Source organism: Pantherophis guttatus, chromosome 2 (assembly GCF_059756535.1).
Source record: "Pantherophis guttatus breed Tessera chromosome 2, ASM5975653v1, whole genome shotgun sequence".
Classification (NCBI taxonomy): Eukaryota; Metazoa; Chordata; class Lepidosauria; order Squamata; family Colubridae; genus Pantherophis; species Pantherophis guttatus.
In genome coordinates, this window is record NC_142064.1 from 129,395,581 (window position 1) to 129,683,938 (window position 288,358).

A 288,358-nucleotide genomic window follows, 5' to 3' on the forward strand; every position below is an offset into this window, starting at 1 on the left:
AAGACAGGAAAACTGTACTGAACAGGGGCTTCAGGCTACCCAAAGAAGCATATGTTTTGATAGCAGCTCTTGGCCTGAGTTGTAGTTTTATTTTTTTTTAAAGCTGTTTATAAAAATTGATTTTCTCTAGAGCAGGTTACGCAAAGGCCAGGCAACTGGAAACAAAACAAATTTGCAGGGAGAGCTCAGGTTAAATATACTGCCAAGAAAGCCGGGTTAAAGGTTTTTCATAATTTCTGAATTTGGCTACAAGATCTGGATATCAACAAGGCCGGAAAAGACATTATTTATAGAGCACATTTAAAATAGCATCTTGGATAACTTAATGCTTTCTATTCATTTTATACCATACTGTATCAATGATTCACCAATAGTCAACAAGATTATTTGATACTGACTGAGACAAGATGAGTACTCTAACTGAAAGTATTTATTCTGGTTAATGATATTACTAAAAGTATTGCCTGGAAATTTGAGATGTTTCAATTCCAGTACATTTGTATGATAACCCTTTTTCCTCTCCATTGCCATTGTGACAAACTACTATTGCTTTTTTCATTTTTGCTTGCTCGTTTCCAAGGGAAAGTAGATAGTTCTATGAGATTATAGGATACGACACCTCCTTTTCAGTTCCGATTATTCTTAGGCCCACAACACTTTTTTTTTTTTTTTTTTTAAATTTGATTTATATGCCGCCCTTCTCCGAAGACTCAGGGCGGCTTACATTGTGCTCAGCAATAGCCTTCATCCTTTTGTATATTTATACAAAGTCAGCTTATTGCCCCCACAAACTGGGTCCTCATTTCACCTACCTTAGAAAGGATGGAAGGCTGAGTCAACCTTGAGCCTTTTCATAATAAACTGGTTATCCAGAAGACAGCACTGGCAAACCACTTCCACAAATTATATGGACATGGACATGTCATCATCAGGAGTCAAGTAAAACCACAACAGAACTCTTATGTTGTGATTTCAGAATGATAATTCATTGTTTGCAGTTGATAATTGCACTTTCAGTCAATGACTTCCATTTAAATAGAGATGCTAGAAACTGTGAGGTCACCTCTGTGCTCACCTGGTCATCAAATTTGGTTACCAAAACAATCAAAAGATACGCTGCTTTTGAGAAGTAATCTATGTAATAATAAAAGTAGGAACCTGTGTTTGGTGAGCCTACTTGCTCTTTGTACATATTCCATTTCCTGCTTCCAGTGACTACTTTATCCCATTGCATTTGTTTCCTGCCTTCCATCCAAGTAGCCCAAGATATGTAATGTCCATCCCTACATTTTATCCTCACACAAATTGATTAGGTGAACCACAATTTGAGATGACCTCCCTGATGGTGATCAGACTCTAGTAACCACTTAACACTTAGCCAAGTATGTCCTGATTGAAATAAAATCTTAAAGCCAAGTAAAACCCTAGTTTTTATACTACAAAACTGTAATTTACTTAGCAATAATACGGACATGGTTCCCCATTACTTTCTGGGATGATTTTTTTCAACTTTTCAATTTAGTTTAAAGCCCCAGAGCAGTCACATCCAAGTATTCAAATGAGTGAGTTGATTTTTTTTTTCTTGGCAATATTTGCAATGAAAGATACCCAAATGTAATTGTGTAATCTTAGCAAATTGTATGCTCCTTGGAGACAGGATTGTGGCCCTGTTTGGGCCTATGCAAGTCACATCAATACACATTAATTTCAGGTATAAATAAATAATTTAGAAGCTCAGGAGCTTACAGAATTAATAATAACATATGAATCAATCAGGAGACTGAGAGAAACTTCTGCCTTTCAATTACATCTTTAACATTTCTGAAACCTTTACACTTTTAAATGAAAGTCAAGACATGCTGCTTTGAAAAGAAGGCACAATTAATAAGCAGTCAATTAAAACCTCAAATTATGAAGACCTTAGGAGTGTTCTATAACTTTGTATAAGAGAATTTTTTAAGAGAAATAAAGATCATAGGAGGTAGGATATTTTCCCCTTTTTTGTGAGACTTCTGTATAAAATACATTTCCTAATTTTTATGTGAATTTTCAAGAAAGATGAAATGAGATAAGCATCTTAAAGATTTGCAAGGTATCACTTATGGCTGATAGACAGTTTCATAGTTTCAGGCAAATTCAGAGAATATAAGACCACCTTGCCAAGTACCGTTGATAAGGTGTTTGTAGAAGAAAGTGGCTTCCATTACTCTAGAATTCTCTTCTGATCAGAAAGCTGACATAAGGCAATGAAGGACAGGAGGAATACTGGGCATCGCCAAGTAAACATCTGATTGCCAAGTAAATGTAATGAGGAACCCTGTGGTACCTTCATGATTAGAACATTTGTTATACCACTTGTTATGGATCACAGTTGACTTCACCGTCTAAACAGATGGGTCATTTCTAACTGACCAACCTCAATGAAGTAGAGGACTGCTGACAAAGACTGTAGGACTGGTAGATTTAGGACTGTAGCCTGCAGATCAACAACCATTTACTTGCATAGGGCCAGCTTTGACTGATATTCATTGGGTAAAGGGAGAGCTAGCCAGTGGTAGCAGAACCAACTGATTTTTTCATCCTAACCAAATGTCACTCATTGTCATTTGTCGCCTTCCAAGTTTATCTTACTCTTTTAAAAAGACCATATGGCAATGAATTCCATAAGTAAATTACACATAATCTGAAGGCATGCCTCCTTTGATCTGCCCTGTCCCCTGCTGAGTGTGTGTCTGTCTATCTGTGTGTGTGTGTGCCTTTCAGTCAGTGTTTGACTTCTTGCAACTGCCTGGATTAATCTTGGCAAGATTTTTCAGAAGTGGTTTGCTATTGTCTCCTTCCTAGGGCTGAGAGAGAGTGGCTGGCCTAAAATTACCTAGCTGGCTTTGTGTCTAAACCAGGATTAGAACTCACAGTCTTCTGGTTTTTAGTCTGGTGCTTTAAACACTACTCCAAACTGCTGACAGTTACTGTAGTACATTCATGGAGTAGGCATGGACTTTGGTTGATATCCTCCTTGGTCATGAAGCTTGTTGGGTGTCTTTGAGCAAATCTGTGCCTGCACAGAGATAGTGAAGATAGAACAAGAGAGACAGATATTCTTTTAAAGGGAGGCCAAGACACAAACCAGAGCCACTATTAAATAATTGCTAATCAAGATGCCTGAGTTTTACTCTTTTCAGAACAAATCATTTCCATTCATCTTCTACAAGTTTTCCTCTCTGGACCTAATTTAAGCTAACATGAGAGATCCTGATCTGCTTTTCTTTTTAATTATGCTTAGGTATATCTGTGGGCCTCTGATTTAGGTCATGGTCTTGATATTGAGAGAGGAGGCATGCTCTTTTTTCCATGTGATATTTATCTCGCTTTCTCTCCCCACACATTCTTCATAATCATGGGATAGGGGAGAGGAATTACTGGTAGATTCAACACAGTTCCTGGCTTGTTGTCTTCACAGCTAAGAGCATCCTTGAGCAGAGATTTGGAATAGTTCATATATGAGGATTAAGTGTTTTTCCCTTTCTCTTTATAGCAAAGCTTGGATTCAAATTGGACCTCTTTGCCACTGTGTTTAAAACAGGCCAAGAAGACCAGAATGTGGATTCTCTGATCTAGTTTACATTTCAAATCCTATTAAAATATTATTTTATCCACATGAAGGCTGCCCACCTTTTTTGCGAGGAAGGGATTCTATGTCAGAGCCATAATACTAGACAGTAACCCATTATACAGATACCTTGATGAGATTACCAACCGATTGTCTACGATTAACTGGCAAATGTGACATATGCTGCAAGTTCTTATAACACCTTATATATGCTGACTTTCAGGGGGCTAATTATACAGTACAAAGAGATTAAAACAATTGCAATCACAAGAGCTGTCTGTAACGAAAAAGATTTCAAAAGTGGAATGAGTCTGGCTTCCAAGGGAGCATATTTTCTGCTTTAGGAGTCACACCAGAGAAGACCCTCTCCTATGCGCCCACCCCCCAAATGGATCTCAAACAAGAAGGATATATTTTTAAGTGGCCCTAATGTGCAGGCAAACTCACATCAAGATAGAGAATCTCTCGGTAGAATTAGGTCCTATGTCGTTCAGGGCTTTAAACCAACCCTTACATTGTGTTCAGAAATTAAACCAACACCTTACATTGTGTTCAGAAAACAGCTGACAAGCGACATGGGAAAAACATACTTTCTGAATTATGCACCACTGAGCAGGCAAGTTGCTGCATTTTTATTATTTTTTTTTATCAAGGGAAGCTTGAAACCAGTTCTCTGGGATAACCCTCGTATGGATATTAAACTTTCTGAAAATTTGCTGAAAGTTAAGTAGTCACGAGGGGCATTCAGTTAGGATTCCCCAGCCCTGGTGCTAAGGCAGAGGAACAAAGCAATCCAGCTGCTTTGAAAGAACAGGAGTTTGAACTGAAAATGCAAGGACGAGAAGGGAGAACGAACGGGATTGTTCCAGCGAAGGAAGTCTCTGGCTGCAGGGATGCTGGCGAAAGTGTCTGGAGTGCTGACTCAGAGAGCGCCTGGTGGCCGGCGACTGACCTTTGGCCCCTTTGCTTCCTCCTCCTTCCTGCCCAAAACCTCTTCGGCTTTCCAGAGGGAGGAGAATCCCAGCTCCTTAAGTCTTTGATTGGTTAAGAAAGTCAAGTCTAGCCCAGAATAAAAGGTAAGAGGGAGCATCTCGTCAGCTGGCCTGCCACCCTCAGCATGAGCACCTTGGCCTTGTACCGCGGCATCTACACCCAAGAGAGCTTCCAACAAGTCTATGGGGTGCCCCTGGAGCCGGAGAGCAGCCTAGCAGGGATGGTGAAGGGCAGGCTGAGCCGCTGCTGCCGCTGCTCCAGATCGACAGTCTTGCACTTATTTAGAAGCAGGCTGCCTATTGCAAATTGGCTGCCCAAGTACCAGCCGAAGAAATGGCTTTTGGGGGACCTGGTGGCGGGGTTAACGGTGGGCGTTGTACACATCCCTCAAGGTGAGTTTGTATGTGGGTGTTTGCAGGTGTGCAAGGGTGCAATTCATTGCAGGGTCATGCAACAGAAGGTGAACAAAAGACTTTAACCTGGGAGCTCGTAGTCATGTGCCCAAGAATTATGCAGCCAGAACAGGAGCAGCAGTTCTTTCCTTTTGGAAAGGTCTATTGAACTGCACAACAAAACAGGCAAATTTAGGGATAGGCAAACAATATCCATGACTTTGACTCATTTCTGTTCCATACTTGTCCCTCCATTGATCTCTCTTTCTCTCTCTTCCTCCATGGATTTTTGTTGTTCCAAAATCAGCCTCAAATGTTTTATTTCTGTTTTCCTCACAAGCCTGGCAGGAATGCCCTATTTCTGACCTCCATTTTTTGGGGGGTGAAACAAATCTTTCTCTCATTCTCCCTCTCCCCCACCTGTAGATTCTGAGATCTGCCCCACTTCTCTGGAGCAGGAGGGTTTCTACTTTCTTGTGCTTCCAAACTACCCCTCGGTTCTTCTTAAGATCTGGTCTCCACTCTCCTTTCTACTTGGATTTTGATTGCTGTGTCTGCCTGCCTTCCCAAATATTCCCCGATTCCATGCACAGAATCCCAAATCCAGCTGTCATCCTTGTACGGTAATTCAAATCTCTGCTGTTCTTCTAACCACCTCTCTCCTTTCACCTCTCTTTGCTTTTTCCCCTTCTAGGATTTTTGATAGGTAGCTTCTCTTTGCACACCTTATAATCATTTTGGATGGCTGCCTTTTTTTGCACGCTTACCAGGGAGGAAGCCTTTGGGGTTTCAGTTTAAGAAATTGCACACAGGGTGGGTAGTCAGTCTTGCTCCAAAGATTGTTCTCTAGGTTATCTTTCTGTCTTTGGTGAGAGATTGCAGCTATCTGCCGCAATAGATAAAAGCAAAGTAAAACAAGGCGGCACAGTGCCTAGGTGGTTTTTTTTGCTTTAGACTGGGCTCATGCCTTGCTTGCCCTCCCTGTTTGTCCTTTGCCAGCCCAGCCTTTGGCAAGGCAGCTGAGCTGGCATTAAAGCCATGTACATTGCCAAGTCCCCAGCCAAGACTGCTGTTGCATGTCGTCCTCTAACAGTTGACAGAAAGAAGGAGGCTTTGCCAGTCATTCATAGGTCCCATCAAAGAAAATTAGAGGCGCTTTGAACAAACCTTGAGCGGCGTGAGAGAAGCTATTTTCCTGTTAAGATGCCACATTCAAAATCCTGCATTTCTGTTTCCAGAGGCTGGTGGCTGTTTACATGAAGCAATGCAAAGCTTTCAATGCATTAAAAATATAAGATTTCATTATCATTTAACCTTCCAGAGACTAGAGCCCAATTCTTCTGGTCTATGACCCAGAATGGAAGCAATATAACAATTAAAGCAGAATAATGAATGCCTTTGCAGAAAATAAGAAAATACATTTCCCACCCAAGTTTTGAATAGATAATGCAGGAAACTATGTTCACACTCCCTGCATTGGGATGAGTTGGTGGGAAGCATTTCATGTGGTTATAGAATAATTTCATTTATATCTATGAAACTTGGAAAGTAACTTTGGACAACTTATTGTCTCAAAGGTTTACTCTTCAGCTAAGTAATTTTTTTCAAGAAGTGCAATGGGGTGATATTTGTTATCTGAATGTCAGGAATGGAAAGCCTAGAAACATTTCTCTATTATCAGAAGCCATGCTACCATACTGAATCTGAATATTTGTGGGTTATGGATAATACAAGAGTGAGAAAAATGTTCTCCATGTGGACAAAGGTAGGAAGATTTTGTGTTCAATTGAAGTATCAGGAGATACACCTGGATGCTGTATACATCAATTCCTCTCATCAAACAGAACAGCCAATGACAAGGAATAACGGGAGTTGTAGTTCTGTGTCCCCGTGTAGCTGCAGGTTGCTTGTTCCTGCATTAGGTTATTGTTTTGTCAACTCTTTATCCAAGATTAAGTCCTATATTATTGGAAAAATGAAATAATTTATTGCCACTCAGAGTTGGCTGTTATCCTATCTACTCTACCCAGTTACAATACGAAGGGCAGGAGATAGAGCTTAGGCCTTCTGTCCCTTCTGTTACCTCAAAGGAACTGATAATGTCAGCAGTGTTTTGGCAGGGCAACCAGACCTATGACTTAGGGTTTATGTTCTTGGAAATCAACTTTCCAAGTTGATTTCCTAATAGTTCATTCTTTGGCTTTAGAACTAGTGGGGATTCTATGACTCTTTCTGTTTGTTCTTCCTGCAGGAATGGCCTTTGCTCTGCTCACTTCAGTGGCTCCGATCTATGGGCTGTACACTTCATTCTTCCCAGCCTTGTTGTATATGCTTTTTGGGACAGGGCGTCATGTGTCTACAGGTAGGCAAGACCCAGGTCACTTCCAGATGACGAACTTTCTGTCTCCTAACTCTTTGGAATCTTGTTTAAACTGCCTTCCCCAAATTGATCTGGAATGCTTTGATTGTTTACAAATCTATTCAAGTATCCAGATATGATTGGCAGTTGTGTTAACTTTTCTGGACATCCATAGACTTTCTAGAGTTGAAATAACGGTGCCTAGTCCTGTCTCCTGGGATCTGCATCTGAACACAGGTTCCTTCCTTATGTTCCAGAAAGTAAGAGAATACATTTCTAGCTCTGTGTGTGTGTGTGAGAGAGAGAGAGAGAGAATATGTATTTATTTCATGCCCCTCCCAATTTCAAGTACAAGGCATCAAGATGCTGCTTCTGAAGCTACTGTCAAGAATGAAACTTTGGCAGCTAGGTGCCTCTTTGTTTCAACTTGCCATTAGAGTAAGGGGTGGGGACGTGTTGCTTTAGAATGGGTTCGATGGAGAAATGAAACCTCTATGATTCCACTGAAGCCCGTGAGAGCCTGAAACCTTTCCAAGGACATTGTAGCAGGTGTGGAGTTGAAGCAGATGGTTCCCATAACAAAATGAAATTATTTACATGGATTACCTGAGAGGTTGGGGGTCTGGCTAAGGAAATTATTGTTTAAGTCTATGAACTAGTGTTTTGGAACCTCAAAGTTAGTTTTGCTTCAACATGCAGTGTATTCCATAAACAGTAAGAATTTTGGAAATGATTCCATTTCCAAAAATCTTACTGTTTATGGAATACACTGCATGTCGAAGCATGAGTGAATGGAGTTTTATTTGGCTTCTCGAGCTGGCTGTTGACAGCTACACTTACTGCCGTGATATGATATTTCCACAGATACCTCGTGGCCACCACAATATACCAAATTGCTTGCACATGCATGCTTCTGGATAACAGCATTCTGATAAACAGGGAGCTCACCTTGCATGAGTCTTAGGGATGCACATTCCCCTAGAACAGGGGTCAGCAACCTGTGGCTCTGGAGCTCCATGTGGCTCTTTCACCCCTCTGCTGCAGCTCCCTGTCACTCAAAATATGTGTCACAACCACCAATGTGCGATACCCACCGGCACGCGATTTATTGAGCTTTTCAACCCCCAGTAGGCCAACCATGGATAAATCCAAGCAAAGAAAAGTTTCAGAAGAAAACAGAATGTTTAATTCAACTACATACGCTAGTTTTCTGGCCGCTCAAGAAATAGTCAGGCACGGGAAGGGTTTTCTGGCTCCCGGTGTTTTCTTTTCTGTGGGAAACGGGTCCAGATGGCTCTTTGAGTGTTTAAGGTTGCAGACCGCTGCACTAGAAGACCTATCTGTCAGGATTCAGTAATCGTCTGTGGCTTCTGGTTGGGGAAATACTCTTTGGGGTGCTTCTTGATGTAATCTTTTGCAGACCTACACTCATAACATAATTCTATGTATATTATGCTTAGGCTAAGTTTAATTTTATTAATGCTTTACTTGAAATGTGAGGCCCTTCTGAAGCACTGGATTGAATGTTGAGTTATGGTGGATGCTCAGGTCAAGTCTTGCATTGCTTACTGCAAAAGTATTGAGTTTTTATTGTCCATTTCCTTGATTCATTCAAAGAATATTATGAGAAATCCAGATGAGTTCTCCCAATCGCTTCTTATACTTTCCTTTCTTATCTCAGAAATAAGGAAGGGAAAAACAGGAGTGTCTTTTAATTAGTACTGGGAATTTTCCTTTTGGATATTATTCATACATATCAGCTTTTCTGCAAGGCCCAGTGTGTTGTTCAAACCAAGGGTAACTTCTATTTCAAGGTAACTCTTATTGCTCTTTGCCTTGCAATGTGTCAAAGAGTGTTACATAATAGAGTAAGGAGAGGAAAATTGTCATCCTTCACCTGTTTTGCATTCCAGTTCCCATAAATCCCTAATTTCTTGCCCTTACAGTTGGAATTGGTGGGTATTTAGCCAGGACTGGAGATTAAAACCTTGCCTTCCTATTTCATCCTTTTCCCACTCCTCAGGCACGTTTGCTGTGGTCAGTCTGATGACAGGCTCCGTGGTGGAGCGCTTGGTTCCCATCCCTCAGCAGTCCAATGGCACAGGTCCTGCTGAAGTCACCTTGTTAGAGAGACAACGCATTGAGGTAGCTGCCGCCATGGCCTTTTTCATGGGGCTCCTCATGGTGAGTTCCTGGGGATGCTGTAACTTTATCAGGCCTGTGCAGATGGGTCCAATGGGGAGGGCTTGTTCGACACAAACAAGTGTTATCATGCTGTGAGAATATTGGGTTGACAAATTAGAAAGACTTTTTTTCTAAACTTGAGCATTTAGTTTTGTCCACTTAATGAAACTGTTTCATTATATATATATATTTGCTCCTGGAAGCACGAAGCCGAGAACACCAGCCTGAAGATGACGAATGAGACTTCGTCGAAACGTCGCCAAGACACTTCCAATTTTACGTGGGAGAAGTATATATATATATATATATAGGGCTGTAGAAAAATCTTGGCTACGTAGGAAAAACCTGGCTAAAAGAAAATATACACACACACACACACACACACACACACACACACAATATATATATATACACTATATATATATGTGTGTTTTCATATATATATATATATATATTTGTTTATGTAAGTTTTATATACACAATATATATATATATATATATATATATATATATATATATATATTCTCATACGTAAGATTTTCAGTGATAAATAATTATGTGTTAATAATAAGGAATTGTGAAGCAATATAAATTTAATCTGACATGTTTCATGTATTGTTTGATGATATTTGAAAACATTGAAGTTGACTTTTGTAATTTTTCTTCTATTGCTTTTTTAAAAAATTTTCTTGAGTTTAACAAGCAAACCAGCATTAATAAAATACTTTAAAATATTTTGATTTTTTTAAAAAATCCCTGTGCAGTTTTCCTACTTATCTGTTTTATAGTGTTTATTTAGTGAGTGTGATAACAGTGAGGCCAAGCGATCCCTAAAGATCACTTAAGGTTACTGTCCAGAACTTTCAGTTCACCAATGTGGCACACATATATAGGTGTGTGTGTGTGTCTATGTATGTATATATGTGTGTTTGTGTGTGTGTGTGTATACATATATATACATACACATATACATACATACATACACATGCACATCCATATATTTCAAGCTTATGTTCACACAAGTATAAAAATTAGAAAGTTGCTTCATTAAAACAAAGATTGCTGAGATAGTTGAAGGAAGTTTTAAGGGTTCTTACAAGGTATTTATAAGCCTGAAAATAAAAACAGAAGAGAAAATTTTCTAATTTTGCCTGGAAAGGAGCAAACTTAACAACAGCTCCACTGTTGTGTGGCTTTCTTTACCTGTGGAAGAGGTAAAACCAAGCACTGCATCTTTTTCTAGGGAATTTCATATAACTCAGGCATCTCTTTCCTTCACCCCAGGTCATGATGTTTCTGCTTCACTTGGGCTTCCTTTCCACCTACCTCTCGGAGCCAGTAGTCAAGGCCTTTACTAGTGCCGCTGCCTTGCACGTGGTGGTTTCTCAGCTACAGAGCCTCCTGGGCATATCCTTACCACGTCCCAATGGCTACTTTGCCATTTTCAAGGTATGGGACATTCTGGGGCCATTTATGAAGAGAGAAGATACCTCTCATCCCTAATTCACCTAACCCTGTTCTAATATTCAGCTAGATACCTCAACCTACAACCACAATTGAGCCCAAAATTTCTTTTGCTTCAAAAGAAATTTGTTAAGTGAATTTTGCTTCATTTTATGACTTTTCTTGCCACATTTGTTAAGTGAATCACTGCAGTTGTTAAGTTAGTAACACGGTTGTTAAGTGACTCTGGCTTCCCCCTTGACTTTGCTTGTCAGAAGGTCACGTAACCCCCGTGACGCTGCAACTGTCATAAATGTGAGTCAGTTGTCAGGCATCCAAATGTAAATCACATGACCATGGGGATGCTGCAACGGTCGTCAGGGTGAAAAATGGTCTTAAGCAGGGGTGGGCTGCTGGCAGTTCACAAGGGTTTGGGAGAACCTGTAGCTAAGTTTCTGTGCAGTTCGGAGAACTCCCAGATCCCACTCCTGGCTGGCCCCGTCCTGCCCCACCCTGCCCACCCCTCCCAGGAGTCCCCATGTGGCTCATTTTGGAGGCAGGTAAGTGCAGGGCGCATGCGGAGGCTCGGGGAGGGCGAAAAACGGGCGTACCAGAAGTTCGGGTTCCGGGAGGCCCGTTTCTGGCCACCAGAGGGCCTCCGGAGCCTGGGGAGGCTGTTTTCGCGCCCTCCCCCGCCGTGGTGTAGGAGGCCAACTAGGCCACGCCCACCATGGCCATGCCCACCCAGCAACTGGGCAGAGAACCCCTTGCTAAAATTTTAGAAGCCCACCCCTGGTCTTAAGTCACTTTTTAAAATGCTGTTGTAACTTTGAATGGTCTCTAAACAAACTGTTGTAAGTCGAGGACTACCTGTACTGAAGATATTTGCTTCTCTAAACTACTATGTGTCTGCCCTTCTAAGTAGGCCATTTAAGAAACTGGCACTGCAGGGATTGCAGGAATGTTCTTTAGTGTAGTATGAAGAATAGCAAAACCTTGAAAGCCTGCCGAAGCTGCTGCCTGTCCCATCTTAATACAAAACAAAATCAAGATAGGGAATTGTGAGTTTCTTTCTCATGTTTTCCACCATTTTGGGACTGGGTAATTTACTCTTCTGCTAAACAGCTCTCCTGTACCTTCCTCAAGGTTTGCATTGCATTTCCTGTCAGTATCTTTTCTTACAGTTTAGCCATGCTTTGTCTTTCCTTCCCTCCCCAAGTTACTTTAGGTAAAATACAATGGATCCTCAGCTCAGCTCAGCCAGTCTATAAAGGCCCTTAGTGACTGCTGCTGGATGGGTTCAGTAAATTTACTTGCTGCCTTGTCTTCCCAGGCTGCTCGATGAGCTTATGTTAAATTCTTTTTATTCAATGAGAACTATCTCTGTGTTATTCCCTAGACACTGGCATCTGTTGTGGAAGCATTGCCCTTAACCAACATGGCAGAACTGCTTATCTCTGGGCTCTGCTTAGCTGTGCTGGTACCGATCAAAGAAATCAACCACCGCTACCGTAGCCGGATGTGGGTCCCCATCCCAGGAGAGATAATCATGGCAAGTACTGAGCCTTCACTCTATCGAATACAGCCACTGACAGCCCTAAATTGGAGAAACTCATTCCTTAACTTAGCAAATTGATGTACACAGAGTTCATTGCTTCCTTTGTCTCTTTCTTGAGATTATCAATATATTTAGGTTATAAACATACATTACACCCAGTGGTGGGTTCCTCCCGGTTCGGCCCGATTCTGCTGAGCCGGTAGTGGTGACGATATGATGTCACCAAACCGGTTCTGCCCCCCCGCCCCCCGCGTTATTCTTACCTTTTATTTGGCCCCACCCCCAATCTATTACTGCCTCCTGAGTCCCAGTTGATGGCTAGAGGGAAAAAACTCTTGTTTAAACTCTTGCCGCGGGGCTTCAAAGGGCTGCCCTACAGCTGATCAGTGTTAAAAGAAAACAAATGAGTAGATCAGTGCCTGCAAAAATAAATGGATAGGCCAGTGCCTGCAAAAATACACAAGTAGACCAGTGCCTGCAAAAAGAAATGGGTAGATCGGTACAGCTCTGCAAGCAGTTAAAAGCCTGACAGACCAGTACCTCTGCTAAATCCAAAATAATTGTCACATGACCATCAAGCCATGCCCACAAAATAAGCTATGCCCAAAGAACTGGTAGTAAAAAATTTTAGAACCCACCCCTGATTACACCCCCTCTACACATACACCCCCACACACTGGAGGCCAAAAGAAAGAAAGAACAGAGGAAGAGCCAGGGATGAAATCCAGCAGGTGCTGACAGGTTCTGGAGAACTGGTAGCAGAAATTTTAAGTGGTTCAGAAAACCAGCAAATACCACCTCTGGCTGGCCCCAGAGTGGGGTGGGAATGGAGATTTTGCAATATCCTTCCCCCAGGAGTGGGGAGGGAATGGGGATTTTGCAGTATCCCTCCGCTGAAGTGGGGTGGGAATGGAGATTTTGCAGTATCCTTCCCCTGCCACGCCCTCCAAGCCACATCATGCCCACCAAGCCACACCCACAGAACCAGTAGTAAAAAAAATTGAATTTCACCACTGGGAAGAGCTTGTAGGTAGACCATTGTTCCAGTAGTGGGTAGGACAAGAAAAGCTGAGTGCTGTACTTAGGACTAAACTACAAATTATGTTAAGCATTCCTTTGTAGTAAACGTATCATTTAAAAAAACAGAGAAGCAAACAAATAGCTATTGAAATGTCTTTGGGCTCATCCTCATGTCCACCTAACCATGACACAAATGTGGTCTTGAGGCAGCTTAAAGTTGTTAGTTATTCCAGTTTGAAAGGGGTGTTTTCCCTCTTCTTCTGACCCTGATTGCCATTGACACACTCTAGTGTGCTTCAGTCACGATCAAGTTGCTAACATAAGCAGGGATGGGCAGCTTTTAATAGCCAGCCTCTCCTGTTGTGGGCAGATCCTCTAGTCCAGTCACTGGAAACTGCCCTCACCGCCATTTTGTCTTGGGCCTCAGGTGAGACTGAACACCTGGCTTCTGCAGAGGTATCTCCCTGACCCATTCTTTCTGCAACGTTTGTCAAGTCCTCCACAGACACCTTACAAACAAAGTTTAGCATATTTCTGAAAAAAGTACTGAATCTGTGCCTTGAAAACAGGACTTGCACTGATTTGAAAAATAGTGCTAGGAGTATGCTGCAGGGAGAATTGATTAAAACCAGGAAAGATATCTAGGTTCTATCAACTATACATTGCTGGTTTTGTCCCCACCGAGTGCATTAAAGATTTTCCACTGCTTCTGTCAACCGTGGATCTTCTACAGTTGTACTTTTGACTGGCTTTATCACAATGGGAGGGGATGGTGCCATTTCGCCTAGTCCGTTCTAGACTATTGGACATACTGCCAACGCCGCCATTCTGTTGCAACCTTTTGCAGCACTTGCCCAACAGAATCACAAGTTATGTAATGCATGGTCTTCTTTTTAAAGACATATATGTCAGCTCTAGCTGACACAGAAAAAAAAATCCTTAACTCAGTTCAGTATTCATCCCTAACACACTGAATAAATTCAGGTTGCCCTCTTGCGGGAAAATATATTTGAGAGATCAAAAAAATGGGAGAGACTTGATTTTTCAGATCTCCAGATATTAACAGCTGCAATCAATTTTGCTCAAAGACGATGGTGTTGTTGGCTTTTTTAAAATAAAGATGTTGAGGATAGCACTTTTTAAAATTATTTATTTGACTTCTTGTGATAGGTACTGCTGGCCACGGGAATCTGTTTCGCTTCCTCTCTGAATACCCACTATAATGTACAGATCGTTGGACACCTCCCAGCAGGGTAAGTTCCTTTCCTATCTCTATTTTCCCCATTTTGCACATTGGCTAAAGGCAAGGACACTGCCACTCTATTGGCATGGCATCAAAAATGCAATTTCCTGTCTTAGCCTGATGCTCTGGATTGGGCCATATGGTGGTCAGCTTGGCTCTGGAGATGGATGACGGGGAGGGGCAATGACTGATCTCTTTCCCAGCACACAGTGATTCCCATTCCACCATTCTTTCATGCAGGTTCCCACAGCCCCAGCTCCCAGCTCTGCATCTGCTGCCCCAAGTGTTGGGTGACACGGTGGCCCTCGCTTTCGTGGCCTACGCCATCTCAGTGTCCCTGGCCATGATCTACGCTGAGAAGTACCACTATGTCATTGATCCCAACCAGGTGTGTGCCCATCCTGGGAGCCTGGGTCTCCTCAAAAAGGGAGAAACGGAGACTTCTGGTCAAGGAGTCTGCCTAGCTGCCCATCCCCTTATGCTTGTCAATCTGTTTAACTCCTTGTATCCTAAAGGATCTGGTTTTCCCAGAGTCCTTCTTCCTTTTACGTTTAAATTGACAGCCATCTTGAATGGGCTTCTGATTCTGACTTGAAGTTTCAGATTGATATCAGTGACAGACAGAATAGGAGCTACCAAATTCTTGATTCTTTTTCACGACTTCATCAAGTAGTTGAAAAATGCCTCATGAAACCCATTCTTAAACCTTTTTCATTGTGCGCTTGCTCTGCAAATGGCCGCTTTCCTTTCAGAATCTGAAGTTTAGGGCTGAACTTTGCTGTAGAAGCTCCTGTAGTTGGGTTCTGCAGTACCCATTTTTTTTTCCAGCCATGCTTCAGGTCCTGCTGAAGGCAAAGCAATGGATATTTCTGCCATCTTCATTACTGAAGATAGTGGGGTTTTCCAAGCTGCATATTAAATGTTCTTCAAGTTGGAGACGTTTTCCCGAAGGTGCATTTTGTTCACATTCACTTTAATAGGCTTTGGCTAAGCGTTAGAGCAGACATTTCAAAGCCAAATCTCAGAATAGTCAAAACCAACCCAGATTTTAACTCTCAAATAGCTTTTCCAGTTGAGGAACACTGGAAACTATAATTCTGTGTGTTTTGACCTAGGCTTCCTGAGTCAGTAAAACACACGAGTAGTCCCAAAAACCTCTTTTATTTCAACAACTGTGAATTCTGTTCATTCACAAATGAGTTCCAAATAGTTGTAAAGAGTCCTTCGGGATACGGCTGATAATCACCCACCTTTATCTCCCTTGACACGCTGCCAAAGACCTAATTGGCAAAGCCACACAGAGTCCAGATTCAAACAGAGCTTCAAACTTTAAACTGAACAGAATTAACAATGTTGCTTCCTGCAAAGGCCTACGTGCCTTTGCTCCTCTTTTAAGTCTTATGGGAGGGGCCAATCATCTCCAAGCCTTACTCCCGAGTCGTTCCTTTTGTTTTAACTGTTCTTGCCTTCTGGCAGCTCTGTGCATGCGCACACAGGGAACAGGCTCCCCCTATTCCACTGCTTCGCTGATGTCTGACTCTGGAGGCTCCGGAATCCACACATAACTCCCAGATGGCCCTGGCCCCATCTCTGCCTCCGATGCAGAGCCCTCGTCCGAGCCTTCCCCAGACTCCAGGATTGGCCCATGTTCCTTCCTAGCCTCTTCACTGTCCAACTCTGCTGCCAGCTCTGCAGGCCACCGGCAGACCACAACACTGAGATTCTTAATGTGATCTTCGTGAATTTACAGTATTTGTAGAATTCGTTAGAGGTAGATTAGATAATAGATCCAATTAAAACTGTGCTCTATTTGTGCCATAGAACAACCAGAGACTAACCTGCTTTTGTTCTGTTATCCCACAGGAACTTCTGGCTCATGGTGTTTCAAACCTAGTCTCTTCTTTGTTCACCTGTTTCCCCAGTTCAGCCACTCTGGCTACAACTAACATTTTGGAGAGTACTGGTGGACACACACAGGTACTTAGAGAATGTCTTATTTGGCACATTTCTTTTTGCTACTTAAATACATCAGAAACAAACAGCAGATTGCTTGAGATGTAAAAAAAAAAATGTATATGTTCAAAGCACCGAGTACATTTGTAAAAGCATGAAAGATGTTTGGTTTTGTTGTGGATGTGGATGTGGCAGTAACAGTGGCTGGCCAACTTTTTTTCCCCTGCCAGGACATCTCTGTCTTCAAAACTTGCACCAAGAAAATTCTCTAAACTTGGAGGAGGCATTTCAGATACAAGACTTTTCTAATTATATATTTTCCAACCAGGAAACAGAAATAGCAAATCTGATTCTTGGTTGGGTTATGGCACTCCAGCTTTCAGTGAGAGTCACCAATAGGTCTTCCTTTTACTATTTCCTCATTTCCATGCTGGGGGGTGGGGGTGGGAAGTATTTGCCTCTGATGAAGCTGTACAGAGCCTCTGTATGAACATGAAATATGAACCTCTCAGCTTTGGTACTTGATCAGCAAGATATACATTTAGGGAGTGCAGAAATCTACCTGTATGGATACATCATTTCAAAATGAATAATCCTCCATTCAAGATTAATCTGGATAATGATCCCAATTTAGCTAGAGTTCTGTAATTTAGAGGCCAACAAGTCCTTTAGGAATAAAAGATAGAAATGAGGCCAAGAAAAGAACAATACCCTCCTGTCTTTGTTTATTTTTTCAAAAAAATTAAAGCAAAAAAAATTATTTACATTGGTTTAAGGACCGCTTTACTAATTTCTCTAGAACAAGGAGATGGTAGAGAGCAAACAGAGTTTTAGATCCTTAGCCTTGGATCTGTGGCTTCTTCCTTCATGATTTTGGTCCAATCTATACCTTATCACTTTCTCCTCCTACTTAATGTTGAAGTTTTCAATATTGGGGGAGTGGGGGGGGGGAATTGATATCAGCGTTTGGGGAAGAGAAAGAATTTTAACTAGACTTTCCTATCCAAAGTGCTTTCCTGCCAACGTTAGAGGGAGAAATATATCCCATGCTTTCTGGAGATGGTATCCTAGTATGCTATCTGGGAAGCCCAAAGATTGCTTTGTATTAGCATAATGGTGAATAAAGATCTGTTTATCTTCTTGCTACCACTACCTCTTAGGTACTATGCAATACAAAGAATGCTCTTTTTTTTGCTTGGTTCCCAATAAACTTATTGTCTTTCTGTTAGTCTGCCATGACTTGATCAGCCTTTCTTACCCACAGCTTTCTGGACTCTTCACCAGTGCCGTTGTCCTGATTGTGTTAATATGGATCGGACCGCTCTTTCATTATTTACCAAAGGTGAGCTAGATGCAGGAATGGGTTGGCAAAACCCAAAGAATGATGTTTTTTAAAAAACTACTCCTCAAACAAGAATAGGTCATGTGTATCTATTTTAAGTGTCTGTTGTATGTATAATTTGGATAGCTTTGATAAATGATTGTGGATTGAGGCTGCTGGGTTTCTTTAATAAGTGTTTTATTTATTGGGTTACTTTTGGTTAATCCGGCCTAAGCAATATTTAGCAATGGTAACTGCCAGTGCAGTTTCTCAAGAGGGCCATTGTGCCTTTAACAAGAAGCTTCCTCCTTGTGACCTTGGCCTTGTCTTGCTACCTTTTCAATGCAGCTTTGGAATTTCTAATCAACCGTTCCTTGATTGTCCTTCAGTCAATCAGTTCTTGGGCGTGGGTAGGTCCTAAGGACTAATTTCCTTCCAGTAATGGTTTTCTTTGAGAAATAGCACTGTTTCAGGATTTTTTAAAAAAGGAAAAAAGAAAAAGACAGAAAACCATTAGCGACTAAACAGTCATTTTCAGGAAATAGGAGCATTTAAGGATACGTTCAATGGAAATTCAGTAATGTTGCATCTTCACTGAACAAAAAACAGTTACATGAAACTAAGGCTATGAGAAAAAATTTATTGAAGTAAAAATACAGTACATATTTGGGAGAGGCAGATGCGGAATGAGGCTAGATTTTTTCAAAAAATATACTAGAATTTTAAGCACAGGCATGGGATATGTTACCACCATTTAAATTTTGCATCCAATTGTAGAAGAGTGTTTTTAATAATGCTTAAATGGCACAGTATAGAAGCCCATTCTTACAGATACTAGTAGGATTGATGTGAACATGGCAGCTCTTAAAAACCTAGTCTGGCACATGGTTAGACATACCTATCATTGGATTTAGGTTTATCTAAGTATCTGTAGCTTGTGTTGTACATATTCTAAAGCTTTGACCCAAGATGTAGCAGTTCAATATCCATACCAGGCAATTTAGGATGCCAAAAGGTGAGAAACTGGCATAGTTGCCAAACACTGTTATCATCTGTGATTACAACAATAAACCTATGTATGTATATATTTAGTCGGGATATTTTGTCTTTGAATTCTTTTATATGAGGTCCCCATCATTACATCATACATTCTAGATGCTAGTGAATTCCTATTGAGGCTTTAAAATATTTCTCCTTAGCAGGAAAGAACATCTGGAAAAGCTAATCTATATATATATATAAATGGCTCTGTGTGTGTGTTCCAGCATAACTCTGGAACGCCTTGAATAATTTCAACCAAACTTGGTACACAGATGACTTACTCTCTGGAAAGAAATATTATGGGGGTAAGACACCCCTAATACCCCTCGGGGTATGTGTTCTGTTAAGATACAGTCTGTTGTGCCTTAAAATTGTGTCTACTGTACTGTCTTAAAATGGCTTCTACTGTGCAGCACAGTGGAGTTGCCATGGTAAGGGCTTCACAGTACTCCACAAGAGGACTCCCTCTGGTAAGGGGGGAAATCCTTATACAGGATTAGGATAAATAAATACCCGGGCAATGCCGGGTTATCAGCTACTGAAAGATAAACAAGAAGATGTCAATGGGGGCTCCTTTGAGCAAGGGAAAGTCTACTCTCATTGAGGGAAAAGACAACAAGAGTAGTTACTCTAGATTAAGATCTGTGTTTTTAGACAGACACATTAAGTTATTTTCTGGTTAAATGAATATTTTTTGTTCTCTATTTTCCCGTAATCATCACCAATCACCAATAATGTTTTGAAAAGGCAGAGTCTCTTTAGGTGATTCCTGGTTTCTTTTTTTTTGTGTGTGTGTTAGGCTGTCCTAGCTTGTATCAATGTCACCAGCCTTCGACAGATGTTTCTGCAGTTCCGGGACTTACCTGAGCTGTGGCGGATCAGCCATGTGGACTTTGTAAGTGGCAATAGCACCTGGGAATCTCCTAATTCTGACACCTACTGTAGCTATTAAAAATGAAGCCTTATACTGTAGATCAGGGGTGTCAAATTCGATTCCATTGAGGGCTGCATCAGAGTTGTATATGACCTTGGAGAGCCGGGGTGGGTGTGGCCAAGGTGGGCATGGCCAGCATGATGTCACTTGTGTTGGGGGGTGCCTGTGGTGGGCCGAGTACTTTGCCAGCAAAAACGGGCTCTCAAGTTCCATTTTTGGATCGCCTTCTGCTACCGATAGCTTCCCACCGGCCAATACGTTCCCACAGAGAGGGACTCCTCAGGGTGCCGTCGGTTAAACAATGTTGACTGGCGACCCCCAGGGGGAGAGCCTTCTCTGTGGGGGCACCTGCCCTCTGGAATGAATTGCCCCCGGAGATATGGATGATCCCTGACCTATGCGCCTTTCGCCGTGCCCTCAAGACGTTATTGTTCCAACAAGCTGGGCTGGCCTAAAAATGAATTTTAATGGTTGTTTTAGTTTTTTAATAATATCGGGGCCAAATTACTTAATATATTTTTAAATTGCTTTTAAATTTTTTGTATATGTGTGTTTTAGTGTTGGCTGTGCACCGCCCTGAGTCCTTCGGGAGAAGGCTGGTATAAAAATTTAAATAATAAATAAATAAATAAATAAATAAATAAATAATTTTTTGGCTGCAACAGCCTCCTGCAACCCTCTGCCAGTGAAAACAGAGCTTGGGGGGAGGGGGTCACACGCAGCCCTCACAAACTCCATTTTCAGCTGGGACGGCCTCCTGCAACCCTCTGCCAGTGAAAACAGAGCTTGGGGGGCCATGCACAGTCCTCATGAGCTCCATTTTCAGCTGGGACGGCCTCCTGCAACCCTCTGCCAGTGAAAACATAACTTGGGGGGCCACGCACAGTCCTCACAAGTTCCATTTTCAGCTGGGAAAGCCTCCTGCAACCCTCTGCCAGTGAAAACGTATGAAAGTATGAAGGCTATTGCTTAACGCACTGTAAGCCGCCCTGAGTCTCCGGAGAAGGGTGGCATATAAATCAAATTAAAAAAAACAAAACAAAAAAACAAAAAAAAACCCAGAGCTTGGGGGGGCCACGTGTAGACCTCATGAGCTCCATTTTCAGCTAGGACAGCCTCCTGCAACCCTCTGCCAGTGAAAACAGAGCTCCTGAGGGCCGCGCGCAGCCTTCCCGAGCTCCATTTTCGCTGGCAGAAGCACCATGGGCCGGTCATTCACTATTTCCAGGGTGGCCCCATGGGCCAAATCTAAGCTCCCCACGGGCTGGGTTCAGCCCCTGGACCTTGAGTTTGACAGCCCTGCTGTAGATGTTCTTTCTCCTATAACTGTTGATATAAGTGCTCAGCACGTGCATTTTGAATCTATTATTTTTTATTTATTTATTTATTTATTTATTTATTTATTTATTTATTTATTATTCGAATTTCTATACCGCCCTTCTCCTTTCGGACTTAGGGCGGTGAACAGCCAAAATAAAAACATCTATACATAAAGTACGATTAAAAATAGATTTAAAATAATTAAATTTGGCCCATAGTTTAAAATTTATCAATTTAAAATCCATAACAAAATTTAAAACCAACCATAAAATCATAAAATCAAGAGAGACCGGCTAACTGAAAGAGATGAGTTTTTAGGGCCCGACGAAAAGTCCGGAGGTCGGAGATCACTCGTATCTCTGGGGATAGATTGTTCCAAAGGGTAGGTGCCACCACAGAGAAGGCTCTCCTCCTGGGGGTCGCCAGCCGGCATTGTCTAGCCGACGGCACCCTGAGGAGGCCCTCTCTGTGGGAGCGAACTGGCCGGTGGGAGGCTATTGGTGGCAGAAGGCGGTCCCGTAAGTACCCTGGCCCTAAGCCATGGAGCGCTTTAAAGGTGATCACCAACACCTTGAAGCGCACCCGGAAGTCCACCGGAAGCCAATGCAGCTCGCGCAGGAGAGGAGTCACATGGGAGCGCCCAGTCGCTCCCATAATCCCCCGCGCGGCCGCATTCTGCACCAGTTGGAGCCTCCGGGTGTACCCCAAGGGGAGCCCCATGTAGAGAGCATTACAATAGTCCAGACAAGAGGTGACGAGTGCTTGAGTGACTGTGCGTAGGGAGTCCCGATCCAGAAAGGGGTGCAACTGGCATATCAGGCGAACCTGATAAAAAGCCCCCTTGGCCACGGCCGTCATATGCCCTTCTAAAGATACCCGTGCGTCCAGGAGGACGCCTAAGTTGCGGGCCCTTTCCGGCCCTTTATTGCTTTTGTCATTGAACTGCATCTGTTATCCTGCCATTCATTTAACTTATGAAATGGTGAAGGCCATTCCTAATTTAAAGATGTGATAGGATGGAATGGGACGGTCTCCACTTACCTCTTTGGAACTTTTCTGTGCTGGTTCAGAATTGGGTGGTTCTATTACAGTCTTTTCAATTCTCTTACAGGCTGTGTGGATGGTCACGTGGCTTTCCGTGGTTATGCTCAGTGTGGACTTTGGCCTGGCAGTGGGGGTCGTCTTCTCCATGATGACCGTTGTATGCCGCACACAGAGGTAACTGTTTTACCTCTGTGTAATAGTAGTAGTGGTCCTTCCTTTGCTACGTTTTATTGCTGAATGCTGGATTAAAGCCCAGCTGTTGGGATCCAAGGGCCCCTTGTTAAGTGTGCCAAAAAGATCGTTCTTGAAAGGGGATCATTAAAATTAAGGCAGATTTTCTGCCCCACCTCTTGTCCTCAGCCATAGGCCAGGGCTAAGTCCTTCTTACATCCATGTAAATATGCAGAGTACCCTCTTAAGAATGTATCCTTTTGAAATGCTATTTCTGCCTTGCCCCCAATGGCCATCAACATATTATCTGCATCAGTGGTGGGATTCAAAATTTTTACTACTGGTTCTGTGGGCATGGCTTGGTGGGCGTGGTGTGGTGTGGTGTGGCTTGGTGGGTGTGGCAGGAGAAGGATATTGTAAAATCTCCATTCCCTCCCCACTCCAGGGGAAGGATACTGCAAAATCCCCATTTCTTCCCGATCAGCTGGGACTCAGGAGGCAGAAACTAGATGGGGGCGGGGCCAGTCAGAGGTGGTATTTAGTGGTTTGGAACTACTCAAAATTTCCGCTACTGGTTCTCCAGAACTGGTCAGAACCTGCTGAATACCACCTCTGATCTGCATGCTTCTTGGGGCATAAGCTATTCTACCTGATGTAATACAACTTTACTCTGTATGCCTTTATTTATTTATTTATTTATTTATTTATTTATTTATTTATTATTCATTTGTTCATTCATTTTACAGGGCTGAATGCTCTGTGCTGGGCAGAGCAGCCGATACAGAAATCTACAAGCCTGTGAAGTACAATAGCAAGGTAAAAGTGATGGAAATTGTTCTTACTTACCTGGCTGGGAGAAAGTCTCTTTGAACTCTCAACAGGACTAATTCCTGTGCTGATATGTATAGAAAGTGCCTTAATATTAGGATCATCTTGCTTTGGAACAAGATGAAGTTATTTTATTCTTAATAAAGGTGGGGAAAAACTCTTTGAATGAGAACAGGTTGTTATAATGTTCTAATTTTAGAAGTTCAGAGATCTTCCAGAAATGTAATTTTATTGCATAGACCACTTAACAAGGGCATTTAATTTTTAAGGAAGAAGGATGCTCGTGCTACAGTGCAGACTATGAAGTCTAGTCTGTAACAGAAGCAGGGCAAAGATTTGATGATGTTATCCATTTAGTCGTGTCCAATTCTTGGCGATTCTATGGGCCAGGTCTCTCCATATCTTCTGATCTTGCAGTGCTTCTTTGAGTTCTTTTTCTATGTCTGGCGTCTGGTGTCAGCTTTGATAGTATCCAGCCATCGTGTTGTTTGGCGATCTGGTTTCTTTTTACTACGAACTCTTCCCAATATAATTGCTTTTTCCAGTGAATTCCCTTGTATGACAAGGTCATGATTAATTTACATTAATTGATTAATTTGCACGACATGGCCATGATTAATTCCCTTCAATTTGTACCCTTTAGAAATGTTGAGTTATATCCTCCAGTCCTCTTCATTCATTCCTTTGGGTAGCTCCCTGCGCACAGTTGACTATGGATGATGCAGGAGTGAAATTCAGCCGGTTCTGACAGGTTCTGGAGAACCGATAGCGGAAATTTTGAGTAGTTCAGAGAACCAGCAAATACCACTTCTGGCTGGCCCCAGAGTGGGGAGGGAATGGGGATTTTGCAGTATCCTTCCCCTGGAGTGGGGTGGGAATGGAGATTTTGCAGTATCCTTCCCCTGCCATGCCCACCAAGCCACACTATGCCCACCAAGCTATGTCCACAGAACTGGTAGTAAAAAAAAATTGAATTCCACCACTGTAATGATGGGATTTGTAGCTTAAATTATTTGGTAGGTGTGAGATGGGGAAAGTCTGCCATATACGGTCCCAAACCCAGTGAATATGTATTCATATTCATCTATGATACTATGGTTCTATTCTATTTGTTCTGTTTCTTCTTCTTAGTGCTTTGAGATCCCAGGTGTGAAGATCTTAAGTTACCAGGCCCCCATCTATTATGGGAACCGCGGTTTTTTTAAAGATATTGTCAGCAAGCTTGTGGGGTTACAGCAAGACTGGGAACATCCTGAGGAGTCACGGTTTGACAGCAGGATCAAAATGGACATCACTACAGTGGTAAGACTCCTGGTAAAAGATTGGAGTGATGGTGGGGAGACCAAATATTGTGAGTTCAGTTTAGAGCAAATCAAGTTCACCCACAGGTGGTGAAGTGTTCATGGAAGTATAAGTTAGCTAGAGGAAGAGATACTATTTTAAGCTTCTTCTTTTTTTTTAACTGAATACCTGATCCTGGAGTTTTGGATGACCTCAAGCCTGATGATGTTAAACTTAAGTGCTTTTATTTCACCTGCATTCAGATAGGTTAGATTAGATAAGATTAGATTAGATTAGATTAGATTAGATTAGATTGGATTGGATTGGATTGGATTTTTTTTTTTAATTTGATTTATATGCCGCCCTTCTCCGAAGACTCAGGGCGGCTTACAATGTGCTCAGCAATAGCCTTCATTCTTTTTGTATATTTATACAAAGTCAGCTTATTGCCCCCACAAAATGGGTCCTTATTTCACCTACCTTAGAAAGGATGGAAGGCTGAGTCAACCTTGAGCCTTGGCGAGATTCGAACCCTGCAGTAATTGCAGGCAGCTGGTCTTAAGCAGCTTAATAACAGGGTGCCTTAAACCCCTGTACTAACAAGGCTCTTGGATTGGATTGGATTGGATTGGATTGGATTGGATTGGATTGGATTGGATTGGATTGGATTGGATTGGATTGGATTAGATTAGATTAGATTAGATTAGATTGAGGTTCAAGATGTTTATTGATGTCTTTTATTGATATCATTTTAAAGCAGATGTTAAAGAGTTTTTTTTTGTCTCTTTCACATTTCCTTACTTACACCAGAGCAAGACTGGATTGGATTATAATTATCATTAAAAAGCAAAAAAAAAAAAAAAAAAAAAACCACCCATATTACAATGTCTTCTGTCCCATCTGAGACAACTGGATTGATTCTGGTGCTCAGAACTGGACAGTTTTGCCATTCAGCTCAGAGGAACAATCAGGGGTCAGGGATATTTTGTGTGTGTGTGTGTCAAAAAAAATCAAGATGGTGGCCACACCTCTTTAATCAAAACCCCACCCTTTCTACACGCATTATGACATATGTAAAAAGGGATGGAGTCTTGATTACAGAATTGTGGCCACCATCTTTACTCAATTATAAAAGAGTGAATTCTTTACAGTACTTCTTATATATATGGAGATTTAAGTGGGGCATTAGTCAGGATGCTGGCTGTGTTTCACCCTGTGGGGTAAGTCAAAGCAGTTGGTCAAGTTAAACTTAATTTTTAGAATTGGCTTTCTATGATAGCTACATTCCCATCAAAAAACAATTTTTTTTTCCAAAAGATGCTTGGTGGAAAATAGCCACATCATATGAATAATTGACAACCCCCCCTCATTAGATGTAAAATAGCATAGGTCAATTCTTTCAGTTTGTAAATGAAAATTAATTGTTGGGTTTTCACCTTTTTCTTTAGGACAGCAGTGTTTGTGTCTTGGAAAAGAAGCTTAGCTCAGGTAACCAAAGGTTAATTCCTTTTTGTTCTTGGGCAATTTTCTTGTGGAAATATACATGCTAAGTTATACCATGGTGGAAAATCTGCTGTACCGTTTCCTCAGTTCTACAGAGGATATTACATTCCATAATATTTCTTGCTTTTTGATACTTCACAGCTAATACAATTTGCTAAACTGGCCTTCCCTAATTTTGGGTCTCCGGAGTTGTTGAATTTCAATCCCCATCCTGCTGTGGGTTATGGCAATTGAAGCCCATCCCATGTGGGCACACCAAGCTGAACTCTCTTTGTGCTGGTTATTGTGCCGTTATTAGACATGGCTTGTTAGGATGATTCTCTTCTATGCTGGCTGTTTTACAGAAGAAATGTATGCGTGTGTCCAGAATTTCATGTTAGCCTTTTCTCTGCTGGTGTAAAACCATCTGGAGAAAAAAAGTGCTCCTGGACGAGTGCAGGGTAGCACATGGCAGCTGTTAGACTGAATCTGTGGAACTGCAGTGGTTGAGAGAGATTGATATGGGTTCTGTCTTATCTACTTCTCCAGGCTTAGATGTACAGGCTGTGATTTTTGACTGCAGTGGAATATCCTTTGTGGATTCATCCGGCGCCCGGCTCCTTATCCAGGTATCAAAATACAAATATGTGCATTTGTGTCTGTGTAGTGGGGAATAAGGGTTGAAAAATAGTAAGGCTGGAGAAATACAAGAGTCAAAACCAGTTTGTGTTGAGACTAAATCAAGATTAAAACTGAGAATCTCTCTCCAGATGAACTTTTCTTAACTGGAGCCCAAGGGGTCTGCTGCATCCAGAACAGTAATTGCAGATCTCCAAAAATTAAAAGTACAGCTGTATCTTGGCCTTTTCCCTTTTCAATCTTTATATTAATTCCCTGATTGATCTTCTGCATAACCCAGACTTCCATCCTCCCAATTTAGCACAATGCAAAATTCCGATACTTCTGTATGCTGATGATGCCACTACTATTACCCAAACCCCTATTGGACTCGAGAGAGCTATTTCAGCAACATTAAAATACTGTAGACAAAATAATCTGACCCTCAATTTTGATAACTCAAAAATCCTAGTTTTTGCTGAAAGAGCTACCCTGTTTCCCTGAAAATAAGACCTCCCCGGATAATAAGCCTAATTGGGCTTTTGAGCACATGCGCTAAAATAAGCCCCCTCCCAAAAAAGTAAGCCCTCCCCGAAAATATTTAAATCCATGCACAGCTGGTCCCTGCCATTTCCTCTGGTTAGGGTTAGGGAGACAGAACTGGAAATCAGGTAAGATGGCAAGAGGAGCCCCGTCCTGTTCCACGTGCCCCAAAATAATAAGACCTCTTTGAAAATAAGGCCAAGCGCTTATTTCGGTGTTCAAAAAAATATAAGACAGGGTCTTATTTTGGGGGAAACACGGTATTCAATACTCTTGGAGAATAGAAGGACACAATCTAGAACAGATCAATACATTCAAGTACCTTGGGGTGGTTTTCCATATGAAAGGCATTTGGAAGGCACATCTGGACTACACCATGCAATCAGCCCTTAGGTTCTCAAATGCTATAAAACACTTTTTTTTATACAGGCAGAGGACAATTAGTCCCCGTAGCCTTAAAACTCTTTGAGGCTAAAACACTGATGCAAATTCTCTACGGGGCACAAATAGGACTTTTTTTTTTGAAGAAAGAGTCTTTAGAAACCATACAAATAAAATTGCTGCAATCCATTTTAACTGCACCTAGCAGGACATCAAATGCCCAGTTGAGACATGAGACAGGAATGCCTCAAATTCACCCTGGAAGATGATGCTAATTGACTGGTTGAAAATTCAATTCTTCCCAGACCCCTTCAGTTCTGATAGACAACGTTCCCTCTCCCAGGAAACAGGCAATAGAGCATAAGCTGGCTTTCTATGGACTTTCCCCACTAGACTACGATCAAGGCAAGCAAGTGGTTACCAATAGAATAAGAGATATGGAGTTCCAGCTAGAATTTACAGGATATCCAGCTAGAATTTACAGGATATACAAGAAATCGGATTACGTGGGGTGTGTGGGAACCAGCAAGGTATCTGAAAGACCTGACTTTTCCTAAGAGTAGAATAGCATTTTTTAGAGCCAGACTTAATATCCTCCCTTCAGCATTCCTGCAGGGCAAGTATGATAAAACCCCAATTGTTGAGCAAAGGTGGAAATGTGGGAATTGGGAAGGTGAAATTATCTCATGTCCTATTGCATTGCAAGTTCTACAGGGACATCAGATCAGTGTACATTCTCCCTCTAGTAGAGAGATCTCTAGGCGGATCAGATAACTTCTACATGAACCATCTCCTTTAAGGATTCAAATCCAGCCACCACTCGTGCAGTAGCAAAATTTTGTGCTGCTGCAATATTAATAAGGAAAAAAAAACAACTAAAGAGCCTTATTCATATTACTACTTGGCTTTTCCAATAATTTCTAGAGAATGTATTTATTTTAACACTCAACTTTTGTGCTGATCTGTGACCGTAATAAAGATCGATTCTGATTCTGAAAAGTACAGATAGTTTAAGATGGCTAGAACCCAGGGATGAAATCCAACAGGTACTGACAGGTTCTGGAGAACCGGTAGTGGAAATTTTGAGTAGTTTGGAGAACCAGCAAATACCACCTCTGGCTGGCCCCAGAGTGGGTGGGAATGGAGATTTTGCAGTATCCATTTCCCCTGGAGTGGGGTGGGAATGGAGATTTTGCAGTATCCTTCCCCCTGGAGTGGGGAGGGAATGGAGATTTTGCAGTATCCTTCCCCCTGGAGTGGGGAGGGAATGGAGATTTTGTAGTATCCTTCCCCTACCATGCCCACCAAGCCACGCCCACAGGACCGGTAGTAAAAAAATTTGAATTTCAGCACTGCTAGAACCTTACCTGACCCTATGGAAGTTCACTAAATCTTATGTTGCGATCCCTGAAATATCTTGAGATTTCCTGATTTCTTGATAATTCAGACTTTTGGGGGAAGGCAGGACTGATTCTGCCTGCAACGTGGGGGGGGTGGGGGTTGACCCCGGGCATTGGAGCAATTCATGATTCTCCTCCTTTAAAGAGGAATCTTTTTTCACCAAGGTCAAATCCCCCTAGGCCTGGGGCATTTTGTCACAGGCTGTGTGAAAGGAATGGATAGGCTCTGATAAAAAATGGACAAGGCTCCCCTATCTCTCTTTTTCTGGCCATTCCCAAATGTGTTCCATTCCATTCGTCTGTTCTTCCAAAGCTGGAGACTGCTAAAGAGACAAATTCAGTTACTACCGGTTCTGTGGGTGTGGTTTGGTGGGCGTGGCATGGCATGGCATGGCATGGCATGGCATGGCATGGCTTGGTGGGTGTGGCTTGGTGGGCATGGCAGGGGAAGGATACTGTAAAATCCCCATTTCCTCCTGATCAGCTGGAATTTGGGAGGCAGAGAATAGATGGGGGCGGGGCCAGTCAGAATTTTTACTACCGGTTCTCCAAACTACTCAAAATTTCCACTACCGGTTCTCCAGAACTGGTCAGAACCTGCTGAAACCCACCTCTGCACAAATTCCTTTGGCCAGAGGTCCAGTTGAATCAGAGGAACCTCTTCAAAAGAAACATGAACTTCTCAGTATTGGTAGTTCTACTCCACTGCTCAACTACTAAACTCTGTATTTGCTTCAAGTTCCTTGGTTTGAGTTCAGCTGCAAGTAAAGAAGACAATGAAGGGCTCTCCCTCCCTTCTAAAGACAACAGAACTTCTGTTACATTGGGAGTCTCTCGACATTTGGCTGCTGGACACATCTGGAGTTGTAATTATAAGTTGACAGAAGTTTTGAGAACATGCTGTCAGTACTCCTAAACAATGGCTATTACGGGGAGGGGGGAGATGCGGGGGCTCTCCTATTCTCCAAATGGCAGCCATAGGGAATATGACCAATTACAAAGCCAATATCCTGGGGTGCCTCTTGTCCCAGATTTTAAATAATTCTCCTGCAGAATGCTCCCTTCTACAGCCATTTCCTTTTTGTCTTTTTCTGTGCAAGCAAGCAGATTTTCCTAACCGCTCTGAACTGCATCTGCCTATCATTTTCATCTCTTAAGAAACAGAGGCCTTTTTGAAATTGAGAGTAATAATGCAGGCTGGTCTTTGGCTTTACACTACACCAGCATCTCACTATTTGAATTGAATGATGTAGAACAGGGGTCTCCCAACAGTGGTGAAATCCATTTTTTTTTTTACTACCAGTTCTGTGGGTGTGGCTTGGTGGGCATGGCAGGGGAAGGATACTGCAAAATCTCCATTCCCACCCCACTGCAGGGAAAGGATATTGTAAAATCTCCATTCCCACCCCACTCTGGAGCCAGCCAAAGGTGGTATTTACCGGTTCTCCAAACTATTCAAAATTTCTGCTACCGGTTCTCCGAACTGCTCAAAATTTCTGCTACTGGTTTTCCAGAACCTGTCAGAACCTGCTGGATTTCACCCCTGGTCTCCAACCTTGGCAACTTTAAGACCTGTAGATTTCAACCCCCAGAATTCTTCATCCAGCAAAGCTGGCTGAGGAATTCTTGAAATTGAAGTTCACACTAGAGACCCCTGATTGTAGAAAGTCAGATGAGGTAAGGGTCAGGTCAATAAGTCAGGGTTTTGTCTGCAGACACATTGGGCCCGCAAACATCCAGAATTAGAGCATGATTTTCCACAAAAGAGAAATCTGTTTACAGTGAAAAGGTTGTTTTTTTTTTTTAAAAAAAGGCATTTGCTTCTCATCCCAGACAGCATTGCCTCCCGCATCCGCATTGTGCTGGGTCAGTTTAAATAATGTTCTTCTTCCCTCACGCTGCCCTTTAAGGAGGATTATAATTCATCAGGGCCTAAATAGGTTGTTTTTAAAATGTGATATTAACAAATGAACTAGAGTCGTGCCTTTTTGTACTGAATTGGAAAAACAGCTGCTCCCAGTATAATAGACTCCTTGTAATAGACTATGGGGTGGAACACAAACTGTGCCTCCGCCTTGTGCCAGAATTAATAAAAGATCATTGTTTATCAGGATCTTGGCCATCAGATTGGTGCTTCGGTGTACCTGTGGTGGTTGGAAGCCCTCACATAAGTTTCTTTACAAATGTTTCCTTGTCTTTTAGGTGTGTGTGGAATGTCAAAAAGCCGGCATACAGATACATTTGTCTGCCTGTAATGGTGAGTGAAGTAAGACGTGCCATCAATCTTCCTATTATTTTACTTCATTCTTCCTCAGTCTTCAGAGGCATTAGACTAGAACTTCAGTGGTCTCTAGTTGAAATCCCTTATGGGAGCTTTAGTTCAAAGCTAGCATGCAGGAAAAAGGTAGCCTAATTTACTTACTTACTTTTTTTTTCCAAATCTAAATGTTAAGAAGTTGTCTATTTCCTCAGGAAAGGGTATACATTTTTCAATTGGTGGGATTAGCCCACTTCACTTGTTCCTTAAAAACAAAATCAAGAGGACCACTGTCAATTCCCTCAACGGGAAGCCCAAGAAGTACATGTACAATCCTACATGTACAAGAGAGATCCTATACATTTCCTGCATGGATAGATTCTCACGTACAAAGAATATAGGTGATGGAGCCATTTATCTGATGCAGACCCAGAAATCTATGGCAACAAATCTATGAATTCGTTTCCAACAAATCACCTAACTTGGCATCAAAGCCAAGGAGATGAGCTGAAGATTATTTGAGTGATTGCATCACCATTTTATTATATCTGGATTTTTTTTTTATTTGAAAAAAAACCCAGCCATTGTGATTGTTATGGGTGATTCAAACCAAGATTCACAGACACCAGTTTTGAAAAAGGTGTCATGTGGTAGATGCCCAATCTCTAGATCTGTGGTCTACTTGTGTTGAATCATCCCTCCCTCTCCTTACAGCCTTTTAAATAAACTTTGTAAGAAGACCGCCTGAACAAGCAGTTTCACTTCAGTAGGATCCAGAAATATCCAAGGGATCTGATGCATCTGTCAGACGTGAAAACAGCAGCCCCACATGACACTGCAAAGCAAGCTCTGCCCCTTTTGTATGCTCAAGCCCCACCCCATGCAGGTAGTTCTTGGCTTACAGTGGCAAATCGGGACAGGATTTGCCATCGCTAAGCACAGCAGTCATAATGGGTGACACATGACATCACATAGCAATCCTAGCACCTTAGCTGCTGTCGTTAAGGAAGGCAGGCACCTGTTTTCAACTTCCTGCCAGCTTCCCCATTGACTTCGTGTGGGGGAGAAGGGGTTCTTGACAGCTGACATGCAACAGGAAGAGCCTTGGTAGTACAGGGGTTTAAGGCACCCTGTTATTAAGCTGGTTATTAAGACCAGCTGCCTGCAATTATTGCAGGGTTCGAATCTCGCCAAGGCTCAAGGTTGACTCAGCCTTCCATCCTTTCTAAGGTAGGTGAAATGAGGACCCAGTTTGTGGGGGCAATAAGCTGACTTTGTATAAATATACAAAAGGATGAAGGCTATTGCTGAGCACATTGTAAGCCGCCCTGAGTCTTCGGAGAAGGGCGGCATATAAATCAAATTAAAAAAAAACAAAAAACAGGGCTTTCCCGCTGCCCTCCTCAGCTCTTCTGAATAGAATGCTGGAACAACAATAAGCTCAAGTTGTTTCCAACTGGTTTATGAGAGATTGGACCTTGGAAAGAGCGGTGATGCAGAAGTGCTTCAACTTGATCTGAAGGACCAGTTTACTCACCCATGTAATTACAGTATCGGACTTTTTCCAAGATCCCATGATTTGTGGATCAGGGTCATGTACAGATTATGTTTGTTGTGGAGGTAGGAAGAGACCATCCCTAGTGTGAAGGAACTGTACCCATGCAAGCCATCTCTTGTTGAGCCCCACAGGTGGCATGAGACCTGAGTGACTTCTATTTTCTTCTTATCCACCTAGCCAACGTCCTACAGACCTTGAGTTTTTGTGGCCTCATGCATCATCTCACCCCTCAGCAGATTTTTGTCACTGTTCATGACGCCGTTTCCTACCTCCAGCAAGCCACGGTAAGGGTCCGAGAGTCAGCAGAGAAAACAAGGAAGCCTCTTTTCCTCTTGGTTTCTGTTCAGGCTTTTGGGGGGGGGCATAGGTGAGGAAGGGGAGCGTGGCTGGGCACCTGTAGCCCAGCTCTCAAAAGCTCTCAAAAATGACATCACTGTAATTTAGTGTCCCTCCCATGAGATAAATCTGTAAATACAAGCAATTTAGCCTGAGTCTTATCATCCGATCTGGTAGCGATGGAGGTGGGTGGTTCGGAGAACCGGTAGCAAAAATCCCTGCCCCCCCCCGCCCCGCCATTGCCCAGCTGAGCCATACACTCATCAGAGATTTTTTAAAAAAATTTAAAAGCATTTTTTCTACAACCTGTTTGGCTGAAAAAATGCTTTTAAAAGTAAAAAAAAAGCCTCTGATGATAGCACGGCTCAGCTGGGATCATCAGAGGCTTTTAAAAGCATTTTTTCTACAACCTCTTCCACCGAAGAGGTTATAAAAAATGTTTTTAAAAGGAAAAAAAGCATCTGCCGATCAGGCAAGTCAGCTCGGATCGTCAGAGGCTCTAAAAGCATTTTTTTTACAACCTCTTCAGCCGAAGCGGTAGAAAAAATGGTTTTAAGAGTAAAAAAAAAAAAAAAGTTGGCCACGCCCACTCAGTCATATTACACCACCACCACTACCAAGCCACGCTCACAGAACTGGTAGTAACAAATTTTATATTTCACCACTGCCCCACCCCACAGTTCTGATGAACTAGCCATATTTGCTCCTTCAAAAGCTATATAGAAGTACAGGTAGTCCTCACGTTACGACCCTAATTGAGCCCAAAATTTTTGTTTGTTAAGTGAAACATTTGTTAAGTGAATTTTGCCCTGTTTTATGACATTTCTTGCCACAGTTATTAAGTGAGTCATTGCATTTGTTAAGTTAGTGACGTGGTTGTTAAGTGAATCCAGCTTCCCCATGGACTTTTGTTTGTCAGAAGATTGCAAAAGGGGATCACACGATCCCGGGACACTGCGACCGTCATAAATATGAACCAGTTGGCAAACTTCTGAATTTTGATCATGTGACCACGGGGATACTACAATGGTGTACAATGGGCGTAAGTGTCAAAAATGGGCATAAGTCACTTTTTTTAGTGCCGTTGTAACTTTGAACGGCCACTAAATGAACTGCTGTTAAGTCGAGGACTACCTGTACCACAATCATTATTTCTAGATGTAGAAAGTTCAGATCACCCTCAGAATCCAACTGCTACTCTTAGCAGGGATTGCATCCACTGACTGGAGGGAATCTCTGCACTTCCCTGTGTAGTCTTGAGGCACAGAGTTCTCTATGGAGATTCTTAGTCATCCAGGTCATGGTTGTCCCAAAGGTGCTTTTTTCAAGAGGTCAGTTGCCTCTTGAAAAAAGCACCCTTGAGGCACAGAGCTTAACAAGTAACGTGAGCTGGGAAGGTATTAGAGTAGTTTTTTTATATGGCACAGTGCCTCATGGATAACTCCAATTTGGTTTTTCCTCAGGAAAACGTGGAACAGAAGGATCCCACCATCTGGGTATAACTTTTCTTCCTGCCAAGGTTAAAAGACAATGAGATCTACCAGGACAAAGCCATCTGAGACCACAGAGATTTGGGAAAGGGCAGCAGGCTGCCAACGAGACCACGTTTCTCCTGCTACTGGAAGGCTGGATTGTCAGGAATGGACTGTCAAGGAAAGAGCAGACTGGCAAGAAGAGCCAGGTTCTTAGATTTAGCAGTTCTTCCCCCTGCTACAACTTCCGTGGCCTGCAGAGTCCACATCTGAAGTGTCAGGATTACTTCGTGCACTCACCTGTCTTGGTTCCTTTCTTCTTGAACCCTTACCAGAAAATTATTAGAACACAGCAGCTAAACAAAATTGTATTTTTAAAAAACAACCCTTTATTACTTTCCTAGGGGGGAAAAAAATTGAAGTCACTGCAGAATAAGCCATGGAAGCCAAAAGGAAAAGAGCCTAGGAAAGAATGCTCAATGGGGATTACAGAAAAGTTTGATTGCCAGAAATAAAATGAAGCCAATTTTGTCAAAGTACCATATTTTTCGGAGTATAAGACGGACCTTTTTACCCCCAAAAAGAGGGTGAAAATCTGGGTGTGTCTTATAGTCCAAATGTAGCCCCGCCCAGCCTCTGAAACGGAGGTTTCAGAGGCTGAAAAAAAAGCAAGGCGCAGAGCTCACAAACAACAAATCTGTTGCTAAAGTTTATCTCTGGGAACAGCTGATCGGGGGTATTCCGGGAGGCCGATCCACCCCCAATCAGCTTTTTTCTTATTTTCCTCCCCAAAAACTAAGGTGCGCCTTATATTCCGGTGTATCTTACAGTCTGAAAAATACGGTACTCTTTTATATTGGGGCATCTCCTTTTTCCTTTTCTTTGCCAGAGAGATCCTCTCAGACCAGAATTGCTGGTGGAACTGGTAGGACCAAAGAGTATAGATGCATTAACAGCCTTTGATTCACTAGAGAGGTTCAGCCAACATGCTAAACATGGTTAATGAATTGATTCACATTTTGGATTCAGTATATACCTGCCCTAGGACCAAGCTATATTCCTCAGCTTGCGTTTCTCTTTAGTGGGTGGATATACAGTATTTGCAGATAACTCACAGGTTATTGTGATCACTCAGAACTGAGACACCACTCCTTGGGTTAGGTTATTGATCAGTGTTTGCAACTGGAGATCTCCATCTTACTCAAAAGGGACAGGATCCATTTTACACCTTCAGCAGCATCAACTACTATAGCTAAGGTTTTCTTGGACTGCACCAGCTCAGAGTTGCATGCTGATTATGCATCCATCCCTGAACAATAAATATGTAAATAAACAAAACAAGCTTTTGAACTTTTATCAAAATTAGCATTTTAGGCAGGGGAGCAACCATTTCATTATCACATGGAATTTGTTTCCTACTTACTTTGGATGTGTGTGTGTGTGTGTGTGTGTGTGTGTGTGTAAAAATGCAATGTCCTTTTTAAAAAGCATTTTAAGTGTATTTAATTTATTACTGCATTGTTCTGATGGCGTGAGGAGGATTTAATTCCAATTAAAATCGTACTTAAAGTCTTATTGTGCTTAGTACAGCTTATTCCCATATGAGCATGAATACGATTGTTGCTGTACTTATGGCTTCTAAGCCATACCCAATTCCTATCTTATGTCCAACAACTGTATCCTACCCAAATATTTTTACATTTTTTTCATCGGGCAACTCAGAGGAAAGAAGAGTTTGTCCTTTTGCAGCAAGAAACAATTTTGTGAATCAGTCTGTGTGAATTCCTATACCACTCGTGCTACAGAGATTTTGAAATTTACCATACCTCACTGGTTTTTGTCACTCCCTGTGCACCTGTACCTTAACCTGTGAGGCTGGTACTTAACTAATTTTATCTTAATGAAATTGACAGCCCAGCTGCCAGGAAGAAGGGCATACATAGGCAGAAGGAAGAATGGTGCCTGAGTGGTTACAGCCTCTTTGGTTACGTACGATATGAGCCAACCCCATGCAATGGAACTATTGTGTAGGACCTTTTCCCAGCCCTGATTTGTGGTGGTGGTGGTGTTTAAAAAAACCCTCCCTAATAAATAATAGTTTTAGGAAAAGCAGTGGTGTAACAAGGTTCCATGGTTGGCACTAAAAAGCCACAGACTTGGGATGGAGAAGTTTAAGGAATGAGAAGAAGCTTTGGAAATGGATTCTGTCTGAAGTTAAAAAAAAATAAAATACTGGCAATCTGTCATGGACAATCTTTCTACTTCACAATATAAAAAAGCTATCCCCATAGAAAATAAGCTGCCCCCTCCAATGTCCGTACACTTCTGGTCATTTTTGCTGTAAGCCTGGGAGCACTTTGAGTCTGGAGTGCAGCCAGGAGTTCTGTGGCTTTTCAAGGCTGCTCTGCTGCAATGCACACCTCAAGGCTTCCCCCTGGCGGTGGCTTTTCATCATTTGGCATTTCCAAATATCCCAGAACGATGTCCCATTTGAGGTTGGAGGGAGCCTGGGACAGAGGGGCTCAACTTGAAAACCTTGGCACAAAAATTGTGATGCCAGAGAAAGCCCCCCCCCCCTCCCCAATTTCAGGTTTATCCACCTCTGATCCTGTCCCCTTCTGTAGTTTAAGTTAAAGGGAGGTAAAGGATGCTGGGATATTGCCAGAGTTTGCAAGTTTTTGACGTGACCTATAGGTATGCACAAGTCCAAACTTAGAAAGGGAGTTCGGTGTAATAGAGGCAGATGGCTGCCCTCAACCAGGCGCCCGATAAAGACCCAGGCTTCATGGGGCAGCCTCTTGCAGAAGCGCTCCCCGTGGAATATGGTTCAGTTCAGATGCAAAATATGACAAAATGACAAGCAGACAAAATCCTCCTTTTATCAACAAGGTCTGGAAGATGGCTTGTCCAATTAATTCTGTTACAACACAGTTGTTGTTGTTGTTGTTGTTTTAAGCAGCGTGAAGTTCATTTCTCAAGTTGCTCTTCAGGCCTGAGAATGTAGAAGCTTCCCTGAGTTTGGCTAGTGGACAGGGCAAGCTTGTTTGCTAAGAGCTGTGTCTAGGTGCCAGAGCAGGCTGTCCGAGACTCCACTCACCTGAGGACTTAGCCAGTTGTCAAGGGTGGGGCTCAGCACCCTCTGACTGAAGACTAATTGCCTGTCATACATTTGAAATAGTTCTTGAAGTAGAAAAGGCTTTGTTTGGTGTTCATTGTGTCATCCGACGAGTTGGGATAGCGGAACTTGGCATATTGCTTCTCATTTACCGATTTTAGCCACGGTAGCTTGATCTTAGAGGCATGGTCTACCACCACATTGGAGCAGGAACCGACATGCAGAACACCCAGGCCATCAATGAAGAACTCTGCAGTTAGAACAACCCAGAACGAAGGACAAAAATTAGCATAAGCCTATGATTCTTCAACAGACAATCCTTCTGTGCATGCTTTTTTGAACCTTCCTGTTGAGTTGAGCAGAAGTTGTAATGGGCCAATTAACACTTTGAATGAAATAAATAAGAACTTACTGCAGATCCCATTGACACTCACAAAACTGACTCAAGCATCTGTTAAGATTACAACGTTTCTCAAACTCAACTACTTTAAGTTGTGTGGAACTCCCAGAACTTTCCAGGCAACACTGAGTTGAAGTCCACACATCTTCAATTTGTGGGAGGTTGAGAAACACTGGATTCGAACATCAAAGGAAACCCAAGTTCACCCTTTTGATTGATAGTGTGATTTGGATTCTCTTACAGGTGGTCCTTGATTTACAACCACAATTGAGCCCAAAATTTCTGTTGTTAAGTGAGACATCGGTTAAGTACGTTTTGCCCCATTTTACAACCTTGCTTCCCTCAGTTGTTAAGTGAATCACTGCAGTTGATAAGTTAGTAACCTGGTAGTTCAGTGAATCTGGCTTCCCCATTGACTTTGCATGTCAGAAGGTCGCAAAAGTGGATCACATGACCTTGGGATACAGCAATGGTCATAAGGATGAATCAGTTGCTAAGCGCCTGAATTTTGATCACATGATCCTGGGGATGCTGGAAAAGTTGTAACTGTGAAAAATGGTCATAAGTCACTTTTTTCAGTGCCGTTGTAACTTTGAATGGTCACTAAACAAATTGTTGCAAGTCGAGGACTACCTGTATTATCTTCTATATAGGAAACAAAAGCTATTCTATGTTCTATTCTAGACACGGGTCCAACCTGAGGGTCTCCCATGCTGGCACCATCACTCACCAAGGTGGGCAACACGGTTGAGGCGTGGGTCAAAGCCAACTTGCAACACCTTCTCTGTATGTGCCAAGAAGAAATTGATTACTCCATCAGTGACTACACAATCAGGGAAACCTTCAATGGTGTGGTGATAGCCCTGGCGGACTTGCAGGCAATCTCCCTCCTCAGTACCAGACTGCACGCTGATCCGTTGGCGGTATGTGGTGGTAAAGCCTGTAATCTCCCGTACGGCTCCACCCACCTGCGGAAAACAAACCATAATGTTGAGGTTGGATCAGAGGTGTTATTCAGCAGGTTCTGACCAGTTCTGGAGAACCGGTAGTGGAAATTTTAAGTAGTTCAGAGAACCAGTAAATACCACCTCTGACTGGCCCCGCCCCCATCTATTCTCTGCCTCCCGAGTCCCAGCTGATCAGGAGAGAATGGGGATTTTGCAGTAACCTTCCCCTGGAATGGGGAGGGAATGGAGATTTTACAGTATCCTTCCCCTGCCATGCCCACCAAGCCACGCCCACCAAGCGATGCCACACCCACCAAGCCACACCCACAGAACTGGTAGTAAAAAATTTTAAATCCCACCACTGGGTTGGATGGTCTGCACCTGTATGTGCATGTGAAGTGGGTTCGATCTGCGAGGGGGGGGGGAAGATTTCTTGGGGGAAGGTTATTTCATTACTCTTACCTTTTTAATTTTGTTTTAATGCCCATTTTTGTTTCGCTTTTATTTATTTATTAAATGTTTATGCCACCTCTCTCCCCTATAAGGTGACTCTGAGTGGCTTAGAAGTTGTAAAAGGGAAGTTATAAAAGAAGTTAGAAGGGAATTTGAAGCATAAAGTGAATAAAATTTTAAAAGAGAAAAATAAAATGAAACTAAGGGAATGGGTAGGAGGAATGAGGACACGTGGGGAATTGGAAGAGGTTCTAGGAGGAAAACGGTTGTCTTGGTTAAATTACAGCCAAGTGGAACAATGGACTAAAAACTTGGGTAAGAGAAAATGGAGAGTGTAGAGAGTTAACGAGGTTCGAGGAATTAATTGAAAAAAATGAAACTGTAAAGGAAGAAAATAAAGGGATAAAAGGCTTAATGAGTGGAATTTATAAAATATTGTTGGAGGAAGAGGAGAGGGAAAATTTAGGAAAGATGGTATGGGAAACCGATTTGAAGATACAAATAGGGCAACAGAGTTGGGAAAGGATCTGACAACAAAGAGTGTTGAGAAATATGTCAGTAAGAATAAAAGAGAATGATTATAAAATGGTATGGAGGTGGTACTTAACTCCGGTTAGATTAAGCAATATGAATCAGAACTATTCAGATAACTGTTGGAGAGGTTGCGGGGAAAAAGGAACGTATTTACATATGTGGTGGGATTGTAAATTTGTGCAAAAATTGTGGAAGATGGTGTTTAAGGAGATGGAAGAAATTGTAGGAATAATGGTAGAAGAGGCACCAAAGGTAGCATTACTCTCACTATTGGAAGATATAAAGTGTAAAAAAGAGACTAAAGAGTTGATAACAAATTTGTTGACCGCAGCAAGGTTAATGATTTCTAGGAACTGGAAGACACGAGGTGATTATTGTTTGGAAAAATGGTATAAGGAAGTATGGGATATTGCCATAAATGATAAACTGACTTGTAATATTAAAGTAAGGAGGGGCATAATGAAAGTAAATGAATTCAATGGAATCTGGAAACAGTTCCTAATATATGTGTTTTCTGGAGGAAGGGAGATGCCACCACCAGAAGAAGCTTTAAGATTTTGGAAGCAGGAATGATCCCGAGGGGTGGGGGAGCACTCGTTGATTGTTTGTATTGTGTATATTGTTATATATTATATATTATGATTTATGTATGTTAATAAAATTTTAAAAATTTTTAAAAAAATTATATTGTACCAGTGAAGTGTTATATATCTTCAATTTATAGCATCTGCAAATATTTCCTGATAAACAATATGTGATTCCCCCCCCCCCAAAAATAGAAGTTATAAAATAAGTCAAAAATAATTAAAATGTTAAAAACTACATAGGTTATGATTTCAAAACTATTCTGAAACCAGAACCAAGAGATGAACAGGATAGGTAAGAGTGAGGTCTTCTGATCTCGTTATGTTTTTAGTTATTTTAACTTAGATTTTGTAAGCTGCCTAGAATCTGCTGGAGTAGGTGGCTATAACAGGTTTAGTGAAATATTGATTTATTTAAATCAATATGTATACCTTTCAACAAATTAAGCCACAATCAAGAACTAGAGATTTAAACAACGCTACATCCAAAAATAATGTGTGATAGACTTTTGCAAATTTAAGAAAGGAATGAGCCCCTTTTTTTAGTCTCTTTATCAACTCAAAATTGATTCACTTCATCTTATGGGATACAAAGATGTTCAAATCACAGCCACGGACTAAGTCTGCCTTCACGTTTCTAAACCAACTATGAGATCTTTAACTCCCAGACAGCATGGTGAAATAAACGATCCAGAGCCAGGAAAAGCAATCACGGGGCAGGAACTCACCAAATCCAGGGAAGTTTTCTCAAGGATATCTACAAGCTTTTCTATTTTGGTGCGGGTTGTGAAAATGAAGTCATCATCCACCCACAGAACATATTTGGTGGTCACCTGGGAGACGGCAAGATTCCTACCAGCAAACCAGCCCTAGAAAGTTAGGGTAGAGAGGAAAAAGAAGATTGAAAAGGCTATTTATCAGGTTATTAATACATTTTCAATTTACACGCACAAGTGCTTGGTGAACAGCGTATTTGTCTGGGTCAATTTGCTTATATAATAATACTTTTCTAACTCCTAATGTCTAACTGTGTCATGCAACCATTTGTAAAACAAATCCCGTGTTTGAAAATACTCTGTATCTTCCCTTTCTTTTATTTCCTTTTGAATTTTTTTTTTTATTTCTTATACACATATTGTAAATGTACATTCTCCTATCCATAATTGATCATACATATACATATTTTTCTAAAGAAAGCATAAAAATAAGACATTTTAGTTACATTCAGGTTGCTCTTCTACCCTTTCTTTTCCCTCATTTTACAACAAACCTTCTTCTCCTTCTTCTTTCTTTCCCTTCTCTACCTCCTCTCCTCTCCTACTTCCTTCCTTCCTCCTCTTCTTCGTCTTCCCTACTTCCCCTTCCTTTCTCCCACTCCTCCCCTTTTCCCCCTTTCTAGCCTTCTCTCCTACTCTTTTCCCTATCCTTTCTTCCTCTCCTTTCCCCTTTCTTCCATCCCTCTCTCCCTTTCTTTTATCTTTAACGTCAATATAGAAGATGTAATTAAAAAAATTTTTTTAGATTGTGCAGAAATGGACAGAAAAGGCTATTTATGAGGATCACTACTGACAATCCTTTTGCCAAATAACTGGATTGTCACTAGCTCCTCTTGCTTGGCCACAAAGCACTGAAAATTGTTTCCTTATCATTTTGTACCTCAAACTTTGGCACCTGTGCCTTAACAATGATTTTATAATCCCGAGTTCTGTCTGTCAACCTTTTCAAAGCACTCTGATCAGTATCATCTGTTTCAACTTTGTATCGTCAACTGAATAACTAAATAAATTTCTACGGAGCTCCAGATTTACTCCTGCAATCCACATGAGATTCCTACCTATCACCTTCCTTTCGCCCATACCCCGGTTCAATATGAATCCCACCCCTTTTTAGCAATGAAGATATTGGATAATGCAAGAAAATAAGAAAACAACCAAGCTCAGAGAGCACCAAGGACTCCATAATATGGTCTTAACCAGTTCGGTCTTGATCTTTGTCCTACAAATACAAGGCAAATTTTATCATAGACTCAGGGGTCTGGATCTCTTCAGCTACACAATTGTCAAATTTTCCACGCCTCGCTTTCAGGAACCTCCTGAGAAATCAACTCAGTGAACTGCTCTTGCATGACTAGAAATATGCATGAATCTATACTGAAAAAGGTGGGTGGGAAATTCAGTTTCTTACTCATCCTAACTTTGATCATCAGTAAATTGGAAAAAAAAAAATCCTGTTCAATCCATGGTAACAAATTCCACATCACAGAAACGTTTCCCAGCACAAGACGGCAATGGAGTGACCTCTTTTTAGCAGAGGTTCCTTTAGCCCTTTCCTTACTCACCAAAACTCTGGGATGAAATCCTTCCCTAACTTACACTGCTCTTAAGAACCTGGCCTAGGCTAGGCCGGAGGACTCCCCTAGAACAGGGGTGTCAAACTCGATTTCATTGAGGGCCACATCAGGGTTGTGTTTGACCTTGGGGGGCCAGGCTGGGCATGGCCAGCTCGACATCATTCATGTCAGGGGTGCCTTTGGTGGCCCAAGCGCTTTACCAGCAAAAACAGGCTCCCGAGCTGTGTTTTTGGCTGCGATGGCCTCCTGTAACCCTCTGCCAGCAAAAACAGAGCTCGGGAGGGCCATCCGCGGCCCTCCTGAGCTCCGTTTTCACTAGCAGAGGCACCGCGGCCTGGTCCTTCACTGTTTCCAGGGTGGCCCCATGGGCCAGATCTAAGCATCCCATGGGCCAAATCCAGCCCCCGGGCCTTGAATATGACACCCCTGCCCTAGAACATCTCCCACCTTGCCAAAGGGCATGAAGTACTGCTCAATGTGAGGTCCCTCTATGTGTTCGATATCGTGGCTATCATCTGCAATGATGATGGTCACAGTGGGGTAGAACTTGCGGATGCTGTCAATCAACACTCGCAGTTTGTCATAGCGTAAGAAGGTTTTGGTAGCTATGGTGACCAGGGCGCTGATGTTGTAGGTTCCTGGGGAGAGACAAAAGGGAAAAGTTAGCAAGAAGGTTCGGCTGAAGGAGGATTTGGCAGGATGTCTAAGAAGTGAGCAAAAATTGCACTCTTCACCATGTTCATTTCTCAGACTAAAAGAAAGATGGACTACCTCTTCCCAGTTAATTTTGCTGCGCCTTACGCTTTTCATAATTCCACCTTTCTTACAACAGGCAGATCATAAGCTGCTTAGAATGTTCTGGCTGAAGTAGTACCAAAATCTGATAATAAATAAAATACATAAATACATAAATCACAAAAGCTCAAGCAATTAATAGTTAGTGATGCAAGGAGACTCCAGACGCCACTTAGCTCCTGGAAAGAATGTTCCACCAAAAGCCGAGCAAGGCACCATAATCTTCCTCTGGTGCATTGTTTAGACTGGGTGCTAGAGAGCAAGAAATACTTTGGAAAACTCTCATCCTAAACACAATATCCTTTACTATACTCAGTTTGCTAATAAGTGCCTACAAATGGGTGCCTGGAATGGCAATGGGTAGAGGCAAGCCTCTCTGGGCACTTTCAATAAAGGAAAATATTTATAGCTCAGAGTTAAAATGAGGGGTCCTTGGTGCTCTCTGAGCTTGGTTGTAGGTTTTGTTTTGTTTTGTTTTGTTTTGTTTTGTTTTGTTTTGTTTTGTTTTGTTTTGTTTTGTTTTGTTTTGTTTTGTTTTGTTGTTTTTGATTTGATTTATATGCCGCCCTTCTCCGGAGACTCAGGGCGGCTTACAATGCGTTAAGCAATAGCCTTCATACTTTTGTATATTTATACAAAGTCACCTTATTGCCCCCACAATCTGGGTCCTCATTTTACCTACCTTTTTGCAGACGTTTCATTACCAAACTAGGTAACATAATCAGTGCTAACTGTGATATTACTTAATTTGGGTAATAAGACATTTGCAAGAAAACAACCAATCTCCGAGAGTACAAAGGAGCCCTCATTTTTCTGATTTCTCTTTTGGCCTGTTTTAAAAGACCACAGCATAACCCTGGAGAAAGCGGACTTGGAAAGGGATGAGCATGCCTGATTCCACCTGCACATATCTATTTTCCAAATTCTCAGGTGAGATCCAGCAGGGAATACTTTCCACATGAAATCTTGGACAACTACTGCTATCCATTGGGTGCGCTCACCTTCACTAGCTCCTCCCCTGGATGATCCTGGATAGTAGAGCTTGGGAGTAGGTCTATGTCGGATGCGAATGCTGAAAGATGCACGATGCCCATCAGTAGAAAACTGCACTGGAAAACAGAGGAAGAAACCAAATACTAGTCTTGGATGTGACTTTCCTACCCTGGTGCCCTTTAGATATGTTGGACTTCCATGCCCATCATTTCTTATGCTGAAATGACAGGTTAGCATATCAGGAGGACAACAGGCTGAGTGACATTTTTCACTTAGCAACAGAAACTTTGGGCTCAATTGTGGTCATACTGTATAGTTTAAAATTCCAGCTCAGCATTGTACAAACATGGGCATTGTATGTAATGCATTAACCTTGCCTAACATTATGCACTATGTAGGGCATATTTTCAACTCTTGCGAGGTTACAACTTAGCAAAGTTAAGAGATGGGAAACTTCAGATCAACATAAGGTTGTTCTCCTAAACACTTATAGCTTTGCTGCCTCAAGATGTAAGCTCTACAGGTAGTCCTGTAAAGCCATCTAAGCCTTTACTAACTTAGATGGCTTTACAGGTAGTCCAGGGGTGGGTTCTACTTACCTTTACTACCGGTTCGCAATGGGAGTGCGCACACTTCTGTGCATGTGCATGATGACGTCCGGACGGAGCCTCTCACCGCTTTTACTTCCAGTTCGCAAGAACCGGACCGAACCGGGAGCAACCCACCACTGAGGTAGTCCTCAACTTACGACTACAATTGAGCTCCAAACATATGTTGCTAAGTGAGACATTTGTTAAGTGAGCCTTGCCCCATTTTACGACTTTTCTTGCCACCTTTGTTAAGCGAATCACTGCAGTTGTTCAATTGATAACGCGGATGTTAAGTGAATCTGATTTCCCCATAGACTTTGCTTGTCAGAAGGTTGCAGAAGGTGATCGCATGACACCCCCCCCCCCCCCCGGAACACTGCAAATCAGTTGTCAAGCATCCATGTAAATCATGTGACCATGTGACCATGGAGATGCTGCAATGGCCGTAAGCGTGAAAAATGGTCATAAGAACTTTTTTCAGTGCTGTTGTAACTTCGAACAGTCAGTAAGCAAATTGTTGTAAGTCGAGGACAACATAACAGAATTAGCAAAAGGGGGATTAGGGTATTGGTGACTATTAGTCACAAAGCCCAGGTGCCATTCTCAGATGAATAGCAATAGCACTTAGACTTATATACTGCTTCATAGTGCTTTTACAGCCCTCTCTAAGCGGTTTACAGAGTCAGCCTATTGCCCCTCAACATTCTGGGTCCTCATTTTACCCACCTCGGAAGGATGGAAGGCTGAGTCAACTTTGAACTGGTGAGACTCGAAATGCCGAATTGCAGGCAGCCAGCAGGCGGCAGAATTAGCCTGCAGTACTGCATTCTAACCACTGCGCCCCCACGGCTCTTACTGTAGTAATTGTCACTTCTGTGGAGAGAACCTTTTGGTCCCACGATGGAATAAGCTGATCTAGATGGGCCATTGATCTGTTACTACAGGAGCGGATCCTGTGAGGGTTTTCGAACAAATTGCTGTGTCATAAGCTACCACAAGTCCCTCTGTTCTCTTTCTTAGATAGTGACTTGACTTAGAAGGATCAAGATGGAAGACAGATCTGGGAGTAAAAACCTGAAGGATTGCTGAGAGGCAATGCCTGGGTTTGAAAGGATCATTCTCAGCACATTCCTTCTGTTCTTCCAGTGAGGGCTTTGCCAGAGAAGGACAAGGCGGGCGTTAGGCGGCAGAGTCCCTCCTTTCAAAACAGCTAAAGGCCATAAAACAGAAGGAAATGTACAGCACAAGGCCTAACATCCTCCCCCCCCTCGCAGTAAAACGCCTGCCAAGAGACGGGAAGAATAGCTTAATTCTGCAGAACTGCTGACTATTTCTCTGGTATGCCAAAAATCCAACAGAGTGGGAATTCTCCTGGACAAAAAGCTTTACCAAGGAAAAGGGAACATAGTTATTCAGTTAACATAGCAATTTTTTCCACTGGGAAAGCACCGGAAAAAAAACCAGATCTGCATCTTTGCTCAGAAAAACAAAATCCTGTCAAATTCAGTCCAGTTCTACACATAAATCAGGTGGAAAACCACTTTATTATTTAACAGATTAACAGAGTTGGAAGGGACCTTGTAGGTCATCTAGTCCAACTCTCCTCCACCGCCCAAGCAGGAGACCCTACACCATTTCTGACAGATGGCAGTCCAATCTCTTCTTGAAAGCTTCCAATGATGAAGCTCCCACAACTTCTGAAGGCAAGCTGTTCCATTGATTGATTGCTCTCACTGTCAGAAAATTTCTCCTTATTTCTAGGTTGAATCTCTCCTTGTTCAGTTTCTAATCATTATTCCTTGTCTGGCCTTCAGGTGCTTTGGAAAATAGCTTGACCCCCCCCCCTTCCTCTCTGTGGCAGCCTCTCAAATATTGGAACACTGCTATCATGTCTCCCCTGGTCCTTCTCTTCCCTAGACTAGCCATGCCCAGTTCCTGCAACCGTTCATCGTATGTTTTAACCTCCAGTCCCTTAATCATCTTGGCTGCTCTTCTCTGCACTCTTTCTAGAGTCTCAGCATCTTTTTTATACGATGGTGACAAAAACTAGAAGCAGTATTAGTATTAGTACCTCACTTGATCTTGATTGTATCCCTCTATTAATGCAATTTAGGATTGCATTGGCTTTTTTGGCTGCCACTGCACACTGCTAGCTCATATTTCATTGGTTGTCCACTAAGACTCCATGATTCCTCTCACAGTTATTGCTATTAAGCCTGGTTTCACCCAGTCTATATGTGTACTTTTGGTTTTTCTTGCCTAAATGTAAGGCTTTACTTTTCTCTACATTGAATTTCATTTTGTTAGATAGGGCCCAGTGTTCAATCTATCAAGATCTATCTGGATCTTGAGCCTATCATCTAGGGCCATGATGGCGAATCTATGGCTCATGTGCCGGAAGTGGCATGCCAAGCCATCTCTCTGGGCACGTGGAGCTGTCGCCCATTGCTCTTCCGGTTTCCGGTGCACCTGATCTTCCGGTTTCTGGCGTGCATATATGCGTGAAGACCAGCTGCCCAGTGCGCATGTGCATACTGGAAACTGGAACATCATCTTCCCCTTTCAGTTTCTGGCCCTCCCACATGTGTGAAGACCAGGTGGCCGGTGCACCAGAACCCGGAAGAGCAAGGGGAGCAGTGCTGCCAGCCAGGACGGGTGAGCCAGGGCTTCCTTCCCTCCCTGCCTGAGTCTGCTTCTTGCGCAGCCCCAGCCCTCCAGCCCATGGCATTGACATGCGTCTGTGGTCTGGAGTGCCTCGCTAGCTCGGGTGCACGACCGCCCCACTCTCTACTCCTGCCACTACAAGGGGGTGGCAGCGGTTCTCGCGCTGCTGTTTCCGGCCAGGATGATGGAGCAGCCAGGAGGAAAAGGAGGAGCCACTGTCAGGGAGCTGAGCTGCCCCAGAAGGGCCAGAGGAGAGTGCAGCATGGTGATGAAAAGCACTTGGTGCTGAAAAGTTTTGCCAACACTGATCTAGGGTTGGGTCTTCTTGCCAGTTTAGTATCATCCGCAAATTTGGTCAGTTCCCCTTTTATTCCCTCATCTAAGTCATTTATGAAGATATTGAAGAGTACTGGGCCTAAGACAGAACCTTGTGGTACCCCACTGCTTACTTCCCTCCATGTAGATGTAGCACCATTAAGGACTACTTGTTGAGTATGGTTTGTCAGCCAGTTACAAATCCATCTGATGGTGATGCTATCTATCCCACTTTTTTTTTTAACCTTACCAAGAAGTAGGTTGTGGTCAACTTTGTCGAATGCTTTGCTGAAGTCTAAGTAGATTCCCCTGCTCTTTGTGAGAGTACAGGTAATCCTGGATTTAAGATCACAATTGAATCCCAAACTTCCATTGCTAAGTTGTTAAGTGAGTTTTGCCCCATTTACACCCTTTCTTGCCACAGTTGTTAAGCGAACCACTGCAGTTGTTACGTGAATTATACGGTTGTTAAGCGAATCTGGCTTCCCTGTGGTGAAATCCTCCACGGATTGCCACCAGTTTGCTGCCTGTGCATGCACAGTACGCACCAAATACACACTCTGCACGCATGCGCAGTGCATGCCAAACACATGCTGTACTCGTGTACACAGTGCATGCCAAACGTGCGCTTTGCATGGAAAAAAGAGGCTTAACAAGGTAACGTAGAACAGTGAGGGGGGGAACAGCTGTGCCGTGTGATTTAGATTCGTTAGAAAGCAGGATTTCCTGCTTTCTAGCAAATGTAAATTGCGCGGCACAGCTGATCGTTGGAAATACCAGTTCAGATGAATCGGTAGCTTTTTTTACTACCAGTTTTCCCGAACCGGTAGCTTTTATCACTCATAGTTCCTTGTGGCTTTCCTCACTGACTTTGTTTGTCAGAAGCCAGCTGGTGGTGATCACAGGACCCCAGGACAGGGCAGCTGTTATGCATACATGTCAGTTGCCAAGCACCTGAATTTTAATCACATGACCACGGGGATACTGCAATGGTCGTAAGTGTGAAAATCGGTCATAAGTCACTTTTCCCCCCTTATCATTGTAACTTCACAAGAATCACAAGAAATGATTATAAAACGAGGATTACCTCTATGAGAATATTGTTCTTGTTAGTCATCTTCCTGGAATTTCTTTCCCTCCCATTTCACATGGGCCTTGAATGTGCTATTTCTATGAAAAGCTTGAACAAAATCCTAAAAAGCCACAAGTTTCAAGAAAGCAAATAACAGCCTTCTACATTCCAAAACCCACATTCTACTTTCCAATTTAAGAGGAAGTTGATTAGCTATGTGGGATTGGAAAGGATCTCCACCTCAATTAAGTCTTTGACATTTTAGAGAGATGTTGTTTTGTTCTATCAGTTGCTAAGCTTACGAAAGACCTTATCACTTCTTTTTTAAAAAAAAAAAAACCCTTCCCACCAACAGCACTAGCAATGGTCAGCATGTTTTTGCAGAATTGGGATAGTGAAACTTTGGAGAACCTTCAGGGCAGCAAAAGAGGATTTCATTACTGCTTTATCTATTATCAAACTTTACTCAAGAGGAAAAGACAGAACGTCCTGCCGCCCTGAATTGAATAGATTAAGATCGCAATGGGAACTGCTCAAACTGCAACAAAATTAAGATTAAAAAGAGCCTGAGTGGCGTAGGAGGCTAATGCCTCCTAAGGCAGCATTTAACATCCAGCTGCCTGCAATTACTGCGAGTTCAATTCTTACCAGGCTCAAGGTTCAACTCAGCCTTCCATCCTTTCTAAGGTGGGTAAATTGAGGACCCAGTTTGTGGGGGCAATAAGCTGACTTTGTATAAATATACAAAAGTATGAAGGCTATTGCTTAACGCATTGTAAGCCGCCCTGACTCTCTGGAGAAGGGCGGCATATAAATCAAATCAAAAAAAAAAAAAAAAGATGGAAGCCAAAGAGATGTCCTAAGGTCGGTCGGTCGGTCTGTCTGTCTGTCTGTCTATTTTTAGATTATTTTGGGGAGGCATGAGGTCTCAGCGGTTAAAGATGCTGAGCTTGTCAGCTGGAGACCTGACAACCCCATTTGAGCCCGTGTTCTGCGCAATAGGGTGAGCTCCTGTTCTTGCCCCAGTTCCTGCTAACCTAGCAGTTCGAAAGCATGCAAATAGATAAATAGGTACCATTTTGGTGGGAAAGTAACAGCGTTCCATGCCCCTCAGTGTATAGTCATGGTGGCTACATGACCACAGGAATGTCTTCAGACAAAACTGGTTCCCACAACTAAGAAACAAAGATGAGCACTGTGGCCTAGAGTCTGATATGACTGGACAGGGGAAACCTACACCTTTACCTAGATTATCTTTATTCTACCTTTATTATTTTATTATTTTTATAAATAACTCTAGGTAGCAAACACACACACTACTCCTATTTTCCCCACAACAACAACCCTGTGAAATGGATTGGGCTGAGAGTGAGTAGCCCAAATCACCAAGCTGGCTTTCATGTCCAAGGCAGGATTAGAACTCATGGTTTTCTGATTTCTAGATTGGTGCCTTAACCACTAGAGCAAAGATTATTCATCAGCGGAGCAAGATTTGAATACTGGATGGCTGATAGTTCACATTTTTTTCTTTCACCCTCGAACTGGTGGAATCCATCGGTAAAGTTAAAATAACATCTAGGGAGAAAGTCATGGCAAATCATATGATTGCCTAGAAATAATATGATAGTAGACACATTTTTGCCCAGAAAACAACATAGATCTGTCCATCTAGTGAAGTTTGCTTCGAAGAAGAATTCTACCTTTACCACAATAGTCCTGTACTATGTATATTAAGATGGAGGCTCCTCAAGTGAAGGACTGACAATGAATTCCCCTGAGGGGGAAACATCGGAAGAATTGGCATGCCTCCAAGTGTTGGTTTCTCTCCCCACCTTCAGCAACTTCCTTTTCAATTTGCCCTCATTTGTCACAGTGATGCTCATGATCCGTGGTGGCGCAGTGGTTAGAACGCAGTACTGCAGGCTAATTCTGTTGACTGCCGACTGCCAGCAGTGCAGCAGTTCGATCCTGAGCTGCTCAAGGTTGACTCAGCCTTCCGTCCTTCTAAGGTGGGTAAAATGAGGATCCCGATTGTTGGGGGCAATAGGCTGACTCTGTAAACCGCTTAGAGGGGGCTGTGAAGCACTGTGAAGCAGTACATAAGTCTAAGTGCTATTGCTATTACAGTTCCCCTCCAGTGGCTTGCCCCACGGTTTATTGCTGGACTATTGATATTTGCAGTGGTAATGATTGCCCCCGTACCCACCTATATCTGCTGTATTAGGATGGTAGAGGGTGTTGGTGTAGGTGACAAACTGCATTTGCCGGTTTAGATTGTCCAGCTGGGATCCGGACAGGGAGAGGTGCATGCGTCCTTCCCCTTTCACTTTGACGCCTTCTACCTCCGCAGCCACATCAAAAGTACCCATTGTTGCTGTCAAGTTGACCTGCCAGAAGAATAAATAACCAGGGGAGAAAAAAAAAAGAATTTAAGGGTCAGGGGAAGAAGATCTGATTAAAAATCATATCCTTACGTATGGCAATTTTTTTCACTAAAAAAAAAAGGGGGTATCTTTCATCCTGACCTATCAAAATTAGGCAATCGGTTTCTCCTGGCCTTTCAGATGGGAGTTTACACACATATTGGAATGCTCTGTTCCTTTTAACCCTCTCCACAAAAAAACCCTACACCCTTTTGTGTACTTTTAGGTTTTTTTTAAAGAGTTTTTTGTTTTTATTTCTCATAAACATATTTAAATGTACAGTCTCTTATCCATTGTTAATCATACATATTATCTTTTAACTTTCATATTATAGTTCATTCTTCATCCTAAAATATTAGGGTATATTTGGGCTCTTCTACCATTTCTTCTCCTTTATTTTACAACTTTTCCTCTCCTTCTTCCCTTCCTTCTTCTATCCCTTTCTACTTTCTTCTTTCCTCCTCTCCTTCCCCTTCCCTCCCCCCACTCCTCCCCCCTTCCTCCCTTTCTAACCCTCTCTCCTACTCTTATTTCCCCTCCCTTTCTTCCTCTCCTTTTCCCTCTTTTCTGTCCCTCTCTCTCCTTTCCTCTCTTCTCCTCTCCTGTCCGTCCCTCTACTCCTCTCTCCATTCCCACTCCATTGTTGTTTTCATTTTCAATTCAATATATTTTCAAAACGGTATTCGAGCAACCCAGATTTGTGTACTTTTAGTAAACAAGCAACATACATGCTTTTCAATACATTCTTTTTCTACTGCTCTTCTTATGTCAACCCTACACTTTAGAAATCTATTCAGGTTACGCTGGCATCTAAGCAGAGCACCCAAGTATTTCCATGCATAAAACATGCTTGTGGGGCCTGTTTTAAAAGAGGAAACATTCAAAGTGCAGGCCAAAGGGTTATGCCCTCATAAAGCAACCTTCATTTCTTGCTACGGTTCATGTGGTTAGAATGCAGTATTGCAGGCTAATTCTGCCGACTGTCAGCAGTTTGATCCTGACCGACTGAAGGTTGACTCAGCCTTTCATCCTTCCAAAGCCACTAAAATGGGACCCAGATTATTGGGGGCATATATGCTGATTCTGTAAACCACTTAGAGAGGGCTGTAAAGCACGGTGAAGTGGTATGTAAGTGGTATATAAGTCTAAGTGTTATTGCTATTGCTATCTTACCTGGTATAATGTTCTTTCAGCTGCTTGTAAGCCCAAGCCTATGGGGAAAAAGACACAGGGAGGTGAGACATTTTTGCCATTCCACCTGCCATTATATTCATCACACACTCTTCCACGGTGAAAGACAGATTCTCCCCTCTCTCTTTTTGCTTCTTTTGACATGCAGAGAAAATAAAAGGCTTGCCTGGAATAAGAATGGTCTGGAGAGGGAGAACTTCTACACCTTGAACTGGAAATTCTAGTGGTGAGTTGGCTTGGACAATGATCAGCTGGTCAAGTGGAGACCGAGACCTGATGGAGATAAAGGAAGGCAGTTTGAGGTGCCACATCTGACTTTCATGTACTATCCAGCAGACATTAACAAGCACAAATAACTCCCGAGGAATGATAGCTATGCATGCCAAGCATCTTGCCATGGTTACTTTAAAACACATTTGCTTAATACTTTCCTCTTCCTGTTCTGGTCTTCAGTGGCTAATATCTAAGCCTGTTCACAAGTGGGGGAAATCCATTATTTGCATTATTTTCATGGCAGTCAATTTAGTACTTCAGGCCTCCCAGAACAAGTGTAGCAGGTGCCTTATTCAAAACTAAACATCACGCTGCTCACTGGGATTTACATTTCCTATTACTGGGAAGATCAAACATTGCATTCATTGTAATGCTTGGATTAGTATTTTGTAGTTTTGTTGGAACTTCTCATACTTGAAATACAATTTAATCGAGAAACACCTTGACTTCCCATGACTAGAAGGCACAAATAATTATAATCATTTTTTAAAAGTACATGATGTTTAGGGAGACTAACAATCCACCAGTCTTTTATCTTATCAAAAGATACTGTTTTCCTGTACATTAGGATAGTTATTTGTATCTTTGGATGTTTGTTTATTAATTGGAATTAATATGTGTTAACTTTGCATGCTGCTGCCCAGAGTCATGGCCCATTGTGAGATGGTCAGCTATATAGAGCCTATGAATGAATGAATGAATGAATGAGGGATGGGTTCTAAAATTTTTTACTACATGTGACAGTGGGAGTGGCTTCATGGTCATGTGACTGGGTGGGCATGGCCAACTCAATGTCACTCACATCAAGGGGTCCTTCGCCTGGCCCCTCCCCTCCCAGCCATTCCTTGTCACACACAGCCTCAACGTATCTACAGTTCTGTAAAAATGTTGTTTCAACCTTTTTTCAACTTTATCATCTACATACTATAGATGTACTTCCATGGACCACTGAAAGGAGGAAATGGCTCACAAGCTTTGCCCAAGAGTGTGGTATGCAACAGGTTTTTAAGGGGCTGCCAGAAAGAATGTATAGGCAATGTATTTTCCAAAGCACCAGAAGGCAAAACAAGAAGCAATGGATAGAAACTGAACAAAGAGAGAAGTTAATTTTTCTCCTAAAACTATGAAGAAACTTCCTGACAGTGAGAACCAATATAGGTGCAGAAATATTTCACATATAAAATAGCCATTTGTGCATATTGTTCAAAACAGTAATTAGTATTATGGCTGCTGTTTGACAGCAAGCGTAAAAGTCAAAGATCACAAGAGTGCTTCTTTCTCTGTATGTATACAAAACATCACCTACCAGGGATAGCATATTAAGATGGACTTATGCAACCTGATGTACAAAATAAACACACACATATTTATGCTCTGGACTATAGACATTGAATGCATGTAAATCCCTGAAAAATATGTGGTAGCTCTGGGCAAAAGAAAGGCAGTAAAATCATTCTAGGTGTAGGGACAGTGTAAAATATTAACACATGATAAATAATGGAACAATTAAAAATAATAACACAGTTTTTCTCTCTCTCTCTCCCTTCCTTTCTCTCTTTCTCTCTCTTTCTCTCTCTTTTTGGGGGGAGGGTGTTTGTGGCTATGACAACTACTTTCAAAATTGTTACTGGATATTTCCTGTTACATGAAACTGCTAAAAGGCTTTTGCAGTCATATAAAGCAACAAAACATTTTTTAATGGTAAAAGTAAACTGACATATGAAGCTACTTCTAAATAACTATGTAAGAGAGGAATAAATCTTTTTCTGAAAATTACTGGCACAAATATACAAAATTAGAGCTGTAATGTGTGGTAATATTATTTATAATAGAATTTTGGTGGAGGAAATAGAGTAGCAAGGAGATTGACACATTGAGAACTACATGAAAGGAACATGAAAGTGATAAAGTCACTGTATATGAGTTGGGTAGCTATATAAATTTGTTTAATAAATACAATGGGAAAGGTCTTTGGGGATTCCCGAATTTACATGGCACTAATTGGATTTTTGATCTCCCTTTTATTTTGAGACATAATAGACTAGTTTTACACTATAATTAAATTACACAAGAGAATGTAGTATATATACCAAAAATAATTCAATAACAATTTAATCTGATACATTGGGTTAAGTGATGTAGGGCTTGATCTAATTTCAGGCAAGTTCAAGCCTCTGTTAAGAGCTACCTGCATTCTCTCTTTCTCTCTCTCCCTTCCTTTTTCTTTTTCTTTCTCTTTCTTTCTTTGTCTTTCTTTCTTTTCTCTCTCTCTCTCTCTCTCTCTCTCTCTTTCTTTCTTTCTCCCTCCCTTTCTCCCTTCCTGTGAAGAACCCCAGAAGATCTTTGGTAGGAGGAAGAAAAGCCAGACATTTTGAAATGTATTGTAGCTTAGCCTGAGCAAGGATAGCTAGTGCAGGCACTTACAATAAGCTCTCAACTCAAGCTCAGTGCACGTGGGGATCCCAAAACAGTGAGGATTTCTTTGTTTCTTTCTCCCTTGAAGCCCCCCCCACCCCCGCAGCCCATTTTTGCTTCCAGGGGGCTGCAGGGAGTCTTGCTTGGCACCCCCCTCATGCCCCATTTTGGCCTTAGCAAGCCTCCCTGCAGCCCCTGGGAGCCAAAACGGGGTACGGGGGGGACTCCTGTAAGGGGCGGGGAAGGTAAGGTTGTGAGCCCGGTGGGGGTGGTGCAGCATGCTCTGGGGGGAGGGGTAGCGCAACCTACCTATAGGCAGGAGGTGGCAGCTCAGTTGGGGCGCAGGGCAGGCACCACATGGGAAGGCAGTTTAGGCAGGCAAGCCGCCCAGGTGGTAAGGAGGAAAAGAAAGTGACTGGGTGGGGTGGGGACCGGTTCGGGGGCGTGGCCAGCCAGCAATTAATACCGGTTCTGCGACCCTTGCCAATTTATCGCTACCGGTCTTCCTGAACCGGTGCGAACCGATAGCAACGCACCACTGGAATGAATGTCTTGTATATATTTCCCATGCTTTCTCATCATACCGCTTCCTTTCCACCTTTCCTAATGTAGTCAGCTTAACTGAAGTGTTGATGTCAACAACTACAGAATGGCACATAACAATTTTGTGGCCTATAACTACCGGTACATCCTTTATTATAAATGACAGCCCTTTATTTCAGAAAGTAGTCTTTCCGATTATTTTTCAAAAATTCAAATTCGCTCTTAGTTTGGACATTTAACTTTTTATCATACAAAACTACCATTTAATGCAGTCTCTCACATTCACATGAAAAATATGGACACTTTCATATATTTCTTTCTAAATAAATTTACACATGATCGGGTCATTGAGCCCAAAATTTCCATTGCTAAACAAGACAGTTATTAAGTGAGTTTTGTCCCACTTTATGACCTTTCTTGTCGCAGTTATTAAGTGAATCACTTTGCCGAGAGAACTACAGGGACCAATCCAGAAAGTCCCTGAGAACCGAACACGATTGAACAGTATAATTAAAAAAAGAATGTATGCTTTTGTAAAGTTTTGCTCTTAAATTTTTCTTTGTAAAACAAAGTTAACATTTTAAAAAATCCTTATGAACCTCTTTTAGATTCGTCCCTTTTTCACGTTTCTCCCTTATTTTTTCTAAGAAAATGTGGTCAATGTACATAGGTTTTATATATGAGAGTAAGAAATGACTATGTTTTCCTTCCCACTGCAACTGAGCACAGGCTAAATGTCAGTATGATTTAGCTCTCTGAAAATATTCCATCTATTGTTAAAGGCATTGATATCATCAGTGAAGGCTTGATAGGAGATAAAGGAACCAGCTAAATCCAGGCCTGGATTAACCATCCAGCAAAACAAGTACATGCTTAGAGCACTAATGGAAGGGAGGCAGTGCAGAATATTTTTTTCACCTAACTCTCATGTCATTAACTCTTTCATGGTCACACACTAAAACGAAACATTTTAGATTTCAGCACTTATTGAGTCTTAATGTCTTGTTAAGCAATGGAAGGGCAAAAGAAGATTTTTTTAGTGTTATTGATTTTAAAACAGTTTGGGGCAGACAAAAGAAAAGAAGGGGAAGACAAATAAAGACTTTCATTTAATACCAACTTTCAGGGCATAGGAAAGTTTTTGTCCGTACATGTTCAGTTAGAGTTGAAGTCTCAACTTTGGCATTTCCAATCCAAATGGTCTAATAGCAAGCAGCAGGAGATAATGATTTTCTACAATTAAGTAACTTAGAACAAAGAATAATAGAGTTGGAAGGGACCTTGAAGGACCCTATGGTTGTCCACTCTCTTTTTGAAAGCCTCCAGTGATGGAGCACCCACAACTTCTGAAGACAAGCTATTCCATTGGTTGATTGCTCTACCATTAGGAATGTTCTCCTTAGTTCTAGGTTGCCTCTCTCCTTTGTTAGTTTCCATTCATTGTTTCTTGTCTTGCCTTTGGAAGATCGTTTGACCCCCTCCTCTTTGTAGGAGCCCCTCAAATATTGGAAAACTGCTATCATGTCTCCCCTAGTCCTTCTTTTCATTAGACTAGACATATCCGATTCCTGTAATCGTTCATTCTATGGTTTAGCCTCCAGTCCCCTAATCATTCTTGTTGCTCTTCTCTGCACTCTTTTCAGAGTCTCGACATCTTTTTTGTATTGCTCATTAAACGGAACGAAGAATGAAAAGCAAGCAAATTCTTCTTAAAGTACATGTTCTGTCTTTACAGTTGGTTTGGTTGCTTTCAGTAGGAAGTCATCAAATCAACAGTAAAAAGTGATTTTCATTCCATTCTCTGGGAACAAGTTCTTCTTCCTGAATTTTAATAGTCAATAGCATGACTATCTTTTGCTTATGCCTTCTCCATAAAAATGACTTACAATTTCATCAGACTTATTTAAAGACAGAAAGCTAAAACTGATTTTGTTGCTGTTGTTTTTACTCTGGTTAAAATATCTTAAACTCCTCCAGCTAGCTGTCATATTTTAGCCTACGCTTGAGGACAAGAAAGGTAAAATAATGTTGGGGAAACTCCTAATTGAAAAAATTGAAAAAATGTTTGGAAAGCTTCTCCCTTATTCCAGGGGTTCTGACAGGTTCTGGAGAACAGGAAGCGGAAATTATGAGTAGTTCGGAGAACCGGCAAATACCACCTCTGGCTGGCCCTAGAGTAGGGTGGGAATGGAGATTTTGCAATATCCTTCCCCCAGGATTGGGGAGGGAATGGAGATTTTACAGTAACCTTCCCCTAGAGTGGGGTGGGAACGGAGATTTTGCAGTATCCTTCCCCTGCCACGCCCACCAAGCCACACCACGCCCACCAAGCCACGCCCACAGAACCGGTAGTTTTTTTTAAAAATGAATTTCACCATTGCCTTATTCCCTTATTTGGTTATGGGTTAACTTATGTACCTATCTTAAGGAGATTTTTTTTCCCATTTTTCCCATCACTATCATGTGATGGAATAAAAACAATTCCAGTTGGGTTTTGTTATGAAAATTGGCATTTCCAGAAGAGAGATTGAAGAACAATTCTGGTGACCTTGTAGAAACTTTCTAATACTAAATACTAATCATTCTAATTCTAATAATACTAATTCTTCTACAAGGCCTTTTGAGCTGGATGCAGTATTCCAAGTGTGGTCATATTAAAGCTTTGTAAAGCAGTACTAGAACTTCATGTAATCTTGATTCTATCCCTCTATTAATGCAGCCCAGGATTGCATTGGCTTTTTTGGCTGCCACCGCACACTGATGGCTCATATTTAAGTGATTGTCCACCAGGACTCCAAGATCCCTCTCACAATTACTAGCATTAAGCCATGTTTCACCTAGTCCGTACCTACATAGTTAGTTTTTCTTTCCTAAGTGTAAAACCTTACTTTTATCTACATTGAATTGCATTTTGTTAGGTAGGGCCTGTTGTACAAGTCTGTCAAGATCTTTTTGGATCTTGTGCTTGTCTTCTGGGATATTGGTTATTTTTGCAGCTTAGTGTCATCTGCAAATCTGATGAGTTTCCCTTCTATTCCCTTGTCTATTCCCTTATGTAAGAAGGTATTGAAGAGTATTGGGCCTAAAATGGAAACGTGGGGTACGTCACTGCTTACTTCCCCGCCATGTGGATGTAGTTCCATTGAGGACTATACGTTGAGTACGGTTTGAGTTACAAACATAACTGGTGCTGGTGCTGTCTATCCTACATTTTTTCTAGCTTCCAAGAAGTATGCTCCAAAAATAGATTTGCTCACATGGGCAATTTCCAGATTAGTTTCATAGTTCTGTTATTTGCCTCTAGAGACAAAAAAAAAAAAAAGAGCAAGGAAGTTACTTGGTAGTGTTGTGTCATCCTCTCCAGATAGTATCCTTCAGATCCACTGAACACATCTTTCCCTATCATCACTGAACATAATCAGAGTTCTGTTACAATCCATATTGAATGCACCAGTCAGAGGCACACTTAACGATATCTGATGTGAATTTTTCAATGATCAACTTCCGAAAATCCTGCTTTTGTTCTGTCAGATAATTTTACAAGCAGCAGAGTTTCCGCCCTCCAAATTTTGCTATATCTGGAAAGACTCATGTTTGCATTATCTGCCTGGTAATAGTAACTTTCTGATTGACAGATTTAGAACAGTAACTCATACATTTAAAACTGATAGAGAATATTTTATTTGGTTTTAGCAAATACTGGTGCGCAGTAAGCTACTTATTCTGTTGTTGTAATTCATGTGCAACGGTGCTTAAACGTTTCTACACCCTTCTGAATTTTCTGCATACTTATGACTAACATATGATCTGTTCTCCATTCAAGTCTTAAAACTAGATAAAGAGAACCTAATTAAACACAAGCTTAGAGTTTGTATTGTGGTTAAGGGCACTGCTGAGAAACCAGACTAGAAGCTAGAAGACCACACATTTTAAAAACAAAACAGTGGATGATGTTGTGACACTGCACTACCAAGTCCCTCTGACACCAACCAAGCCTTCTCCCGCCACAAGCGCCTCTCTTCCTCCTCCTCACCAGAAGTGCCCACACAACCAGTGGGAAGGGGGAGGCCGGCAACTGGCTGGGCCCACTTTAATCCAACTCTGCTGGATTGGCATCTTCGCCAATCCAGCAGAGCACGGAGGTCCAGCTGGCCAATTTCTAGCTGCAACGGACAGCAAAGCTAGGGTTGACTCAAGCTGCTTCTCTCCATCGCAGCGCTTTCTGGATGCAGCTTACAGCTCCGAGCCTGAGTGGCGGAGACTTTTTGGGAGACTGTGGGATTGCCCCACCTCCCCGCTGGTCTTCAGCGTGCAGCTCATCGGCCTCCCACCACCAATTCAGAGACCACTAGACTCCTAAACAACTTAAAAAATGATCTAGTAAAAAGAAAAGTCATCTAGTAAAAAGAAAAGTCATCCAAAAGAGCAACATGCAAACAAAAGCAAATAAAACAACCCCAGGAGCAAAAACAAATTAAAGTTTAATTTGTGTGTATTATTTAATGGCTGCTAAATTGGCAAAATGGATTGCTAAATTGGTCACGCCCACCCAGTCACATGACCACCTAGCCATGCCGACCCAGTGATCCAGCCCCCCCACAGTCTCAGGGACCGTGAATTGGCCCCGTTTAAAAAGTTTGAGGACACCTGATCTAATCCATGGATCAATTAATCCTGCCAAGCAAGTCTTTAAATCACAGATGTCCAATTTTGGCAACTTTAAGATTTGTGAACTTCAACTCCCAGAATTCCCCAGCCAGAATGGGGAATTCTGGGAGTTGAAGTCCACAACTCTTAAAAATTGCCAAGGTTGGACACCCCTGATTTAAATGCTCAAGGACAGCACTGAGTGCTACTGGAAAACTTCTTCAAGTAAAACAAAGGATTACTTTACCCTAAAAATAGAGGTGGTATCCTCACCGAGGTTCACTAAAGCTTTCTTCAAATTGAACTCAATTCCCAATGTCCTCAGGGAAATACACATATTTTCTTGACAACAATATAGGGAAGTGATTTGCCATTACCTACATTCAGAATGTAATTGATTTCTTTTTTTAAAAAAACTTCTTGATTTACCCTTTATCAATTGCTAAACAATAACTCTCAACAGCCAGTGAGAGATATTAAGTTAGAATTTAGCAATAAATGTCAGGAAGATTATTAGGTTCCCCACAATTTTAATTTGCTCTGTCCCTTTTCACTGGTTCAAAGACTCTTTCATCATCTCAGAAAGCCTGCAAATTGAGAGGGGATCTGACTGGGGGTGAGAGACAACCATGTTTGTAAGGCATGCAACGGGTGTGGAAAGGGATGGAGTCTGTTTGTGCTTTGTCTGGAGGCACAGGGAAATGGCAACCGTCAGACAAACCCTGATTCTATGAGCTGTTGCCATCTGCTGGCTGGGTGGAATGACTGTGCCTACCTCACTGTTTTCAATTGAAAATATTGTCCACACTGCGGAAAACAATTGATGAAAATTTCACAGCATGAACACTATGTTTACATGCCAAGCTGATCCTCGCTGAAAAGGTGGTACCCTTAAGCCCAAAAAACGACATCAGAAATGACATCAATGCAAATTATGAATACCCCTTATTTTCAGGACATGCTGCCTAGAGTAGATCTATTCTTTAAGAACCTTGCTGGCTTCCAATATGGGAGAAATGCAAACTCTTCATCTGTAGTAGTTTCCTTTAAAAATGCTTCCTCTTATATAACTTACAAAGCCATAGCCCACCACAGGCTTCTAATGGCTAGAAAAAAAGAGCAATAACCAAGATGGCTTTTATAGTTTTAATGGCCTCACCGTGGAAAACCCTGTGAAGGAAGTCTGCCAAGCTGATTTGCATACGTTTATATGAAAACTTTAGCGAGAAAAGTCTCTCTCTTATTTACCAGTATTCTTTTCTGCTTGAGCTATAAAACCATCTATTCATAAGTATTATCTAAAACTGCGACTCAACACATTCAGGCTAAAGACTTTGGCATTGAAAAGGAAAACCTTGAATCTTAGTATAGATTTTACAATCTTCTCTTTTCATGTTTGATACGTCGACATAATCTATAATCCGGAACGTTCATATTTTATGTACGATTATGTCAAAAAGGTGCCTTTTCAAGGGGCAACTGGACTTTCTTGTTTTTCTTTGAAGACGTTTCGCTTCTCATCCAAGAAGCTTCTTGGGGATGACAAGCGAAATGTCTTCAAAGAAAAACAAGAAAGTCCAGTTGTCTCTTGAAAAAGCATCCTTGGGATAACCATGACCTGGATGACTGAGAATCTCCATAGACATGATGTCAAGCACATTTATGCATGTATATCATTTAGGTACCCTGGATTTTGTTCATTGATAATCTTGCTCATTATTAACAGCGGCTTCATTTCACCAACTCTGTTCTTGACATTTCACTTGTCTCGTAGAAGCCTTAATGGCCAAAATCAGCTTCATGAGGTGCTTCGTCCACAATGCTCGATGCAATCAAAGATTATATATTAAAGATTATGCCCAGCTCTGGCCATTACTCACCTCTGCTGATGACTGCGATATTCCTGTTCCCGTTTGCTGTTGATGTCCGCCAGGTCAGAAGGCTTGAAGGCTTTGGTAAATTCCTGAGAGTACTCCTGACCAAAGAGCTCTTTCTGAAAGGGCAGTTTCAAACTTGCTTGTGCCTCACATTTACAGGAATTTTTAGGAAGAAGCCTGCCAAAGGGATGAAGAGACAACACTAAACATTGCAGAAGAATGTTCTGATTGCTGTAGGTCACAGTCAGGCAATGTAGAGATGTACATCTTGCACAGGAAGAGACTTCAGCAAATTAGCAACCATTTATTCCTAAAGGTAAAGGTTCCCCTCGCACATATGTGCTAGTCGTTCCCGACTCTAGGGGGCGGTGCTCATCTCCGTTTGAAAGCCAAAGAGCCAGCGCTGTCAGAAGACGTCTCTGTGGTCATGTAGCTGGCATGACTAAACACCAAAGGTGCACGGAACGCTGTTACTTCCCACCAAAGATGGTCCCTATTTTTCTACTTGCATTTTTTTTTACATGCTTTCGAACTGCTAGGTGGTCAGATGCTGGGAGCTCACCCTGTTCCATGGCACTAGGTATTCGAACCGCTGAACTGCCGACCTTTAGCCACTGAGCCACCATGTCCCTGCTATTTATTCCTAAGAACGTTTATGTCTACAATTTAGAGTGCAAATAATTTAGAGTGTCTACAGACTTTCATTCCTAAGAATGTTTTAAAAATATTTACTTTTCCCATTAGATAGGCTGGACACTGTATGGAAGAAGTCCCCTTGAAAATGCATGAAGGCATGCTTAGTATGTGAAGAGCCGGGGAGAGGGGAAAATGGCTAGCGATGTTATCTACCATACTGCATGCCACTGTAGCCCTTCAGTAAAGGGCAACCCAGGGAAAGACGGGCTTGGCAGCCGTTCTAGTCTTTCAATTTTGGAATACCATGTGCCCTGTTGAATGTGTCATTTGTTTGACCAATCCAAAGACTGCTTGATAGGCCATAATTCTTCTTGCAATGTATATCATCAATTTGTTGGCACAGATTCAGCCACTCAAGCCCTACCCTGGTTGAAACAAGCACCAAGAATGCAAGATCTTCTCCAATACTTGCCAACTTAAGACAACAACTTTAACATAAAAGATCAACTGGGTGTATGATGTGCTAAAGTGTAATACGTAAACTGTTTGACTGCCAAGTCTCCAGACGCTAAATCAGGCCTAAATGCAGGTAGTCCTTGACTTATGTCCACAAGTGAGCCCAAAATTTATTTTGCTAAGTGAGAAATTTGTTAAGTGAGACTTGCCCCATTTTACGACTTTTCTTGCCACATTTGTTGAGTGAATCACTGCAGTTGTTAAATTAGTAACACCGTCGTTAAGTGAATCTGACTTTCCTATTGACTTTTGCTTGCCAAAAGGTCACAAAAGAGGATCACATGACCCCAGGATACTGCAACCGTCTTAAATATGAACCAGTTATCAAGTATCCAAACATAAATCACATGACTACGGGGATGCTGCAACAGTCGTAAGTGTGAAAAGTGGTCCTAAGTCACTTTTTTCAGTGCCGTTGTAACTTCAAATGGTCACTAAAGAAACTGTTGTAAGTTGAGGACTAGCTATATGCAGAAGCGCCAGGGCTCTTCAATGATCAGATTCTCAATCCTCAGAGAAGGGGGCAGGAAGGGAAGAGAAGAAATAGCAAATGGGGAAGGGCAGGCAGGAAAACGGAGAAAACAGAGCTGAACCTCTTGGGAGACCACGTCTGCAAGTTTAAAAAAGGAAGGAAAGCACACAATTACACAAAATACTGCAAAATGCAAAAAGGGGAAATGTACAATGTGAAATCAACCATTTTTTTTGTTTGTTTGTTTTAGGAAATAGGGGCCACGGGGATGTAAAGGATTCTGCCTTACTCCAGAATCTCCTCTTTGATCCGGAAAGCAATGTGCTCATATTTCTTGTCAGGCACCAGCAGGTGATCAGGCAACAAGAACTTGGGCGGCTGATCAGGTCGATGTCGCAGATCCACCGTACTGTCATGTTTTGGCGACCACACGTGAAAGTACAGGAAAGCCAGGGATGTCAGCACTATCAGTGCACACACAAACTTTTGGACAGGACGCATCCTGGAGAGAGAAAGAGAGAGGATAGATAGGACAGCGGCCTCCAACTTTTGGGGCACCAGGAACTGGTTCTGTGGAGAAAAACCGTTTTTTCCATAGAAGGGAGGGGGTGTGGCTTCATGTACTGCCTGCATCCTGCAGACGGGGCTTCATTTGTTTGCGTGACCCAGTTTCTGGCATGCCACAGCCTGGTACCCCTCCACTTTGAATCTCTTATTCACCCTTTCCATCCAGGGTGATTTAAATCATGATTTAAATCATGATTTAAATCACTAGTAAAAAAGGGTTGATTTAAATCAACTCAATCACAGTTTTTAAACAGCAACTGTCATCTCTGTCCTGCAGCAGCTCCACCCCAGACCCGCTGTTGACTCACCAACAGTCCCATTCACTTTAATGGGATGGCTGGTGAAGCGGCAGTGACACAACAAGATGATGGACATGGCAGGCAGCAGGTGAATGGATGCCTGCTATAACAGGCGCTGCCATGATGGATCTGAAATGACAGGTGCTCTTTAGTATTATATTTATAAGCTACTTAGAAGGTTTCACTTTCATTTTTACTGCTTGCCCTTCCTCCTCACACTTAAGAGCCTGGTGGTACAGATGCATTTCTCTTCAAACAATCATACAGTTTGTAATGCACATAGATTTGCAAAACAATGGGATAAAGGAATATTCCTGAACTTTGTTTTACGATTTATCTCATGGCTACTGTGAAATTGGGTGAATGCATCAATGCAGTGCATATTATCTCAGCTTGCAGAGTTTGGATTCATTGAATGAGTTTACCAAAAATGTAAATATTGCAGAATCTACAGCCTCATGCTACATAACTAAGCTCCATTTCATGCTGAATAAACTAAATTATTAATATATCTTAAATAGAAAACTTACCTTTTGATAGATGTTTACTCCAAAAGAATTTTATTAAAATAAATTTGATAAAAATCCAAAAATTCCAATTTAAATTTTTAAAAATTCGATTTTTATCCACCCTGTTTCCATCATAACCAAAGAAGAAAAAGGAACGATATATAGCTATTCCAGTGTCCTGCTGAGAACCCACCTGTCGTGGCTGTCCCTACAAAAGAGCCACTCCGTTTGGTTGTCTTCCCTATGTTCATCCCCATTGCTTGGGGAAAGAACTGTAATCTGAGATTGCCTCCACCCCAGTCCATTTTCTTTTCCATTTATGCCCAAGTAAGTTACTGGTTCAGAATGATTTTTGAGATAATAGTAGGATAACAAAGCAAGGTAAAATATAAATGAAGACTCAATCATCCAGGCCAAAAGTATCTTAAAAAGTAAGATATTTACATGCTGCTTTTCTGTATGGTAGAATTGGTTCTTTCCAACGACTACCTTGACTCGCTCTGCCTACCCAAATCTTCCTTTTGACTGAAGAAGTCACTTGGATCAGGGTGTTGTGGCTCCATTACCTGAGCCAGTGTCATCAGCAGGAGAGGACTCCGAGAGTGAAGGAGAGGAGTTGGCAAGGCCTCCCTCTCCAGGACCCTCCTCTCTGGCAATGCCTTCGGTGTCCGCCGAAGGGCAAGAGATAGGGCCGGGGCCAAGCACGTCCACGCAGCCACAGGTGGACAGTGTTGAGGGTAATGAGTCTTGGCTGGATCCTCGGCAGCGTCGCAGAGATAAGCGCGCGCAACAGAAGAAAAGGCGTGCCAGAGATTAGGCTGAGTCACTGGACCACAGGATATAAAAGGGATTGAGGTGGCCATTCAGACTCTGTGACGGACAAAACTAACTACTACCGAGTCATATTGCATCTGTGGAAACAACATTATCGGCCTTGGATTTATTTTATGAAATGGACAATTCTTGACTGTGTGTATTTTGTTTATTGAGTAAAAGTTCTTGGCAAGCAGCTATTGGGTTGCTGCCAAGCGTCTTATCGGAAGAATTGGTTGTCTGTCAGTTTATTTAACCCCCGGCTGTCTGTTTGTGTGCATGTGTGAGACGGGGACAGAACACAGGGGTGGGTTCTACTTACCTTTACTACCGGTTCGCAGTGGGGCCGCGCGTCTGTGCTCACTTCACTTGTGCGCACAGAAGCTTCTGCACATGCACAGAAGTGTTTTGATGACGTCTGGGTCAGTGGGCATAGCCTCCCGCCAGTTTTACTACCGGTTCTATAGAACCAGTACAAACCGGGGGCAACCCACCACCGACTTGGATGAGTAACAAAATGTCTCCGTTTTAATAAACTTTGGTCCAGTTGCCATGATTTAACCTTTTACAAAAGCAAGGTAAGAACCTGCCAGAGAACATGTTTGGTAATGCCTTCCAACTGTTTCACCAGCAGTGGCCATAAGAGGGATCTGACTAACAAAATGACAGGCTCTCTCATATTGTATCTGTATGTATGTGTTGCATATACACATGAACAGGAAAGGGCAAGGCAGGCAGGCAACCAAGATGAAGAAAAGTGGCCTAGATGGGGATGGGGGAAATAGATAATTTTTTATTTTGGGAGGGGGGATTTGTTAGAGTTTGAGCAATCCAGCCAGCACACAAGTAAATAACTCAGCAGGATTCGTTTATATAAGAAACTTCTTTATATACAATATCATACAGCAGAAGCCAGAACCAGAACTCAAAATCCAGAAGTACAGAATCAATAATCACTGAAGCACAGAAGTAATATTCACAGAAACAATATAATACAGAGGCACTCATATATATACAGATCAGTGAACCTAAGCCACGCCCAGGCTCTGAGCCATCTGGGTCACCAAACAGCCCCCATTACCATGTATATCGCAATTCATGAACTCTCACATACTGACACTCCTCCCTTCATGACTGGAATAGACATAAAATCAAATAACTTAATATTCTTCCAGTGGTGAAATCCAAATTTTTTTACTACCGATTCTGTGGGCGTGGCATGGTGGGCATAGTGTGGCTTGGTGGGTGTGGCTTGGTGGGCGTGGCAGGGGAAGGATACTGCAAAATCTCCATTCCCACCCCACTCCAGGGGAAAGATATTGCAAAATCTCCATTCCCTCCCCACTCTGAAGCCAGCCAGAGGTGGTATTTGCCAGTTCTCCGAACTACTCAAAATTTCCACTACCAGTTCTCGGAACTGCTCAAAATTTCTGCTACTGGTTCTCCAGAACCTGTCAGAACCTGCTGGATTTCACCCCTGTATTCTTCACATGGTTCACTCCACCTTTTAACTTTCCAGTATATATGCAACCATTAGCCTTGCAACTCTTGACCCCAAGACGCTTCAATGCCATATCTAAACAGATACTCCAATTCCTGGTTGACTGCTTCAGCCCATAAATGGCCTTGTTCAATTTATATACAGTGTTTGGCCTTTTGCTTTCATATCCTGGTGCTTGAACCATGTACATTTCTTCCTCTAAATCTGCATATCAAAATGCCAAATTTTATGGTCACATGTCGCTGCCAATGCTAGTGCTAAACTTATGCTTTCACTGTTCACCGTGGTGCGAATACCTCATCATAGTGCACATTTTTCCTTTGTGAAAAACCTTTTGCCACTAATCTTGCTTTATATTGTACCTCATTGTTGGGTAGTACTTTCTTCTTGTACATCCACTTACATCCTACAGCTTTGCAACCTTGTGGCAAAGTCATAGATGTGAACATTTTATGTCCACCTATGGATTTCATTTCTTTGTCCATGGCTTCTTTCCACTTTACGTGTTCAATTTTGGGTAATGCCAATATTTCCTGATAGTTTCTTGGCTCATACCACACATTACACACCTTGACTTTACTAGCAGAATACCTGTCAGATGGAATCCCCTTGTTCCATCGCTCTGACCTTTGTGGCATTGACTGCTCCTGTGTTTCAACCCGCTCTTGCTTCATATCTGAGTCGTCATCTTCCCCCAACTCTTTTTCTTGCTCTCTTTCAGTTTCTCCTCCCTGAATGCTGACACCGTCACTAAGTGAGTTACCGTCACTAAGTGGATCATTCCATAAATTTGCATCAATTCTATTACAAATTTTGCTCTGCAAAGCTAGCAGACCTGGCAATGACTATTCTTTTGCTCCCATCACTAAAGCGATAGCTCTTTGAGCCAGGCTCATAGCCTGTAAACCTGAGCTTTCTAGCTTTTGGTTGACCTTTTCTTCCGATTGCTTTTGGAATATGCACCCATAAATTGCTTCCAAAAACCTTTAAATGTGCCAGAGGTGGCTTTCTCCCATATAACACAGCATATGGAGTATTATTAATTGAGGAACTCCACAAACTGTTGATTCAATAATTAGCAGACAACATGGCACCCTAATATGACCTGCTCAGACCAGAATCCTCCAGCAGTGAATCCTTCATTGTTTGTAAGACACCATTCTGCCTCTCAACCTTGCCATTCTCAGCTGCTGTGTATGGATTTGTGCGTCTGTGTGACAGTTTATTCCCAACTGTCCCAACCATTGTTGAAAACTTGTTGACATGAATTCTGAACCTTTGTCAGTTTACAACTGACATACCTGTTGTTTATACCTTCTTTCTACGAAGCTTATCCATTGCTTAAGTTTCTGTAGCACTTCTATTTTACTCTTTAGTAAATAGCAGAAACCAAATCTGCTGTAGTCATCAACAATGACCAGTGTATACTTTGCTCCTCCAAAACTGGCTTGCATTGGCCCATAGGAAATCCTGCTTTCTAGCAAATCTAAATTGTGCGGCACAGCTGTCCCCCCTCTTCTGTTCTACTTAACTTGTTAAGTGTCCTTTTTCCACATGAAACATGCAATTGGCACATACTGCACATGAGCGTGTGCACATCATGTGTTTGGCGCACACTGCACATGCGTGGGCAGCAAACCGGTGGCAAATTGCAGAGGATTTCACCACTGCCTTATACCTTTTTAAGTTCAACCCTTCTCCAAACTCTTGCATCTTTTGTAAAACTCTGAAGCTGGCATGGCCAAGCTCTCTATGCAAGAGATGAACACATGAATCATGTTGTGCCACATTTCCAAATATTTGGGCACACTGAACCTTTTGTCCCTGCAACACATAAAGATTATCCTGCTTTATGCCCCGTGCACATACATTCCCATTTCTCTTTCTGAGACACTTCCCATTTACAAATGTGGTATCAAACCCTTTTTGGTCTAGACTAGAGACACTCAGTAAATTATGCTCCATTTCAGGCACACACAATATGTTGCTAAACTTTTCCTTCAGATATGGAATCACCACACTACCTTTCCCAATGACTTTAGCCTTCTGGCCATTTGCCAAGGCTACTGCATCTCCTCCAGCTGGATCCATTCTGAAAAACAATTTAGAATTATTAACAATTGTTTGACTAGCCCCACTGCCTATTAACCAGTTGTCTCTGCTATTACAATAGCTAACTTTTGCAACAGCAGCCTGTCCGTCTGATGTATCCTTTCTTTGTAAACAGTCTTTCTTCAAATGAATCATCACCACAGATGAGAACCACAGAACCACAGAACCGCTGTTCTGTTTCTTTCTTTGTAGAAAATCTTTGCTGGGCTGTAATCTGGTCTCTGCAGACATGGTCTCTGCAGACATGGTGTCTGTTGTTGTTTTCTCTCTGCTCCTTGGGCCCCCACCTCAGGAATTTATCCTCATGGCTTTTCTAAAATGGATTTTGTTTTCTTCTGAAATCAAACAGGCTTTAAGAGCTTCCATTCTCAAATCCTGTTCCGGTTTGCACTCAAAAACAGCTGAAACAATGTCCCACATTTCATCAAGACTATTTAACACCAACAGTACCTTCTGAGCAGTGGTGGGTTGCTCCTGGTTCACACCTGTTCCCAAGAACCAGTAGTAAAAAATTTTAATAATTCGGAGAACCGGTAATAAGATTGGCTGGCCACGCCCCCGAACCGGTTCCCAGCCCGGTCGCCATTCACTTACCCCGCCCACTCCCAATCTATTGCTGCCTCCTGAGTCCCAGCTGATGGCTACAGGGAAAAAACTGTTTAAACTCTTGCCGCGGGGTTTCAAAGGGCCGCCCTACAGCTGATCAGTGTTAAAAGAAAACAAATGAGTAAACCGGTGCCTGAAAAAATAGAAAAAAAAGCCCCTTTCAGCTTCAGCATAGGTTAATTAGCACAAGTTGATTAGATCGGCCTCCCGACTCTCAGCTGATTTGCTCTCAGCTGTTTTGCGCAGGGCTCTGTTGCTAGCTGCAAAGAGTGCTGGAGCAGATTTTTTCCCCTAGCTATGCTGAAAAAACGAAACTGAAAGTAAAGCAGGCTCTGCTGCAACGTGACAAAATGAGGCAGAGAGAGATTTCTTTTTCTTTTTCCTCACCAAAAAAGGTAGGTGTAAACAATGGGAAAAGAGGAGAGTTCAAGATTTTAAAACACAAAAGAAAAAAAGCTCTATTTAACTAGGGAATTGTAATAATTGAGATATTATTAATTGTATATTGTGTTGAAAGCAGAAATGGTTAAGTTGTGGTTTGGAGGGATATATGGGGGAAATTATTTAGTTTATTATTATTGGTAAATATAATTAATTGATTTGTAAGAAATTGGATTGCATGGAAATAATTAGAATATTCATGTTCATATTGAATAATATACAAAAAAGATAGTTATATAACTAATTGATTTCTATTAAAATGTTGAATTTGTATTAAACAACTGTATTACATAATTAACCAATGTGAGGATGGATATAAAAATAGATGACAATGGGAAGGGGTATAATATAGAATAGAAGGGAAAAATTGAATTTGATTAAGATTAGAGATGAGGATGAAGGGTAATATTGGCTTTTTAAAAAAATAGATGAATAAATATGGCAAAAAGGAAATATAGAAATTGTAAATTTAATTGAAATGACTAAACACTGTTTAAACTTATGAACGGGCCAAATACTCTGTTCAAAGAAAATACATTGTATGTTTGTATGTGTGTTTCTAATTATTGCTATTTATTCATATTTGTTCTCTTTTATTCTTTATAGCTTAACGATCCATTCTTTATCTTAATATCTTTATATTTGTTTGGGGTTGGCTTTCTTCCCTTTCATCTTTTTTATTGTACAGCAATCTTTCTCCTCAAACCTACCACCTCTCTCTTTCCTTTCCTTCTTACTTTCTCTTCCCCCCGCTCTTCTTCTTCTCCCTACTTCCTCTTCCTTTCTCCTTCTCCTCCTCTCTTCCTCCCTCTCTTACCCTCCCTCCTACTCTAATTTCCCTTCCCTTCCTTCCTCCCTTCTCTTCCTTCCCTCTCTCTCCTTCCTTCTTCCATCTCTCTTCTACTTCCTTCATCCCTCTCTATTGCTGTATCCTTTTATGCATATGGACTACTCAGAGGGCTGAAAAAGTTATTTTTGACTGGTCCTCGCACTTTTGACCAGTCCTCGAACTTACGACTGTCCTCACATTTTACGTTTTTGCCCTATCTTGTCACCATGGTGAAGAGAAGCAGTTGTGAAATGAGTGACACGGTTGTTAAGAATGCTACAATGGGCATAAATGATGACCAGTCATAAATGTGAAGACCGGTCAAAAGTGCGAGGACTTGTCAGAAATCACTTTTTTCAGCCCTCTGGGTAGTCCTTTTGTGCATATGGACTACTCAGAGGGCTGAAAAAGTTATTTTTGACTGATCCTCGCACTTTTGACCAGTCCTCGAATTTACGACTGTCCTCACATTTTACATTTTTTTGCCCTATCTTATCACCATGGTGAAGAGAAGCATTTGTGAAATGAGTGATATGGTTGTTAAGAATGCTGCACGGGCATAAATGTGAGGATGGTCATAAGTGTGAGGACCAGTCAAAAGTGCGAGGACCTGTCAGAAATGACTTTTTTCAGCCCTCTGAGTAGTCCCTATACATATAGCCACGCCCACCCAGTCATATGACCTCCAAGCCACACCCACAAAATAAGCCATGCCCACAGAACCGGTAGTAAAAAAATTTAGAACCCACCCCTGCTTCTGAGATTCAGGGATCTGCATGCCATGCTGTTCCAATTCAATAAATAAAGTTTGCACTTGCAGCAAATGCTTCTCCACATGTTCTTGTGGTAACAGTCTGGGTCTGTACAGTTGTCTTGATAATTGCACAATACTGCACACTGACACACTCACATGCACACTTCTTAATTTCAGTCAAACCTCCTTTGCAATTTTTAAATTAGCTACATTCAGGAATTGTTCATCTTCTAAATTTAAGATGATGTAGGCCAGTGCCTTATCATGCTGCCTTTGATCTGCTGCTGCTAATGGTGCCTGGGGTGGATTAATAACAATATCCCAGAGCTCCTTAGCCTTCAGGAAGCATTCCATCTTTGCAGCCCGAATAATATAATTCTTCTGTCCTGACTGAGGAAAAGAGCTCTCCTTGAATTCAACAGCCATCCTGCAAGCCTTCTCTGCCTTGCTCCTTAACATAGGCAGTCCCTCATCTTGATTATAGTTCAGTCTTACTGTGTCTGGTGTGCTTTGGGCCCAAAACCTGTTAGAGTTTGCAGCAATCCAACCAGCACACAAGTAAATAACTCAGCAGGATTCATTTATATAAGAAACTTCTTTGTATACAGTATCATACAGCAGAAGCCAGAACCAGAACTCAAAATCCAGAAGTACAGAATCAATAATCACTGAAGTGAGGTAAAGAGCAAATAAAGAATAATGTAGATAAAAGAAATAATGTGAATAAAATAGGAATCATACAGAGTCAGATATATGGGCTCTGGGGGACCCTCTCTATTCATATTATTATAAGGGGAAGAGACGTGCTTGGATATATGAACTCTGAGAGACTCTATCTATTCACATTATTATAAGAGAGGAAAGTGCTTGTTGGAAATTACATTAACAAACAGTTAAACCCTTTTAAGTGGTAATATATCTTCTGATACCTAGATGTCAAGGAAAGGACTGCTATATGGAAAAACATCTGAGTGACCTGACTGTGAATGACACAAAGACCTATATGTTACAAAGAGTTACTTAATCTAATGAACTTACCCAAGGACAGTAGTAACTCTCCCATTAGCGACTCTGAGCACTTAAGAAAAGTTGTGTGGCTAAGATAATTTTATAAACTAAGATTAATGCTTTAAGTAATTAGATGAATTTATTAACAAGTGTATGTAACCATAGAAGGAAAATCGGATGTATGATCTCATGATTAACCATATATGGAAAATGTATGATCTCACTGAATCCTTTGTCTTAGAAATGTATAAAAACCATTGTATCGGAGTTCTTTCTTTGTTCAAAGCTTCAGGTACAAATCTGGCTCTGAACCTTGCGCAATAAACTGTCTCTGACTGGCCTGGGAATGTTTTTTAGTCCTTCCATTCCACTACATTTATGGCACCCTGGCAGATGGGACTAGAGAACAAAGAACTTTTGTTCTGCCAGACAGCCTGCCCCAGCGGAACCGACGCCTCCCCAAGGAAAATCCACTGGCCGGCCATTAGGACTCCTTTGAAGTCCACGGAACTTTTCGGTGAGGAGGTGCCGTAAACCGCTGGCGAAACAGGCTAGTCAAGGATCCTTAAAGGCTAGCCAGACACAGAGACCTTAAAGAAAAGAAAGAAAGAAAGAAAAAAAAGGAAAAAGAAAACAGGTAAGTATAAATCAGAGAGTTAAAGTCTCTCTGTTTAGAGGTACCCCACCCATTAAAGGGGTGGCAGAGGGGCCTGATCACCCCCTACCTGGAGACCCAGTGGCCTAATGGATAAGGCACTGGCCTCCTAAGCCAGGGATTGTGGGTTCGAGTCCCACCTGGAGACCAGGTGGCATCCTGAAGTCTCTGGAATTAAGTATTTAAAGTATTTAATTAAGTATTGTGGAATTAAGTATTGTGTGGGATTGTGTGGGTGGTTAAACCTCTGCGGTTCTCATAGACGACTGTCGGAACGTCCAGCGTCGTGAGCCAGGGGTAGTGTTGTTAGAAGGGATGGTAATAAATATTGATCAGTGGAAGCCTAAAAGAAAAACCCCCCTTAATTACTCAAGTATCAGGCAGAGTTTGCTAGGGTCTGTTTGATGAAAACTAAAGAAAGGGGAGAAGGAAAACCTTATGCAATAAAAGTTTTTTTTTAAAAAAAAATGTGTGATTTTATGTGTGGTAAGAGAAAAGAACGAATTGCAGTATTATAAAGTTTCTGATAAATTGCCGTTCTTAAAAAGCTAGAGAACTCTGAAAGACATTGTTTACTGTTCTTCCCACCCGGGGTTTAGCAGGCCGTAAAGAGGTAAAAGCCTGTCTAAATGGGAAGTGTCAGATAATTTGACTTGATCAATTTGGTGTGATTTCTGTTAATATAAATATATATATATATATAATGATAGTGTGTAAAATTTGAATGGAATTGATTGTGATATTTTTGGCTGGCCGGCAAATTAAGTAAACTTGTGCTTGAATAATTGTAATAATTGGTTTGCATGAAGTGAGATTTTTGCATGTGAGATGGGTGTACACAGTTTGATTGCAGCGTGAATGTGAAGTGTGTTGAGGGTAAAAGTTGGTGAAAATGCACTTTAATTCCCCTTCATATAATTTGTGGGAAATGTCTGTGAATGATGGAGGTTAGAGAGAAATGCAGAATGAGTTGCTTTGTTGGAAGAATGCTGAATGAAGCAGGTTGCCTGCTTGGTTGCCTGCTGTAAAACTCTTTTTTTTCTCTCCCCCCCCCCCACCTCTTTTCCTTTGGAAGTGAGAAGCAGGAAAAGGGTGGGCTGTTGGATTTTTTTTTCTTCTCTTCAGCGGACATCTCTCTCTCTGCTGAAAGAGCAGAAAAAGGAGGGGGAAAGATCGGCTAATGTGGTTTTTGCTGCTGATCTCTTTAATTTACATACAAAAGCTTTTCTGCTCTGAATACAATTTTGATTTTATTTTTTTTCTGGAAATTTTTGAGGTTTAAAACGCTTAATTAAACCTATATAAAAGAAATGATTTTGAAAGATTTTTTAATCTGACTTGCATTTTACTAAAGGCAGAGGATTGAAACTAAAGTTTGATATATTTCAGATTTGTTTGTTTGATTGTTAGCAGCATAAATTGTTGTTCCTTTCGAAGAAGGAGCTAATTTGTTTATAAAAGAGAGATATTCACTAAAACACGGAGATGGCAAGCTGAATAATTATAGGGAACGAACAACTACAAAAGGTTAGGAAAAACAGAGTGTGAACTATACAACTATTACTTATTTGCCAGATCCAGGACAGAAGAACCTGATCACAAACAAAGACATTTAACCACCATAAAACCATCACACACACAAAATAAAGAATTCACACGCCAAATCAAAAGATGTTTTTTTTGGGGGGGAAAAAAGGGAAAAAAGGTTACTCTTACAGTTACGACAGGCTAGCCTCCGAACGCTGTGCTTGTGTTTGTTTCTTGCCCACCTCCCCAGAAACAATAAACTGATTCTACTCTCAAGCAGCTGACTTCCAATCATTTCGAAGTAATCTCCCAGCCGGGAGTTTTGAATTCAGGAAGGGAAAGCTCTGCCTTTCAACAATTCTTAAAGGGAAAGGCTTCTTTTTCCTTCCGACAGGAGTAGCGTCTCAGCCTCTATCTATAAACAAGCAAAAATTAAGATAGTTCTAATGCAAAATTAATTGTATCTGGACCTTGGAGTTTGAAATGGGAGGGACATGAAAGAGGGAGCCTTGAAAATTTGAAACAAGCTTTGACCAAGGCTCCTGTATTAAGTTTACCAAACTTGGAAAAGCCATTCAATCTCTTTGAAAACACACACACAGAGACACACACACACAAATGAAACAATTTTAATGCAGCAGACAGACTTGATTGTAACCACAAATCACAATTTGAATCAAGCACAGTTCTTAGCCAACACCAGATCAATGGATCAGTTTGGATTAGAACATTATGGTGCTGAAGTGATTGATTTACAAACAAAAATAAGACCTGATTTGGAGGAACACCCCCTGGAGAAAGGAGAAGCAATTTGTATAAATGGTTCCTCTAGGGTGGAAGGGGGAGTACGGAAAAATCCTGGAAACAAGGGGTTTGCCTCGAAATTGGTCTGCTCAAACCTTTGAATGGTATTCATTAAATTAAGCTCTATGGACAGGGAGCCTGGATAGCTCAATAGACAAATGCATTGTAATTTAACACCAGCTGTCTGCACTTACTGTCAATTCGAATCTCACCAGGCTCCAGGTTGACTCAGCCTTCCATCCTTTCTAAGGTAGGTGAATTGAGGACCCAGTTTGTGGGGGCAATAAGCTGACTTTATGAAGGCTATTGCTTAACGCATTATAATCATGAGTCTCCCGGAGAAGGGCGGCACATAAAAAAAAAAAAAAAAAAAAGGGAGGGGGGATGCTGGATACTGTATGGGGATGCTGGAGACTGTATGGGGATGCTGTATGCTGGATACTGTATGCATTTGGGATAGTGCATTCATTTGGCAAAATATGGGTGGAGTCATTGGGGAATTCAAGCTATGTAGATGAACTTTTAAAAAGCTATGGTTGTATTGGGATATATCCTTTAGTAACATCAATTATAAACAAATGTTTGATTTGTAAAAAGGTGAATGAAGCATATGCATTAATTTTCTGGAAACCAGAGACAAAGTATTGAAACAATATGTGTATAAACTGTCCAGATATTTTAAAGTTTTTAGGAAACAAGGACTATTAGCCCAAACACCACCTTTGAAGTTTCCAGTCCATAAATTCCACCATGATGATTGGATGTTCCTGGAAGGAAGTGAAAGGGCCCATGCCAGCCCCAAAGGAGTGGAAAGATTGAGTGGTTGCCTATGCTGTTTCCCAACTGAAGAGGACTACAACTGCTCAGATCCCTTTGCGCTCTCTCCCAGATGTATTAGTTTTGTAATTGTGCTTTTAAGATCTTAGGAGGATGGTCCTGGATCCACTGGACGAGACTGAAGCCCGCAGACCAAAGTGATCCAGTCACATACCAGGTGACAACAACTGACCGGGCCTTGGTGTTGAGGTTCAAGAAGGATACACCCTGCTGAGTCCTACCGGCAATGGACTCTCAACGCACAGTGGTGATCGTCAAGCTTTGCTGAACCACCCCGGAAGCTGGTTCTCTACGCACGGCCGAAGCTTGGAACGGAGGAAGACAACATTCCATGACTATAGTTTGTAATGTAAAACCCATTAACAGTGATAGTATACAGTAAGCACTTATTAAAAACACTCATGGTTGAGGAAGATTGGGGTGTGGGGACTCTGGGCAACAGCTACTTTAGCCCTTCTGTTGGTATTGTTTAATACAATTGATATTGCCCTACCCCAAGTTACACATATCCCTAACCCTCTTCCTAACAGGATGAACTTGTAAACTATGGGTCTTGTGCTCTTAAGGCCTTGTGGGTGTGGGAATAAAGTCACTGATTTATTTGGGGTTGTGGGTACTATTAGCCAAGGGTCTAGTGAGTGATGCTAGCTTGAACAGTAGTTCCCCAGATTGTGTGGATGTTCAAGAAATTCCCCTTGTCTCTGCGGAAGGATTTGAAGATGTCAAGAATCCCAGGGGACCTAGCAGCATCAAGACACTGAATGGGGACACTTTGGGTCAAGTCCACTCCCGCCAACAACGTGGCATCAGAAGGTGGAGTGGGTACCTTATTCCTAAACCAACTCCTAGACCTAAGGTTAAGAGTTTAACAATCCCGGTACAGGGGGGAATAGAAGGGCCCCTACAATAATTGAAAAGAGGAGATTGCATATCAGGGATACTGGAATTGGGTCGAAACCTGGTTAAATCATAGGGTCACCTTCCCTGTGTGTAGAGACATCAGAAACCTGGTAGGCCTATAGGATCCCTGATAAAAGAACAATGTCCATCAGAAGTGTACCTTGGTCCTAGAATGAACCTTAGGGATGTAAAACTAACCAAAGATCTTTTTTCCTTCTGCACACCACTCACTTTCTCATCACCACCAACTGCCATCATCACAAGATGAGGAGGATGGAAGAGGTCCTGGAAGGTATCCAAGGAAAGGTGCACTAGTCTGTTTCAGCCCCCTCACTTCACTATCTGGTTCTCCATTAGGTCCAACACAGGTTTATGTGTCTTCTTTCCCCCTGGGATACTACCTCCTGGTATCTTTTTGAAGGTCCAATCCTCGGAGATAAGCAAAAGGACCCTTCACTAAAAGTCCCATTACAGCCGCTGACAGGAATGTTTGTGGTGGGGGCTTTTGGGGGTCTGGACTATGCAAGGAACAACCGAGCACATGCCTTTTCCGTAAATCTTCTTATGTGAAAGGGATACGTATTTATGTTTGCCAACAAATTGGACCGGAACATGCACACTAGTACTCCTTTTTCCTGAAATAGATGTTGTCAGTGGAGAACATACCATCCCTGTTCCTCTCATGGGGCATGTTCAGAAATGGATACCAATCCTAGTCCCACTATTAGTAATCATGTGGATAGGAACTGCAGTGGAACAGGTGTAGGTGGGGTAACACACTCAGTAATACAGTTTCAGCAATTATCAGAAGAAAGCCTGAACCAAATTTCTGGAACCCTGGTGGAAGTCCAAGACCAGATAGAGTCATTGGCAGCAGTGGTCCTACAAAATCGACGCGCCTTAGACCTTGTGGCCACAGAGAAAGGAGGTATGAGAAGATTGTTGTTTATATGTGAATAAATCAGGTGTGGTCAGAGAAGTTGCCAAGGATTTGCAGGATAGGGCATCCAAGATAAGTCAGAGGTTACAAACAACTGACAGGTGGTTTTCTTGGTTGCCTGGATCCAGCTGGATTAAACAAATGTTATTCTTGTTGATATGGGTTGTGGCAGGCCTAGCTTTTATTCCTTGTGCAATCCCTGTGCTGAAACAGCTATCTATCAGAGCAGTGAAAGAGATACAGACTGCGAATATTAGTTTTGACAGAGCGCTTTCTTGAAGAAAAAAAGTTTCTGAAACAGACACATATGTCGAAATAGGGTCTGGGAAAAGAATGGAGGGAGTACCTCCAAGGATTACTAGGGTGAAGATCAAGAAATACCTATCTCTTGCCTAGATTAGTCATATGTTGTGGGATATTATATGTTGGCTTTGTGTATTAAGGGACATAGAGTGTTGTGTAAGAAGTAATGGAAGTTTATGGATGGAAAAACTTCCACAGGGGGGAATGAGGTAAAGAGCAAATAAAGAATAATGTAGATAAAAGAAATAATGTGAATAAAATAGGAATCATACAGAGTCAGATATATGGGCTCTGGGGGACCCTCTCTATTCATATTATTATAAGGGGAAGAGACGTGCTTGGATATATGAACTCTGAGAGACTCTATCTATTCACATTATTATAAGAGAGGAAAGTGCTTGTTGGAAATTACATTAACAAACAGTTAAACCCTTTTAAGTGGTAATATATCTTCTGATACCTAGATGTCAAGGAAAGGACTGCTATATGGAAAAACATCTGAGTGACCTGACTGTGAATGACACAAAGACCTATATGTTACAAAGAGTTACTTAATCTAATGAACTTACCCAAGGACAGTAGTAACTCTCCCATTAGCAACTCTGAGCACTTAAGAAAAGTTGTGTGGCTAAGATAATTTTATAAACTAAGATTAATGCTTTAAGTAATTAGATGAACTTATTAACAAGTGTATGTAACCATAGAAGGAAAATCGGATGTATGATCTCATGATTAACCATATATGGAAAATGTATGATCTCACTGAATCCTTTGTCTTAGAAATGTATAAAAACCATTGTATCGGAGTTCTTTCTTTGTTCAAAGCTTCAGGTACAAATCTGGCTCTGAACCTTGCGCAATAAACTGTCTCTGACTGGCCTGGGAATGTTTTTTAGTCCTTCCATTCCACTACAGAAGCATAGAAGTAATATTCACAGAAACAATACAAAGGCACTCATATATATACAGATCAGTGAACCTAAGCCACGCCCAGGCTCTGAGCCGTCTGGGTCACCAAACAGTCCCCATTACCATGTCTATCGCAATTCATGAACTCTCACATACTGACATTCCTCCCTTCATGACTGGAATAGACATAAAATCAAATAACTTAATATTCTTCCAGTGGTGAAATCCAATCCAGAAGCACAGAAACTCCTGACAAGGAGTGGCTGACCTGTTACCATGTCTACCCCAATTCATGAACTCTCACATACTGACAAGATTGTGTATGTATATTATTTTTTTATTTTGGGGTGGGGGGATGCCAGCAGAGTCAGGTTAAGTATTTTCTGAATGCTTGACACTTTGAGCCCAAAAGGTTCACTATTCTGCCCTTGCCAGATCCAGCACATTTTCGAACTTCATTTCTCTTTCGCAACCAAGAAGTTACATTGAGAATAGACAGAAAGACGGAATACAAAGAAGTTTCGTATAATTTTTTTTTTTTTCTGGCTGATTCCAGCTCATTTTTAAACACAATCTTTGTTTTGATCATTTCTCCCCACATACCAAGTCTGTCCTAGAGATTAGTAGAAGTCTGCAAGAATTTTTGACTTGCTTAACAATATGCAACTAATGTGTTTTGCTGTAGAAGGCAAATGATCCCCCCGGTCCTTCTGATTCTCAGAACTTATTCCAAGATTCAGAATTTAATTTTTTGAAATTATATTCTTGTACACTTGGCTCTGTTTAAGCATCAGACTCCAATAAAACTATAACTATGCATTTCCATGTAAATCACAGAATTTTGAAACCTGCTTTCTCTCGCAATAAAGTTCTTGCCTTTTTTAAAAAAACAAACTAACTAACTTATTTTGACAGTAAAATATAACTACTACATTAGGAAAAGGAAAAAATCAATAATCATCCAGTGAGGAAAAAGACTTTAGGTATGTTATGATGATTAAGATAAACAAACACAACAGTAAAAGAAAAAAAGAATTACATACTAGTCATAGGTATGGATTAATTCTATTCTTGGAAATATACCACTCTTCTTTTCAGAACTAAACACTTTTCAAAAATAGACGGTAGATTCCTATCTTAAATCAAGTCCATAAAATCAGGAGAATCATTTTTTCTTTATAATTTATATAAAATTATTCCCTTGGCTATAGTCCAGGTTCAATGGCACCAAACATCATCTTCTGATGACAAATTCCATGTTTTGGGAATATAGATTATCACATAAAGATCCTTAACAAAAACATTTCTTTCCAAAATTGCAGTGTCACATTCCAGATCAAACCTAATCACTTACCAATTAATGACTATGTGCCTAGCAGCTTTTATGGATGGCAGGAAAGACAACATACTGGATCCTAAAATCATTCTCTCTCCAGGTGAGTGCAAAAAAAGGTAAATATTCATAAAAATTCTTATTCCAAATGAATACACCCATTAAAATAAATGCCCAATTATATCGTAGTTGAAAATCTGGTAGGCGAGAGCTGCCATCATCATAACAAAACCTCATTTAGGTCAAGAATATTTAAGGGGTTTTAGCTGACTATTAAAAAACCATTCTCATTACTTTTTTCATCTAATGGAGTCTAACCCTGGAATCCCTATGCAAATACACATTAATATCAAGATAAATAGGGACGTCATTCATAACATAAAACGTTATTATTTTAACAGCATTCATCTCATCCAGCTCTAACCATCCATCTGATCAGTAATGAAAAAGTATCTATACTATACCTGTCTATAGAGATTCTCAATCATCCAGATCATGGAAAGGTGCTTTTCAAAAGGCAACTGAACTTTCTTGTCCATAGAAAGTCAAAACAAGAAAATCTAGTTGCTTTTCGAAAAGCACCTTTGGGACAATACCTATACAGAGTCTGGTTTTCGTGCCTATCTAGATAGCTGCCTTTCTTTACTCCACTCCAACCTGTGGGTGGTATTGGACATACAGATAGCTGAATGATGCTACTGATACCCAACTCCCTCACTTTAAAATAACTCAGATGCAATATTCTAAAATCAGCCTCATAAAATGAAGACAATCACTCCTCTCAGCCATCTTAAACCCGGACTTCCACTTCAGATAACGAGAAAGGGGAAGCTTATGCATTCTGTTGAAATCCCAGAGTGGGAGGATAGGCCAATAGCTCCAAATAAGTCTTCAGGTATAGTTCTGTGTAATCAGTTGGAGCTATTGGCCTATCCTCCCACTCTGGGATTTCAACAGAATGCATAAGCTTCCCCTTTCTCCCCTTTAACTCATGTTGGTTAATGTGGTTCATAAACTGGAATGGACGTTGTCTTACCTGAATGTCCTTTTTCAGAACGCTGCGTATACACTCCAGCATTGGGAAAATCCTCTTATCTGACAGCAACTGAGAGAACTTTTTTTACTTAACTTCCTACTCTGTGCTCTCTCCACGCCCCCTTTTGCACACGAATCCCCAGTCTTGAACGAAGACACAAGAGGTGAACCACAAAAAATTTATTAAAAACACTCAACCACAAACAAACAAAACGAAAGGGAGGGAAATGGAGTGTATACGCAGCGTTCTGAAAAAGGACATTCAGGTAAGACAACGTCCATTTTCCAGAACGCTGCTACTACACTCCAGCATTGGGACATACCCGAGCCTAACTTCCAGGGTTGGGCAAAACACTAGTCCCTTCAGCAGACCCAGACACCACTGCTTGTAAAACTCGCCGCCCAAAGGACGCCTCAGCCGAGGCGTAAGCATCGATCCGATAATGTCTTATGAATGGCGACAAAGAAGTCCAAGTAGCTGCCCTACAGATGTCCAACACAGAAGCCTGGGTAGCCCAGGCGGCCGAAGTAGCCGCACTCTGAGTCGAATGAGGTAAAATATTCTCAGGAACAGGACTCTGTTCCTCATAAGCAGATGCAATACAGGCCTTAATCCAACGACCGATTGTGGCTGACGACACCTTCTGACCCATGGATGCAGGATGGAACGAAACAAAAAGGGTTTCTGTCTTCCGAAACGACGCCGTCCTATGCATGTAACGTCTCAAGGCCCTGCGCACATCCAGAGTGTGCCAAAGAATCTCACGGTGATGTCTCGGAGATGGACAGAAGTCTGGAAGAACTAATTCCTGCGCCCGGTGAAACCAAGAATTAACTTTGGGTGTAAACGCGCCTAGCCGATGTGATCACCAGCAGGAAAGCAACTTTGAACGATAGAAACTTAAGGGAGATGGAACCAAGTGGCTCAAACGGTGACAACGTGAGGGCCTGCAAAACCAGAGATAAATCCCAAGAAGGATAACGATGAACAGTAGGCGGTCTCAGGTTCGTAGCTCCATGAAGGAACCCCTTCACCCACGGATGAGGAGACAAGGAAGTGTACGGCGGAAAGGATAACACAGTGGCCAGAGCCGCCACCTGACGTCTGAGAGGGGCAGGAGATAAACCCCTTTCCAATCCCGCTTGCAGAAAGATGAGAACATCCTGTATCATTGCAGACGTTGGATCCACATGGGCAGTCGCACACCAACGGCAAAAGGCTCTCCATGAGGCTTCGTAGATCCTCGTCGTGGATGGCCGGCGGGCCGATTGAATCGTACCAATCACCGTGTCTGGCAATCGGCCTTTCTTTAGGATGACGCGCTCAAATGCCAAACGGCCAACTTCAGCCACTGGGGCTCGGGATGACGAATGGCTCCCTGACACAGCACGATCCGATGTGGAGGGATCACCCACGGGTCTGTCACTGAAAACTCCACAAGATCCGCGAACCACGGCCTGCGCGGCCAATGTGGCGCCATCAGTAACATCTCCGCCCTCTCCGCTATCATCTTCCGGACCACCTGCTGAATTAACGTGACGGGAGGGAAGGCATATAGCAGACCGGTTGGCCAACGACACCGCAGAGCGTTTGTGTCTTCCGCCAATGGAGCCGGATACCGAGTGATGAACCGGGGAAGTTGGGCGTTGGCTGGACTGGCGAACAGGTCCACCACCGGTCGTCCGAAGCGAAGAGAAACCTCCCGAAACAGACTGGGAAGCAGTTGCCACTCGGCCTGATCTATCACTTCCCTGCTGAGCCAATCCGCTTGGGTGTTGGCCTTCCTGGAAATGTGGTCTGCGAGAATTGACTCCAGATGTCTCTCCGCCCAATTGAACAAACGTATCGACTCGAGCATCAACGTCTGTGATCTCGTCCCCCCTTCCCGGTTTATGTGCGCCTTGGCGGATGTATTGTCCGTGAGTATCAGGACATGACGACCCCGAACCATCGTCCGGAAATGCAGAAGGGCGAGACGAATGGCTCGAAGTTCTAAAAGGTTGATACTCTGTACACGTTCCTCTGGAGACCATTGTCCCTGGCCCACCTGGGCACCCCAGCTATGGAGACTGGCATCGGTGGTGATCACGACCCGGTCCAGTTCCAGAAAGTTGCGTCCCCTCAGGATGGCCGGCGACCTCCACCAACGTAGTGACAGTCTGACTTGTGGAGGCACGAGCACTTTCTTCGACGAGTTGGAACTGCCGTTCCTCTGGAACGGGAGAAGTAGCCATTGCAGCGGGCGGGAATGTCTGCGTGCCGATGGGACAATGCGGAAGCATGAGACCATCTTCCCCAACAATCGCGATAGTGTCAATAGGGGTGCCTTCCTCCGGGCCAGGACTTGGTCTAAAAGCGACTTGATGCTCTTCACCCTTTCTGAAGACAGGAAAACCTGACCTTTCTCGGAGTCTATCCGGGTCCCGAGGTGTAAAATTGAGGTCGTGGGGATGAGCTGGCTCTTGTCCAAGTTGACGGAGAAACCGTGCTCTCGGAAGGCTGAAAGCACTCTGTCCATGTCTCGCGCCGCTTGTACCCTGGATGAGGAAAGGACTAGAATGTCGTCCAGGTAACATAAAACTCTCACCGGAATGGCACTGAGAGACGCGGCCACCACTGCTACCAGTTTGGTGAAAGTCCTGGGAGCCGAGGAAAGACCGAATGGCATCGCACAATACTGGTAATGCCTGCCCGCATACTCGAATCGCAGAAACTGCCGATGCGAAGGAAGCACTGGAACATGCAGGTAGGCCTCTCGTAAATCCACCGACTGCATTAGGTCCCCCTGGCGAATTGATGCCAGAATGGACCGAAGAGAGTGCATCTTGAAACGACGGTAATGGACCGCTCGGTTCAAATCCTTGAGGTTGAGAATACCTCTGACTCCGCCAGAATTTTTGGGGACCAAAAACAGGATCAAATAGAAACCGGTCCCCAGTTGGTCTAACGGAACCGGTTCTATCGCGTTGATCTCCAGTAGGTGTGCTATCTCCTCCACCATCAAGCTGCGAGAATCTGTCGACAGGGGAACTGGACACCGGATGAAACGTTGTGGAGGCCGATCTGTGAACTCGATCGCGAGGCCCTCCAAAATTGTGCGACGCACCCACTCGTCCGGGGTGGACCGGGCCCATTGATGACGAAAGGCCTGGAGACGTCCACCCACTGGTCCCGGAGTTGGTGAGTCATTTGCCCCGTCTAAAGGGCCTAGAAGTGGACTCACGATAGGGGCGCTTGGAAGCGGTCTGAGGTCTGCCACGCTCTCTGAAACGCTGTCTGTCTGAGAAGCGGTCTGGAGTTTGGAACGACTGCCGGTAAGAAGAGGGGCCTCCCTGCCCCGAGTAAGAACGAAAGGGCTGACGCTGCATGTATGGAGTATAACGCCTGTCCTGTCTGCGAAAGGATGATGGCATAATTTTACGTTTGTCTTTGTCCTCAACAAGGACCGGCTCCAATGCAGCTCCAAACAGGTTCAGGGCTTTATACGGGGCCGCCGCCAACTTCCATTTGGCTTTAACATCGGCCTTCCACGGCCACAGCCAGAAAAGGCGTCGCGATGTGACAGAGGTCGCCAACACCCGAGATGCAAACTTGACAGAGTTCAGCGAAGCGTCCGCCGAGTATTCTGTGGCTGCAATAATCTTATTAATATCGTGACGCAAACGGGTATCTTCTGGAGGTAGCCGTTCCTGAAGTTGACGCAGCCAGATCAAGGAGGCCCTATTGAAGAACGAAGTGGCCGTGGCAGTTCTAACAGTCCAGGCCACGGCCTGATGTGATCTACGAAAAGCCAATTCAGTGCGTCTGTCCTCAGATTTTAGACCCTCAAGCGGGTCAGATGAAACCATCGAATGAGAAGTGAGGGTCGCCACCGGTGCATCCACTGTGGGCAAGTCCAACATAGCCTCAAGCTCAGGCGCTGCACAGAACAGTTTCTTGTCTAGATTGCTTGGCGCAGTGGACGACCCTGGTTGGGCCCAAGGTGCCTGCAGAACATCCGTGAACAGTTGAGGGCACGGAATAAAGTCCTTCTCCTGCTTGACTTGTTTAAATAAGGCATCGTGAGGACCGGTCTCAGACGGGGTTGTGCTCCCACAGATCCCAAGTTAGTAGTCAAACGAGCCTTGTGAAGGAAAGACTTAAATAGTGTGGGACGAAACAAGCCCGTGAAGGCCGGAGTGTCAGGTACCAGTCCTTCATCCTTGGAGAATTCGAGGTCTTCAGGGCCCTCCTCGTCATGGCACGAACCCACAGACGAAATAGACTCACGAGGAGAGGGGGAGCGAGCCCTGCGGGACCCCGAAGTGGCCAACACGCCTGAAGAAGTCCCCGCCGCAGATGTCTGGGCCGCCGTTTGTGCTCCAGCTGCCATAATAGAAGCTAACGCCGTAGACAGCATCGTCTGGAAGTCGAACTGTGAAGGAGGCGGAGGATCGTCCACTGCTTGGAGGCCCGCTGCTGTGGGCGTGAAGGTTGGCGCAGAGGAGGTGGAAAGGCTTCCAGACCCGCTAAGGAAACATCAGGCATCGACTGGGACACACCCTTCTGCCAAGCCAAGGAAACGGATCGGACCTCTCTCCGCTCCGAACCGTCGGGAACAGGAACAGACTGCTGGGCGGATCCCGTATCACGACTGTATGATGAAGCTGACGCTTGCTTGGCTTTCTCACATTGTTTCTCCAACGCCTTATGACGCCTGAGAGCATCTTTGTCGGCCGCAGTGGAGGCTTTAGAGTGGCGGGACTTGTGACCGCCAGAGGCAGAGCGTTTGCCCGACTGTTTCTTGCGGGACTTAGTAGATCTGACAGGACTGACCTCCTGATCACTATCTGAGGAGAATGAACAGTCCGCCATGGTGAGAACGCCCCAGGCGGGACCAAAGAGGCGGGTTATTTATTATTTATTGATTGATTGATTGATTGATTTTTAATAATAATAATTGTAAGAAATAAATATTTATTATTTATTGATTGATTGTTAATTGATTGATTGATTGATGATTGCTTGCTTGCTTGCTTGATCAATTAATTGATTGATTGATTGATTATAGCTCTGGGCAATGTTCAGTACCCAAACAAGCAGTGATGGCACTCCTGCCACGCCAAATAAGAGGGAACCCCGCTCTCTGCCCAGGTGCGTGGGCAGGCCCTACACAATGAGGCGATAAAAGGGTGAGCGATAGTCTGTAAACGCCCCCCCCTCTTTCCTACTGTGTTTATGCCCAGACCGGGACTGAAGCTCAGCAAGGAAAACCCTCAGAGAAAAGGCTGCGGCCCTTTAAATAAGGTCCGCGCTGCCACGAGTTACTCCAAAATGGCGGCCGCCCTAATGCTCAAAATGGCAGCCGCGCGGTGGTGGCGTAGGGACAAAATGGCGGCCCACCCGCGCTCCACAAGATGACTGAGCGCTTCCCCCTGGCACCGCTCTCTCTCGGTCGCCACTCAGGGATGAAGGTCTGGCCGGCTGCCACACGGCGGGAGGGTGGCGAGCAACCGAAAGCCACGCCGCACCCCCCCCCAGCAATCACTTACAGCGGCCGAGTTGAGGCCAAGCAAGCCGATAGCCGCAGCGCCGCCCGCAGAAGCCTGATGGGATGGCCGCTGAATGAGCCACGCAGCGATGTAAAGGGCGCCGGTAGCTGCTCCTTGGAGGCGCCTCCGCTCTGGTTTGATGTTCAAAACACGGCGGTCGGGGAGCAATCCGCTCAGCCCCAATCACACTGGCAGTGGAAACCCGGCTGGATCCGCCCCGCAGGGACAGAAGCCGGCGGCAGCAAGCGCAGAGGCGCGAAAGATCCCTGGGCACGAAACCGACGAACAGCTGACTGACTCGCAGGAGAAAATTAAAACCTAATCCTGACCGAAATCCAACCAGAAACAAAAAGGGGCTAATCAAAAATAACCAAAAGCCTAACGCAATACTCAGAGCACAGAGAAAACCCTCTCAGTCTGTCAGCAACTGAGAGAAAGACTGGGGATTCGTGTGCAAAAGGGGGCGTGGAGAGAGCACAGAGTAGGAAGTTAAGTAAAAAAAGTTCTCTCAGTTGCTGTCAGATAAGAGGATTTTCCCAATGCTGGAGTGTAGTAGCAGCGTTCTGGAAAATTAGCTGTTCTATATTCACTGGATGCTGAAAATGCCTTTGACTGAATTTCATTATACATTATACATTATACATTATAAATTGTAGATTTAATTTATGAAGGGTTTTCTAGGAAGGAACAGGCTTCCATTACCTTTTGCTCACTGGATTTCAATTTGTTATTTTACCTAGTGACTAGAGTTATTATAAACGGATTTGTCTCTTAATTTATAAAGTTACATTGTGGCACTGGTGATAGATTTATTTGTTGAATTTATTTGCCTCCAACAGCAAAAGGAAGAAATGAAAAGACTGTAAACAGAACTATGTAAGACAATAGAACAATAAACAATGAAAAAGAGCACAATGAGATACATCAATGTGATAAACAAAAAAAAAAAAAAACCAACCACCACCCAGGGTTCCAAAAAAAACCCCGTTTTTGAACTTAGATATTAAGAATGTGGTGGCACTGGACACTGAATATAAATGTTTATTATATGTTGATATTATGGCTATTCTGGATAAGTGTGCAATGTTATTAAAAACTATACTGAAGTTGTAATACCGGTATGGTTTATATTCTGGTTACATGAAACAAGTCTAATTTGTTCCCATTCCTGTAAGAGATATTACAATTTGTTCTGATTCTGTATGGGTGTGAATCTTTCTCAAATTATCAATTATCTTACACAGGTATTCATTCATGTACATATGTATAGATGTAATACAATCCTAGCCAAACTAAATCTCTGGAACATAAACCTTTGGGATTATTTCTGCCATAACCTGCTCTTGCACAGTTCCTTCCTGAAACACAAATCATCCTGCGCTATTTCCTATGTGAAACCAACTCGAATCATTAGTTGAGAAGAATTATCAACTTTTTTGATCGTGTTCATATATTTTCTGAAACAAAAGGCATTCTTTTATTCCTTAGCGGTCTTTTACAAAATGGCGTTGAGTAAGTACTACTACTTCCTTCAAACACACAAAGTCAGGCTAATTGTCCCAATCTTTGTTTCTTGCCTCCCAACTTTTCCAAAGTAGCCCCTTTATTGTCCTTGATATGATGTTATGAATTAGACTCCCCCCTAAAAGTTTTCCCCAGGTGATCCCATAAAAAGAAGCTAGAAGAATACTCAGAGAAAAAAAAAAAAACAGATGATGACCCTGGGACTTCTCTAACATAAAACATGTTTCTCTCTCTCTGTCCTCCACCTTTTGCCTACCTGACTCTGGTGCCAAAAATGCTGAAGGCTTTCCTTGCCCTCATCCTGGGCGGCGATTCTAATCGTTTTGTTTTGTTTTTAATCCATCTGCACAATCACAGTTATAACACTCAGAGACGGTCACGATGAAAGGGAAATGCGTGTTATTAACAAGCACTGGATGGATCAGCAGCCGAGGAAGTTGCTAGGGAGTTGCATACTACACTGTAGCAAAAGGAGGGGCATCTTAATGCTTTTAATCTGTAGCAGCGCAGAAAAGACTCCACCCATACAACCCAGAAGATATTGTGAAATGAAACATATATGCAGTATACATCTCATAGAGTTGGGGGTTTTGTTTTGTTTTTTGCACCCTTGGGAAGGAATCCCCCTCCCCCATTAATTATCTGAGCAGGTGGCTTAATTCCCACTGTGGCCTTCAGCCTTCTAAAGCAGCTTCAGGAGCACAGTCAATACAACAGGTGAAATTAACAGAGTGGAGCACAGTCATCTATCCAGCTGATTCGGAAAAGGATGACATTTGCAAAAAAAAAAGGTTGCTATGACAACTTCATCCATCAAATTTCCTGCTGCATCGCACGCATAAATGTCTTTATCTGTGTTAGAACCAGCACTGAAACACATTCTGTTGCCGAGAAGAGTTTGGGCAGAAGACACATCTTGTATTGCCAATGTGCACAAACATGCATTTAAAGCTGATAGATTTACTGCAGTTTTAGGCAGGTAAGAGCAGACAGCAATTTGAATCAAATGCCTAGCAAGAGAGCTTGCCTGAACAAAGCTGAGCACAGCGCAATAAACCATAGAGTGATCCAATTTTGTTCTAAGAGTCACTGGGTGCCAAATTAGGTAAGTCAGCTAGTCAAGAATTATAAACAAGATGGAGGCGCTAGAAAGTGAAAGGGTAATTCAGTGGTGGGATTCAAATAATTTAACAACCGGTTCTCTGCCTTCATGATTTCCTCCAACAACCAGTTCACCAAACTGCTCAGAAAGTTAACAACCGGTACTCCCGAAGTGGTGTGAACTGGCTGAATCCCACCACTGGGTTAATCTCTAAATTGCACATACCTTGTCCTTTGCTTAACTGCATGTGCGCGCATGCCCAAACTGAAAGTTGCGCGCGCGTGCATGCAAGGACATATGCATATGCAACTTGTTTCGTCGTTTGCAGGGAAACAGAAGCGCACAAAAGAAACGCCATGGAGATCTAACCTGGGGTGATGGCCCACGTGCCAGCAGAGAGGGGCCCATGTGCCACCTCTGGTACACGTGCCACAGATTTGCCATTACGGGTATAGGGTCTCCTCAGTGGTGAAATCCAATTTTTTTTTTTACTACTGGTTCTGTGGGCGTGGCTTGGTGGGCATGGTGTGGCCATGGCAGGGGAAGGATACTGCAAAATCTCCATTCCCACCCCACTCTGGGGCCAGCCAGAGGTGGTATTTGCCGGTTCTCCGAACTACTCAAAATTTCTGCTACCGGTTCTCCAGAACCTGTCAGAACCTGCTGGATTTCTGCTTGAGCAGGAGATTAGAAGACCACCAAGGTCCCTTCCAGCTCTATTCTGGCTGACTGATTGATTGATTGATTGACTGACACTTGCTAGCACTAACAGAAGATTGATAAGATACGAAGTTTCCTTGTTTCTCTTTCTGTTATTTCAAAGTTTTCAAAGAAAAAAGAGAGACTGACATCCCAAACAGTTCTATTATTTACCAATATAATTACATAATGGAGATACAATTCCCATTTGAGTAGAATTGTATGAGAGATGAAAATGGGGCAGTATTGATCCTTCCCATCATTGCCCTCACTATGTTGTCCATATATTGAAAATGTAGTCTGCTGAATAGGCACTTTCCCTGTGCCTATTATTACTGCTATTATTAAATTATGCATTCCACTCTTCAGATTTTGACTCCTGAAAAAGGTATGTGAGAAGACAGACTGCCTGCCTAGTTAGTCCAGCACGGTGTGACAACCAGGCAGAGTAACTGTTACTGTGTTTGTGGGTAGGTGGTTTCTGTTAGTTTGAGAAATTCAAACAGCCCAAAGTAGCCTAAGGCAAATAGAAATGTTACTGTTCTCCAGCAGTAGGACTCACAAAGAGAAATAGTGGACACACAGGAGTTGGGAATAGAATTGGGGGAAAAGTAAACTGTGCTGTCCTTTGACCCCTAAAGGGCTTGTTGCCAAGAGGCCGGGTGAGGTTGTGTTGGTGTTGCCTTGAGCCTCAGGTTTTCCCAGCCTGAGTTTCTGAAGTCTAAAAATTTTCCAACTTGTGTACTGAAGAGCTGAGAGAAAAGGGAAGCACACCTACATGTGTGCCCACACACACACACACAAAATCCTGGAAACAGAAAAAAGCAGGGGGCACACATAAGATCTTGTCATAAGTGGCCTCAAAGAATTTCTTGGGATACTTGTGGATGGGTGTATCTCATGGTCCGGAAAAGCCAAACACCAAGTACATGGACAGAGATTTGATTAAAACGCAGACAAAAATAATAATAAAAAGATCTACTGGTGAGTCTTAGCTTGAGTTGCAAGAGATCCAACTGATGGAACGACTGTACAAATGGTTGTAAATGACATTATCCCCACCAATAACAGACTTCCTATATTTTCCTTTTTTAAAATAACTTTAATAATTTGAATTCCTTCCTCAGGGAGCCAATGAAAACTTGGACTACCTTTTCTCCATAGTCCGATTCCGGGGGTGGGGAAGGAGAGATGGAGAAAAAGAGTTGCTCCATGCCCTTGCTTTGCTGGACAGGTAAAACAGGATGGGACTGCTTAGACAGTAGGTCTTCAGGCTGTTTTAGTAACTTTCTCAAAAATTTAAAATTCTCACCTCAGGTAAGAAAAGTTTTCCATAGCTGCATCACATAAAGGCACCACTGATTGTGTTAACACAAAGTGTATTGGTCTGGTGTTAACCAGGAATGTCATGCCTCTCACTCCCCAACTTCCATCAGGGTTTGGGGGAGATCAGTTAAGGGTCAAACCTATGTGTTAATTTTCAATGACTCTCGCCATTGGGTTCAGAGCGATCTGAAGCACTGGCATTTGGGAGAAAGGTACTGGCAAAAATGCAAGATGCACCATATCAATATCCAGAACCTTGTATCATTCAATGATTACTCTGAAGCCAGGCATGGTCCTGCCTTGGTTTCCCAGAACTGCTGGCCTGAGCCTCAGCTGGATTCTGTTTTCCCAGTACAGAGTGGCCAGTAAGTCAAACTAGAACAAGGAAGGCAATTCTCAATGAACAGATTACAGATTAACGGAGTTGGAAGGGACCTTGTAGGTCATCTAGTCCAACCCACATCCAAGCAGGAGACCCTACACCAGGGATGTCAAAGTCATGGCCTAAGGCCCGGAGACATCACATGCTGGCCACGCCCATGTTTAGCAAAGGAAAAAAGTCGTGATATGTCACATAATGACAGCACAACGTCACGAGTTTGACACCCCTGCCCTACACCATTTCTGACAGATGGCAGTCCAGTCTCTTCTTGAAAGCTTCCAATGATGAAGCTCCCACAACTTCTGAAGGCATTCCATTGGTTGATTGCTCTCACTGCCAGAAAATTTCTCTTTATTTCCAGGTTAAATCTCTCCTTGTTCAGTTTCCATCCATTATTCCTTGTCTGGCCTTCAGGTGCTTTGGAAAATAGTTTGACCACCCCCTCCTCTCTGTGGCGGCCCCTCAAATATTGGAACACTGCTATCATGTCTCCCCTGGTCCTTCTCTTCACTAGACTAGCCATGCCCAGTTCCTGCAACCGTTCATCGTATGCTTTAGCCTCCAGCCCCCTACTCATCTTGGTTGCTCTTCTCTGCACTCTTTCTAGAGTCTCAACATCTTTTTTGTGGTGTGGTGACCGAAACTAGATGTAGTATTCTAGGTGTGGTCTTACTAAGGCTTTATAGAATGGTATTAGTACCTCACTTGATCTTGATTGTATCCCTCTATTAATGCAATTTAGGATTGCATTGGCTTTGTTGACTGCCATCGCACACTGTTGGCTCATATTTCATTGGTTGTCCACTAAGACTCCAAGATCCTTCTCACAGTTACTGCTATTAAGCCTGGTTTCATCCAGTCTATATGTGTACTTTTGGTTTTTCTTGGCTAAATGTAAGGCTTTACTTTTCTCTACATTGAATTTCATTTTGTTAGATAGGGCCCAGTGTTCAAGTCTGTCAAGATCCATCTGGATCTTGAGCCTATCTTCTAGGCTGTTGGCCATTCCTGCCAGCTTAGTATTATCTGCAAATTTAGTAAGTTCCCCTTCTATTCCCTCATGTAAGTCATTTATGAAGATATTAAAGAATAGTAGGCCTAAGACGGAACCTTGTGGTACCCCACTGATTACTTCCCTCCATGTAGACAAGTACCACTAAGGACTACATGTTGAGTACTTTCAGCTGTTTATTTCTCCAAAAACAGAGAGATTCACACTTGTTGAAACCAAGCACACTGTAAGAAAGTTAGCTCAGTTCTTTATACAAAATTTTTCTTTGTTGTTTACAGCATGTTAATCTATTTGATTTCTTAGTGTTTACATTTGCTTGATTAAATTTGTCCCTTTTGGTACAAAATTACGTTTGTTGTATTTAGTACTGGTAGTCCTTGACTCACAACTACAATTGAGCCCCAAATTTCTGTTGCTAATTCATTTTAAGTGAGTTTTGCCTCATTTTATGACCTTTCTTGCCACAAGTTGTTAAGTTAGTAATACGGTTGTTAAGTGAATCTGGCTTCCCCATTGACTTTGCTTGTCAGAATGTGGCAAAAGGGGATCACATGACCCCGGGACACTGCAACCGTCATAAATATGGGTCAGTTACCAAACTTCTGAATTTTCCATTACATGACCATAAGGCTGCTGCAATAGTCATAAGTATGAAAAACAGATTTTCTTCCCCACTGCTGTTGTAACTAAACAAACTGTTGTAAATCAAGGACTACTTGTACTAAGTGCCGAAACCTTTATGATCCTATTATTATAAGGTGTATCCTGCTGCAGGTCTAAATATCAGTTTCACAAGCAAAGAGAGAGGGAGTTTAGGCAATCCTGTCAGCAATTTTTAAAGTTATTTTTATTTATTTCTATCCCACCTTTATTATTCTCCCAAAATTACTTCAGGCAGAAAACATACCCAACACTCCTTCCGCCTCCTATTTTTCCCACGACAACAAGCCTGTGAGGCGAGTTGGGCTGAGAGAGAGCGACTGGCCCAAAGTTACTGGCTTTCATGGCTAAGGCAGGACTTGAACCCATGATCTCCTGCTTTCTAGACTGGTGCCTTATCCACAATTTGTTCAACTACTGACTGACTTGGTATTGAAAACCTTATTTGGGATTCCTTTCCTATAGAAGTTATCACTTTTGCTGTTGCTCTCTCTAGGTTTTAAAGGAGTTTTTCTCCATTTGAAGGATTCCATTATTTTATTTTCTTCATCATTTTAAATACTTAAGCTATCACCAAGTTATCATTAGCTCTCTGGGTTTTTGGAGCCCAATAACCTGGGCATATATAAAAGAACTCGTGAGAAGGAAAAGTGAAAAGAGCACAGTCACCAGGAAATAAAAATTATCCTCTTCATCCTTCAACATTACTTTACAAAGGGTGAGAAGGGGTGGATAATAGCCACTGTAAATTCCCTTGTTGATTTCCTCTTACTATAAACATAGTTTATACTATGTATGGGCAAAGAATGCTCAAATGTTGCTTGGGGCAGCATATCAATGAGTTTTTCTTACTGCTGTAGAACTTGTAAAGCTACTGGGCAGGATATCAGCTGCATCGATCTGTTTGAGCCAAATAACACATTGGCTCAAATGTCTATTTAAAATGCCCAAATTTCAGACTGCAAAATAACTGAGTTGATGCCCACATGGGAGGAGAGAATTCATTCTTGGGGAAAAAATGTCCTCCATAACAATGCAACAGAGAAAGCAGATTGGCAACAACCATTTACTCACTCCAACTGAAACCACTTAAGCCTTTGCCTGTTCCGTCAAGGAGACCCCATTCTGAAAACTCTAGATAGAGCAGACGTCATGAATCAAATGCTATTCCTCTCCTAGAAAGAGGCAACTGATAACCCTAGGAATTCAATTCCGTACTGGAGTTTCCCATCTACCCTGTTAATCCCGTAATAACCATGCTAGTTTCAGGGATAAGCAAATCTGCAAGATCTTCTGCCTCCAAGCCACACCTGTTTGCAACACAGTCCCTTTCAGCAATCCCAAGAAGGTTCCACACCAATTTGCACTCCAATTCAGTGGAGTCCAGTGAATTGGTCTGATGGTCCAGATAAACCCCCAAATGGTCAGAAAGCTAATGACTGACCTTCAGAATACCAATGACCAGATAACTGCAAATAACATAAACCCTGCCATTCCCCACCATTCAGTCAAAGCAGAAGAAGCTTCTTGGATGAGAAGCGAAATGTTTTCTAAAAAAAACAACTAAGAAAGTCCAGTTGCCTTTTGAAAACCTTTGCCTTTGGAACAACCAGGACCTGGCTGATTGAGAATCTCCATAGATGCTCTTCTAGCAATGTTATCTCTTCCTTTTTCAGGAAACAGGACCTGGAGGCAAAGAGATCAATAGTATAAGCCTTTGGGCAAATGCTAACAGAGATAAGCTTTGAAAGGAGGGGGGAAAAATCATAAGAATTTGGATCTTGTGATCCAAGCCACACCCACAGAACTGATAGTAAAAACATTTGAAACCCACCACTGCCGGAGGTGATAAATTATCTGAGAAATAGCTGGAGGAAACAGGTAGGTTCTTATCATGCACAGATCTTCTCATGTAGGAATGGGGAGGAAAGTTCAAATGGACTCAATTGGTGGAAGAGAAGAAAAGTAAGAGGGCTAGAAAATACTTGTTTTCATTTAGGCTGATTTACTGCTGAATAATTTGCCTGTCCGAGGATGGATTGTTTTTTTTTTTTTCTTTTGTAATGTTTGAAATAAAGAGAAAATTTGAACTGGTGCACATGATGGCCCTTGTATGCTGTGATTTTGGAGTGGTTCTGAAAACACTCATATGCAGTTTGTGATAATCCAAACATAAATATTATGAAATAATAACTTAAGTGTACAGAATACTTAACGAACTAATACAGTCAGTCTCTGAACAAAATAAAGAGGTTGAGAGAATTAACAGAGTATTAAAATATAATTTTTAAAATAATCAGGAATATCTTAATATTCTATGCTTAATCTATTGTCAGCAAGTAAACTCAGTAACTTTCTCTCCTTAGATTTTCCTAGACTCTGACTTCCTCAAACAAATCCTCTGTTCCCATTCTTTTGCAACCAGTTTTGGTTGTTATGATGTAAAACAGATGTTGAAACTCTAGAAAGAGTACAGAGAAGAGCCAAAACATATAAAGAACAGTTCCTGGAACAGGATATGTCTAATGAAAAGAAGGACCAGCGGAGACATGATAGCAGTGTTCCAATATCCCAGGGACTGCCACAAAGAAGAGGGAGTCAAGCTATTCTCCAAAGCACCCGAGGGCAGGACAAGAAGCAATGGGTGGAAACTAATCAAAGAGAGAAGCAACCTAGGACTAAAAAATTTCCTGACAGAATAATTTCCTGATAGTTAGAACAATTAATCAGTAGAACAACCCACCTCCAGAAGCTGTGGGCACTCCAACACTGGAGGTTTTTAAGAAGAAATTGGATAATCATTTGTTTGAAATGGTATAGGGCCGTGATGGCGAACCTATGGCACGCATGCCAGAAGTGGCATGCAGAGACATCTCTCTGGACATGCGAGCCGTCACCCGTTGCTCTTCCAGGTTCTGGTGCATCAGCCAGCTGGTATTCATGCACACGGGAGTGGTGGAAACCGGAAGAGCAGCCACCCGGCGCACATACACGTGCCAGGAAGATGATCTTCCAGTTTCCAGCATGCACATGTGCACCGGCTAGCTAGTCTTCACATGTGCATGTGCCCCAGAAACCAGAAGACCAGGTGGCTGGTGTGCATGCCAGAAACCGGAAGATCATCATCATCATCATCATCATCATCATCATCATCATCATCATATGCACCGGGTGGCTGCTCTTCCAGTTTCTGGCATGCACGTGCATGCGTGCACTCCCGTTTTGACACTCAGTACCGAAAAGGTTCACCAACACTGGTATAGGGTTTCCTGCCTAAGCAGGGTTGGACTAGAACAGGGGTCAGCAACCTTAAACCCTCAAAGAGCCACAAAGGTCCAACCGGAAGCCCCCCATTCAATTCTGGAGCCGACCGGAAGTCTGGTGCCCCCACCACAGTCTCCTCCTAGCAAGGTGTCATGTTTTCCTCTACGGGTCCTAACCGAAAGCCCTATCAATTGTGGAGCCGACCGGCGACAGGGAGCCACAGCAGTATTATTATCATAGTGTCTGGTGTAATAGTATCATGCAACACAGCTTCCTGACACCTCAGCAGGAATCCCTATTTGGAAAGCTGGATTAATTCCCAACCAGCCATTCCTTGTCTGTCCTTCTATCAATTCCACAATGCTTTCAGGATGAATTGTGTTTAGGATCAGATTCAAGTTATGGTACATCTTGATTCCCATTTGTAACATATACTCTATGTCAGGGGGTGTCAAACTCGTGACGACGTGTTGTCAACACATGATGTATCGTAACTTTTTTCCCCTTCGCTAAACTGGGGGATGTGCGTGGCCAGCATGTGATGCATCCGGCCCGTGGGCTGCAGGACACCCTTACTCTATATGTTAGAATACATGAGACTAACTACCCTTTCATTTCAACAACTGTATGCAAATCTGCACTCCCTTAATAAATAGCTATGCGGCACTTGAGATTGGAAGGTTAGAACTAAGAAAGCCGTGGTTGCAAAAAAAAAAAAAAAATTGAAATTGAAAAATGCAGAAGTGTCTGGGTTTTATTTTGCAACAAGCTGTATCATTTAACTTCAGCCTAACCCAGCAATTTAAGGTTTCACTTAAAGAGATATGGGAGCCTTGGTAGTACAGTGGCTTAATGCACCCTGCAATTAACACAGCTGCCTGCAATTTCTGCAGGTTCGAATCTTACCAGGCTCAAGGATGACTCAGCCTTCCATCCTTTCTAAGGTAGGTTAAATGAGGACCCAGCTTGTGGGGGCAATAAGCTGACTTTGTATAAATATACAAAAGGATGAAGGCTATTGCTTAACGCATTGTAAGCCACCCTGAGTCTCCGGAGAAAGGCGACATATAAATCAAATAAAAATAAAAATAAAATAAAATAAATATAAGGGAAACGATCACACCATCTTCCCTTAGAGGAAGGGTCAGAAAAGTCTGAGTGGGAGCCTTGAACTGCTGGAAATCAAGGCTGAATACTACACTACAAAAAGAAGAAGGGGTATCCACAGAGAACTTGCCTGGGCCCCAAGAATGCTGGCAATTTTGTTTCAGGAATTGATAATTTTTTCCTTCTGTCTCTCTCTGCTTGTGTTTAGTTTTGAGGGATATTTCTGCTGTGGTAATATGGGATTGTTATCCACTGTTTTTCCACCATTGCTAGCATCCGTGGCTATGATTGAACCATGCAATAAGCAGTTAGCCAGTAATTCATTTTTAAGTTTCCCTGACCTTGTACCAACATGTTTCATCTCTCATGTTTCAGGAAAGAGCTTCAGTTTACTCCATGAACTTCCACTTTGCCCTGAAATACACTACCACTGGCACATCTTGCTAACGGGAAATCAGGCATGACTCAAAGAGCAGCATGACAATTCAGGAATTTTCATAACCTCCCATGACATAGTAAATTTTGGTCAGCAATCTTGGTAGGAATCTCTTTTTGGAAACAACCCTACCTGGAGAGAATATTTGCAATTGATGATTTATCCAGTTGTTAATAATAAATAATAAAACACCTTCTGTTTTGGTTCCATACTTCTGCCATTCTTTCCATAGTGTGTCCATAGTTGGTGTGTCTAATATAACAACCAGTTCAAATTTAAGTGAGTTAATCCAATTAGGTTCTCCATTCTGTATCAAGATCGTTTGTTTTTTTTTTGTGGTCACATATTTTGTAGTAAGTCCCACATGCCTTGAATGAGTTTTGTTTGACCCCGATTGACTCATGAAGGAGGAAATGAAGAAAGATAATGCTCATGTAAATTAATCCACTCTTAATATTATTTGATTTGAAAAATTATTCCATCTTGGGAAAACCTCTTTTTAAGATTAAATGTTGCATGGAAATGGGGAGAAATCAAATGCAGAAAGAGAAGGAATTCTGAGTGATGCAATGAAGATGTGTAACTCGGGCTTCCGGTCTGGCTTCCATCACCACCAGACGGTCCTCTGAGACTGCCAGCCCCGTTGCCTGTAAAGAGCCGCCTTTACATCTGAAAGGCGGCTCGAAAAACTCCATTTCCTGAAGGAAATGTGAGACAGAGCAGGCGAGGGCAGGTAGAGCCCTCTGCGAAGTCCCCAGAGTTCTTTTTTTACTCTTGGGGATGAGCAGGTTGTGGCTCCCTATTTCCGCTCGCCGCTGCTCTGGGCTTCGGGAGAACTCTGCCTTTTTGCAGAGCCAGGCGCTGGGACTGGACCAATCAACGAAATTAACAGATGGACTAATTAAAAAAGTCGAGATTTGGACTTGGGACCCTAAATCGCAAGTATTTTTAATGATTTTACAAGCGTTTCAGAGTGAAGGAAAAAAAAGTTTAAAATGGCGACTGCTGAGGCTTGAGAAGAAGAAGAAAGCCAAAAGTGAAAGTCCTTCCGTAACAAGCTACAAAGTAGCGGAATAAACAGTGCTGGCTAGAATCTGGAAGAAAAATATCTATTTTAAGTTTCTTTTTTCTTGGAGATTTGTACTTGATCTTGCTTGGGGAAAAGTTTTCTTTCTTTAAAAAGAGTTTGTGTGGCAGGATGGCGTTAAAACTAATAAAGCCTGACAAACAAGCAGTGGGGGGGGGGGTTCCCCCATTTACAATTATGTGAACAAATTCTGAGCTTACAGACTCAGCAGAATGGCTTTAATTTAAAAGAATTTGTCCAGGAGGAAATGGCAAGATATCACGAGACTGTGAATCAGAAACTTGAAAAATTTAGGCAAGAGATTAAAGAAATGATACAACTAAAGTATGATAATTTGCAACGAAAGATTGTAACAGTGACTAATGCTTTTTCAGAAATTGTTATAAAGATGGATACAAATATCAAGTTATTAGAGTCTAAAATGGAGGAAGTTGATGATAAGATTAATAATTTGGACAATAAAATACAAATAATTGAAAATGATTTGACAAATATTCAAGACAATAGTTTAGAAGTAAAGTCTAAAAAGGAAGTTGCTCACGAGACTTACAATGCAGAAGATATAAAGCAAGGGATTGAAAAAGAAATTACAATGATGAGATACAGGCTCACGGAATTTGCGGTTAGAATGAGAGGGTTACAGGAAAATAATAGAGATGATTTAAGAAAAATATCTGCTCAAGTTCTGGCCGGGATTTTAAAGGTTCATCCTGAGGAGGTATCTTGTAAGATTGACAAGGCTTATAGAGTAAATTCTTGGATTGCAAAGCAAAGGCAATTGCCTAGAGATGTGGTGATTTACTTCACAGACAAAGAAATAAGAAATGATATTGTGCAAAAATCTTTTAATTCTACTCTACAATTGTATGGAAGAAAGATTTGGATATATAAAGAGTTGCGAAGGGGTTCTTGACAGCTGACATGCAACAGGAAGAGCCTTGGTAGTACAGGGGTTTAAGGCACCCTGTTATTAAGCTGCTTAAGACCAGCTGCCTGCAATTACTGCAGGGTTCGAATCTCGCCAAGGCTCAAGGTTGACTCAGCCTTCCATCCTTTCTAAGGTCGGTGAAATGAGGACCCAGTTGTGGGGGCAATAAGCTGACTTTGTATAAATATACAAAAGGATGAAGGCTATTGCTGAGCACATTGTAAGCCGCCCTGAGTCTTCGGAGAAGGGCGGCATATAAATCAAATTAAAAAATAAATAAATGTCATTTTGAATTGTATAGTATAAGGGGGATATGATAATATTATTAGAAAGAAAGGGTCAGCATATGGGGATGGAGTAAGGGGATGGTAAAGTATTATATAATCTGTTATGAATTTGGGTTTTATTATGAAGAAGCCACAGGGGGAGGGGAGGGGGAGGGGGGGTTAGGGAGGAGGGGGGGAAATAAAGGGGGGGGGAATTTGTATTTGAAAAACTTTTTCAATAAAAAAAAAAGATGTGTAACTCAGGGTTGGTCGATTATGCAACTGGATTCTTTGATCTAGAGATAACTTGGTGAAGATGTTTTGGAGAAATAAGGCTGTAGATTGACCAGATTCTCCTGTTTTACTTGCTTATACACGATCATCCTATGGATGAATCTGGTTTAGCAGACAACTGATGCCTTTTTATATAGATGAATGTATGTATGTATGTCCTTCCTTCCTTCGGCTCCCTGTGGTTGGTTGGTTGGGAAGTGTTCTTTTGCTGTGACTGTTGAACTACAGCTGGGTTGAAAAGAAGATGACTGTATAGGTAGTCCTCGACTTATGACCACAACTGAGCCCAATATTTCTATTGTTAAGTGAGACATTTGTTAAGTGATTTTTGTCCCATTTTATTATTTTTCCTGCCACAATTCTTAAGTGAATCACTGTAGTTGATCAGTAAGTAACCTGGTTGTTAAGTGAATCTGCTTTCCCCATTGACTTTACTTGTCAGGTTGCAAAAGGGGATCACATGACCCCAGGTGCAACCTTCATACGGATGAACTGGTTGCCAAGTATCTGAATTTTGATCACATGACCATGGAGATGCTGTAAAGGTTGTAACTGTGAAAAAGTCATGTCACTTTTTTCAGTGCCATTGTAACTTTGAACGGTCACTAAATGAACTGTTACAAGTTGAGTCCATTTAAGTTCATGCCGACTGCTTCAGTGACTCCATCCAGGCACCTCATTCTCTGTCATCCCCTTCTTCTTTTGCCCTTGGTCCTTTCCAGCATTAGGCTGTTCTCCAGTGAGTCCTTCCTTCTCATTAAGTGGCCAAAGTATTTGAGTTTCATCTTCAGGATCTGGCCTTCTAAAGATCAGTCAGGGTTGATCTCCTCTAGGACTGACTGGTTTGATCGTCTTGCAGTCCAAGGGACTCGCAGGAGTCTTCTCCAGCACCATAGTTCAAAGGCCTCAATTCTTTGGCGCTTGGCCTTTCTTATCGTCCAACTTTTACAGCCATACATTGCAACTGGGAAAACCATAACCTTGACTATATGCACTTTTGTTGGCAGGGTGATGTCTCTGCTTTTTAGAATGCTGTCTAGACTTGCCATAGCTTTCCTCCCCAGGAGCAAATGTCTTTTACTTTCTTGGTGCAATCCCCATCTTCAGTGATCTTGGAGCCCAGGAAAATAAAATCTGTCACTACCTCCATTTCTTCCCCATCTATTTGCCAGGAATTGAAAGGACCTATAAAAATAAAGGGCATCAAGTGTAGGAATGCATGTGTGAACATATACTGTGTGTGAAAGCACACAAGCATATTGTTCTGTCCCCGTACCCCACACGCACCCCCACAGACGGCCCGGAGTTAATAAGCTACACGACAAAACACTTTGAAGATAAAGCTGGCAGCAACCCAGTGGCTAGCTGCCAATTCAGATTTTACTCACACAAAACAAAGATTAGATTGCAAGCATTCCGATAAAACAGGCAGAGTGTCAACAATACAAGGATTAATCCAAATGCAGTCCGATAAAGCAGGCAAAGTCCAGTAACGCAGAGTTCATGGAGTATTTCCAGTTTTTGCTCGCCCCAAACTGAACCAGCCACCACACTCACATTTATACCCTATGGGGTGTGGTCCAGTGACTCAGCTAATCTCTGGCACGCCTTCCCCTCTGCTGTGCACGCTTCTCCCTGCGCCTCTGTCGAGGGTCCAGCCAGCACTTATCTTTCTCGTCGCTGTCCACCTGTGACTGCGGGGACGTGCTTGGCTCTGAGCCTATCGTTTGGCCTTCGGTGTCCTCTGGAGGCATTGCCAGAGAGGAGGGTCCTGGAGAGGGAGGCCTTGCCAACTCCTCTCCCTCACTCTCAGAGTCTGCATCTGTCGATAGCCCAGGCTCAGGCAACGGAGCCACAACACATATGTTTAAGTGACTGGATATGTGTGGAAAAGCCAAGTATGATTTTCTTAAAAGCTGTTTACTGAATAAATTGCAGAACTCATTGAACATGCTAGCCAATAAACCATGAATAGTTTACACAATGCACCAACCCAAAATCAAACAATCATATTATGGTTTATCACAATGAACAGTTAGTGCAAAATATGATGGGGATGGTAATAGTCCTAACTGCATTTTACTTTGAGGCTGCCTACCGCTCAAATATTACCTTGAGAAAGACTGCAGTCCTCAGATGGAAAATGGTTCCTCGGGTCTAATTTAGGCCATAGGCCTATTTCCCCACTGAGGTAGCATTGCTGTCCCCAGTGCCAATCCCTCCACTGTGTCTGTGGTGAATCACTGCCAAATCTCATTGCCCTGATTTGAGAATGAGCCCAAGATGGCTTCCCCCTCTGATGATGCTACTGCTCCCTTTTTACCACAGGCAGTGGGGAAAACATCCAACAGGGCCCTGAAAATCGGATGGATTGGCTTGACTTCAGGACTGCATTTCGATTTGTTTGGGCTAGTTCACATATCTGCCTCCGACAGTCTACCTGAGGATTTATTTCCATAGTTCAAATAAGGAAAATAAGAGAAGCATATGGAGAACTACAAGGACAGGACTTCCGGGGTGATGTCTCGCTGGTGCAGTGTAGGAAGACAGAACCCCCTTCTTTTTGCCCGGTTTTTCACATCTGGAGACGGGTAACGGTAAAGTTGGACCTTGGAGAGGACAGCGATAGAAAGGGGATAGTTCAGAGGTGGCGGGGAGAAGGGCAATCCCCCACGGAGGATGGAAACCCCGAAATCTGGCGCGGAAGAGACCAGCTGTTTATGAGTAGGTCTGGAGGCGTGACAGCCCAATTGAATGGTGAAAAGCAAAATAGTGAGAAACAGCAAGAAATATCGGCGGTGAGAGTTTAAACAAAAAGAAATACCGAACTACTTCTCTAAGTCGATGGGATCTGCAAATGACCATTAAAGTGAGTCTCCAAAGTGTGAAAAGCGGTGCCTTAGCGATGGGAGCGGAAAAGAAAGAGGAAAGACATACTATTGAATGGACAGAGAGTGAAAGTGCTTTGTGAGTGTGGATTCGAAAGACTGTCTTAAACACTTCTATATAAGTTAGAAAAAGAAATTTTCTAAGATTTATGTAGAACTTTAGAATTTTAGAACGGTAAAATTTAATATAGTATACAAATACAGATACAGATTAATCAAATTTATCAAATATATTTAAATATCCTCCTCTTGTTTATATATTTTCATATACTTACATAATTTATATTTTATATATATATATATTGATTATAGACTTTTTTCTTTACTATATGTGTTGACTTGGAAACAATTGTGGATTAATTTAAGATATTAGATTGCAGTTATATATGCACCAAATATAAACCAGAAAGAGTATTACAGTAAACTGCATAAACAATTAGTAAAATTAGAACTAGACAATATTTGTTTATTAGTAGATTTTAATGGAGTGGCAGAGCCAAAGAAAGATTATAAAACAGGAAAGAAAAAAAAACATGAAAGGAAAACACTACCAACCGTATTTTTTGAAATGGCCCACGAACTAAATTTAAAAGATGTATGGAGAGAAATTAATCTACAAAAGAATCAATATACTTTCTTTTCTAACCCCCACAAATTGTGGTCCAGGATAGATATGGCATGGATGGACTCAGAAACAGCAAAAGAAATATCAGAAATAGAAATTACAACGAATACTTGGGTGGACCACAACCCAATAATAATTAAATCGAAAGGAGATATAAGGAAGAAAGGGAAATGGACAGAAAAGAATTATATCCAATACATAAAAGAAGAATTAAGAGTTTTTCCTAAAAGAAAACTGGAATGAACAAACAACTACTCAAAACTTATGGGATACACTGAAAGCTTATTTGAGGGGTATATTTATTGCGTATATAACACGAAGAAATAGAGACAAAAGGAAACAATATACAGAATTCCAGGGAAAATTGGAAAAATTAAAATTAAAATTACAGAAAGAACCACTAAACCAGGAAATCAACGAAGAGAAAGAAAAAACTAAACACAAATTAAACCTAATTACACATGAAGAAGTAGCTCAAAAAATCAGATTAGTTAGACAAAATTATTTTGAAAACCCTAATAATCTGGGAAGATGGCTAGTTTATAACTTAAAAAAAGAAAAAGAAAAGAAATTAATACAGAATCTAGAGGATGAAGAAGAGACAGTATCCTTTCAGAAAGAGAAATAAAATCTATAGCAATAAATTACTTCCAAACTCTGTAGTCAAGAAAAAATAGAAGAGAAGGATATTAGGAGATACTTACAAGAGAGGAGCCATCCAATCATACCGGATCTAACTAAAGAAGTTAGAGTTGGAACTGAAGAGGGCAATACAAAAACAAAAAAATAACAAAACCCAGTCCCGAATGGAATTCCAGCAGAATACTACAAGGAATTTCAAGACCTTTAGAAAATATCCTATTGGAAACATATAATGAATGCGAAGGTACCAAAATCCTGGATGGAGGCCTTAATAACACTCATTCCCAAAAGTAATATTGAAAAACAGAAGATCCAAAATTATAGGCCAATCTCGCTGTTAAATGCTGACTATAAGATGTTTATGGCTATTATAGCAGAAAGAATTAAAATTATATTAAACGAAATTATTAATTCGGACCAAAATGAATTTTTGCCCAACCGACAAAAATTACAAAAATGTACAATCTTTTATTAAGATATAGAATGGAAGAAGAAACAGTAAAAGAAACGATGATTAGTTGGGCAAAAAATCTCGGACATAATATAGAATTTAAAAAGTGGGACAAATTATGGGAAAGAAATTATAAATTTACAATGGCAGTACCTTATAAAGAAAATTTGTACAAAATGTTCTATAAATAGCATTTGGCACCAGGAAGATTGGCCAAAATGTTTTCAAATTTATCACCCAAATGTTGAAGATGTGGCCAAAAATTAGGAACATACTACCATATGTGGTGGATGTGCCCTAAAATTAAAAAAAAAATTGGTATAAAATTAAGAGCTGGTTGGAGGAAATCACATTACAACAGATAGAATTCAAACTGGAGCTCTTCCTATTAGGAATAATAGATCCAAAAATAGAGAAATCTTCACAATACCTAATACTTAACATACTAACAGCAGCAAGGATTACCATTGCACAAGGGTGGAAACAAAATAATATACCACCAGAGGAAATAGTGATTAGGAAAATTTTACAATGTGCAGAAATGGATAAAATGACAATTGAAATAAAGGAAAGAGAAGATTCAGACTATTATAGAGTGTGGAACAAATTCTACAAATGGATAAAAAAAAGAAAACTAAATAAGAATTGGGAAATGTAAGTTAATATTGCTGAAATAAAGAATTATATGTTACTAATTATTGTTAACCTTATAGTATTGATTGTGTAAATAAATATAATGTAAATGTATGTATTCAATAGAATTGAACAAAAATAGGCAATATGCATGTCGATACAGAAGGCTGTAAAAATAGCATATAATGTATTGTTATGTTTGTCATGTTTTTTACTCTGTTTTTGTCCTTGTTCTTTTTTTTTCCTGTTTTTAAAAGTAAAAAGCTTAATAAAAACTATTTTTTTTAAAAAAGGAAAACTACAAGGACAAAACAGTTCCTAACAGAAAGAAAGAAGAACCCACCACGACTGTGGAACATATTAGATCCTGTAGAAGAAAATATTGTATGCAACCATTGAGCAACTACCTTTCTCATTTCAGGGAGGGAATAACTGAAAGAGAAATGTATGGTAACTAGCAAAGAAGAAGTTTCTGGATATCCCTCATTATTTAGTGGGCATTGCAACGAAGAACAGCTAGGCTAGTAAAGTAAAAGTAAAGTTTTTTTTATGCTGTTTCAACATACTCTTGATAGAGAATTGTGCAAATATGCCTTCTCTTCTCCCTCAAAGAAAGAGGTGAAAGTATCCTCCTTCTGGCTAGAAGCCTGGAGAGAAGTAGTTTTCAAAATAGGGGAAAGGTCTGAAAAGATCTCAGGAAACAAAGTGTTAACAGAGAAGGCAAATGCTTAGGGAGGAAATGGCAGTGGGAACAAAGGCTGGCTAGGGATCAAAGGGGCACAAGTGTGCACATCATGTTTCTCAAAACTCCTTGAAATACATCTCTTGCCAGACCTACACCTGATCTCACCTCCAAGAAGATGGATGGCAAGGTGTTACACATTTTACACCTTTTGAAGCCCTGGTGAGAAACTGCTAGCGCTGGAGAACTTTTATTGCTTTCATTCCAATACCTGCGTTCATTCTACATTTATTTAGCAATGACTTGAGGCCGTTTCCTCAACTGGGTAGGCACATGATGAAGATTACAGCACATGACTGAGGAGAAAAATGGGGGCAATCCGGGTACGATGGAGGCTTAGGCTCTGCCCAGCAGCTCATTTCCCCTCCCCATTATTTATTTTATTTATTAAATTTCTATACATCCATCTCACCTAAGTGACCTTCACACTGCTATTAGAAGAACAGATGCTGAGTTCAAGCCAGGGTACCCTTGTTCTTGAACTTTGCTAAGACCAAAGAGGACAGTCCAACAGGTAATTCTTCTGAAGAACACAAGAAGAGATGCCAGCAACATCATCTGAGCTCAAACAACAGTGTCAGGGGCTAACTGGGAATAGGTTCCAGGTAGTATTGATGCTCTCTCTCCTTTTCAGCACTAATACAGAAGCAGCTTGGCAAACCCAAGGAAAAAACAAGTGAATGGAAAACAAGAGAAGGTGTAATCAGTCCCAGAGGCCTTGAGCCAGAAAGACAAAGTGTGCCTCTCAGAATCCTCAGGCGCAACAAGGACAAACCACCAAGAACAACGTTGGAATGTAATGCTGGTTTAATCTTGTCCATCACGAAAACGCTGCAGTCGTAACGATGTAAAATTGGCGCTCCATGCATACGGCATGTAGCACTTAAATCCATCCCGCGCCCGCCAGCTTTGAGGCGGAGCCCGGAACAACGCCCCGCCAGTGGCGAATCAGCAGGCTGGAAACGGGTGGGGCGGTGGTAGGAGCCAGCTGCTGCATGTCAGAAACTTCCCGAGCAAAAGCTACCCGACCCTGTGAAACCCTAGCCCCGACGCTTCCACCCCCCCCACCGAAGCGCCTCTGTGCATCCCCCCCGTGTAAATGTGCGCGTGTCCCGGCCGAAACTAGGAAGCGTGTTGGAGGGGCGGGCGCAGCCCCATGCTATCCCACGCCCGTGTTGCCGCGCGGGCGAGCGGAGCCAGGTGAGTTGTCGAGCGGTTCGGCGCCCAGCGGGAGGATAGGGCTCGACAGTGCCTGGTTAGTCAGTCACTGTAAGCCATATGCATTCCATACATACCTATTCACAATGGAAACTTAAGCAATCAACCGATTGGGAAATATCTCAAGTCTTAGTTTATCGATTCGACCGGAAGCATTGCGGTGAGACAGTCGGGAAATAGCGGGCTCTGATGAGCCCCACAAAATCCCGGGCTGACGAACCGCTGCAGAGGGGTCTTTGGACCGGATCTGTCCTGTAGGGACAGGGAAGAAAGAGAGGCACCTTGGAAGACCAAGAGAAACAGGCAAGTTCCTCGGAGGTCAGAGGAATTTCTCTCTGACTCTGCAGCGGGGGGGGCGGCGGCGGCCATTACAATGGCCAGTAAGCTGGGGCAACTGGACCAAGCACTGTGCAGGAGCAGAGAATTGAGCAGAATATTGATGCCGGGTGAGTGACATCTAACATAGGCAGAAAGAAAAAAAAAGAGGATTTTCAAAATAATTGTAAATGTCCTGGCGCTATAACAGCGTCTAATAGGCATAGGAAAGGACGGAAGAGAATTAAGGCAGAAGTTATAAAGTGATAAAACCCAATCAGAAAATTGTTTTTTTGGATTTAAGTATTTGGAGAACTTTTTTTAAAAAAATGAGAAGAATTAAGAACCCGAAAAGATCCTTCTTTAATTTGGGAACTTTAAAGGGAAGAAGGTTAAATAATGAAGAAAAACCTGTAATACAGTGGTTCTCAACCTTCCTAATACCATAGCCCTTTAATACAGTTCCTCATATTGTGGTGACCCCCAACCATAAAATTATTCCTAAAACCATTGAAAATATGTGTTTTCCGATGGTCTTAGGCGACCCCTGTGAAAGGGTCGTTCGACCCCGAAAGGGGTCCCGACCCACAGGTTGAGAACCACTGCTGTAATAGAAAGGACCGGTTAATGACTCTAAATTGAAACTAAATTGGAATGTAATGTAGAATTTGGACTATGCAAATCTGGACTGAATTTTAAATTTATTTAGTGCATATAAAGGTGAAAAAGAAGAAGAAAAATTAAATAAGTAAAAACTGTTTAAAGTGGACTACAAACAAAATGGATACTTTTTAAGCTTGTTGATTGTAATAGTGGATTGTAGAGAGCCATCTTCAAGAGAAAGAAATTATTACAATACTGAATCTTTGTTTTGGAAAAAAAACTTGGGACTTTGAAAGGTATAACAGCATGTGAGAATTTTTAAGGAGACTTCGTTTGTTCACAAGTGTTTTGGCTTTGAGGAAAAAAAAGAAGATGATAACATAATTTCAATTGGAATAGTATCAACCTAGAAAGAACAGAATGGTGCAGGAACTTAAGGAAATGATGAAAACGATGTACTTATCATTGAAAATAGAAACAAGGGAAATGATCACAATGTTGCATGGAAAATTGAAACTTGATCAAAAAATTGACTTAGGATACATTCAAGATGACAAAGAAATAACTAATGAGAAGCAAGAAAAAGAGACTGACAATAAAGAAGACAAAGACAAGGAGATTGATTATGGAAAATTAAATGATTATGTGGGTAGTAATAATAAAAAGGAGAACTTTAAAAATTACATTGGGATTAACAATGGAAGAAATAGAAAAAGAGTAAAGAAGCAAAGAAAGAAAAGAGGGTGGAATAGAAAGAATATAAAAAACTTAAATGATTATACTGGGATTATCAGTGAGAACATAAGAAAAAGGGAAAAGGGATGGGAAAAATGGGAAAGATACAGCAAAATGGAAGAGTTTATGGTCTTAAAAAACAAAATGATTATACTGGGATTAACAGCGGAAAGATAAGAAAAAGGGAAAAGAGTTCAGGATTTTAAAATACAAAAGAAAAGAAGAGGAAAGAAAAAGAAAAAAAATATAAAGATAGAAAAGGAGAAAGAAATGGAAGAGGAATATGCGGTAAATGAAATGAATATTAGAGAAAAGATGAAATTGTATTTTTAAAGAAGTGATTTTAAACTATAGGCTGTATGATGAATGTAATAATTGGAATATTTTTAATTAATGAAGGGGACTGTAATAACTGGAATATTCTTAATTACATATTTGGAATTTAACTAAATAAGAAAAGAAAGCCGAAATGATATTGGATTATGAATTAATTAGATATAATTAACTGGTTTTTATAAAAATGTTGAAGTGTATTATTTGGAACAGTTGATAAAGAAAAAAATATTTGAGATTGGAACAAGAGATTCTAAGAAAATAATTAGAAATTGTATTATGTTGTATGAGTTTAAATTTAGGAGTAAGGGAGTAAGATTGATAATTGATTTTTTATTGAATATGTTTAACTAATTAGTGAAATTATGATAAATGGATTACTTTTAAAATAAGAGATAAGAATATACACAATTGATGAAGTAATAGAATGGTAATAATGAATTATTTAAGTTAATATGAAGAAATGACAAAATGTAGGGATGTTTAAGAATTGAAAATAAGACCCAGAAATAAGAAGTTTAATATATGAAATGGTAGTAGTTGGAATATTTGGGTTAAGATATATATTTAATTGGTTTCTATTAATATATTGAATTGTATTATTTGGAATAATGGTAAAAGAATCATTGGTGATTAGAATAAGAGAATTTAAGGAAATAATTGGGGATTGTACTATGTTATGTGAATTTAAATTTAGGGGTTCAAATTTTAAGGAGGGAAAAGAAAAATTGAACTATAATAGGATGAGAAGTTAAGATGAAAGGTAATATTGGTTTCTTAAAATTAGAGAAAATAAATGCTATGAGAAAAATTGAACATATAAAATTGTGTTAAAGATGAACAAAAATCTGTACAAATTTAAGACCAGGCCAATATTCTGTTCATTGTATGTTTCATTGTATGTTTGTTTGTGTATTTTAAAAAAAAAAAAACTTTACAAAAAAAAAGTCTGAGTTTATCTGTTACTACATCCCTCTAGCAAAATCTACAGCAGATGTCCTCTGGTGAAAGATTTCACTTTTAAACTCTACCTTGTGGCAGCATCTCCATCTTCAATCAATCAATCAGAACAGAGCTGGAAGGGATCTTGGATGTTTTCTAGTCCAACCCCCTGCTCAGGCAGGAGACCCTGTTTCAGACAGGTGGCTGTCCAGTCTCTTCTTAAAAACCTCCAGGGATGAAGCTCCCACAACTTCTGAAGGCAAGCTGTTCCACTGCTTAATTGTCCTTGCTGTTAGGAAGTTTCTCCTTAATTCCAGGTTGCTTCTCTCCTTGATAAGTTTCCATCCATTGTTTCTTGTTTTGCCTTCAGATGCTTTGGAAAATAAGTTGACCCTTCTGTTCTTTATGACAGCCCTTCAAATACTGGACTTCTGCTATCATGTCACCCCTATTCCTTTTTTCTTCCAAGCTTGGCCTCAACAATTAATTGTGCCTGTGACTACAGTTTCAATGTCCCATACTCTTACTGGATACGGTAATTGTTTTGCTGCTCTATATTGGTACTTGATCCTATGCTTTGCCTTGTTATCTTGTTTATTCATCGTTGATTTTTTTCTTGCCCCATTTAACTCAAACTTTAAAGTTTATCTGCACATTTTTTTTTCCTGTGCTATGGTATTTATTCTTATTTTACATGGGACAAAGTCCATGCGATGGTTTGCAAGTAAATATTTGTTAATGGAAGCCAATTACAGTCTGTACATTTAGGATATAAAAGAACATTTCTGGTTCCATGCAAAAGAAGTCTAAAACCTGTCCTGTAACACATTGCACCAAGCCATGGTTTATTAGCTATTCCGTCTATGCTGAGTACACCAAGGTCTTCCTAATTGTACATTTGTTACAGCCACTGTTAAGATAATACACTATAAAGAGATCTTTATCATGAAGACTTCTATTTGGAATAAATTTAATACAAAGCCAAATCTGATACATAATTAATGTTAAGCCTTTTGGGGAAGGCATTCTGCTCAGATCTCTTGCTTTTAAACAAATGGGTTACAAAAGTTAAAAATAACATTTTTTTCTTTATCCACTTGTTCAAAATAAAATCACCTTAGATTTCCAGAAGGTAATAATTCTTAAACGCTCAGAGGATATTTTTGCATAAATAAACTGAGATTTATACTTTATAAAATCAACTCAGTAACCCCGCTATCAAGCAAATTGGTGGAACTAATCCATTTTACCAAAACAAAAAACAAAACAAAACAAAAAAAACACAATGCATTTTAAAAGGATTCTGGCCATTGAATTAATAAGTTGTTGATCAATCATTATGTGGACTTATTTTTATCTTCTTTTAAGTAGTTAAAATCTACATTGGCTTATACTTCTTTTTAAGAATATTTTAAAGAAGATTGCTTGCTTCCCCTCATTATTCCTATGAAAATACAGAACTTGACCATAAATGGCTATGCCTATGGTTTCCTAGATTAACAGTAGAATTAACCCTGAAATACGCAAATTTATATCTTTTTATATAATTAGTCAAAATACTGTGTCATGTTTCTTGTTCTATGTTTTGTAAAAGATTTTTAAGATCTGAAGAAAAACCAAAGAATGGAACTAGATTGTATTTATTGTAAATATAATATTTTAGTAAGTAGCATTATTATTATTAATTAGAAACAAATACATCTGTTTTGGGGAAAGGGAAAGTCATACTGTAGTATATAAACCCATGCATACACAGATACTATAGTCCTCGACTTACAACCACCATTGAGCCCAAAGTTTATGTTGCTAAGTGAGAAGTTTATTAAGTAAGTTTTGCCCCATTTCATGACTTTTCTTGCCACAATTGTTAAGTGAATCACTGCAGTTGTTAAGTTAGTAACACGGCTGTTAAGTGAATCTGGCCTCCCCATTGACTTTACTTGTCAGAAAGTTGCAAAAGGGGATCACATGACCCTGGGAGACTACAACCGTCACAAATGTGAGACAGTTGTCAACCATCTGAATTTTGATCACGTGACCATGGGGATGCTGCAATGGTCGTAAGTGTGAAAAACAATCATGAGTCACTTTTTTTCAGTGCCATTGTAACTTTGAATGGTCACTAAATGAACTGTTGTAAGACAAGGATTACCTGTACAAAAATACAAATAGAGCATTGTGTTGTAGGTGCCATTCTTACAAAGGCTTTAATGGATGGCAACAGACCTGTGTGTGTCTTTAACCATTAATTCAGATTTTATTTATCATTAATTCTGGTTCAGTTGGTGCATACGTCTGAAAAAAAATTATCTGTATTTTAGTCCTTCAAATGTAGAATATTTTTATGCTCTTCAAGCGTCTGTGAAACTTTAAGGCTAAAAGACACCGTTCTTTAAGCTTAATCCTTTACTCAGAAAAAAGCTTAGTTTAAATGAAGGAATGAGAGAGAAAATTGCTAGTGTTTGTCTGTCTCTCCACTGTTGCAAGAATGGCAATTTACTTGCCTAAAACTCACAAGTAATCAGGTAATCTCCTATGAGTTAAACTCATAGGACACTCAGGGCACAACAATAATTGTCTCTCTTCTAGAAACTCAAGCAGCATTCTGGAATTAGTAGTAGTGGAGTCAAAGTTAAGGCTTGGGTAGAAAATATATTTTATTACTAACACAAGACACGCTTAGTAGAAAGTTAATCGGCTATTGCAGAATCTAGCAATCCATGCTGGGGTTCAAATCTTGTCTCTCTTTCTTCCATTTTTACATAATAATGAAATCCTTGCTGTTTTTGGGTGTGGGTTTTTTAAAACCTAGATATGGAGGGGAGTTGCATCCTGTTTTGAACATGATCTGGTCTAGTTTCCAGCCTTGGCAGTTTCAGTTCTCCTTTTTTCACAGGCACATCCCGTTTTCCAGAGAACGGGTTTTTTTTTCAACTTCCCCATTTAGCTTACAAATCATGGCTTTCTCCACTGGTCTCCTATTCAAATACCAAGCAGGTCTGTCTCTACCGAGGTGCTGTCATTTTGCCATTAAATAAGTTTCATGTGCCATGGAACAAGAATGACTGGTTACATTATACGCAACTCTGCTTTACAAACACTGTCAAAAAGCTTCCTTGCTTACAAAAATCTGCCCTAAATACCAAACATTAGATTAGAAATGGGGGAATACCCACTGTCACTATTCAGTGACAGTCACAGCCATCATGGAAACCTAAACCATCTGTCCAAATACCTTCCTTTTCATCAGCAAAAGCTGCAACCCAGAATTAAAAATCAGGCAGAGTGCCAGAGCACTTTGAGGAATTAAAATAGTTAAAATGCAACAATAACTATCAGCAGCCATCTCTTGCTCATAAAGTGAAATCCTTTAGCACAGAGTTCATTTAAGATGTCCAAAAAGTGGGCAGGCACACTGGGACTACAAAATGCCAAGGTAAAGAGACAAATTAACCAAGTATATAGGGGACCCAGCTTCAAATCTCTGCCCTCCCAAGCTTGTCAGGATCACAATAAAATTAGTACATGCCACAGATATCTAAATAAACTTCAAGCCTGGTGCCATGTTACTAAGCCTTATTTTCATGAGAAAACGAAAATGAATTGGAGGGAGGATCAACACTTTTTTTTAAAAAAAAAAAATCTTACTATCAGTGAGCAATCACGTGCCTTGGCAGCTCGGAAGCAATTCAAGAGACTCCCATCTCAAAGGTGCTTTTTTCAAGAGGCAACTGGACTTTCTGGAAACCAAGAAAGTCCAGTTGCCTCTTGAAAAAAGCACCTTTGGGACAACCATGACCTGAATGATTGAAGAATCCCCACAGACAAGAGACTCCTGTGCTCAAGTGAACTGACTAAAGCACCGTTTCCCACCCAGGAGAAGCAACCCTCAGATCCGTTTGCACCACTTAAAAGATATACCGGCTGGTCTCACTCACCTCACAAGATATCTTAAGGAAATCACAACAGATTTAAGGAAAGATCACATGCTCCCAGAAAGGCAGTATTAAAAAAAAAAAAAAAAATCAGACAGGGTGCCAATCTTGCATCCTGCCTCTCAGCCCTTTCTTCCGCTTAATCAAACCAGTCTCACCTCTCTAAGTCTCTGCCCCTACAACGGATCTCTAGGGCCGCCTCCCCCTTTGCGGGCGAGGGCCGCTGCTGGATCTACATCTGGAAACACCTCCGATCCAAGCCTGGAAAGGATCCCTTGGCGAAGATTGGCTACGATCTTCCCCAGGCGGGCCCCATTTCTTCTACACCCCTCCCCCCCCCTTTCCTTGAGCACCTGTGTCGGCGCCTCTGGAACGCTTAATTCCGTTAACAATCTATATTGTATCTATATGTTTTATCTTATGGCTGTTCACCGCCCTGAGTCCTTCGGGAGTAGGGCGGTATACAAATTTAATAAATAAATAAATAATAAATAAATAAACAACAGGACGATGTTGGAGGGAAGAGGGAAAGGCGCAGCTTGGAAAAAAAGGATCCCCCCCACCCCCACCCCCATCCCCTTTGCAGCGGCAGGCCGAAAAGATTACCTCATCGCTTTCCCATCAGTGAAAAGGAAGAAAAGACCTCCTGTAAACCTCCCACCCTCTTTGTGTGTGTGTAACAAGCAAACAAAGAACCCAAAATCTGCCCAAATCGCTCCATTTATAGAGAAGATTCCGGATGGGGGGGGGGGAAAGGAGGCCCGCGATCGCCCCCTCCCACACTTAATTGGGGACAGAGGCCCCGCCCTCTTTCGAGGTCCGCACCAAAAGCCTAAAAACCTCCCTACCCCTCCCTTCTCTGAAGCCATGCCCGGTCCACGCAGCGCATTCGGCCGCCTCCATCCCAGCCTTCCCGCCCTCCCGGCTCGGCTCAGCTCTTAACCCAAGCCTTTGCGGGGAGTCTCTCAGCCCTGGGGTGGGGGGTGGACGATGGTACCTTGCTCCCCTTTTTTTTTTTTTTCCTTTTTTCTTTTTTCAGCGCTGCAGCATCGTTCTTCTTGGCGATCTCCCCTGTGCCATTTTGGTTTCTTATATTTTGATTGCGATTCTTCCCATCCGGTCTCAGTGGCCCGGGGGCGTTCCAGCTCTCTCTGCTTTTGGGCTGCCGGGCACGAACGATCTCCTAAAAGCAGTTCTTTATAGGAAAACAAAAGCGACCGCGTTAAAAGCCGGCGGAGCAACGAAGGTCGTGCGCGGGAAGCCTCCTTTTAGCTTTGCTGCTGGACCGAATACAGAAGAGAGGGAAACGGTGCGCGAGGCCCCTACTGGTGAGAGCTGGTACTTGAAGCTTTTCAACAATCCTGCAGTGAGTTTAAAACACCCTGGTGGATTCAAAGTCCCCTAGGTTTCTCCCTCCCCCACTCCCCACTTCGGCCAAAAGGCAGGCAGGACGCCCCCTGGCCCAAAATGTAAAACCTGTTAAACTGCAGTAATTAAAAATACTGTTTTTTTTAAAGAAATGATAAGGGGTTGTAAAGGACAAAGTGCTGTAAAAACAAACAATTCCCTCAACACTGTCAAACTATTTACTAAGTCTGCTCTACTATTAATCTTCTTATCATTCCCACCACCCGTCTTCTGTATGACTATATGACTGTAATTTTGTTGCTTGTATCCTTACGCTTTATATTGATATTGTTTCCAGATTGCTTATTTGTACCCTATGATTATCATTAAGTGTTGTACCTTATGATTCTTGATGAATGTATTCCTTGTGTGTCCAATCACACTTGGCCAATAAAAAATTATACTGTTTACATCCCTTAAAAGCGGTCAATGACTGAGTAGGTTGCTTCCTGGAAGATATGTTGTTTTAATAAAAATGCATTATGGAACTGGCAGTTTCCCAGTCTTCCCCAAACAATATTCTTCTGTGTGTCCAAGCCTGAGTGGATTGCATCATACCCAAAAACTATTTTCCTTTGCCAAGCTGTGCTTGAATAAAAGTGCAAAGAAACAATTCCAACAACATCTGGGATATTTGTATTATTAACCGGGCATTCAACACTTGCCTTTGGAAATTTACAGTGTAGACTTTGAGCTTTCTAATGGAATTGCAGCACAATTAATATACAAGCTTGACGCTTCCAGTTTGGCACTGAAGAAACTATTGGCATGTACACCGTTGGAATATAAACCCTTCCATTTCCCACTATCCAGTCAGAGCTGAAGAAGCTTCTTGGATGAGAAGTGAAACATCTTCAAAAGAAAAAACAAGAAAGTCCAGTTGCTCCCTGAAAAAGCATCTTTGGAACAACCATGGGACCTGGATGACTGAGAATCTCTACAGACTTTTAGCTATACAATTTGGGATGAACAGCCTTTGAATGGTGTTGGAGTAGGAATGGATTTCCAGAGAAAAAACTGCAGACTACAGGAACCAGGAGCACTACTCAGGTGACCCTGAGGACACAGATAAACCTCCAAGTGCTTCAAGGACCCCCTAAAACAGGCATCCTCAAACTACGGGCCGGATACAGCCCACCAATGCAAAGTATCCAGCCCACAGAGTGGTGGGATTCAGCCCCACCTCTCACCCCACTGTTGGCCTTATCTTCCAGTGATCATCCACTCCAGCTGCACTTTTGGTTAGTTATTTTACCAGTTGAGCTGCACTGCTGATCACATGCTGCTGTCGAAGATAAGGCCGAAGGGTGGGGGGGAGGGCCAGCTGACTGAGGGGTAATCTCGCCAGTGCAGCCATGTAATCAGGGTGGAGTGAGTAGGGGAAGGGTTGTTGCTGCCTTGAAAAACAACTGCCAGCATGTCAAGTAGCTTTAAAAGTCTTTAAAATGCTTTAAAAACACTTTTATAACAGCCTTTCAGGGTATTTTTCACTGCCACGTGATCCAGGGCAGGTGGGTTGAGTAGGGGAGGGGCTGCTTTTAACGTAGCCCTTTAAAAGTGGGTGGGTGGGGGACATGTCTCCTAGCTTTTTCAAAATCAGCTGAAGTTGGCTAACACTAATTCAAATGCAACTTCAGTATAATGCTTGAAGGACAATACACCCACTGCTTTGATTCTTGCCATATATAAAGTACATCCACCAAATTGGTTGCTGAACAATTCTGGTAGGTATTCATGGGTGTGTATACACATGCACAAGTGTGGCAAAAAGCAAATCAGTTTGTGAATTCTCCTATCTTAAAAGACCTTTAGCCCTGTAATCCCAAATAATTCAAAAAAGGAGGCTGGTCTCCTATCCCTTCCCTGGCTGTCTCTCCTGCTGGCAGGCACTCACAGGTCATCTGAAATATATGATCAGGAGTTATTTTGAATGAAATACTGTTTGTTTTATTCTTTTTTTTAATGGCTTATTTTAAGGAGCCTGAAGCTGCTGTTGTAATGAAGTTAGGCAAGTGGCAAGAAAGTTTGCACTCTTTTTCTCTTTTGTGTGTGTGTGTGTGTGTGTGTGTGTGTGTGTGTGTGTCAAGTAAATAGATTCCTTGGGTTGAGCAAGTACACCAAGGACAAAGGCAAAATGGACTGCTAAATTGGCCATGCCCACCCAGTCACATGACCACCTAGCCACACCCACTCAGCCGGTCTGGCCCCCCAACAATCTGAGGGACTGAGGAATTGGCCCCCTGTTAAAAAGTTTGAGGACCCCTGCTCTAAAAGGATGCAAATTACCAGCTGTCTGCAAGGAATATAAATCCTTCCATTCCCCACTATCCTGTCAGAGCTGAAAAAGCTTCTTGGATGAGAAGTGAAATGTCTTCAAAGAAAAACCAGAAAGTCCAGTTGCCCCCTGAAAAAGCACCTTTGGGACAACCATGACCTGGATGACTGAGAATCTCTACAGGCTGTTGGGATATACGGTGTACAGTGCTTGTGTTGGAACAACCAACAGCATCAATGAAAATTCTAAAAAATGCCCTGTCTCCAGGGCTGCAAACTGTCAAACTATCTAGCTCAGGGGTATCAAACTCAAGGCCCGTGGGCCGGATCCAGCCTGCGGGGTGCTTAGATCCCGCCCGTGGGGCTAGCCTGGAAATTGCAAAGGACTGGCCTGTGGTGACTCTACTAGCCAAAATGGGGCATATCCCCCTGTGCTCCATTTTGGCTGCCAGGATGGTGGAAGAGGCCATCCAGGCCCAAAATGGGGTGCAGGGGGCATTGCGTGCCTCCCCCCCCACACACCCTGTTTTGGCTGCCAGAGTGCTGCAGAAAAATAGTTGGGCAAGAAAATAGTTAGGAACACAGGCAGCAATCAGAAGAAAAAGAATTGATCAGGAAAGCATTTTTTTCAAAAAAAGGAGGTGGTCAAAAAGAGCTGAGTCCAAATATAAGGTGCAGGGGGACACTGTTGTGAATTTAATAAGACAAACACAACTTTTAGATTAATCAGAGACAGATTTTATATATTGCACAATAGGTTCAAGGCTCTGTAGATGAAGCGTTGAACAAAGACAGGAATTAGGTACAATGGTTTTATACCCTTCTAGACAAAGGATTCTTTGAAGTCAGCAGTTCATATGGTCATATACATTTATCATTTTTAATTGACATTACAGAGTTTCTTTGCAAAACAGTCATAATTCTTTTTGTAGATTACTGAAGCATATCTTTTATCTTTTGTTGAAACAACAAAGTGGATATCTCTGTCACTTTAACCTCAAGGTGTAAATCACGTAGACTGTTCTTATCTGTGACAACTGAGAGGCCTTGAAGTAAGCATCCTTGCAAAGAATGTCCTTGCCTGTGTTCTGAATATAATTGCAAGTAATTTCTCTCTTACAATATTAAGAACAAAGAGGGTCCTTCAGTGACTATCTAACTGGACCCATGTTTTTTATTTATTTTATTTTATTTGTTACCTGTCCCACCATAACACACTGTCACAGAAAAAATATGAATGGCATAGGAATGAGAAAAGCAGTTTAAAAAAACAAACTGTGGACTGGATAACAAACTCCAGTTGCAAGGAAATCCCTCTTCCAGGGTCAATTTCTTAAGGCAGTGAAATTGGGCACGTTGTTAGGAAATGGTTATTTGTCTAACTAGTTGGTCAGGCAATATATAAACCAACAATATATGTTTGCAGTCAGAAAGGTATTATATTGCTTTAAGACTGTATTGCATCATCCTGTATCCTGATTGGCTAAGCTCTGTAGCCAATGTACTTAAGGAAAGTCTGAATCATGGCTTGTGTGGATACTACACCATTTTACCTGCTTACTTGCTGTAACTCTACCTGATCTCTCTGCATGATCACTGTTTGATCATAGATACATGTTGCTTTCTACTATTTATTGAATGTTTTATATTGAACTTGTTCCTGTTTTGAAACTCAAGAAGAACTGTTTTATTGTCTATGACAACAACTGGTAAGAAGACTTCGTACTTGGAATATCCCTAAATTGATACTTTATTATTGCCTTATCTTTGTATGACTTGGATTGTTTTGGACTTTGCTTTACATTTTTCTAAAAAGTAAAAGACTAACACAACTCAGTGTGTTTGTATGTTAACTGTGATTGTTCACAACCACTCCCAGTCACTTTTCATGCGTATACTCAAAGGGTACTCTGCTCAATAACCCACAACATCGGTTATGAGCCAAGAATATCCTTAACACACGTGATATAATTTTTTGCACTGGCAGGTTCAAGAGGTTTCTAATTTAGTAAATTTTGACACCTAATTTTGCTTCACTGACACTTGTTGAGAGGACTGGACAACTTCTGATGTGGTGGCAGAGAGGACAACAGAAGGGATCCTTGAGGCTACACAGACGCAACTTTAGGAAGTTTTAATCTGTCTGAATTTTGCCTACAACTAGTCAAGGCAAGATGATCTTCTCCTTAGCAGCATTTCTTTCCTTTCTCTCATTCAGCCTTTTTCTAACCCCAACCTTTCACTGCACTTTCTAGTTTGCACCCATTGTCATTTTTTCCTATAGCCAGAAGGGTTTTTTCCCTTGCTTGGGCAGTTCCCTTGGCTGGGCTGAGTCTCCTTTTCTTTCTTCCTCGGAGGTTTCCTCTGCATCCTCCTGTTGTGACTTTTGCTTCTCAACTCACTTTTTCTCTTCTTTCTGAAACTATTCAGAAAATCATATCCCCACCCCACCACCCACTTTCTGTTTCATATTCCCCAGAGAACTAATTAAACATGTTCTTTTTAACAGATTCTCACAGAAAAGGGACTAGTGGCTTGGCTGAGGTTTCTAGAGTCCTATGTTGTTGACTTGGATTCTTCTTCTTTCTCTTTTTTTCCCCTTTGTGGTCTTTATGACTACTTCCTAAACTTGCACCCACATCCTTGAAGCTGTTTGTCATATTACTGAGTTCATTATCTTCCTCCCCAGCTTTTACACACATCATTCAACTAGTCAAATTGCCACATTTGCTTTCTGTTTCCTGCTCATCGATGGAGTTGATTTCTACTAACTCTTTTCTTGAGGAAAGAGCCAAACTGAGCAAGCTGACTTTTCCTGATAGTTTCATTCTTATTTCAATTCGACTAGCATCGACCCCCTGCACCACATTTTGGCTGCCAGAGTGCTGCAGGAAGCCATCCAGGCCAAAAATGTTTTGGCTGGCAGAGGGCTATCAAAACTAAAAACAAAACAAAAGGAGAAATGTTTCCCCTTTTGCATGTGACCATGCAAGAAGGGGCAGGAAAGGAGAAAGGGAAAGACGAAGAAAAAGAAGAAAAGATGGGAAGAAAGCAAGGAAGAAAAAAGAAGGAAAGAGGGAAAGGAAGAAGAAATTAGAATGAAGAGGAAAGGAAAAAGAAAAAGAAGGAAGGAAGGAAGGAAGGAAGGAAGGAAGGAAGGAAGGAGTATAATGAGAGTGAGGGAGAGTCTGAGGGAAGTCCTGCCTTAGCACTTAGCCACCACAGATGCCCCCCGCCCGACACAAGTCCCATTCACTCCCACCCCAGCCATTCCCAACCTGGCCACGACCCCCCAGCCAGGCCCTAGGCCCCAACCCAGTCCTCCGAGGTCAAACACAACCCTGATGTGGCCCTCAATGAAATCGAATTTGACACTCCTGATCTAGTTTATTTTTGCACCATGCAACCAAACATGTTGAAAAAAAGCCTGATTTTGATGCAGAAAATATTACAGGTGGTCCTTGACTTGCAACCACAATTGGGACCAGAATTTCCAATGCTCACACCTCATTAGACAAAACCTTTCTTGCCATGTTGTTAAGTGAACTGCTGCAGTTGTTAAGTGAATCACCCAGTTGTTAAGCAAATCCAGCTTTCCCCTTTTGACTTTTCTGGTCGAAAGCTGGATGGGAAGGTTGCAGATAGTAATTACATGACTCCAGGATGCTGCAACCATTGTAAACATATGCCAGTTGCCAAGTGCCCAAATTTTGATCATGTGACTCAGTGGTAGGTTGCCCCTGGTTCACACCAGTTCTATAGAACCAGTAGTAAAACCGGCGGGAGGCTCCGCCCACTGACCCTGACATCATAAAAATGCTTCTGCGCTTGCACAGAAGAGCGCGCAAGCAAAGCGCCTGCGCACGGCCCCATTGCGAATCGGTAGTAAAGGTAAGTAGAAACCATCCCTGATGTGACTGTGGGGATGCTGGGACAGTCATAAGTGTAAGGTCTTTTAACTTGCAAGTCACTTCTTTCAGTGCCATTGTATCTTTGAACAGTCACTAAATGAATGATTGTAAATCGAGGACTACCTGTAATCTCAAGGTATGAATGCCTTTCAGAATTTCAGTCTGCAGAGCAGAATCATTGAACGACTTTTGAAATTGGGTTGCCGGTCATTACCATTGTGTGTGGTGCCATTCAAGATGGCAAAAGTAATTTTGGCATGGGTACCGTTGCTGTGAGGGACGCGATGGCTCAGCAGTTAAAGATGCTGAGCTTGTCACCTGGAGAGCTGACAGCCTGGGTTCGAGACCCAAGCGCCACATAACGAGGTGAACTTTGTGAGTAGGTGAGCCACCGTGAACACACTTTGACACTCATATTTATATGTTTCCTACATTGTACAACAGGAAAATTGAGTTGATTTTCTTCCTGTCTTGCTTTTTTAAGGTGCAACTTTCACAACCATAGGCAGTTACAGGGAACACAATAGAATGGACTAACCTACATTTGGTTACCAGGCTGATGTCCTTGCTTTTCTGTATTCGGCTCGTATTTATCATTGCTGTGCAACCCAGTGCAATCCCATGGTTTTATTTCGGGGCTGCATTGACTACTTCGAGTGATCTGTGATCCTAGGAATTAGCTCACTGTCTTCAGTCTCTTCACTGTCAATTTCCATTTTAATCTTTCCATTCCTTCCAGTGGTCATGAGTGGTCATGATAAAAGAAGTAAAACTAATTAATAAAGTGTTATGGGATAGCTTTGCTTGATGCACATATGTGACTGTCATGTAACTTTGTAACCAATCGGCAATTTCATTTTGTTTCTTGTGATACTTTCTGTACAAATAACTGAGCCCGATTTTTACTGGTCTCCTTGAGAGTGAAGCCCCAATGGTTCTGGACAGAAATAAAAGAGTTTTTTTCTTTTCTGGTTCCGGGTTTCTGTACCTATCTAGTCTTCTGGCCTACACCCCTGGTCTTACTGTAACATTGTTGTAGACTAGCAGTTCTCAAAAGTGTGATCCGCAAAGTCAAATAAAGAAATACTTTTTTAAAAAAATTCAGTTTTAATTTCTAACATAAATATTGATAACTATAACCCACATAAGGCAGAAATCTTTGGGGTGCTCTCATTTTCAAGAATGTAGAGGGCTCCTGAAATATTTGAGAACGACTGTTACAGACCACAGTGAAGTGTTGGAAGCTATGTTATTCAACACCCTCTTAGAGTATTGTAGGGCAAATCCTCTCCTTTTAATATAAGAAAGCCCCCATATTAGCAAAGAAATGATCTCCCACCCCCAAAGAGAAAAGGCTTCCCTGAAGTAAAACCACTCAAGTGGCCACGCCCTGTGAATGGATATTTAGTTTCCATTCACTAGGACAAACTATTCCATTCATAAACAACGCCTTTAGCTCAGTGGTGAAATCCAATTTTTTTTACTACTGGTTCTGTGGGCATGGTTTGGTGGGCATGATGTGGCTTGGTGGGCATGGCAGGAGAAAGATACTGCAATATCTCCATTCCCACCCCACTCCAGGGGAAGGATACTGCAAAATCCCCATTCCCACCCCATTCCAGGGCCAGCCAGAGGTGGCATTTGCCGGTTCTCCGAACTACTCAAAAATTCCTCTACCAGTTCTCCCAATTGCTCAAAATTTCCACTACCGGTTCTCCAAAACCTGTAAGAACCTGCTGGATTTCACCCCTGCTTCAGCTATAGTCTCCACAGAAGGATGGAATTGGTCAGATTAAAAGCAGAGAGACAAAGAGACCTAAAATCTACATTCCTCACCTAGCTCCAAGGACAGGGCACGACCTCTCGGCCACAATAGGAGTCAGGCAACAACAATTAGAATATTAAAAAAGACGCTCGTGTACAGATTAAAGTCCATTTTGCAACAAACTTGGACGTCTAAATCACAAACCCCCAAACCATATAAAAATCCATCTACTCTCCAGACCACTTTGTCAGTTGTCCCAGAACCGACTGCTGTTTCACTTCACTTCTGAGTTTGAAGAAAGGAACTTCCTTTCCAGCAGCTGGCTTCACCTCTCTATTTCACTGCAGCGGCATTTCCGTTTGTTCTCCCAGCTGGAGAAGCAAGCCCATTTTCTTCCAAAAGTATGAATTCAGGATCTGTAGAGGAAACTTAAAAAATGAATTAAAGATTTGGTTTTTTTGGGTTGGCAATCAATAATAGCAAGCTGAAAAAACCAATATTAGATACTACGTTACAAAGGAATCTGAAGGGAGCTTTATAATTTCCTATGAATGTCCCCCAAAAATACCAGATTAGAAGATACAAGCTTTTGCTGCCAAATGCTGTGATTTTGAAATAATTTTTTGATGCAGTAATGGGTGTGTATTTTAACTGTGTTGTGGTCTGCCAGCAGCCTGCGGAGCTGGCAGTGGAGTTGGACAGTGAGGAGGCTGGGGAGGAACATAGTACAGTCCTGGAGTCTGGGGAAGGCCCGGATGAGGGCTCTGTGTCAGAGGCAGAGATAGGGCCAGGGCCATCTGGGAGTGATGCACGAACTCTGGAGTCCCCAGAGTCGGACAGCAGAGAGGCAGAGGAACAGCAGGAGCCTGTTCCTAGTGCACGCATGCGCAGAGCTGCCAGAAGGCAAGAGCAGCTAAAGCAAAAGGGATGACTCGGGAGTAAGGCCAGGAGATGATTGGCCCCTCCCCTAAGGCTTAAAAGAGAAACAAAGGCTCTTGGGCTTTTTGCAGGAAAGCAACATTGCTAACTCTGTTTCCAGTCAGCGTCTCTTGTTTCTGAACTTCGTGGGGCTTTGTCAAGTAAGGCCTTTAGCAGGGTGTCAAAGAAGATAAAGGTTGGTGATTATCCCAAAGAACTTCTTCCAAAGGACTTGTTTTGCAACTAATTGGGACTCACCTGGGAATGAACATAATTCTCAGCTCTTACAATAAAATAGGTTTATTTGGGACTAATTGCGTCTTGTAATGATTCAGTAAGCCTAGGTCACAACAAACTGACTAAGATGCATTTTATGAAGAATATGGCATTGTCAAGGATAGGATCTCCTAAACTGACAAATTGAGTGGTGTTGGATGTCCATGAATAAGTTGGGAGGGGGGAGAGAAGGGAAAAAATGATAGAAATGTGTGTTGTGACAAAAAATTGTCAATCATGGGTTTGAATGTTGTACAAGTCCAAATGAGGGGAGCTTTGTCTCATATCATCACAATGACCCATGTTTTATCCTTTTGGTGTAATCATGATGGATGCCTTTGGGACTGGTGACTCAAATTCCCCCCCTCCCCAAGTGGCCCGGACTCCATTAAATATAAAGATGACGAGCTCCTATTCGTTTGCTGTGACATTTTGTTTTTATTATCCAGCCCATTTCCTTGTGATTAATTAAGATATCTATATACTATTAAAAGCTTTGTCATGACCTTTAACTAGGTGACAATTTTCGAACCAAGGTACTTCAAATGAGCTAATTTACTGATTATGCCCATAATTGGTGACCCATGAATCCAGAGGTTCTGAAATTTGGGGAAATTGTGACTGTTTTAATACTACTGGTTGCTGCTATAGTCACTTGATCCGTATCTTCAACATCCTGTAGCAGTTTTTCAGCCAATCTTGCAATCCCGGCTTGCTCCCTCCCCCAGTCAGCAACTGACACTTAACTGGCTGCTGAAAAGGGAAGAGAAAGGGCAATGAGGAAGGAAGAAAAGTTACTGGCGTTTCCTGCCAGTTTCTGATCATGGAACTCATTCGGGAAGTTGACATGAAGTCAGAAGTTTCTCTTGCTCTTATTGTTCTTTTTCACATCTGTGGTCATTTTGTTTCTCTGTTTAAAGAAGGAAATATCTCTGAAATTATGACTGAAAGGGCACAGGTTGTCCAGTGAATTGATAAATAGTAAGATAAATTATTTTTTTTTACACGATTCTGTCTTGGTTTTCAATATATCATTCTCATGGGAGTTTACCATCATATTTAATTTAACTGTATTAATTTGTAACAATGTTATGGATTGCAAGAGGAGACTGAATAGATTTGTTACATCTTTTCTCTAATGTATTCTACTATTATATTTTTAAAAAGCTCTTTGTTGTTTCAAATAACACCTAATTGCCTTGACTGAGGCACAAGTTTCATCAAAGTAGTGTAGGAAGTTAGCACCCACCCTTCTCCTAGAAAAATGAAATATTCTAGGAAATATTAAAAAGGCAGAATATTTCCCCTAAAAGAGAAATAGAAATCTTAAGACGGAAACTCAGCCCCAGGTCCCTGCCCCCAGTAGATATTTTGGTTATTTACAAGACAAAAGGCTGGACCAGCTTATCTACAACACAAAAGACCTTCATCCTCAGGACATAATAGGATTAGCCCTCTACCCATCTCACCACATGGCACCTGGGAAGTTTACATCACCCAGCAAGATTCAACCAAGCATAGGAGTCTGACAACCAATCAGGATACATTTCTTGGCACAGGAACAGGAAGCAAGTTCAAAACCCAACAGACGGTATAAATTTATCTCCCTTTCTCATCCATGTGCTCTTTTTGCCCAGGACCTCAAACCACATGGTCCTGTCCATCATTAAACCATTTTTCCAAACGGTCTCCATGTTTCCAGTGTCTTTCTTCCCACTTGGAACTGAACCCAGATGGACATTTCTTCCAACAATAGAATTTTAAAAAATTACAAAATACAGAAGCATTTAGCTACAATTGTAATCAATATTATATAAACTTACTTACCAGATTGTTTGTCTAATATGCCATACTAGGACAACAACAACAACAGTAATAATAACAGCAACAATAAAATGTTGAGTGTTATGATAGCCCAGTCAGCCTTTTCAATAATGTTGTCAGGAAAAAATCCATAAAGGTTTGCCAGAACATTTTTTTTTAAAACCTTATTTTAATCTTGATTAGATAAACCAACTTTAATCTCTAATTCACTCAAATACTAGCATAGAATTTGATTTCAATTCTTCTTTATCTCATCACACAGATTTTTTTCCAAGGCTGTGACAAGGCTCCAATAAGCCTTGTCAAGGCTGTGACAAGGCTCCAATAAGAAAACATTTTTCAGGCCATCATTCTCTTGGTTTGTCATCTGTATTTTCCCTTTAATTTTTAAAACCTCAAGTCAGTTTATTTTGTATACTGTAATGTCAAGCATCCTTTTCCAATCATTCTCTTGGTCTGTCATTTATGATTTCAATTTTGGTACTTTCTGTTTTATCATTCCCTCATTAACATCATTTGGACATACTTTATCCATAGAGTCACATTATAATTGACACTGTTGATGCTGTCGCTGATCATTTCTGGCTCCATTTTTCAAAGATCTCCTTTAATATTACACTAAAGGTTATTTAAGGTTATTACATTTTGTGTCCTTTTGTACTGGCTTGTATTTTTCCCCCTCTATTTAGAATCTTTAGTTCCCTCTAGTGACTAGTGTATAAAATCATAAAGTCACTTGTCTATGTTATGAACTTGATAGCAAAAATAAGTCCGGTTCCCACAAGAAACTATATTTTTACAGTTAATCCCAAAATCTTATAGAAAAAGTTAATATTCCAAATTTAACTTAATCCATTTATAACTTTCTTAGGTGAAAATCTCATTTAACTTTTTGTGGTTTATTTTAAATTCTTTCAAGTTCTTAAACTTATAATTAAGCTCACCCAGTAACTTTTCAAACTTGTCATTCTGAAGAGCTCCAAATAGTTTTAAGATGATTAATAGGCAATTTCTGAAAATGAGGCTTGCAAACTTTAAAGGTTCCATCATAGTGACAAGCAAAATGGCTAATACCTTCATCTCCCAACACTCAAACCAGCAAAGTGCTCTCCTGTGATCTCCTTGAGAGGAGCAACCATTTGGAGCACATGTGGACAATCTCCTGTCCATTCCTTGTCTGCAGAAGTTCTGAAGAACTGTAGAATAGATCAGTTCTTTGGTCATTGACTCTGCTTCGGCAGAGATGTCTTCAGTGCACCATGCCTCCCCCAGAACTCAGCACCTTTTATTTCCAAGACATTGGTGTGCATATCTATCTATCTATCTATATCATTGTCTCTGAGCTAACATATTAATGAAGAACACATAATGGCATTTTGGGATATAAACAATTCCACATAGTAGTTTGATACAATCTATAAGTATTAATTGTGTTCATGGCAGGAACACATACAAACAATTTATATAATTATGATTGCAGGACAACATAGGTCATTTATCACCTAGGTCATTTATCAGACACTCAAATATTTTTGAAAGTCTCATAAATGTCTATTCACCTGTACTGGGGATGGAGGTATAGAATGCTTTAAAAGAAAGGGGATTGCAGTCATTCACACTTATATAATTTATATTGATACCTGTTATACACACACACACACACACACACACACACACGTGTGTGTGTGTGTGTGTGTGTAGGTCTTTGGTTATTCGGGTCTTTTCCCACGTAAAATTGGAAGTGTCTTGGCGACGTTTCGACGAAGTCTCATTTGTCATCTTCAGGCTGGTGTTTTCGGCTTTGTGTTTCGTGCTTCTAGGAGCAAAGCATATATATATTTGTTTTCTGAGGTTTTCGCGGGTATTAGTATGTAGGTCTTTGGTTATTCAGCCTGAAGATGACGAATGAGACTTTGTCGAAATGTCACCAAGACACTATGTATATGTATATGTATATGTATATGTATATGTATATGTATATGTATATGTATATGTATATGTATATGTATATGTATATGTATGCTCTTATGAGAAGTTGATTTCAGTGATGAAATTTAATTTTTTAAAATACCGATTCTGTGGGTGTGGCTTGGTGGATGTGGCATGGCTTGGTGGGCATGGCAGGGAAAGAATACTGCAAAATCCCCATTCCTACCCCCTCTGGGGCCAGCTAGAGGTGGTATTTGCCAGTTCTCCAAACTACTCAAAATTTCCACTACCGGTTCTCCAGAACCTGTCAGAACCTGCTGGATTTCACCCCTGGTTGATTTTAGCTATTTGAGAGAGGAACAGATACTTTTTAAAGGTCCAAAAAATGAACAATTCTCTGTGAGCACCAAGTCATTGAATGTTGCAATGATGCTAATTAAAACATTTGTATTTTAAGACATCTGCGGATATATAGTGTCCCTTTAGGAATATGCTTAATATTAAAAAAAACCTAATTTCAGATATTTACATTTTATGATTGTGGACTTTTAGCTCTCACTTTTTTGAAAGAAAATGGGAGAAACCATATTTCCTGTGAATTACAGAACAAATATAAATATTTATTTGGGATCATAGAAGTGCCCTGCTGTGTAGTTATGATTCTAAGTTATGATAGATTTACTTTTTGAATACATCACAATTTCAACGAAAAAGAATGATTAGTACAATGTATATTTGTATCAGTGGAGATCATGTTCCTCTTGTTCTAAGGAAAAAAGCTGCCCTTTCTGTTCTTTGAGTAGAAATGAAAGGACAAAGAGGGAATTATAACAAAGGCATTGTGTGGATGCTCTGGGAAAAGGGAGTCAATGAATTCTGTCAATGTCACAAAAAAAGTACAGCATGGAACTTAGGTTGGCTCTGTCAGCACTTTAGTGGCAACAAAGAAAAAGAGGCATGTCACCTGTCTTAAAAATGTCACTCAGCAATTGCATGAAGGCCCTAGAATTTATATTCTGGATCGGAGATGGAATTAATGTTCTGGAAGAATGCAGTGCCCATCAAAAATTAGGATTCATATTCTGAGGTTCTATCTACAAATTATAGGATCATTCTAGACCTAGAGCATTTTCATCCTCTTTCATTACTTAAGACTGAGAAAATGTTTAATGAAATCACTTGTCAAAAATTATAACTAGGTATAATCCCAGAATACAAAGTTGCCCAACATAGGAAGAAAGATACAATACTGACAGTTTCTGATTGGGAATAAACTTGAAGCACCTATCCACAACAGAAGCTTACCTAAATTTAAATAAGAACGGCTTCCATATTTTTGCTTTTATTGTGTTATAAGCCTCCCAGAGTCCCTTTGATAGTGAGTTAGGTGGCATATAAATTTAATAAATACATGAACAAAAAATAAATCATGCAGCAAAGTAAATTATGGTATGATTTTAAAAGAAGTTTAAATGTTTATAAACACTGCAAATTGGTCAGAGTCTAGAAGGGGAAAGTTAGAGAGATAAATAACTATTGTCCCAGCAGGTCTCTTTTTTTCCTCTTCCCTACCTTTTTTAAAATACTCAAATAATAATCAATAATAATACAATAGAAATTTAGTATTATGCTCAAAGACATAAACATTTTTATATTACAAAATAATTCCTTGCACTTTGCAGGCTCTTATCAATGTCACACTAAGCACGAATATAGTCTATGTTCATATGCCTTTTAGAAATAATTTTGAAAGTTTATTTACTTTAAACATCTCAACCACATTTTGTCAGCCACCCCAGAAACATGCTGCTTTCACTGAAGTTTCTGGAAAAACAAATAATCAGAGATCTTCTTTCCTGCAGCCAACCTCCATTTTATTTCCAACGTCTTTCTCCCGGCTTGGAACCAGACCAGATTTTTATTGCAACACCATGATGATACAGCAACAATCAAGATTTGATTTACAAAACTTTGCAGGGAAAAATTATATCTCAAGTTGGTCTGAATCTCTGTCCGTTTATGTATGAAGAAAACTGTATCTGTGAACCTCATTGTGCAGAGTTCTAAAAGGATGAGTTTAATACCCATTTCCACAATCCTCTGAGAAAAAAAATATTTTGAGGGGAGAATACATTTTTTCTTATCTAAGGACAAAGATTATCACTAGGGTTGCCAGGTCTGCTTCCAAAAAATAGCGGACAAGCGGGGTTAGGTAGTAAAAAAATAAAAAAAAAATTACAATTAAATTATATATTTTCTTACAAACATTTTAACACGTATTAAAATAATCACTTCAAAACTTTACTTAAAATTCAAAACATCAAATATATTATAATAATATGTAAAATATTAAATTACATTTTACTTTGCTGTCGTGTGTATTTTTTATTTGACTGCGCAGCTTTAATCAATTCTTTGTGTTTAAGGAATAATTCTTTAATTTCAGTACAACGTTGAGAAATATTAAAAAATATACAAAGTTCACTTTGAACTGATGGTATAAGCAGTCGGTTACATTCGTCAGTCCACAAATTTCCCATGACGTTGAAAATTCGTTCAACGTTTGCATTTGATACCGGAATTGATGCACAATACTGGAACAGTTTCAGTAAACTCGGAGCTGGCTCTTTCTTGAAAAAGTACGTCCACTTATCAAGGGATGAATCACCCTGCAGATGAACATAAACTTCTTCTAAGGCAGACATTTCATCGAAGAGAGTGTTGGGTGGAAGTTCTTCTCGCCATGGTGATAATAACCAGATGTTCGTCATTTCTTCTAAAGTTGGAGGATTATTGCGATCAATTAGATTGAAACAACTTAGCGTCTCATATACTGAATCAGTGAAATTATACCACTTTTCTAGATACTCAATGGCTCTTTGATACATGTTGATGGCTTCTTTCTTGAACTTTTGCACGGCATTCTCAGGCAAATGTTTTTTACGTAAGGCAAATAAAACTTTCATTCCCAAAAACTGCTCATCGTATTTTTTTTGCAAAGAATCACGCAGTTTACACATGATAATGTGAAGATTACATGCAAGAATTTTCTTGCTTTCCAGCTTCAGTAGGGTGTCTTGCATTATTGACATGAAAAAGTGCGTGAAATATAAATACAATTCTGAAATTATTGGTTCATCGTCCTTTGCGAGTTCATTTTCCTGATCCGAAATAAGGTTCCAGATAACCTTATGGCACTCATCAGATCCAAGATCCAATTCGGCAAAAACCTTCAGCACTACATTTTCGACATCAAAAGATGCTTTAATGCATTTTTTGCGCTGTTGTGTAAAATGTGATTATTGCAATGAGCAGCTACAATATTGTCGTTTTCCAGCAATAATTTTTGGTAAACAGATTTGTTCACTCCATAATTGACCAATGCATTATCTGCTGAGTAAGCTGAAACATTATTTATTTCCAATTCGTTATCACTAACAACTCGACACAGCTGATTTTTTATTGATGTAGAATCTTCGAAAGAATCCTCATAAAAGTCTAAAATTTTCACACACAGTCCTTCTTCACAAGTAAAATATTGTGCAACAACAGGATACATTTTGCGATTTCCCTTGTTTGATGTGTCAGTGGAGAGAGAAAATGGAATTCCAGTTTTAAGATCATTGAGAACCAACTCAATAGAAAAAGGATACAAAACCTCATTGACAATAGTTGATGATTTGGTTCTTCCACAAGACATCTTTTTTACAATTTCTGAATCATCAAAAATTTGCTTCATTAACTTAATACCGCAATCTTGAGCCAGGAAAGAAATATGGTGTTTGATCCCATGGTAAGTTTCAGCCATTTCAGCTACAGTCACTTTCTCACTGAAAGAGGAGTCTTTAACAATGAAAAACGAATTGATTCGCTTGTTGCTGGAAGCTATTTTCTCCTTATCTAAATGATTTTTTGTGCTTGCATACTGTGTGACAGCTTTTATACCATTATATTCAATTGTGAACGATTTCTGACACAATTTACAGTAGGCCATCGTATTTGTTCTGTCGGTTTCGTTGTTGGTAATCCATGCAAAAGTAGCTTCCCAGTCTTTGGTGTATTTGCACACTCCTCTCTTTCGTTTTAAAGAATTCAAAATCTCGCCGCTGTCACTCTCATCACTCGACGCCATTTTAGGTCAGTCGACACAAGCTACAATACATTTTTAAAATGTGAACTGTACATAATTTTATAATATATTTTTATTTTAATCTCATCATTAATTTTTTCAGAGAATCGAGTTCAATGGATATTCGATCTTTGTCTCATTCTAACTTATGAAAAAAAAGACAAAATGCGATTCTCCTATCCTTATTCTCTTAGACTGTACAGCTTTAGATTACGTACCATTTCATCATAAAGCTTTTGAATAAAAAAAAATGTCCACTATTTTGTGAAAAAAAAATAGTGAACATAATGTGAAAAAGTGGACTGTCCGCTCAAATAGTGGACACCTGGCAACTCTAATTATCACCTAAAGATAATCTTTATCTTTCCACTCATTTTGAACCCAAGTTCAATTGAGGATCTTTTCAAATTATGCAACACAGAATGAGAAAATCCTTGAAAAGTTGGATTCAAGCATTTTTAAACAGAAAGCTCTTCTGAAAGCTTTCAAAAAGCTATTATGCAACAAATCAATTTTGTTTGTGGTTTCTGGAGTTTCCTCAAAAAGATTTTTATCCAACACTAGGCTGAAAAGATCGATCTTTGATAGATGGAGATGTGGGTGTTCTCTGAAGGAGCAAAGCAGGAAGGAGGGGAAATCACTACAAATACTGATTTACATCCCTGTGTCACATATTGAGAAATAAGTACATAATGACTGCTGTTGCATGATGATTTATGTCATTCTGATAGCACTGATGTTTGCTGCAATCCTTGCTGTCTACTGGAGGCCATCTGATTATTTTCTAAGACCTCGTTCTCATTCACCACCAAATAAACTAATTTGCCCAAAGCCGGGAAAGTGGCCCCTCATTTTGCAATATGTCGATTTCCTGATCATTTTTTAAAAGCTTAAAACAAATTTCAGTTAATTAGATGTGGTGGGTAACATGACAGACACTAGGGAGAATGCTAACAGGCACTATGGAACCTGTAATTTAATTTGATTTGATTTGATTTGATTTTTGCGTGTGTGTGTGTGTGTGTGTGTGTGTGTGTGTGTGTGTATGTGGCTTGAAGTCAGTTTTGACGCTTGGCAACTGCCTGGACAGGTCTCTACAGTTTTCTTGGCAAGATTTTAGAAGTAATTTGCCCTTGTGTCCTTCCTAGGGTTGACACAAGGACTGAACCAAGATCTGGCTTTCTGTTGTAGGAAGATAATCAAACCCTCCTTTCCCCATCATTCAGTGTTCAGTCATTCAATCTTCTCCAGGTCCTCTTCACCCAATCTTTCAGGCATGTTAAAAGATTTGCAAATTACACTTAAAGAGATTTAAGACCAAGGTTGAAATTAGTAAGATTGCAAAGGGTGCCAGCCTATTTAAATGAAGGAAATCTCTTTAGGATATCAGAGACTTCTTCCCTCCATCTGAGATTTTCCCATTTCCTAAACAAAGGGGTTCTTTGTTTCTGAAATTTTGTTTTTCATAATGCAAAGCCTACAAACTCAGCAGGATCTCTGACTACAGACCACTTCCTTTTGGCTGGCTGATTAATTGCACTTTCCGAACTGGCTCGCTTCATTTTTTTAATTTACCAAGCACTAGAAACAGGTAGGTAGATAAGAATAGGAACTATTCTTATATATCTGTGCAATAGTTCCTATTCTTTTATATCTGTGCAATTGTACAATTGTTCAGTGCAATTGTACAATCATATCTGTATAATTACCGTATTTTTTGGAGTATAAGGTGCTCCAGAGTATAAGACACACATTAGTTTTTGGGGAGGACAACAAGAAAAAAAATATTCTACCTCTGCCTACCAGCATTCATCGGTATTCATTTGGCTAGCGTCCTTACAGCAAACAGCAAACAGCCTGGTCAGCTTCAGCATGTTATCGCAGCCTGATTCAGCATGAGCAGCTGATTGGCGGTTGGATCGGCCTCCCGGAATACCGCCAATCAGCTGTTCTAGGCTGTGGGGATAACCAGAGCCCATCTCTGCCTCTGTGCTTTGCGTTTTTGGCCTCCGCGCATCACATTTTTGGCGTTTGCATGCACCATTTTAGGCCCATTCCGGCTGCAGGGATCGCCACAGCACATTGCCACTGATCACTGCCTCCGTGCATTTTTGGCCTTCAACCATCACGTTTTTGGTCTCCATGGGTTGCATTTTTGGCTGGTTCCAGGCAGTGCAGATTGCCGCCGCCGCTCCCCGCCGCCTGCATCAAGCTAAAAATGCAACACATGGAGGCCAAAAATGGGGTGTGCAAAGGCCAAAAACATGACGTGTGGAGATGGCAATCGGTGGTGATGTGCTGTGGCGAACCCCGCAGCCTGGAATGAGTCTAAAACAGGGAGTGAGGAGGCCAAAAATGCGATGTGCGGAGGCCAAAAATGGCCAAAGTTTGGGGGCCAGCAGGTGGGTGGGGCTTCGGCAATATTCAGTGTATAAAACACACCGCAATTTTCACCCACTTTTAGGGGAGGGGAATGCATCTTATACTCTGAAAAGTACTCTGTTCACCACACCCTCCAATGAGTTGGTCCTCCTTTTTATCCATAATTTTTTTCCTGATTAACCACCAGACAGAATGCTTTATTCTTTTTTTTTTTGAACAATGTTTTTTTATTTTTTTAAAACACATAAACATACAAAAATCTTTTCAGAACGAGCCATTGATCCGGTCGTAAGTAGGTACAATTACTAATTCCTCTTTAACAAAAGTTTTTCCCCGAATCCGCTAATTACCATAAAAAAAAGAAAAAAAAAAGAAAAAAGTTTTCCTAACTTATATCATTTTACACAAATCAATTACCTTCTATTATTTCACCACAAATCTTAGTTTTCAAATAACACAACTTAATTTTCTCTAACATTATTGCCATAGATTCTATCTAAAAAAAGAAAAAATTCTTAAAACCCATTACTCTAATCTTGAAATCCTTAATTCAATGTCATTTCAATTTTTTTTCCTTTCAATATGGATGGATATATCTTAAAAACATAAACCAACAAAATATTTACACAATATTTTAACTGTTAGCATTTATCATCTTCATTTTACTATTTATCTCAACTTAACCCTTTTAATCACAACATAATCATTGTTATTAATATCAGTTCCAGCATAGTCATCTTTATTTCTAAAAGTTTATCCCAGTATATAATCTTCCTCTTAATCATCCTCTTTTGGCTGTTAATCACAGCATAAGTCTTCTTAGATTTTACTGTTATTCCCAGTATAATCATCATTTTTGCTGTCAATACCAGCATAATTTTCTTTATAGTTTACTGTTATACCCAGTATAATTCTCTGTTTTGCTGTCTATCCCATCATAATCACCTTAGTTTGCTGCTTATCCCAGCATAATCATCCTTTTTTTTATTTTACCATCCATCAATACATTACTTGTTAATATTCAATCACATTATCATTATCATCTTTATAACAATTTAACATTGAGGTTTAGTTCTTACTCCAAATACTTCCTTATATAAATTAATAAATTTCTGTTAATATATTCCATTCCTCTCATATTCTTACTTTTTTCTTTATTTCAGTTTTCACATATTATATCAAATTCTTCTCATATTCATATTCATTTTTATTAATCTTTAAAAACCTCCTTTTTATTATTACTGTCCATCTATACATTGCTTTATTTTTAATCACATTGTTTCTATCTTCTTTTTTCCAGCCGTGTGTATATCATTCCTCATTTCCTTGTCTGTAACATATATTCCATTTCAGTTTCAATGTTCACAATTTAATTCTCCATATATCAATTTAATTCTTTTTCTTATTTCTATTTCAAACAAATCACATCAATTTTCTTCTTTTGTTCCTGCACCATTTAACTTTTGTTCCTGTGCCAATTAGTCCAATTATAAGAGTTCCATCATACTTTCCCTATTTTTTTAACAAAGTCAAATCGTCTGCAGACAAAGAAGAAACAGCTCCATCTCCAAAATCCCATGGTTGTTATCTGAAGTACTCACAATGTTCCCAAGCAAGAAACCAGTTACAATGTTTCTTTTTAGACCAGAAGGTGTCCCTCTACATCCACAATTTCCTTTAGTCATGCAAATCGCCATTTTATTTCAATTATATAACATTCCAGACCAATTTTCTCCTTAATCTGTGTTTTAAAAGTAATAATTTTTCTTTATCTTCTTTTCTTTAAAAGTCTAATTCAAATTTAAAGTTGTTTAATTTTGAACCAAGTCTCAATGTTTATTTTTCAAGTTTAGTTTCAAATATCAATTTTCAATCGGGTCTTTTTCTTTTCTTTTAAAAGTTTCATCTTAAAATCTTCTATGCTCCTTAGTTCCGCAGCCGCTGATTTAAGGCTAGGGGTCTTACAAAATAAAAAGCCATTACTCCAAACGTTGTTTCAAGCCTGGGTTGGTTGTCACTCACCCGGCTTCAAAAGGCATCGCTCTTTTCTGCTTTCCTCTTGCACATCACTTGCCCGGTTTGTCCCAGCTTCGTGGCAGCCGCCATGGCTGCCGCCCCCCACCGCCGACTCACAGAGAGCTCCCTCCAACCTCCAAGGAACTTACCTGTTCCTCTGGTCGTCCAAGGTGCCTCTCTTCCATCCCCGTCCCTGCAGGACGGTTCCGGTCCGAAGACCCATCGGCGGTGGTTCGGCAGCCGTGGTTTTTGCGGGGCTCATCAGAGCCCGCTATTTCCCTGGCTGGCTGTCCGCGATGTCAAACCGGAAGTCCCCAGAATGCTTTATTCTTGTCTACAGTTCAGTCTGTAGAAATATCCAGGAAGCTTGTCAAATATTGTTTGATTGTGATTGCTATAAGAAAGTTCAAGACTTAATACTCTAAATGTACTTAGGTTTATTTATTGCTTTCTAAATGATTTACAACTCCCTTAGTCAATTTCTAGGTTTTTCTTTCCTTTTTCTTTCCTGCTATATTTTGGTGAAGATTCTCAGTCATCCAGATAGAGTTGTCTAGAAGCTGAGTCATGGCAACTGAATTTCTTTTTTTTGTTAGCTTGTTTGTTTGAAACATTTCAAAGAAGCTACTTGGATAAACAGCGAAATACTGGTAGCCCTCGACTTATGACCATGATTGAGCCCAAAATCAAGTGAGACATCTGGCAAGTGTGTTTTGCCCCACCTTATGACATTTCTAGACACAGTTGCTAACTGAATCATTGCAGTTGTTAAGTTAGTAAAATGGATGTTAAGTGAATCTGGCTTCCTCATTGACTTTGCTTGTTAGAAGGTCACAAAATAGCAATAGCATATAGACTTACATACCGCTTTACAGTGCTTTACAGCCCTCTCAAAGCGGTTTACAGAATCAGCATATTGCCCCCAACAATCTGGGTCCTCATTTCAGAAGGGTGAAAGGCTGAGTCAAACTTGAGCTGGTGGGAATTGAACTGTCGAACTGCTGGCAGCTGGCAGTCAGCAGAAGTAGCCTGGAGTACTGCATTCTAACCACTGCATCACTGTGGCTGAACAAAAGCTGTTCACATGACCTAGGACATTGCAACCGTCATAAATATGAACCAGTTGCCAAGCATCTGAATTTTGATCATGTGACCATGGGAATACTGCAACAGTCATAAGTGTGAAAAACAGCCATAACAGCCGGTTTGTGGGGGCAATAAACTGACTTTGTATAAAAAGAACACCGCTTTGGGGGAGGGGGGTGAAAGCCCTACTAAGCAGGTATATACAAAAGTATGAGGGCTATTGCTTAACGCATTGTAAGCCGCCCTGAGTCTCCAGAAAAGGACGGCATATAAATCGAACCAATAAATAAATAAAATAAATAAGTCACTTTTTTCAGTGTTGTTGTAACTTTGAACGGTCACTAAATGAACTGTTGTAAATTGACGACTACTTGTATTTCAAAAAAAAAAGAAATCCAATGATTCAACTTCCAGTCTTTCCTACTATGTTGATGTCTTATTTTGTTTTAGTTTTTTTGCATTTGCTATTATTGGTTCTTACAATAATTAAATCATGCATAAATAAAATGCATCATTTAGAAAAATCTATCAGTCATTAACAATAAAAAACAAGAGTTAAATCTAGTACTGCTGGAAATGTATCTTCAGTACCAGCAAACAAGTGAAAACTGATGTAATGAAGATTGTTATTTTATACAAATAAACCTAGGTTGGATTCTGAATTAACCCCCCATATGCAAATTTGTTATGTTTGTTAAATTTTAGACTATGAAATTCTGTTTAATTTTAAAGAGAGAATTTAGCTTATTCGGTAGTTAAGAAGCCCTGAATTTTGATCCTGAAAACATCAAATTTTAATTTTGCTTGCTTCAAAGTAATCCTGACTAGGTTTAAAATTACAGATAATACTAGTGTATCTGCAGATTTACTAATATAGTATCCGTAGACTCCTTACTCTATTCCTATATCAAAAATTAATGTCAGCTAAGGATAAAACTGTATGCACATTTGTGAGTAAACTTCATTAAACTCATTGGGGCACTCTTCTGCAAAAACCATTGTAAGATGTTGAAACATTATAGTGGGACTCTGAGCTGAGTGCCAGCTCATGCCAGACAATGCGATCTGACAAGTAACAGGATCCAACCAGTCTTCCACAATGTGGTACCCCACCAGTGTCAGAATTCAGTCACAGGGTCATGTGGGTACCAGGAATTAAACTTGGTCAAAAGATATGTTACTTCTTAAAGTGTGCTTCCATTTTCTGACTACCACAGCTCCCATTCATAAAGCATTCTGCACCTCTTTCATCTTTCCTTCCTTATGAATGCCCCTTGCCCCACAAAAAGAGATGAAAAAAAAATAGTGGAACTGTTACATATAGAATATAATAATATGTGAGCTCTCCTGAAGCATTTTTTTTTTGTTCAAAGCAGAGCAAATACAAAATGAAAGTGTCTTCTGAAGCATATTTAATCCCATAGAAACCTGTAGAATGTATTTGCATAGCCGTACTCATATTTAAGTAGCTGGCAGGCATGTCCAACTATGATTGTTATGTGGTAAGCAGGGATGAATACTTGAGTAATAATTTAGTACAGCTGTTATATAAAACAACTACCAAACTACAACACTGCACAAGACGTCCTTTCAGTAAAATGACAACTAACAGCCAGCAAACTAGCACGTTAGTTTTTGTTCAAATTTCAATGATGCAGATTAATTCCTAGCGGGTATTCTTGCCCTTTGCTGTGCGATGGAATAATTTCCGAATAATTTCAACGCGTAAATATATCCGTGGACGTGATTCTTACTGTTGCAATATTTTCAGGATCAGACTCAATAATAATAGTAAGAATTAAAGGTTTAAATATACTTTCTTTTATTTACAATAGGCATTCTATATTCACTGAATATTCACAGATAGAAGCAAGGAAAAGGGTGAAGGTGGCTCCTTATATATACAATGGGTGGAGCTATAAGTGGGAGTGGTGAATCATGAATACATTAGGAATTGAAGAATAAGTTAACCCCTGATATCCCATTCATATACTATTTACACATTAGAGAATAAGGCATTTACATCTGACAAATCCCCCTCTAAATGCCGATTCGTTATACAACACCAATTACATTCAGATTCGGGACAATACAAGATATGCAATTTAGAAGTTAAATATTTGTGCTGCTTAGAAGGTAAAGGCTTTGTCAATATGTCTGCTAATTGTTCTGAAGTATCACAGTGCACTGCTTTAATAAATCCATCCTGAGACAATTGTCTCACATGTTTAAATTTTATGTCTATATGCCTGGACCTTTGTCCAATGGCATCGGATCTGGATATTTCAATGGCTGCTTTATTGTCTTCATACATAACAAAAGGCAAAGCAGGTTTTTTCCAAACATCTGAAATTAAATCGTTAAACCATACAAGGTTATTTGCAGCTTTGGATAAACAAACATATTCCGCTTCTGTCGTTGAAGTGGCTACTAGTTCTTGTTTACCAGTGTACCAGTAAACTGGACAGTCATTTAAGAGAAAAATATAACCAGATGTACTTTTTCTGCATGACGTGTCTCCAGCCCAATCCGCATCTGCGTAACATACAAGCTTTGGTTCTTTATTATCACTAGGTTCTAATACTAAGCAAAAATCTAGTGTACTTTTCAGATATCTTAAAATTCTTTTAACAGCTTCCCAATGGTACATTGTGGGTTTGCTGACGTGTCTTGACAGTAAATTGAGTGGTAAGGCGATATCTGGCCTAGTCCAATTAGATATATAAAGAAGTGAACCTATGATTGATCTATAAAATGTGTTATCCTTGAATTCAGGAGAAGATTCATCAGTATTTCTAAGAAAATCAGTTTGCATAGGGGTATCACAGGGTTTGGCATTGATTAAATTGCATTTATTTAAAAGTTCTATAATCTTATCTCTCTGAGTAAGTTTGAATCCCCTTCTAGTCTTATTAATTTGGACACCAAGATATTTGTTTACTTTACCTAGGGATTTCAACGAGAAATGTTCATTTAACTTATTTACAAAAGTTTCTCTTCTCTCTTTGTGTTTTCTATATATAAAATGTCATCTACATAAATCAATACAAATTCAATGTAATCATCACCCTTTTTGACAAAGAAACAGTTATCAGCAGTGGTAGCATTGAAATCCATGGTCTTAAGTACTTTTACTAAACAATCATACCATCTTTTACCAGATTGTTTTAATCCATATAAACTCTTATTCAACAACCAAATTTCATTTTTGTTGGTGTATTGACTGTGAGGTGCTCTTACATATATTTCCTTGTCTAGTTTCGCGTGTAGATACGCAGTCTGTATGTCATATTGAAATACATCAAGGTTGAGTGCTGATGCTACCACTAGAGCTGTTTTGACACTCTCTGTTCTTACTGTGGGGGAATACGTGTCAGTATAGTCCTCCGGATATTTCTGTGCATAACCTTGTGCAACTAATCTAGCTTTGTATAGAGTATTGCCTCCTTCTAAATTCTTAATTTTATATATCCACCTGGTACCAATAATTGTTTTATCTTTAGGTGCTATTGCAGGTGTAAATACATTTAATCCTTGTAAACTTTCCATCTCTTTCTTCATAGCTAGTTCCCATTTTTCTTTTTCTTCACGAGGAAGTTTTAACACTTCTTCATATGTATTAGGTGTTATTGGTTCACCATCCATATGCATTATGTAATCTCTGTATTTATTTGGCATTTGATTCCTGTTGTTCCTAATGGCTCTTTCAGGCTTGCTATTGTTATCATGCAAATATCTTGCTTCCTTTTTTGTTAGTGTGTCTGTCTTTATTTTGTGTTGGCTATTTGTCCAAGTTTTGGTTTTGCTTTTATGTTTGTTGATATTTTGTTTTTCTATGGTCCCTTCCTCATGAGATTTTGTTTCTTTGCATTTATTTGGAAATATTTCATTAAGATGTAATTTAGACCAGTTGGCCTGTTCATGGAACACAGCTGTTCTGGAAACTATAAATTTGTTATTATTATCAATGAATCTGTATCCTTTGGTGCCAGTTTCATATCCCATGAATCTGAGCCTTCTGGATACATTTTCTCCCTTTCTTCTCAACTGTTTAGGTATGTGTACGTCTGCAGTGACTCCAAAAATGTGCATGTGTGCTAATTTTGGTTTCCTGTTATACATTACTTCATATGGTGTCTTATTTATAATACTGGACCAGGTTCTATTTTGTGTGTAATTTGAATAATGTAAGGCTTCTGACCAAAATTGTTTGCTTAAGCCAGCATCCTCCAATGTGCACCTAATCATTGTTTGTAATGTGGAATTCTTTCTCTCTGCAATCCCGTTCTGAAACGCAGAAAATGGACTAGACGTGTAATGTAGCATTCCTCTATCTTTTAACCATTGGGAGAATTCTTTAGACATGAATTCACATCCCCTATCTGTCATAATTTGTTTTATTCTGATATTGTGTTGTGTTTCTATGCGTTTGTAAAATTCCTTAAATTTTTGAAAGGTTTCATCTTTATGTTTTAATGTGTAAACAAACCCATAACGGCTATAATCGTCTACTATTGTCAGGAAGTAACGTTTTCTATAAATGATTGATGGGGTTAATGGACCTACTAGGTCCATGTGTACTAAGTCAAAAATTTTGTTAGTTGATCTAGTAGATTTTCTTGGCCTGGGACTAGTTTTTAGTTTTGTAGATTTACATACTGAGCATTCCAAATAGTTTTCACAATTTTTTATTTTGACACCTTCTGCGTGTTCAGTCATTTTTTGTACTACAGGAAAACTGGCATGTCCTAACTTCCTATGTAAGATGTGAGCACACTCATCATGAATTGGCTTACCTATTTTTGGTTTTTTTTTTATCGTGTGCATCTGTATGGTCATGAGATATTTTACATTCATCATTGTCACTGTTGCTAATGTTTTCATCATCTGCCTCAATACAATCTTCTATATTTGAATCAATGTTATGCAACCATTCTTCCTTTATTATCAGATAAGGTAGGCCTCCTTTAATCATTACAGTGCCTACATTTGTTTTATTCTTCTCCAAAGTCGCTTTTCCCTTTGAGAAAACTATATTAATGTCAGAATCTCTACTTAGTTTTATGGCACTTAGTATGTTATGAGGTATTTCAGGTATTAACAATACCCCCTCTATTTTTCCTAGACCAGGCAAAGTTACATTCCCTCTGCCTAATACTTGAACCTTTTCTTGGTTAGCTACCTTTATTACAAATTTATCTTCTGTAAATGAAGACAATATATTTTTGTTATTAGTGGTGTGATTAGTTGCTCCAGAATCAATAAGCCAATTATTGTTCTCATTTTGCTGTATTTTAGTGTTGTCTTGTTTATTTAGTCCATTCAGTGAACCAGGTTTTCTATCCTTTGAATTTTCTCTGCCCCCTCTATTTTCTCTGTAATTTGGTGGGCTTCTATATCTATGTCTATCTATGGAGGACTGTTTATAATTGTATTTGTTCCTATATTCTGACCTATGTCTTTCCTTTGAAATTTTGGGGCAATCTCTTCTATTGTGTTCCCTGGATCCACAATTGTGACATTTGTATGTTTCATTATATTTTTCTTGGAAAGCTACTTTCCTAAAAGGTCTGTGTTCTGTGTGATTGCTAGAACGATTTTTTCTTGAATTGTCTTCTGCTATCAATTTGTTGGATAGACTTTCTATGGATAAATATCCTAGATTGATAGTGTCTAAATGTGACATAAAGCTATCCCATGATGAATCAAGTGAGTTGATAATAACACTTTTCATTGTTTGGTCTGAAATCACCTCCCCCCTCAAGTGCAGCTCAGCTCTTATTTTGTTTAAAGATATTAAATGCTCACTTATGGAAACCCCTGGTTTTACCCTAGATGAAAAGAAATCCTTAGACATTCTTGTGGTGGTAGCTACACTGTCGCTGTGAAACAAATTAAACATGCATTGAATAATTTCTGAAACAGTCAGATTTGGTTTGATGCTATGATACATTGCAGGAGACACACTAGATATTATTAAGAAAAAAGCTCTATGGTGTAGGCAATCTATTTTTAAAGTCCAAGGTCTTTTTGGGGGACTAGTGATAAAGAATAGTAAGTTTTCCTTCATAAAGACAACCTGGAGCTGTTGATACCATTCTTGCAAATTAACGCCATCAACCCTTAGTTTTGGGAAGTCACTGGGTAAGTTTCCCACATCATTTTGTCCATTACTTACAACCTGAGGTAGTCCGTGGTCTCGCAAGTGTAGAAAATTGCAAAACGGCATGGGGATGCTCGCAACGAGTCTGCGTGGTTCTCTCACCAGTTCATGTCTTCCCGGACCGTCTGTGTAGTTTCGCGCATGCGCGTTGTCCATTTCTTCTTTGACGTCGTCGTGGAAGGTTCTCTCCATCGCGGCTCGCTCGCTCTGCTCCTCTTCAGACGAGTCGGTCTCTGGTTCGGCCTTGGGAGTTCTGGCGACGGCGGCTGCTCTTCTTTTCTTTTGTGGGCGTTGTCACTTGCTTCGGTCTGTGGTGTGGGGCGGAATCGACAAGGCTCTCTAGGTTCGGGCGTCGTCGCTCTCGAAGTCAGGATGGGAGCGGGCAGGTCTTGAGGTATCGGCTTGCTCGCTTTCTTCTTCGGTGGCTTTTTGGTAATTTTTAGTTTTGGCCCAAATGCAGCAAAAAGCGTTTTCATCGCTGACTTTACTTGGGATTTCGTTGAGTCATCTTCACTTTCTGATTCTGACTCTTCCGAGGAGTTTGAATCCTCTTTTTCATTTTCGTTATCTGATAACGTTTTTCGCGCCAGAAATTTTGAACTGAGCATTTTGATTGGCTCTGCTTCGCTCACCTTGGAGGCCTGTTGAAACCAAGATGGCTGCCATTCAAAATTTCACGCGGGATCACATTTTTTCTTCTTCTTAATGACTTTCTCTGTAGTCATATCACTTACTATTTTTGGTTCTTTAGACTTCTCATTAGTGATGTTTTTCTCTCTCGCTGCTCCGCTGTTCTTCAGCATTTCTTGGAGGTTCGCGATGAGGCTTTCATCATTCTTCTGGCTTTTTAATAGTTTTAATATCTCTGACCTGAGTTCGTTATTCTCTATTTCGATTTCCTCCTGGTCATCATTTTCATCTATTATTTCTTCGTCTTCAGTGGTGTATTCTTCGGATTCTCTTGAAATTGCGTTTGTGGATTCGTTGATTATTTCTTGTTCTGTTTCCATTTCTTTGCTGTAGGCCCTGGTGTTGGGCCTATCCTTCTTAGACATTTTTAAGTTTTTTTTTTTTTATTGAGTCAATTAACCATCCTCTGCTACCAGCTTGTTGCAATATTTTCAGGATCAGACTCAATAATAATAGTAAGAATTAAAGGTTTAAATATACTTTCTTTTATTTACAATAGGCATTCTATATTCACTGAATATTCACAGATAGAAGCAAGGAAAAGGGTGAAGGTGGCTCCTTATATATACAATGGGTGGAGCTATAAGTGGGAGTGGTGAATCATGAATACATTAGGAATTGAAGAATAAGTTAACCCCTGATATCCCATTCATATACTATTTACACATTAGAGAATAAGGCATTTACATCTGACACTTACATAAGAAGTCGCATAGCACGCAAATATTAAAATTCAGGGTTTTTCAAATAAAATAGCAGCGCACACTTGCGCTCTTCCGAGCCTGCAAGCGCTCGTCGTCCGGATTGGTTGCTACGATGACTTTACTTTGGCCAATTGTTACTGAACAGATGCTTTCAACCTCAGCGTGTACTGGCGCTCGCCGTCGTGATTGGTTGGGCGATCGACCCAATCCAGGTTTTTTTTCCCCAAGTCCCTCCCCATCGTAGTCACTTCCCTTACCACGGCCAATAGGAAACCCTCAATGGGATAACTGACACGTCCCAGAACCGTAGAAATCGATGGATGGCGTTCCAAAGAACGGGCGGAAGGAGTCACCGAAGCCGTCGTCACTCAGGGCAATAACAGGACGGAGCCGTGAAAGCAAGATGGCGGCATCGGTGCCTCGGTTGTCGGCCCCCTGCGGCCTTTTGGTGCTCTTTGCGGCGTTTTCGGTGCTGGGGCAAGGCGAGTCCTTCGGCACCTTGAACCTGCATGAGCTCAGCGAGTTGAAATACGGCATCGAGATCGGCGCGGAGCCTGTGATGGCCGGGCAGGTAAAGCGATCTGGGGCCGAATTGGGGTGGTTGGAAAGCGGAAGCCCGGCGGGATGTCAAGCTATCTAAAGCGGTCGTTAAGCGGGACCCAAAGAAGCGCCTTGTGACGCGCGCGTTGTGGCTTCGGCCCTTGTGGCGCCGGATCCTCCGTGGTTCACGGAAAGCCTGACCTTTTGCTGAAGAGAAAATGAGGGTTTGTAAACAGCTGGCTCGAAAGGACCCAACCTGCCCACTTTTTACTCAGAAGGCAAATTTGTGCCTGTGGGGTTTTTTTATTTTTTATTTTTTCCTCCCTCCAAGATCAGGACATGTGTGTATGTAGGAATGAAGAGTGGGGGAGAAACCTGGAATGGTTAATTGTGTCCAAAGCATTGCAATCCGTGCAGAACAAGGAAAATTGTGAACTTTTAGGTGGTGGTGCCATTGGTTAGCGATTTGTAGTTCCTTTTTTTGAAATATGCTATTGCCGCCACCCTGTTGCTTTGTAAAAGTCTCTCCTCAAACGGGGGTTTACGGGGTATTTAATTATTTTAAATTCTTGATTTTGGTGTTCAGGATATGCTTTACATGCAGAAAGCCTCTCAAATTTAAACCTGCTTGAATGGATTGGTTTTTGTGCCAAAGAGTCATCTTTGACGCCCAACCGACCACATAGAGAGATAAGAAATAAAGATGACAATCTGTCTCTAACCTGTTCTTGCAAGTCTCCCAATGGTGCAATCATTGCCATTGCAACTGAGTCCATCTGCATTGCTGCCTGTCATCCTCTTTCTTTTCATTTTTCCTAGCTTTTTCCACAGTGTATCCAAAGTAGGATAATTTGTGTATCATTTGTGCCTCTGGGGAGATGCATTGTTGTCTTAGCTGTTTACAGTATCAGGAGTCTTCTCCAACACCAAAGTTTTTTTAAAAAATCAATATTCTTTCTATCTTCTCTGAAGTCCAACTTTCACATTCATACTTGTGTCACAGTCACAGATAAAGTAATTGGGGCTGAAATAAGGCTGAAGTGGGTTATTTCCAGTGTTAGAGTCACACACCACCTCGTAAAAATACTGCAGGATATAATACAACTTAAAGAGTTTCCTAAAAATATAGACACTTTGATACATTGGTAAATAAGTGCTTTTGAAAACTGTTGCATCTGTAATATATGGTTAGTTATTTATAGAGACAGAGTCTATCCAATAATATGTTCCAGAAATGATAATGACATGGCTGGTGTTCCTGCAATTTATTTTCTCACAATAAATAAAATTCCCACTGGGCCACTTACAGGATAGGGGAGATACAAGTAATTCCTATGTACAATATTCTCAACAGCCTCCCATATTGCAATGGGGAGAGAGACAATTGCTGGAACAAACTTATTCCAAACAGGTCTTTATACCATGCTTTTGAGTATTTGGTTCATTGTTGGATTAGAAAAAAACATTAAGTTAAAACCATGAAAGAATTGGTTAAAATGCTTTTAGCAAATATTTAATGCTGTAGTGTGTATACAAGGAGTATAATGTCTGGACATTCAATATCCTTGGATTTACAGTAGATTAAATCGGAATGTAAATTTTTCTTTTAAAAATTCAATGTTTGTCCAAAGCATATCCATGTAAATGGAACTGTGTAACTCAAATCATGATCTGTATTTTAAACATAATTAAAACAACGTATTGGATTAGACATTTTTGAGCTTAAAGCAATGTCTAAGATACATAGTGAATAAACAATTTAAGGAGTGTAGCAAAGTGTTAAAGAGAAGTGCCTAACCTAAAGACACTATCTTATTTGGTAACTATTCGAGAACAATTATTTCTTAATAACATTTAAAAATCGTTTCGTCTTTGCTTAATATTAATGGTGAACAACAAGCTACTCTTGAGTTGTTATCTGAATTATTAATATTTAACCCAAATAGGGAATATTAGTAAGGTAATGCAGTACTTTCATTTGTATTTATTTAGAAAATTTATAAATTTATAATATATAAGAGACTATAGGCGGCTTACAAACAATAAAAACAAAATATAGAAACAAAATAAAAAAACAATAACTCCCCACCCACGGTGACAGCACACAATTAAATAAACCACTTGATGGGCTTATTTAGAATTGTTAATAGAGGAAGTTTTAAAATACAGTCCTGTTTTAATATGATGGTGCCTTCCCCTCGGTGTGGCTATGTTTGTACATTTTTTGCTCCAGTACCTGCAGAAGCTGACAGAATCTTGTTAATGCTTTGTTTTTTAGACTTTTTAAGCCATTCTTATACTTACTGGGCATTGTCAGGTGCTATCAGTGGCCATTTCAGGCCCTTATCAACTCTTTTGGTGCTCGCTTTGCTTTTTATAATATGTAACCTTGCCCTTATGGGAAATAGTTGCTTACTTAAGCAATGTGTCACAATGGGTTTATGTTTACTACTCTGGAAAGAGTTGCATCATCATACCTGAGGATTGCACCATCTGTGCTGTACATAACCCACGAAAAATCAAAAGATTTATTACTAGAGGTAGCTTGAGCACTATTGCCATTGATTCCCTTTGTAATTTAGAAAAGGCTTGCCTTAAAACTGTTGAAGCCAAATGGTTTCTATGCTAGCTTGCTTCTTGATTTGCTGTCTTACTCTAGGACCGTGATGGCGAACCTATAGCATGGGTGCCATAGGTGGCACACGAAGCCATATCTGTGAGCACGCGAGCATTGCCCTACCTCAGGGCAGCATGCATGTGCGCGCTGGCCAGCTGATTTTCGGGCCTTCCGGGCCCACTGGAAGTTGGGAAATGGGTTGTTTCTGGGCCTCCTCCAGGGGGTGGGGAAGGCTGTTTTCACCTTCGCCAGGCTCCTAGAAAGGTTCTGGAGTCTGGGGAGGGCAAAAAAATGGGTCTACCGGGCCCACCGTGCCATCGTGTGCCGAGAGCAGGGGTGGGGTCACGCATGCATGCGTGGGGGACACACAATTCCCCCCCCTCCACTATCCCGCTTTTGGCACGCGATGGCAAAAAGGTTAGCCATCACTGCTCTAGGAGAAGGCACAGAGCTTGTAGTGTTTGTAATGGTCATTTCTTACTTTACATCCAGGCTGGGCCATCTACCACTCTGGGCTATCCATACTGGTCAGCCTTGTTTCAAATGCCCTTAGCAAATTCAGAATTTTGCTAAGCAATATTGTTCTATTTGACTTAGCTTACTGCTTGGGAGAGAGGAAAGAGAAATGACAAGGGGTGGGGCACTCACACGCACAAATATTGCCCATTCTGCTTTACTGTTACATAAAGTAATGTGGCTACCTGCAACCTAGGCTACAGCTCCCATCATCCATGACATTGACCATGGATATTGGGGGTGTTATTTTCAGAGCATTTGGAAATACTTGATTGGGGTAAGCTAAACTAAAGAACTTCTGGTGGCTGGAATTAAAGGTCCAGTTCGGTTTTGGGATTTTGGGGAAGGAGGGATATTTATTTTAAAAAATCAAATAGCCAGTAAATTTTGAATGAAACATGTGATTCTGCTGTGCTGGCAACAGATGTTTTCCTGAACTGATCGCAACCTAGCTGATGGCATCTTCTGTACAGTACCTTAATTAAGAATCATGGAAGTAGGCAATTTTACAATCCAGTTTTGTCAGTTAAGTGCATTTGTAAACGTCAATCTGCTGCTGTTTGAAGGCTAATGTTTCTTGGGAAACCAAGTATCCAGAAACCCAGCTATGGAGCTGGAAACTCCCATCCTCCCAAACTTGCTTTAATTTGCTTGCTGTACACTTTAAATCTTTTATTATCTTTATTCCCTCTTCCACTATTATTATGTCCGTCAGATTTTGCTGCAGTGGTTCCTACCTGCTGTTTAGACATTCTGCATTTGCCAAACTAAACTAGTGATGTTTAGATTACATTCTTATGTCGATAAGCAATGAGTATGGATCTTTTGTTTGCAACACAGGTGTTTTTCAGATAGTTTCATAATTGGTGAAAGGCGATATGTCTACTAAAGTAGCCCCCCCCTCCAAACACCGTGAAAGAGAAGTGTGGAAGAATATGGTGCTTTTCTTTGATATTTTATTTTAACAAGCATCTGATTATTATGTGAATTGGGTTTCCTAATGCTGTAATGATTTTATTCCTAATGGCATTGTAGATAGAGACGCTTGTGGTAACAGGTACCATTTAATATACAGGCTTTGAAGTTTATTGTGGTTACTGATTATTAAACTGGTTGCATAAAGAGACAAGAATCTTTGGAGGATTTTTAATTTTTGTCATTGTGATCCTGAATCATTTGGTAAAATACCTGACTGATAGGATTTATTTAATACAGCTATTTTCCATAAATATTAGGGCTATGTGGTACTTCACTTTCAAAGGGAAAAAATAATTTGGATTGAACATCACCTATTGGCAGTAACTTAAAGTTGTGGCATTTCCCCCCCAAAATTATATTTAATGTATGTTTCGTTTTAAGGATCTGACAGCATGTACTATACGATATACCTCTCTTTCCATTCCCCCACCTCTGTAATCTGAGGCGTATTTTTTTCTTTGACTCTGAAGTGCTAAATTGTAATGGGCACCTATAGCAATTCTCAGTACTGTTTCAGAGGACATTCTGAAAGGAAAATGTTAATTAACTAACTCACAGACACTGACTTGCTGATAGGGCCTTCTGGGATGTTTGGAATTGCTGTGTGTCTACTATGCTAAACAGGGACCCTTGGGACGCTGCATAAGTTGTGTTCTGAAAAGCAATGGCATGCTGGCAGCCATTCGTATTAGTGAATGGTGCATCAAAAACAACAAGATTCCTCCAAGATGTAAATCATGCCAACTTAATGCAGCCGTATGAATAACAATTTGCCTTGTGCGATTTTTCTCCGCATTTACATGTAGGCAGGGGTTGGCGGCTTCAGATTTTCTTCCTGAGCAATCAAGCAGAAATATTTTATAAATCCTCTTTGTTATCTGAGAAACAGGTGTGGGCTGTGATATACGAGCATTTTTGCTGCCTTTCTTTTGAAAGAAGAGAGTCAAAGTTTTATTTTGTAGGCAGTTCCTTTGAGGCAGGCCTTAAACAGCTGCTCAGTTTTCAGCTGATACAAGGCCTTTGGACTCAAAGAGCAGGAGTTATCTGCTCCTTAGAAGGGTTATCAAGGTTTTTGCTTTTTTAGAAAAATCCTGAATGTTTCCCTTAAAACAATTTGTCTGCCCTCAGCAATACAGGTTGTCCTCGAGTTACAACAGTTTATTTAGCGACCTTTCAAAGTTACAATGGCACTGAAAAAAGTGACTTACGACCGTTTTTCACACTTACGACCATCGCAGTATCCCCATAGTCATGCGATCAAAATTCGGATGCTTGGCAACTGATTCATATTTATGACGGTTGCAGGGTCCCGGGGTCATGTGATCCCCCTTTTGTGACCTTCCTACAAGCAAAGTCAATGGGGAAACCAGATTCATTTAATAACTGTGTTACTAACTTAACAGCTGCAGTGATTCACTTAACAGCTGTGGCATGAAAGGTTGCAAAATGGGGCAAAAGTCAAATGTTTCACTTAGCCACAAAAGTGTTGGGCTCAGTTATGGTCGTAAGTGGAGGACTAGGTGTATTCCCTTGCCATGTGCTGCTGCAGATGGAGCAGAGTGGGGAGATATACAGGCAGTCCTCACAACCATTCATTTAACGATCATTTGAAGTTACCATGGCACTGAAAAAGTGATATATGACGAGTCCTTGCACTTACAACTGTCACAGCATTCCCCACGGTCATGTGATCAAAATTTTGACACTTGACAACTGGCATAAATTTACAATGGTTGCAGCATCCCAAGGTCATGTGATCGCCATTTGCAACCTTCCCAGGGTGCTTCTGGCAAGCAGTCAGTGGGGAACCTGGATTCACTTAAATGTCTGCATGATTTATTTAATGACAATAGCAACAAAAAGTTTGTAAAATCAGGCATGACTCACCTAACAAACATATTGCTTAGAGATGGAAGTTCAGGTCTCAGTTGTGGTAGTAAATCAAAGACTGCCTGTAATTCCAATTTTTTTTTCTGTGAAAATAACTGAATCTAACAGACTTTTATGCGGAACAGAGTTTATTTTTCAGTTCTTTTGACTCAATTAGGGATCCTAAAGTGGATGAGGTAGGCTTTGAAATTAAATTGTAGAAATATAAAAGCTATTCTGAATTTGTCACATAAGTGAAGTTTTCTGCAGAGATCATGAAATAACTTAATACAATTACGGTTAACACACAAGAAAAATACAGCATCTGATATTCTACATCGGGAATTACATGCTAATATAACATTGAAGAGATTGTTAGAGCCTCCTGAGTCTCCAGAGAAATGCGGCATATAAATTGAATTAATAATAATAATAATAATAATAATAATAATAATAATAATAATAATAATAATTTAGTCATAGATAATGATTGCAGTACAGTGGGTATCTATATTAATCTACTGAGGATAAGTTGCTATTATTTCTAAGCAAGTACTGTAGTATAGCAATAGCACATAGACTTATATACCACTTTACAGTGCTTTACAGCCCTCTCTAAGCGGTTTACAGAGTCAGCATATTGCCCTCAACAATTTGGGTCCTCATTTTACCCACTTCAGAAGGTTGGAAGGCTGAGTCAACTTTGAGCCTGGTGAGATTTGAACTGCCAAATTGCAGGCAGCCAGCAGTCAGCAGAAGTAAACTGCAGTACTGCACTCTAACCATTGCGCCACCGTGATATATAGAATTGTAGGCTAAGAGGAATATCAGCTAGCTAAATGATTGTTTCTTTAAAATGCTGGTGTTATATTAAGAACAACATGTTGATATTTTATTAATTGCTGTTAATTAACAGCAATTTATTAAGAACAGCAATTCATTAATTAAAAACAGCAGTTTGTTAATTAATTGGGGACACCATTTGGCTTTTTCTTTAAAAAGTGTTAAACAAAACCCATTAGGAGGGAGTGCTCAGAGTCCGGTCCTCTTTTCTTCCCTTCATTCTCCCAATATTTTGGATACGAAAGAGTCAATTCCTTGCTTCCTCCTGGATCCACTTTTGAGGAAGTTGTGGACACGACATTTGGTGAGGGACTAATGTGGCCTTACCTGCCAACATTTAGACTCAATATCATTTTTTAAAAGTTTGCTTCAGGTAGGACGTAGCGCTGCACAGAGATGCCACGTATTAAACTTGGATCTGTTGATGCATGGTTGATTACATAACCTGAAGTGTTACGAAAAGCTACCTTGCTGTCCAATATCCTTTCATGTAAATAATGAGGCTCTGATAAATAAGTACACCTTCCAAGCCCAATTCCTATCTGTCCACCACCCCAAATATCATTTAAGTAATGAACAGGTTATCTTTTTTCACCTTAAGCAATTCTCTAGCTGGGTTTCAGTTTAGACTTACTTTTATTTTTGTTGCCCTTAAGTACTTCTGAAAGGAGAACAGAGTATACTTTTTGCCTACATCTGTTTTTTCGTTAAGGTGTACAGTAACACAGGTAGTCCTCGACTTACAACAGTTCACTTAGTGACCGTTCAAAGTTACGACATTATTGAAACGGGACTTGTGGCCATTTTTCACACTTACAACCGTTGCAGCATCCCCATTGTCGTGTGATCACAGTTGAGACAGTTCGCAGCTGACTCACATTTATGATGGTTGTACAGTATCCTAGGATCACTTTTTGCGACTTTCTGACAAGCAGAGTCAATGGGTAAACTAGATTCACTTAACAATTGTATGACTAACTTAACAATGATTCACTTAACAACTGTGTCAAGAAAAGTCGTAAAATGGGGCAAAACTCACTTAACACATGATGAACACATTAACTTAGCAATATAAATTCTGGGCTCAATTGTGGTCGTAAGCTGAGGACTATCTGTGGTTTGATCCCATAACTTGCAATTTTCTTTCCTTCAGCAGTAGTTCGAGCTAAAAGAGCCATGGTGGCACAGTGGCTAGAATGCAGAACTGCAGGCTAACTCTGCAGACTGCCGGCTGCCAGCAGTTTGGCAGTTTGATTCTCACTGCTGCTTAGACGTATTGAATTGCCACCTTGCAAGCAGGGTGAATATCTATAGGTTTGAGGATCATGGGGTTGTGTAGTGTCAGGGATTGTCCATTTGAAAGGTCCCTTAGCCACTGCTGCTGCTTCTCAGCTTTCCTTTAGTTCTGATTAGATTGTAAAAAGAAAGCTATACCCAATGCAATATTTTATTCGAGCCACGGTGGTGCAGTGGTTAGAATGCAGAACTGCAGGCTAACTCTGCAGACTGCCGGCTGCCAGCAGTTTGGCAGTTTGATTCTCACTGCTGCTTAGACGTATTGAATTGCCACCTTGCAAGCAGGGTGAATATCTATAGGTTTGAGGATCATGGGGTTGTGTAGTGTCAGGGATTGTCCATTTGAAAGGTCCCTTAGCCACTGCTGCTGCTTCTCAGCTTTCCTTTAGTTCTGATTAGATTGTAAAAAGAAAGCTATACCCAATGCAATATTTTATTCGAGCCACGGTGGCGCAGTGGTTAGAATGCAGTACTGCAGGCTACATCTGCTGACTGCCGGCTGCCTGCAATTTGACAGTTCGAATCTCACCAGGCTCAAGGTTGACTCAGCCTTCCATCCTTCCGAGGTCATTAAAATGAGGACCTAAATTGTTGGGGGCAATAGGCTGACTCGATAAACCTCTTAGAGGGGCTATAAAGTACTGTGAAGTGGTATATAAGTCTAAGTGCTATTGCTATTGCTAACTGTGTCTTAGTATATTGTACAGGCACTCAGAGATAAGGAGAATCCATGACCTCAGAGCCTTCCGCCGTGCCCTTAAAACCTTCTTTTTCCAACAAGCCGGGCTGGCCTAATTCTTTTTAAGTGTTTTTAATTGTTTTGTTTATCGTTTTAATTAATGAGGCCAAATCTATATATATATTTTTAACTATATTTTAATATTTGTATTTGATGTTTTTATTTGGCTGTTCACCGCCCTGAGTCCTCAGGGAGAAGGGCGGTATACAAATTCAAAATAAAATAAAATAAAAATAAATAAATTTAGTTTATATAAAAGCTGAGAGGTTCCAACATTGCAGTTAGAATCCCATAAATTATATATTGTTTAATCATCAAGCTAGTATAAATCCAGATTTCAAGATTATGATAATTAACTCTTGTAGTACTTATTCATTCAGAAAGTGCATGAGAGCCTTTTCCCAACCTAATTTATTTGATAAATTGGAATTCTGGAAACTGTTTTACACCATTGGGTAAGAACTATGCAAAGAAGATAACACAATACTTTTTAAAAAATGTACTGTAGCAGAATAGCCAAGCTCATAGGCTAAATGCTGGAGGTCTCAAATCATCTCTCCCAGAACCCCATCTGAGATGTTCACACTCTCCCTTCATCTCCACTGTCTAGGAGTAATGGCTTCATAATTGCTGTAGCTATATCATCGGTCTTGCAGGGAGTGTCTCAACTGGCATCCACTCTGTATCCATAGTGGGTGTGAGGAAACAGGGCTCTCACAGCTTTCTTAACTTTAAAAATTAAACATTCGATATTGAAAAAAATACATTACAGACCTATCCAAATCATGATGATACTACAGGCAATTTGATATAAAAGAAAATCCAGTTCTCCAGACAGTTCATAAGTTGACACTGGTCTGTTCCATAATGAAAGTTCCACATTAATAATATTAATTACGAGACTTACCATGGAAAATATGTTTTCTAGAAACCAGTTTGAAATATTGATAAAAAAGCGTTCCGTAACACACATGGCATAGAGAAATTAAATTTAGCACAACATAGAAAATCAGTCAAACCTAGCCCAATTTCTGCAGGACTTCCTGAAGCAAAATGATCCCTTTTGGGGGTTCCTGGATTTTGTCAATTTCTTCAGAGCTCCATGTTTCCTAGATTTCCCTTAGTGGTTATTGGCGGGGATGGAAGCTTCTGTTCTTTACCTTTGCTTTTCCTAATATAATCCAAATTGTTTTATTTCAACAATGGATGGTGCTAACTGAGAAAGCCCAAATTACAAAATTCCCCTCCCCAAGTTTATTTATTTTATTTATTTATTGGTTCGATTTATATGCCGCCCTTCTCCAGAGACTCAGGGCGGCTTACAATGCGTTAAGCAATAGCCTTTTGTATATATCTGCTTAGTAGGGCTTTCGGGCCCCCCTAAGTGGTGTTCTTTTTATACAAAGTCAGCTTATTGCCCCCACAATCCGGGTCCTCATTTTACCTACCTCGGAAGGATGAAAGGCTGAGTCAACCTTGAGCCTGGTGAGATTTGAACTTGCAGTAATTGCAGGCAGCTGGCAGCTAAATGCTACTTAACAGCACTTTAGTCCACTGCGCCACCAAGTCCCATTCTTCCTGCGCCCTTGACAGTTGCTACCCTTACCCTCTTATTTAAATCGATAGCTAATTCTCATTTCTGTCCACCTCTCTTTTTTTATTTCTTTTTAGAGTAAGGCCACCGATGTAGTAACCATCTCTTCCAAATACAAGCAGAAGTATGAGTGCCGACTACCAGCTGCTGCAATGAAGATCCATCAAGACAAAGAGGAGGATCCACAGAGTTACACTGGACTTGGGATCTCAGAACTGCTGAAACCAATGGAAGCGGCTCCGTGCCTGATTAAAGTAACTTTAGGATGGGTTTGAAATTAAGGGGGCATTGGGAGACTTAGGCACAAACAAAAGACTTGGAAAACATTTCCTGAATGGGCTTTGTTAAAGGATCTGCTTTCTCATATCTCTACTGCAGATTAGTGATAATCTTGATCCCTAATAACACAGAAAACAAGGTCAGTTTAGTAAAAGCTGTCATTATTCTTGATCACATTATAGTAATGTGAAATGCTTTTAGAGTTCTTATTTCCTTAATCTCTCACAAATCTTTGGGAATAAATCTTTGATGTCTATTTTTTTTTTAAATTGATGGAGAAATTGATTGCTCAAGTGAAAAGTTACTTGTCAAAGGCCACCCATTGAATCTGTGCAGGGACCATACATTTGTTTTCCAATGTCCATACCCAACAGTAACTGACTTCACACATCATGGACATTTATGCAGCCTATTTGTCCTTGGTAAGCATGTTGTGGAAATGCGGCTCTTGCATCTTATTTAGTAAACAGCTTAATATGAAATTAATCATTTCTTCCTTTATGCCATATTGATACATCTTTTCCCCACAATTGTTTCTAACTAAGAGATTTGCTTGATATAGACAGAAATGATCTTTTTGATATTTTTCTGTATCTATAACAATAGTGCCTGTAAAAAAAAGAGCGCTTAGAGAACTTTTGCTACCAAAAATCATACCATTTAAACAAACTGATGTGGAATTTATCTATTTTAAGTACTACCCTTACCCTGAAGGTTGAATATGCCAGTTGCATCCTAATGCCAAACTCAGCGCCATAACTTCATTTTTCCTATTCCAAGTGGCGCTTGACTTTTTAATTCTACAAATATCTAAAAATTTTCCCCTAATCATTATGTTCACCCAATTTTTTTTACATGGCCTAGTGTTTTCTGACCAGAATTTGGCGATGCTGCTAGTTTAGGATGTTTTTTCCTAAACTTGATTGGGGGCTGAGTGTTATGGGAGTTGCAGTGAAACGATCAAGAAGGCACCAGGTTTCTGACCTTTGTTTTTAGATGAATTCTGATTGAATTCTCATTTCAATCGGTTAATTTGATCTTTACTTTCTCCCTTTTCTCTTAGACTAAAGACTGGTGGACATATGAATTCTGCTATGGGAAACACATCCAGCAATACCATATAGAAGGTATTGATCTTCTCCTCTATTGCATTTGTGGTTGAAGTGTAAGGGAGTGGTGGTCCAGATTGGAAAACCTAAAATCCATAACTATTAGGCTTCGTTATTAAAATCAGGTGTGTAGTTTCAAGGACTCTTCACAAGGCAAGATGTTTCTTAGAGTTCTTAATTGCAGAGGTATTTGATCAAATCCAGGACTCCCTCAGCTTGCTTGAATGAAAATATATGCAAACAATTGTGCCTCCACATACTTACTAGAATCTTAAAATCTCACTGAATAGTACAACAAGCTTCCATTCTTATGAAATGAAACCTGTTGCGAGATCTCTATGTTGTGCCTAAGTTTGGAAAAATGCATTCTGTAATAGTCAATTTTAGGCTTCCAGAAATGGGGGGGGGGGGGAGCAACAATGGATCAGGATATTTTTTGGAAGATGCTGGGTGCAGCCTAATAACATCTGTACAACTGATAAGGCCTAATTTGAATGTTTGCCAATTTACAGTGTTGGTGGTGGTCGAATTGCACAGTCTGTTTGGCATGCTTTCTCTTTTTGCCTCAGGTTGCAGAACCTGAGGCAAAAGGTTTGTGTTATGTTTCTTAATCAAGGATCTCAGACTTGATGCATATACAAATAGTTAGTGTTTAAGGTACCACAAAACTGTTTCTTTCGTTGTTGCAGGCTAACATGCCGATCATTGGACATAGGGTGGGAGAGTCTCTCTTGAGATTCTAGCTTTCAGTTTGCTTACTGACTCTGTAACTCCCCTTATATTTTCCAGAATCTGAAGTCAAAGGTGATATTCTTTATCTTGGGTATTACCAGTCTGCATTTGATTGGGACAATGAAACAGCAAAGGTGGGTGTTTCCCACACCTTTAGCCCCCACCCCCCTGGTCTTGGTAAGATATTCCTGAGATTAATACTTAGAGTTTAGACAGACTCCTGTCTCCCAACGTCAGTATTGGAATTAAGTTAGAACATTTTACTTCACTTTTTCTTAGTTGTCCCTTTTTCTCCCTATCTGCCAATGTTAAGTGCCTTGATACCAAAAGACTGATCTACTATGGAGAAGCACAGCATGTCTAGGAGCCATTAAATCCTCTGAATTTCTATTATGTATGTCTCTGAATGAAACAGAAGGTTAAATTCAAGTATTCTAAGTGACCATTTCCAGCTTAGTGGAAATTTACCGGTTCTGTAAATTTATGAAGCATATACTTGGTTATGCTCTGTGTAATTAAATTGCATGCAGTTTGTTTTATGGTATCTAAAATAGTTTTTTTAAATATATTTTAAATAGCTAATTTAAAATTGGTGAAATGTAAGGTGCATTTATAGTTTGACACTAGGTCAAGAAATATATAATACAAAATAGAGGAGTGAAATCTCCTGTTGTAAGGAGTGGGTTGTGCAGTCCAGATATGTTCTTTGTTTAATTTTTCTTTCTTCTGTGGGACGGCTGGCTAGGAGGGTTATTGGGTTTCTCATTGGCTACTGTTTTATGATTGAGAGAATTTGGGGCCAAAGGTTTCCTTCACTGAATGATCTGCAACAAAATAGGCTGGGATCTCTTCAGGTCTTGATGTGTTATTCCAAGGATTACCTCAGCATGTCTTCTAACTTGTTGTATCATGAGGAATCCCCAGTAATCCTGTTCTTCTCCTCCCTATCCTCTTCATACCATTTATTTATTGATAATTACCCTTGCATATATCCGGGGGGCCACAAGAAAAATCTCTTGTGTTTTGCTAGAGACAAATTGCAGGGATTCTTGGAGTGTATCCTCTTTTTTTTTCTAAATAAGTCTTGCTCTAAATAGATTTATATTTTACAACTGTGTAGGGGAAGAGGAGGATGTCATTAGTTTGAAGCAAATAACTTCTAAATTATGAACCCAGAAATGTGGCCTGAGAGTTTTCTGGTTTTGTTTCTCACCCCAACTGCAGGCATCAAAGCAACACAAGTTGAAGCGGTATCACAGTCAGACCTATGTCAATGGATCCAAGTGTAACCTGAATGGGAAGCCCAGAGAGGCCGAAGTCAGGGTAAGAAGAAAGGGACCTCGGGGTGTGGAATTGGGCAGAAAGCTATGGGAGAAGAAGGCTATATTGATATTGTCAGAGCAATATTCCATCTTATGTAAATGTATATCAGTGTCTGTAGGGCAGACTTGAGAAAGACTTGCTTGCTTGACTGAATTACTTATTTTTCTCCTGTGGTGGCCTTACTTTTCTTCTCAGAGCCCTTTTCATTTGTAGTTCTGCATTTTAGGGAAAAAAAAGAATTTAATAGGCCAAAAAACTAGTGGTTGATCTAGGCTGAAATTCAAACAAGCACAGAATCTCAATTTTACTCTTTTGGTTGGATTTCAGTTCTTTGCTTGCTATTTTCAAAATGAGGCGATCCAACTACTCTTCCTTTTGCTTCCCTTTTCCCCAATTCATGAAAGCAATCTCAGGATAGCTTTCATGCCACAGCTCCAAGAAGATGCAAACTTTAAGGGTCCAAAATAGATTCCGGGGGAATTTCAGTTTAAAGAGTTTCTGGAAAAAGGATGGGAAATGTTGGTGTTTGAACCCCTACAGAAATGCTGCCTGTGAGAGTCACATAGAGAGTCATATAGCCAGGTGTCTACAGGGTCCCAATGTGTTGAACCCTCATAAGATAGCATCATTGGTTTTTTTCCTTATCTTGATTCCAGTTTTTGTGTGAGGAAGGTTCGGGAGACTACATTGCCCGTGTTGATGAGCCCCAGTCCTGTTCCTATGTGCTGACGATCCATACCACCCGCATCTGCCACCACCCGTTTCTGCGGCCGCCATCCACAGCCACCCCTCAGTCCATCCGTTGTCACCCAGCCCTCAGCCCTGCTGAATATGTGGAATATGTCAAGGCCCAAGTATGTAAGTACACCCTGCCAGTAAAGAGGGAGAAGGCCCTTCTACACTTCCCTTAGTGAGGGTGAAAACTCAAGTCCTCATATATTGTTTCCCTGAAATTGTTCCCAAATTCAGTGTCAAAAAGTGACCGTAGAAGCTTTTTGCACAGACGTGTGCTAGCTTAGATCATCTTTTTTCTTATTTTTGATAAGTTACGTAGGATAGGTGCAGGACTTGGTAGATTCTGCTCCCTACATCCTCCCATATCCCTATATCTAAATTGGAATATAGACCATTCCAATTCATTACACTCAGGTTGAAAGTGGGGGTGGGGGAGGATTGTCCTTTTGTCCCATTTTCTATGGATGACAGGACAGATTGATGAGGCCAATATAGGGAAGCGAGAGCAGGGATCAGAGCAGGTTACAAATTTTCTCTGAGCCATTGAATGATTCAGATTTGGAGATTGGTTTAGTGTAACTATTAAGCTAGGTTCATGTTTGTGAGGTTTGCTTCGTGGTGATGGGGGAATGTTATCTATATTTCCCATTAGAGGGAAATATGAGGTACAATAGTCTATGCATTTCTGCAGAAGGTCCTGCACCCACATGACATTTAAGAGAAAGAATTAATAGAACTGCAAGGCATGGGATATCCATACTGCTTAGATGTATTGAATGGCCACCTTGTGCAAGCAGGGGGAATAGTCTATAGGTCTGAGGACCATGGGGTGGAGTGATATATTGTCCATTTGAAAGGTCCTTCAGCCACTGCTGCTGTTCTCAGCTTTCCTTTAGTTCTGATTAGATTGTAAAAGGAAAACTATACCCAATGCAATATTTGCAATAAAGAATCTACTAGTAATTCCTTTGGAGAAAAAGGGTGATGTTATGATGATGATCTGTTCAGTGATCAGACATCTTCATGGGAGGGTAGAGTTTTATAGAGTATCTAATGTCTGAAATTGCTGCAGCTGATACCAAGCGCAAAGTGGAGGAAATTTCGGAAGAGCTGAAGACTCTAGACACAGGGCTGTGGAATGAGCAAGATGCCAGCACTGCTACTCAGGATTCCAATGAGAATGGTAAGCTACTGTTACCTTTCCCTAATTTGGGGCCTCCAAATTTCTCATCAACCCAAGCACGGTCAGGATGATGTTATTGAGACTATCTGAAGGGCACTAGATTGGGGAATGCTAAATCAGACTCAGAAAAATATCACTGAAATTAGTTAACGTAGATGGTTTTCAGTGCCAAATTCCATCAAGAATGGCAACAATTTGTACATGTAGGCAGAAAGAGAAGAGAGAATGGACAAAAATATCAACCTCCTATACCAAGAGTGTCAAACTCGATTTCATTGAGGGCCACACCAGGGTTGTGTTTGACCTTGGGGAGCCAGAGTGGGCGTGGCCAGCTCGACGTCACTCTTGTTGGGGGCGCCTGTGGTGGCCTGAGTGCTCTGCCAGAGAAAACAAATTCCCGAGCTCCGTTTTTGGCTGCAATGGCCTTCTTCAACTCTCTGCCAGCGAAAATGGAGCTCGAGAGGGCCGTGTGTGGCCCCCCAGAGCTCCGTTTTAGGTTGCAATGGTTTTCTGCAACCCTTCACCTGCAGCCCTCCCGAGCTCTGTTATTTATTTATATATATATACCGCCCTTCTCCCAGAAGGACTCAGGGCAGTGTACAGCCAGAATAAAACACACAGATATAAAATTTTAAAAACAATTTAAGAAATATTAAATAATTTGGCCCATATCTAATTTAAATAAAACTACCTGTTTGGACATTTAAAAATTAAGAGTTAACGATTAAAATATTTAAAAATTAGGCCAGCCCGGCTTGTTGGAATAAAAGCATCTTGAGGGCCCGGTGGAAGGTGTGTAAGTCGGGAATCCTCCGCATCTCGGGGGGCAATTTGTTCCAGAGGGCAGGAGCCCCCACAGAGAAGGCTCTCCCTCTGGGGGTCGCTGGCCAACATTGCTTGGCCGACGGCACCCAGAGGATTTCACCCCTGTCCTAAACAAATGCACAATGGAGCCATTTATTTTTATTTTAAAGGGTTTCCCAAAGAAACCTTTAAAGAACAGAGTGATTTCCATAGTCCTTAAGACTCTGGGTGTAGGAGAGAGAAATAGAGGATCGACTTGGTTGCCTACATTGTATGTAAACAATACCAAACAATACCAAGCCCTGAAGGAACAGGATAGGTGGCTTCACAGGGCTAAGTGAAAAGAACAAAGCATTTTGAGTTTGTCGTTGAATAATACAATAGAAATTCTTAAAAGCAGCAGTAGGTTAAACATAACATACTTACCCATTAAAATCAATTAAATTAAAATAAAGACAGCTTTTTTTAAAAAAAAAATTGATTTATATGCCGCCCTTCTCCGGAGACTCAGGGCGGCTTACAATGCGTTAAGCAATAGCCTTCATACTTTTGTATATTTATACAAAGTCAGCTTATTGCCCCCACAAACTGGCTCCTCATCTATTTGAACTATAGATCTCACAATGATACCAGTAAGTAAAACAGATCAGCGTAAGGCCGTGCAGTACTAAACTGTAAAAAAAAAACAAAAAAAAAAAAAAAACCCACTATTTTTATAATGACTAAATCCCAAAAGCTTGAGAGAAATAGCCTGGATTTATCTTGGTATTGAAATAAAACTCAGGTACTGATCTGATTTTTTGGAAGAAAGTATAAGTCCATAACCAGAGTGACTCACAGAGTATCTCTCTTACTCTTTAATGCTTTTTTAGAGCATTAAAGCAAATGAAGTTGACTAGTCTTGTTTGTTTGTTTTTTTAACTCTTTTTACTGGATTTCTTATCAGTGTGAGAACGGGCTCTCACACCATGCTTCTGATTTAAAAATGATTGGGCAGCTTCCTTTTTTGTAAATGTAGTGACTAGAATAGCACTGTTGTGGTCCGCCCGCAGCCTGAGGAGCTGGCACCTGAGTTAGCCTCCAGGACTGGCCCATGTTCTTCCTCAGCCTCATTGCTATCCAACTCTGTGTCGGAGGCAGAGATGAGGCCAGGGCGATCGGTGAGTGATGTGCAGACTCTGGAACCTCCAGAGGCTGACAGTAGAGAGGCAGAGGAACAGGAGGAGCCTGTTCCTAGTGCATGCATGAGAAGAGCTGCCAGAAGGCAGGAACAGATAAAGCAAAGAGGATGACTCGGGAGTAGGGCCAAGAGATGATTGGCTCCTCCCATAAGGCTTAAAAGACCAGCAACGGCTCTTGGGCTCTTTGTCGGAAAACAACATTGATAGACGTGTTCTTGTCTTGCTGCACTTATCTCTGGTTGGTGTCTTCTGCTGATGAACTTTTACCAAGAGAAGCCTTTGGCAATTTGTCTAATTATACCAAGGTTGGTGATTAGACTGAAGAACTGTGTTATGAAGAATTTGTTTTAATTTAGTTTGGACTATGCTGAGAATGAGTTAATTCTCAGCTGTTCTAATAAAGTGTTTGTTTTGGAACTGTTTGCGTCTAATACTACCTACTTGGGCCTGGGTCACAACAAGCACTTAGACTTATATACTGCTTCGTAATGCTTTTACAGCCCTCTCTAAGCAGTTTATGGTATCAGCATATTGCACCCAACAATCTGGGTCCTCATTTTACCAACCACGGAAGGATGGAAAGCTGAGTCAACCTTAAGCTGGTGAGACTCGAACTTCTAGCATTTGGCAGAATTAGCCTACAATACTGCATTCTAACCACTGTGCCATCACACCTCTAAATAAAAACCTCTAAATAGGACACGAGATTCTCCATATCCTGTCATTTTGATTCACAAATGCTTGGTCCAAGGGCGTTATAGTGATGCTTGGCTTGGATGTTTCCTTCCAATTTAATGCCCTTTGCTTTTTGCTTCTTTGATCAGTGACCCCAGCCCCTTCTCCTCCTCTTGAGAGTGAACCTGGGGATGAATCTGAGTTCTGGGAGAGAATGGCGCTGCACAGAGAAGGGAAAGCAGCTCAGACTCCAGACCAAACAAAGGTAACTTCCTATCACCATATTGCAACTTCAGTTATTCCAAAGCCCGGTGATGTTAAACATGGATTCCTATCTCAAAACTGGGCATGCTACCTTTTGGACCGTAAGATTTTCTTTTTGTTGGAGGAAGATGATCCCGCCTTTTATTTTGTACATCTTTCTCATGGCATCTGATTTAGTTTATGCTCGATGATCTATTTTAATTTAATTTGTATGCCTATTAAATTAGGTATCCTGCCTTTTTTTAGTCTATTTTCTAATGTTTGAATGTACTTATACCTTATAGTTACACTTACTGTAAATATAGCAGAAGGTAGCTGAAATTAGTGTAAAAACTTCCTAAAACGTTACATTTAAACAGCATTAAACAACATTTCCTGATAGTTAGAACAATTAATCAGTGGAACAATTTGCCTCCAGACGTTGTCGGTGCTCCAATGCTGGAGGTTTTTAAGAAGAAATTGGACAACCATTTGTCTGAAATGATATAGGGCAGTGATGGCTAACCTTTTATGTCACTGCGTGTCAGCCTGCATGCCGGAAATGGTGCGCGAAACCATCCCGCCTGGACCACGTGGGCTCATTGGCAGTCGCGCGCACAGGAGCACCAAAACCCGGAAGAGCAGTGTTCCGTCATGCATACGTGAGCTGACACCCGAACATCCGATTTCTGGCACAGATGCATGCCCGATGAGCAGTTGGCCGTCGCACATGTGCGCAGTGTAAACCTGGAAGTCCGGGTGCCGGTTCGCGCATGCATGACAGAACGCTGCTCTTCTGGGTTTCGGCACTCCTGCGCGTGCGAAGGCCAGCTGACCTGTGCGTTGGTGTGCGTGTGTGCACAGGAACGCGGAAGAGGAGCCAGCGAGGCTGCGCATCTCTTGAAGGATGGTTCTGCATGCCACTTCCGGCACGCATTCCATAGGTTTGCCAACACGGATATCTTGCTTGAGCAGGAGGTTGGACTAATAGACCTCCAGGGTTCCTTCCAACTCTGTTATTCTGTTAAAGCTACTGAAAGCAGCAGAGACTAAAAATATCACATTATTTAAAATGCCACCAGCAGTAGAAGTGCAGGAAATTAAAAGGAGAACTGAAAGATCGTTCATGCGGAAAAAATAACAGAGCGCACATCAGGCAAATGTCTCTAGGGAAATAGGTGGGCACAAATTTAATCATAAGAAGGCTTCCTGATTAAAAAGTTGCACTTTAGTTGCACTTTACATTTCCTGTAAAGTGCAACTAAACATTTAAAGCTTGTCACATTTGAACGGAGGAGGGAATTCCATAATCTAGGTGGTATAAAAACCTTTTTTGTTGTTAGTTGGCGATTTTTATTTTAAAAAAGAAGGCCAAAGATACAGCCTTTGAAGATTAGATGGGTTTCTGTGGTTAAATATCATTCCGTATGACAACCCTATTAAGAGCAATCTTAGCTAAAGAAAAGTCCTAAAAGAGTAATAAACCTCCAAGTGTTTCAACGACCCTCCAAAACAAGAGTGTCAAACTTGCGGCGTCACGGCAGCGTCATGTGACATATCACAACTTTTTCCCCCTTCGATAAAGCGGGCATGGGCGTGGCCATTTCATGATGCATCCGCCCTGTGGGCTGCGAGTTTGATAACCCTGTTCTAAAAGGATGCAGATTACCAGCTGTCTGAAAGGAATATAAAAATCCTTCCATTCCCCACTATCCTGTCAGAGCTGAAGAAGCTTCTTGGATGAGAAGCAAATCGTCTTCAAAAGAAAAAACAAGAAAGTCCAGTTGCCTCCTGAAAAAGCACTTTTGGGACAACCATGACCTGGATGACTGAGAATCTCTACAGATTTTTAGAGGTTCCTGAACTAATAATTGTGTTGTTAGGAATTAACCACAATGGTACACACATAGAACAGCCTCAACGTTTATGGGGGGGAAAACCAGTATGTTGAATTGAGTACAGCAGCTAGGAATGGAAGAATTATCCAGATCAGAAACCCACCAAGAGAATGTATGGCAAAGTTCAAAGATGTACCACTTGGAAATCCTGCCCCGTTCATTTCTGAGGCAGTGTGTTGTGGCCTGTCGGCCACCAGCCCCTTCAGTAGCCAAATCAGAGGAGAAGGCGTGGGAGTCAGGGTCAGCATCAAGACAACCCGAGAGCTCCGAGGGTGAAGAGGGAACGGAGCTGTCAGAGAGCGAGACAGAGGTGGAGCCTGGGCTGTCAAGTCAGCCCTTGGAGGGAGAGTCAACAGCCCCCAGGTCTGGAGGTGGCTGATGAGGAAGAGGAGGAAAAGCTGGGTCCAGGGCCTGACGCGCAGCTGCGCAGAAGGCAGAGGAGAGGAGAGCAGTGGTAATCTGTGGGCCGATCCTTGGAATGGAAGAGCCACCGCTGCTAGCGAAGCCCCACCCTAGCTCTGGGGATAAAAGGCAGGGGGCGGAGATGAATGGATGTGGCAGACAACTATTTTTTTTTTTTTGTAAATATTTTTTTATTTTTTTCAAACATAAACATAAAATATAACTTTCAAGAACAGAGTCTCGATCTGGTCATAGATGGTTACCACGCTTACATTCCTTTAACAAGCTCCATTCATAATTTCCCATTACATCTTTTAAAAATAAAAATTCAAAACATAAAAAAACAAATTTTAACATAAATTCTAGCATCTTCATCAAAGCAAATCCATTATATCAATACAATTTTAATTTCAAGTTAACTTTCGCTCATTTTTATATCTATATATCAATCCTGATTATATCTTGTTCTTCTTCACCTTGTATCTTTTACCATCAGTGTCAAAGTAATTTTTAACAATATTCTAACCTCTTATTCTAATCATTTACCTTACAATTTTATCACCACAAATCTTAATTTCAAATTCAATACAACTCCATTTTTATTACACTTTATAAAACAAAGTTCTTTCTAAGTCTTAAACTCTTGACCCTTTTCCTTGAATCTTAATATCTTAAGCTTTATCAATTTATCTTTGATTTTATCCCACTTATCATCTATTACACCTTTCATGTTACACAGATTTATCACAAAAACATGTTTTATTTAAAATAATTTCCAGCATATTTTCTTTCATATCTCCCTCTATTGTTTGGCTGTTTTCCAGCATATTATGTTTGGCTGATTCCCAGCATAGTCTCCTCCAGAGCACCAACTATTTTTGGCTGATTTCCAGCATAGTCTCCTCCAACTCTCCTGCAATTGTTTGGCTGATTTCCAGCATTTTAACTAGTTTCCAAAGTATTTCCTCCGAGCCTCAAACTCTTATCTAGTTGGTATCCATCCCTCTTATTTTAAGTTTCCGTTACAATATGATTATTTTATATCAGTTTCCCAGCATCCTCTTTCAAATTAATTCTCAATATATTTCATAATAATCATCATTTCCAGCATATATTAAATTAAATCACAATTTGTTACTAAAATCTGTGTGTCTTATAGTTTGTTCAATAAAACCTTAGTCAAATGTAATCACCAATCTAGCATTTGTTTGCAAATTAAAATTAGAATATATTACATCAAGCAATAAATTTTCTTAAAGTTGTCTCACATTAATATATACTCTTCTTTATTATTTTTAACCACCTATATACCATCCTCGTGGCAGACAACTATTTATCTCCCTGCCGGAGGGACTTGTTAGCCTGCTGTGAGAGAGAAACTTTTTGCCGGGGCTGCCGGCACTCCTAATAAAGGAATCATTGATTTAACTACAGAGGGTTTGTTGTGTTTGGGGAGCTAGGTCAGAACACGGTGTTTTTAATGTGCTGTGCTGAAAACGAAACCATTCGTCTTTTCTCCTTTTTGTAGGAGGAAGAACTAGGGATGAGGACAGCAGACGGTCGCCTAGCAGGTAAATGTAAAGTGCTTTGTGGATGGATCTAGAGAGTGTTGTGTGAACGGATGCCATGGGAGTGAGATCAGCCAAGAGAACATTTGGGACTTCAGTGTATCCTCTCTGTTTCTCAGCAGGGACTGACCCTCAGGCTTTCCAATTAGCGTTCAGCACTGAAAGTACAGTACTCATATAGGACATTTATGTCTTTAATTACCTCTGTGGGGGCTAACTGCCCATTCAGCAGCAACACTGACTCTTGATCTTCCCCCCCCCCCAGGTATTTTAATTGTTAAAATAATAAAATATAAAGGAAAAAGAAATCTATATTTAGATAGATAATGAAACGACTCAAAGAGAAGCAACTAGAATTAGAATTAGAATTCTTTCTTTCTTATTTATTTATTAGTTCGATTTATATGCCGCCCTTCTCCGGAGACTCAGGGCGGCTTACAATGCATTAAGCAATAGCCTTCCTACTTTTGTATATACCTGCTTAGTAGTGCTTTTTGGCCCCCCCAAGCGGTGTTCTATTTTATACAAAGTTAGCTTATTGCTCCCACAAACTGGGTCCTCATTTTATCTACCTCGGAAGGATGGAAGGCTGAGTCAACCTTGAGCCTGATGAGAATTGAACTCACATTAATTGCAGGCAGCTGGCAGCTAAGTGCTACTTTAACAGCAGTTTAGTCCGCTGGGCCACCATCATGGCCAAGCATGATTAGACACACGAGGAATTTTTTTCCAGTGCATAACTATTAAGCATAATTTAAAACACGATCATTCTCCGCTTCCTTTCCATTTGTTTCCACAGTCACTGACCACAACTTCGACATTTATACTTTTAATTGAACATTGAAGATTATTCTAATATGTATTTAAATCTATTTAAATCTTTTTGTTTGTTATTTTTGTTTTACTGGGCTCATAATTTATGTTTTAAAAGCCATGTTCCAAATGTCTAAATTTACCCTGTTGTGTTAGTACAGCAGGGAACTATTCTTGCTTACATTGAGTTAGTTCAATATGATAGATACATACTGTCACTTTTGCCAAGGCTGCGTAGTCTCTCATTTTGATCTTCCAATCCGGTATCGATGGTAAAGTTTATTTTTCCCAGCGTAATGCCAAATTTGTTCTTGCAACTGTCAGCATATATCTTAGTGAATTGTGACTGTTCATTTATGTTTTCTGGGATTATGCTCAATAAACACATTGTGGTTTCAGTTAAAAATTTATCTTTAGGACTTGGTGAATATTTTGATTATTTCTTCCCAATATTTTGGGTTCTTTTTATGTAACCACCGCATATGACAAAATGTTCTCTCTTTTTTTGTCATACAATTTCCAACATTTATTGTTATACAATTTGTTTATCTTGGAAATTATTAGCAGATCAATACGTCATCTGTAAAAATGTTCTCTTAATCTTTGATAAAAATAAAACAACCTGCTGCGATAAAACTGGCACACGCTGGGCTTGGGTTTGGTATACTGTAAAGCTATAATATTTTGTGCTCATGTTCCATTTTCCCAGCTCAAGGAAGTTGGGACCAAGAAGGGAAGTGTTTCCTTTACATTTTAATTGGTTGCATTTTGCTGCTATGGCTTGTCAATTATATATTTTGTTTGATCTACCATGATATGTGAGCTCCACCTCTTAACAGTTTAATTGAGCAAACCATGGTTTAAAATACTGGTTTAATGTTACGGGTAAATGAAATCTTTCTGCATTTCTGTTTGGCAGTCATGTTTTTGTCATTAAACCTAAGTTACTGAAAAATGAAATGAAAGCTTCCAATCGCTGCCTGATGTTGGCTAGAAAAAAAATAAAGAGAAAGGCAATATATGAACTCATGTCTCAATAGCATAGTATGTTTTATTATAGGAATAGGAAACCATGAGGCAACTAGAACATGCAGACTGACAATTGTACCACATTCCTTTGCATAAAGAAATCCAGTAGAGGCACCTAGTTAGCAGATGTAAACTATACCCGATGCAGTGAGGGAAGCCTAATGAAAAGATGGGGCTTCCATCAATTTTCAGACACAGAATAAATTATACAAATAGATACATCCAAATTTACATAGTTGATGCAGGTCAGAGGACAGAACATCACTAGGTGCTGTGTACATATTCTGAAGATTATCCGACTTCCTGCAGTTATCTGACCTCCAAATAAATTGAATTCATTTTGCCTGTATTTTTCCAGATTTTAAGAAAAAGATACATTTCAAAGTTATTCGAAACCCTGGGGACTTGGTGCAGTTTATTCAAGAGATGAAGGCGAATGCCCGGAAGGTGAGGTTTTTTAGTTGGACTTCCTAAACTGACTCAAGTTTACTATATGACAGGCATCTCTTTCGCCCCTGTAGCTACACCGAGCAATCTTCCCATTCTTGGTGCTCTGCTGATGTTTTGGATTCAGTCAGTATGATACCGTCTATCCATAGATTTACACCAGGGGTGGGCTTCAAAAATTTTAGCAAGGGGTTCTCTGCCTGGTTGCTGGGTGGGCATGGCCATGGTGGGCATGGCCTAGTCGGCCTCCTGCACCACGGTGGGGAGGCAGTTTTGCCCTCCCCGGGCTCCGGAGGCTTTCTTTAAGCCTCTGGGAGGGCGAAAATGGCCTCTCTAGGCTCCGGAGGCCCTCTGGAGGCCTGAAACGGGCCTGTTTCTGGCCTTCCCGAACTTCCAGTAGGCCCGTTTTTTGCCCTCCCTGAACCTCCACGGACGCCCTGCATTTACCTGCATCCAAAACGGGCCGCGTGGTGACTCCTGGCAGGGGCGGGGCAGGGTGGGTAGGGCGGGGCCAGCCAGGAGTGGGATTTGGTTGTTCTCCAAACTACTCAGAATCTCAGCTAGAGTTTCTCGTGAACCCCCAGCAGCCCACCCCTGATTCACACTCACACCAATGCATGTAGCTTTAAAAAGCATTCTACATCTTTTATTTATAGCTCGCAGTTGGACTGGGTGGGTTGACCAAATGCTGTCTCTTCCCCTGCCCCCCATTGGCAGTTTCTGAACTCTCCCATGTCCCTTTAGAGCAAAGAGAAGGCTGGTGAATCTGAAGACGCGGTGCAAGAAAGCTCATCCCAAATTAAGGCAGACCCAGAAATGGGACACCCTGAAGATGGTGCTCAGGAGAATGAAGAAGATGAAGAAGATCTGATAGGGAAATTTGAGAAGGAATTGGAAGACATTCTGCTACCTAAGTCTGAAATGGCCAAGCTGAAGGAAGAAGTGAAAACTGAAATGGAGAAGGAGTTTGACAACATCATTGATGAGGTCAGGATCCCTTGGATTAGCTCCGTTTTTCAGTCCGACCTTCTGATTTCTCCCTCCCAAAAGTGTTGGGGCCATTACTGACTATTCCCTAGCCTTCCATTCCCATACCAGATGGAAGGAAATAGATTAGAAAATGAAATCCTAGACTGGACAAGAGAGGAAAAGATTGCAGAGGAAAGGCAAAAATATTCTATAAAATAATGAATGAATTCAAGATTGGTCCAGTAACATGCCCCTTTCACGATGCAAGCTTCCCAGAGCCCTTATGTATCCCACACATTGCCTGAGGGAGAAGAGTATGTCTCATTCTTTCTCTTCCTTTCTGTTTGTTTGCTAGTTTCCTTTAATTCTGGGGAGGGAAAGATGAGTGCCTACTCAGTTGAGATTGGCTGATGGCATGATTTTCAACCCTGACTGCAGAGGATTTTAAATATTACGATGAGAACTGCACACATAAAGCCTCACTGCACCTATTATCTCTTCAATATATTAAGGGTCTTGTTGAGCTCACAGCAGGAAGGGTAGCAAGCATTGTACTTCTCATATATATTGTACTTCTTGTACCTTTCCCTCCTTACCTCTAAGTATGTCCTGGGTAAAGGTGTAGTCACATTCCACATTTTTTTTCTTCTCCCATATTCTTGCCACCTTGCGATGTATTTTAAAAGGGGATGTGTATCATCACAGTGTCTAAAACCAGCCTTTAAATTGCTTCATGAATCCAGGTTTTGTCATTGAATTGCTGAAAGTAATAGAACCTGTTGAACAAACAAACAAACAAGTACAGGCAGTCCTTGACTTACAACAGTTCGTTTAGTGACTGTTTGAAGTTACAACGTCATTAAAAAAACTGACTGATAATGATCATTTGTCACACTCAATAACTGTTACGGCAACTCCACAATCATGTGATCAGAATTCCGATGCTTGCGCAATTGACTCGTATTTATGACAGTTGCAGCATTCCGAGATCATATGATCACCTTTTATGACCTTCTGACAAGCAAAGTCCACGAGGAAGCCAGGTTCACTTAACGGCCGTATTAATTTAACAAGTGCAGTGATTCACTTAACAACTGTGGCAAGAAAGGCCGTGAAATGGGGCAAAACTCACTTGGCTACTGTCTTGCTTAGCAACATAAATTTGGGGCTTGGTTGCAGTCGTAAGTCGAGGACTACCTGTATCAGATTCAGCTCCGGTACTTCTGAAGAACCCTGATCTAGTAATCCATTACTGCTTATCAACAGGTTGAGGATGAACTGGGAACAAAAGGCCTGAAAGGTGAGTTTGACCGAAAACAGGCCTCCAAGTCTTTGGCTTCCACTCTCAACAAACTCATTGACAAGTTGGATCCTGGCAAAGCCCCACCTGAAGAAGAAAAGGTTCAAAAGCAGCAGCAGCAACAGCAAGAGGAGGAGGAGGAGGAAGAGCAGGAGGAGGCAGTGGAAGAAAGCAACACTGCTCAAGAAAACCCACCCAAGCCAAGCCCTGGTATGATCCAGAAGCAACGAAATCAATCTTATCTTGAGCGTTGATAATTTGGATAATGTTTTTGAATCAACCAGCAGGGGGCATTATTTGCCATAAATTGCACCAAGTGATGGCTTCTTTGAGCTGATCAAAGATCAAGGTAAGGTAAGGTAGTTAACAGTCTTCCTAATAGTCTATGGAGATTCTCAGTCATCCAGGGCATGATTGTCCCAAGGGTGCTTTTTCAAGAGGCAACTGGACTTTCTTGTTTTCCTTTGAAGACGTTTCGCTTCTCATTCAAGAAGCTTCTTCAGCTCAGAGCTGAAGCAGTGTCTTCGAAGAAAAACTAAGTCCAGCTGCCTCTTGAAAAAGCACCTTTGGGAGCTAGTAGTTTCATTTCATTGAAATTACCCAATCACCTCTGCTGGATTGGAGCTGGATGGCACTGCTTTTGCAGTACTTCTCCTTCCTGAGGTATAGTTCCAGCTGGCGGTGAGGAGAAAGATCTGTCCAGAGACATCTATTTTGTGAAGTAATTCTGGGCTCTCTTCACTTCTTAGTAGCAACTGACAAATTACTGGAGGTGGTTATACATTTGCATAAGTCTAGAATCATCAGTATGCTGACCTATCAGCTATATATTTCGGCTTAGGCCAAGCAAGTAATGTGCTAGAGGTCCTAGCCCAGGGTTTAGAAGCCATCAGGGTTAGATGGAGAGGAACACATTCAGAGGCTTCTCTTCAAGATGTGTTCTGCCCTAGCTACGGACCCCAAAGAACACAGCACACACAAAGTCCGTACAAACCTTAGTTTACTAATTTAAATCAGTCTTTTCGGAACAAACACTGTTAATTTAACTTCATTAACAGCCGACAAGAATCCAAAGAATAATAATTCTGAGGCACAATATTTCAGATAACTGTAATCTTACTGTGGTTGGCAGAATGCCCAGAAGCAATTTGTAGGAAAACTGATAAGAGAGAAACAACTGAATCAAGACGCGAAGGAATGTGAACGAAGTTGTTTCCTGCAAATTGCATCAGTCCTTCCTTAAATAGGCTAGGGGAGTGGCCAATTAGCCCCAAGCCTTACTCTTGAGGAGACCTCCTTCTGAGGAGCCACTCCTGCCTTTTCGCAGCTCTGCACGCTCGTGCATCGAGAAGAGGTTCCTCCTCTTCTTCCTCTTCACTTATGGGAGCTTCTGGAGGTTCTGAAGGCCCTGGCTAAATCCCCGCCTCTGGCACCACATCTTCTCCAGCCTCCTCATTGTCTGACTCGAGTGCCAGCTGCACAGGCTGCTGGCGCAGCACCACATCAGCCTCCTCGCTGTCTGAATCAGCTACTAACTTCACAGGCCACTGACGGGCCACAACAAGATGAAGACTTTGTATTTATAGGCCAAGGATTCCAGAGAAATACCGTTTTTGACTCTCAATGGAATAATATTCCTTCTCACATTTTAAAATGGTTTATTAATTTTCTAAATACAAAATAAAAACTAGCAAGAACTAATTACTTAGAATGGGGGAAAAAATTAAAGAAGCCAAGTGGAAAGCAAAGGTGCAGAAATCAAAAGAGAAAAATTATATTAGGAGAAGTGACTTCTGATTTTTTTTATAGCAGTTATCAATATAAATATATAAATGATAATATAAAATTATCAGTATAAATATACAACCTCTTACTCTGCTTGCAGCATTGTTTACATTCTCCCTGCAATCTACTTTTATTCTAATCCTCAAAACCATATATAATAACATCACTTTTACTGTTTACTGCAAAAAGTCAATAAGAGGTCTCCAATCATCGTTAAGTTTAGACAATGTCCTGTCTCTTAAAGTAGTTAATTTGGCCATCTCTCCAAGTTCCAATATTTTCCTTATCCATTCTTCCATGTGGATGAAGTCAAATCTTTCCATCTTTATGCATATAAATAGTCATACTGCAGTCATTATATATAAAAACAAAGCTCCATAATCTTTTTCCAGGTGCTTTTATCCACTAATTCTAAAAGAAAAGTCTCCGGTTTCAACTGCAAACTTAAAATCTATACTATTGTATGTTATTGAGTACAAAATTTTCTGGCTTGTTATCCATCCATCAAGCATGATAAAATGTCCCTTCTTGTTGATTACATTTCCATAATATTCTAGAAAGCTTTTCCAGTGACATGTACCGATGATACATCGCTTTATAAAATTTGCTTTAAGATTACTGTATAACTTAGTGTAAATTTCAATCCTTTCAACCAGGTATTCTCTCATTGATCCCTGTGTATATGTCTATACCAAAGTGTTTAGCACATTTTTAGTATCATACATTCTTTCACTTCTTCTATTTCATATTCAGTAAACATGCATTTTAGCAGTAATATGATTATCATTTGTATATAATTCCATTTCAAATTCAGCCTTATATTGTTCAAACCAAACCCAACTTTCTAATAATTGTATATACCAAAATATACATGAATAACCTTCTACCAGCAGTTCTTTTGCTTTTATTCTATGTTCTCCTTGACAATATTTTAATATATCACAGTTAAGACATTTTATGTTTAGTAATCATTTCTCTTCTATAAAATGTTTCCTGTGCTGACAGCCACAAAGATATTTTTGGGCACAGCATAAGTTTCTATCTGTTCCATATTCTCAATACGGCATGTCTAACAAAATGGCTTTTAACATTTACATTAGCCTTTATCATACCATAAATATCCATGCCACCTAAATGTTAAATGATGCCCTTCTAATTCCAAAGGCCTCCTGTTTCTTAGCATATCCATTCTTTCATCCTGACCAAAGAACAAGCTGCAAAATATAATTTCAGATCTGTTAAGATGAGTTTTCCTCTTTCTTTTGTATCTTGTAACACCTTATATTTAACTCATGTTTTTTTTCCCCGTCAAACAAATCTTCATAGGTCTTTCTTCCATTGTTTAAATGGTACATCAAATGTCAAAACTGGTATCTTGTGAAATTAAAAATAATATTCTAAGCAAGACATTCATCTTAATCACAAAAATTCTCAAGAATGACAGTTGTTTTTTCTCCCATCTTAACATGTCTTTTTATATTTCATTCCAATTTTAATATAATTATTTTGAAACAACATGCAACTTTATATTTGTCATATTAATACCCAAACCTTTTATTTTCTTCTCAATCTTAAAACCTGTTTTATTCATCAACCCTATTTGATCTTGTGTTTTCATAGTTTTTGTCAACATCTTTTTCTTATGTTTATTGAAGATTAAAAAAATCTGCAACTGCACCAAATTCTTTTAATTTTCTCATTGAAGTTTCAATTCCTTTTAAAGAGGTTCTCTCAGACAACTACCAGGTCATCTACAATGGTTCTTAATTTAGAAATTTCTTTTTTAATCTTTAAAACCTTAATCCTCTTCTCTTATGCTTCTGTTCAATATTTCTAAAATTAAAATAAATAAAAGACAATGAACACCACAATTTTTCTATTTCACATAGTTCAGATAAATTTCCATTAACTATTATTGGGTGCCTTCTGTGAAATTGATTTTATCCATTTTATATTCTCCCTGAAGTCCATATCTTCCAAATTTTTAAATGAAAAGATCCAATTCAAATTTTCAAAAGCTTTCTCTGCATCCCAAAAAATCAATGCAACTTGTTTTTCGTTGTGCGGTTCAAAGTATTTCAAAATATCCAAGACCATTCTAAAATTGTCCTTTAATTTATTGTTTTGAAACATCTTCATGAATAAGTTCTGGTAAAATTGTTTTCAGTATATGAGCTAAGGTCATTGTGAATAGTATATAATCATTATTAAGTTGCAATATTGATCTATAATTTCTTGTCAGTCAAATCTTGTCTGTCTTTGGGTATTAGTTATATATGCTGTATGTACAGTATATTTATATTTATAATGTAAATAGTACTATTTACATACTATTTATAATATAAATACTATGTAAATAGTATGCCCTCATTCAGAGGTGGTTCTTAGCTGCAGCTAAGAGGGCTTGTACAGTTACATTTGTGCCAATTGCGACCATTTGGAGGATTTGCTCAAAATCAGTCATTCCATACTGTAATGCGTTTTAAATGGGGCTGCCTTCAGAAAGTGTTCAGAAATCACGGGGTACAAAATACCATGGACTGCACAGTGATGAGTGTATCCCCATGCCCCAATGTTTGAGGAGTTGTATTGGTTGGCTTCTGGAGATGATTCAGTGGACTACTTATTGTCTTTAAGTCCCTAACATGGCTCCAGAACCAATTCTCAATTCTCTGAGGGAATATTTTTCTACAAATTCATCTGCCTGCCCATTCAGATTGAATACGGGTCCACTCCTTCCATGTCTTCTCTGTAGGAGATTGTCATCTGATGGGGCCTTGAAAGCACGTATTTTCCCTTGCCACCCCCATAGAACTTTCCCAGTGGAAGATCTGCTCCTTCCTTCCTGAATTTCAGGAGAGCAATTAAGGCTTAGTTGTTCCACCTGGCACAGGAGAAGGTTATGTCTGTATCTATATCTTTGATGATGTCCGTTTTCTTTAAATTAAGATGGGTTTCTTATTTAACCATTAGTCTAGATTTGAGTAAGGGAGAGCATAATAGCTGTGGGAATCAAGATTCATATGAATGAGACTCACATGCAATTCCCAATGAAGTATCAACTCCCTCAGAAATTGCTTTCTCTAAAACACTGTTAATGGCTTGCTTCATCTCCATTCCAAGAGGAACAATTCTTTGCTTTAAAATTATTTTGACCTTTGTTCGTGGTAAATGTTCCCAACATTTGTGTTTTTTTTTAAAAAAAAATGCTCTTCAACTTGATTTTGGCTTGGCTATGCATAAATGCTGCTATTTGGACTTTTTTTTTCCCCTCCAGCATTTTATTCCTTCTAATCAGGGACAAGGCAGCTCAACAAAGTTTGGGGTCACCCAGGTTAATGCTCCTATTTTCTTTCTCCTTTTTTGATATTCTATAATGTAGACATCTACAGACCTTGAGGGCAAGAATGTATTTTTAGTTTTTAAGCTGGGTTTTGCACAATGCTATTATTGAATTAGCATTTGTCCAGAATCCCTGGCTTCTCATCACTGTTATTAAGGTCTGTATGGCTTCTGAACTATCAGTTTATTTCAGCCTATCTGGTAGAGTCTGCAGTCTTTCTCGTGTTTAAGAACCAGGGCAGATTTTTGTATTCTTGGACAGGCACTAGAACTAAGGGGTTTGTGAGCTGTGAACAATGTATTCCTAGGAAATTGCATTCAGTTTTAATGGTCAGAAGTGGTATAGTCTTGGTCAGCTGGCCAACCTCCTGGGACTTCTTGCCTTCCTTTTCCTCTGCTGTCCAGAAACCTTCTGCTTTTGCAAAAGTGTTGAAATGCTTTGAAGGTCTCAGTCTTCTGCTCAAGACGCATTATGTAAACAATAATAATAATACTTTATTAAGGTGTAACTAAATTGAAATGTGGGAGCTTCTGTCCACTCATTGCATTTGTATTTTATAAGCTGCCCAAAGTCTACTGGGCAGCTAGAATATAATTAACCTTACGGGCAGACTGTACCCAGCCTTGCTAGTGGACTCCTTGCAGTTTGCACTTTCCTTCTCTCTCAGAAATGCTGGCAGGCTGACATGCCTCTGTCCCCCTTTTTTTATCTCAGATGGTGACCCAGACGGGCGCGTGAATGTCAGGGTCACTAAAGTAAAACCAGGTAGCGCTCAGCAGAAGGAGCTGCAAGTCCAAGAGATGAGCAGGGACAACCCACAGCTGCGCCACATAGAGAGTGTGGTTAAGGACCTCTTGGAGAAGGAAGGCCTGAAGGCAGAAGGTAATGCAATCATGCTCCCTGGGATTGTGTGTGTGTGTGTGTGTGTCATAATAGGAGTCCATGTTTAGACTGGGGGGTGGAGGTTATATGATTTCTCAGGGGCTTTTCTAGGACAGAGTGGTCAAGGGCATGAGGCTGCCAGCAGTCCAGAATTGCAGGTTGCACAGTGTCATGTGCAACCTGCACATGTCATGAACATCTGGATGCTAAACTGTTTACTCCATTATCTTGATTGATTGGTTAGTTGGTTGGTTGGTTGGTTAATTTATTTTCTAGGAAGGTTTTTCAGGTTGCCCATGTTTTTTCTGTAATGAGATAAGTTGGGAGAGCCTTTAATTGACTGGTAGAACAAGCATTTTTAGCTCATATTATCTTTTTTCCCATGTACAAACAATCCGAAGTTCCATCCTTGCATTTCAGATTCCATGATTTTAGGTACCGGTGCTAGAAAAGGCCTCTGGTTGGAAATTGACTGTAGAACAGAATTTTCAGTGAGAGGATCTCATTAAAAGTATTAAAAGGACACAGATGATGATATCAGTACACATTTGGTACCTACAGTATGAACAACCAGGATATACAATTAATTATTTATGTCCAGTCCTTCTTTAAAAAAAAACAAAGAACATGCAAGATAGATTGAGTCCTGTTAATTACCAGGGAGGAAAACATGAAATGGGTAGTGTAAGATATCACCCTAGTGTAAGAGCTGTGCGTACCTTACATTACTCTTTTTAAAATAGGATTAATGACCAAGCAGCTATATCATTAATGATGGAGTGTATTGTTTTATTAGCTCTTTGAGGTGCAGGTAAACTGGAAAGGAGAAGATAAAAACATCATTCCCAAGGCTCCAAGAATTTGTCATCAATGACCTTTTTTGTTTTTGTTTTTAAACAAATTTGCCCATTTAAGTATTTTGTCTTAAAAGAGATGTACACTGAAAATAATTCCCTAAAGCCAAAACATAACATTCATCTTTTTCCTAAAATACAAAGCTATCGAAGAGTAATTTCAGTGAACTAATTATCTATCTATCTATCTATCTATCTATCTATCTATCTATCTATCATCTATATCAATCATCTATCTATCTATCTATCAATCATCTATCTATCTATCTATCTATCTATCTATCTATATCTACACATACACATACATACACACACATACATACATACACACAAATGTGTACATGTGTATGTACAGTATACGTATATATATTTATGACACATCACAGACAAACACAAGCTTACATCAACAGGATTTTACCTATTTCATAATGCTGGAAAGAAGCAGGTTTTATCAAAAATAAAAATAATTGTGCTTAAATATATCCCCATTCTTATATATCTATACTTTAGTAAACTAAATCATATAATAGTGACTGTACATTTTGCATAATGTTACCAAAGGTTCCTAAACATTTTGCCATCACCCTTCCCTTTGCTATAATTTTAATGTACACAGCTCCCCTAAAACTCCAAACAATAAAATGAATGCAAATGAACCATGAGAGGTGGGAAAGGTGGATTTATTGGCACAATATAGAACTAAAATGTTATTTACATCTCCTCTGGACTCTGTCTGCAGCTCCCAAAGAGACAGGGAACACTTCACAGTTTGGGAAGCCCTGATCTAGACTGAGGCACTTACAGGGTGGGATGGAGGGCTGCAGCAGAAGGGCAAGGATGTAAAATGGGGAAAGGGCTATGCCCGTGATGGTGAACCTATGGCACGTGTGCCACAGGTGGCATGTGGAGCCATATCTGTGGGCACGCGAGCGTTGCCCTGGCTCAGCTCCAGCGTGCATGCGCATGCTGGCCAGCTGATTTTCAGGCCATAGGGGCCTACTAGAAGTCGGGAAACAGGCCGTTTCCAGCCTCTGGAGGGCCTCCCGGGGGGGGGAGGGAAGGCTGTTTTCACCCTCCCCAGCCTCCAAGAAAGCCTCTGGAGCCTGGGGAAGGCGAAAAACAGGCCTACTGGGCCCACCATTAAACGTTTTGCCATCGCATGCCAAAAGCAGGGCGAGCGCATGGATGCACGGGGGGTGGGGTGCGGGGGGCATTGAATTATGGGTGTGGGCACACACACGTGTGACTTCCGCTTTTGGCACTCGACGGCAAAAAGGTTAGCCATCACTGGGCTATACCATGCATATGGGTAATGCAGGGTCAGAATTTTGCAGGGTATTTCTGCAGAGAAATCTTCCTTCTTTCTTTCCTTCCTCCCTCCCTCCCTCCCACCCTCCTTCCTTCCTTCCTTCCTCATGTATTCTGCGCTCTACTTCATATATCTTCCACCTTCCAATAGTGAGAAATTGAGCACTGAGATTTAGCAGATTTAGTTGATTTCCAGGAACCACAAAGAAGGCACTCAGGAGCCTCAGGTTGCCAATAAAGTAGTTTTCTGGATCATGAAGTAATACTGCTTTTCATCCCATGAAAATATTTGCCACAATGTATAAGTATCTTGTGTTACAATAACTGTTTGCTGTGTGTAATCTGTTCATTAATAAGTCAATTTATTTCTCTGTGGAAAAATAACAGTTTTTTCATAGTTTTCTGAGAATCCATTTTGCCCTTCTAATGTCTAGAACGTGTACTTTTTCGTTACTTTTAGGTGCTTTTTTATCCTAAACATTGACACTTCCTACTAATTTATGATCTGAGACTGTAGCTTTTTATGTTGGTTGTTTTGGTTAGAATAAAGATAGAGCAAATGGCAGGATTTTTTCCTTGAAGATCAGGTTTAAGGATATTGGATTAGCCTGCCTTGATCCTGCCAACCCGTCCCTCCCCTCCAAACTCTTTATTATATGGCTTTTAAAGACCTTGCTAACAGTAAAGTCAGAGTAAGTCCAGGATGTGGCAACTCATTTCTTGGTTCTAACAAACAAGATTTCAGTGTCCTCAGTATTTGCCTGTCTCCATTCATCTTGTTGGCAGTAATATCAAGTCACATTTCTTTTTCTGCCAGATTATAATGAAAGAAGCAGGGTCAGTGATAGTCATAAATTTAAGATGACATTGGGATTCGGCATGAGGCTAGTGTTCTAGTGGTTTTATCTTTTGCCATTCCATTGCTTCTCTTATTTAGGAACTGCCCTGTTTTTCCCAATAGCAAGAGGGAAATTCTAAGAATTGTAGTTTCAATATGTTTGAATAATTTACGTTGGCAGCAAATTAGAGAAGATTATTGCAAGGGTCTTGGGGCTGTCATTAATGCTTGATTCTCTATGATTGGCAGGAAAAATTGAAATCAAGATTGTGACAACTGGTGGTTTTGGAGATGACGATGACACCCACTGGCTCTCAGAAGAAGACACCAAGAACCTCAAAGACATTTTCTTTAATATTTTGGTAAGGACTTACATCCACACTAATATAATGGGAAGAAATACTTCCTTCCTATCATCCCAGCATAACTACAAAATTGCTTAGAGCATAAAAAGCTAGGAGGCTGGCTCCAGGGATTTCATTAGGAGAGCGGCATTTTGTGTGCGTTGTGGCAGTGAGGCACAACTCTGACCGGAAGTTTCTCAAGTTTGAGGGGCAAGGGTGGGACAGCAAGGAAGAAGAGTGAGAAGTCCCGTCGTGTGGGAAAGATTCCCTTTGTGTAATGTTGCATTCCACTTCTTGCTGTTGGCAGAGGGGACCAGTTAGTGAATTTTGGAACGCTCTTGATGATGGCAAAGGTGAAAAATCAAGTCAGATTTCAGAGTGGAATTGGAGTGCTCCTGTGCATTTCAGTGTGTTGCTATAAATTAATCCCAGTGAAATATTGGCAGCATTTCTCAGCCTTTTGAGGAAGAATGGGAAGGAGCCCCATGCCGTGTAGGTTTTTTTCCTCTTAGAGTGGCAAAGAGCTTCGGCTAAAAATTAGCTTCCCTTTTGCCTTATACATGGGGGGTGCTGTCTGTCTGTTTGATTGCTTTGGTATTTGTTTCTTAGATCCAGGGCACAGAGGAAGCACATAAAGAGCAAAGGCGGCAACGCCAACTGGAAGACAACTACCGTTTTGTGTGGGGGCGTAACCAGGAAGAGCTCCCTAGCACTGGCGGGACCGAATCGGATGACTTAGACTTTTGATCTTTTGCCAATCTTCAGAACTCTGGCATTCATGGAAGTTCCTTTGCAGGATTTGGCAGCCACCATTTTCCTCATGTGCATCAGGAGGACCAAATTGTTTTGTTGCTAGAATCTGCGTCGAATGCGCGTAAGACATTGGCAAGGCCAAGGCGAGCACCACTCAGAGCTGTGAATTGTCTCCTTTAAAGCTATTGCTGTCAAGTGAGTCTCTCTAGGCATCCACTGTGACATTTCCTCCCGCACCTTAATGGCTTCTGTAGGGCTGCCTCAGATGGAGACAGGTTCCAAGCTTTTCCTCCTTTTTTTCAAATTATTGGCCTCCGCCTCGGTGCCCAAATCTTGGCTTCAAAATGATTAAAGATGCGCACAAAAGAGAATGAAACCCCATACAAAAAAAAAACAAAAACCCGCCGATTCACCTCAGGTGTGAATCAAGTTGGAGAGCTTAAAACTGGTGCCCTTCTGTTTCTAAAACCCTCATAAATTGGAAGGATCTCATGTTTCTTTGTCTCACCTGTGTGCCTTGAAATGTCAAATCAAAGGAGAGGACACTCTTTCTTTGTGCGGTGTTGACCTCCTCCCAACAGTTTATTTTTCTTTAGGTCTGAATGTTTGAATTGTGAGCAAATCTGCTCCAGCATACAGGCTGTCCCTTTGACTATCTTCATTTCTGGAGCAGAAAGCTAGGACACATCCTGTGTGTGTGCTGAAATCAGCAAAGAAATGTGGTGGAGGGTTGGGAGAAAGGCTACTGTAGGCCGATCTTCCTAGCCACGTTGTTTCACATACGAAAGGGTCTTAGACATAGGAGTATGTGAACTGCATTAAAAATGCTTCCTTTGTAACAAAGATTCATGGAGGTACGGGACTGGCTGTTCCTTCTGTGAAGTCTCAAGAAGTGAAGCTAGCTGAAATTTGTGATTTATTTTCAATGCCGTTGAACAGTCTGGGCTGCTGCATGGGTGACTGGAGGTGAGGAATTGCGGCTCAAGGGAAGCAGCAAGGCGGAAGAAATAGTGTTGCCTTCCTTGACACATCCAGGACAAATCGCAATTCATTTTTCTATCAATAAATCCAGATGAACCCAACTAGAGTTTGGTGTTTGCTTATGTGACTCTGAGTGGATAGTATTGGCTATAGAAGTGCTCTGAGCAGAGCATCAAGTCATTTCTCTTATTAAAATAAATAGGGTGTCTTCTCTTTACTTCTTATAAAACAAAGCATCACATCCATATAGGCGTCTGCTGTAGGAATCAGTGATCATTCTAATTTATTTTTTTGGGCTGGTACAATAAATGCTGCATTATGGAACTTCGGTAAAAGATCTTGATAGGAAAGGAACTGATTCTTTTGCAATTTAATAAACAAAAAATAACTACTAATTGTAACACCAATGATTGAGGCAAAGGAATGGTCTTCTCTTAAGTTTAGCAGTCAATCTATTTCATTCTATTGAGTTCTATTATATGGTCACCAGAAGCATCCAAGAACTTCCAAGGTATTTTCCTCAGTGCCACCCACGTTCTTTATGCCACCTAACTTGGTTTTAAATTACTTTTAAGATAATAAAGAAGTGGAAAACCAGCTTTCCATTGATATTCCAGAAAGTCATCAAACCTTATCAATCCCCATTGACATTTGTAGAAATAAAAATGGCTACTTGACTCATGCTCTGTTTTGCAAGTGTGCCCAGGGAACAGATCAAAACAAGTGGAAAGTGATAAACCAAGATAGTAGGTTAGTAAGAGGAAAGACATGGAGGGCAGCCACATTTGGTTGTCTTGGAGTTTTTAAATTTTTCATAATCCACTTCAGCAATTATAAGTAGCTGAAGCTCGGAGTATTGTTGTCCCATGCAGGCAACAGCCCTCCAATAAGGAACAATGACCTGAGATATGGCAGAGAGGAGCCTGTGCAGTAGAAATCAGGTCCAGCAAAAAACAAAAATACAATATATAATTAGTTTAATAAATTGGCGGAGCCATCCAGACATAAATCTGCTTGCACTTATGTCTCTGCCAAATAAAATCACTCCAGAAGATTCATGCACATAATTTGTCAGCAGATGAAATTACCTGTTGGACTGCCTGAATAATTGCTAGATCTGGACTTGGGGATAGGCATTGCAAGATAGAACTGAAATTGTGTCAGCATCTCACTCCAGTGGTTCAGGGATAATGGACGGAAGGGGATTGTTTGGAGATGTAAAATATGTGATTACATAACTCAAGATATCCAGGCATCAAATGAATATAGGCAAAAGTAGAACTAGCATTGAGAATTGTGTAATTTTGTTCTGGTGGGTAGTTGGAAGAGTGGAATGTAAGATTGGAGAGGGGCGGGGAGGATGCTCATGGACTGGGAGGGAGAGGTATTGAGTTGGAGGTGGGAGAGAGCGATATGATGGGAAGCTGAGAGCAGGTTACTTATGAAGAATGTGATGGCAGTGTTTGATACTGTTTCCTTCTTTTAACACCCAGTATTAGATCATTAGATCCTCAATAGTTTTGAGCTCTGGATATTGCCACTAAATGCCAACCATTGCGGATGAGGCATAAAACGTGATATTTGTGAGGGGGACTTTAGTGGCCCAGAGGATGGGTTTCTCTCTCTGAAAGATGCTCACCTGTGCTTCAGCTCTGGGACCAGCTCCACTCTGATGATTGTGCGGTTCAGCTGGGCATAGGGGGGCCAGAGATTTTTGCTACTGGTTCTCCGAACCACCCGCCTCCATCGCTACCGGATTGGGCGATCCGGTCCGAACCGGGAGCATTTCACCCCTGCTTTAACAGAACTGAGACATCTCAGCTATAGCTCTTCAAGGGTGACCAATGGACAAGATTATCTGATTGAGAATGGTTACAAAATGAGAGACTGAAATAGCGTTTCATACAATCCAGTTTCAAATCACCAATGTTTTACAAAAGATACACTGAAAGTAGGAGAGAAAGAGGACAGTCCTTATACTGTAAGTAGATAGCATAATTGGCTTATCGGTCACAGTTATTTTAAGCAACGTCTTCATCCAATTTATAATCTCATGGTGATTTCACAAGTAGTTCTGCAAGAGGTGTTCAAGGAGATGACAAAACCTTATAGAAATCTCATTTTCCTGCCCTGGAAGGATTCCCACTTCTAAACTGAGTGAAAATTTCCATATATTCTCTCCCTAACTTCAGTACAGGGAGGTTCAGGGTGAGAATTCTGGGAGTTGAAGTCCACAAGTCTTCAAGTGGCCTAGGTTGGAGACTCCTGCCATGGATGATTTGGGGGAAGACTAGAGCCAAAACTCCTTATTTTTCAGTAATCCCCCCCCCAAAGTTATAATCTATAAAATTATCTAAATTATGAGTCCTTTCTTAATAGGAAGGAAATAAAAGTAGGTAATTTTGAGACTCAATGATCCTGGATATGAATCATTCAAGACCTTGTTTGACCAGGGAACTCACTTTGGGCCAGAATGAGTGGCTTATCACAAAGTTGTTGTAATATATATATAGGAACAGAATCCTACTTAGTAAACTCTACACTATAATCCAGAATAGAATGAAGAATAACACTGTTCCTCTCCTCCTCTTGCTTTAAACCTAGCAGAACTTTGGACATGTTGGAAGCCCAGTTAGTGTTTTTGTAAAGGTTCTGCGAATATTATTCAAGAGCAAAATATTTAAAAATAATAAACTGCTCCACGGTGCATGCTTGCAGTATGTGGAGCTCTGTATCACTCCATTGCAGCCGATGAATTCACAGCAACAAGACACATTGATTATTATGTGCCATCAAGCCAGTGTCAACTCTTAGTGGCCACATAAATTTTCTCCTGGATGACATATCTCTAATTTAGTCTTTCAGATTATCTAACAGTGCAGTCATCACCACTGTAACTGAGTTAAAAAAAAATAAATTAGTCTTTCAGATCATCTAACAGTGCAGTCATCACCACTGTAACTGAGTCCACCCATCTTGCTATTGGTTGTCCTCGTCTTCTCTTCCCTTCAACCTTTCCTAGTATTAGAACCTTCTCCAGAGAAATCTGTAGAGCCACATAAATCAGCTCAGCTTAGCTCACATCATTTTGGTTGCCAGAGATGTGAGGCTAGTAACTCTCCCATCATTAAACTGGCTGGAGTTATTTGGCTTGGCTGTTGAGGCTTGTTTTTGACATCTGTGATGGGACCACACCCTCCACTGCTATTTTAAAATTATGAAACTAGGAGGTTACATCCATACCGTATTCATACCCAACAGTATGCTTGTTTCCATACTGTCCTTTATACAAATTGTTGTTGTTGTTTTTGTTAGTTGTGAAGTCATGTCCGACCCATCGTGACCCCGTGGACAACCTTCCTCCAGGCCTTCCTGTCCTCTACCATCCTCTGGAGTCCATTTAAGCTCACACCTACTGTTTCAGTGACTCCATCCAGCCACCTCGTTCTGTCGTCCCCTTCTTTTGCCCTCAATCTTTCCCAGCATTAGGCTCTTCTCCAGTGAGTCCTTCCTTCTCATTAGGTGGCCAAAGTATTTGAGTTTCATCTTCAGGATCTGGCCTTCTAAAGAGCAGTCAGGGTTGATCTCCTCTAGGACTGACTGGTCTGATCGCCTTGCAGTCCAAGGGACTCGCAGGAGTCTTCTCCAGCACCAGAGTTCAAAGGCCTCAATTCTTTTGCACTCAGCCTTTCTTATGGTCCAACTTTCACAGCCATCCATTGCAACTGGGAAAACCATAGCCTTGACTATACGCTCTTTTGTTAGCAGGGTGATGTCTCTGCTTTTTAGTATGCTGTCTAGATTTGCCATGGCTTTCCTCCCCAGGAGCAAGCGTCTTAATTTCTTGGCTGCAGTCCCCATCTGTGGCGATCTTGGAGCCCAGGAAAATAAAATCTGTCACTACCTCCATTTCTTTCCCATCTATTTGCCAGGAATTGAGAGGGCCGGATGCCATGATCTTAGTTTTCTTAATGTTGAGTTTCAAGCCAACTTTTGCACTCTCCTTCTTCACCCGCATCAAGAGGCACTTTAGTTCCTCTTCGCTTTCTGCCATTAGGGTGGTGTCATCTGCATATCTGAGGTTGTTGATATTTCTCCCGGCAATCTTAATTCCAACTTTTGATTCAACCTTTCTCATGATGTGCTCTGCATATACGTTAAGTAGGCAGGGCGACAGTATACAGCCTTGCCAAACTCCTTTCCTAATTTTGAACCAATCAGTGGTTCCGTGTCCAGTTCTCACTGTTGCTTCTTGACCCGCATATAGGTTTCTCAAGAGACAAATAAGATAGTCTGGTACTCCCATCTCTTTGAGAACTTGCCACAATTCGTTGTGATCCATACAATCAAAGGATCATACAAATTGCTATCCAATTAAATGGCTAGAAATCAAGACTTTCCTATTTCAAATTGACTTGCAGAGCAGTAATTAATTATTAATTACATAACACTTATATGCTTCCATTTTAAGATAACTTTCACCTTATTCTTTCTCTTCCTTTTTTTAAAAAAAAAAAAAACAAGTTAGAATAAGTCAGTGAGAATCTTGTTGAGCAAGGTAGGAGAAACAGGATGACATGTGACAAATGGAGTGGTTTAAACATTTACAAGTATATATAAAAACGTTCAGGGAGCAGCCAGAATCATTCAAGTAATTCTAGTTTACCCACTTTGAAACAAGAGGTAGATTTTTAAGGTTATCGGCAAAAGCCAAACATATAAAAAAAAAATTTTTATAGCCAAAGTGGAAAGGTGTGTGAATGACGATGGTTGGAACTCGACATAAATAAGTACAGAGTCAAGTTTTTGTTTGTTTATAATACTGCTGTGTATTGTATATGTTTCTTTAATGCCCTTTGCTATATCTCTCATTTAATGTGCTTTAAAGATGCTATTTTTATTATTATCGTATTTTTCGGAGTATAAGACGCACCTTTTTCCCCCCTAAAAGGGAATGAAAATTTAGGTGCGTCTTATACACCGAATGTAGCCCCGCCCATCCACTGGCCCCCACCCTTTGACCTCTGCCTCGCAGCAGTTACCTCCTTGCAAGCAAACAGCAAGAAAAAATAGCTCCTTTCAGCTTCAACACAGCCTAATTAGCACAAGTTGATTGGATCGGCCTCCTGACTCTCAGCTGATTTGCTCTCAGCTGTTTTGCGCAGGGCTCTGCTGCTTGCTGCAAAGAGGTAAATTTCTGGAGCAGATTTTTTTTTTCCTTGTGCTAATCAAGCTACTGAAAATGAAAGTAAAGCAGGCTGTTTGCTGCAACGAGGCAAAATTGCGCAGAGGCAGATTTCTTTTTCTTCTTTTCCTCACCAAAAAAGGTAGGTGCATTTTATACTCCGGTGTGTCTTATACTCCAAAAAATACAGCATGTCAATCAATCCCTAGTAAGGACTATCTGATTAGAGAATTCCCACCTTGTAAGGAGATAGGCCTCAAGAATGTAAGTTCCTATACGTCCTTTTCTCTTCTATGGGGGTGGGATGTCAATCAGTGGTGGGTTTCAAAATTTTTTACTACTAGTTCTGTGGGTGAAGCTTGTTGGGCATGGCATGGCTTGGTGGAAGTGGCTTGGTGGGCGTGGCAGGGGAAGGATACTGTAAAATCTCCATTCCCACCCCACTCCAGGGGAAGGATACTGTAAAATCTCCATTCCCACCCCACTCCAGGGGAAGGTTACTGCAAAATCCCCATTTCCTCCCAATCAGGTGGGACTCAGGAGGCAGAGAATAGATAGGGATGGGGCCAGTCAGAAGTGGTATTTACCGGTTCTCTGAACTACTCAAAATTTCTGCTACCGGTTCTCCAGAACTGGTCAGAACCTGCTGAATACCATCTCTGGTGTCAATCTGTCAGAAATTAACTCACATATTAAAGGTATTAATCCATGTTTCCATTTCAGGAATGTGCCTTTAATTATTTTATATCATGAAGAGTATTTTGCCTGAGTTTCTTTCTGGTTCTCTTGTTTCTGAATCAATTATAAAGCAATTCCATCTGTATTTGAGGTTTGTCCTAGTTCATATTTAAACTGTTTTTGATCAACTAAATATAAGCCCAATATAATTTTGTAGCTCTTCCCCTTGGTCCATCCGCAAAAGGTCAGGGACTGCCTGTAACCTGCTGGCTTTATAAACCATTGTTCAATTGTTGGTGCTTTGGCAGTGAATTTTCTATCGGAATGACCGAAATGGATACTTTTGTCCTCATGAGAAAGGGTGAAATCAGCAGAGTTTGCTGACAAAAAGAGATAAAGAAAGAGAGAGGTTGGTGAGAAAGAAAAACTTTGAAGACACACAAATGTATTGGCCTACTTACATGAACTTAATTGCTTACAATTTGCTTACCTATTGGAGTGCAATAGGTACTGATGTAACTTCATCCTTCTCCAGACTACAGCCATCTAGGTAAATGGGATCACAATATCCACTTGTTATTTGGATAGGGAAACTAGGGGGAATAATGTTTCCACAGTTTGAGCCCTCCCTCCCTCCCTCCCTCCTTTTCCTTCCTTCCTTCCTTCCTTCATCTCTCCCTCTTTCCCTCCCTTTCCTTCCTTCCTTCCTTCCTCCCTCCCTCCCTTTGCTTCCTTCCTTCCTTCATCTCTTCCTCTTTCCCTCCCTTCTTTCTTCCCTCCCTTTCCTCCCTCCCTCCCTTTCCTCCCTCCCTCCCTCCCTTTCATTCCTTTCTTCTTCCATTCATCCTTCCTTCACTTCCATTCCTCCCTCCTTCCCTTCCTTCCTTCCTTTCTCCCTCCTTCCCTCTCCTTCATCCCTCCCTCCCTCCCTCCCTCTCCTTCCTTCCTTTCTCCCTCCTTCCCTTCCCCAAGTGGCATCTGACTATCCACTTTTGGAAATGGATCACAGAATTAATGAATTGGTTTTTACCTTGGCTCTTATGATTTTAGTATATAGTTTTTTAAAAAAAACTACATTGTGAAATGATGATTCCATGCCCAGTGAATGGAGAGTAACAAATAAAGAGAAACGGTAGAATATTATAGGGCTTGCCTGCCCCGCAGGACACACAATAGGCTTAAAAGAGTTACAGAATTTATAGTTCAAAGGCAGGCATAGCACAATTCATCCTTTTCATTGGCTATATGTACGTTACTATCTTACTGTATAAGACAAAGATTGAATATATACCTTGCTTAAACAGTCATTAGGAAGCTAACATGTTATTTTAAATGGCCATTTCCCCATGTTGAAGTTACCTGTATAGAATTTGGTATAGTTGTGTCCTTGTAAGTGACTTGCTAATCCAGAAATAATATGGTGGGCCTTCATTTGTTACAACTGAACACATCATACCTCCCTCACAAAGGAGAAAGTAGGAGGGGCCTGAAGTGATGCTGATCAGGCGCATGATATTTAAAACTATCTCTTGTTGTATGAGTAATGTGGTAGGCACTACTTCACCAAGAGTGTCTCTCCTACGGAACGGTGAGAGGCAAGGTTAACTTTGGGTGGGGGAATCTACTTCCTGGTCCTTCCCCCACTCCTCCAGCAGAATGCCATTCCGGAAATTATTCCCCATGAAGAGAAGGGAATGCTTCCGTTTCAACTCCAGTGCCCATCACAATAAGATGGTTGCCAGCGGAGAACTGGCAATTGACCCTTGGACTGGTAGGAAATGTTTTACATTGATTATTATATGGTTTTCTTGGTGATACTACTTCAGATCATAAAACAGTTTTTATTTCTGCACTTTGTTATAATCACATACCAAATGAAAGTATTACGGTTACCACTACCTCCAAAGCTGACACCTTGTGCAGGCACCTCAGAGCTGCTTCAGTTAGACTACCAGCTGGTTCTATCAAAGGTAGGACTGTATTGTGTGCCATGTTGTCTCTTTTGGAACTAAGCAAACTTGTTAGCTGGAGCTGGAAAAGTGGAGCAGGTCTGGCCCTCCATTCTTTGCTAAGCAAACTGTAGAAGAAAAGATTGCAGGAAAGGGCTCTTACACTAGCCACTGTTGTGCTCCCTGGGAATACTCAGAAGCTCCTTGGAAGGCTGATGCTGGATTTAGTATCTGGCATTGCCTGTTACAAATGGAGAATCTTTGCCACTTAACAGAATAATAGAATAGAATACTGAATAGAATAGTGAATGGAGTGGAGTGGAGTGGAGTGGAGTGGAGTGGAGTGGAGTGGAGTAGAGTAGAGTAGAGTAGAGTAGAGTAGAGTAGAGTAGAGTAGAGTAGGCTAGGCTAGGCTAGGCTAGGCTAGGCTAGGCTAGAATAGAACAGAACAGAACAGAACAGAACAGAACAGAACAGAACCTTGGAGATTTTCTAATCCAACCCCCTGCTTAGGCAGAAAACCCTATACCAGGGGTATCAAATTTGATTTCATTGAGGGCCTCATCAGGGTTGTGTTTGACTTTGGTGGGCCAGGGTAGGTGTGGCCAGCTCAATTTCACTCGTGTCAGAGGCACCTGTGGGGGCCCGAGCACTGCCAGTGAAAACAGGCTCCCAAGCTCCATTTTCGGCTGCAACGGCCTCCTGCAACCCTCTGCCAACAAAAAAGGAGCTAGGGAGTCCATTTTTGCTGGCAGAGTACTCAGGCCCCCACAGGTGCCCCCAACACAAGTGATGTCAAGGTGGCCACACCCACCCTGGCCACGCTAACCCCAGCCCCCCAAGGTCAAATGCGCGTGGCCCTCCCGAGCTCCATTTTCGCTGGCAGAGGCACCGTGGCCCGGTCCTATGCTGTTTCCAGGGCAACCCGCAGGCCAAATCTAAGCACCCCGCGGGCCAGATATGGCCCCCAGACCTTGAGTTTAACACCCCTGTCCTATACCATTTCAGACAAATGGTTGTCCAATCTCTTCTTTAAAATTTAGTGTTGGAGCACCCACAATTTCTACTAAATTTTTCTTAGTAGTCCCGAGTTGAAACCCCAATTTAGAGGTAGATAGATCATCTTCCTTTACCTTCTTCCTTATTGGACTCAGCTATGGCCGTCTGACCAAGGGAGCATCTGAGATTCCTCTTTGGACTTTTGAAAGAGCATGAGGAATTTTGGGGCAGGGCAAGAAAGGCAAGGCTTGATTCATCAATCCTGGATGCCTGAGTGGACATTGCTGCTGCCAGATCAGGGGTGAAATCCAAAATTTTTCCCTACCGGTTCTGTGGGCGTAGCTTGGTGGGTGTGGCAGGGGAAGGATACTGCAAAATCCCCATTCCCACCTCACTCTGGGGCCAGCCAGAGGTGGTATTTGCCGGTTCTCCGAACTACTCAAAATTTCTGCTACCAGTTCTCCAGAACCTGTTAGAACCTGCTGGATTTCACCCCTGTGCCAAACTTCTTCATGGAGGAAAGTCTATTCTCTTCTTCCTTCCCTTTTGTGTTGTGAAGAGGAAGAGGATACAGGGCAGAATGTGCAAGAGACACTCCCTGAAGACTCCATTTCCTTTTAGCTTACCAGGCCGTAGAACTGCTTGTTCCGCCCTATTGCCGGGCAGGAACTGGCCAGGGTGCAGTGGATAGCTTCCTCTTGAAGATGGAGTGAAGGTGGGAAGGAATGTTCCATTGCTGGGTAATGGAAATGGAGCTGACTGTGATGTCTCTTTCCTTGGAAATAAAGGAGATGGAGTATGGATAGTTGCATTAAAGGGTTAGACTAGGATTGAAGGAGACCAAGGTTTAAGCCTGCCTTTAGCCACCGAAAGTCACTGGATGATTTTGAATCAGACATTATCTCTCGGCCACTGATCTCACAGGGATGAAGAGAACTCTTCAATTTGTTCTCCATTGTTGGGCAGATGAATGGTTTAGACTCATGGGCACGGAGTGGGATTCATATTTTGAGCCTCTCAGAAGGAAAGACAAATGTGTTAGTGCTGCAATATAATCTGGATTTTATCATCCAGAGCAAGCATGTTGCTACAGAAGATAGCTTCAATCAGATGCAACTGCCACCTGAATTTGCTACAGTGCTGCAGTCCAAGCCTAATTTCTGAACACCATAACGAAACAATTATTGAATAGGTTCAGACCTATTCCCACTTGCTCCACAGTAGGTAAGGCTAGAATTAATAGGATGAAACTACAAGGATGTGTAGATGCAGATGAGACATTCTGAAGAAGCTTCCTTGAAAATAAGAGCTGTCAATTGGTGGAATAGATTAGTGTATGGGGTGATTTCTTCCCCTTCTCTGGTGGTTTTTAAACAGAGTCTAGATATTCATCTATTGGGGGTGACATAGTAAATCCCCTAATGTGCAGGGAGTTGGACTTGATGACCTTATAGATAGATCCCTTCCAACTCACTGATTCTATTGTCTCCTAGAAAGCATTACTGAAGGGCCAGCTTAGCTTCTTTAGGAAAGCTGTTCCAGAGGATGGAAGCATGTTTTCTGGGTCTCACCCTTCTGGCTTTATGTAAATAAGTACATCTATAAAACCACTCTTAATGCTTATTTACATAGAAGAGTGGTGGATGTTTTGATTGGGAATTGTTTTATATGCCCTGTTATTACTTCTCCTTCTGTTGACTTTCCTTTTCCCAAGTCCAGGTGTTCTGCTCCACGTCTCTTACAAGGAAGTGCTCATTTAATTTTTTTATTTGGTTTACAGCATGAGTAAAGTATGAGTAATCTACCATTTCATCAGATATGAAGCAAAGATTTATAGAAAATCAAAAAAAAAATCAATAGGAAGTTTGGGTGGCAAGATTGCTAAAATTTAACCCCTTAGCCAAATTTTGGGGGAAATGTTCAGAAGACAAAGTCTTACATATGGGCCCATTAAGTCACTGTCTTTTCTGAATTTGGCTGAGGATGTCCCAATTAAAATCCATACCCCATAATCAACCAAAAGGACTATCATTAAACTTTGAAATCTCTGACTTGGTAAACTGGAACCTTAAAACAATGAACTAATAATTAGTTATATATTAGTTATATTTTTTTCCTTGTATGAAGAGCATCATGTGATGCATTAGTTCAATAAGGAACCACTCTCTGCAACTCTCTCTCAACTTTGGCCTGAAAGAAAGCCAGTTTATGGAGCATTTTTCCTTAAACACACTGCGTGTGCCTGTGCACACACACACACACACACACATACTCTCACAGGACCTTAATGTAAGTCAGCCTGCCAGGATAGCAATAAGCTATCCTAACCCTGGTTGTCATGTCTGGCTAAGAGATTGGTCACAGGGCAAATATTTTGATGGCACCAAATAGCTGGTGAACAGCCAATGACAGATATTTCTCATTTACTGTCCTAAAATACAAGAATCTCCGAGAGGAATTTACCAATCTGGATGAAGATTGGTCTAGACTGGTCTAGAAAACAGCAGATCCTACTGCAGGTAAAGACTGTTTAAAGCGTGGGGGATATTCCCTGAACATGAAGAGCTGCAAAGCACTATTAACAAGGGCTCGCTGTTATGACAGCCCTGGATCAAAGAAAGGAAATAATGAAGGCAAAAAGGCGCAGAGATTTGATTTGTGGGGCGATGCAAATGGTAAAACTGATGAATTATATTGGGTTAGTCATTGGTTCATAAAATAACCATAATGTTGGTTTGGAGGGGAGGAAGCTCTCCATGTACTCCAACTCTCAGTGCTTTTTTTCAAGAGGCAACTGGACTTCCTGGGTTTTTCTTTGAAGACGTTTCGCTTCTCATCCAAGAAGCTTCTTCAGCTCTTCAAACGTCTTCAAAGAAAAACCCAGAAAGTCCAGTTGCCTCTTGAAAAAAAAGCACCTTCGGGGACAACCATGACCTGGATGCCTGAGAATCTCCACAGACTCTTAAAAAGAGTTCTCAAATTCACGACCCAGTGGAGATGAAGTGGGATGGGAGTCCTCTTTGTGCCTCGCTTGGGGAGCCAGTGATTTTATGAACCAGCGACTAACCCAATATTCTTCATCGGTTTTACCATTGGCGTTGCCCCACAAATCAAATCTCTATGCCTTTTCACCCTCCTTAGTCCCTTCCTTCCACCCAGGGCTGTCATAACAGTGAGTCCCTTGGATCATGCTTTGCTCTTTACCTAATACCCCTAAAGACCTTGGCAGCTCTTCACGTTTCAGGGACTATCCCCCAAAGCTGTAAACAGCCTTAACCTGCAGTAGGATCTGCTTTGGGGAAGCCGAAAACGTGGATCAGGGATCCCTATCGCTCCCTCGGCCCTTCCACCGCCTCCCACCGTCCAGTACAGAAAGCGGGCAGAAAACAAACATCCCGTCTCCGGCTTCAGCATCCTCTTCCTCCACGTGCCTCCTCCGCCCTAAAGCCCCGCCCTCGCCTTTAGCCTTACTGGTCAGGGAGCCAATCGTGACAGGTCTTGCGGGATTCCAGCCAATGGGCGCACCCGGTGGGGGGGGCAGGCTGTGTGCCTTGGAGCCGCTTGAATTTGGCATCCAGGCTTGGCGGCCGCCTAAGCGGCGGTCGGCTTCGCAGGTGAGTCCGGCGGGTCCGGGCGGAGCGGGGCGGGAGGGGGGGAGGGGATTGTCTGTCAACCCTTCATATGATAGGACCCTGGAGTCGTGGTCGCCTCTTGTCTTTTGCCTTCTTGCGGGTCTTGCGTAGGGCGGCGACGTCCCGAAGCAGCGGAGACAACAGATTTAAAAGCGTTGGAAGGGACCTTGTAGGGTCATCTAGTCCAACCCCCCGGCCAAGCAGGAGACCCTCCACCATTTCTGACAGACGGCAGTCCAGTCTCTTCTTGAAAGCTTCCAGTGATGAAGCTCCCACAACTTCCGAAGGCAACTTCTGTTCCATTGGTTGGTTGCTCTCACTGTCAGAAAATTCCTCCTTATTTCCAGGTTGAATAGCTCTCCTTGTTCAGTTTCCATCCATTATTCCTTGTCTGGCCTTCAGGTGCTTTGGAAAATAGCTTGACCCCCCCCCCCTGCCCCCTCTCTGTGGTATCTGTTTCTGTCTTTTGGCTCCAGCTCTGTTTCTCCCCCCCACCCCTGCATTTTCCTCCTCTGTTTTCTCCCTCTTTCCCTTCCAAATTTTTTATTTTTTAATTCTAGTCGTAAAAGAGAGAGAGATAGTGCAAAAGATGGAGAGTATTTAAGAATTGACTTACCCAACCTGGGGCCCTCTATATGGGCCCGACGGAATATAACTTCCATAATCAGATGTTGCGGGTTAATGTAGAAGTTTGGGGCTCAATCTTTACATTCTAGAAATAAGCTTTTCTGTTTGGATCTGGATTATTTGCCCTATAGCACTGTTTCTTTACCTTGGCGGCTGGGTGGATTTCAACTTCCAGACTTCTGGGAATTCTGGGAATTGAACTTCATTCTTCTAAACCAGGGGTGTCAAATCGGCAGCCCACGGACTGGATGCATCACGTATAGGCCACACCCATCCCAGCTCCGCAAAGGCAAAAAATGGTGCGATACGTCACAATACGTTCATGTGACACAATCAAGTTTGACACCCGTGTTCTAGACAAACATTTCTCTATTCAATCTTCCAAGGAAGGAGAATCCATCATCCTCTTCAGGCTGTGCTGCTGTTCTTTCTCTTCTTCCACCGTCACTTTTCATCTTGTAGCATCTCCGAAAGGTTTCTAATTGGGTTCTCTTAGTGTTTTGGATCCTGGACTGTGTTCAGCTAAGCCACTGTTGTGGACAGGGGCCAGTGCCCAGCTGTGCATGTTTACATCACAATTTTCCCATGGGGAACTCAGGAGACTTTTCACTATTCTCGGTGATCTTGTAGGAAATGTCTCTTGTGACCTGAAGATCCATCTGGGTGGATTTACAGAACACAGAAGACAGAAATAATGGAATTGGAAGGGATCTTGGAAGTCTTCTGGTACAATCCCCTGCTCAAGCAGGAAACCCGATATCAGTTCAGACAAGTGGCTGTCCAATCTCTTCTTAAACAGTGATGAAACACCCACAACTTCTGAAGAGAAGCTGTTCCACTAGTTAATTGTCCTCACTGTTAGGAAGTTTCTCTTTAGTTTTAGGTTGCTTCTCTCCTTGATTAATTTCCATCCATTGCTTCTTGTCTTGCCTTCTGGTGCTCTGAAAAATAGGTTGACCCTCTCTTCTTTGTGGCAGTCCCTCAAATATTGCAACATTGCTATCATGTCACCCCTAGTCCTTCTTGTCTCTAGAGTAGCCATACTCAGTTCCTGCAACCATTCTTCATATGTTTTAGTCTCCAGGCCCTTAATCATCTTCGTTGCTCTTCTCTGCACTTTTTCCAAAGTCTCGACGTGTTTTTCATAATGTGATGACCATAACTGGATGCAGGATTCCAGATGGGGTAATACTAAGGTTTTATAAAGAGGTACTAATACTTCACATATCTTGACTCTATCCCTCTGTTTATGTAACCAAGGATTGTATTAGGTTTTGTTTTTTTTTTTTTGCAATGGCTGCACACTGCTTGCTCATATTTAAATGATTGTCCATTAGGACTTCAAGATCCTTCTCACAGTTACTACTTTCAATCAGTACTTGTACATTTGGTTTTTCCTGCCTAGATGTAAAACCTTACTTTTCTCTACAATAAATTTCATTTTGTTAGATAGGGCCAGTGTTCAAGTCTGTCAAGATCCATTTGGATCCTGAGCCTGTCATCTGGAGTGTTGGCTATTCTTTCCAGTTTAATGTCATCTGCAAACTTGATAAGTTTACCTTCTATTCCCTGATCTAAGTTATTTATGAAGATATTGAAGAGTACCGGGCCTAAGATGGCTGAGTAGTCTTCAATATCTTAATATTAATCAATATTAAGAATATTGATTAGAATATTTAATTTTAAAATTTTAAATAATTTTAATAAGAACTTAATATTAAGAATATTAAATTCTTAATATTAATCAATTAATCAATTTTAATTCTTAATATTAAGAATTTAATATTGGCTATCAGTTTACGGAGGTACAAATGGACTTGTGTACATTCCAAAATGGTGCTAATTTGCTTATCCTGCATAGGGGAAATCGTGATAATACAGATAGAAAAATACTTAGAACAAGTTCCTGAACAGATTGTACATGCAGCTTAGTTTATATGGCCTTTAAAAAGGGAGGAGAAAACGTGCACAAATAAGTTCAAATTTTGCCAAGTAAAATACAATTGTGCAATCTTTGCAAAGTAAACATATGTGTCACTATTTAACCTACCTTTGGTTAAAGCCTAGTGCCTTGAACCACTGTGCCAAAGTAGTTTAGGGGGCCCAAAACAGTTAGTATAAGCACATATAAGGGATATTGCTGGAGGAGTGATTCTGAGGAAAAGCAGAGCAGTGGTGGCGGTGGCTACCATATCTATTTCCCAGTGTCTTCTACTCGGGACAGTCACATCCCATGGCTTCGATATCCTAATCTTGAGCCAAGACCTCCATGACTGGAGTGGATTTCATTGGGGCTTGCTTTACTACTCTCTCTGCTCTGCTTTTTCCAGTTACCTAGTCAGTTATTCGTCGTCTTCTCTTTCTTGAGGAGGCTGTGTGATATTTATTTATTGAATACCTTGCCTATCATGGAGAATTGAAAACAGTGTATATACTGCTCTCTCTTCCTATTTTCCCCCACTATAACAACCTTGTGAAGTCACTTGGCAGAGAGAGAACACAGCTGGTCCAAAGTTTGCACTGGGATTTCCTAGCCAACTTCTCAACCATTAGATCATACAGTTAATCCGCTGCCTGTTCCCAATTATGATTTTATCCTGATCTTCCAGCCTAGCTTCAGATGATGCCCTTTGTTCTTTCTTTCTTTCTTTCTTTCTTTCTTTCTTTCTTTCTTTCTTTATTTATTTATTTATTTATTTATTTATTTATTAAATTTATATACCGCCCTATTCCTGAGGGACTCAGGGCAGTGAACAGCGAACGATAAAAAATACATGTAATACAAATGTTAATTAAACAAAAACCAATTAAAATATACTAAACACTCTGGTCCTAGATAATTCAAGACATCCCAGTTTAAAATAAAATCGAAAGCAATATAAAGGGAAAGTTAGGCCAGGCCGGCCTGCTGAAACAGGAATGTTTTGAGGGCACGGCGGAAAGTGCGCAGATCCGGAATCTTCTGTATCTCTGGGGGGAGCTCGTTCCAGATGGTGGGTGCCCCCACAGAAAAGGCTCTCCCCCTGGGGGCCGCCAGTCGACACTGTTTGGCTGACGGCACCCTGAGAAGCCCCTCTCTATGGGAGCATACTGGTCGCTGAGAGGCTACTGGTGGCAGAAGGCGGTCTCATAAGTACCCCGGTCCTAAGCCATGGAGTGCTCTAAAGGTGGTTACTAAGACCTTGAAGCGCACCCGGAAGACCACAGGGAGCCAGTGCAGCTCGCGCAGGAGGGGAGCCACATGGGAGCGCCATGCTGCTCCCATAACTACCCGCGCGGCCGCATTCTGGACCAGCTGGAGCCTCCGGGTGCTCCTCAAGGGGAGCCCCATGTAGAGAGCATTACAGTAGTCCAGGCGTGAAGTGACGAGGGCATGAGTGACCATATTTAACGAGTCCCGATCCAGAAAGGGACGCAACCGGCGAATCAGGCGAACCTGATAAAAAGACCTCCCGGCCACAGCCGTCAAGTGTTCTTTTAAAGACAGCCATGAGTCCAAGAGGACGCCTAAGTTGCGAACCCTCTCCGTGGGGGGCAATGACTCATCCCCAATAGTCAGTGATGGCACCAACTGACTATATCGGGACGTCGGAAACCACAGCCACTCGGTCTTGGATGGGTTGAGCCTGAGTCTGTTCCTCCCCATCCAGATCCGTACAGCCTCCAGGCACTGGGACATCACTTTAAGGGCATCATTGGGGTGGTCCGGGGTGGAGATGTATAGCTGAGTATCATCAGCATACTGATGATACTTCACCCCAAAACCACGGATGATCTCACCCAGCGGCTTCACATAAATGTTGAACAGAAGGGGTGAGAGAACCGACCCCTGTGGCACCCCACATACAAGGGGCCTTGGGGTCGACCTCTGCCCCCCTGTCAACACAGACTGCAACCAATCAGAGAGAAAGGAGGAGAACCACCGCAACATGGTGCCCCCCACCCCCTAACCCTTCCAACCGGTGCAGCATGATACCATGGTCGATGGTATCAAAAGCTGCTGAGAGGTCTAATAGGACCAAGACAGAGGAGCAACCCCTGTCCCGGGCCCTCCAGAGATCATCTACCAATGCGACCAATGCTGTTTCTGTGCTGTATCCAGGCCTGAAGCCCGACTGGAAAGGATCTAGATAAGACGATTCATCCAAGTACTGAGGAAGCTGTCGCGCTACCACACTCTCAACAACCTTCGCAATGAAGCGAAGGTTGGAGACTGGACGGTAATTAGCCAACACTGCTGGGTCCAGGGAAGGCTTCTTGAGGATAGGCTTCACCACCGCCTCTTTCAAGGCGGCGGGGAAGGCACCCTCTCTCAAGGAAGCATTTATAATCCCCTGGAGCCAGCCTCGTGTAACCTCCCGAGAGGCCAGCACCAGCCAGGAGGGACACGGGTCCAATAAACATGTGGCCGCGCTCAGTTTGCCCAGTATCTTGTCCACGTTTTCCGGAGTCACAGAATCAAACTCTTCCCAGATAATATTCTCAAGACTTGCCTCCATCCATTTATGTATACTTTGTTCTTTCTTTCTTTATTATTCGCAGGCATATAGTTGCCGAAGTCATATGTATGACTGGGGGGGCAGAGTTTACAAATAATTAAAGCCAACATAAAAACAACAATGACAAACAATACCAAAGGAACAATTTAAAGAACAAGAAAAACAAAAGGAAGGAAACAATGTGGAAATAGAATAGAATAGAATAGAATAGAATAGAATAGAATAGAATTCTTTATTGGCCAAGTGTGATTGGACACACAAGGAATTTGTCTTTGGTGCATACGCTCTCAGTGTACATAAAGAAAAAATAAAATATATTTGTCAAGAATCATAAGATACAACAACATATAAATATATTAAAACCAACATAAAGTTTAATAAGATTCATAGTTGACATAATCGTATTTAACAGTAACATTCTACCTCTGTGCTGACTCTGCCCTATTTCCTGGTCTCCTTGCCTATTGGCCAAAAACATGTTTTCAGAATCTTTTGAAAGGCCAGAGTTTAGCCGGGGTGGGTTTTCTTCATAGGACTCGCTGAAGACTGGTCCCTTGTTCTAACTAACACAAAGGACTATTGTCTTGGAGACTCTCCCTCCATCCCCCTGCAAATAAGGGGTCCAATGGCGTAAGGACTTTGAGAATGATTCCCTAGCACCAGAATAAGTAGAAGGGTTAGCACCTCCCTTTAAAGAGGGTTGTTTTGGTAAAACAGACCCAACTGATGAGGGTATAGCTCTCTGTCTCCAGGGCCATCAGCTTTCTGGCAATGAAAACCAGCTTATTCTCTAGGCTAAGAAAGGGCATCAACGGGGTTGAGAGCAGAGGTGGTATTCAGCAGGTTCTGACCAATTCTGGAGAACTGGTAGCGGAAATTTTGAGTAGTTCGGAGAACCGGTAAATACCACCTCTGGCTGGCCCCGCCCCATCTATTCTTTTCCTCTCGAGTCCCAGCTGATTGGGAGGAAATGGGGATTTTACAGTATCCTTCCCCTGCCACGCCCACCAAGCCACGCCCACAGAACCCATAGTAAAACTTTTTGAATCCCACCACTGGTTGAGAGAGACCTCAATCATGGGAATGAGCAGGTGAGGTTTTTGGGGCCCAGGAGGAAATGTTAGGGCCAACTATTTGCCCATCCCCTGGATAATATTTTGGGAATCAGCCTTTGATCCCACTTCCAGCCCACATAAGTGCCTTCCTTTGATATTTCAGATGCAGTTCATGGGCGCTCCAGAGTAGCCCAAATATCACATCTAGCTTGTCTGAGCAAACAGTGGGCTGGGCATTTCTGACTGTCTTCGAACAGAGATCAATCCAAGGCTGTCACTTTCCAAAGCAGGGGAAGTCCCAGCAGTTCCTTTCTTGTAAAAGCAGGAAGGGTGCTGAGCCAAAAGGAAGCGAAGCCCTCATCTCCTCTGGTGTTTGCCCTTGTCGTTTCCTAGGACTGAGAGTGACTGGTTCAAGGTTACCACCTGGTTTAGCATCCAAGGTGAGACTAAACTCATGATTTCCCAGTTTCCAGCCAGTTTCTAGTATGATGGATAGCACTAGCTAGTATTAACTTCCCTTTAATTTGCCCCCACAGTCCTACTTGGGTCGACGCATTAAGAATTAGGCAGTTAACTCTGTAAATCTTCAGCACCAGAGGGATTAAAGAGCAAATATTTTAATCCGATTAGGAAGAAATGGAATTGGATTTTAATTACTATATCTGCCTTCCGCCTTGCTACCTACAAAATAGTTTGATGCCATGAGATCTCTCACCCAACCTATTCTCCCGATTGCAGGCTTGGCTGGTAGAGCAACACAGGTGTGTATAGTATATTTGGTGATCGATATTGATGCAGAAATAGACGATATAGATATGAGAGATAGAAACAGAGATAGAAATAGCAGTCGCAGTCCCTTCACTGTGAGATATTTCTATATAGATTTTTTTTTTTAAAAAAAATCACTTATGCTAAAGGCGATTTAAAGGAAATGAAAGCTTTTGGAAACAAAAAGGTTGCAGGCAGTGGTGTGGTAGTGATTGCTGTCGACTTTTTATCTAGCAGACCAAACCAGGTAAGATACCTCTTCTTTGAAGGAGAAGACACAGATCAATGTGTCTTAGATGAGGAAATTGCATCCTCAGACGTATTATTTATGGTTAGCTAGCTGAAGTTGCAATCTCAACACATCCGAAGCGCACCAGGTTGAGGAAAGTTGGGGAATTAGGACTGTAGTCTTCACAGTCTGTAGAACTATAGTCTCTGGTCCAAGTTAGATATTTTTTGTTGGCAATTGTTTCTTTCTAAGAGTTTGCTACTAGGGTCCAGGAAGAGCCTGGGATATATCCATAGCCTGTAGAGGTGTTAAAACTGAGCAAATGTGGTGATCTAATCATAACTTGAAGCTTTCTGGAAGCTTTCAAGAAGAGACTGGACTGCCATCTGTCAGAAATGGTGTAGGTTCTCCTGCTTGGGTGGGGGGTTGTACTAGATGACCTACAAGGTCCCTTCCAAATCTGTTATTCTGTTAACTTTAGGTTATAGATTTTGGAACACCATGTAACAGTCCATACATCTCCACATTAGATGTGTGTGCACTTCCCACCCAATTTGCTTGATGCTGGTGGTGATTGGAATAAAATGAAGATAGGAATCCACAGCTGACCTTGGGATGTAACAATAATGTTGGCGATCAGCAGAAGCTTCTTCCACTTAATTCTGCTTTTTCCCCATTACAGGCTATGTGAAGCATCCTCACTTGAGGTTTTCATCCCTGGCATGGGTGTATTAAGCTCCAAGACTTCGTTTTCGGCTTTCCTCCTAGGCCTCATTTCTGGCTTTTTAAGCATCTTCTACCTTGTGCAAAACCTGACATGGGAAAGATCCATGCATCTTGGCCTCCAGATGCCACATGGCTCCAAGGATCTAGAAAGCTTGTTGGCTAAATCAGATCTTGTCAGTTCTGTACACTTACCCAAAGCAGGTAAGAACAGAAGAAAACAGGTCAAGCAGAATCCTTTCCCCCATCCTGGTGTCCTCAAGTTTGCCATAGCAGTCATAAGGAATAGAGGTTGTATTTTAGGGGTGAAATCCAGCAGGTTCTAACAGGTTCTGAAGAACCGGTGGCGGAAATTTTGAGTAGTTTGGAGAACCGGCAAATACCACCTTTGGCTGGCCCCAGAGTGGGATGGGAATGGAGATTTTGCAGTATCCTTCCCCTGGAGTGGGGTGGGAATGGAGATTTCGCAATATCCTTCCCCCAGGAGTGGGGAGGGAATGGGGATTTTGAAGTATCCTTCCCCCAGGAGTGGGGAGGGAATGGGGATTTTGCAGTATCCTTCCCCTGGAGTGGGGTGGGAATGGAGATTTCGCAATATCCTTCCCCCAGGAGTGGGGAGGGAATGGGGATTTCGAAGTATCCTTCCCCTGGAGTGGGGTGGGAATGGAGATTTTGCAGTATCCTTCCCCTGGAGTGGGGTGGGAATGGAGATTTTGCAGTATCCTTCCCCCAGGAGTGGGGAGGGAATGGGGATTTTGCAGTATCCTTCCCCTGGAGTGGGGTGGGAATGGAGATTTTGCAGTATCCTTCCCCTGGAGTGGGGTGGGAATGGAGATTTTGCAGTATCCTTCCCCCAGGAGTGGGGAGGGAATGGGGATTTTGCAGTATCCTTCCCCTGGAGTGGGGTGGGAATGGAGATTTTGCAGTATCCTTCTCCCAGGAGTGGGGAGGGAATGGGGATTTTGCAGTATCCTTCCCCTGGAGTGTGGTGGGAATGGAGATTTTGCAGTATCCTTCCCCCAGGAGTGGGGAGGGAATGGGGATTTTGCAATATTCTTCCCCTGGAGTGGGGTGGGAATGGAGATTTTGCAGTATCCTTCCCCCAGGAGTGGGGAGGGAATGGGGATTTTGCAATATCCTTCCCCTGGAGTGGGGTGGGAATGGAGATTTTGCAGTATCCTTCCCCCAGGAGTGGGGAGGGAATGGGGATTTCGAAGTATCCTTCCCCCAGGAGTGGGGAGGGAATGGGGATTTTGCAGTATCCTTCCCCCAGGAGTGGGGAGGGAATGGGGATTTTGCAGTATCCTTCCCCTGGAGTGGGGTGGGAATGGAGATTTCGCAATATCCTTCCCCCAGGAGTGGGGAGGGAATGGGGATTTCGAAGTATCCTTCCCCTGGAGTGGGGTGGGAATGGAGATTTTGCAGTATCCTTCCCCTGGAGTGGGGTGGGAATGGAGATTTTGCAGTATCCTTCCCCCAGGAGTGGGGAGGGAATGGGGATTTTGCAGTATCCTTCCCCTGGAGTGGGGTGGGAATGGAGATTTTGCAGTATCCTTCTCCCAGGAGTGGGGAGGGAATGGGGATTTTGCAGTATCCTTCCCCTGGAGTGTGGTGGGAATGGAGATTTTGCAGTATCCTTCCCCCAGGAGTGGGGAGGGAATGGGGATTTTGCAATATTCTTCCCCTGGAGTGGGGTGGGAATGGAGATTTTGCAGTATCCTTCCCCCAGGAGTGGGGAGGGAATGGGGATTTTGCAATATCCTTCCCCTGGAGTGGGGTGGGAATGGAGATTTTGCAGTATCCTTCCCCCAGGAGTGGGGAGGGAATGGGGATTTCGAAGTATCCTTCCCCCAGGAGTGGGGAGGGAATGGGGATTTTGCAGTATCCTTCCCCTGGAGTGGGGTGGGAATGGAGATTTTGCAGTATCCTTCCTCTGGAGTGGGGTGGGAATGGAGATTTTGCAGTATCCTTCCCCCAGGAGTGGGGAGGGAATGGGGATTTTGCAATATCCTTCCCCTGGAGTGGGGTGGGAATGGAGATTTTGCAGTATCCTTCCCCTGGAGTGCGGAGGGAATGGGGATTTTGCAGTATCCTTCCCCTGGAGTGAGGTGGGAATGGGGATTTTGCAGTATCCTTCCCCTGCCACACCCACCAAGCCACGTCCAGAGAACCGGTAGGGAAAAATTTTGGATTTCACCCCTGTTGTATTTCAAATTGGGAAAGTGCATTAGAAAGGAATAAGTATGGATATGTCCAGTGGTGGTATTTAGCTGGTTCAAGCGAACCGGTAATGGTGACCTGCAGGTGGGCCTGCCCCTGCCCCCCCTCCCCGGCACTATGCCATCCTATTTAGCCACGTTTTCTAAGATACTGCATGCGTGCAAACCATACACGTGAGCAAAGCACATGTGCAGAAGGCGCACGCACGAGCGAAGTGAGCGTGTGCACACGTGCTCACATTTTCAGTGCGTGGCAATTTCACTGGTGGTAAAATTATGAGAAACCCACCTCTGGATAATTGCCTTTTCATTTAGACCAATATTAAGCTTTTGCCTAAGCAAACTGGAATGTGTGGGAGTAGGAACACAGACGAGAAGCCAAACTTCCAACAGCAATTATCTGTTTATTGCAGGTAATGATTCAGTAAAACCAACATGCAATTTCCGGCTGATAGCCCCTTTTAAAGGAAAACTATCAGCCTTTAACCAATAACATTAAAATATGTCCCGCACCTGCATGGCAGAAGAAAAGTCTCTGCTCACGCCTGCACGGACATAACACAAACAGTTGAAAATACTTATAAAACATCCAATGTGTTTTTGTAGGCTTGACGTATTGTAGTGTGATGTCTTGTGCGTTGATTGCTGTAAAGTTTCTCTTCAGATTAGTTAGTTGGGGGAAACTTTTTTGTCCTATCACACTTGCCAAACTAAATAGGGAGTGTGAGCCCCCAATTTAATCTTTTGTCCGACTTTAAATGCTCCATATGGTCCAGTCAAAAGGGTTTACAGTCAAGCAGATTATCTTGGCTGAGGATCTGGACCATGCTAATGATTCATTGTCTGGGAACATCATGCAATGAATTATATTCTGCAGTGCTACTGAGATGTACAGTGTGTTTCTCGGTTGGCTAGTCTTGGCTGCAAGGAACAGCTTCACCTTGCAGCCCATGAACGAGATATCTGCAGTAAACGATATAATTGTGCGTCCAGTATTGTCGTTGCGACATTTGTGGTCACGGAATCTGAGAATTCTGAAGTGGGATTTTGAGGCCCGGGCTTTAGGAACATCTGCTGATGTAACCGTTGAACATCTGCGGTCTAAGAGCAAGTTAAACTTGTAATCAATACAGGCAGTCCTCGACTTACGACCACAATTGAGCCAAAAATTTTGGTTGCTAAGGGAGACATTTGTTAAGGGAGTTTTGCCCCGTTTTTACAACCTTTCTTGCCACAGCTGTTAAGTAAATCACTGCAGTTGTTAAGTTAGGGACATGGTTGTTAAGTAAATCTGGCTTCCCCATTGTCTTTCCTTGTCAGAAGGTCACAAAAGGTAGACACGCAACCATCATAAGTATGAACCAGTGATGAAATCTAAAATTTGTTACTGCCGGTTCTGTGGGTGTGGCTTGGTGGTGGTGGGTAATGTGACTGGGTGGGCATGGCCAATTTTTTTTTTACTTTTACTTTTAAAACCATTTTTTCTACAACCTCTTCAGCAAAGAGGTTGTAAACAAAATGCTTTCAAAAGGCTCTGACGATCCCAGCTGAGTTGCCTGATTCGCAGAGGCTTTTTTTCTTTTAAAAGCCTCTGATGATCGTGTGGCTCAGCTGGGATCATCAGAGGCTTTTAAAAGTATTTTTTCTACAACTTCTGAAGAGGTTGTAGAAAAAATGCTTTTAAAAGCCTTTGACGATCCCAGCTGAGCCACACGATCATCAGAGGCTTTTAAAAGTATTTTTTCTACAACTTCTGAAGAGGTTGTAGAAAAAATGCTTTTAAAAGCCTTTGACGATCCCAGCTGAGCCACACGATCATCAGAGGCTTTTTTTTTTACTTTTAAAAGCATTTTTTCGGCTGAAGAGGTTGTAAAAAAAATGCTTTTTAAATTTTTTTAAAAAGCCTCTGATGATTGTGAGGCTCAGCTGGGCATGGGGGTTGGGCAGGGATTTTTGCTACCAGTTCTCCAAACCACCCGCCTCCATCACTACCGGATCAGGTGATCTGGTCCGAACGGGGAGCATTTCACCCCTAGTATGAACAAGCTGTCAAGCATCTTAATTTTGATCACGTGACCATGGGGATGCTGCAACAAGTGTGGGGAAAAAAACGGTCATGAGTCACTTTTTCCACTGCCGTTGTATCTTTGAACGGTCACTAAATGAGCTGTTGTAAATCGAGGACTATCTGCACCTTAGGTTCCTAAGATGACCGATCATTGAAAAAAATGGTAACTCTTTGGTTCCCTCTTCCTCAGGTGTGTATAACAGTGTGGCAGATGAACTGTACGACAAGGTACGGATTCTGTGCTGGGTGATGACAGGGCCCCAAAACTTGGAGCAGAAAACCCGCCACGTCAAGGCCTCTTGGACCCGTCATTGCAACGTGGTCGTTTTCATGAGTTCAATGGAAGACAAAGACTTTCCCACTGTAGGACTGGGTACCAAGGAAGGCAGGGACCAGCTCTACTGGAAAACCATCAAGGCTTTCCAATATGTGCACACTCATCACTTTGAGCAGGCCGACTGGTTCCTCAAAGCAGACGACGATACTTTTGTGGTGCTCGAAAACCTCCGATGGCTGCTCTCCAACTACTCCTCCGACAGGCCCATCTATTTTGGGAAGCGCTTCCGGCCCTTTGCCAAGCAAGGCTATATGAGTGGGGGCGCGGGCTACGTCCTGAGCAAGGAGGCCCTGCGTCGTTTCGTTGCCGGCTTTGCCACCAAAGTCTGCAGCCACACCACGTCAGTGGAGGACCTGGCTCTGGGTCAGTGCATGGAGAAGATGGGCGTGGAAGCTGGCGACTCCCGGGACACAAGAAAGAGGGAGACCTTCCATCCTTTCGTGCCCGAGAGCCACTTGACGGGCAAAGTCTCAAAAAGCTCCTGGTACTGGGCTTATTGCTATTATCCTATTGTGGAGGTAGGTGACACACTAAGCTTTCTCCTGCAAGGGTGAAGCAGTTTCTTTTAGGGTTTTCTATCAAGAACTTTCTTCAATGCTGCTCAGAGGCGGAATGGGACAACTTGCCATGGCCAACTCACTGTGGCTAACCTGCTGTGGGATAATTCACACGGGACAAGAGTCACACTAATATTGAAGAAAATAGTGGAATAGAATCACTAAAGAAAGGATGCCCAAGGAGGGACAAAATGAAATGTGAATGATAAAAATTAAAATATTTTGTTAACTATTTAAAACCTATTTAAACTAGATTTAAATCTTTAAACTATTTAAACCTAGCAGTTTGAAAGCACATAAAAAATGCAAGTAGAAAAATAGGGACCACCTTTGGTGGGAAGGTAACAGCGTTCCATGCGCCTTTGGCATTTAGTCATGCCGGCCACATGACCATGGAGACTTCTTTGGACAGTGCTGGCTCTTCGGCTTTGAAACGGAGATGAGCCTAGAGTCGGGAACGATTAGCACATATGTGCGAGGGGAACCTTTGCCTTTACCTTATTTAAAATAATTAAATTGAATTGTTGAATTGTCCTGTGGGTGAGTTGTCCATGGCGAGTTGACTGTGGTGAGTGAGCTGTGGCAAGTTGTCATAAAACCCTCTCAGAGGTGCCTGAGGTTGAATCTGGGATCTCTTGGATGTGAATGACTATTTTAGACCCTTTTGCCTTCCCTAGAACCCTTGTAAATTGCTGAGCATAGTTGTACAATACAGACTAGAAACCATGGACATGGACCTTCTATAATCCCCATTTTTCTAACTATAGACTATGCTGCTGAGACCAATGGGGTTAAATATACAGCCACAATTTGAAGATCACAGGTTCTTCAGCAGCTTCACTGCTTACCTCTAAGTCAACCATTTCTATACTTCCAGCATGGTCATAAGGTTTTCTTGGCAATGATCGAAATGCCTCTCCAGCTGTTGGTGGGTCTGTTGCGGATGGGACACGTTTCTGTCTTTGTGTAGGGTGGTCAGATGAAAGAGAAGGCGAGGCTTGCCTAGAAAAAGAATTTTTCAGCAGGTAGTCTTAACACTACAAACCTTTTCTCCCACAAAGGGATAGGAGAAGGAGTAAATGCTCTTTTTCTCTTGCATTTGCTTCATTCCCAACTGCTATTTTTCAAGCCTGAGGTTCGGCAATGATGTTGCCTCTGGAAGCTGGTAGACTTAGGAGGGTTGCTTGATGCCATCCTGAGCCGTGGGATGGGGATGGCTGGGGTGTGTTTGTTACACTGGATGAGCAAAAGGGTCCCATTGGACTCGTATAAGTGGACAAATGCGAAACATAGATGGGTAACCCCTATCTGACCAAAGAATAATCTGAAGTGAGGAATTGGAGGGCAAAGATGCCAGAAATATGTTTAATCTTAGTAGGGGAATTTGGATTCAGTGACCCTAGGATTAAGTGATTAATTGGAGATTAGCTAATGCTTGCTGTGAGCTGAAATGGAAAGAAGCCAACTGTAATTGCTCTTTCAGGAAACTGTTCAAAGCAGATTACTTTTGACTGTGGATATGAGAAAATTCAAAAATAAAATAGTATGTAGGTATATAGGTTAGAAATGCATATACAGTAAGTGAAGATTCAATTTTGCTCAGGCAGGGGGTTGGACTGGATGACCTGCAGGCTCCCTTCCATCTCTGCTACTCTGTTAAATTTGTTAGACATTATTCTGTTTTAAAGTAGTTGGAGAACATGCTGAAAGCATATGTAACGAAGTTGTGTTAGAATAGATCTTCTTTTGTTTGAGGCCCGTTAGAAAGAGGCCCACTCTTGAATGCCAAGGCAATAGAGATAAGGAAGAGCTATGCTTTCAAAATATTTTATGGGTAGTTATAGGGAGGTGTTGATGGACATGTAATTAGAGAAAGAGGTAAAAGGCACTTCGGATTAGCCATGATTGGTCACTGGACCTGATGTAGGAGGGGCATGGAGGGGCATTGGGATAGAGAACGATAAAATGTAATGCTTTTGAAACTTTAGGTGTGGCTTCCTGGCTCAAACTCCTTGTTGAGATCTGCTGGGATACCACTCTATTTTGCAAAATTGTTTTTATTATTTTCTTTTAATAAAGTCTCTTTGTTTTTCATCGACCCATGCTTGTTGGGTGAATTCATTTCCAACAACTGTATGTATGCATGTATGTGTGTGTGCATGAAGGAAAGTTTTTAAAAAAAATGCTTTTGTAATGTCAGAATAAGGGACCTGTGGTTCTTCAATATCTCAAGGGCCAGTAGGCCCAAACCAGCAAGGCTTTTCATGAAGGCTAATAACTAGTGAAGTCATAGGTTCCTCACTCTTTATTTGTATTCTTCTTAACAGAATAGTTTCTTGTGACTTTTTTTTTTTTTAACAAGCAGAATCAAGAGCCTGCCAAGCCTCCCAGCAGGGCCCTATCCTACTTCAGATTGCAGAAATCTCATCAGACCTTAGCTTGCCTCTCCCGAGAACTTTCAAAAACTTGTAGGACATTGCTGAAATTATTCATGCAGGAATGTTAAAGTAGTCCTGAAATGGAGTGGCCCATAATTTCTCAGTTCCATTGATACAGGAGCCGTATTTTGTTGGTTTTTTTTCCATTTATGCCTGATCATTTGAGAAGCAACCGTGTTCATATGAACAGGTGATCTAATTTAATTTAATTTAATTTAATTTAATTTAATTTAATTTAATTTAATTTAATTTAATTTAATTTAATTTAATTTAATTTAATTAATTAAATTTATATGCCGCCCCTCTCCGAAGACTCAGGGCGGTTCACAATACATTTTAAAAATCATTATAAAAAGACATTGAAAAATTAAAAACATTAAAAACATTAAAAACTCATTTACACCATTCATGGCCGGATCTCGCCAGATCACAAGAGCGAGATCAACGGCCCCAGGCCTGCCGGAAAAGTCAAATCTTCACCGCTTTTCGGAAGGTCAATAGGGTGGGGATGGTCCGGACCTCAGGAGGTAACTGGTTCCAGAGAGCTGGGGCAGCCACAGAGAAGGTCCTCCCCTGCGGGCCCACCAGCCGACATTGTTTAGCTGACGGGACCCGGAGGAGACCAACTCTGTGGGATCTTACCGATCGCTGGGAGCTATGTGGCAGAAGGCATAGATTCAAGGGAATAGAGATTTGGGATAACAGAGTGATTTCTACAACCCCGGTGTATTGGGTCCTTTTTTAAAGGGCAACTGGAAGCTTCACACAGTCCTCCACCCAGCTTAGAGGGACCACAGGTAGGTCTGTACTCTAGCCTCAGCAATTAACCACCATTTTTTATTTTATTTTTTTGCCTTCCTCAGGGACCTCAGTGCTGCTCTGACCTGGCTGTCTCTTTCCACTATGTGGACTCAGAGTGGATGTACACCCTGGAATACCTCACCCACCATCTGCGTGCCTATGGTTACCGCTACCGCTACCAGCCACCTTTGCCTGAGAATGCCACTCACCTTCAGCCCCACCCACCCTTGGGGGAAAACCCTAAGAGGAGCAGCAACGACACTAAGCAGGGCAAGTTGTAAGAATTGAGTGCAAGTTCAGAGCAAACTCATCCAGGCTACAGATGGTGAGGCTTGTCGGTGCCTCAATCCTGCTGGCCTGTATGGTTTTTAGTGTGTTTTTAAAGTAAGTGCCTTCTTCCTGGAAAGGAGAGAAATAAATATGCCCCAAGCTCAGGTAATTTTCTCATCCCCAAATCTCTGTATATGCCCACTAGCCAAAAGGAAGGATGTTATCAAAGAAGCCTTGTTGTTGTTGTTCCTGAAAGGGCAGGAGAAGAAGGCAGAATTTGGCCAAACATGATGCTGTTTTTATCCATTCCTTCTTTGCCCTTGTTTCCGATGCAAACCAATCAATGCCATCACCCTGTACATGATGTGATGTTCGCTGGGTTAAAAAGCTGAGGGTTTGGCCTTAAAAAAACATGCTTTTTAAGCAGTGGGGTGGAATTTCCTGTCCTTGAGTGACAGGGAAGAAGGTTGTGAAGACGCATGGAAGGAACGTCTTGGAAAGTGGGATCGTTTCATGTCTTCCCTCTCCAAACATGACTGCACCGTGAGCAAAGAGGTCTCATCCAATAAATAGCCAGTGTTTGGCTATTGGGGACAAGTAAGAATCCTGTCTGGACACTTGAGAGACAAGATAGAAATAGGGCATTAAGTCTACCAGGTCACACGGACGTGACATCAGCAGTTTCAGTCCACTGAAGGATTCAGCCTATAATTAGACACTCCGCCGACGGGTTTCTTCATGAACCAGGGTGTACTGCAGTGACAAGGATGATTGTTTAAAGGAAGATAATGGAGACAAAGCGAAGAAGGAATTGGCAAGCCGCTTCTGGAAAATGCTGCCCAAAAGACTGCAGGGGGCATTGGTCAAGAATCAAAATTGACTTGAAATTGACAATTTGTTTCCTACATCACCGCTGATTACCCAACAGCTGACTAGCAGGCAGGCAGCAGCCAATTCCACAGTTAGTTATGTCTTCAGCCTCCTCATTGCCTGTACTTCCATTCCTGCTATTGAAGGTTAACTCTATCCTAACTCTCTATATGAATCCCCGTCTGTGTGAAGCTTCTGCAGTAGAGTTAATCTCACACTGTGAGAGTCTGTCTATGCCAATAACAGATAGTTCTGGAGACAGGAGGACCAGCAGATGCCCGGTCTTGTGAGAGTATTGCTCATCCCTGATACTGGGCTCAATTGGCAAAAATAACCAAGTGCTTTTCAGTTTTCTAACTGGGAAACGTCTGATGCTTCCAAGCATCCCCAGTGGCAATCATTGACCTATAATATTCGGAGTTCTATTTTTGATAAATTGATCTGTGTTGTGAAAAATGAGTACATATTTTCAGAAGTTCAAAAAGAATGGAAAGTACATACACTTCCACCTAGATCCAAAACACGGATGTAGCCAAAAAGAATCTTCTGGGAAATGTAACTACTATTGCTTCTCACCCAACTTCCTTCTGGAAGGCAGAGATGACTAAAGCATTGATCAGTCCTTCCTGTAATGTGCTGAAAAGACCCATATGGAGATATGGAGACTCAGAGATGCCCAGCATCTGAATCTCTTCATGAAGTCTGGTTAGAGCAGGCAACCGATAAAACTCCCACCCCCATCCCATGACCATACATTGCCAAAGCTGTGAGTTTTGAATTCATCCTGATAAATTGAGATGGTGGACCAGGCCATTAATATTTAATAACTGTGAAACTGAGATGTTGATAGATTGTCCTACTCCTTTTTAACCTTTTCTGATGTAGTGGATAAGAATATATTATTCTTTTGTTTTGTATAAGGCTCTGGGGGAGGGGGGGTTTGTACAGTATCTGTTACTAATTACAGGTTGGAATTAAAATTAGCCATTTTTGGATACTGAAATAAATGGAAACGTTGGTCATATGGAACTAAAATTCTGTTTGTTTCAATGGGTCAACACAAAGTTTGACTCTAACCTTTTGAGTGCATTTCCCTAAGCTGGAGAGTGTTGTATTGACTTTTAGGAGGTAGGTAAATATTCACGGTGCCCTTTGCTATGCATTTCAATGCTAGAAAATTCAACCATCACCTATTCTCTTTTAGTCATATAAAAGTGCTCTGTCTGCCATCACAATCTGTGGTACACATTGGTGCTGGGTAACTCCTGGTTCGGTCTGGTTCTTGCGAACCGGTAGTAAAAACAGTGGGAGGCTCTGCCAACCCACCCGGACATCATCATGGACGATCTGCGCATGCACAGAAGCGTCTGCGCATGCGCAGAAGCGCACACGCACTCCCGTTGCGAACTGGTAGTAAAGGTAAGTAGAACCCACCCCTGGTACACATATATTATTCATGTAGGAATGGTGTATATGATTCATCTTATTTTGTTTTTCTTAACAGAGAATTAAGATCCTTAGCTTTACGATTTGGGGGTGGTGGTAGGGGTAAGCCATTTAAAGACTATATAATTGGAAAAAAGTTTAGTCTATGCTTATAGTCGGCTAGAACTGGTAACATCACTAACATCAGCGATGCTTTTAAGAAAACATTGTTGCTCAACTAAATCTTACCAAACAAGGGAGCTGTCCACAGGAGAAAAATTTAGCATTGTTACTTATCTGTGGGAGTGGAAAGGCAGTATTCTTTCTTCCAAAACCCACATCTCCTCTCTGGTATATAAGGCTTAATCATTGGGGGAGGCGAGGGGTTATTTTTGTTTTCTAGTGCAAGTTAGCATGAGTACTGGAGAGATTTAAACACTAACCTTACGGCTGATTTGATTTTACAAAAGGAAAATATAAAGTTGAGGCACCGGTCGATAAAATTCAGACTCGTAGACAAAAACAAGAATAATCAGATCAACTTGTTATTTTCCAACGAAGGTTTTTATATCAATTGATGTTAAAAAATACAGACTTGTTTTAACAATAATAGCACCATCTTTAGTATCGTACACAGTAATCTTGCTTTGAAATACGCACTCAGAATGGAGTGGGGAAAAGATTTGGCTACAACCAGGATTGGGAACATCAGCAACTTGGAGGGAAGGACCCTTCATATATGCTTGTGAGCTTCCTATCACCACCTGACCCAAGAAAGGCCCTCTAGGAAGACAATAAATAAATAATACCATTATTAGTTGTTCCTTCCTTCCTTCCTTCCTTCCTTCCTTTCTTATGCTGGCTTTGTGATCTACTCAAGCAATGGTGGCCACAGAAAATGATAAGAGAGTCCAAAAATGTAAGCAAAAAGGTTTTTTTGGGGGGGGGAGGGAAAGGGAGGAATTTGGTTCAGCCATTCAGTGCAGAAGTCCTAAAAGTGATTGGGAAGTACTTGGATCGGTAAAAAAATATTGATTTTAGGGTTTGTTCTCCTTTTACAAAAAGCACACGGGGCCAATGTCAACACCAAATTCCTGATCGGCGCCACCAATGTCCATAGGCGCAATGTCAATGATGGGCAGGCGCGAAGTCTTCTGAGATCGATACTCGATGATTGTCTTCCCCCACTTGCCAGTATGTTTCTGGAATGGTGAAAACAGACACACACACATATAAGGACGCATTACTTCAAGATCTTTGCGCTCCAGTTTCAATGAGGTGCTTGGATAATAATACAGTACACCTGAATAGGCATGGCATGCTTAGACTAGCTGTGTCTACTTTCAAATCAGTGGAATTTGATGACATCAATATTTCAAAAATGCGAGTGGGGAATTATGATGTCTTGTTTTGCTTGCAATGTAGTTCTGAAGGGTGACGTCATAACACCTGCTCATGGATCTGGTGTGGGGTTCTAGAAGATTATGGGATTCTAGAAGATCAGATTCTAATGTTCTCTTGAATATTTATATTTTCAGACAGGGTGGGTTGATGGAACACCAGAGGTGGGTTTCAGCAGGTTCTGACCAGTCTGGAGAACCGGTAGCGGAAATTTTGAGTAGTTCAGAGAACCAGTAAATACCACCTCTGACTGGCCCCGCCCCCATCTCTTCTCTGCCTCCCGAGTCCCAGCTGATCGGGAGGAAATGGGGACTTTGCAGTAACCTTCCCTTGGAGTGGGGTGGGAATGGAGTTTTTACAGTATCCTTCCCCTACCACACCCACCAAGCCACACCCACGAAGCTATGCCACACCCACCAAACTGGTAGTAAAAAAATTTGAAACCCGCCACTGTGGAACATCTATACCCTATGTGTTCTGATGAATAAAATAATGTGGCAGATTTCAAATACTAGAACAAATCTCTCTGGCTTTATATATTTTTGACTCTTTTATATACTTTTGACTACTTTTTGGTAACCTGGGCAAGACAGAGTATATAATATGGTCAACAGAAGACCTTCCTACAGAACTGGATTCAGAACTGTCTCTCTTCTTCCTTTCAATCTAATATCGTCTAATATAACTTGCCCAATACAGGTAATCCTCAATTTATGATCGTAATGAGAGCCTGGTTTTCATCGTAAATCATGACAGTCATAAGTCAAGGCACCCATGAAACTTACTCAATTTTACAACCTTTTTGTGGCAGTTGTTAAGCGAATAACACTGCAGTCATTAAACAAGCCAGTGCTTTCCTATGGGTGTTTTTTTGCCAGACACCTGCTGAAAAGGCCAGTTTCTGTCAAAAGCCATCATAAATTGTGTCACGTGACCACAGAACGTTGCAACTGACTGCAAAGGCAAGGCAGTTGCCGAGCAACCAAACTGTGATCATGTGACTGCGGAAGGTGCGCGCAGCAGTTGGTACCCTGGAACCAGGGTGTAAGTAACTTTTGGGGTGGTTTCTGTCAAAAACGGTAAAGCCCTTGCTTAATGACTAGCTACTTACTGTTTTTATTTCAAATATTAACCCGGCAGTATAGCCCATAAAAGCAGACCAGGCATGCAGTTAAAAGTTTTGTCTCTTTGAGATGCAACTTTTTATGCTGGAAGTGTGAACTCGGGGGCACTGATACCTCAGCCTACCTGACCACAAGCAGGCAACAGAGCGTAGACCTAGATTTAAGATTTACTCTGTGTCATTTCCATGTCTGTCACTCTTTATCTAAGAAACGTCTAATCCAGGAGTGAAATCTAATTTTTTTCTCTACCGGTTCTGTGGGCGTGGCTTGGTGGGCGTGGCAGGGGAAGGATACTGCAAAATCTCCATTCCCTTCCCACTCTGGGGCCAGCCAGAGGTGGTATTTGCCGGTTTTTCGAACTACTCAAAATTTCCGCTACTGGTTTTCCAGAACCTGTCAGAATCTGCTGGATTTCACCCCTGGTCTAATCTGAGATCACCACCTTCTGACTTTTTCCTCTGTACACATATACAGAGCACACATGTTCTTTCAACTCCTCCTGGTGAGCGTGCTAGATGTGAGGCTTTCCCTACCCCTAGGATGAATTTCCTAGGACGATTAAAACCGTCATTCTGTTTTAGCTATAAAGCTTGCATCACTAAAAAAACACAGAAATCCCTACTCAGGTATGCTCTCATACTTCAAATATTAACTGGCTACTTGGCTGAAATGGAAATCTCTGCTACTCTTTTTGATCAGCAAGCTAAGCCTGGTACTATCACTATGATCTCTTGCCCTTAAATCAAACAATTGTGCGGTATTTGTATTTACTTTCTTGGTAGTAATTAGCCCAATGCTAAGTAAATAAAACAACCCATCATCAAGATCACAGCTCAAAAATTATTTTAGAAATGTGTAAAATTATGGTTAGAAATCTGCTCTATGTAGGCTGCAATTTCTTCCCACTTTATGCTCCCCAAAATGAGGGTACCGGGTCACCCAATTAGGCAGAAACCTAATCCCCAATAAATAATTTAGAATAATAGGGATAAGGAGGGGACCTTGGAGATCTTCTAGTCCAGGGGTCAGCAACCCACGGCTCTGGAGCCGCATGTGGCTCTTTCATCCCTCTGCTGCGGCTCCTTGTTGCTGGTCAGCTCCAGAATTGATAGGGCTTTTGGTTAGGACAGGTAGAGGAAAAAGGATGCTGCGCCAGGAGGCAGCTCTATGGTGGGGGAACTGACTTCTGGTCAACAGAGGAAGAAGGACGCCGTGCTAGGAGGAGACTATGATGTGGGAACTGGACTTCCAGTCGGCCCCAGAATTGAATGGGGGCTTCCGGTTAGGACCTTTGTGGCTCTTTGGGTGTTTAAGGTTGCCGACCCCTGTTCTAGTCCAAACCCCTGCTCTGGCAGGAAGCCCTGTACCATTTCAGAGATGGCTGCTTTCTTTCTACTTACAGTACTTCTATCAATATCCCCAAATAAATCATGATTGCTTTCTTTCTACTTACAGTACATCCATCCTGCAAGGCAGTGTAGGTAAACCTGCTATTGCCCTCGGCTCTCATCTCCACGTCGTTGGATCCCTGTATCAGGAGAGCTTTCTTAAGGTTGCCGGACGCTGCGTCCATGTAGGCAATACTGTTCTTGCAGTGGTAGGTAAGATTTTGTGAGCCTTCAGAAGACAAGAGTCGCAGGAAAGTCATCTGGATGTTGGCAGTGTTAGGAGCCAAGTTGTCATCTCCGTAGCTAAACTGGAAAAGGACAAGGCAAAGCCATTAGGACATAGAAACCTTAAAAAGAGCCAAGGGAGAAGGAACAGGAAGCACACGTGATGGCCAAGAGGACAAAAGCATGATGTCAGCGTTCCAAGTAATTCACCCATAGAAATTAGAACTCCGAGGCAGGCAGATTCCTCAAAGGACAGTTTTATTGGGTAGATCATATTGGCACAACTGGTGAAAGCCGACTCTAAAAGTTCCCACAGCTTTCACCTAATTAAAAGTAGAAGTTTCCTCTCCCCCACCCCCAAGTCACTGATCATGCTGTCCAATCCAGGAGCTGGCTGGTTGCTTGGTTACTTCACCCCTCCTCTGGCCAGCCACCTGTGGGAATGTCCTTGGGTTCCCACAGGAAAGTTTTATTGATTTGGCTACAAACCCCATCTAACTATCCCCCCCGCCCGCCTGTTACGTGGCAGCCCTGAAGCCTCAAAGATGGCCTCAGCCACAATCACTTCAGGGTTGTCACATGGAATCAAGGCTATGGGATTCAGGACTCTTCCTTCAGACAGTGTTGCAGAAAAACTGCAGTTACTAAACAAGGTTGAATTTGTTAACTCAGAAAAGCTGAGAAAGGGACCCTGGGATGTTCACAGAACATTGGCCCTCTCTCCAAATCTGTCTGATCAACGCAAAGGCAGTTACTGATGATGACTACTTACGTGAAATCCTCCATTGATGCTTTCTCCAAACCAGATGTGCTTTTTCTCCTTGTTCTTGCTTGTCCACCAATTCTTCCTGGGAATGCTCTTTGGCTTCGGATAGACACAGGACTCGCCAGTCTCCATGTTGCAGAAAACCTTTATGGCATCCAAAGTGCAGCCCTGGTTGGGGTCAATCCAATAATCACCTGTAAAAGGGAAACAAAGTCACTTACAAGTGTATGTTACGTCACTCTCTATTTTTACATGCATAGCAATAGCACTTAGATTTATATACCGCTTCACAGCAGTGGTGAAATCCGATTTTTTTTACTACTGGTTCTGTGGGCGTGGCTTGGTGGGTGTGGCAGGGAAAGGATATTGCAAAATCTCCATTCCCACCCCACTCTGGGGCCAGCCAGAGGTGGTATTTGCGAGTTCTCCAAACTACTCAAAATTTCCACTATCAGTTCTCCAGAACCTGTCAGAACCTGCTGGATTTCACCCCTGCTTCACAATGCTTTACAGCCCTCTCTAAGCGGTTTACAGAGTCCCCAACAATCTGGGTCCTTGTACATATATATTCAGAGGAGGGCATCACATAATGTAACAACCGGTTCACCCAGAACCGAAAATGTTAGTGTGTGCGCCTTCCACGCACGCGTGCAGCATCACACACACAGCGATTATATAGGACGGGATAGCGCCAGGGCGGGTAGGCAGGCCCAGCTGCTGGTCGAAACTACCGGTTCTCCCGAATTGGTCTGAACCGGCAGCAGCCCACCTCTGTATATATTCCTCTCTTTTTTTGTCACACTTGTCCATAATTTTTTTTCCTGCACTGGCCATTTTCCTATCCAAGGGGTAGCCTCGGATGTCTAACTAATGCACCAGATGTCTTATTAACCATATTAGAATGGAATTATAATTTCTACAGAATGACATTTATTGGTAATCAGGACATGAATGTAAAAAGTGAAACAATAAAGGATGAAACGTCAACTACTCTATAAATTATGAAGAAAGCTAAATCTTAAAAGGTTTTTGAAAGGTTTAGTTTATAAACATATCTCTAATGTTGAATACTACAGTATTCAATGATTAAAGATTCCATAGTACACTTTAATATTTTGGACTGTAGTCTATCATTTTCAGGTTGCGTTACTTGATTTACTCTGATAGCAGAACGTGCATCTGAGTTTAGGGAAAAAGAATTACATTTTATCATTTAGTACAATGTGGTTTACAGTGACATTCTGGGAAAAGAATATGCCCAGATTTATAAGCCATTATCTCTAATATCTTCAATGAAGTGGATCAAATAGCAATAACAATAGGACTTATATACCATTTCATAGTGCTTTACAGCCCTCTCTAAGCTGTTTACAGAGTCAGCCAAATGCCCCCAACAATCTGGGTCCTTATTTTACCAACCTTGGAAGGATGGAAAGTTGAGTCAACCTTGAGCCAGTCAGGATTGAACTACAGGCTGTGGGCAGAGTTAGCCTGCAATATTGCATTCTAACTACTGTTAGAATCCCACATTTTTGGGTGGCAGGAATAAAAAGTGGCAGAAGAAGCCACTTGGGTGGCAGGAATCAAAAATATCCAAACCACTCTTGCTGTGAGGGACATTTATATATGCTTTGAGTGGGAATCATTTGGTTCTCTCTGGGTGTAAGTTTTACATAACTGAGCTGACAGAACTCCGGTCCACCCCAAATCAGGCAAGAGCACCCCGCTGGAGACTCACCGCTCTTCCAGTCAGGATGGCATAGTTTCAGGTCACGACAGGTTCGAGCTGGGTTCTTCTTACTGCCCTCAGGGTTTCGGATGCTTTCAATCTGGTTGTTGAGACTCTTCAGTGTGGCATCAACCTCAACATCATGTTGCCGCAAGTTGCTGACAGCCTGATCGGACCGCATGTAGCGCATTGGATCAGGGCCTTTCTCAGTCTGGCCGCCAAGGCCAGCAAAGGCTGACATATCAATCCCAGATCCAGGTGGGCCAGGAGGGCCAGGAGGGCCGGGGTTGCCAGGAGGACCCTGTCAAAGAGGAAAGGAGATCATTCTAACAGATTTGCCTTAGAACAGAAATCTATCTATCTATCTATCATCTATCTATCTATCTATCTATCTATCTATCTATCTATCTATCTATCTATCTATCTATCTATCTATCTAATCTCATCTATCTATTAATCAGAATAGAGCTGGAAGGGATCTTGGAGATCTTCTAGTCCAACCACCTGTTCAAGCAGGAGACCCTGCTTCAGGGTCAGGTGGCTTTCCAGTTTCTTCTTAAAAACTTCCAATGATGAAGCACCCACAACTTCTGGTGGCAAGCTGTTCCACTGTTTAATTGTCCTCACTGTTAGGAAGTTTCTCCTTAATTCCAGGTTGCTTCTCTCCTTGATCAGTTTCCATCCATTATTTCTTGTCTTTTCTTCTTCGGCTGATTCCCTCTTCTTTGTGGCCCTTTAAATACTGGAATACTGCTAACATGTCACCCCTAGACCTTATCCTTACCCCTATCCTACAGTGGTAGAGCTCTTTACAGCTTCCTTAAGTTAGGGTTAAGACTTCTGCATCACTGCACATCAGGGAACGTATGCGTCTGTCATTCAGAGACGGTTGCATAACTGTTGCATTTATACTTCCGTGTTTCCCCGAAAATAAGACCCTGTCTTATATTTTTTTGAACCCTGAAATAAGCGCTTGGCCTTATTTCAGGCCAAGCGCTCAAAAGCCCGATTGGGCTTATTATCAGGGGATGTCTTATTTTGAGGGAAACAGGGTATGTTTATATCTCCTCATTTTGTCGGCAAATCTCTCCTCTAGTCGCTCCATGTTATCATTTGAATGTGCCTTGCCTTCTGCCCGCTTTCCAACAGGCAGTCGGATCAACCAATCAGCATGCAGGATGCACATCTCCACACCGCATAATTGAGATTTGGGAGGTATGCATGTTGATCCATCTGCAACCATTTGCAACCTATACTTCCCGGTCAACCCCTTCCCAGAGTAGGTCTACGCATCAATATCTACATGCAGTTACAGACAAGTCTAAATCAAGGTTTAAGTACTCTTGGCCCATTGCTGGGAGTAAAGCTGACCTAGGGTGATGTAGCATAGCTTTTAGTGGCCTTGAGTCAGAAGAATGAATCAGTCTGCTTTTTGAAATATCACATGGAACATCATATAATGTTTGCTTTGTTTTTTAGCTTGTTTTACCACATGCAACCACCAGGGAGTCAACTCACAATTTAAAACTAAAGGAAGAGGGATTGTTAGATGATTGGCTATAACTCTGGCTTAGTATGATGTGCAAGTGAGTACAGCACATATGACTTTATTATTTTCTGCTCATTTGAATCTGTGCATCATCCAAGTCTTGAATCAAGTCAGAGAAGTAAAAGACAAACACAGCTTAAAAAGGAAAAGCAGACATGAACCAGAAATTGACTAGACAAGCCACGGTTATTCTGCTTGTTTGCAAGACTTTTTTCCAATTTTTGTCAACAAATCATGATTAAAACAAAGACCAGTGTGCTATGTGCAAAGGGCATACAGTTGCTAGCCTCTAATTAGAAATGCCTTTTGGAATAAGATTGTTTATAAATATAATAAGTAACAAGCAAATAAATATAAATATTTCATCCTATTAGGGAGTTCCATGTTATTTTTTATTGATAGAATAATAACATTGATACAAAATACCTTGTCCTTCAATTAATTCCCCAAAGAAGCAAATGCCAATATCCTTTTTGTAATATCTTGTACTTCTTTATTTCCAATACAGGTAGAGCTTGACTTATAACTGTTCATTTAGCAATGGTTCAAAGTTACAACGGCACTTATTATTTATTTACTTATTTACTTATTTACTTATTTACTTATTTACTTATTTACTTATTTACTTATTTACTTATTTACTTATTTACTTACTTACTTACTTACTTACTTACTTACTTACTTACTTACTTACTTACTTACTTACTTATTTATTTATTTATTTATTTATTTATTTATTTATTTATTTATTTATTTATTGGTTCGATTTATATGCCGCCCTTCTCCGGAGACTCAGGGCGGCTTACAATGTGTTAAGCAATAGCCTTCATACTTTTGTATATACCTGCTTAGTAGGGCTTTCGCCCCCCCGCCCAAGCGGTGTTCTTTTTTTTTAATACAAAGTCAGCTTATTGCCCCCACAATCCAGGCCCTCATTTTACCTACCTCGGAAGGATGGAAGTCTGAGTCAACCTTGAGCCTGGTGAGATTTGAACTTGCAGTAATTGCAGGCAGCTGGCAGCTAAATGCTACTTAACAGCACTTTAGTCCGCTGCACCACTAAGGCTCATTAATGGATTTATGACCGTTTTTCACACTTACAACCACCCCCATGATCAAAAATTGTGATCAAAATTCAGACACTTGGCAACTGACTCATATTTATGATGGTTGCAGTGTCCTGGGATCACATGGTCACCTTTTGCGACCTTCTGACAATCAAAGTCATTGGGGAATCTAGATTCACTGTTACTAACTTAACGACTGCAGTGATTCACTGAACAACTAGGGCAAGAAAGGTTGTAAAATGGGGGCAAAATTCATTTAACAACTGTCTCGCTAAGCAACAGAACTTCTGGGCTCAATTATGGTTGTTGTCGAGGACTACCCGTATTTATAGCTTTTTTGGGGGGAGTTACTTACAGCTGGACCAGTTTCTCCACTACGACCACGAGGGCCAGGAGGGCCAATAGGCCCAGGCATTCCATTAGAGCCATCTTTGCCAGAGGGACCAACGGGGCCTGGGGGACCCTAGGAGAAAGCAAAAAAAAAAAAAAAAAATACAGGTGAGAATCAGCTGCTCACAAATGTTGCCTATATAAGAAATGTACAAAGGAAAATATTGGAATGTGCAGAAATGAATAGACTAACATTGGCAATTAAGGGAAAGGAAGAATCGGAGTATTATAGGATATGGGGGCAATTCTATCAATGGATAGAAATGAGATATAATAAAAATTAATATAAATGCAAGAAATTTGGAAAATTTTTTGCAATAAATTAAATTAAAATGTAAAAGTGAGATAGAAATGCAGTAAGAAAATGATGGCGAAGGAGGAATATGATGACACAAAAATATGTACTCAGATGACACACTGAATAATTAATGATGTATTGTTTAAATATAAAAATAAAAAACTTTTTTAAAATGTACAAGGGAAAGAACTTTGGGGCTGCAATATAAATTTGTCCAATCAATCAATCAATCAATCAATCAATCAATCAATCACACTGATGATCCCAAGTTTCTGCTACAAAAAAATTGCAGTATGAGAGCCTTCCCCAATCTGACCTGCTCCACATAAGGTGGAAACTTCCCAGCCCTTATAATGTGAGCCAGAAGGGGATTTGGAAACAAGAGATGTTCTACTGCTCCTCTTTGACTCGGTAGGAATTGCTTCTGTCCTCTCCCTAAACTAAACAACATCAAGGATTCAGAACCTGCGATTTTACGTTTCGATCGAATTTTGTGGGAAATCTTGGAGGGAAAAAATATGAAATTCTGCAAATCGTAGCATCATCACATCTGATGAATCAAGAGTCCGTGCGGCAGATTGAATACCCATCAAACGACTGGTGACTTAAGCGTTCACGGAAATTAGCTTTTCTGAAGTACCCTGTTCATTGTACTTACCCTGGGACCAGAGGGACCGGCGGGACCAGATGTACCTTGATCTCCAGAAGGACCCTAAGGAAGAAAGGAAAAAAAGCTGCACGGTTAAATCTGAATTTTGTGCATTATAGTTTCTCCGCAGAGGAGCCCAAGTGGTCTCTACAACACGGAGCCTTCCTCCTTGTCATCTTCGATTCATTGACCTTTGTGCATGGACTAACATGCCAGTGATCCTCTGTGCACCTTCATGTCGAAGGAGAAATTTATTACAAACTCATCCTATAGTATATACTGTATGCAACTGTATCTTTTGGAGGAGGCCATTAGTAGGGGACAGAATTGTCAAATAATAACTATATCCTGGACTGAAGATTCTTCGATCAGTTTTCAAAGATCCTCTGGGAGAGAATTTAAATTCCCAAGCCTTAACAGGGGTTATTTACTATACAGAATTTCAGTTCATAAGTCTTACTAAGAGTTACTGTATTTATGAAATCTTTGTAGAGAGGAATGCATACAGCATTGATTCGTATGAACTGATTCTTATCCTTGTTACAACAGAGGAACAGATCATCAATCAGAATAGAGCTGGAAGGAACCTTGGCGGTCTTCTAGCCCAACTTCCTGCTCAAGCAGAAGACCCTCTACCATATCAGACAGGTGGCTGTCCAATGTCTTCTTAAAAACCTCCAGGGATGAAGCACCCACAACTTCTGAAGGGAAGCTGTTCCTCTGGTTAATTGTTCTCACTGTTAGGAAATTTCTCCTTAATTCCAGGTTGCTTCTCTCCTTGATCAGTTTCCATCCATTATTTCTTGTCCTGCCCTCTGGTGCTTTGGAAAATACTGGAATCATCACTGCTATCATGTCACCCCTAGTCCTTCTTTTCTCTAGACTGGCCATACCATACCCAGATGACCATTCCCAATCTGTGGCAAGCCTAGAACGGAGCCTCTAGAGCTGAATCCTATCTAGGACGTGTTGAAATCAAAACTTACAGGAGGCCCAGGGAGACCTTGCAGGCCGGTGAATCCTCGGTGACCCTTCAGACCTCGTTCTCCTGCCTCTCCAGCTTCACCTTTGTCGCCACGAGGACCTTGTGTACCCTAGAAGCGTAAAACACAAGCTACCTTCAGAAGGACTATAGGATCACAGGTAAGCTTGCTTGCTACAGAATACAGGAGACGGTGATGGAGTTACTCCACAATGCTTTATATATTCGCCCAGCAGAAAAGGAGAATAATTAACTTTCATTTTGACAGCAGCTCTACCTCAAGGTTGGCAAGTGAATTTCATAGTTCTGGTTGTTACGTTCTGATGTCACAAAGCTCCTGTGTTCCTCGCAAAGGATGTTATGACATCAACCCTGGCCCTAAGATTCCAATCATCTCTCTTGATACAATGCTAACTATAGTAATTAAACCAGAAAAAAGTTGGTTACTTTGAGCTTAATTTGAGGGTGCTGAAACATGTTTATACCACTGAATCTAGTATTAATTTCTATGAATATTAGATCTGGATCTTTTGGGCAGAAACAGACAGATTACTTTGATACGTACAACTTAACTAGAAGACTATCGTGGTTCGGTCTTTCTTTAGCGGTAAATGCTTATAGCAGAAGCAAGCAGTTAAATGCTCCTGTGTATAAATAAATAAAAATGGAAACTAGTAGGTCACAATGGAAACAAAAAAAGCCTCCAGCATTATTTTTATCTACAAAAAATGCCTCTGGGGCCAAAAGAGAACCCTGTGAACATACTTAAGGGAAAATGATGGCTGTAGTTATTTGTTTGAAATTGTACTCACTTTCTGAGGAATAAATAAACAAAAATAAAGGAAAACTGGGGTAGTGATAGTGAACAAGTAGAAAGTATCTCGGGAGCTAAAAAAAGATGGCAAGGAACTACTGTTCCATTTGGCCGTATACGCCCTGGCGGAAATTCTATGATTAGACTAAATATGGCAATGCTCTCAACATTTTTTTAGTGCATTCTAGCCACAGGCTGAAAGTGCTAGAATGCTGTCCAGCATTCACTCATGATGACCTCAAATGATAAATGAGAAAGATGTCCATTGACTCGCTCTTCTGGGTGAAATAATTAGTAGATCTTTAATGTGTTTTACGGCTATCTGGTAAAACGTTATTTCAATTTTAGAAACAACTTATTCATTTGTAAGACATACAATTTCAAGAAAATGAACATTTGAGATACAGCTCTGTTTTTGGGAGATCCTGTGTTGCTTCTCAATTTTCTCTGGGAGAAGAAGGAATCCACTTCAGGGCTCTGAGACATCTTTAAATGATTGTTAGGATTACTGTCATTCCATTCAGAAAGCAGAGGCAAGGAAAGACCACCCCACCTCAGAGAAATGTGCAAAGTGCTCCTGTTCAAGGAACATGCGGTTATTATACCCAAGAGGCATCTATTCAAGTATCACATAAACATACATGTGTATATATCTGTGCTGCACTTGGCCTCCGTTCCTGTAATTTTATTTTATTTTATTTTGTTCAGATGACAGGATCCACATTTTTAAGAGCCAGACCTACTTTACCCATTGACTTTGCAAAACATGAAGTGCTCCCCACGGCACTGAGTCATTGTGCTAATCGCACAAATTGAAAATGAATTCTCCTGGCTATAGATTATAGCAATGGTATAGCTGCAGTTTGACTTGATTGCTTTTGGCTCTGGGGGAATTCTACAATGTTTACAGGAAGTCAGGAGAAGAAGATGGAGCCGGACAAAAGGAAAAAGTACTCACAGGTAAGCCCCTTGCTCCTGCAAGGCCAGTAGGGCCAATGGGACCTTGAGGACCCTGGAAAAACAAAACAAAACAGTGAGATGTTGACCTAGTCTTCTGCCCATGAGAAGATCGAAGACTGTAGTTCTCAGAATGGATTTGAAGAGTTGGTTTCATTCTAGCGTCTTCCTTGTTACTAAACACTTAACTGTTTCACCTCTGTCTCCTTGTTTGCCAGTTGGACCAACAGGACCCGGAGCACCAGGTGAGCCAGGAGCACCGTGACTTCCAACAGCTCCGGTCTCACCACGTTCACCCTGTTTGGAGAGAGAGAGAGGAAAGACACACAGTTCAAATATTTAATGCCACATACATGAAGGATGGAGTAAGAGACAACTACCCGGTAGAAACTGCCTTTTCATTTGTAACGCATATTATTATTATTCTTTTATTCATTAAACATGAAGAATCATCATCATCATCATCATCATCATCATCATCATCATCATTAGCCCCAGTTCAGGACTATGCTATTAGGAGACACAGCATACCATAGTCAATGCTAGAAGAAGCCATTTGGGAAACATTTGGGAAGACTAGCCAGCTATGGTTGTTTGGAACCCATCCCAGTGTGACACGGACACAATTATCCAGAAATCCCTTGCAGAAGTTCCCCCTTTATGTTATTTATTCACATTTACTATTTGATTGTCCAAGGCCAACTACTCATAAATGATTTTGGATAGTTTATATGGATTACCGTAAAAGCAAAAATGTCACATTAAAACCATCACCTATTCTATCCATGCTGCCCTCCCTGTCAGGCACAAAGGATCAAGACCATATGTTAATTTGCAGTTCAGAAAATTTATTGCTGAAGCCTATATACAAGAATTTAGTTACCGTAACTAAAGTTCAATATTAAATTGCCGCCAGGCAAGGGTCAACAAAATTTAAGAGGGATTGGACTTGAACTGTTTGTGGGAATGTAATGATTCTAAGCTGATGACATGCTTAACTCCGCCCCTCAGTTCTGCCTGCTTTTCTACTATACACTCCATTCTAACAGGGGGAAACAGTTTAGGTTGTCTAATACTGCACTCTATCATGAAATCTATGCTGCCCTAAGGGACAAAATGGGACATTTAAGAGTCAGAAGATGGCGGCTGAGAATATGAATGGAGAAAGAAAGCCATATAAGGGGCGGGCATCCTGTCTGAGATTGTATGAATAAATTACTCTCTCTTACAACTTTCTAGTCAAAAGCAATGATGAAACACTAACCAAATAAAAGAGGTGAGTTAAAATAGATGCCTAGAGCTAATCAATTCCTTCAATACACTTACCTTCGGTCCCGGGGAACCATCTCTGCCTGGAGGACCATCTGAACCAGGATTACCCTGAGAACAAGAAGGGGGTAGTTATTTCTGAGAAAGCCAGGAAAGTGCTTGTGCAGCAGGGGTCTGGCAATTAATTAGGAGTTGGTAGCAGCAGCTTCTACTAATACAAAACTACGTATGTTCTGGGATGACCTGATCCTTGAATTGTCCCATACCACCTACTCATCTTAACAGAAGGTCTATCTCTTGGAGGTCAAACTAGAGCAAACTCTGGTTCGGTAAATTCTCATCTGAAATACAGTTGTTATACTATTAAAAGGCTCCTTGGGGCTGCATGCTGTAGTTACCAAGCTTTAGCCTAAGCTAACCAGCAATAGCAAACAGGGCACAGAACCAGAACTATTTCCCATTTGCTACTGAACCCAAACCCTCACCATCTTCTAGCTTTCTGCAACTCGCTTTCCAAATTCACCCTTTTTAAATTTTTGTATGAGCTCTATTCATAACTGCAGCTTCTATCACCTTTGTCACCTTATTTATCCACTTTATGGTGATGGACGAAGGAATACATTGAAAAGTCCTGTCTATTAGTCTGAGCATCTGCTTCGGCAATGCTTTATACCATTTCTAAAACTATTCGATCAGAAAACAAAAATGTTTCCATTGAGGAGATTGTGGATTGTAATATTTTTTTTAAAAAAAAATATATATGCAGCAATAAGAGCAATGGCTTTAAATTAGTGTCTGGGTGGACCATATGAACATGAGACGGTATGAGCCAAGCCCTCCCCAAATCCAGCTGTCAGATCATGCCAACCTCCTCACTATTTTGCCATGAGCTCCCTTGTCCTCTATGGTTGCTAATATGGGGGGAAGGCATCTGCCCTCTTTCAGAGGGGAGCCGTAGGCTTTTGATTAATGTTTGATTCTGCATTAATCCCATTCACCAAGAGGAACTTTCAATAAAAGCCAAGACTCAAGGAATAAATATGTTTGGAAACCGGACATATACTCATCATGAACTTGGGGATGACTCTATCAGATACTCCTTGAAACAGAATTCTGAAATATTGGATGTAGTGTCATGCTATGGTCACATTATGCTGCCATCATGCCTTGTCATGAAATAACTCAGCATAATGGGGCAGGATAGATATTTATTTAAATATACATTCTCTTGAGAGGAAGTGTCCATCACAAATTCAGTATGAGAAACCAGAAATGCATTTTTTGTATTCCAGATGAGAAACATGCCTAGGTTAATTAGACTCACCTCACGGCCAGGTTCACCAGAGGGACCAGTCAAACCGGGTGGACCAACTGGGCCAGGTGGGCCTCTATCTCCTGGACCTCCAGGAGATCCTTGTTTACCAGGCTCACCCTGGGGGAAGAAAACCAATTTAAGCATGCAGAAGACTATTTTTGACAGTAAACTGGACAAGGTAAAGTAAAAATCCTATGCCTATTTTTCCTCAAAATTAAGTAGTTGAGCTAAAAATTGTTTGCCCAGTTTTACTCCATAATCATGATGATGAGAAACCTATTTAGTGCAAGGTCGGTTTATGAATTTTAAAACTTGGATGAACTGAAAATTCCCAGAAAAATACTGGCAGAATTGTGTGAGCGACTGATAATGCTTTTTAATTGAGCTATCTCTAATATCCCAATAAAATACTATTTCCTCACCATTTATTTCAGGCAACAAATCATTCCCTCACATAGCCAGTATTTTTCTTTTCTTTTCTACACAGTGTTTGGGTTAGAAGAGTTCACTCTAAGAGAAGAGATAGATTGAATAGGCAGCGACTTGTGCGGTTAAGCAAACGTGAAAAAATAAAGCCTCTTCCTGATTCTGCTGACAGAATCAAACCTAGTAATGGGGGGAAAAATATGATTCCAATCTCCTTTAGGACAATAATTTTCAGACACAGGATGAGAGGTGACTCATCTCACAGATGATAATTAAACCTTGCATTCTGGTATCTTTGATGTCCAGACATGACAAAACATGGGTTTTGTTTTCATATTCGGTAAACTAAGAAAGTCAGAAGATAGATTTATTAAATTTGTATAATTTCTCATTCATAGAATTTCTTTTTTTCCTTATTCAACATTTTAAAATGCTTTATTCGTAAGAGGCTGAATGCAGAGAATGCAATTGATATAGTTCTCACAGATGCTGTGGTGCCATGTTGAAGGGATAACAAGCCAGACTATGAAATATCAACAGAATACTTGGTAAGTAGCAGCTTAATACTATCACTACATTCATGTTGGAAGTGCTACCAAGACGCTTCTGGATGAAAGGATTATAGTCAGTGACATCATCGTTGCCCAGGGGATGGCTGAGCGGGCTCCTTTCGAGTACCCAATATGTTCCCACCGAAGTGGCACCTGTTTATCTACTTGCATTGCATGCTTTTGAACTGTTGGATGGGCAAAGTAACGGGAACTTATTCCGTCACGCGGCTTGCTCTCGGGTTTCGAACTGCTGAGCTGCTGATCTCTCAATGGCTGACTCAGCATCCAGCCACATGAATCACCACAGCCACTTTAGCTTAACGCTCAAAACATTAAAAATTATTATTAACCTAATATCGATTTTGTATAAAAAAAAAAGTGACAAAAACCTTGGATATCTCCCAAATTCAGAAGCTGGAAAATGGACTGTCCTCGAACTGAGCATACATTGTACACTTCTCGATGTATATTTTTCAAGGTTGTTAGCCCTCAAGGTACTTACAGAAGGCCCAGGCAGACCAGGAAAGCCTCTTTCACCTCGCTGACCGGGAAGACCAACTATTCCTCTCTGTCCTGCCAAACCCTGAGGTCCAGGAGGGCCATCTGCACCCTGGCAACAGGAAAGAAAGATGGAAGGGAATGAATTTGCATTAGAAATAACAACAGCCCGAGTCAGTAACTTACACAGGACCACCAGCTGAATACATACAGGAGGGCCATCTTCTCCAGATTCTCCCTTCTCGCCTCCAGGACCAGGAGGGCCTTGCAAACCTGGATCACCAGTACGTCCAACTGGCCCTGCGTCACCACGGGCACCCTTGGGACCGTCTTTTCCAGAAGCACCAGGTGGGCCTGGGGAACCAGGGTTACCCTAGAAAGATAAAAAGCAAATACAATCCTAGGTTGTATAAACAGAGGCATAGAATCAAGATCGCCTGAAGTATTAGTATCACTTTATAAAGCCCTAGTAAGACCATACCTGGAATACTGCAACCAATTTTGGTCACCATACTACACAAAAAATGTTGAGACTTTGGAAAAAGTTCAGAGAAGAGCAACAAAGGTGGACAAAGGCCTGGAGACTATTACATAAGAGCCTTGATAGTACAGTGGCTTAGTGCACCTTGTCACTAACACAGCTGCCTGCAATTTCTGCTGGTTCGAATCTCTCCAAGGCTCAAGGTTGACTCAGCCTTCCATCCTTTCTAAGGTAGGTGAAATGAGGATCCAGTTTGTGGGGGCAATAAGTTGACTTTGTATAAAAATATACAAAGAAAGAAGGCTATTGCTTAACGCATTGTAAGCTGCCCTGAGTCTCCGGAGAAGGACGGCATATAAATCTAATTAAAAAAAAACAAAAAACATATGAAGAACAGCTGCAGGATTTAGGTTTGGCTAGTCTAGAGAAAAGAAGAACTATGGGTGACACGAAAGCAGTATTCTGCTATTGGAGGGGCTGCCACAAAGAAGAGGTTAATTTATTTTCCTAAGCACCAGAAGGCAAGGCAAGAAACAATGGATGGAAACTAATCAAGGAGAGAAGCAATCTGAAATTAAGGAGAAACTGCTTAATACTGAGGACAATTAACCAGTGGCAAGCTTGCCTCCAGAAATTGTGGGCGCTCCATCACTTTTTAAGAAGAATCTAGACAGCCACTTATCTGAAATAGTATAGGTTCTCCTGCTTGAGCAGGGGGCTGGACTAGAAGACCTCCAAGATCCCTTCTAGCTCATTCATTCTAATTCTAAATCATAAACCATCTTAATAAGAAGAAATGTACATGAGTTGGAGTGGTTTGAGGAATCAAGCAACCACCCCGATCTCTTATATAAAAACGAATGCCTTTCAGAGAAAACATGCCTATCTTGCGTAGAAAAGAATGAGCAGCTGTTTGTTTATGGGACATTATAGTTTGAGGTGGCTTATAATGAGAGTTGGGATTTTTCAAAAGGAAGGAAGGAACAATACTCTCTTAAAATTACATAGTATTTCTCTATTTGTCTAAAACCCATCAGAACCTAGAAATAAGGATGGATTCCTGGAAATGCCATTTTTTTGCCAGAAGCTCATAGGCATGGCCAGAATCACAAAAGCTATCAAGTCTACAATTTCTTTTTTATAACATGACCTTGCATACTTCTTCCATCTTGCTAATTCAGCAAGTGTTACTTCCGTCATTAAGAGGGATTCATTTTTCTTCTCTATGATTGGCTCATCTAAATGTCAGTGGAAATTGTTTCTGAATTGTTTTCTACAGCTTTCATTGTTGCTGTGCAACCAGAACTCAGATGACTGGAAAGTCTGAGAGATCACAACTAGCAGACACATCTTTTGTAACAGGAATCAGGACAGACAATGGCATTTGGCACTCTTTTTCAGTGCTACAGCTCCCTCTACTGATATAAAGCCTACAATGGTTTTGTTTCTCTGAAGAAAAGCCAGCGAAGAAGAAACTCATCAAAGTCAATTGGAACTTTGCAACCAATACATTTAAATATATGAATATGTAATTTCTCCTCCTTCAATATTTTGTTTTATTGTATTAATCTGAACCACCCTACGCAACATGGCAAGCTTTTTTAAAAAATGGGATTCTAATTTTATCCTCATAAGCAAGTTAAGGTAAAGGTAAAGGTTCCCCTTGCACATATGTGCTAGTCGTTCCCGACTCTAGGGGGCGGTGCTCATCTCCATTTCAAAGCCGAAGAGTCAGCGCTGTCTGAAGACGTCTCCGTGGTCATGTGGCTGGCATGACTAAACGCCAAAGGCGCACAGAATGCTGTTGCCTTCCCACTAAAGGTGGTCCCTATTTTTCTACTTGCATTTTTTATGTGCTTTTGAACTGTTAAGTTGGCAGAAGCTGGGACAAGTAATGGGAGCTCACCCCATTACGCGGCACTAGGGATTCGAACCGCTGAAGTGCCGACCTTTTGATCGACAAGCTCAGTGTCTTAGCCACTGAGCCACTGTGTCCCTCTGTTAAAGCTAGTTAAATTATGTTTTATTTTGTTTCCTGTTGGAACCTTCGAAACTTTGAACCATCATTTCAGTACCGTAAAATGGTTGAAGCTGGGAAAGAGAGTTTGTGCTTATATATATATATACATATCATTCTTCTTCCTACACTGCTGATATTAAAATGAAAAAAAAACAAGAACAAAACAATGGCAGACAACGAAGAACTCACATTGGGACCAGGTGGTCCAACCCGTCCTGCTGCACCAGGGAATCCGGTGGCGCCCTAGAAAAGAAATAAGATATCATAAGCCAAACACCTCAACAAGCAGCATTTAACATACTGACAAACAAGTGGTGAAGAACCTTCCTCTTGATTTTCTGCCTATTTCTTGAGAAATAAGGTTTAATTTCAGTAATATGCCTCAGAAATTTGCTGGAAAGCGTATCCTGTTGGGATAGAGATGGGAAGATCTCCATACAGTCACAGAGTTCACTGGGTGACTCTGAGCCAATCGTATTACCTCAGTCTAACCAATCCCACATGGTTGCTGTTATGAGGACAAAATGAGGGGTCATCCCAAAAAAGGTTATTTTAGGTCCTTGGAGGAACTGCAGGACGCAAGACATTCATATATAAGGACATGCAATACATTCATTTTTTTTTCTTTTTAAAAGGAAAAAAATCCTTTTGGATTCTGAAGATCAGACAGAGGGCAGATCAGTGGTGAAATGTAAAATTTGTTACTACTGGTTCTGTGGGCGTGGCTTGGTGGGGGGGTAATGTGACCAGGTGGGCATGGCCAACTCTTTTTTTTACTTTTAAAAACATTTTTTCTACAACTTCTTCTGCCAAAGAGGTTGTAAATAAATGCTTTTAAAAGCCTCTGATGATCAGGCAACTCAGCTGGGATCGCCAGAGGCTTTTAAAAGCATTTTTCCCCCCCTACAACCTCTTCGGCCGAAGAGGTTGCAGAAAAAATGCTTTTAAAAGCCTCTTACGATCCCAGCTGAGCCGCACAATCATCAGAGGCTTTTTTTTTTTTACTTTTAAAAGCATTTTTTCCAGCGGAAGAGGTTGTAGAAAAAATGCTTTTAAAATAAAAAAAACAGCCTCTGATGATCGCACCGCTCAGCTGGGCATGGGGGTGGGGGTGGGGGGTGGCGCAGGGATTTTTGCTACCGGTTCTTCAAACCACCCAGTGCCATCGCTACCAGATCAGTCGATCTGGTCCAAACCGGGAGCATTTCACTCCTGGGGCAGATATTCTAAGGAAGACCTATATGGCCCTGCTGGCATTTACAATAAAGAAGAAGGGATGTGCTTCCTTCCAAATTTGGATGGAGGGGACTAGCACTTTCAGGAGATATAAATGGCAGATTGCTTGTTTGTGTTAATTCCATTAACAGACTAAGTCTACTAAACACATTTCCTAGTAGATTTAGGAAAACTAATCCCAAATCCCCAACCAATATTTTTTAAATTCAGAAGCAGGTAGATTTTTTTTTTTTTACTTGCTGGACACCCTGGGTAGGTCATAGGTGGTCTCACACAAAGATTGCCCTGCTAGGTGGGACTAGTTACAAAATAAGTTTTAAGGAGAAGGGAAGCTATCCGTATCTATCCTTTATGTTTCTCCTGGAGGGACATGGTACATGGTCTTCTTTGTCCTGAAGGAATGGGAGGTGGGCATACTTCCAAAGAAGCATTAGCCTTTGGCTACCAGGCATTTTTATTTCCTAAAAATGCTAATGGAGATGTATATTTCCAAATACTCTTCGAAATAAATATTATGTTGACAGTTTGCTTTGCAGCATGACTGCTTCCCATTTCACTTCATGTTTAATTTAACAAAAAAAAAGAACATTAGAAAGTCAGATGAGGCAGAGAACCTTAGGCAATATAAGGTTTTGTGGGCACTGTACTGTACAAGGGTATTAAATTGAAATATTTTTTTGCTCTAATTTGCAGCCCATCAGAACATCCACATTCACTAAAAGCATCTGGCAAGACAATTAGTTCACAGATGGGTACAGACTGAGTTGCAATCTTCTCTTTTCTACAAGGTAAAGGTATAATTTGCCACTTCCCGAGAAAGAGTGATTAATAAAAGCATCTCCTATTGATTTGACTCATTTGCATCTTCTAAGGTCAGCCTGGAGACCAGCAAGGACAGTGACTTTATTCTCTTAAGAAAAACATAACGAAGACATGTCCTGTAAGACATGCACTATGAAATGCTGAGCATAATGCCACCAAAAGAAGCCTTCCCCAATACAACTCTCTCCAGGGGAAGGAAAAAGATTACTCCCATTCCAGCCATCAGAACTATGATGGAATTTATGAGTCAACATGCTGGGAATACAAAGATTGGGAGTGGGGTGGCTGATTTACATTAATTTGCAGTAACCTAAAATCCAAAGGCAGGATTAAAGATAAACCTCTCACTTGATGGTATATTAAGGTAGGGTGTTATTTTTAAATCACAATCCAGGTTGTTTGTGATTATCTTTTTTTGGGATGGTTTTTAACAGGCCCACAGCCTCCTCCTAAATCAGGGGTCTGCAACCTTAAACACTCAAAGAGCCACTTGGACCCATTTCCCACAGAAAAGAAAACACCGGGAGCCACAAAACCCTTCCCGTGCCTGACTATTTTTTGAGTGGCCACAAAACTAGCACATGTAGTTGAATTAAACGTTCTGTTTTCTTCTGAAACTTTTCTTTTTTTGGATTTATCCATGGTTGGCCTACCGGGGGTTGAAAAGCTCAGTAAATTGTTTGCCGTCAGGTCCCGCACATTGGCGGTTATGACGCATATTTTGAGTGACAGAGCGGCAGCAGAGGGATGAAAGAGCCACATGTGGCTCCAGAGCCGCAGGTTGCTGACCCCTGTCCTAAATATTTAATCAAGTCTAACACTGCTTAGATTTTTTTTTTTTTTTAGATCAGTTCAGATTGAGCAGTACTGCCATCTAGCGGGCAACTGTGACATGACATTGGTAAAGCATCTTTTTGTGCTACCATTATTTTTGTACACAATAAGATAAAGAGTCAACAATAGGATGTGGAATCCTTTTTTGTCTTGAAGCCGCATTTTCATTCATCTCCGGACATCTGTTTTGACATAGGTTAGAATAAAAGTGGAAAGGGTGTCCCCTGAGGTTATTCTTCAGATACCAGCTACAAAGTCAAGCGGAATAACTATTGACTTGAATTCTCCAATACGCACTGTTCATCTACATAGCAGATAATTCCCCTTATCGTTACCCACATCATTTTAAAGAACGGTGTCACAGCACATCTCATTCACACTAGTAGTAGGGATGCCATAAAGGAAAGCTGTGAACAATGAGCATTAACGTTATGCTTTTAGGCTGCATGGGGAAAAAAAAGCAATTGATTCACCAAATACTCACTGGGGGTCCTTGTGCACCACGAGCTCCTTTTGGACCTGTCACGCCAGTTGGACCCTGTTAAAAAGCAAAATGACAACAGGAAATTGGGATGTTTTTCATGCACCTTTCATCACTAGTCTATGTATCATTTTGTTCAGCAGCAACTACCCCAGTTCTTCCACCCCCTCTGAGAGATCTCCCAGCATTCAGAAGCTATGCCTGTGGTGCTGTTGGATATAGTACTAACTTCATGGTAAAGGTAAAGGTTCCCTTGCATATATGTGCTAGTCGTTCCCGACTCTAGGGGGCAGTGCTCATCTCTGTTTCAAAGCCGAGGAGCCAGCACTGTCCGAAGACGTCTCCATGGTAATGTGGCCAGCATGACTAAACGCCAAAGGTGCACGGAACGCTGTTACCTTCCCACCAAAGGTGGTCCCTATTTTTCTACTTGCATTTTTACGTGCTTTCGAACTGCTAGGTTGGCAGAAGCTGGGACAAGTAACGGGAGCTCACCCCGTTACACAGCACTAGGGATTCGAACTGCCGAACTGCCAACCTTTCTGATTGACAAGCTCAGCATCTTAGCCATTGAGCCACCGTGTCCTTCTTCATGACTTTATGGACAATGTGTTAAACCTGTGTGCACTTTTGGGTTAGCAACTGGAAAATCCCTGCTTTACAAATTCTGTGTGTGTGTGTGTGTTTGTGTGAGTGAGTGCACACACTTTCAATTCAGGAAGTGGTTTCACTGACCTGTGGACCGGGAGCACCAGATGGCCCTTGTGGACCAGGGGATCCAGCATCTCCTTTCTGGCCAGATGCACCTTGCTCGCCTTTAGCACCAGGCTGGCCATCAGCACCCTGCATTGGGGAGAAAAGTGGGAGAGGCGGGGGAGGGGGAGGGGAAGAATCCACAATGATTAGACTTCGGGGACCATTTAATAATACAGAAGTGTGACAGGTTGGAACTGTCATGCGATACTCACAGGGGGGCCAGCAAACCCAGCGGGGCCAGGAGGTCCAGTTTCTCCACGCTCACCCTAAAACAGAAAGAGCAGTCGGGAATGGAAAGGAGCCGAAGTCACAGACCTCAACCACACCATAGCTGGCCAATTTCTTTAGCTGCAGGGGCAGTTCTGTTTTCTAGAGGCTAGTCCAGAGATAGGATCTCTCCAGCTGTTCCCCAGACAATGGGATCTGTAATAAGGCTGCTGTGACCCAACAGATACGCTTCCTACGGCTCAGACATTATAAAGCAATTGTTTAGGAACACATTGTTTCCTAAGATATTCTCGGAGATCTTGCAAATTATCTTTTCAGAACAGCCCACAGGGTAGCTCTGCAGCACTGTGGAGTTCTTTTTTAGACACTGTTGCTATTCTGCATTAATAACAAGAGTGAGCGGCTTTTCCTTTCTACAGCTTGGAGAATTTCATGAGTTATCAGCTAGCCTCTAATGGGCTTTTCTACTGGTAGATGCTAATCAGAACAGCCAGAGCCTTCCGAGTTGATCTCTACATAGTGCAATTGGGGGGAAAGGGAGCCAATTTTCTCTTCATATGGGAAACAATTCCATAAAAGTACATCTACATTTGTCCCTATGCTACCCATAGGAATTTTAGTAGTTTCCTATTAGGATTTCTATAATGATGTGGGCCAGCCTGAATCTCTTTCCCCTGTTCACCCCAACAAACTTCACTGGAAGGTTTCACAATGAGAGCAAACTTACAGGGGCACCCCGAGTACCAGCAGCTCCACTTGGGCCAGGGGGACCTGATTCACCCTGCAGGGACAGAAAGAAGATGAAAATAAGATCATGGAGTGTTTGTTGCTGAAAGAGAATCTCTTCCGCCATTGCCAAAGGCGGTAGCTCAGAACACAATATGGGATTAAATGGCTAGTAGGATGAATGGTGCTGAGTTTTCTTAATATGATGAGAAGACGCATTAACAGGTAGTCCTCGACTTACAACAGCTTGTTTAGTGACCGTTCGAAGTTACAACGGCACTGAGAAAAACTGACTTATGACTGTTTTTCACACTTATGACCGTTGCAGCATCCCCATGGTCACGTGATTTACATTTGGATGCTTGACAGCTGGTTCATATTTATGACGGTTGCAGTGTCCCGGGGTCACGTGATCCCCTTTTGCGACCTTCTGACAAGCAAAGACAATGGGGAAGGCACTTAACAACCGTGTGACTAATTTAACAACTTCAGTGATTCACTTAAGAAATGTGGCAAGGAAAGTGGTAAAATGGGGCAAAACTCACTTAACAAATTTCAACATAAATTCTGGGCTGAATTGCGGTTGTAAGTTGAGGATGACCTGTACTGTAAAAATTACACTTTTAATATTTTGATAGTTTATTTAACAGAGCAACTAAACCATTGGGCACCATAAGGAATTAAGAACAAGAAGACAATTCTTGCTCATGTCACGATTGTATTGTAAACAGTGCTGATATAGTAGGGGGAAACTGGCTGAGAGTTGCATACACTGTGGAGACCAGCCAAACTAACTAAGGATAGAAGATAAATGGATTCCACTGAGCAGGACAACAAAAGAGCCAAAGTAAATAGATCATTAGCAACGGGTTCTTCCTACTGAACAGTCCTCATTGCTAGAACTTCTGATTCTGGTTTCTTCCTAAACCCTAGGAAGCGAGAAAATTCAAATGCACAAGAAGTCAATAAGTCCATCAATGTAAACATGACAGGGTTATCAGTACAATTCTAAACTTATGAAACCAAATTGATACTTCCTCCCCCATGTTTTCCTCATCTCTCTGGATCTAGGTCATAAAGCATAGCTAATGTGATTTCTTATTGTGTTTACTGTTCCATGTATACTTTTTGTCATAAAGAATAGTTTCCAAGGCTCCTCAAAGGCATAGAAATAGCTATTAAGGCACTCTAAAAAGACTTGTGGTGGCGCAGTGGATAGAATGCAGTACTGCAGGCTAATTCTGCCAACTGCCAGCAGTTCGATTCTCACCGGCTCAGGGTTGACTCAGCCTTCCATCCTTCCAAGGTCAGTAAAATGAGGACCCAGATTGTTGGGGGCAATAGGCTGACTCTATAAACTGCTTAGAGAGGGCTGTAAAGCACTGTGAAGCTACATATCCGTCTAAGTGCTATTTGCTAATCCACAGTCACACCCCAAATTCTCAATGCCGGGTGATAGGAAACATTACAGTGGTGGGTTGCCCCCGGTTCGGACCACTTCGCAAGAACCAGTAGTAAAACCAGCGGGAGGCTCTGCCCACTGCCCCGGATGTCATCATAGGCCATATGCGCATGTGCGAGCGAAGCACGCACGTGCGATCAATTGCGAACCGGTAGTAAAAGTAAGTAGAACCCACCCCTGAAACATTACTGTCGAAGCAGAACTATTTAGAGAACTTACATGTGGCCTCTAGCTGTCTACCTGCCACATGACCTAACGAGACAGGACCTCTTACCTTCTCTCCACTAGGGCCAGCAGGACCGGTAGGACCAATGGGACCACTCAAGCCCTGACAATGGAGAAAATAAAGAGTTAGATATGCTGATACAAAGCAAGATCAAAGCTATCCCAACCTTGTGTTCATATCCTCACCTATTAAATTAAAATAGGTCCAAATCAAACTAGTGACTTCCTTCATCCATTTCACCCTTTTTCCTTGAATCTGCCCATTTATTTTACAATTCAAAGCCATTCCACACACGTAAATTGCACAAAACACAATGCTTCAATCAAGTTATATTGATTTTTCTATAGCGCCGTCAGTGTTCCTCCGCCTGATCTAATGGCCCACTAGAAAATAGAACGGTAAACATTTTTCTTAACTAGTTATTCCCAGCCTTTTTCTAATTTAATACTGTTAGCATTTCAACCACAGTATGTGGGTTTGGATCTCGGTCTGAGTCCACCATGATTCCTTCCTGCCTCTATGTCCTTCCATATCGCGTTATCTAATACGGTTAAGGAATGAACAGAGGCAGTGCAGCTGCAACACCACCATGGCAGTAAAATACTGAACAAGATTTGGGAACTAAATCCTGTTCATGGCCAACTTCGATCCTCCATCTAGTTCAGCATATTGGAAAACATGTGTTGTAGCCCGCCAGCGGAGCTGATGGCTGACTCAGATAGTGAGGAGGTTGGGGAGGAACATGGGCCAGTCCTGGAATCTGGGGAAGGTTCTGATGAGTGCTCTGCGTCGGAGGCAGAGATGAGGCCAGGGCCGTCCGACAGTTATCAGCTGCCTTCGGAGTCAGATATCAGTGGGGCAGAAGAACAGCTGGAACCTGTTCCCGATGTGCGCATGCACAGAGTTGCCAGGAGAAGGGAATAGCTAAGGAACAAGGGCCGACTCAGGAGTAAAGGCACAGGTGGACGGTGAGTGGCCCCTCCCATAGGGAGTAAAAAGGAGCGAAAGGGGAGTGGAGTTTGCAGGAGACAATAAGTTCAATTCATTAAGGTGAAGATCTGTTCCTGACTTCTTGCCAAGTAATTGCTGCTACAGGCATTTGGAAGATATCGGCCTGGCCACTCTCCAAGCCTGATAAAGGTCTGTAGTTGTGAAATCTCATGAAAGACTGTTTGTCGGGACTTTGCTGGAGAGAAATTCCATTTAATCTACATAAAAGAGGTTTTATTGGGATGAGGAGCCTGCTTCATGATCTTGGGAAGCCTAGGTCAGAACAGCATGAAAATAAAAGGCTTTGATTGGGAGTCCAGGATGTTGTCCATAAAAGCTCCCACCTCCTGCTGCCATTCCTCCATAAAGGAGAAGATGAGATGTTACCACCACAGCCTGTATCTTCCTGGAGTATTGTCCCAATTCAATACTTGGGTCCATTGCCGATGTGCCTTCATTGAACACACCGGGCAATGCACCCCTTATGCCTTTGTCCCATATTGGGGTTACAGTTTAGCAAGCTAAGCACTTATGACTTAATTCTAAAGCTTTAAACCTTAACTAAGCCTTTTTTAAAAAATTGATCCTTGATTAGGGATTTGGGTCTTCTCTCTATTGGAGAAAACAAGGTGCTACCATCACAGACTGTATCCTCTTTCCTAAAGAAAACACAGGACAACACCGGAGTAAATTATCTAAGGGTGGTTGGATGGTAAGGAGGGCTGACTCTGAAAAGGGCGAGAAGACTTGCTCAATAAGAATATCTCACTCAGTAAGAGAAGCTTCATCACACACACCAACATAGACATAAACACACATGCAAGCACACCTCAGCTTTAACAGTATTAGAATATCCTGCAGTTTAATCTATTTTAATTAAGCTCTCTGTTAGATTAATAGTTATTGTCAAGGTTCTCTGGAGCTTGGCACTAACGAAAGTCTAGGATTATAGACCAATATGTTACATATTCCCCCTCCCCACCAGCCATCCACTCATTTCATTAACTAGAAATGTTGCTGCCTTAAGAGAAGAGAAACTGATTTCTGCTGTGGACATACTCGGCTGCCATCTTTGCCAGGAGCACCTTCTGGGCCTTTCTCACCAGCATCACCCTGTTGGGAAAATACCAAAGAAATAATGACTGTAAGTAGCCCATATCAACTTGGAACTCTGATCCCTTAGACTGCGATTTTCAGCTGTTGTCTATTGTTTAATTTTATGAAACTTTAAGAAAAATGACAACATTTATTTAAAAAAAAACATAGTGTTATTATTTTAAAAAAACATACAAATTAAACAGCAATATAACTATTCCTTGTGTGTCCAATCACACTTGGCCAATAAAGAATTCTGTTCTGTTCTGTTCTGTTCTGTTCTGTTCTGTTCTATTCTATTCTATTCTATTCTATTCTATTCTATTCTATTCTATTCTATTCTACTATAATGCCACTGTAAATAAAAATCCATAATTAAAACACCTAACCTTTTTTAAAAATGAAGATATATTTTAAAAACATTTTATTAAACTATAGAGAGAATAAAAAAAACTAAAGAGGAAAAAACACAGGAAACTGGGGGGAATTAAAAAAAAACATTATAAGCAACTAAACAAAACCCAACACTTAAAAAAAAACCAGCAACTCCAACTCTTGAAAATATGGTGCTATGAAATTTTATGGAAAATCGCTACTACTTACCCTGTCTCCCTTTGGTCCAGGAATACCTCCAGCTCCTCTCTCACCAGGCATTCCCTGCAGACCTGGGGGGCCTTGGGCTCCAGGAGGCCCAGCAGGACCAGCTGCACCCTAGGGAAGAAAAGCAATATAGGTTACAACATGGAACTGCACTAGATAATAGTCAGAGGAGAGCCAGCTTGATGTAGTGGTTAAAGCAACGAGCTAGGACGTGGGAGTTGTAGTCCTGCCTTAGGCATAAAGCCAGCTAGGTTATCCTGGGCCAGGCTATCTCTCTCTCAGCCCTAGAAGGGAGGCAATGGCAAACTTGCCAAAAAATTGCAGAGAACTGAAGTGGTCTTCTCCAACCTGGTGCTTTCCAGATGTGCTGGATTTCAACATCCAATCCACACTGACCAAAGCATTGTGGGATTTGATTAAACACTTCTGGTGGGCACCAGGCTGAGGAAGAGTCCAATGCCTTTTGTGTGGGGGGGGGGGGGGGGAGGGTTGGCAGCCACTAGGCGGCAAAACGTATCAGCTTCATTACAGAGTAAGAAAATAAGGCAAAAAAGCAGCCTACCTTGGGTCCATCAGTACCAGGGGTACCGGGAAGTCCTCGACCACCAGCCAAGCCTTGGGCACCTGCAGGTCCACGTTCTCCTGGGAAGCCACGTTCACCCTAGAAAGGAGAGATTTTCCTTAGTGCCATTGAGATTCTATACAGATAAGTAGTGAGCCAAGCTGCTGTTTCAGCAGCTCCACTTATGAGTAAGTTCAGGGGCTCAAATTGAACTGTAGGTGACTTACTCTGGGACCAACGAGACCAGGAGTACCAGCTTCTCCAGGAACACCCTGAAAACAAAACAAAAGAGTTAAAAACAGAAGGAGAGGGGAAGAAGCTACTAACGTACCTTCCTAAAACTTGCACGTCTCCCTATTAGCCATTAAGAAATATGGCAAGCTAAAAAAACAAAATCCATAGATCCAGGTGAAGAATAATTCAACTCACACATTAACTTTTAATTTGGATGAACATCTTTTCAGCTTTTTCACTTTTAAACATTACTTTTAAACAGTGTTGGGATTCAAATAATTTAACAACTGGTTCTCTGCCCTAATGACCAGCTAAGTAGGCATGGCTCGGTGGTAATGTGACTGTGTGGGCGTGTCCAACTCAACATCACTCACATTGTAATACCTTAGCTGTTACAATGTAATAAGGATTAACCAGAGAGGCAATTTCTGTAAGCAGGGCAATAAAGATTAGGCTAGAAACACCAGAATGTTTCCTTCCTGCCTTCCTTACAGGATTAGCCCTGTAAAGTGGAAAAAAAACAAAATAAGATTTCTTCCAACAACCGGTTCTCTGAACTGCTTAGAAAATTAACAACCGGTTCTCCCAAATAGGTGCGAACTGGCTGAATCCCACCACTGCTTTTAAGGTCATATTGAGGGAAAAGAAACCTCTACAAGGCAAAGTCATAATGAGAATTATATTCTGGAGACATTGCTTGTGTTTCTGATCACACACGGCCATGGTTGAAAAGTTTGATCAATATGATGATTCTGTCTATTATTACAAATATGTTAAGTGGTTCTAGGAATACCCGAAAGTCAAATATCAGCATTTTGGAGTGATGTATATTGCTTCCTGCACTGAATACCTACTGAATATATCAGCAATGATTCGTAATTTCTATTTAGGAGTAGCAGAAAGTTCCTTGGCACCTTGAAACATCTAATTTACTTTTCATACTGAAAATCTGTTGCATAAGCATAAATTGGATGGTTATCTAGCAGAGATTTTCTAGTAGACCCTGCATTGAGCAGGTGATTGAACGAAATGCTTTCTACAGTCCATTCCAACCTCTATGATATTATCCCTTACAGACACTAGTTTATCAGCCTGGGGATATTCAGCATGCAAACACAGAATGCCCAGTGCAAACTAATACACTTCATGAAGTATATTTTTTTCATCAGAAAAATGATATCATAAGAAACTCCTCTCAGCTTCACTGCAGAATTCTGCAATTCTATTGTTTGGCTTAGCTGCTAATGAATAATTTATAATCCATCGGGATCAGGAGGGACCAAGTTACCACCCCACCCATCAAAAAGTTGCTTTTTTCAGAAGAATTCTTTTGTTGCACCTGACCACTACCCTTTCAATGATTAGAGACTATTTAACTAGTGCGTTCTGAAAGATGTACAGTACATATACTATCCTCAAGCTCAATGGAAAATTCAATCTACTATTTTGAACCTATAGAAAAGACGTAGGAAAGAATGCATGTCGGACTGGTAAGTATCTATGTTGTATGTACTAAATGGGGATTGATATTTATTACTTACTTGGTCACCTGGTTTTCCACCTTCACCTGGAGGGCCTGCGGGGCCTGGAAGTCCCTGAAATCAAGAGGTTATTTTGGTATTAGAAAGTCTCACTTCATCCTCCTCGAGAAGTAACATCCTGTCCCAGCTAAGTGGAACCAGTGCAGGAAAGAGGATTTTTAGATCCAAAGGAACAATCATTAGTTTACCATCAAACATGAACTAGATTGGACAATAGTAGCCCCTTACCTAGATGATGGGACAACTATGGATACATTCCTGTTGTGGCTCTCAAACATCTGCAACAAAACTACATCTGCCTACCTGAGCGCCTCTGATTAATATATAACCCCAATTCAGCCTCATTCATTCATTCATTCTTTCTTTCTTCCAGAGTTTTTTTTTCCTGTGCAAACTGTGAGACAAATAGCCTTTGGGATATGCCAGGAATCCAGGAAAAGAGGTGATAGACAGACTAAATAAAAATAGTACTTTCCTTGTTGCCTTCCTAGTACCTGATAAAATTATGTTAGCAGGAAGTTATCGTCAACAAATGCAACCCTGAAAACATCTATACATCCTTGAGGAACAAATAAAACTCAATATTATAGACAGATTTCATGTGCTTTCAGCAGGAATTGGGTAGTCTTTTCCTTCTGCCTGTGTCTATTTATACTCCCCTGCACAAGCAGATTTACTTGCTATGACTGGGGGAGTGGGGGTGTCCTCCAGCATGGTAGTAAAGGCTTGGAATAGAATTTCTGTACTTACTTGGAATCCAGATGGTCCAGGGGCACCCTGTTCGCCTCTCTCTCCAACAGCCCCCTGCAAATATCATCATCATCATCATCATCATCATCATCATCATCATCATCATCAAAAAATAACAACAACAACACTGTGAGCCTAACAAGAAGTGGAGAGATATAACTCATGTAAGCAAAGAATCAGAGATTACCTAAAGATTATGTACAGTTATGTCTTATTAAATGGGTTCATACTCTCTTCCATAATGGACCACCCACCATCAATGTATCTACTAAACTATTGGAAATCCCTGAATTTCAATCTAGTTACATGTTCTTTGTGTAGCTATTGTGCTGAGCCCTCAGCAGTACAACGCCAAGTTCCATTACTCATTACTAATGAATTCTATGGTTCTGCTGTGATCATCACCATCTTCTCCCACAGCTTCATTTCCCACTTGGCTGCAAAATTCACATTCTATCCATAAGTTTGAGCTCTTCTTGTACTTTTCATAGCAAAACCACAGAATTCGCAAACATGAGTAATAGAAATGGACGTTCTACTGCGGAGGGCTCACCACCTGATGAATTATGGAGACTGGATTAAAATTCATCTGCATATTGAAAGAACATGGGCCACTCTCAGACTAATCTATCCCACAAGACTTTTGCAAGGATAAAGTGGAGTATGAAGAAAACAAGATGTGACCCTTTGAGATGTTTACAGAAAAAAAATAGCTATAAATGTAACAAAGAAATCATACAGAATACCCGCCCTGCAAATAAAAGAGAATGAATGAGAAACTAATATTGTACCCAACTAATTGACTCCAATGAAGGACAGTGACCTTTGCTTAAATAATCTGCTAAGTGATCACTTTCTGATCATAATAAGCCAAAAGGAAATCCTGCCAATCCTCATGAAGACTCAGTCTCCCCAAACTTAGGAAAAGATAGGATTTTGATTTTGCCTCCTTTCTGTAATACTTGTATCTAGGTAATGTGTAGATGGCATACTCCCCTCAAAAATAAAAAGAAAACAAATACTCACAGCAGGTCCTGGTGGTCCAGCTGCTCCTGTCTCACCATCTTTACCAGGAAGACCCTGAGAGAAAGCGGTGCAGACAAAAAGCCATCATTGATCACTGTCAATTCTCCTTCCATTACCCCAGAATAAAAACAGTTAACATTCCTTGCTCTGAGAAGAGGAGGAGGGGAAGGGGAAGGGGAAGGGGAAGGGGAAGATGAGAAGAAAAAGAAAAAGGAGAAGGAGAAGGAGAAGAAGAAGAGGAGGAGGAGGAGGAGGAGGAAGAGGGAGGAGGAGGAGGAGGAGGAGGAAGAAGAAGAAGAAGAAGAAGAAGAAGAAGAAGAAGAAGAAGAAGAAGAAGAAGAAGAAGAAGAAGAAGAAGAAGAAAAAGGAGAAGGAGAAGGAGAAGAAGAGGAGGAGGAGGAGGAGGAGGAGGAAGAGGGAGGAGGAGGAGGAAGAAGAAGAAGAAGAAGAAGAAGAAGAAGAAGAAGAAGAAGAAGAAGAAGAAGAAGAGGAGGAGGAGGAGGAGGAGGAGGAGGAGGAGGAGGAGGAGGAGGAGGAGGAGGAGGAGGAGGAGGAGGAGGAACGGAGGAGGAACGGGAACAGGAACAGGAACAAGAACAAGAACAAGAACAAGAACAAGAACAAGAACAAGAACAAGAACAAGAACAAGAACAAGAACAAGAACAAGAAGACCGTCCTTTGGGGATTTTTATACATATTTCTGGAATTTCTACATGCTGTACTTTTAATAATTCTCAAAGAGAAAAATGTTTGGTCAGACAAATATGTCAAGGTTTGTCAAAATGGAGTAAAATGTGTAACTTTTGGAAAAATCTAGGATTGTTCCTTCTTGCCCCTCCTTGCTGAAGGTAGCAGGCACTCCAGTGTGTACACCTAGCAATTATAGAAGCGTAGCACAGATGCACTTCAACACTGTACATGTGTGCATTGGCTGCTCTGTACATAAGTGAAATGTTCAAGGAAGGAAAGAGACATGCATCTATATTTTGAGGCTTCTAAAGCATATGCATAATTATTATGTGCATAAGTCTTCCAATAGTGCAACTCTGAACAAACAAAATTATTTTTCAAAATAGTTCAAGGTTCTGCATGCCTTTCCAGATAATTCTAGCAAACTAATGTTTCATTGTTAGAAATTGGGTTGATAAGCATCCTTGTGAATACATTTGCAGGAAACTTAAAAGAACAAAGAACAGTTTTACTTACATGGAGAAAAACGCAACACTGAGTTTATATAACTAGATTTAATGTGCTTCTGTGCCACAGCACTGATTTGTTTGCATAGTTGGTCGTGAGAATTACTTCCCAAAGCCTCTCATCACTGCATCTCAGTACTTAGGATCTCCGCTAACATCTGCCTTATACAGATGTGGAGTAAGAAGGCAAGAAGAGGATGGGCTCTTCTTTGAGATGATATGAGTTATTTTTTACTACAAGATGGTGCTGTGTTATTTAACTTTTTAGAGAAAGTATTTAAACAATTTTTAACGAGGGACAGAGGGACAGAGAATAAACTCACTCGTAGTCCAGGAGCACCAGGTAGTCCCTTCTCACCAGCTTTACCAGCTTCACCCTAAATAGAAAGATGAACAAAATAACTTATAAGCACATTTTACGAAAGATAAAAGATCCACCTGGAGACCCTCTACATCTCAAACTCTGTGTCCTCCTATCCTACCTTTTCTCCACTGATATAGTGTTTTATAGGACTACAGTAACTATTTGCCTTCATTTGTAATTACAGTAACTACTGTACCTGGGAGAAGAGGAAATGAGAAGAAACCAGGAGACATTTTTTTTATTTATAGGACTTAAGCATAGTTGGGAGAAAAAGGGGAAAAATATAAAATCAGGTAAACCATCTGATTATGGTTAAATAATTAATTCCTATTTCTGGTGATGTTGAATAAATATCTGGACCAAATAGTGCACTTTTTTGGGGAAATGTCTAATGGGGTAATAGTCTTTGTTATCTAACTAAGGAGTGATTATTTTCTGGTAATGTGAAATCCTTCATTTCTTTTTTGTAATGTTTTTATTGTTAAGAGAGAGAGAGAGAAAGAAAACACACAGTAAATGGAAAAGAGGGCTACACATTTATGTTATTAGGTATTTTTGTTCATTTATATTAAAATTCTGCTGATTGATAAGGAGAGCTGAAGGTTTAAACATGAGTTTATAGAAAACAGGGTGAAGTATGTAATGAAGAGTTATTTGGTTGTTGTTTAAGCAACAGTGGTGAGTTGTTAATGAACTAATTTTTGCGAGAAATTAAAAGAAACATAATTTTGATTTTGGGATTTGATAATTAAATTATATGGAATTATAAAAGTAATGTAGGCTATTGTTAATTTTAGAGTAAAATTTGGTTGTATTTCTTATCTATAGCTGTATCAAAGAAAGTCAGAAGCCATTCTTTTTTTCCCCCTTTCCTTTTTCCACACTTTTATCTTGTATTTGGTTGATTCTTTCCTTTCTACTTTCTTTCTTTTTTCTTGCTTGTTTACTTTTTATTCGTGCTTTCAAAATGTAACAAAATCGTATTTTTTAAAAAGGACTACGGTAACTACCCAAATTGGGGAGAGCAGAAAAAGTATGGGAAATAAGGAGAAATGTTGACTAAGTTGGAGAACTCAGGAGACCTTTCTGTTAGCTGCCCAAATGTTAGATCTGCTCCCTATTTCCCTTCAAACCTGCCTGGGCCCTGCTTCTAAGAGTCAAATACAGCTTCACTTACATTAGCACCTTTGGGGCCTGGGAAACCCATGACACCAGGCTGACCACGAGCACCTTGAGGACCAGGTGGGCCAGGCCGTCCATCTTCACCCGGAGTACCCTATAGAGAGGGAGAAAGGTATAGGCATCCACTGCTAAAACTGGTAAATGGCAAGCACTACAGACCTAGCTCCATAGAAATGTTAACTTGGCCTGGAAAAGAGGCTGTTTATTTTATTAACTGGTTTTAATAGGTCAGTGTAAAATTGGTCCCTATATATAATGATATTCATTCACTCTTCATGCTGATTGTTGTACAGTGATGGGATCAATTCCCCTATGAAAGTATTCAAAGAGTTATTGTAGTCTAGAGCAGGGGTCCCCAACCTATGGACCGCTGCCCACTAGTGGGCCGTGAGGGGTTTGTAACTGGGCCATGGAAACAGCAGGCGAGCGCATGCACATACTTACTTGAGCTCCATTTGTGTGAGAGGTAGACACAAATGCACACCGCTCACGTAAATGGAGCTGTGCACACACATACACACTTGCCAGTCACTTTTACAAACCATCCCTTCCCCCCGCCACCCCGCCAGTCCACAAAGCTGGAAACTTTGGGGAACTCTGGTCTAGAGGTAAAATTGTTGGATTATGGGCTAGGAAGTTGCAAATTTTAAGCCACCAGTATCTAAGGAATTATACTAGATACATTTTCTTAGCCCAACCTACACACAAATCTGCTTTTGTGGGGATCAAACAAATAATAGATCCCCTATAAGCTGACCTGGCAGCAAGGCAGAATACACACCTCACTAATCAGAATATTAAGAATAACAACAATTGATTCATCAAGCATTGAAACACATATTTTCATGTAAATATATATAGATTTCTGTTGCTACCCCTTTCTTCATCCATCACAATCACAACCAGGGTTCACGTACTACAGGCTATTGGCTTACTATATTGGCTTAAAGCCCCCAATATGGTTTATAAATCATGTCATATGACTTATTACGTTGTGGAAATATGGCTGTGTGTGGTTTAGTCAATAAACTATGTGTAAGCAAACAACGTCTTACTGTAGTATGTGATGCAGGTCACAGCTTTAAATCCAACTTCAGTATTTTAATTTTCCACACAAGTTAACGCAAAGGAAATGTTTGCAGTTCTGCCTCATTTTATCATCATATTCGTCTATCTTAACCATGTTCTCAAATATTCTGCATGCCACAAGAAGAAAAGTACAGAATTTCACTTACAGATGGGCCAACTTTGCCTTGAGCACCAGCATCCCCAGGGCGACCAGTGAGACCCTAGTAAGAAGAGGAAAAAAGTAAATTTATCTTAATTTAACTTAAGAAACTATCTTGTTTCGGACTTCTTCAAGTGTTGCCAAGAAAATTAATTCTGATGTTAATTTACCCAGTGCTTTCATCGTCTCAAGCCTTAGGAACAATAGCTGAAGCAATATGCCCAAGATAACTGGCTGAAAGATTGTAGAACCTGTTCTTTCTTTCCTTCTTTCTTTCTTTCTTTCTTTCTTTCTTTCTTTCTTTTTCTTTCTTTCTTTCTTTCTCCTTTCTTTCTCTTTCCATCCATCCATCCATTATCTATCTATCTATCTATCTATCTATCTATCTATCTATCTATCTATCTATCTATCTATCTATCGTCTATCTATCATCTATATCTATCTATCTATCTATCTATCTATCTATCTATCTATCTATCTATCTATCTATCTATCTATCATCTATCTATCTATCTATCTATCATCTATCTATCGTCTATCTATCTTCTATTTCTATCTATCTATCTATCTATCTATCTATCTATCGATCGATCGATCAATCGATCTATCATGCCACCCATCTCACTTTCCAAAGCAACTCTTGGCATCTTTGTCTAGCCAAAAGAGTATAGCATTTTAAGTGACAGATAAAAAGAAATCACAAATAAAAATGATCCTGTGTTACCACTGTAAATACAGATACAGCTGCAATTGCTACAGTCAAACCGCTCATAACTTTTTTCTGTCTGTTTCAAGCAGTCACTCATTCTAACTCACACCTGGCACTGAAAATGGGGCAGATCTACACATTTAAACTTGGTCCTTCCTGCAGAATTTTTCTGAGCCAAGATTGTTCAAACAGGGACTTTTATGGACACAAAACTTAATCTGGAAGCTCTGAGAATTATGGATGCCACAAAGCTGCCTTAGCATATTTGAGCTGCAAAAAATGGAAAATTAAAAAAAAATTCTGTATCCACTTGATGCCATCTAGTGGTTACTTACACTTCATATCTAAATTGCTCTACTACACTACAAGTATGTATAGGCTTCTCCTCTCCTCTAATTCTAATAATAATAACTTCAGATGGTAGTGAACATAACTGCAGTGTCCATCAACTGTAGCATGCAATGAAATAAAGCAAAGAAGAGGTATACAGGTTGACATGACGTTATTTCATTCTGAAGTTGCACCAGGCATTATATACCCTACTATATTTTTAATCAGATGCAAAATGCAAAACACCTCCACACTGCCTCTTACAGACAGCCCTCATTAAACAATAACTATTGAGTCTGGCAACTTAGTTGTTAAGTGAAGCAGTCACTAAGTGCAACTGTAACTATGCTTATAATTGATCTCACTTCAGCTTTTCTTTGCTTTACAGACCTGAGGAAAGTCATAAATGTGACGATTGGTTGCTAAACGAGGCAGGTGCTAAACAAGGAGTGTTTGCATAACCCCTTCCTTTAAAAAACAAAGCAAAAAAACTCAAAGCAAAAAGTACCCAATTCTTTAGAGATGCTTTAATCCATCTGTATAAACCCAACCTGGAGCCACAGCAGTGTGAATGCTTTTCATTTCTCTACACAAAAAGAATGTCTTCTACTACTTGACACCATCTGTGTTTCAGGTGTATTACTGCACATGTTTTATAAGCAGGCTTGATTCACTTATATAAATAGTACCAATACTAAGAAGACAGGCCTTCTCAGTGATATTCTTCCACAGTGATGCGGGAATCCCTAGGTTAATTGTTCTTCACCCTTTGGAGGGCACCACCTTTATATGGCTTATTCAATTCCACATTCTTACCCGGGCACCAGGCAGGCCAGGTTCTCCAGGTCGTCCAGGATCTCCAGGGCCACCTTTGGGTCCCCCAAGGCCAGGAGGGCCACGTTCTCCAGGAGCACCCTATTTAAAGAAGATTTAAGCAAGAAATACATTAGCCGAAGATTTTATGAAGGATACCAGGAAAATATAGTATTTGGCCCAATAATCTACCATCACTCTGGACATGCCTACATTATACAGGTAGTCCTTGAGTTATGGCCACAACTGAGCCCAAAATATTTGTTGCTAAATGAAACATTTCTTAAGTGATTTTACGACTTTTCTTGCCATAGTTGTTAAGTGAATCATTGCATTTTGTTAAGTTGGTAACATGGTTGTTAAGTGAATCTGGCTTCCCCCATTGACTTTGCTAGTCAAGAAGGTTGCAAAAGGGGATCATTTGGCCCCGGGACACGGCAACCGTCGTAAATATGAACCAGTTGCCAAGCATCTGAATTTTGACCACGTGGCCAAAGGGATGCTGCAGCAGTTGTCAGTGTGAAAAACAGTCAGACTCATAAGTCACTTTTTTCAGTGATGTTGTAACTTTGAATGGTCACTAAATGAACTGTTGTAAATCAAGGGCTAGCTGTATATATTAAAGAGGTTTAAAACTCATTTAATTATTCTGACATCCTAAAAAAAAAAATAGAAGGGGTGAGCAGAAGATAAACTAAGTTTGCAATATATCTGCATCCTAACCCTTAATGATTTACCTACATCTGTAGTGAAACAATTCCTCCTCAAGCTACATTACAAAAGACCGTAGTAACCACAAATGGATTTTATTCAGTCATTAGATTTCTCTCCTACCTTTTTTCCAGGAGCTCGACTTGGTATACCCAGCACTATCTCCTCCAATTCCCCCACCCCCACCCCCAAAGATAACAAAATAGTGAGATAGGATGGAAGTGACCAGCCCAAATTTACTCAATGAACTGACTCTAAGGATGAGCCTGGTCCTAAGTGTCTTATTCAATCCTACTTCAGTAGCTAAGCTACCACACCACACTCGTTCTCCCACAATGATTATGAAAGAACTTAGAACTTTATGAAAGAACTTTATGAAACAACAAAGGACAATGAAAGAAGTTAATTCTTTAGTTTATACTGAATTTGGGATTTCTTCTTTCTAAATGCGTGTCTTCTGCATCCGAATCCAATTGGTAAATTATGGATTTTGGAAGTAAAACTCCACAGGATTGCTCACCCCTATCCTAAACACTATACATCTATGAAAAGGATGAGGCAGTGAACTTTTCCAAAGAAAAATGTTTATCAATTGATTCTAAAGATATTTTATGGCATGTCCAAAATATGTGCATACTATGTTTTCTATGAAAGAATGCACGAGCTAGGAGACTTTTAAAGGAAACACAGAATGCCATTTTCATAATTCAGATTGCTATTTGTCAATAGGAATAGAAAGGAAAAAAAGTCAAAGAACACAAAGAAAAAAAAAACAGTACCATTTTTCTATTTTTAAAAAAATGTTATGAAAAGGCAGCAAGTTCTTTGGACTCACTCACTTTGGGCCCAGCTAATCCATCCTGACCTGGGAAACCACGATTTCCAGGGGAACCCTGAAAGCAAAAAATAATAATGTCAAAATCAAGGACAGAATCATCATTATCAAAGATTCAGCAGGAACTCTGGACCACTTCTTTTAGAACAAGGACACAGCAGAAGCAAGAACTCACAGTAGGCTATCATCCAGGGGTGGGTTCTAAATTTTTTTACCACCAGTTCTGTGGGCGTGGCTTATTTTGTGGGCATGGCTTGGTGGGGGGGGGTAATGTGACTGGGTGGGTGTGGCCAACTTTTTTTTTTTTACTTTTAAAAGCATTTTTTCTACAGCCTTAAGAGGTTGCAAAAAAAAAATGCTTTTAGAAGCCTCTGACGATCAGGCAACTCAGCTGGGATCGGCTGAAGAGGTTGTAGAAAAAATACTTTTAAAAGCCTCTGACAATCCCAGCTGAGCCGCGCGATCATCAGAGGCTTTTTTTTTTACTTTTAAAAGTATTTTTTCGGCCAAAGAGGTTGTAGAAAAAATGCTTTTAAAAGTAAAAAAAAAAAAAAAAAAAAAATGAGGTGGGTGGGGTAAGCGAGCGGTGACCGGGCTGGGGACCAGTTCGGGGGCATGGCCAGCCAATATTATTACCGATTCTCCGAACTACTAGAAATTTTTACTACTCATTCTTGCGAACCGGTGCAAACCGGGAGCAAGCCACCACTACTACCATCGCTGGGAAGTGCACTAATAATATAACTACTATACACAAGAAATATCTTGTTTCAGATCTAAATAATATAACCTGTTCTAGGGGAAGAGCTTTGATGCTCCTAGGACCATTTTAAATAGTACGGCACAGGGGTGAAACGCTACCAATTCAGACCGGTTTGGGCGAACCGTTAGCGATGGTGGCAGGTGGTTCAGAGAACCGGTAGCGATGGCAGCACGAGGCTCCGCCCACCCGCCCGGTTGTCGGTACTTCCTGGTTAAAACCTGTTTTTTACCCTCTGCATATGCGCAGAAGGGTTTGCGTATGTGCAGAGGGTCCGCGCAAGCATGTGACGCACACACACTTCCGAACCGGGCGGGAAGGTAAATAGATTTCATCCCTGGTAAGGCATCTCTATTCTTCTATTCCCAGATGTACATTCTTGGAATGCCAGTTTGGCATCTGCCCTTGTCATAAGAGCCAACTTATTTTCCAATAGAAAAAAGGTTTAAATTGGAAAACTCAGTACTCTTCAGAATGTGAGGCAGGCCATTTCTCCACTGGAAAGACGTTGGGCATTTTCCTCTTTCCAATCCCTGCATATCCCTACAGGTGCTATGAAGCAAAGGTTGAATTGACAACCATACTTCTCCCTTTGAATAGCCCAGGCAAAGCAAACAAGGATGGAAACAATAAAATTCTTCTCTCGCACTACTATGGCCCTAGATTTCTAGAAGAGAAATGGAAGTATAAGAGTGTGTGATGTGTGTGTATTCTATTGAAACATGGCCACTTAGAGCAAGTTACATTAACTATATTTCTATGAATGTAACAAGTAACAGCAACAAAGGGTTGTATATCTGGCCAAGACCTCTGACCAAATACAATTTTCTCTTAAATCTTCTGTGCCATAATGATCCAAACATTTTTTATACTTAAACACGAGTTCGCTCTACCGGGGCTATTGCGTTACAATCTTTAAAAGATCAAGAGGCTGCTATTTTGGGGTCCAGAATTCAATGGCCTCAAAAATTTATATGTCACTAACGTGACATTATCTTGTATTATCTACTGGGTGGGATGCCTTTTATTCGAACAGTTTCAATCAAAATGGCCATCAACTGTTAAGACACTACCTTAGGCAACTTCCAACCTAAGTTTAATTAATCCTTTGCTTGGAATTTACGGCATGGTGGAGAGCCATTGCCCCAGTTGGGAGAAGGGTTCAAGCAGGGAATAAGCTTAGATTTGCTACATAAACAGAAGAGGGCCAGATCTGAACCCCTGAATGCCTTTGAGCCTTATTTGGTCTTTCCCAGGCACAAGCTACTAGTCTGAAAATTATTCCTGTGAAATAGGCATAGAACAATAAAGTAGCTAGTTTAAACTCTACCCATATGGGTCTGGTTGTTCGCATGAGACACCACATGGCTTAGAGCATGGGTGTCACTCGATTTCATTGTGGGCCGCATCAGGGTTGTATTTGACCTGGGGGGGGTAGGCTAGGGGGTGTGGCCAGGGTGTGTGTGGCCAGCTTGATGTCACTTATCGAGGCTCCATTTTCAGCTGCGATGGCCTCCTGCAGCTCTCTGCTAGTGAAAACGGAGCTCAGGGAGGCTGTGTGTGGCCCGCCCAGACTCATTTTCGACCGTGATAGCCTCCTGCAGCCCTCTGCCAGTGAAAACTGAGCTTGGGGAGGCTATGCGTGGCCCACCTGGGCTCCGTTTTTGATTGTAACGGCCTCCTGCAACCCTCTGCCAGCAAAAATGGAGGTTGGGGAGACCGCGTGCAACCCACCTGGGCTCCATTTTCACTGGCAGAAGCACCATGGGCATAGGCACCATGGAAACTTTGCTGTTTTCAGGGCGGGCCTGTGGGCCAGATCTAAACGCCCCGTGGGCCACACGTTGAGTTTGACACCCCTGGCTTAGAAACATTCCACATAGAAGACTACTCCCTGCAAATGCTATCACTTACCCTCTCTCCGGGTGGTCCAGTTGGTCCTGCAGCTCCTGGCTCACCACGACCTCCTCTCTTCCCTTCTTCGCCGGCTGGGCCAGGGGCTCCTTGTGGTCCCCCAGGGCCCTGAGGATGAGAAACAGTAAAGAGGCTTAGTTACACCTTTCGTATTCCTTTATCTTTTATCCAATAATGTCAAAAACCTATCAACAGTCACAGTATTTTTAGAAAAACATTTGAACATCGCCCAGAATTTAGGTGATCTGGGAGATTTCATTATTATTTTCACTATTTCAAGTGCCATTTTCATTGGTACCAGGTGGATTAAAATTTTAAAATATTATGTACGGGCAGGACAAGAGTTGATTCCTTCCTTGTTCTAAATCATGGGCTAAAACCTTTGCTTGAGTGAAAAACTTTAGTAAAGACATCCAAAGGGTATTCTAAAGCAATGCTGCATAAGATTAAACAAAGGATTGGCAATAATTGTAATTTTTTTTTCAAAGCCTTAATAATGGTGATAGCCATCACCAACCTTCTGATATTATGTTTGAAAGAGGAGTTATTAGGTGGGTAGAAATTACTCAACCTTCTGATCCCTAAATATCAAAGCTAAGGGATGAATGATATGTGTTGTGGTGTGTGTGTGTGTGTGTGTGTGTGTGTGTGTGTGTGTGTGTCTGTACATATTGTAGCAAGGCAGCCTACATTAGAATGAGAAAATGGAAAGAGCTACTTTATTCTCACAAAACTTGTGGCTCTGAATTTCTCTAGTTATCTGATGGGGATAAATATTTCTAGAAACATAAATGCTCTGAGCCCTTCATCTTACACTCACCCTATTTATTCATCTAAATAAAACTTGCATCATAACTTTATCATAAATACCAATGATTTCTTTCCTAGAAACTGGTACTCTTGAAAGTTCTCATCATATTTTACCATTTCTCACTGTTCAGATGGCAGTATACACATGGAACACAGTATTAACACTGATGCTTTTAAATTAGAAGACACATTTTTAATTTAGACAGAAATTAAGTTCCATCCTTTGGAAGTAGTTAGGTGAAAAAGCAATGCTATCTAAAATGAACAAAGGACATATAAATATGGTTCAGTATAATCTGGGAAACCCAGACAATTCCTTAACTCGCTGGAATACCAAAACTGCATTTTATCTATGAAGGCTGATAAGCTACATAATAAACATTTTATATAAATGGCACTAAAGAACTTCACAGGGCAAGCCCACCCCTGCAATGGGTCATTTATATATCCATCCACCTTCAGCGTCAAAAATAAAAAGCAGAGTTCAATGCAATACCATGGTTTTCCCCATGCACCTAAAAGAGATTTTATAACAACAACAAAAAAAAAGCTAGGCTTTATTTCTGTCTTTAAAAAATGACAGAAAAAGTGGTAAAGGAAAGGGAAAGCCTTGTAGGCCAAAGTACAGTCCAGTTAATAGAGCTCCATGATGTTATAATTCAAGCTATTTTGGTATATTCCCATGCCAGTGACATGAGATAGAGAAATGCTATCTCAAGGCAATAAAAGTTACTTCACACATATACACTCACAGACATATACACACACATACAGTGTGTGTGTATGTGAGTGTGTGGCTGTGTATCCTTTAATTATTTTTATAATCAACTCAAGGTGGCGAATATATCTAGTACTCCATCTTCCTTCTATTTTCCTCACAACAGCAACTCTGAGGGGTGAGTGGGCCTGAGAGTGAATGACTGGCCCAAAGTCACCCAGCCAGCTTTCATAGCTAAGACGGAACTAGAATTCACAGTCTCCTGTTTTCTAGCCTGTTGCCTTAACTATTAGACCTGTGTTCTCAGAGGAAGGGAGTTCGGGTTCACCTAATCTACCAGTTCCCACATAGTGACCTGATTAAGAAACAAAGTGCAGAAATGCTAGACTTGCAGGAGGTTAGGGGTTTCCAAACAGCTGAGGGTGTTTTGTTGTTGTTGTTGTTTTTGGAAGGGGTGGGAAGATTTTGAGGGTTTTCTATTCATTTATTTGTATCTTTTAAACAATACACTTCTTCGTCCATAGTTTCACCTCAGAATACCTCTGAGATTTTATTAAAAAACAAAGGAGGTGACACATGCATAGAAAAACATGATGCACTGGAGAAAAATGCTAGCAATTTTCTTGTATGTTTGCTGAGGGATGAAAGGGATGCTTTTTTAAGCAACTGATTAGGTGACACCTTAGGAGGCAGGATAAGATCTGTGGGCCAGTTGTAAAGATGGAAATAAGTACATAGTGCCAGTTTGTCACTTCTCTTAGCTCAGCTATTGGTCAAAGGATTCCTACTTTGCTGCTGTTTGTGTGGGAACTCTAGACTTGCAAAGATGTACCTGTGATTGGGCCTAAAGCAACTTAATTCTCAACATATTTTCAAATATCCAGACATCCTGGATCCATCCTGTGTTTAAACTATACAGGTCATCTTTGTTTAATGACCACAATTGGGTCTGGCAACCTGGTCATTAAGTGAAGAGATAAGTGAAACCGCAACTGTGCTTTGCTTTACAGACCTACAAAAGTTGTAAATTCAAGGATTGGTCGCAAAGTTCATCACTGTCATAACTGCAAAGAGACAGTAGTAAATGAGGACTACCTGATTAAGAAGATTGAAAACCAGAAAGACTATTCATCTGGAAAGATTCAGATACACAGGAATCCCTGAGGATTTTACTCCGCTAGTCATTGCCAGCTATGGGGGTGGGGGTGGGGGTGTTGATATCCGTTTCAAGGCCATTGAGCCAGCACTTTCCAAAGACTTTTCTGTGGCCATGTGACCAGCATTACGACATGGAATACTGTTACCTTCCCATCAAAGTGGTACCTATTTATCTACTTGCATTTGTATGGTTTCGATTTGCTAGGTTGGCAGGAGCTGGGGGTGAGGACAGGAGTTCACATCGTCACATGGAGCTCAGGTCTTGAACCTGGGCTGCTGGTTTTCCAGCTGATAAGCCCAGTGTCTTAACCACTGAGCCACCGCGCCACCCTCAGATACACAGGAAGGACCTATATTGAAACCAGATAGTGAGCAAATGGGAAAAGAAGAATGGGAAGCACACGAAATATCCTTGTAGGAGTCAGATGCATGGCCAATACTGTTAGTGCTTTCCTAGAACAAGGTTCTTTTTCAGTTCTGCTACTAAACAAACTTTTTATATGCCGTAAGCAAGGAATTTTACAAGGGTTCCAAATGGTGATCTTTATAAGCAGCCTCAGACCTTTTTAATTGGAAATTAAACTGAGTATATAAAACAACTGAACCTGGGACCTTGTGTGTGCAGCACCTCTCTCCTATCAAAGCTTTAGATTCCTATTGGCATCCAGCTTTTAAAGGAACAAATTATTCTTTTCATTCAGGCACTCATTCGATAGCTATCAAACCCAGGCTGTGAAAATCTGGATGACCAGTAGATGATAGCAAACATCTCGCTACCTCTTTGCTCCCATGTAGTGGCTGCTTAGATTTCTGTAGCGCAGTTCTAGCAGCCCAAAGTATTTTTAGCAATAAAAAGGCATAAATTGGTTCCAATCTACTTGTTAGGAATACATTGGTGGAGTGGAGTGGAGAAAATGGGATTGCAGTCACCTATGTTGAATGTAACATTTCTTTTGTCCAGATGAAAAATCTAACAACTATAAATCTAAACTGCACAATTAATTCCAGATTTTGTAGAAGATTTCAATTGTACATTTGGTCCTAATTGAGCTTATTTGATTTGATAGTGGTGTAGGGTTTCCTGCCTAAGCAGGGGGTTGGACTAGAAGACCTCCAAAGTCCCTTCCAACTCTGTTATTCTGTTCTGTTCTGATTTTCTCTACACAGGGACTGTGAAAACAACACATCCTTATATAAAAATCTAGCAAGCTCAGAGAAAATATAGACATTAATTTTTATGAACTTCAGGCTACCTGTTCACGAAAGCCCCTTATAACAGAAAAAATAGGGAAGAAATGTATTGAACGCTTCTCAAACTTTTGGATTTGAAAAATAATAATAATGCAATTACAGTTGCAAGTGCATCATCAGGGAAGAAAATAAACTTTCCCCAAATACTGTTCGGAGCCTGAATTCCCAATGACTTATGATATGCCTTTTCTGAACATAGTAGTATTGTAATTATCAGAAGAGTTGTAGTAATATCTGCATGTTAAACAATGAAATTAACCCCCTCTCCATGGTTGCCCTTCAACCATGAGAGGGGGATTACAACCCTCAGAATTCCCTAGCCAGATCAGAGGACTCCTGTAGAAACAAAACTTTAACAAAGAATGTAAAAAAAGAGAGCATACATTTAAGTCTAGCGTAAAATGACATGCACATGATCAATTACTTACAGGTTCACCCTTGGGGCCTTGTTCACCTTTGAAGCCTGCAATTCCAGGCTCTCCCTATAGAGATAGAAAGAAAAATGTTAAGAGAATACAACAACATCTGTATCACTTTAGGCTACCTACTGATCAAACCAGCAAAACCTTTAAAGCAGAATCAGATGCAAGGGACGCTTTAACAATAAAGAAAGTGCTCAGTCCTTAGATGAAAGGGCAAGAACCGGAGGCAAAGAGGCAAGGAAAACATTAGAGTATGGAAGAAAAGCTAGAATTTTCTACTATAGAAGAAGCAGACTTTGGACAGAGAATCGTAATTCTTATAGAGAACTGGGAGGAATAGGATCTTCCTTCAGCAACAATGGGGAGAATTTCCCTGAAAATACCCCCTTTAGGTCCACAAAAAAAAAAAAAAACCCTGCAAATTTTCCACAGGCATTATCTGCTGACAGGAAGTTTTCAAATGATTTGTTCCAAAGATGAGTAAAAGCCTATTTTGAACCAATTTGACTTTCCTTATCTTCTGCTACATTTTTTAAATAGGAAAGTTTTTTTTAAAAAAAATATTGCTATGGCTAAAGAGTCCAGCAAAGCTCAAGTGGTCGAAGTGACCCACAAAGTCTTGCTCGTGGCAGACGACTGCTCTGAAATAGGGCTGTGAGTACTTTAAATAAAAAAAAAATCAGAAGTGCTTCAGAACTTGCATGAATGGAAACTTAACATCTCTTGGCAATTTTTCTTTTTCTTGGGCTCATGTGGAAGGCTGAAAAGTCTTTGAGGAAGAGCAGAAGGTTGCTGTGCTTGCATGTCTTCTGAATCAGTTTCAAACCATGGTTTTGTAACAGCACCTGTTCAGTTCAGCCTATAACTCACTGTTACTTAAATAGGCTTCATTTCCCTATTTGGATATAATACACCCCAGTAATTATTTTTAATAGTACTTTTTATGAATTTTCCAGGGTATGCCTGCAATCTTTTACAGCAGGAGTGTCAAACTTTCACAGCGTTGTCACATGACGTATCAGGATTTCCCCCCCCCCCACTTTTGCTAAATTGGGCGGGCCAGCACGTGATGCATCCGGCCCGCGGGCTGCAAGTTTGACGTCCCTGTTTTAAAGCTGCTTAAGTCCATCATGATGTTGGATATTTGCATGAACTTCATGATTCTTCAGTAAAGAGGCTGTTTTAGATATAAGGTGCATGTCTAGAAGATCAATAATTTCACATTGGAGAATTCTTCAGTAACATGTGGGTTTCCATTCAGGTCCCCAAAGCTTATCGTTTTTTATTAGTTTATAAAAGCATAGACTTGTATTTCTTATCACATTTAATTAACTAGCAATGCCATCCCAAGCGAGTTAACTTGGAAGTAAGTCGGTCGTTGAGCGCAAGAAGATTTCCTCTTTACTATGTATGTTTAGCATTGAATTTTCCAGCTGTCATCTTCCCAAAATGTAAATCACGTAGAGTGAGAATTAATTACATTTTCTGCAGTCTCCTTGTGCTCTTTTAGAAATACTTCATATTGTCACACATTTTTTGGCACTACAATACTAGATCACTGAAGCAAAGCAATCTTCTGTTCTCTATCTGATGGCCACATGCCCAGCCCAAGTGAAAAATCCCTCTGCTCCCCCAAATTCTCCATTAATTGCAGAGATCCAGAGGATTAAGCGAAATCTCTCTCTCTCTCTCTCTCTCTCCTCCCTCCCTCTCCTTTGCTAAGGATAGCAAAAAAATCAATCATAATGCCTTCCAGGTTTTGGAGAAACTCAAACATATTTCTCACCACTTTCAAATGCCCCTGAAACAATCAAATAAGGAAAAATTGCACTCCCTTCTTTTAAGTCCACATATAGAACTTTATGGAAATAATAGACCAGTGGCAACAATTATAATAGTGACTGTAGGCAGGCAAACTTGATGAAAAGGTGGACATTGTTCTTTAACCATCCATGGCCAAATCCCAGTTAAGATCAGTATGAGAAGAAGCCATCCAGAAACAGGCACAGAATGAAGCACCCGTGATATGAATCACCCAGAATGAAGGCATCTCAGAACAGATGCAAGAGGCAGGATCTTGAGCAATCAATCTGGACCACCAGGCACATCACAAGTTTCACGGTATCCCTATATGTGTTTCTTACCGCCTGACCTTTGGGACCCAAAGGTCCTGTTGCACCTTGTGGCCCAGGGGGTCCACGTGGGCCAGGAAAACCAGGAGCACCAGCAATGCCAGGACCACCCTGTTAATCGAATCAAGAAGCCCAGAGTTAGGAATGAGAAATGCAGGTGGATTGAGACACAGCAAGCTATTCAGAAAGACCACTGCTAATGTTCAGAATTTCAATAGGTAGCTTAGGCCAGAAATTCTGTGAATGTTCCTCAAGTCTTCCAAAGTCTCCAATTAGCTCTGCCTTTATATCCATCTAATGTGCTACTCAGTGGTAGGATTCAATTTTTTTTTACTACCGGTTCTGTGGGCGTGGCTTGGTGGGCATGGCTTGGTGTGTGTGGCAGGGGAAGGATACTGTAAAATCTCCATTCCCTCCCCATCCAGGGGAAGGTTACTGCAAAATCCCCATTTCCTCCCAATCAGCTGGGATTCAGGAAACAGAGAATAGATGGGGGCGGGGCCAGTCAGAATTTTTACTACCGGTTCTCCGAACTACTCAAAATTTCCACTACTGGTTCTCCAGATCTGGTCAGAACCTGCTGAATACCACCTCTGGTGTTACTTACTGCTGATCCTTTGGCACCAGGGATTCCGTCATTTCCAGGGTTGCCCTAAAATCAAGAAGAAATCTGTGAACAAAATACCTTCAGAGATTTTTAAGAACACAATTTGCTTAATTTTATTAAATTGCAAAGCTATTGGTAAACTATTATTTTTCTTAAGTCAAGTTATAAAAGGTCATTATAAAATATAAAGTGTAGTAATGTGTTAAACATGTTAATTATTCCTAATATGCAATTTAATTGAAACCAACAAAATTATCTTATACGTATCTTTTGATTAGAATATGTTTGATTACTATTGTAGGAGAGCAATGGCTCTTACACTAATGAACTATAAACAGGTGGCTTAAACCACAAAATTGGTCACAACTGTATTTTTTTTCCTTCCCAGGTTATTCACAGCCATACTGTTAAATGAAGGACATTGTATCAAATTAGAGTCCCCCCCCACCATAACTAATAGTCTGATAAAGGAGAAGAAACCCAAAACAGCAATGGATAGAAAAGTTCTGATTTTGAAATATGTCAAAGTAATTTGGAGTAAACAATATCAAATAGACAGATATTTAATTTGCAATTACAGCTTAACTTGCCATTATGGTTTTATAAAACAAATTAGAATTTGTTTCCAAAGTTCCTAAAACCTCAGTCCCTGCAAAGATTCAAGGAGTTTCTAATATGAAAAGAGTGAACTTGTCAGTTCTTATCTTGAATTCTTCAAAATTTCAAATTTCAAAATTCTTGCCAATACTATGATTTGTATCTCATTAAGAGACAAACAAATCCTCTCATTTGTAGGCATGTTTTATTTTATTATAATCAGATCAACGTGGGCAAGTGAAGATGATAATGTGCAAATGTGTACATAACTGTGGCTTTTGTACAAAACTTTGCAGGTAAATGTTAGCAGAAACTTGATGGAATACATCGCACAGTCTCTGCATACTACATTTGGCTTTGAAGGACCAGATTAAAAAACAAAACAAAACAAGGCACCATTCCAGCATTAAAATGTTGTGCACATGCTGCTGGTGGCTTATGAATTTAGAATTCAGAATCGTTAGCCATTTAAATGGTAGAACAAATTTCTGGATACATACAGTAAACCTGAGTTTTAGCAGATTAATAGAAACAAAGAAAGGTCTGTTAAATCCAAACACGAAATGTTTGTTAGATCCAAAAGAAATTTTAGATGTGTATCTTGTATACATTTTATGTAAGCTTAACATGGGAGTAGGATTTTATGCATATGTATTTTGCACATTTTATAAATTCCGCACAAATGTAAAATGACAGGTAAGACTTTACACATGCCTAAAGCTATACAGTGCATGGACAGATTTTTTTCATGTTGTATCCAAAGTCCACTAAACTAAGGTCCATAAAAAGTGGGAGCATTTGCCAATTACAAACCAGGGTAATTTCTCCCATAAACTATGTCTGAGTCTATATGCATGCTCATTCACATACACCTTATGATTCTTGATGAATATATTTTATTTTTTCTTTATGTACACTGAGAGCATATGCACCAAAGACAAATTCCTTGTGTGTCCAATCACACTTGGCCAATAAAAATTCTATTCTATTCTATTCTAACAGCAGCAAGAACGGCCATTATTCCCAATCATCAGGTGATGTCTAATCAAGCAGAAAGCAAGATAAAAAAATGTACATTGTGGTCTCCTCCCTGCTTACATAGAAAACGGCCAAGGATTGTATGCAACTCATTGGTGGTAGATTGCCTATGTGTGAACTACTGTAAACCATCTTCACATCATCTAAAGATTCTGGATCTTGAACGTATTTTAAGAACTAGAGTACTTACTGGAGGTCCTGCAGGTCCTGGAGAACCAGGGGATCCAGATTCACCTCTAGAGCCTTGGGCACCCTCAGGGCCACGAGCACCAGTGGGACCAGCTTCACCCTGAATAGATATAAAGAAAGGGACATGAATTACTAACAAAAAACAAAAAACCCAACCAAACAGCAAAGATATCCATAAAGAGAAGGATGCAAAAAGGGCAGACCATGGAATTCATATGTCCCACCACCATTCCTATTTTGCCACTCAGAACTTCTCAATGTGGTTGAAGAGGCAAATATTTGAGGTTCTTTTCACTGGGTGGTTGAGATGAGTTTAAGAGGCAGAATGACTGCCTTAAGGGTCCTATGGAGATTCTTAGTCATCCAGGTTGTCTCAATTCAAGAACTGATGAAACTTCTTGGATGAGAAGAGAAACGTCTTCAAGGAAAAGCAAAGGAAGTCCAGTTGCCTTTTGAAAAAAGCACCTTTGGGACTGCCTTAAGTCTTGCAAATGTTTAAGGCACTTCTTAAAGCGCCTAAAAACTCCCTCCTATGGGCAATGGACTCACCCACCATTAGAGTGTAATACTCCATGTGGCCTGCATAGTCCAATAGAACTGATAGGCCCTGGAACTGATGGAGGTTACACACTTCCTGCAGCTGGACAATCAAAGGCTTTCCTGGGTCACACTACTAATAAGAATTTAAATATCATCAGGGGAAAAAAACTACTAGATTCTTTGTGACCTGTACGAATAATCAGGCTGTATTTTATAAGAAGAGCTTGGTGATTGCAACTTTGGGCCAATAGTTTTCCTTTCTATTTTCCCCTATTTTCAGAACTTACATGGTTGCATTGTTCTTTAAAAGAGACCACACTCAGATCTCACATTTCCTCTGTAAAGTGGTATAAAGCTGTGATGAAATGGTCTAAAGCTGGGACGCAAATTTGGATACGCTGATGATTTGACCATAGCAGTACAAGAAAAACTCATGGAAGTGACAGACAGCCTCCTCTCTGAAGATCTTAAAACCTTGGGGAAATTATTCACTCCTAGCACCAATGAAACGGTAACTACATGCTTCCACCTAACAAAAAGCTAGCACATGAAGCCCTGAAGGTCTACTGAAACAACAATTTACTCCCCTATAATCCCATCCACAAGTACTTTTGAGTAACATTGAACTGGACTCTCCCCTATAAGATACATTTAGTGGATATAGTGGCAAAAATCAATACAAGAACAACACACTCCAAAAATTATATGGAACTAAATGGGGAGCTTCAGTTGCCAGGTCATCAGCATTAGGGTTGGTCTACTCCACAGAATACTGTGCCTCTGTATGGCTTAACAGCTGTAAAACTAATAAACTGGACATCAGACTCAACGACACCATGAGGATTATAAGCAGATGTATTAAAATCATCCCAACTTGCTGGCTTCTTTGAAATGCTTGAAAGGTCTTCAAAAGAAAAAAAATAAGAAAGTCCAGTTGCCTCCTGAAAAAGCACCTTTGGGACAACCATGACCTGGATGTCTGAGAATCTCTACAAACTTTTTGCTGGCTTCCTGTTGTGAGCCATATAGCACTGCCAGCTTTATGAAGACAAGATGCACTAAGTGAGAAAATCAAGAAAAATTATGAACAACTCACTCCTACTGGTACATGCCGATCTTCCTCATTTATTAGCAGGAAAACTCAAATCCCGGAAGCCCCCACTGGCACTTGCTCAACATCTGCTCAACAACTTGATTTTGTTGGTGCATAAGCGCACCAACGTGCCTACCGTCCCTGTCCTACTGTCCCCATTTATTCGTATCCATTTCATATATTCATAATAATGTTTATACTTATATCTGTTATCTTACACATGCTTGACAAATAAATAAATAAATAAAAATAAAAAAATAATAAAAAAAAACTTTAACATTGATTTCCAAAGGAAAGCCAAATGGGTCACTGAACACCCAGACATAGGTAGAGAAATAAATGACTCCACAAAAAAGGTGCCAAGCTTTTAACTATCACGTCAGCAATGGACAATCCTGAATAGGATTTGCACCTCATGCAGTGTCTGCCGGTGTCTCTCTGTATAAAGGGGGTATCCTCCCTTCAGTGTGACTGTGGGGTCTATGTCAAACTATAGATCACATCATGACCAGCTGGGTTTTTTTTAATATTAATGATGCTGTGCTTCAGTGGTTTAATGGCCAATACATTGGTATTTGAACCCAGATCTTTTTAACATTTATATTTATTGTGCTTTACTAATTTAAGTGAAATATTTATATTGCTAGTATGATATGCCATATGCTAAATAAATAAATAAGCTGTGATGCTCCCAATGTGAAATATTTCTTTATTTAAAATAAATTAAATAAACTAAGCAATCATAATAGATTACCATGGTTTCTGGACAATGATCTCTGATATTTTGACCAAGGAAAGGAATTCTAAAACAAGCCTCGGATAAGAGGCAGGCTGGGATGGGGGGAAAAAGACCCTGATTTTTTTTTTTTTTTTTTTTTTTAGTAACTTGGACAATTAAAATCTTACTCTTTAAATTGCAAAATCCCAAATTGCGAAACTTGTTTTTTGGTTTTGTCCACTTCTTTCCCACTCTCCTTTTCAGATTAGATCAATTCATAAAGAGTTCTGGAGAATCTGAAAGCTTACACACTCTCGTGTTATTTCGTACCAAGTTTTTAGGCTTTTCTGTTCTTGCTCTTCTCCCCATTCCCAAAGAAAGCACCATCCCTAAAATGCAAAATGCTAATATTCCTCTCCCCTCGTTCACCCCATCTTATTATCTCTGATGTTCCCTTCAGAAGGATTCTTTTCTTCATCTTTTGTAACAAGGGCACTTTGTTAATGAAGAAGACCCATTGTTAGTTCTTGTGGGATACTGCACAAGGGGCCTCATTTCCTACCATCTCCAGCTCCCCTCACACATATACACATGGCCCCTTCACTGTCTAGTAACCCTAGAAACTAGTCCACTAGCAGATTAGCACATTAAAATCAGAAACCACGTGGTTTTCGGAGTTCCCAGGGGAAGGCCATTCTCTCCGGCTGTCTCTGTGTTTTTCCTTGCCCTAATGAGCCTTACAATAAGGAAATCTGTGAAGCTGAGCCAAGGCCCATAACATTATGATAGGTCTCCTGGGGAGGGGGGGGTTGATTCTGTGATTGCCTTGCCCCTTTAGCAAAATTCTGATTTCAAGCCTGGAGCAAAAGACGGCCTGGGCCAAATACTCAGGAATACTTGAAAGGAATATGAACACACTGAGGAATGAAGATATTGTTGAAAAAGTACTGTAGTACACATAACAGAGCCAATAGTACACAGAAAACAGAGTATTCTTTTACAAGAGTTGATTCCATCTGAACACAGAAATGTCCAAGAATGTGAGCTACTGTTAAATTCACAGTCAGCAATTTCTACGTCTGTTCTCAAACGGATGGTGAATGAATGTGTGAGAGGGAAGACCTATGGCAAGAGCAAAATTTAGCAGGAAATGGATATGAGATTTTTTTTTCACCAGCGAATTTTTCAAGTCTCAACTATTATTTCATATGATAATTGTTGCAATATAAATATTTCAACAAACTTTCCAGATGAGGAAGTGAATGGGAGAATTTCCCTTGATTTAAAACAAATTATTTTGATTTGTGGTCTTAAAACACATTATTAAGGTAAAGATAAAGGTTCTCCTCGCACATACATGCTAGTTGTTCCTGACTCTAGGGGGCGGTGCTCATCTCCGTTTCTAAACCGAAGAGTTAGCGCTGTCTGATGACAATTCCATGGTCATGTGGCTGGCATGACTAGGTGCCGAAGGCGCACAGAACGCTGTTACCTTCCCACCAAGGTGGTCCCTATTTTTCTACTTGCATTTTTACATGCTTTCGAACTGGTAGGTTGGCAGAAGCTGGGGCAAGTAACAGGAGCTCATTCCGTTACACAGCGCTAGGGATTCGAACTGCTGAACTGCCGACCTTTCTGATCGACAGGCTCAGCATCTTAAACATATTCAATAATGGGCTTTAATTCTGTTAAGGATATTCCCCCTTCAAACAAAATCATCATTACTAAAAAAAAGAAGTCTAAATTAGTTCATCTGCCACCAACTCAAAGGTCTTCACATTATCCTATATAGGATATTCACAAGCCTTATATTAGCCACTATTTCAAGACATTTTCTAAAAGTCTTGAAAAATTCCTACGCCTGCTTTCTCCTTGTACTGTTTTCTTAGCTAGACTCATTGCTTTTCCATTTCACTGCAGCAAATTATGCACCCACAGAAACAGATAAAATAGAACAAGACTGGACAAGATGGAATCACAAAATTCTTCAGTATAATTCATATTCCTTAAAATTCTCAGGCTGTCAGCCCCTAAAATACTCCTCAAAATCAAAAATGGGTCCTGAAAGATCTATTAATATAAATCCAGTCTATACAGGTAGACCTTGATTTACAATTTCTGTTGTTAAATGAGACATTGGTTAAGTGAGTTTAGCCCCTTTTTATGACCTTTCTTGCTACAGTTGTTAAGTGAATCCCTGCAGTGGATAAGTTAGTAACCCGGTTGTTAAGTGAATCTAGCTTCCCCATTGACTGTGCTTGTCAGAAGGTCACAAAAGAGATTCACATGACTTGTAGGAACACAGTACAGTTATAAATATGAACCAATTGCCAAGCATCTGGAATTTGATCACATGATCATCGGGATGTTGCAAAGGTGGTAACTGTGAAAAACGGTCATAGGTCACTTTTTTTTTAGTGTTGTTGTCACTTTGAGCAGTCACTAAATGAACTGAGGTAAGTCGAGGACTACCTGTACTTTCTTCCTTTTTAAAAAAAAAAAAATCAGGGAGATTAAATCTTGTTTCTTTTCCTTATTCTTCAGATGGATAAACTAATCAAAAGAATGAAAGATGGACAGTGTCGAGTTAGCATAGTGACATATAGAAGGCTGGGAGGTGGATGCAATTATGCTGCACAATTGCAGAAACATTACTTTGGCTTTGAAGCATGACTTGCCTTTGCACCTGGAGCTCCTGGAAACCCTGGTCCACCAGAAGGGCCAACAGGTCCCTGAAAAAAGGAAACAAAACAAGTGGCTTTAGTGAGCTTGCCAAAAAGCAGAACTGAATTCTTTTAAACATTTAGAATTTTGATGCTCATTTAAGCAGTTGTGCATTTCACTCCTAAAATATAATAACGGAATTATCTAAATGTAGAGGTAGACAGTTATAGCTGAACTGAGCTTCCCAATGTATTTGTGGCTGAAACAAGTCTTTGGTCAAACTGAGACAAGAAATAAAGTTGCTGATGTGTTTAGTTACTCTTAGATTTAATAAAAAGAGCACTCAACACCCTTCACTGTCCCAGTTCTCCATCTGTTCCAATTTTTTTTTTTATTTAGAAGTTTGGTCAGGAAAAAAGGTGCTTATAATAATATAGAAAGGTTCAAACAAGGAAAAAGTGGATGTAATAGATGCTGTCTGGAGGGGGGGAAAGCACAAATCCAGAGTTGCGTAATATATTTATCATAATTAACTGAAAGGGTTGGATATTATTGGAATTTGAATTTGGAATCTGTGTCAGATCCAGTCTAGTTTCAATGTATAAGATTATTGTTGTTCCTTGTTTTTAATAAACTACCTTCAAAGAGTCTTTCTTCTTTTCTTCTCATGAGTTATTCATTAGATATTTCATTAAAAATTCAGGGAAAATTTATCAAGTTGGTTTATTTGATCAGGGCTAAAAGAGGAAAAAAGTCGTATCTGCTTCCTTTCCCAGATATTTTGTTGACAAGGAACATTTGATGAAGCTTATGGATTTATGTTTTCTACTTAAGAGATTAACTAGGTGGAGAAAAGAGAAATTATGTTATATTTAGAGATGGTGATAAGCTATTAAAATTGTTTTTTACTTGCTGGAATGAAGGGGGAGGTTACTCTTTTTCGGTTCTTTTTCTTTCTTTCTTTTTCACACTATTTTCTTTTTGTACTTTTGTGTTTGTATTTACTTTTATTTCTTTCATTTGTAATTCTTAATAAAATTATTTGGAAAAAAGAAAGAATGAAATTGACATGAATAACTTGACAAATTTGACTGACTCATGAACAGTCAAAGGTGGTCACCAAGTAATTGTAAAATAATATTCCTTCAATACTAATTTACTGCAGTATTACATTTCATAACTGTTTTTTATTCTGTAATAATGCTTTCTACTTCCCAGTAAAATAACTATTATAAGTTAAAAAGCTTCTATTACACAGGTCTAGCTAGAGTAAAAACATAATTTAACTGCTCGAAATGTTAAATAGTATTTAATCAAACATTTGCTCCAAAAATCAGTTGCATCCTTGATTCTGAAGATGTGAGCACAATGTTTTACACTTTGGGGAAAAAAAATCATTATTCACCATTTCTTCCCTATGCCCTTTCTACTATCAAGCTGCTCCTCATTGTACAACAAACAAAAAATATATTTCTGTTTTTACCCCTTCATTTACCACTCTGAAGGTATCTTTCTAGATATCTTTAATCTTTGCTAGAGCAATCTTGTTCTTTGCAGCTTGCCTTAATATTCCTTAATATTCCTCAGTCCTGTTGTGTCTGTTCAAAAGGAAAATGCCCAAATTGTTGTTGCTTTGACCATCTGGCATCTTCCTTGAATAGTTTCCCATCTCCTCACATCCCAATTATAGTTTTTCTCAGCTGCAGTGACCACTGGTGTACATGTGTGTAAATGTGTAACACAATAATAGGCACAGTATTACATCATGCATATATAAAAGGGGCAGGCCTTGAATTGCAATGCCACATCTGTCATTTTACAGATTTGGATATCCTTATGGATATCTGTTCTTGTTCAACCTTACCCTACTCTGACTTCCTACATTGTTTCCCATTTTTGCAGGCTGTTCTCCTTCTCTAACTATACCACCCATTAGTGTTTCCAAAATCTCTTGTTCTCTCAGGTTAAATAAAAATATTCATATGGAAACATCTCATAGTTTTTGTATCTGTTTCCTTCTGCTTTCACAATTTGTATGACAGATATATGCCTCAGAATTTGTCTCCCTGCTCCTTTAATAATCATTATAGTTTGTCACACAGTCAGCCAGATGTTCAGATCAGATTTGGCATTTTTATCCAACTATTGAGTCCTTCCCAAAGAGCTGGGATAGGCAGATGTTGATATTTGATGGCATTAAAGGTATTGCTGCAAGATACAAGCTGTTCTGACTAACGCTGCCTTTTGCAATTGACTGATAGTAATTTTGTAATTTTGATGGGGTTCAAGTGCTGCTTCATTTGTTTTGGGATTGTACCCAAGACACCTATTACTATCATTGCTGTTATTATGAAAACACCATATATTTTTTTCATCTTTTAAATACCACCTGGTTTGTTTTTTTCCCCCTTTTTGCAAAGCTTTGATATTAATTCTGAAACAAAGCATGAGTATTTGTTATCAGATTGCAGTCTTTGGTATAGAGGATAGGTTTTACAATATAATGTTGTTGTCTTTCATGATATCACGAGGAGAGGGTTTTATTTTTAGAAAAGTTAGATCATATTATTATAATAACAATAAATGTAAATAGCATGGTCATTTTCCAGAAGGGGAAAAATTAAAATACTTAATTACTTACCGGTGGACCAGCTGGACCAGGGAGACCATCATTACCACGAGCACCCTGTGTGAACAAAATACTGACTCAGAAAATTATACTTCATCATACAACAGTATTCTTATATTTGGAGTTTTGCTGCCAAATGGATTTAGAATTCCGAGCAAATCTTTAGCTATCTAATAGCTGCCCTACTCCCTTGTTCTCCATCAGCACACTAACATCTTCTCTGGAGAGTTGGAGGCATGCCAGGAAGCCAAGGAGGAGAAAAAGGAAGAAGAAATATGTTACATGAGGAGAAATCTGCTCACATACTGCTCTATCTCTTGAGGCAAAATGGAGTATGTGAGAAGGTACACGCTCATGAGAATGCAAGCAATGAAAAGATACTTGAGGCTCATTCCTACAACTTCCCAGTTTTGGAGGCATGCAATAGCTGGAATAAAAAGGGTCTAAATTAGCTTTCTTTAAATTTCAAGTTAGATATGCTACAGTTCTATAGAAAAATTCTGGTTTTTAATCATCTATGTCTTTGGTTCACAAGAGAAAAAGGAAGATCATGCTAGCCTTGAAAAAAATCACGACAAACAACATCATCTTTCAGTGTTAGGACATCTGAGCCATATCTACGGCTATTCCTCGAACAACGGGTTTTAGAAAAAATTGTACTTTTCTACAGGACTATAGTTCTAATCTCACACAATCCCAGAGCCTGAGCAGGGCCTCTTGTGAGGAGTCCTTCTCAGCAGCTAATGGGTTGACATTCCTGCCCTCCTGTAACTAAAGACTAATTGCTTGGCCTCGTTGCTCCTGTCTCAGGCAACGGGCCAGGAAAACAAATGGAAAGGTGAGGCTGAAGGGTCACGTGACTCTCCAAAGCCCTCACAGGGATGCCATCAAAGGACTTAAAGCAAAACAAAAAGCATGCCTCCTTCACATGCCTCCCTTCAATTATAGTAAAAAATTAAGTTTGTGCAAACATAACTCCTTAAATGATAAACTACTCAGATAACTCAGAAGAGCTTTTGATAAGACCGTTTTGTGGTTTCAAAGAGAAAATCTAGAGGATCGCTCAATTGCAAACAATTATTGAATTATTTGCTTAGGCCTAGTTAAAACCCCTTTTAAACATCCCAACTGTATACTTCGAATAAAATTATTTGCTTTCTCCTTGAAAAGTTTATATTCCCCTATTTTGAAGTGGAACTATTTTTAAGATGTGTTTGTTGTTGCTTTAACAATTACAATTAAAAATCTTTTTTTTTCTCCATCACAAGTATAAACTGTCTTTATATTTGGTGAGCGATAAGAAATTTATAAAAACTACAGTGAGGACAAAATAGTCACCAGGAAATTACCTTCCTGTTGCCAAGACTCATGTAGTGGCAAAACCAAGAAAACAAGAATGACATAGATTTTAGGAAACTATATCTAATGCTATACTGGGGTAAAAACAGGGTAGGTTTTCAAGAGTCACTTCACACCCTCAAATGTATTGCAGTCAGTCAATAAAAACAAAATCTCTTAATTTTTTCCCTCACATCTCTTCAATTGGGACTCACCTATTCTGAGTATCTTGTCCCTCACTTTCCCTCAATCTCTTACAGGTCTTCAATATGGTGGATTTAAATGTAGTCATAGGAAACAGTAAATCCTACTGTTTCTTACTACTGGAAATCTGGACTTACTGCTATTGAGTAACTTGATTACTTCAGCTCCTTAACTTCTTCAACATTTCAAATCTGTGCAAATAAACAGTCTGGAACCTGGGCCAAAAACAGTCCTGCTGTGTTTTATAATGACCATTAGAGAAATTTTACCATGTGGTAAAAAAAAAAAGCCAAAGAGATTTCAGGCAATGTTTAGTACAGTGGCAAATAAGGAATCACATATTTTTGAGATGTGAAATGGACCAAGGGGTCCATTTATTTGACTTACAGCCCTGTAAAAAAATCTGCACCTGAAAGTCAGCTTTGTTTTGCATTGTACTTATAGTACACTGCAGAATTTATCCACTGACATTAGACAAATCACCATTTCTCAGACTAATTGGCTATGCAAAGTTTTTGAGAAGATCAAACAGAATGGACCATGTATGTCATCTTATGCTCCTTGGAGAAAGGACTGGACAAGAACAAAATAAGCAAATATATGGAATAGGTCTGTTCCAATAACTTTTTACAGAGAAGTCCTTTCTATTGTCCAATCAATGTGTTAGTCCTATGACTACATTATTTTTGTTCCTTTGAGTCAGTGTTGATGCCTGCTGACTGCCTGGACAAATCCCTGCAGTTTTCTTGGTAAGGTTTTTGGGAAATGGTTTGCCCTTGTCTCCTTCCTAGGGCTGAAAGAAAGCGGCTGGCCCAAGGTCACTCAATTGGTTTTGTGCCTAAAGTGGAACTAGAACTCATGGTCTCCCAGTTTCTATCCTGATGCCTTAACCACTATACAAACTGGGTCTCTAATAATCCTATAAAATCTGAGATTAAGCATTGCAGGTACATCCAAATTTACAGCTACATTGCTATTTTTTTCTCCTGCCTTCCAGAAGTTGCTCCTAGAACCATTAACCTAGAAGCTGAACTTCAAAAGGCAATCCTCACTACATGTTACTTCCATAATCTTGTGCTACATGGTACTTAAGGAAAGGCAGGTGAAAAGAAGAAAGGAAGGAAGAGGAAGGAAGACCTCAATGCATTGGCTTTTCTTTTATTGCAGCCTTCCTCAGTCTGGGCAACTTCCAATGCCTTTTCTAAACAGCCCAATCATTTCTGAGAATTTAGGTCCACACAACTAGAAGGTGCCCAAGACAGGTTTAGCACAAAATTTAATCCTATATTTGAGGTCCAGACCACAAGATAATTAAAACTGTTTTCTACACAAATGCTTCTCTTTAATTAACACTGCTTTTGTACAGCTTCACTATTCATGGCACACAGTAAATGCTACCATCCTTATCCTAAGGGTATATTAAAAAGTATGTGTGCTTTGCCTGCGCAGCCACCATAGTACTGCATTAATTTTCCTTCATCCTTTACATTAGGAGGATATACCGTTAATCTGGGAGATTGAATTGGCCACAGTGAATGAGATGGCAATTGTAAAGAGGGGAGGGGTTTTCTGCTGAAGGCATGGATGCGTGTATACATTCTGTAGCTGTAAAAAGCACTCAAGCAACATACCCACGGGGCAAGATTTGTAGCGTTCAAACTATGCTGATACTTACAGCAGCACCAGATGGGCCAGGACGTCCTCTTTCACCTGGAAGGCCACGGGGACCCTAAGGAATAGTAGAAGCAAAAGTTAAAAAGGTATTACAGCCCTACTGTCCTTCAAGAGAGTTATCGTCTAAAACTAATATCCTGTGTGTTTTATCTTCTAGTTCCCCAATACTGGACCGAATTCACACTGACCATGGTAGATGTGGAGACGCCCTCTATACCATCATTGAATTGCGACTGTGGGGCCAAAAGACAAACTATTCAACATATAGTGGCAGAATGCCAAAAAAAGAGTCTATAATGGAGACTTTGCTGATTTCCTGGCTGTGACAGATGCAAAAAATTGTATCTGTAATCTAGAAATATTTCATATTTTGTATGTTTATCGCTTTGTTTTTATCAAAATATGATGTGAATGGGCCATGCGATAAATAATAATAATAATTCACCAATGAAATGCCTACTAGGATATAAAGCAAGAGATGCAGTGAGAGAGATCTGAATACTATAGGACTCTACTGTTTGCGTGTATGCATTTTCCGTGATTGATACTATGCATGAGTACACACATGCTGCGACTAAGGAAGCATGGGTAGGAAACTACTTTACATGAGAATTCTACCTGTGTCATCTAGATTCCATGGAACTCAAAATGTAAATGCAGTTTGTTTGCATTAACCTATTAGGGATGCAAAGAAGGGATATGTAGATAGACAAAGTATGCTCTATGTCAGCCTTGGAAGCCATATTAGGCTGGAAGCTTCAATGCTGCCACTTCCTCATGTGTGGGAAAGTAGGAGGGGGGATTTAGGACAGGGGGTTAGTAGACATAATAGCATTCTTCCTGTCAGTCAAGGTCAGGGCAATCCAGCATCTGGAGAAGGAGTGGTCAGGCTGGGTCAAGATAGAACGGACGTTAATTGGAGCATGTGATCGACTAGGGAGAAAGGGGATGGTTTTGGGAGCTTTGACTTACTGAAGGAAAACCCGGGCTTTTCAGATTCGGGTTTTCCCAGATGTGCCAGTTTACCTATTCTAGTAAAGAGAACTTTGGAAAATGCTTGCTTCCGTGTCTTTACTTGGAGTTGGGGTTTTCCTGGAACGCTGACACTCTATATCAGGGGTGTCAAACTCGCGTCATCACATGACATATTGGGACTTTTTTCCTCTTCGCTAAACAGGGTGGGGGTGGGGCCAGCACGTGACACATCTGGTCCACGGGCCGTGAATTTGACACCCCTGCTCTATATGGATAATCAGATATGGACAATGGCCAACTTACAATGTTGGTGTTGTGATAATGATTAAAAATAACTGAGCAATAGATCCTCACCATAGGACCAGGAGAACCATTCTCCCCAGAAGATCCAGCTTCACCCTAGAGAAAAAAGAAGCAATGGTAAACTAGAAATCTGTGTCATCAAACAGCCCAAGAAAATATAAAACAGATTGGGACATCGTGGTTGGCCTCAGCTGCAAAATCATTACTACCTTTTGCATCAAGGGAACACTAGAGGGCAATTCACAAGCATGGAAAACACATCAATAGCTAACTGATGGCTGGCCATTTCAACACATCTTCATTAGAGGATGCCCTATAGCTATGATGGCAAACCTATGGTACGTGTGCCACAGCTGGCACGCGGAGCCATATCAGTGGGCACATGAGCTCAGCTCCGGTGCACTGATTTTCAGGCCTTCTGGGCCACCCAGAAGTAGAGAAACAGGGGGTTTCCTGCCTCCGGAAGGCCTGGGGGGTGGTGGGGAAGGCCTGTTTTCACTCTCCCCAGGCTCCTAGAGAGGCTCTGGAGCCTGGGGAGAGCAAAAACGGCCTTCTCCACCCCCCAAAAGGCCCTCTGGAGGCCGGAAATGGTCCATTTGCCAACTTCCAGTAGGACCAAAAGGCCCGTTTTTTGCTCTCCCCAGGCTCCAGAGCCTCTTTAGGAGCCTGGGGAGAGTGAAAACAGCCTTCCCCACCCCCCTGAAAGGCCCTCCGGAGGCTGGAAATGGCCCATTTGCCAACTTCCAGAAGCCAGCAAATGGGCCATTTCCGGCCTCTGGAGGGCCGGATCAAGTGCCAAAAGCGGGGGGACCACGGGGGGGGGGGGGTTGCACATGCATGTGCGGAGCACATAGAATTATGGGTGTGGGTGCGTGCCCCCCCGCTTTTGGCACGCGATGGCAAAAAGGTTAGCCATCACTGCCCTATAGCTATTAGATTCTGTAAGAGATGAGTCAGTTCCAGCTTGGTACCAAGTTAGTCATGTTTTTATGATACTTAATCACTCTTCAGGGAGTACAGGGAGTTCTCTTTAGTGATCATAATTGGGATCTGCAACTCAGTCATTAAGCAAAGCAGTTGCTAAGTGAAACCAACCAAGATAAGTGAAAGCTTATCTTACTTCAGCTTTCCTTTGCTTTAAAGACTTGCGAAGATCATAAATGTGAACATTGGTTTCAAAGTTACTTTTTCATCACAGTCAGAACTGTGAACGGTAGTTAATTAAATCAGGCAGTTGCTAAACAAGGGCTACCTGAGGTGAATTCTCTTGCTGCAAAAGAACTCCAGTTTTCTAGAACTGGAAGTTACTGAGGTGGAATGTGCTCTGGATTCCCTGGAGGGAGATTCTATATTCCAGAGGAGCAAAATTTAGATAGCAAAATTTAGATAGTAGGGTTGGGAGACAGAGGTCAAGACAGTTCCTCCTCCCTTGAAGTTCTCAGAATATATTTTTAATGATGCAAATAGTTTCCTTTAGTTTGGTGAGATTTCTGTAGGTGAGGAACTATAAAGGAAACTGCTTAGAAGAAACTTAGCATGTTTTTCTTGGTTTTTAGAGCCTGACATTATTTTGCATAAGCAATTAAATGAGCATCAACTGTCAACCGTTCAAAAGTGTCAACTGTTAAAAATATTAATCAGTGGAACAGCTTGCCTTCAGAAGTTGTGAGTGCTTCATCACTGGAGGTGTTTAAGAAGAAACTGGACAAGTCACTTGTCTGAAATGATAGAGTCTCCCGCTTGAGCAGGGGGTTGGACTGGAAGACCTACAAGGTCCCTTCCAGCTCTATTCTGATTGATTGATTGATTGATTGATTGTCTGTCTATCACAGCATAAAGTAGGACGTAAGTGTCCTGGGAATCCTCATGCATATTTCTTCGTAATGCAAGTGTCTTAATATACACTACCAATTGTTTTTAAGATGAATAGGATGGCTAGAGATATCATAATGCAATGGGTAAGTGACATCACAGAGGTTAGCAAAAGGAACGCCAATTGGTGGCCATAAAATAATACATCTACAGTAGAAGTATGCACTGTATCAATATGGCATAATTAATATAATCATGATTTAACTGTTTTCCAATAACAGTTTTTTCTGGATAGTTTAAAAAGTGAAAACAAATGTAAAATTCCTTTTAAAAATGTTTATATAGAAGTAGAGGTTGATTACCGGTCTCATTGTTTATAGTGTCTGATTTGTAAAACTTGCCATCTCTGGTGAACTGATTTCTGTATCAGTAGAAATCAGCATCCTTTTAACAGGGAGTGTTTCTCCCTTCTACAATAACCCTATCTGCTCCTTTTTATGGAACTTCCTTGGAAAAAAAAAATCTAGGCTAGCAAAATGACAGCGGAAATTGTTTTTCTATCAAATGAATTTCAATCTAGGAATGGTTAATATTGCTTTTCCTGCCTGCAACCATTGGATTCAACATAATTGAAGCTTTCCTTTTAAAAAGTAGGAAATGATAAGTTATAATTTAATATTTGGGAGGGGGGAGGGGAAATGAATTAAATGCATAAAAAAATGTAAGCTTAACAATATGCTAAAAATAACAGGGTTTTCACCAATCATATCTTAGGATGGGAATTCTCAGTCCTACCTTAGCACCTGGAGCACCAGCTTCTCCTTTAGAGCCATCTAAACCAGGATATCCCTAGGAGAGTGAGAGAGAGAGAAAGAAGCATAGGGATCAATTCTGAATTAAATTAAAATTTAAAAGTCTCATCTGCAAAATACAAACTTACTCTGTGACCTTTGACACCAGGAAGACCTGGGGTCCCAGGGAAACCTCGAGCACCCTAAATTTAAATGAGAAATTAATTAGTTAAAAAAAATAGACACGTTTTCTAAAACACACATGCAACGATTCCTACATTGCTACTAACTTCATAAAAGTACAATATCTGCAAAAGCTAAAGGAAAAACTGGGTTTCTAATGCGATAGTCATTTACATAGAACCTAGATCAATCGGACCCACAGACGTTTATCATAATAGAAGAAAACAAAGTCTGTCAAAAAAGGGCTTTTATAACCCTTCATTTTCTTCTCAATCTGATTATCTTCATCATTAAAGGAAAGGTAGGAATATTTTGCTTGCTCCCTGTTATTTACTTCCTCCTTTCAGTATCCTGATTTAACATCAGTCCTTTCACTTTAGGATATACAGAATTACAGTGCTGCAGTAATGGTACCCAAAAATCAGGGTGTTAGTACTGCCCACTTAGCATCATGAAGGTTGCAATTTTCAGCCTGTCACCAGGAAGAGAAAAGAAAGACACTTTGGCTCCAAAGACTATAATTTTATACTGTGCCTCTTATAACCCGTAAGATAAAATTGCAGGATTGTGGTTTCTGAATCTAACTATCTATACTGATACGGAGGACACAGCCATACCTGAGGTCCAGGTAATCCACGCTCTCCTGATTTGCCAGGTTTGCCTGCTTCACCCTGAAAAAAACCCAAAGTGGATGCAATTTTATTTAGGAAGGATCCCATTTACACAAAATATATCACCAAAAAAGTGGATAAGACTCATCAAGACTCTGCTTGGCTGGGCCTGATCTATGATAAAGTCCAGCATTCTATTGTCAAAATATTGCAAACACAGAAAGTCATCTTTATTTTTAAAAGTACGAGATGTGTTTTTCCTTGCACAAAGAGAAATACAGAAGAATCAGACAACCCTTGACTGTTCTTCCTCCTTCTCAAGAGCCCCAAAATTAGATAAGGTATCATTTTTAAATGAAAAAGAACTAAACTTTCGTACACATATGACTGACAAACAGAATCTGGGACAAAATAGTATTATGTGGGGTGTTCCTGGCTGGGGGCAGGGGGGCAGTCATGTCCCTTTTTACTTAATTCTTGCCTAGTTTTTAGCTTTCTGGGTTGTTGTTTTTCTTCTCAACAGCTGATCAGCCAGTAAACATTCTCAGTTAATGAACTGTTAGGGGAACTGGATATGTTTAGTCTAACGAAGACAAGGTCAAGGGGTGGCATGATAGCAGTCTTCCAATATTTGAAAGGCTGTCACGGAGAAGAAGGGGCCGACCTTCTTCTCCAAAGCACCTGAAGGCAGGTCAAAAGATAATGGATAGAAAGAGATCCTGCCTAGAAAGAAGGGGAAATTTCCTGACAGTGAGAACAATTAATCAGTGGAATGGCTTGGTTACAGAAGTTGTGGATGCTCCAACACTGGAGGTTATTAAGATTGGACAGCCATTTGTCCAGAACAGTATAAGGTCTACTGTTTGAGCAAGGGGTTGGACCAGAAGATCTCCAAGGTCCCTTCCAGTTCTATTCTGCATTTGTGTTCTCAGTGGGTTGTGATGCAACAATTCATTCTTTCTTTTAAATGGTATACCTCTGTAGACCTTGGCTTCTGTCAAAGTCTACAAATACCTTCCCCTTCAGCATAATTATATTAGAATCCACATCTCCCTTCTGAGAACAAATGATATATTGGAGTAGGGTAATTGATCAAGGTATAATCTTTAAATAAACATTTGAACGTAACGTTTCTAGCAAACTCCTCCTTCACCTAAGCTGATTAACCTATGCTGATCCCAATATTGGGATGTTTAAGAAAATAATACTCACATCATCTCCTGGTTTTCCGGGTAATCCAGGTGGCCCACGGGGACCCATTGCACCCTAGAAGAAAAATATAATTGAGAAGAATGAAATATGAAATAAGGGGTTATAATGATACACCCTAGACTTGGTATGGCATTGAGCAACAAATGAGACAGTGGGACACATTGCCTGGTTCCTTGAATATTAAACTCAGGTTGAATATTAAAGCTAGGTTCAAATTCTGCCTCAACTGAGGACTACCCAAGTCATGTTATTTCTTCCTACATCTGACTCAGGGATTTAAGCACCAATTTCCTTGAAAACAGCTTTTCAATGCCAAGCGAAAAGATATCTACCATGTGTTTTAACAAGGAATCTTCTATGATCCCCGGCAATTTAGTTTATCACAGTACAACTGCTTAGTAAGAGGGATACCATAGAGGAGTCTTTGTGTGGAAAAGGAAAAAAAATATTATTTGCTGTAATACAGGACCTGGAATTATTTATTAAAAGCAAACAGTGGGAGATTCAAGACAGATAAAAATAAAGATTAATATCTAGACAATGCATAGCTCAGGAGTTGTAATGACCACAAACTTTAAAAGGGGAATAGCCAAATTCATGGAAGACAAAGCAACATTTTCAATTAATGCATGGTAGATATAAAGATGTGATGTTGTAGAGGTGTACCACAGATTAAGGATGATCAGTCATATTCCT

The 288,358-nt window shown here is 41.1% G+C and overlaps 5 protein-coding genes, 4 long non-coding RNA genes and 1 other non-coding gene across 22 annotated transcripts in view; 6 read left to right on the plus strand and 4 right to left on the minus strand.

Moving 5' to 3' along the window:
• The first annotated feature begins 4,658 nt into the window (after positions 1-4,658).
• Positions 4,659-36,317, plus strand: SLC26A10P (Solute carrier family 26 member 10). 2 transcript variants are annotated; one of them, XM_087886697.1, is made up of 18 exons: positions 4,659-4,995; positions 7,247-7,357; positions 9,378-9,538; positions 10,823-10,987; positions 12,381-12,533; positions 14,730-14,812; positions 15,043-15,190; positions 16,666-16,779; positions 18,020-18,097; positions 19,917-20,012; positions 22,483-22,589; positions 23,333-23,402; positions 24,546-24,716; positions 26,144-26,183; positions 26,727-26,806; positions 31,322-31,376; positions 33,112-33,218; positions 34,734-36,317. In XM_087886697.1, exons 1-18 carry the CDS (start codon positions 4,728-4,730, stop codon positions 34,770-34,772), a joined length of 2,046 nt encoding a protein of 681 aa, XP_087742823.1. In that variant the 5' UTR covers positions 4,659-4,727; the 3' UTR covers positions 34,773-36,317. The 2 variants fall into 2 exon arrangements, with proteins under 2 accessions (XP_087742823.1, XP_034275087.2); XM_034419196.3 differs by having other exon boundaries at positions 26,733-26,806.
• On the minus strand, positions 35,112-118,261 carry B4GALNT1 (beta-1,4-N-acetyl-galactosaminyltransferase 1). 4 transcript variants are annotated; one of them, XM_034419193.3, is made up of 11 exons: positions 117,908-118,261; positions 64,837-65,049; positions 62,927-63,100; positions 53,335-53,441; positions 53,151-53,188; positions 51,761-51,941; positions 44,922-45,029; positions 43,573-43,763; positions 41,504-41,644; positions 38,988-39,225; positions 35,112-38,107 (listed from the first exon to the last, which is right to left on the minus strand). In XM_034419193.3, the coding sequence occupies exons 2-11, from the start codon at positions 65,046-65,048 to the stop codon at positions 37,893-37,895; spliced, it is 1,605 nt and encodes a 534-aa protein (XP_034275084.2). In that variant the 5' UTR covers position 65,049; positions 117,908-118,261; the 3' UTR covers positions 35,112-37,892. The 4 variants fall into 4 exon arrangements, with proteins under 4 accessions (XP_034275084.2, XP_034275082.2, XP_060544966.2 ...); XM_034419191.3 differs by lacking the exon at positions 117,908-118,261 and adding an exon at positions 117,069-117,232; XM_060688983.2 differs by lacking the exon at positions 117,908-118,261 and adding an exon at positions 116,914-117,159.
• On the plus strand, positions 74,717-74,791 carry TRNAR-CCU (transfer RNA arginine (anticodon CCU)). The gene has a single exon. It is a non-coding gene; the product is annotated as a tRNA-Arg (tRNA).
• Positions 117,763-121,176, plus strand: LOC132711036 (uncharacterized). Its single transcript, XR_009621804.2, has 2 exons — positions 117,763-118,238; positions 119,131-121,176. It is a non-coding gene; the product is annotated as an uncharacterized LOC132711036 (long non-coding RNA).
• A 6,890-nt stretch (positions 121,177-128,066) lies between these two features.
• On the minus strand, positions 128,067-142,100 carry LOC117666503 (uncharacterized). The gene is made up of 2 exons (XR_009621801.2): positions 141,941-142,100; positions 128,067-128,371 (listed from the first exon to the last, which is right to left on the minus strand). It is a non-coding gene; the product is annotated as an uncharacterized LOC117666503 (long non-coding RNA).
• Positions 142,101-148,765: 6,665 nt separating this feature from the next.
• Positions 148,766-187,255, plus strand: OS9 (OS9 endoplasmic reticulum lectin). Of its 3 annotated transcripts, none has more exons than XM_087886698.1 (15): positions 148,766-148,955; positions 159,454-159,794; positions 160,719-160,782; positions 161,554-161,630; positions 162,721-162,819; positions 163,476-163,677; positions 164,627-164,737; positions 167,547-167,662; positions 171,469-171,511; positions 173,709-173,797; positions 174,542-174,784; positions 176,033-176,276; positions 181,909-182,076; positions 185,326-185,438; positions 186,030-186,573. In XM_087886698.1, the coding sequence occupies exons 2-15, from the start codon at positions 159,711-159,713 to the stop codon at positions 186,165-186,167; spliced, it is 1,791 nt and encodes a 596-aa protein (XP_087742824.1). In that variant the 5' UTR covers positions 148,766-148,955; positions 159,454-159,710; the 3' UTR covers positions 186,168-186,573. The 3 variants fall into 3 exon arrangements, with proteins under 3 accessions (XP_087742824.1, XP_034275080.2, XP_034275081.2); XM_034419189.3 differs by having other exon boundaries at positions 159,454-159,630; XM_034419190.3 differs by lacking the exon at positions 181,909-182,076 and having other exon boundaries at positions 159,454-159,630; positions 186,030-187,255.
• Positions 187,256-193,031: 5,776 nt separating this feature from the next.
• On the minus strand, positions 193,032-194,451 carry LOC117666623 (uncharacterized). Its single transcript, XR_015732391.1, has 2 exons — positions 194,377-194,451; positions 193,032-193,397 (listed from the first exon to the last, which is right to left on the minus strand). It is a non-coding gene; the product is annotated as an uncharacterized LOC117666623 (long non-coding RNA).
• A 5,014-nt stretch (positions 194,452-199,465) lies between these two features.
• LOC117666500 (glycoprotein-N-acetylgalactosamine 3-beta-galactosyltransferase 1-A-like) lies at positions 199,466-218,093 on the plus strand. The gene is made up of 4 exons (XM_034419186.3): positions 199,466-199,579; positions 207,458-207,702; positions 211,976-212,640; positions 215,981-218,093. The coding sequence occupies exons 2-4, from the start codon at positions 207,498-207,500 to the stop codon at positions 216,197-216,199; spliced, it is 1,089 nt and encodes a 362-aa protein (XP_034275077.2). The 5' UTR covers positions 199,466-199,579; positions 207,458-207,497; the 3' UTR covers positions 216,200-218,093.
• Positions 218,094-219,028: 935 nt separating this feature from the next.
• Positions 219,029-288,358, minus strand: part of COL2A1 (collagen type II alpha 1 chain) — a 90,610-nt gene continuing 21,280 nt past the window's right edge. For all 7 annotated transcript variants that reach the window (XM_087886701.1, XM_034419183.3, XM_087886700.1 and 4 more), the window contains 44 exons: positions 287,663-287,716; positions 286,457-286,510; positions 285,806-285,859; positions 285,661-285,714; positions 283,105-283,149; positions 281,777-281,830; positions 278,572-278,616; positions 275,945-275,998; positions 270,917-271,015; positions 269,092-269,136; positions 268,497-268,595; positions 266,359-266,412; positions 261,994-262,101; positions 259,324-259,377; positions 257,777-257,875; positions 255,929-255,982; positions 254,689-254,787; positions 253,471-253,524; positions 251,952-252,005; positions 250,926-250,979; positions 250,176-250,229; positions 248,628-248,672; positions 248,401-248,499; positions 247,842-247,949; positions 247,203-247,256; positions 245,202-245,255; positions 243,467-243,520; positions 242,724-242,777; positions 242,491-242,598; positions 241,759-241,812; positions 238,572-238,625; positions 236,093-236,254; positions 235,886-235,993; positions 234,416-234,523; positions 233,149-233,202; positions 232,012-232,119; positions 231,824-231,877; positions 230,056-230,163; positions 229,079-229,132; positions 228,088-228,195; positions 225,126-225,417; positions 223,394-223,581; positions 222,462-222,704; positions 219,029-219,685 (listed from right to left, as the gene is read on the minus strand). In XM_087886701.1, coding sequence (XP_087742827.1) covers positions 219,539-219,685; positions 222,462-222,704; positions 223,394-223,581; positions 225,126-225,417; positions 228,088-228,195; positions 229,079-229,132; positions 230,056-230,163; positions 231,824-231,877; positions 232,012-232,119; positions 233,149-233,202; positions 234,416-234,523; positions 235,886-235,993; positions 236,093-236,254; positions 238,572-238,625; positions 241,759-241,812; positions 242,491-242,598; positions 242,724-242,777; positions 243,467-243,520; positions 245,202-245,255; positions 247,203-247,256; positions 247,842-247,949; positions 248,401-248,499; positions 248,628-248,672; positions 250,176-250,229; positions 250,926-250,979; positions 251,952-252,005; positions 253,471-253,524; positions 254,689-254,787; positions 255,929-255,982; positions 257,777-257,875; positions 259,324-259,377; positions 261,994-262,101; positions 266,359-266,412; positions 268,497-268,595; positions 269,092-269,136; positions 270,917-271,015; positions 275,945-275,998; positions 278,572-278,616; positions 281,777-281,830; positions 283,105-283,149; positions 285,661-285,714; positions 285,806-285,859; positions 286,457-286,510; positions 287,663-287,716 — 3,759 coding nt within the window. In that variant the 3' untranslated portion in view covers positions 219,029-219,538. The remainder of the gene's footprint in view (positions 219,686-222,461; positions 222,705-223,393; positions 223,582-225,125; positions 225,418-228,087; positions 228,196-229,078; positions 229,133-230,055; positions 230,164-231,823; positions 231,878-232,011; positions 232,120-233,148; positions 233,203-234,415; positions 234,524-235,885; positions 235,994-236,092; positions 236,255-238,571; positions 238,626-241,758; positions 241,813-242,490; positions 242,599-242,723; positions 242,778-243,466; positions 243,521-245,201; positions 245,256-247,202; positions 247,257-247,841; positions 247,950-248,400; positions 248,500-248,627; positions 248,673-250,175; positions 250,230-250,925; positions 250,980-251,951; positions 252,006-253,470; positions 253,525-254,688; positions 254,788-255,928; positions 255,983-257,776; positions 257,876-259,323; positions 259,378-261,993; positions 262,102-266,358; positions 266,413-268,496; positions 268,596-269,091; positions 269,137-270,916; positions 271,016-275,944; positions 275,999-278,571; positions 278,617-281,776; positions 281,831-283,104; positions 283,150-285,660; positions 285,715-285,805; positions 285,860-286,456; positions 286,511-287,662; positions 287,717-288,358) is intronic.
• Positions 234,500-240,466, plus strand: LOC117666498 (uncharacterized). Its single transcript, XR_004591815.3, has 2 exons — positions 234,500-234,584; positions 240,312-240,466. It is a non-coding gene; the product is annotated as an uncharacterized LOC117666498 (long non-coding RNA).

What these genes read in the sequence shown, in the direction of transcription:
- LOC117666500 (XM_034419186.3), top strand. Translation starts at nt 207,498, where the DNA reads ATGGGTGTATTAAGCTCCAAGACTTCGTTTTCGGCTTTCCTCCTAGGC. An exon ending in TGTACACTTACCCAAAGCAG is followed by an intron (nt 207,703 to 211,975) that starts GTAAGAACAGAA and finishes CCTCTTCCTCAG; the next exon opens with GTGTGTATAACAGTGTGGCA. An exon ending in GCTATTATCCTATTGTGGAG is followed by an intron (nt 212,641 to 215,980) that starts GTAGGTGACACA and finishes TGCCTTCCTCAG; the next exon opens with GGACCTCAGTGCTGCTCTGA.
- SLC26A10P (XM_087886697.1), top strand. Translation starts at nt 4,728, where the DNA reads ATGAGCACCTTGGCCTTGTACCGCGGCATCTACACCCAAGAGAGCTTC. An exon ending in TTTTCATGGGGCTCCTCATG is followed by an intron (nt 9,539 to 10,822) that starts GTGAGTTCCTGG and finishes CCTTCACCCCAG; the next exon opens with GTCATGATGTTTCTGCTTCA. An exon ending in GGAAAAGAAGCTTAGCTCAG is followed by an intron (nt 26,184 to 26,726) that starts GTAACCAAAGGT and finishes CTACTTCTCCAG; the next exon opens with GCTTAGATGTACAGGCTGTG.
- B4GALNT1 (XM_034419192.3), bottom strand. Translation starts at nt 90,585, where the DNA reads ATGAGGGCAAGGAAAGCCTTCAGCATTTTTGGCACCAGAGTCAG. An exon ending in TCCTAATACAGCAGATATAG is followed by an intron (nt 45,030 to 51,760) that starts GTGGGTACGGGG and finishes TCTGTTTTCCAG; the next exon opens with TGCAGTTTTCTACTGATGGG. An exon ending in AGAAAACTTCCCTGGATTTG is followed by an intron (nt 39,226 to 41,503) that starts GTGAGTTCCTGC and finishes TGTTTTCCGCAG; the next exon opens with GTGGGTGGAGCCGTACGGGA.
- OS9 (XM_034419189.3), top strand. Translation starts at nt 148,788, where the DNA reads ATGGCGGCATCGGTGCCTCGGTTGTCGGCCCCCTGCGGCCTTTTGGTG. An exon ending in AGACTCCAGACCAAACAAAG is followed by an intron (nt 167,663 to 171,468) that starts GTAACTTCCTAT and finishes TCCTTTTTGTAG; the next exon opens with GAGGAAGAACTAGGGATGAG. An exon ending in ACATTTTCTTTAATATTTTG is followed by an intron (nt 185,439 to 186,029) that starts GTAAGGACTTAC and finishes TTTGTTTCTTAG; the next exon opens with ATCCAGGGCACAGAGGAAGC.